A 234,172-nucleotide genomic window follows, 5' to 3' on the forward strand; every position below is an offset into this window, starting at 1 on the left:
AGCGCAGCCCTATGGCAATGGGGTCCAACCCTGCTGCAGGGCTATAGCTGGGAGCGGGAACCCTGGCAGCGGGAGGCTGGAGGACCTCAGTGCCCACCCCATGTGTCACCTCTCACCACACACATTACACCAGGCAGGAGGCAAAGCCCCGCTCTGTGCCTGCTGCCTGCAGAGGAGTGAGTGGATTAGCAGCACCATTTCGGTCTCGTCCCAGTTCCCTTTGCTCTGTGGGAAGATGCTGAGCACTGAGCTGCGCAGTGTTTTGTCTACTTCATCCCAGTGTTGGTGGCTTTTGGACAGCCTTCGTGTCATCAAACATGAGTCAGAGTTTGCCATAAATATTTATTGCCATTCTGATACTCGCAGTCTGTGTCACACATTAGCCAAATAAATTTCAGGCAGAGCCTAGCTTCTTTTTGCGTGTTAAAACACCCATTCTGTACATTAAAATATCTCACAAAGAGCTATTCATTGATGCTGAGAACACCATCTACTCTCAGATACCATTCTCTAAGCAAATTGTTTAGTAACTTTGGTGTCTAAACTGGATTGTTCCAAAAACCTTTTTGTGAATTCCTCATGGGAGTCAAAAGACAGGAAAGCCATCTACTTTGTAAGAGCTGTCCAAAAATGATGCTCAGCTATCTTTTTAACATTTAAAATGCTAACGTGGTTTTGCTTGTGTTTGTTATCTAAGGGCATACAAATGTTTATTTTAAAATGTCCAAAAGGTCAGAGTTCATCTCTAGTTAAAGACATTTTGTAGGTTATCAAGAGCAGACAACTTTCTAAATTAGTTTACACTTTCAAGGTGAAAAAATTGATCTTAGTTAATTTATCTGAAAGTATCCCAGTACGATTTTAGAGATGAGCCACTCTTTCATTCCCACAAATACCCGTGATGTGCCCAGCTGCTGCCCTGCTACAGGAGCAGGGGAAAATTTCAGGTCTGGCTTGAAAAAGACATGAAGCTCATTTTCAGGGGTGCACCCCTTATTGCGTTTGGAACGACCTCCCTGTTGCTGGTTTTGAGTTCATGTGCAATGCCAAAATCAAGCACAAGCTTTTTTTTTTTTTTTGTGTGTGTGTGTGGCACTGATAGACTTCTGTCAGTGTTTTCTTTATTGGTTGTCTCACAGTTGTCTCCAACAATACTCAGAGTTAAAACACTTTATTTTTTTTACTCTACCCAATAAGTGATCTAATTGATCTAATCTCTAGTAGTTGAGATACCTATTTCTATTACGTACCTGAACATTATCAGAGTTGCTGATCCAGTGATGCTCTCATGGGTTGCATTAGATGCCTTAATTTCTAACCGCCCAAATTCACTTTTATTCTTTTCCCATGCAGCACCAGGGACCTTTAAAAAAATCTTGTTAGTGAACAGCTGAGCTACTGGAGAGGAAAACGTAGTTGCTGAGCAAGGGGAGGAACATGATGCAATGATGACTGGCACAGAAAAGCCTCTGCTTCCTTGGGGACATGAGCTTTTCCCCCCTTGGACCTCTCCAAATGCAGGAGCTGTTGCTCAGCACCTGATTGTGGATGGACAACTAGTGCCAGAAGTGCACCCATACACAGGGATTTCATCCTTCATTCATACCGCATTGCTTTTGTATGTACCAGAGGAGAGGAAGGAGTGACAGGGGCTGCTGGCTCTGGGGTTTTCTCCTCCATCGCCCTCGCCGTGGTGGGGGGAGCCTGTGCTGTGTTGCCCCTGTGTTTTCAAGGAATTGCCTGAAATTCCTGTACGGGGGATGACTTGATCTCCATCTGGGCAGCAGTGAGCAGAGACACAGAAAACACCCATGGCTAGCAGCTCTCAGCAGGGCAGAGCCAGGTAGATGATAAAAATTACAGCTATAGAAAGAGATGCAGTGAGCGGGATGGCAAGAGAAACCGGGGAGGGTGCTGGAGGGCACACACCCTTTGCAAGCCTCTGGCCCAGTGGCTGAGTTTTGGCACAAATAAGCCTGGGATTTTATTTGCATGATGTCGTCTTACGGACAGAAGGGAGCACAGGTTTTACCCAGGTGGAAGTTGATTTTGCACTGAAATATGTCTAGGTAGGTCCTTTCTCTGGATCACAGCCCCGTGTCAGTGCACTGGCAGCAGAGCTGGCATGCCTGTGCCTACAGGCAGCCTCAGTGCCCAGCAACAGCAATGACTGATACCAAGGGAGGCCTTAAATAAAGGGCATTTAACTGAGGGACCGGGCATTTCAGTGAACCAGACATGGCCTGGGAGGCTATAGCTCCTGGCAAAGAGCACTGAAAAACTAAAAATCTCTCAGCACTGGACTAAGCAGAGACAGGGCTGGGCACTGCGCCGGCCACGGCAGGCCTCCCGCCTGCAGAGCAAGCAGGCTGCGTCTCTCGTGGCTGCAAGATGAATTATAACATGGGCTCCTGCCCATGGAAAGTAAAAGGCCAAGAAGAAAATGTGTGAGAGCGACCTCCCTGCACTTATTTCACTGGAAGGATTCATTTATTCACGGATGTTGAGTGCCCTACAATCTCTTTAAAACCACCCTTCCTTGCAGCAGCGAGCTGCTCCCAGGCCCCAGTGGCACCAGAGCAACCAAGAGGCAAAGGCAGCCCCTCGGCTGTTAGCAAAGCTCTGCAGAAAAGCAAGCTTTGAAAGCTTTGCAGCTCATGAAACCCAGATTATTTCTGATCATTCGAGGATTGTGTGGAAGGAAGGAAATACGTGGAATGAATTTGAACACCCAAGGGACTTCATGAAACAGCTCTCTGCCATACCACTAGGACCCCACACAGGTACCATTGCCTTAATCATACTGTGATGCTGTGGCCTCTCAATCTCTGAACCACTTAGGGTTTTAAAACTTCAAGCCCCAGATTGCAGACCAAGAAGTGTTAATGAACTCTTTGTTCCTGGTGAGTGGAAATAATGGCCATATATTTTTAAACACAGAAGCAGACACTGGATCATGAGTCTTGCATGTCTCCACCATGGATGCCAGCTATCCAAGCAACTACACAAAGGCACAGGGAACAGAGATTTTGGGACGTAGCTATCCCAGTGCAGTTTTTCAGTGGGCTTTAGTCTTGCTGCATGACATGGTCGCATAGCACAGGCTGCACCAGGAGGCTGCACTCAACAGCACGTGAGACAAAGCAGCCATGGCTGCTACACCCTCATCTCATAAGAGCAGGGAGGAGGAAAACAATGGACCATCTTCATCAAAGCAGCTGATATAAATTTGCCTTTATCTTGGTCACTTCGCCAACCTGCCATTATCTCTTTCATCCTGTCTAAATTGAGATCTCATACCTGGAATTCATCCATACTCTGAAAATATCCAGATACAGAGAGAAATGCACTGAATGAGTCACCAAAAATCCAAGCTGAAGAATTTAAGAATGCATTTTAATTACAATTAGCATTAATTTAATGCTACCTACAATGCCTTTCATTATACAGTCATTTATTTTTAGCACCAAATTACAACAAAATGTTCTTTTTTTTTTAAGTACTGGAGTGTTAGCATGTGCAAGATTCAAAAGGAAGACCCAGTTATCATTTCCCAAACAATTAATTTGCTGGACATCAAGAATTAAGGATGTCAGTGCTCAGAAATGAACTCAGCTCCTGATGAATATGAGGCAATGTACAGTGAAAAGGCAAAGCTGCTGAGTTTCAAAAAGCTGTTTGCAGGTCACTTTTAAAAAACAGCTCTGGTCATGCCTATTTCCAAAAATCTACTTTTGAACCTGATGGCTTAGCAAATAATCACCTCCTATCAAATATCCCTTTCAAAGCCTTAATGCTAGAATATGCAGTGCTGATATGACTGAATGTAAGCACTTAAATAAAGGTTATTATTTCCAGGTCTGTGGAAAAAAAATGCACCAATAGGGCAGTTGTGTTCAAAAGATGCTGAATAAACTTGTTAAATGCTGATTCTGGTCATCTGTTCCTCTCTGTTAGATTGCTGCAAGCCCATGCATTGTTCCCTACTCCAACTGTGCTGACAGCACCTTCCTTGACAGCCTTCAGGAGCAACTGTGACTCATTTCCAGGGATGCCAGTGCACCCCCTTCTCTGCTTATAGTACCAAGATAGCGCTTTAAGCACCCATTTTCAAAATCCATTCACACAGTCAACTTGGAGAAATCAGACTTTTGTGGTCTAGTCCCTCACTTTAATGCAGGTGAAATTTTGATCTGTTGCTTGATGCCCAGTTAGGAAATAAAAAGTCCTGATATTGTCCTTTTGTGTATTTGCTGCAGTTGGAAGCAGCTGCAGAGGGTTTTTTTGATGCTCTTGTTCTTTCAAGCTATTGCTATACACTGTACATTGCATTAAACACCCTTGAGGTCTGCACATGGTAGTGCTTTTGTCTCTTTATCTGGGAAATCACGCAGGGAACCCAACCTGTGCCAAGCACAGCTGCTGTGTGGCCTGGACACTTCTTCTGATGGCCAAATAGTCAACTTCCCTTCTTCCATCTAAACAAGATTCAAGGCAGGGTATGAAGAAAAAGATACACCCACTGGCCTGTCCATCAGGCCTGTAGTTTGGATCTTCAGAGTTCAGAGGGATTTTGGACTTCTCTGTAGTTATCTTCAAGTTGCTTTCAGTCAATTTGTACCACAACTCTTAACCTACCCTATGAATAATCTATGAGCGTATACACTGCTTTTAGTCATGGCCAGTCTGCTAAATATATGCCAAAGAACAGGCCATTCCATTGAAATGAATAGAATTGCTAGGACATAAAGAAGGTTGGAGGAGTATAAAGGTGATAGAAGTAGTCTCTCTTCAAAGTGTTCCCATTGCCTGTCGGTTGGTTTGGTTTCATTCTCTCCCTTCGCTTGCATTGTTTTAAATAGTTATGACTGAAGGACATAGCTGAACTCCTTCCCTCCCAGCACCGTGCCTGGCAGAGAGGAGAAGGAGAGAGCTCAGCTTAGCAAGCTGCCAAGTGCTCTGGCCCTCCATCAGCAAAGCACTTAAGCACATGCTTGTTTGTAAGTATTTAAGCAGCGCCATTGACAGAAAGCCCATAGTACAGAGCCCTCAGGATCCTAATCAAGGCTAAACTACACGTGTGAGATCTTAAAATGCCATTTTTTTGCTTCCCAGCAATGATGCAAGAATTGCCCAAATGAACAAACAAAACTGTCCTATTGAAAGGCTGCCCATCTGGCTCCTCTCCTAGGTGTGCTAGGGCAAACAATACGGCTTATCTAGTTTGGGTTATAATTATATAAATATAAACCCCAATATGATATGATATGATTTATAATATCATATCATATGTTTTTTATATATATATATATATATAAAGGTGGTAGACCCTGTCTTCCTTCTAGCAGACAGTAATATACATCGAAGGGATGGCATGAAAAGCAACAGCAGCTCCAAGTTTCTTGCTGCCCTGCCATGAAAAATTTCAGTCCAAACAATGAAGTTCAGCAAAGGCGTAGCAGCCAAAAACAGGACTCTGGAAATGGTCAGAGAAGCACAGTGGATGTCACTGCCACCTATGCTGCCGCTGAGAAGAAAAGCTGGAAACCACCACAGTCTGAGATGCACGTGCCTCTAAGTGTTTCATAAATGTGCACAATTCCTGGGATGCATTTCAGAGGAAAATACATAGGGGCTGTGACGGGTTACATACTCTGGTAATTATTATGTCTGTGTGTGCCATGTAAGAGGTATGATGGATAATGTGTCACAGATTCTGCAGGATAAACACTCTAAATTAGGCACATTTTCAGCTCAAAATAAGTGAAAGGTAAGCCAAACCACTCAAAATTCAAACCAAATGCAAGTCAGTGCTTTCCTATTGAGTAATCTTTAAAATAAATGTAATTTCTGTCATCAACTCTTGATGATTCATCCTTAACCTGGACTATTTCATCCTGGGTTTTACTGACATTTTCCACAATGGCCTTTGTCTGCTTGTGGCTAGGTCAACAATGCCTGTATTCCTTGAAACTATTTGATAAACTATTGACCAGACCCTATCTTCTCTGTGATTTTGAAGTCACTGGAAGTCAATTTATCTAAGCACACCGGCCTTCAGTGGTAATGGAACTAGCTCTAGTTCAGAAAAACACACCCCCTCTTTTCCAGAAGTTAATGATTTTCATCTCAGATCTATGTATGGTTTATTGAACTCTCTGCTTTGAAAGCAAGTTAAGTTCCTTACTGCTTAAGCAGAAAGTTATTATTTCATGCCTGATAAATACAAAAAATACAGTGTTCCCGTAATATTATACTTGATGGTTGGGTGCGAAGAAATGGGAAATTTCTCTTGCAAATCCATCCTGGAGTATCCATCAATCTAAACACAAACCATCAGCAATGGCCACCTAGACCTAAACCACCTAACTATGAGCCAGAGACCACGCTGCTGGTCTCATTTCCCTGTGCCCTCTCACAGCACAGGTACATCAGTGTGCCCCAACATCTGCCTACCCTGCCAGCACACCCTGGGTGGGGGACGCAAGGGGCCGGTGTCACTTGACGGAGATGTAGAGAACAGCAGGGAGATGTTAGGACAAAAGAGTGTAAATATGTGAGTGAAAGCAAGTGAGTTCTTAACACCAGGCACATGAGAGGAAGCCGTAGTAAAGAGGATGGAGAGAATGATTACACCACATTCTCACCAGAACCTGAAATAAACAGAGCATTCCCCTGACTTGGTGCCCCTGTGCCAGAGGATGTCAGGGAAACACCTATTTCACACTCTTCTTGTGGTTAGTTGGCACAGAAGGTCACAACTTGCAGCACTGTTGGTTGCTGTGTGGTCTGAAGTGGTAAAGGCTGAGGCCATGAACCTGCTGACTCAATTCTGACCATGGATCTCCTGAACAGCGTGTCAAAATTGCACTGTTTGAGTCAACAAAATTGTCGGTTGAGGGAGAATGTGAGCAAAAGCACAGAACAAGAGCTGAGGCATTTGCAGGAGCAGCAGCAGGTGGGACTTTGGCCCACATATAACTCCATGTCCACCACACACCTCCTGGCACTTGCAGGTCCCTAAGCAGTAACCCAAGGCATGCAGAAGATACCAGCCTCCTTATGAATTAGTCCCCTACCATACACAGAATATTTCATAGAGTGGGCAGTGTGCTGGGGTTTCCAGACGGCCAGAAACACCGTAAAATGCTGTTTATTTCACAATGAAATGCTGCTTATCTCAACCAGCACTGTTGCAGGTTTGATGCTGTGCTACATCCCAACCACCATCATGAAAGGCAGCTTCTAGACAGCTGCTTTGTCCATATGCACAGAGCAGGATCCACGTTTGATACCAGGAGACGTTCCTTATTTATTTTCTAGATCACTTGCAGCCTCTTTGTGCAAGCACTTACAGGGATTCCTCCTTTTCCATATGCCAAAACACTAGTTACAAATGTGGAAACTGATACAAAGCAATTTTATCCATCCCTGTGAATCAGCCAGCGTGAGCACTGGGAACCAGAGAGAAGATCCTCAAGTCCTAACCCGAGTACCATTGCTGGACCACACTGTGCCCAACAGGAATCCCAGCTCAATAAAACTGACATTAAAGTCTCCATGTTTCCTACTGGCACTAAAATAAAATACGTCTAAGAGATGCTAGACCACTTATCATATTAATACATAAGCAACGGTGCGGGATTCATTTCATGCTCCGTGAAACACAATGCCTGCAGACACAGCACTGGAACTCTGTGCAATTGCTTTTGCTTCCTTCTGGTTCCCACACTGGCTTTCTTCCCTGCCTACATCCCCACTTCGAAATGGCGGTGGCGTTACCTAACCACCATGCTATGCTCACCCATGGGCAGAGCAAAGAAATCGTTTTCAGATGGCGAGGCAGGAAGAGAGGAGGAACAAGGTGGGAAAGCAAAGTGCACAGAAAGCAGAGAGCTGGGAGTCTGGCCAGGGAAGGGGCCACTTCTTTTGCAAATACCTTTCTGAGGAAAATTGATTTTGTTTGTTGTATTTTCTACACTAGAAAGTAAATGAAAGGCAGGATTCACAATGTATTCTTTCAGTTATTCTTGCCCAACATAGGTTGAAAAAACAATGCCTTTGCAGCTGATAAAAGACGTCTATAGTCCAGGGAATCTTCAGGATGTTACTGGAATGATGTTCCAGGTTAAACCATAACCTTTGCTGTTAAATGTGGTGCTTCTGGACAACATGAGGAAAATACTACCTGTATACAGTATGACATCATTTTACCAATGTACCACAGGTTTTAGAAGGTTTTTATGCTCACATTTTCCCACTGAACTCAAAGCAGTATTCCCACAAAGCTGCATGTGAGAAAGACTTGGCCCTAGATATCAATGTGCTTAAAAATGAGTTCTTACTGATGAAGCAGAGACAAAGCTACATGTACATTTTCCTTCTACCATCCTGTTTCCAGAGATTAAACTCCACATAGTCTTTGTAGCTGAAGAAACAAGCACCTCCCTTCATGTTGGTGTCTTGAAATGAAGGATGTTCTGCTGGACTGAAGTAAGAGCAACAGCTTTTAGGCACGTCAAAGTGAGTAGCAAACCTCCAAAAACCCCTGGAGGTTATTGGAAGACTATCTGAGATAGAGCCTGTGGAGTGTGGCATGCCAGCGTGAATAAACCACTGCAAAGGAGAGGAGGGGAAAGGGAGTGAGAGAGCGAGGAACAGAGTATGAGGGTGAGGAAACTTACCATCCACGTTGGCAAAAAGACTGTCAGCAAAGAGGATGTTTACAGTTTTGAAGTTAAGATTCAAAGAGCCTGCCATGAGTCTGCACTACGGCCCCTTGAAGCTGGGTAAGGCTGAGAATACAAAACCCTGGGACCAGTTCTCAGCATAGGTGAGAACTGGAGACTTCCTACTTATGCTCACGACCATACAGCTCTTGAGTTACAAACAGGTCAATGTGCAAAATGACCTTAAGCCAAGTGCAAATGTATGCTCTAAAATCACAGCACTTACAAGAAAAGCATTGGCAAATCCTTTTTTTCTTTTTTTTTGACAATAAAAAAAAAAGGAACTGAGAAATAGAGAAATATTCATTACATCCAAATATCAAAGCACGTTCATTTCTTCATAGGGGTGCTTGTGATTGATCCATAATTAGAAGCTGAAAAGCATCTTATGCTTATGAAGAATGCATAAATCCTTTCCAAAGTCATGGCACTTAAATTGAGGATAAACATTTTTCAGAGGATTTAAAGACTGATCTAATAATCAGCTCAAGTTGAACGGTTCCTTTGAGAAAAATTCATTCTGTACCAAACACTTTGTAGTACTGATAGTGTTTTAATGATATTTTTATTTTGTACTGGAAAACTTATTCTCTAACAAAAAATAAAACCGTTCAGCTTCAGGGGATTCTGTGGAAAAATCAATGCTCTTTCAAAATGCCTCCCACCTCCTGCTGTGATCGAAACACGAGCCAGCCCGAGCTGGCCCATCTCCGTTGCCTGTGCCCGCACATTGACATACAGCCATGCAGAGGCCCAGCGATGCTCAGTCTGAAACACATTCATGCGGTTGAGAAGACAGGTAGGATCTGGGAATGATTTTCATCTTCTGCAGGAGCGGACAAGTGGGCCCACCTGTGTGCGCATGGGGGTGAAGAGCTGTCGGAGATTTCAGGTGGCAGTAGGAGAGAGCTGAGGTAATTGCGAGAGACGAGTCTTTGATGAAGTTAAGTGGGAAGAGAGACATTTTACGTTTATGTCTCCTCAGGCTTTTTCTGAATAGCCCTTTCTCTTACGAGGATGTGATGAAGTGTCCCTAGAAGGGTATTGTGGGACCGCACCCTCAGCACGTGGACCATGCTGCAATTTCAGTCAGTGACAACCTGTTGAGAGCACAGGAAGGGTGTAAACTGCCTTTATGAACTGCAGCCTCTATTTCTACAGGCACAGCTAATAGCCAAATCACTGACCCTGTGCTGAGGAAAAGAAAAAAATGAAACAGAAGGAAAATATTAGGGGATATAAACAGAGACATCTAGTTCCAAGTCAGCCCAAATCTGCAGTCCAGAAACAACAACGAAGCAGCAAACTAATGCCGAGAGGAAGAATTACCAAGAAACACATCCTTGACCAAACTTCCCAGCTTCAATTCTGCAACTACAGAGCTGGAAAGGTGAAGGGCAGTTTTGTGATGGCTTGGAGCAGGAATCATGGCCCTGTGCTCAGACCCATGATACCTGAGATGTGCAGAAGGATTTATAAAATCAGCAATGGCAAAGATATGTAGAACGAAAGCAGGCAAAAAAGATGTCTATAAGTCAGAAGTTGTAAGAAAAAAAAGTGTAAAGGACCCATCTGGGAAACAACTAAACCAATGCAGTATTTGTGCTACCAGTTTGCTCTGCAGTCAACATTTAACAAATGGGAACGTGGAGGAAATTAGTGGTGATGATTAAAACAGACCAGTAAGTAGATTCAGTGATCTGTTGGACACATACAGTATTGAACATCCGAAAGCAGGATACATGAGGAAGATAAGGGGTCAGGTAGTATTTATATGGCAGATAAGTGAAGATTCCCAACTGTGACAAGTTACTTCTGACCAAAAAAAGCAGGCAGCCTCATCTTCAGGCCGTGGACAGTACAAACTAACACTATCCAAACCCATCCTTTGAAGGAAAAACATTTAATGAGTGGGAAGTGGATGGGTCTGCAGACTCTCTAATGGTATAAACGTTACTGGAAAAGCCATTCCATAACATAACATTCATCAGAAATCCAAGCCAAGGCAGCAGATGGAGAACATGCTGGCAGCAGGCAGAAGAGAAGCAGAGCTAAGCTTTGCAAGTCTCAGGGGAGTCAGGCAGAGCTGGTCTCTGGGCGAGGCTCCTGACGTGGGTAGAGAGGTGACCACAACCTGTCAGCGATGGGGACACAGACAAGTCTTGTTTTGGTCAAAGCCACCGATGATTGACAAACTCTGCTGACCCTGAGCAGCCCATTCTCTGCCCTGGCTGGTGATAGATCAGAAGCCCCATCTACTCCTGACAATGTGAGGTAGCCCTGAAGTGGCATATGCTCTTATTTTACAGAAGCATTGTACCAGAGGTGTACCTACCTGTGTCTGGAGTTGGTTGAGACAGAGGTTAAAGCCAAAAAATCATTTTGTAAGAGACCCATTGTCGATGACAATGTTATAGCTGTGGTCACTTAACTCACAGCTCTGCCAGGTTTTATAAAGGCTATCAAGGGACTCATCTAATTTTAGGTTTTTAAATGCAGGTGTCTTGGCTAAGCCAGTTGTGTAGGTTCCTCCAAAGTGGCACAATGGGGAGAAATAAGCACCTGCAGAGGGGTAACTCCTCCTACCCTAAGACAGGTGAGCTGACTCGCCTCTAGAAGCTCTCTGTTTACAGCCTACTGGGCTTTGATGCCAGTGACGTCAGGTAAGATGGACTTCAGTCAGGTGGTCCTGCAGACCAACCTACACTTCCAGAAAGCTGCTCTATGGGTTTCATGTAACACCCAGCAAGACATGCCTGAGAGGTCAAAATTCAGTCACCTACACAGTGTGTCCGGTACACAGCCCCCTCTTCTACGACACCCCTTAAGCAGAGAGCAGAGTAGATGAGCCGCGGCCTCGGTGGTAGCCCTGTGCCGCATTGCTTGGTTACAACAGCATGTCCTGAGGCCATTGCACAGGCCCAGCTGGAGACACTTGTTAATGAGAACGCTGGTACACCAAGAATGACAAATGCAACCTTTGGAAATTCAGATTAGGCTTGGCACATGTATCTTCCAAATGACTGCTGTGACTCCCGTCAGGGTTCATGTGGATGCGGGGTATGTCTCAACTGCAGGCTTGCTGCTTCTTTCACACGTGCTGTGACCCAGCCTCCTCCCCGCCACAGCAGCACAAACCCTTCGCTCCACGTGTCTCTGTGCGTGTTGGACCCATGCTCACATGCTCAGCTGGGGCTCTGCAACACGATGTGCTCTGGCTTTGTAACGTCAACCTACCCACTTGCCTGACAACGTGAAAGCAAATGATGTGTGTGTGCCCAGGCTCACACACAGCTCTTCTGCAGATCCTAGCAACAACATTACGGCCTCCCCACCAATCTACTCTTCCCTGCACATCAGCTTGGTTGTTCAAATACACTTCACTGAGGTCTAACCCTCTATTTTCACCCAGACAACTCTAGCTCTTCCCTTATTTGCCTTTTTCCTTTTCCCCTTGCCTCACTGAGATGCATGCTAGCTCTTGCTCACCCCTGGTATTAAGTTCACGTAAGGGACTGTGGTTTATGGGGAGAGAAGGGAGAGCAAAAGGAAAAATACCTAAAAAGCTCACTTAGGCCATGCTGTGGAAAGTTTATGAGAGTTTTGGGGAAAAAGGATTCTCTACCAGTGACAGGTCTAACTCCTCCTTAAAATCCTGCCTCTCTTAAGAGAGGTTTCACTGAGTAGTCCCTCTCTTGCTGCGCAGGGAGATCATGATCCTACAAAATGCCCTTGTAAGCTGTGGAGGAGGAAAACAAAACCTCTCAAAATAGAGTGCAGAGCTTTAAGCCCAGCATCAGGCTTCATAGTCTGGACTTGTGAGTATCTGAGTCCATTATCCAATAGTTTGATCAAGGAAAAACCTGGGAAGAGAGTGGCACAGAACTTTTATCATTATTATAGGAGAAGTTATTACAGGATTTCTGGGGTGTGGAGAATGACTGCATGCAATGAGATGGGTTTAAGTCTGATTGAGAGTTGAAATATTACCATTTTCCTTAGCTGCTTCTTTTCCTTTCCCTTCTTCCTGACATGACCCATACTATATTTCCAGGGAAGTATGTGGAAAATTAAACAAATTAAGAAAAATTAAACTGACTTATTGATGGCAACTCTGAATACATCAGTAATAAAACAAGCAAGGCAAAGTATTAGAAATACAGACTAGACAAAAATATGCACATGCTGCTCTCTTAGTGTTTTGGTCATACTATTAGAATAACACTGAGTTTGGTTTTTATCACAGTTGAATTATTATTGTGTTGGGCCACCTGAATCAGAAATCCCAGGAAAGGTGGAAAGCGCCTTTGTGGAACTTCAGATACCATCTGTTCGTAGCTGGTGACAAAAAGAAGCAGGTCTGCTGTTAGAAACCTGCACCTCCGTGTCCAGCATCCTGACAGTGCCCACTGAAGCTTTCTCCCATTCTGGGCTGCTGGTGCTCCAGTTTTTCAGTTGTTGTTGTTGGTGGGTTTTTTTTAATTATGCAGAGAAAAATGCAAGATGGGCAAGTCTTCACTAGATGCTTCAGCAACTGCTCAGTCAGTAAACAATAACTTACTGAGATAGTTGTGATTCAGCAGTATTAGATGATGATCACAATATCTGCCAGGGTGGGTTGGTGTTATATACCCGTAGTCCAACCAACTGCCAGACACCTGCCAATGGGACAGTACCCTTCAAACTCGGCATAGTCACGCTACTTTCCATAGGCACCACCAAGGGTTTCAACGCAATTTAGGAACTCTGCTCTCTCAGAGTTAACTATTATTGAGGCAGAAAATCCCCAAATTAAATATGCAACTAAATATTCATATATACTGATTTTGAATGTATGAGTAACAGCAAACAAAACCCCCAAAGAGAAATCAGGATTGCAGGTTTAGCAAAAAGCATAATTTTACCTTCATATCTGCAGTTTCCACTAATCATAGGAAAAATTGCAGTATTACCCATCCCACAAGTTTCCACTAGTGGCGTAATACCACTTGCGTGTGCCAGCATGGGTGGTGAGAAGCCTGCAGAGTCTGAGTTAGGCAGCTTGCAGGCAGTAGTTACAGCCATGGGCTGGACTTGGTTTGTCCCCCCTTGCTTGCATGTTTAGGGAGAGGATGATACTTACGGCAGGCGTCTCTCAAAGTTTCATGAAAGGCTCCTGCAGAAGGTGCAGAGGTGCTGCCGGTGGTCCCCTCTCGGCAGGGCAGGGCAGGGCAGTCCCATCGTACTGAGCCAGACAGGTCAACAGTGAGGTATCCTGCAGCAAAAGATGCAAGGTACTGATATTTGCTGTGAGTGCAGCTGCATCTCATCTTCCTGGCTAGCCTGAGAACAGCAGAGGATGGGTAATCTCCAGCATTTAGCACAATGCCTTCCTTAGTGCAGCAATACAACAGCCAAAGGCAAAAAAGCTCATAATGGGCTGCTGGCCAGATAGGCCAGCACGGGCTGGAAGGGGCAGAAGTATGACACCGCCTCACCTAACACCCTTCAGAAGCAGGGCAAAACTGCTTCTGAAGAAGGCTACAAAACCCCAGACTTTTTACCAACCTGTACCACAGATCAACTCCAACAGCAACACAACACCAAGGAAATCCTTTGCCAAGTGCAGCAAACAATGTCAAACAAGGATGGCAAACATGCCCACAGACACACAGGGGCCAGGACACAGGTATCCACCGGAGCACAGCCCTGCAGGTGAGGTGTACAGAACAAATTAGGAATGCTGTTTTGACCAATAAAGTTTACAGCAAGCATTTACTGGATAGGTTTGTCAGCAGTCATAATAAATAGGGTAAATACCACACAAACCTGCAGTAATGGCTTCTCCCATAGTTTGCAATAAGTTCAGGTTTTCACTTAGAGAATACAGTAATGCTGACACAATAAAAAAGAAAGGTGAAGGACAAGGTAAATGGAGCATTCGTAAGAGTGGCAAAATCAAGAGATATCTTTCTGTATTTTAAAATTTATTTTACATTTTTATTTCTCTTCTCAAGTCTAAAGGACTCTCAGCAAAAGCCCAGGTCTGAATTATTTAGGATTTGTGGTATGAAATGTCTGTATGATCGGAGAATATTTGAACTTCAGTGGGATTTTGAGCACCAGCACTTCTGCAAAATCAGGTCAATACATGATGTCGATAACTACATCTGAATGCCTGAAATTTGAAGGTCACATTTTGAAGGAAACATTTGCAGCAGACATAAGACAGTGCCATCTCTGTGAACCTGACACAGCATGAGCCCACAACAGTGTCACCTGTCACCTTAATGGCATCTGTTAGTGCTGGAGGCTGTGGGACCGAATCCACTTTGCACAGGAAGGTCTGTGCAAAAATGGCTCTTGATGCAGTGTTAAAGTAATGTATTGCTTATCTTAAGACAAATAAATAACACAGCCTGTACGCGGCTTTCTCTTATATCTTAGAGGCATTTTAACCCTATTCAGTCAAGATATCTGAGATATGATAACGCATGCTTTAAGGAACAGATGCAGAGAAATATTTTCTGAAAGCACTCAGATGAAAGTCATCAGAGGCTGATTTTAAACGCGTGACGCTGCTTTTCAATCCGAGCTTTTACTCACACGAGTCAACGTGTACCACCCATCCTCCCAAGGCCAACAAAACACATTCCGAGTATGTTCCTGGATTAAGAGAGTGGGTATAATTAGGCAATAACATAATCTAACTTTCTTTGAGAAACAGTGGAATCCTCCCCCGTGTAACCAGCACAACCAAAAGGGCCGTCGTGTTTCGTGTGTGCGCAGGGTGTCCCCTCGTGTCCCTTCCGTGTCCCTCCCCACCCTGCACGGGAGCTGTCCTTGGTAGGCGGGGAGGTGCGGCCCTGCGGGAGCAGAACCTGCACTCAAGCTTAACCCTGCGGCACAGCTAATGCCGGTTTTAGCGCGGGTAACAGCCGTAGGAGGTGGCGATGAGAGTCCCAGCCCTCTGCGCGTCTGCGTCCACTGTTAAATGTTGAGGAAGAGGCACGGGAAGGGAACAGAGGCAGCAGAACTGAAAAGATAAAACCCCCTAAGGGACCTGAGACAGGCTTATGGCTGCAGAATCTCTCACCGGACATGCCCGTGAATTTTGACGCATGCCAACACTGGTTTATTCAAACGGGCTGAATCCACTTTCTTTGGAGTATGTGTAAAAAAATGCCTCCCTCGCCCCTGGACAACTCCACGCAGTAAGGTGCAACGTGCTGCTATAGCAGGCCCAGAGGCAGAGGGGAGCACTTTAAATGCTCTCCTACTTTCTTAATCAGAGCAGCACTTGACTTTCTCTAGAGGAAAAAGATTTTAAGTGATGTCTACAATTTGTTCAAGCACTAACATCCTGTACCCAGGCAGAGCACTTCTCAAGAATATGTTACCAAGACACAGAGAACCCAAGAGAGACAATACACGCATCTGTCGCCACCACAGGAGGTCGGAAATCAGGCAGGGCAGATGATGGCAGAGCCTGCATTTTAAAAGGAGGGATACGGATTGCTGAAGAAAGCATGAACGTTTTTCAATAAAAGGATAAAATTTTCAGAGTTTTCCTTCAAGAAGCAAAATCTCCAAAAGGATATGGATATAGTAGGCAAACAGCAACTTGTGTCACAGTTCTGGGTAAAAGAAAGGATTCAGAACCACAGGTGGTGAGGAAGAAAGGGGAAGGGAAATCAAACAAACTACCAAAGAATCAGAAGAAGAAGGGAGGAAATAGAATAACAAAAGATAACCCTTACAAAAAAAAAAAAAAAGAGTACCTGATCTGCCCGGGAATACAAAATCACAGTGCTCTCTCAGGGCCTAAGGTTTTTGAGAGGATTTGGAGGTTGCAGTGTGCACACTATCTTTACATGCTGCCTGCTAAAAATGGGAAGACCACCACAAATGCCTACTCTGTGGCTACTGTAATGCCTAAAAACCACACCAGGCTTTGGTGCCAACAGCACAGCCACACCTGGAATGGGAAAATGCAAATGGACCATCAAAGATGGGTCATTACATGCTGCTTGCCTGTCCTACCTTTGTTACACTAACTCTTTATTCTTCACAGATGAATGCATTCAGAAGAATGGAATTTAAAAGTTACACTCAAACCTTGGGATAGGTATGGCAAAAAGCATGTATCACTCCTCCAGGAATATCTAGTAATGCTAAACACTGTTTTTCATGCCTTTTCTCAGTACTCTTTTACTTGATTCTAGCAGACAGATCAGCAGCTGTAACAGTTTACTCTGTAGCATATAGATTGAAGAACTCCAGTAAGGAACTGCTGGTTATCAATACTTGCAAGGGCTGCAATTTCAATGTATGATTTTTTCATTAATTGTATGATTTTTTCATTAATATTTTGTAATGTATCGCACTAGTTCCATATTACTTTTAAATCACCACCAAAGGTGACAACTTTAATTAGATTTTCTAAATATATAGAAGACGGAGGCAGCTAGGAGCCAAGCACATTATGTCTGTTCCAGGTGATCAATCTGATTCAATCTATGCCAGCAAACGGAACAATACTTTATACATAACTCATCACTCACACAACTATTGAAGTATGGCATATGCACCGCTTTATCCTCAGTGAACTCTACTCATATGTGTAATTATTCAGGGAGTACTGACAGGGTGAAACTCCTATGGAGAATGAAATAATCTCCTGAGTGAAGCTGGTATTTTCTCTTACTGTAGAACATGACTATTTGACAGGTCACACGCTTTGGAGTTTATACAAGTGAAGGCTGGCCTGAGTCTGTGAAAGGCAGCAGAACCTTCCTGTGATCCTGTGCAAAAATCTCAAAAACTCAACACCAAAACAAAGAGTTGCCACAAACGTCAAACCAGAACTACGTACAGCTCTTTCACTTTCTCCCCTCTGGTAGCTGCAGCTGTGCGCACATTAAAAGGATCCTATTTCAGCATCACATCTGAGTCTTTCTGGAAAGCAATGAGAGTGAGAGAACAAAAAGTCAGTGGGCTTTGCAAGCAGAAGGAAAACTCACAAGGAGGTGAAACTACCAATGAAAGTGTTGGGGAACAACTGCTCCTAGGGGCACAAGTATCAGTCTGAAGAGGGTCACAGAACAGAGCTTAAGCTGTTGGACTGGCATCAAAGAACTGCTGACGCAGAAATGACGGAGCCCTGATGTGATGTCTGTACCTCCCGAATTCACAAGAAAAGATTCCAAAGTCATTATTCTCCAGGTGTAAATTTTAGTATTGTATTTCAATGTGACCCTTCAAAGACACTGAAACAAACTATATTTTGGAGGAAAACCAACACATTTCTCATAAATACTTTATTTGTCCATATAGATGATCATTAGCACTTAAGAGTCAAAAAGAGCACCATGTTAGTCTTCAGAGCCAACACAGCCCATTCTTTTTGTGTTTATGTTTATTTTACACACCCTTTCCTCAGCACCTGAAAGGGAAATATATGCATCTATTCAGAATGTCTAACAGTTGAGAACTAAACCTTATCACAAGAACAGGATAAAGTAGGTAGATGCAGAGGCAGCATCTCTGGAATCCTCTGTACAAATGAAACTGTTAGATAGGTGATGAATGTATTTTCTTTTAGAATTAACCCTTTACATACATTAAGCAGGAGATCTATTCGGACTGTTGAAATTAATCATTCAGGCAGTGTTAAGCTGTGAGTCTTAGTTTGTGTGCTGTGTTTTTTTAAAACAAACCTAGTAAACAGTTGACTTTAGCAGCCTGAAGTATTCTTAGCAGCTGCTAAGAGTACACTGATGGTAGATCATACAAGCTGTCACCTGAATACCTGAGCATACGAAGTAATGCACATGGCTTAAATGCCTATAAGCAGTTAGAAGAAACAAGCAGCAGTTATACATACTAAAAGGTTCAAGGGGACACCACAACAGGACTGCCATGGCACACATTCAGAGAGACACTGAAAGCCTGGCATTGTATTACAGAGATGGACTGAAATGTCATTCATCTCAGAACTGTAAAAACAAACCCCTTTAATCCTCTTTTCCTGAGGAGTGTTTGAATTACTGCAGGCTGAACATAATTTTCTCTTAGAGCTGTAAAATTACCGCAATTCCTATATTTTGCAACATTAGATGTTGAAAAAGGAAGCAACATTTTTTGCCTTATCTGTGGTTAAGTGGTACACTTTCAAGGGCAACTTTTATGAATCACCAGTATCTATGAACAACAAAAGTAAAAGGATTGTGATCGTCTAGAAAACATTCTTTGCAATAGTTTAAGTGCAGAAAGAAAATCATGTATTTGCCTCATTAGGATAAGCATTCCAGCTGTACATTTTTCTAAAGCAAGCATTTATTCCTTCAAATTATTTTTCACATTGGACAAAAGAATTCAGTACAGGGTTTTTTTCAGAGAAAAATATTAACAGTTGCAATGAAGTATTATCTAAACTGATATTTCATTCTTGCATCTGCTAGAATACATCCGTTTCTCTCAAAGCAATATTAATCAATTAGCAAAAGAAAATGGACACCAAAATGTTTTGGTAGCTTGAGGTACCATGTTCTCTCGCCGACCGCATACAAGTCACTCCCTGAAACACACAAACTTCTATCACAAGAAACTTCTATCTCTTCCCTTTACCCACTGCATCCTTTCTTACATTGAAGTACTGACAAAGTGCAACTTACCGCATCAAATGTTCAAACATACTCAGAATATGTTTGCAGCATGCAGCCAAGAGTCTGCAGTAGCTGCCTGCAAGCAATTTACTACGAACTCGAACATGTCCTCTGCATCTAGTACATGCTGACATCCCTAAAACAGTCACTCGGTTATTCCAGAAAATTCTGAAATACGGTCTGTATAAGCTTGGGGAGTAACATGGTTTGTCAAGGATGCTGCTGATACTGTCAGTATTCTTCAAGGCAAAGGGCTAGAAAGCTGTGTTGTGAATTGTAGCTTGTAATTGCAAATAATAGTATTTTTTTAATTTGAGAAATGTTTTAATCACAAACCCAAATTAAACAACATATTTCAGATACTTGCTGCATCTCCACTTCTTACCTAGCACTAGGCATGATGTTCAGTCTTGCCTAACCAAACTACTGCTTCCTCTTGCACGCCCATCCCAGCTGATCCAGTCTCTGTATGTCACTTACCGATACTGATTCCCTGGGAGACTGTAGGTTTGAACCTGAAAGCATCTCACAGGAGCACAAATACAGGGATGGAAAGAGTATACTGCAAAAAGGATAATGCCATACAGAAAAATGACAGGATAGGTTTGCACCCTCTAAGAGTCTAAACCCAGTAAAGTGGAGAGCATTCCTTCATTTGCAGACAGTCAGTAAGTGGTTCACCTCAGATTCCTACTAAAAGCCCATAACAATTAGTCACAAGCCATTTTCACCCTGCATGAGGCACAGATTTCTGTATCTACTAGCACCAGTGAAATTAGTTTTGACACAAATTAGGGTGACAAAGGTTGTTAGCCTTGATGTAAATTTTGGTATGACACATATTTTTCTCTTTTGTTTAAGAAAGCAGCAAGTTACAAGTAGTCATTTTAGCACTCAGTTTGCTAAAAATCTCCAGAAATATCAGAAAACATTCTGCTGTAAAAAAGATTGTCTGCTGTCATGGAACAAAGAGGAAGAAAACTATTCTCTTCTGAGGCTTATGTACGAATCACGTCAGGTTTACTAGCAAACATAACAATGTAAGAAATTAACTATAAAAACATAAAGATGCATATTTTCTTTGCCATAAATGGCTACATACTCTTCAGTGACTGTAGGTACTCTGATTATTCAACTTAGTCTCTTAAGATATACTCTCTCTTTCAGCTGAAGAGCAAATATTAGACCACTTTGTTTCCTGTAAAGCACAATATTGTAAATGGATATTTAGTAATATAGTATAGATATAGTAAAGAATATTAAATAGAAATGTTAGATAATAAATTTATTACTGCAAAATAACAAAACTAGATTTCCTTTCAAAAATTATTTTTATGACCTATCAGTACAGTAGACTTGGCAGGAGAATCCAGTTTGTATTTACATGTATCTGTTTCGAATGTACTCTCTGTACATGAGGAAGTCATCTTTTCCCAGGGGCTGCATGTTTCCTCTTCCAGCCTGAATGTGTGCATGAAAAATCTCTATTGATTTCCTATCAGCTCTTGGAGGCTGGACTTCGTAAATATTGTCTTGAGAAAAGGAAGAGATGGGTATTCTGGAAAAAAAACAAACATGCAGAATATTTGGAACTTTAGGTAAAAATTTTCCACAGAGAGATAAAAGTGTTTCCTTCCCTTGAAATATATATGAGAGTCAATGCAAGGGCAGCTGCCCACTAGATAATTCATTTACCTAGATTTTTATCACTACTGCAGACCTGACAAGACCCAGCTTTCCAAGTAGGGTAATTAGGTAAGTTGTCACTAATCACATCCCAGAATACCTTCTCACTTCCCTCTGCTCTGCCCTCATTTCTTCATCCTTCCTTAGATCTGCTATGGTCAGTCAGTATCCAAGCTAACACAGATCTGTGCCAGGCATTATAGCAGATAATAGAAAAACTTTATTGAGCTATCCACTTAGTAGCAATTATAACAAGCAAGTGATTATACTCTGAACCAACATATAGAAAGGATTTATCAGATAAGAAATTTCCATCTAATTATCAGGAAACAGACAACTTATTACCAGCAACAGCACTCTGTACATTGGGACTGCTGATACTTTATGAAAATATTTTTTAAAATAGCTTCATACAATAAATACTATCTTTGAATCATAATATTTAAACCTACTCATGAAAAATACATGAAGTTTGAAAGTTTACAAGAACCCAAGTTTGTCAGATCTTTTCTAAGCACTGTTGGCAATCAGACTCACTCATAAGGTAGAAGCTGGTCTTTTAACTGTAACTCTGCACAGCCAGCAGGTCAAGGAAAGTGATTGTTTCCCTCTGTTCAGGGTTTGAGAGACCGTATCTGGAGCACTGTGACCACTATTGGGCTCTCCAGTACAAGACAGACAATGAATTATTTGGATGAGTCCAGCAAATGTCACCAAGATGATGAGAGAGCTAGAGCACATGGCACATGAAGAGAGACTGCAAGTGCTGGGTTTGTCCAGCCTGGAGAAGAGAAGCTAAAGGGGACCTTATTGCTGTCTGCAGCTACCTAATGGGAGAGTGTCTTGTGGAGCTTGGAGTACGAGATGAAAAGGTAAATTTCAAAAAGGGAATGCAAATTGCAACATGGGATATTCTGATTAGATACAAGGCAACTTTTTTCCATTGTGATTGTTGTCAATCACTGCTGTTGCTCAGAGAGGCTGTGGAACCTTTCTCCCTAAGGATATGCAACAATCAAGTGTATGCAGCCCTGAGCAACCTCATCTAATTTGGTCCTCCTCTGAGCAGGGGACTGGATCAGATGACCTCCAGGGTCCTTTCCACTTTTTAATATTCTACAGTTCTAAGCCAAACTCTTCAGTAGCAATGTGTTCTCCACAACCAACTGCAGGGTAGCAACAAAACTATATTCAATATATAATACATGGATAAACACTAAAAGTATCTGTGTAGTAAGTAATTTTCCTTTTAAAGCACTTCAGCTATTGTGAAAGCTGTATTCATAAATACGCCATGTACATTTCCCAGCAATATTTTAGTAAATTATTTATGAAATACTCCCAGAGTTGAACAGTACAGATATTTTACCTGTGTGATAGCAGATCAGTTTGGATTCCACAACAGAACATTCAATGACTAATACACTGCCATCTGAAGGTAACCTATGCATTAAGTTTTCCTTCTGTCAATACTATTCGATTTAGAGGCAATCAAAGTTTGAAATTAACTCCAAGAAAAAAAAAAACCTGACAGAACTATCATTATCTAGAACAGTGGATGCAATGCACCTATAAATGCTAAACAGGAGAAAAATTATTTCTCAGTTATGAAAAAAAATTACATACATGTTTTAAAGAGTTCTCTAAATCATCAGTTTCATACATTTTTAGCTCATATTTCAGCTGGAGAAACTAATTTACTTTCTAGGTAACTATTAAAATACTGCTGCTTTATACTCTCTATAAACAAAGGTGCCCAGGTATTCAGTACAACACAAAGATTTCAATTCTGGAAGACTCATTTTCGTACCACTACATACACTGAACACTTCTCTCCCTCAGATCATTACTTATAGGTGGACCCAAAATTTCACGGGGCTCGGTAGCCTGTCTCATTGAGTAACCATCAGCAATGTTTGAGGACAGATTATTAAAACAGAACAGGTACTGAACAATCCCTTCTCCAGTATATCCTCCCAGATTTCAGTAACTGGGGTTTAGATTCTACCCAAAGCAAAATTTGAAACTGGACTACTGTTTCATGAAAAGTGATTTCCATAGGTCTTCATTAGTTTTTCTAATGTCTCTTAGACTTACAGAATCCTGTGGCAACAAGTTCCATTACTTAATTGTGTCTGATGTGACACTCCATTTATTACCACGGGCCTTGGTTGCTCGTAATTCTTACACTGGGAGAAATGGTGAACAGTCGTTCTCTGTTTGCCTCCTCCACATCACTATGAGACAACCAAGTGTATTTCATCTCTCCTCATACACTAGTTGTTTTCTGATCAACCTTGTCCCCTTGCCATTAATGCAGAGTTCCACGGTCTACTCCATCCTCTTTGATAATGCAGTAAGGACCAAAACTGCATTTAATACCTGAGATTTTTTTAACTAGATTTTCATTTGTCATCTACTATTTTAGCTACTGAAGACACATTTTCTAAATTCTTTACATAATAGCACACTGGAATAGTAGACAGTGTTAATGGTTGAAAAAGAGTCAGAATGCTATTCTTAAATATTGTGTTAGCATATGCACATAATTTTGGGCCCAAAACTTCTCAGGTAAGAAATAACAGCAGCAACGTACTGTCAAAGCTCACTACTTCCAAAAGCGAACATTGACGAGTCTAAATGTAATGAAGATTCAGATGTTAGCATCACTGCCATATTCCACAGAAGCCACAGTCATGACTCACTATCTGGGCGCTCTTCAAGAGACAAGAAGTTATTTTTAAGTGTATAATCTCCTCTTTTAAAGGGGAAAAAACAAGGAAGAACTGGAATACTCAGTGGCCGAACCCTTCTATAAATGAAATGCAATAATAATCTTCTAGTTGCATTATGAGCACAAACTAATGTTTGACACAGTTTCTAAACGAGGATCTTTATTAAAACTGCCAAAAAACTTGTTCCCTTATTTTGTAGCCTTTTATTAAAATATGTTGGATTTTGGATGTTTCATCACATGATGGTTCTTAAGTCTTATAAAATGACTGCAGTGTGTCAGGTAGTATAGTATGCCTAATATTCCACTACAACTGGAATATGGTATATAAAATAAAAAGGTTTCCATATTAAAGTCATATTTTTCAGTTTCATATTTAAATTTGTATTTTTCCATTTTACATAGCAATACATTCAGTTGATTATACTTTGACTGCAATGACAGCATTACTTAGACAGGTCTACTATTGAATTTGAGACAACAAAATCACTGGTCACCACAGAGTTTGCCTGCATACTTAAAACCAAGTTACATTTTACCAGGATGTAGACAGAATTTGCTAGGTTATGTCATAGAAACATTTAGCCATTCTAGAATTGGAGAAAAAAGTAAAGCTAAAGAGTTTGCAAAAAGTGAAGCTTTACTGCACAGAATATATTTTTATTTTTCCTTATTTTAGATTGCATTACAATTCCTGTTTAGACTTTTTAGTCTTAGAATTCTGTGGCACTACAGTGGAATGTAAACAAATACTAAAAATGTGAGCAAGTTACCTGCCTGTATGATTAGGATAAAATTTCCAAAATGCTTGCCAATTTTACGCTTTTAAACAACACAAAACTCTTATTTCAAAAGAGTTGAAGCTTTTCTGAAGAACCCAACCTCTGCTATTATGCTCTCACTAAATCAGTGTTTTATTTTAGTTGTTGTTGGCAAACTGTATGAATAATACTATGGAAATTCTATCATACTTAACCTTTCCTTTCTGCTTTTTTCCCAGCAGAGTGGTAGTTTCTTCTCATTATCACTTCTAGTTTATTATAAACATTAAGGTGGGTGTTTTCAGAACCGGTACCAAACATTAGTCTAACTTTATATCTAGATGCTTTAAAAGTAGATTGCTTTCCAAAGCACCCATAGCTTCTGCAGATACTTATTATCTAGTTTAAAGCATTCAAGCCAAGACTAGCAATGGTATTTGACACTAGCACACTGTACTAACTTACCAGTGTCACTATGTAACACCAAAAGACATCACTTACTCAAATGCAGCTGGCCTGTTTAGTCCACTAGCAAGTGAATAATTAAATAGAAGAACAAAACAAAGCCATAATACTAATTAGATGCTTCCTCTATTTATTGCTTTGTTTCTAAAGACATGACATTTCTGAAGCAGAGTCAAAAGTCATTTCCTTAGGCACAATGGAAGCTGGACAGCAAAGTGTATTTCATTTTGAGTATTTAGTAGCAATCTCAATTTTCCACCTACTTGCTTCAACATGATAAAAATATATTGAAAGAACCGCGTGTTCATGCATGCCAATTTTGATTAATAACCCTGTATTAAGCTGTAACTGTTTGTAGAGTGCTTGTATTATCCAGTCATTTAATTAAACTCATTTCTCTAACACTATTCATGTAAAAATCTAATCTACTTAATAAGTTTAATATCTTACAATAGAGTCATGAAGGAGAGCGCATTATTTATGACTTGGCTATCAGATCTCCCTAGAGACCTGTAGCTCTATAGTGTCCCAATCAAAATTACATAGATAGGAACATAAACACCATGTCATCAAGGACAGCACCCTTGACATGCAAAGTGCAATTGTTTTCATCCCACTTGTGAGCAGGCTTCATGGTGTTACGGTTTCACCACAAGTAGCATTGTCTCTACAGTAAAAGAAGATACAGCTAAAATCTTCAGTTACTATGAAGATGTTCCATATTTTGAAGGAAAAGTGCACGGTGATGTGCTTAGCTCTTAGAAATATAGCAGTCACGAGAAAGCCACAACATTTGTTTCAACATTGATCAGTTCTGTTCAAGTCTGTAACGTATATCTAAAACGGGAGACAAAATGTACTCTGCTGCCTTGTTTGAATCCTAAGCAAATATATCTGACGCACAAAACCCTGGCAAATCCAGAGTTTTTGTTTGTTTGGTATTGGTTTTTTGTTGTCCATCCCCTGTCCCCCACTAACGGTATCCCTTTAAATTGCTTGCTGTGGTCTTGAAAAAGCCTTCAACAGAATTTTCCTTCCTTAGACACTAACACCTCCATATAACAAAGTTGCAGTCACATTCTTTGTAAGTGGAGAGGACTGAAAAACAGGAAGCCTTCTCTGTCCAGTAATACTGCAACTTGCATCTTACAGAACCAACCAGCAGCAAAACCTGGACTGCATCCAGGTCCCACAACAATCACCTGTAATTCCAACAGCACGTACAATTTCAAAGGTTTGGGAAAGAAGAGACTTTCTCTACACAGGTATACATCTAAATGAGCATTTTACAATCCAAATTAGAAGCAGGTTCTCTACAGTGCAGACAGAAGGAATATGAGAGAAGGTCAGAACATCTGATACAGAAAGGTGATCTCTGAGGGAAGATAAATCTTTTAAGTAGGCATGATTTATGCTGACAACAAACTAATTCAAAATTTAAAGATCGAATACACAAAGGAACCTAGAGGCAGTACAGGACAAAACAAAACAAATATCAAAAGAACTCACAAAAAAAGAAGGAATATTTTGTTTCTTTTTGGAAAGGAAAAGCTTAGACTTACTTTTTCAAATAGGGTTACTTGAGGAAGACAGTTGTCTTAAATTGATGAATAGAAATTTATCACTTTACAGACAAGACAGAGGGACAGGTTGAAGATGGGTCCTGAGAATTTTCTTTAAAAAGTCTAAAAGTAGATGGGCTAAGGTGACATATAGTTTAGTACTTTCTGGTTTTTGCTAGAGACCGTTAATACTACAAAATCCCAAATTCAACAAAACCATAATACACAACATAGAAATAACTAGATTTACTGTCATTTCACAGTAATTTGTTACAGTCACATTTTTAGAGGATATGATTTCAATGCTGCTGACATTAGGATCAAAATGAGACTTCACAGGCAAAAGTGAGAAACATCAGCCCACTAACTCCAGAATAAAATAAAAAACCCCCCCAAGCTTCAAGCCACAGAACTTCTAAAGCATTTTAACAGTGATCACTGTACTAAAAGATATAACAGTTCTTTATTTAAAATTTGGAAAAGGCAAATTTAATAATAGAACAGAATGTATTTTGACACATTAAAAAAAAATAATCTAAGACCAGTTATAAAACTCAAAATGTTTTTTTTTTCTACTTGTGAGACTACTGCATTATCTTTTTAATACACGACATACAGAAATGCTAAACCACATGGACAGCAGATACAGACAAACTAAATCTTTGTGTGTGTTGCAGTAACAACAAGGTCCCTGTCAAGTCAGAATTATACTGAACTATTGTTTTATATTTCAAGGTATTTTTTCAGGTTAAAAAAAACCCCTGTGTTTTGAAAAACAATAGGTAATTTTCATCACAATTCATCTATCATTCTGAAGGTACGCATGTCACTGTTGCAGGCTTTTTTTTGTATCAATGGACGGTATGAGATTTGACATGTAGATTTTTATTCAGCATTCGGTGTAGATAGGGAGGAAATATGGAGGACCCAGAGGTCAAGTGTGAACATTCAGATATTAAAAATGTATTTTTGTTAAGTTTGAAACACACACCAATAAATGAAAATTACTATCTAAATCAGTATGAGGCAGATAAATACTAACAGCTTTATTGTTAAAATAATATTCAGCATCTCAGTTGACAACTCTACCAAAAATGCTAGGCACATTTTCACCTGAAAAGCTCAGAGCTCAATATTGACAGAACAGATGAATGGGAAAATATAATTCTTCCTACATACCCATGTATGGGCTCTGAATCACAAGGAGTTCAAACCACTTTCCCCAGATCTCTGGAAAAAGCTCATGTTCTGCTCCCTGATCTGTCATAAGGGTGTTACAGAAGATAACTGAGCCAATCTAACAAATTGCCACCAGCCACATAGTTCTGCTGCATTTGACCCTGTGGCTCTGTCTCTTCTGTGCTGGCCCTGATGGTAACTGGGACCTTCACTGGTCTAAATAATCTCATTAATCTACCAGGAAACTATTTGCCTTTTTTGCTAAATTAGTTTGCTGCAGACTGATGAGCTGATTTATGGAGCACTGTAACAAGTAGCAAAGCTTGCACAAGTAACTGAAAAAGTAGGTGATAAGGAAGGAGAGAAAGAGCAGGACCTCCCCCTTTTGGTGGCAATGAGCTGTTAGAATTGGCTCAGCTATTGTGTTAACCTCTCTCATCAAATGCAGTCATGCTATGACTTAAATCATCGTACCAAACCATTTCACCTGTCAAACTTCAGTAGAGCATTTCATAAACCATCACAACACGGACTTATTTCCTTCAGTTTCCAGCCAGCTCTCTTCTGGAGAGTCCTACAACTCTATCGTACTATTGATTTCCCCCAGACCCTTCCCAGTAGTATTCTTTTTGAGATGTGTGACTAGAAATGAACAGAGTATTCAAGCCCAAAAATGACAGAATTTTTCCTTTTATGTGGTGTTGATTCCTGATACTCTCTTGTCTTTTCTAACCAACATGAAGTATCAAGTACTTTCAGGGAAGGTGCCCATAATTACTTTAAAACCACTTCCCCCAGAATATAAAATGAAGATACTCTCAGTAACCATCAGCTTAGTCAAGCCATTTGGCAAGCACATAGACAGTGGTACAGCCATTCAGAATCCCAGTGAAGGACAATCTTTCATCTTCAGACAGAAGACAAAATCCAGGTAATTTCTAAGCCTGACCAGTAAATTTCAAGAGAATTCTCACAGGCAATAAATGCTGGAGAATCACAGCAGTGCTCTGTTTGAAATGCTGAGAATCAGAAAGAGGAAAGATTCAAATTAAGTGAGCAATACTAATCCTTAAAGCTATTTTTAGAATACCAGAACAGGGTATATATGTGAGTCAAAAGAGTAAGAGAAATTACAGTTATTGGATCAGTTAACCCAGAGTGGTTAATTATCCTCATCTCTGCTCCAAATCAAGAGCTAATAGTGAGCTACGTACTTTTATTTAGATGTATACAGAGGTTTCGATCACATATGCTTCTTAATATATAGCTGTTAAAGAATATGAGATCCAGTGCAGGACATCCTGAAGTAAAATGAATCCACCAAATAATCACCAAACAAGAAAGAATTTCATCCATCAGAGGCAGAGTTTTTAGTTAAGGAAGGAAGGAAGGTAGATTACTCCCAATTTAACACAGATATTTACATCTCCAAGGAGCTGAAGCAGTGCCTGTTTTAATTAAGAGGCAGAGCTATCTTGTTCCAAGAAAAGGAAGAAATAAGAGTTGTAGGTAAAAACACAGTATCTATTCAGACCCTTCTGGGAGATTTCAAAGGGGAGGATAAAAAGGATTTCAAAAAACCCCACTCTGCTGAAGACTAGATGCTGCTCTGACAAAGGGTTGTCTAGCAAGGAAGTGCTCTATTGAAGTGCAGAAAATATTTGTGGGTTTTTTTAAAAAAAGGAAACCCCAACCGCCACCTCATCAGAAGACAGCAACTAGATAAGGCAACTTTGTGATTTAAGCTTAGTGTAAACAGATGACAGAATATAAACAATTTCTTCACCTATAATTTCCAGGAATATTCGTAACAATTCTCATTTTGTGAATAAATGCCTTCATCAAAGATTATCTAACTTTCTGATGTGAAGCAAGATACTGGGGTGCACATTTGAAGCAGAGCATGCAAGAAAAGCATTGTAGTGTGAAACTATCAATACGCTTGAGAATCCAACATAACATGTAATTTCCAAAGTTGCTTGTTGACTAATTATGAACACCTCTTGATTGACTGTTTCCACAGCAGTGTCAAGAAACTATTTAATATTTTGCACGGACTTAGTGTAAAAAATAAATATACTTAACACTCTAAACATCCTTTATTCATTTACTTCTGCCTTTCAACAACATAAGGAACCCCCAAGAACTCCTAGGATGTGAATACACAGAAAGATGACAAGTTCAATACCAACCTTTTCTTTAGCAGAGTTATAAAGCAGTGATAATGTCATGTTTACAAATATAAAGCTATTTTTTATCTAATCCTCCAAGACATAGACCTTATACTAACAAAGTCACATGGAAGTACTGAATGAACAAAAGAATTGCTCTAAACTGAGGCAACAGCTTTCAAAAGTAACTAGGGTTGTAAGACACTATTGAAATTGCTCTATTTTTACTTTTATATTTTAAAGTGGTATTATAGATGGAAAAAACCCCAGTAGAGCATTTAATTAACAAACAGGAAAATATAGTGCTCTACTGTTCACTGAAATTCGCTTCATTGCTTTTATCTTGGTGAGAAAATAACGTATATATTGTGCATATACAAAGAAACAAACAGTAAAAAAGCCCATATACTACCTGTACATAGTTAGCTGCTAACTTGTAGACAGTTGCTACTCAATTTGAGTCATATTTGATTAATACTTGGATGACAAGCAGAATCTAGATAGTCTTGATTTAAGAAAAACAAAAAAGATTACACATTTAATATCAAGGGAACTTCTGAAAACATGGACTATATATCTCTGAAGGCAGGGTGTATTTTTCAAGTAGTTAAGGAGAAGATAGCCCTGGACCATACAGATATCACTCACTAAAGTGTTATCCTGCTTGAGCATTACCAGTGCCCCACAAAACTGAGCAGGGGAGTAGGTACCTACGGAAGAATCAAAGCTGGTGCACAAACATTGTTGCTATATTGCATAGGCCACAATGGACACAGGCACAACACTCTTCTCCAGAAGTGCTGCAGTGAATCAAAACACTCAATTCCCTGTTTTTGAGGGAATCAAATTTCTCGTACTCCTAGATGTAAGAAGTACATTTGGAAGGTGACTGAGTATATTTTTCTACAGTATTATTTATACCACACTGCAATGAGTACGAGGGAACTAGAACAGGTGCACTGTGTCAGCCAACAGTAATTATACTACAGTACTCAAAGTCTCTCTTCACATACATGATAGTAGATGGTGCTAAAAGTAGTCCAGCTCTGTTTAGCTCTAACTAAAATTCTACCCTTTTTCCCTGCATGGAATTTCTTTGAACAAAGAGAGAAGCTTCAATATCCTTTCACATTACGCACTCATTTTCAGTATTATTTCACTGCATCACTGTAGACCCTGTTCAAGTATCCATTTTTTGCTTCTAATCTATACTTACAGTTTCTAAATTTAAGCCAAAAGCTTCTCTTCAGTATTTCTACAATGCATATTCAAGTTCATAAATATCTCTGAAGTGACCTTGTAAAAATAACAAATATTTCTTTTTTTATTGGCTTTACGTATTTGATAAAAATGGCCACAGGTTTAAGGTTGTAAGGTTGTTCTGTTTTTTTTTAAGATCTAACAAGGATATTAAAAAAAAGATTTTCTTGAAAAGTGTGGAAACAACAGCAACTAACCTAAGACTAAATTGTATCTGACTGCTGATGAGAAACCAAAGTTTTAGACTGAGTACTTCATTTTACTATGAAAAGGACTGGGGTTAATTGCATTTGTATCTAGAAGGAACTACTGCAGAATCAAATTTGCCAGATTTTTTTCAATTTAAAATGCATCAAACATCAAATTAATACAAGTTAGCATAATTTTTCAACTTCTTCGAGTACTTCTTGGGCAACAAGGAAATATAACAGTCCAACAAGTGCAAGATGTGCCTCAACTACTATTACTGAAAACCCTCTCTCTTGACCTAATCTCAAGTATACTATGTTCAAACTATTTTATCTCTAAAAATTTAGTATTCTCCAAGGAAATTCCTGACTCAGAACAGCAATTCAAACTCAGTAAGAGAAAGCTTCCTTGTTTTAGAATTGAACAACATGCCTTTAAAGACTGGTTACATTTATGACTTTTCTTGAAAGAACAATCTGTCACTGTCCAAACAATATTTAAATGTTTTTTTAAAGTTGCAGAAAAATAGCTGAAGAAAATTTTTAGGCTGTATAAAGATACACTTTCAGAAAAAAAACTTACTGACTATAAGATACCCTGTTTCCTCTCAGATCTGCACAGAAGAGCATGTTTGGTAGAACTGGCAAAGAAAGATGATCTACTTGACTTCAAGAGGAGGAGTGACACAAGGCACAGATTTGTGTGCTCTATGACTTTTACACTTTCACTGTTTGGAAACACATGGAAATTACACTTGGGAAAGGAGAAAAATGAACATCTGACTACCCAAGAATTATGTGTATAGACATCTGACTACCAGAATTATGTGTATAGACACTCTTTAACGTGTTCATTTTACAGAAGCATAGCATGGGGAATAATTTACTCTATTTTAAGGGGGCAAGAAAGGAATTATCTCCTACAGTGTCAAACATGCTGGGAGATTTTGCAATTGCACAAAAGGAATTGTCTTTCTTCCTATTATTATAAAATTACTTCCTAATAACCATTTCCCTTCAAAACATTCAGGGTTGTGCCTTCATTTTTAGAAACAGTTTTACAGTTTACCAACCTAACTTGCTATTTTAATACCCATTGGATATATTTTATTATAAAACTACAGGTACATTCACCTACAAAGTGTAAGATTATTAATGATGAACCACGCACAGTGGCATCATCACTTCAAATGTATTTAATACCAAATGATTAAGCACTGATATTAGGCAGTATTGTCTCATACACAACATTAAACCTGTTTCATGTTATCCTGCTCCCTCAGCCCCACTGAGACACCCCCAGTCCCTATCCCTGCTTGGGTAAGTGCTATGCTCAAGGTTCCCTCACTTCATCAGCATAGAGGGAACAGTCTAGAATCATTGCGGGAAGCAAAGCTGAGTCTTCTGTAAATCAATGGATTGCAGTAAAGGTCTGCAGTTCTATGGAGTGGCCCTGCTGTTGGGTAAGAGATCTCGTACCCCAGAGACAAAAGTAAATAAAAACCTGCCTTGGTGAAACTTTAAGCTGCCTACAGTACGGGAAGATGTCAACTGGGAAGTTAGGAATTGATCACCTAAATTCCAAGACCTCTTCAATAACATTATATTTGGATAATATCATGACCCTTTTTTATACTAGTACTAAGAAAAGATTCAAATGATCTGGCCTATCACTAAAGGTCATTCTTGAACAGCAATAATCAATCCATGATCACGTACAATTAAATTCCTTATTTCAGTTGAAATTAAACATGTACACCTGTTGTAATTTTGTTATTTTTCATAGTAATGGAAAGTCACTCTATTCACAACAGAATACATCAAAGTTATTCCACATGGCAGATATCTCTGGAGAACAATCCTCCTACCATCCCACCACAATTGGCTTTGTTGAATATGGCTCCCATACTAACCTTCTGGGATTAAAGTATTCAAAAAATTTTTCACAGAAAGAGTGGTCAGACAGTGGAATAGGCTGCCCAGGGAGGTGGCGGAGTCACCATCCCTGGATGTGTTTAAGGGTCGTTTAGATGAGATGCTGGGGGATATGGTGTAGGGGAGAACTTTGTAGAGTAGGGCTGATGGTTGGACTCGATGATCCCAAGGGTCTTTTCCAACCTGAATGATTCTGTGATTCTAAGTGTTTCACTGGCAAAAAGCACTTGGAGCTTGATCTTCCCTTACAACTGTTTGAAACAAGATGCAAAATGCATCTATTGTAACAAATGAACTGTTTAAAAAAAGTGGCTCATCGGCTCAAAGTATCTGACAATGCACAGAACCAGTATGTAATGAAAAGCAGACAACCAAAAAACCCCAAGGAGATACTTCTGAGGAAAATGTAGCAGACTAATTGTTAAAATAGCATCTATGCAAGATTCAAGATGCTCTCTTCTTCAGTTAAAACACTTTGCATACTGATAGTACAGACCCTCTGACTTCAGTGACACAGATGGGGATCGAGTGCACAAATCAAAGCAGGAATCAATTCCCACTTAACCCTACTCTCTCCAGCACCTGGCCACTCACCAGAAAAATAAAAATATAAAAATATTCCATTTGACCTTTCAAGACTTCTCAAATGTCCACTAAAATAAGTACAGGGCACTCGTAGCCTCCTCAGAACAAATAAATTCGGATAACTGCACACTAAAGACTGGGTTGCAACTTTGAATGTTTTTTTAATGATAAACACGCAGGTCAACCAATCCCTTTCAAACTACCTCTTTCAAAAGCCATCTCAGCAAGAAGAAATTGCCTTTTAAAGTCAGCAGCTTCAGCACTTTGTGTTGTGATAACTCACGACTGCTAAGAATTTTGAATACAAAAATCTTAGCACTACAAAAACTAAAAAAACCCAACAACACTCCCCCCCCCGCAAACCAATGCAGTTACAAGGGAGAAGTATGAACCAATTCTTCATGCTATGCATTGAATCCCCTTATGTAGTAAAAGCAACAGAAGTATGACTCTCAAACAATTTAATATCAAATTTACCTGATTTTTCAGGTCTAATGAAAAAAGAAATAAAAAATAGGCTACAGCGAAAAAGAAAAAGAGTACTTACAAATTTATAACCCTATCCAAGTGGTGTTTTGAGCAAAATTGCTGGCTGTTCTTGTCTTGTTTATGCTGACTCTGTCCCAGCTGAACAAACCTGGGAAAAGCAGTAGACAGAATAAATCAAAAGAAAGTAAAAGAACTATCCCCCAAAATTCAGCAAATGAAAGAAAATTACACCAAAAGAATAAGCCTTTAAGTCATGTTATGTAAGTCACTGATCATGAACTACTAGGTCTCTGGTAAACGAGATATTTTTAAAACTTTGCAGGGGGTGCATGTGAGAACTCAGTAGCTTCTTTTAGCTTGACTAGATGTCACCTAGTATGTCATGGGATTAGACACAGGCCTCTGCTCCTACGAAACAGGCAGCCTGCTACAGTCAGCTTCCTATGTCTTTTCCAAAGCAATCAGTCAGATGAATAGCCTATGGGAAAGTCAACAGAAGAGACAGAAAGTCTCTCAAGTTTCAGATTTAAGTCAGTCCTCAGCCAAATTCAATCTAGTTTAGTCAGCTGAAATACTGTTAGCCCAGATCACTTATTTACAAGCACAACCTTTTGGGAGAATTCTCCCATCTCCAAATACTTGTTGGAAGACACAGAAGATAAAAAATACTGCTATGGCTTTTTTTCTTGGCAATGACTTGGACCAAAATTTAAAAAAATTAGTTAATCACTAATCTTATTCACTCAGTCTAAGAGGAAAAGTCAGAGGATTTCAAATATATGTATATGTAGTTATCTTGCACTCAAACTCAATTTGTTCACTCTCCAACACATCTGTGCTACTGAAAACAGAAGTAAATGTTAGTTGTGATTTAATATTTTAATTTTCTGAGGTGGAGGGTTTTTCTTAATAGTTAGCTTCCATTTAGCTTAAAAATAGTCTTATTGGTCTATTTCAGAAATATTTACAACATTTTAACAGGGGACAATTAACAGTGCAAAAGCAATTGGACATCTATACTGTAGAAATAAAAGCCTCAGAAACATGTGACATCACTTTGGATGCTGAAGGCAGAAATACTTACATTTCTAAATAATTATAAGTGGAAATAAAGATAATTAAGATCTTCTAGTGCAGAAGCTTGCTATTGAAACAAGCTTAAAAACAAATAAAGGCAAACTAAAGGTGTAAGTATTGGAATTAGCTGCTTCAAATTATTCAATATTCCAAAACAAATAAGGCCTAAATTAATACGAGCAAGTTACCAGACATCAGTAAGATACCACACACAGTTGATCTGCAGTATACATCCTCAAATTATTTGAGGAACCTCCTGTCCCTTCCAAACTCAACCAATCTGTGCCTCTGTGATTTCTATTTTGATGAGAATTAACACAAGTTATCCCAGCCATCAGTGAAAATGGGCTGAACAGATTCAAATTACTTTACATTAAGTCTTTTATTAGACTTAATATAGATCAGTTAATGTAAAGTAACTTAACCTCAGGTACTTTAAATCTGCAAGTCCCTTATGCTAATAAAGAAAAAATACCTAACATGTCCAACGATGTCAAGTAGAGTCAGGAACTTACATCTCCATTTCCCTTATTACAATAATAGAAAAGGACTTGAAGTGAGAACTGTAATCATACTGTGAAATAAATTGCTGCTATTCTCAGATGATGTACATTGTAATAAAGGATGTCAGTAAAATCTATACTTTCCACATCACATCAGACCATAAATAGCACTATGTCATGTTAGCTAAAAGAGGTAAGGAGTTTGCAATTGTTATATTTTTAAAGCCTGCATTACTTGAGGGAAATTAAATAAATGCAAGCTCTTTTTGTCTTGAAAAGGATATCAATAGGGAGCTTCAAAGCCCCCATGGAGTTTATAGTGCTACTGTAACAACAGACTGAATGTTAGTCCATCCTGAAAAATGATAAAATGGGAAGTAGCTGCAATTCTGGATGTTATCACAGCACTGTTCATCCACACAAAGTGACTCATAGTAGGCACCAGCTCGCACTGGGCCATTTGCAAAACAACAATAACTATTTGGCAATTGTTAAATTGGCATCCATTTTCTAGTGGTTAAAATAAAGTACCAAAGTTAGAGGTGTTGGTGAAGTTAAAAATTTCAGAGCTAATGGGAAACATCCTCCTCAACCCTAATTAAGTGTACTATCTTCAAATTACTCAGCATGTAGGAAATAGATAGAAACGGAAATTCCAAAGCACTAAAGAGTGCAAGAGAGGTAGCTACCCCTAAAGAAAAAATTAGCTGAAAAAGACTTTTAAATAAAAAGAAAAAAACAGCTTTGAGAGGATTAATGAACTAAGTCAGGATTAACCATCACATATTGCCAAACGAGAAGACACCATAGCAAATTAAAACTTTTCTCACAAATTGAAAAAGTTTCAAATATAGCAAGGTAATCACTGCTATTACACATTAGAAAATAAAACCAAATGCACACAAGCCCGTTTCAATGCATGCCTCACAGATATTCACTTCAATATACATACAGTGTTTTTCTGAGATGACACGTAGTTTTCTTACACCCCTTTTCTCAAACTCTGTTAATTCTACATTCTAAGCAGGTGTTTGAGACATTGTTTATTACGCAAATGTAATTGATTCGGACTCCTGGTGTCTCGCATAAGCAATTGCTCTCTTGGCAACAGTGTTATAAGCCTTTAGTAACTAAGAGGGTCTCCAATTTGGATCTAAATTTCTCCAACTGATCTCCAGTACTTAATTCCCATTATTCTGACTAGCTTTCAAGGAAAAAGACTGCAGTTCAGAAAAGAATCTCCTCCACCAGGGAACACAATAAGTAACTTTTTGGTTCAGTTCTAGTTCATCTATAACTGAAATTATTCTAGTCCAATTTTGGTTTGAGTTAAAAAAAAAAAAAATCAAAAGGTTCAAAGTAATTTCTCATTTAAGAAAAAAATATTTTAACCAGTTTCTTTTCATCTTCAGTGTTACTCTGTGACATCGAGGAGAGAATTTGAGAACAACAATGTAAGTTTATAACAATTTTAACAATGGCAACACATAGTCAGCGCTCCATATGGGGCTATGGCAATTCAGAAACAACATTCCTGATACAATGGGAGTCAGTGCCTTTTGTTGGAGAAGCGTACCATTAATTTACTGCTTTTGGGGAGCTGACAGTTCAGGGCTCCTGCAGGAGTGGTGACAACTGTCTTGTAGGGGATAAAAGTCCAGGTTAGCCTTGAATAAAAGCAGAAGTTTGTGTGTAGTTGGAGCTGGGAGGTGATACCTTGATGCTTGCCCACCAACTCTTGCCTCCAACTGCTCACAGTAAGACAGCAGCTCCCAGCTCTTGAGAGCCTACAGGTGCTGGGCAGCCACGCTGCCTGACATCGTAGCAGTTTACCTCAAAGTGCAGGAACTGAGTGGGAACTTGCTGGACCACCTAAGGAGCTGTATTTTGTCTTGCACTATGCTGTATCTTACTCATTTCCATATGTATGGTTTGAATTCACAAAACCATTTATTAAGAACAAGTGGCAGTATGATGCTGTTCAAAACGCAGTGTGGAAGAGCACATTATTACACACACAACACCTACCGCTGTGCATATATATATACACACACGTAAACCCACACACCATGTCTATTTGCATGTTGTTATTTCATGAAACTCCAATAATGGCAAGGGCCAAACTGACTTCTCTCTCACCTGAAACCTGCAGTACAAATATTTGTCACTTAGATATCGTGCTTCTACAGTGTGTTATTCTGACCGCTTTTCTCAACTTTTCTCCTCATAGTCTATACCAGACTTTAGTAACGGTCTCAAGGTCTCCCTATAAAATCCACAATTTTTTATTTCAAGCTCAAAAGGCCAAGTTGTTTCAATAAAACAACTTGTTTTCTGAATATTATTCAGAAAAATAACTTGCCTTGAACATCAAAAGTCCCACAACTATTAAATTTAAATACTCAAATTTGCGTAAAAGGTAACACATATCTCTATGAGTAAGACATTATGTTAAAAAAGACTTCTATTGTTCCATATGCATTTTTATAGAAGAGGCTATTTCATTTATGACTGATTTGAATTAGCTTAATTCAACATTTGAGAAATGCAAAAAATCACAGACTACATAGCTTAGAACCATGGAACCCCTCCTAATATGGCATTTGTTTATTAATTTCTACGACTCTAAAGTGACAAATACTTCTATTGAAGCATCTTTCATTCTATTTAAGTTCAAAATTTTGCATTCAGAGACATCTGCATAGCTTCCACTGAAGTCAGAGTTGACACAGATATCTGAAAACAGTTTAATTGTAAAAACAGAATAGTGTATATATATCCAAATATCTTTAAGATTTATAACTTAAGTTTAAGCAAAGGCAGCACTTTGACAAGCTGGATTTAACTAGCTCCAATTATCTTTTACTGATTACCACTGGAAATTTATCTCACCTAGCGTATATTGTGAGATCATCTTCTGAAGGAACATCTGAAAGATTGACTCCATACACATCTTTTGTTGACTGCACTACAGTCTGGAACATAAGAAGAAAAATTCAGACTGAGGATACTGTAACAACATCCCAAGAAACATTTGCTTCCGAGCAAGGAATTCTTTCTAAACCTGGAAAGAATTTCAAAAGTGCAGCCAAAACCAAACAAGCTTCTCATATACATAGTAATATTAGCTTGTGCATGGTTTTTTTAAATAAAAATAATTTATTAAAAATACTCTTTAAGATATTTGTTCAACAAGGAAAGGATTCTTGAAAGATAACATGAGATAAAACAACATTTTAGGAGAATAAGTTATATTTATAGTACATATAATGATGTAGGCATTAAATCCTGTTCTGTATTAAAATTTAATATAGAATAAATCATATTCATTCAGAACATGCTCCCACATTTGCTTTCACATTTCCTGCTGTCAATTCTGAAGTAATTACAAACTTCAGGTTGAACAAAACTATTTTTATTTTATATATTACACAATCATGTCAGTCAACTATAACAGGGAGCTAATGCACATGCAGTATTTCATTATGGCTAATGATTCAGTGTTAAACTGAGGGGGTTCACTGACAAGACACATGTGGCTGCAAGTCAACTATAAAAATAGTTTTCTTTTAGTTCAGAAAGATACAAAGTCAAAGACCGCCTTTGGAAAGATATGTCCTGACCAGAAGCATAAAAGCATTTTATTATTAACTTGTGAGATGTGAATAGAAAAGAACTAGCTGTTTGGGTTCCCCCACCCCATAATGATACAATTTTTCTCTACTCTACAGTTGCTGATGTAAGAAATACCAAAATTCAAATCCCTCACCAAACATCCAATCATTCTGGAATAACTGTATTTACTCAAGAATGCACCTAAAAATATAAGCTTAGAAATATAAACTCTTTTACACCTAAGAATACCCCATACTACTGTTTTTCACCCAAACTTCTAGTACTTTTGAACAATAGTATGCACAATCCATTTTGCAAATGAGAAAACAGTAGAGTGCAGACTGACACTGGTTAGAGTGCTAATAAGTTGTCAGTTTAGCTAACGGAAACATAAAATGTAGTATTTGTAAGCTTAGGCTTTGAAGTGCATTCTTCATTAAAGTTTCTTATTAAAGTTAAGTTTAACTTGAGAAAAAAAGAAAAAAGTATCTGAAACATTTCTACGGTTTACCAGTTCTAGAAAATACACACTAATTTTTATGTTTGGTTTCTGAACAGAAAGTTTCTATAAACATCATGCCCTCAAAAATAATGTATCTAAGAACAGCTTTGTACTTTTGAAAAGAATAAACAAATTTACAACAGGCAGGCAGACATTAACGATAACCCAAGTTAACTGCTAACATAGCAATTCAGCAAAATTGAATAGGTAATCCTTTTCAGCACTGCAGTTTTAATAAGCAATGACACAAAATAACACCACAAATTATGAGTAAAACTCATTAAAAGGTGCTAATAAAATGGAAAATATTTCATGTGCATTACTAAAAGAATCAGAATAGCTCACCCAATTGTAGAGCCATTAAAATTCAATACTATCTTAAATAATATTTTGTGTTTACATCCATCTTATTTAAGTATCTTAAAAATCTAAAAAAAAATCAGGTTGGATTTCTGTTGTTAAAGAAAAAATCTAGGAACAATGTGACTTGCTGGAAAACAGGCACTCTATTATTCAGAGACAATGGAAATTTTTCAAATAAAATATCTTGCATAAACAGCAATAAATGCACTTATACTGGCATAACAATTTATCCAAATTGTCCAAAATTAATACCACATGAATTCATAGTTTTACTGAAAATGCTTCATTAAGGTTAGGAAGAAGACAGTGTTGTATACAAGACTGAAAATCCATGATGTGAGAACACACAACCCTAGGCTAAAGACTGAATGGAATGAAAATTTGAATTGTAGCAGAAAAAAAGGCAGTTTTGCTCTCTGTTGCCTATACAATTTATACTGACTAAGGTCATAAATACTGAAGTTTCTTTAAAAGTGATGATGTGTACAAGCACAACACTAACCATTTAGATTAGCCATGACTTGAAAAAAAAACAAACAAAACACCCCCCCCCCCAAGTATTTTCAAAATTTGTAGTCTGCACTAGCATATCCTTTTGCTAAGTCATTTTCAGTGGTACCCAAAATGGATATCTACAAGAAAGCATTTGAAGAAATGTTACATGTATTAATAAAATAGACACTTTCATAATACTTCATTCAAATTAGTATCTCCACTAAATTAGCACCCAAGGGATTCCAACAGAACTGGAGTTATGTCAGCAAAAAAACATTAATAGCCCACAATTGACATATGACTGCGCATACATGAGTTCACTATTACCCTGTCATTATCTTCAACCTTGGTAGTAGTAATACCGTAGGACCAATGTGACAACATTATCATGCATATTTTTTGAGTTAGTTTAATTTCCTTTTTTTTTTCTTTAAATGTCAGACCATATAATTATGAAATAGCAATTTAAAAATCTTCACATAAGTCAGGTTGAAATTTAGACAGATTGAACATTATTGAACATTATGCAGATTTACATTTATATCTGCTTGACCAACCAGCATAATTAAAAAGGAATAGATTTGTAATTGAAAGAGGTGGTGCTCAGGATCTTGGACCCATACTACATGTCTTTCGGGGGGTTTGCTCCAGATCAGCTCCCACAGAATAAATGTTGATTGGGTAGGGAGATCAGGTACATTCCTGGAGAAGCATCTCCCAGCTTAGTTTCATCCAAACAGGAATCCCACTTGCACGCTCCAAGACCACCTCATGATATGAGCCAGAGCATGGTAAAGGACAATGATCAGAACTGCACTACTGCTCTGAATTAACACATTAACATTGATATATTTTTATGGTTTATGTAATGGGCTACACCTGACTGAGTACATTTCAAATGCCATAGGTTTCCAACCGTAATTTTCATTTTTTGAAAAATGTTATTTTCTGTTTTGGTTCACTATTACACGACAAGAATAATACCAAAGTTTTATAGGCAGTTGTGCTAATATCTACACAAAGAAATTACACTGAAGACCTTTTTCACTTAATTTCTCAGTGCTTTACTTGTAACTGTTCTATAACATTTACCTTTTTTTTTTAAGGTGAAGTGAATTCTAAGTCCATGTTTAGCCTTCTTGCCTACCACAATAATTTCTTACCTCTGTGATTTTTGTATTCTCTCCTGTATCAGTCACCTTTACTGGAGTTGAACGTTGAGAAACAGCACCTTCATCTTCTTTGTCTGTCCCAGAATCGTCTTCAGAACTACTTGACACTGCTTCCTCACTTGGGGGTGGAGGAGCACTAGCAGCTGTTTTGCGCTGCAGCACCGTTTCTTCTCTATTACTTTTGTTCCTATTATGAAAGACAGTGTGTATTTATTAAATCAGTGACTGTGTATTTATGAAATCAGTGAGATATTAACAAGTATTTAAAATTCCTAATTTTGGTTACAATCTTACTGCGGGAAATGAGTTCTATGCTCTGGAGCAACCTGTTGCTCATCTTTTGAATCCCCCAATTGATTTACTTTTCTTCAATCTGTTCTTAGTCCAGAGCATTTAAAGACAGCTCAAAGGATTATGTCAGCTTTTCTCCACCAATTCTCTGATTCTTTACTTAAATCCCTTCCACAGACTGAATGAATAAAAAGGAATAAAAATTCATTGAGGCATAACATCTTTGGCTTTGATCTGGGAAAAAGTTTTACCTTCTGATTAATAACGTTATCCACTCCACTAGCTTTCTCAACCTTGGGCCCAAAAAATCTTAATCATGTCACTTTTTTTCCCTCCATTTTCCATACCTCTCCCCTCAATTTAGCTCTTTAATCAGCCATATTTCTTTATGCAGCATGTATTTCTCACTCTAGAAATTCTAGTCAATATAGAGAGGTGCCTTATTTGTAAGAATTTTTCAAGATACAGCATCTATATTTTAGTAGGCTAACACGGGGTTTAACTGTACAAGCTCTGAAAGGTATACATTACTTTATCCATCAGAAATTGTACAACCCTTACGTCCTCTACATCCTTTCTATTGGCCATAGAAGGGTATGTGGCTGCACTTTCCTCTCACTGTCACAATCTTTCAAGGACTCTGGAGGAAGAGGGACTGGAAGGCAGGTAATGAGAAAGTTTATAGACAAATCAGTTCTGGAAACAGAGAAGCAACATCTCCTCCTTGCTGAGGTGACTGTCCATATATACGCTGACATTGCATGACTGTCCTGGTTTCAGCTGGGATAGAGTTAATTTTCTTCCTAGTAGCTGGTATAGTGCTGTGATTTGGATTTAGGACAAGAATAATGTTGCTAAGACACTGATGTTTCAGTTGTTGCTGAGCAGTGCTTACACTAAGTCAAGGACTTTTCAGCTTCTCATGCTGCCCTGCCAGCGAGGAGGCTGGGGGTGCACAAGAAGCTGTGAGGGGACACAGCCAGAACAGCTGACCCCAACTCATCAAAGGGATATGCTGTAGCATATGGCATTATGTTCAGCATATAAACTAGGGGGAAAGCTGGCTGGAGGCCACTGCTCAAGAACAGGCTGGGCATCGTTCAAGTTGGTGGTGGGCAACTGTTTTCCAACTGCATCACTTGTTTTTCTTGGGTTTTATTTCTCCCTCTTTTTGTTATTTTCCTTTTCATTACAAATCATTATTATTATTTTATTTCAATTTTTAAACTGTTCTTATCTCAACCCACAAGTTTTCTTATTTTCACTCTTCCAATTTTCTCCCCCATCCCACTGGGGCGGGGAGTGAGCAAGCAGCTGTGTGGTGCTTAGTTGCCAGCTGGAATTAAACCACGACAGTGACTTACTCTAAAGGAAGGCCCTAAAGAAAGACAGCAGCATGCTAAGAGGCTTTGACAAGAGCATGCAGTTTGATGCAAATGCTATTTTGAGTTGCAACTCTAGTGTTCTCATCAGCAAAGGCACAGAGGTCACGAGTCTCACTTGAGCTCTAGTGGAGCACACCATGACTGTCACAGAGAGTTCTGCCATTTGCAGTCAAACCTCATACAGCAGTTTATCCCTGTAGTGAATTAGCTAAACTTTATATGCTTTAGAAACACATATAAACATGTAGGAGAGTCCTCCCAAAGGTTCTTGATCCATGAGCATACCCTACCCCCAAGAACATTAATGTATCAGAAGAATTGTTACAGCTGGAACAAATGCCTTAGCAGAAAAAAACACCACAGGTAAGTTTAATTTCTGACTCATCAGCATCTGACATCTCCTTAGATTAAAATTTACAGGAAGTTATTATGAAGACATACTGCATTCTTTGTAGAGAAAATTAAGGTTATCTTCACTACTTTTCTAAATGAGGTGAAGGTCACAAGAAAAGCAGTCCTTTCTGAACGCTAAGAATGGAGCAAGTAGACAAACAGTGGTAAGAATGATATCCCCACTCCCAACACATACTCAGAAGGCCAAGATCTAATTGTCCTAGGGAACCAGAACACTTACAGATGAAAACAGATCACCATATACTCCAAAAATGTCACAATAGATCAAAAGATGATGACATACGTGCAAGGCAAAGATACCACCTCTACCAGTGGCTAAATATGGGTAAGGTGAAAGATCAAAGCCACCTTTTACCCCACTACACAGCCAATGCATGGGAAGCCTTATGAGCAGGGAGTCCTGGAACATGGCTTTGATCCAGCTGACTCTTTATCTCGTAACAATCCCTAAAAATCACAGTGGAGAGCTGGAAGCAAAGTGTCTGAGAAAAATGTATAATGGTCAAGTATTCAATGGAATAGCTGGAGAGAAATCAGTTAGTTCAAAATCTGACATTATGCCAAAGTGGAAGAATAAAGCTTATCCTCAGAAGTACCCACAAACTCACAATGCTTAACAGAGATAAACTGTATAACCGTGGAACAGTCTTCCTGATTATTCCCAGGGAACGTCAGTAGCATGAAATCAGGTTCTACAAGTAATAAGAATAATCTACTCTCAACATTTATTTACAGTGAGTCCTTCAGGGTCAAGGCACAACAAATGTTATTTATGAGACAGTCAAATTTTATAGCTTTTAACAGAACAGCAAGTTTTCAGAGGAACTTACAATGTTGTGACAGCACACATTTAGTCATTGCTGACAAAAGATTCCTTAATATGAGGCATCAAGGAAAGAATTAATTGGTTCAGGAAGAGTTCCCATAGTCCTTGTGTGATACAGTAGATCAAACACAACAGTGGAATAAATAAAGTAACAAACCAAGTCCAGGATACGAAAGCAGCTAAATGAAACATTCATTTGTCCCAATAACTGTTGCTGAATTGTTTTATGTAATTTGATGCATAAATATTTTTAATAACATTTTTTGTCAAAAACTATGCTGAAATTGGCATTTATTGCTGTTTCAGGACATATTTATCCAATTTTTTTTTTTTTTGGAAAAAGACAATAATAATATATGCATTCCTGTCATCTCCAAGAGAATACAGTTGCTACTAGTATGAAAGATGATCAAATTTTAACAACCTCTGTATCTTTATTCTAGATAAAATTATCTCATGGGTTTCACTTAGAGGAGCACAAGAAAACAGAAAAGATTAAACAAGTCTGAATAAGGAATTCCCAGTGTCAAAGAAAAAATCTCCAATTAGATATGATTTTCAAAGTGTAAATTCTACAGTATAACATCAATGATATTTTATTTCCCATGTAACAAAGAATATGCTACACAGACACACACAGTTTATATATTTGCATTACAATTTCACTACTATTAAACCAGAACAAAGTTTCATATTTCAGACTTACCCCAACACTGATTTTCCAGTTTCATCAGGTTTACGAACAGTAAATGGACTTGGATCAATTCCCACATTCTTAGGCATAAAATCTCTGCCAAAATAGAAAGGAAAAACTGTTTATGAGCAAAGTTCAACACATAAAATTTTTAAATTTTCTGGAAAAACCACCTCTAACATCTACATTTGAATTTAAAAAAAAAAAAATAAAAAGAAATATCAAGTTCTATTACAAGTTAAAGTCATGTAAATATAAACCCCCTAGGTATTTAAAAAGCTTTCAGTTGCATTATTTAGTCACATAAAACAGCTGGAAACATTACTACTTGCCAAGGCGGCTAGAGCAATGTGCTCCATTCCTGTGCTGAAGTCCTGTAACTCAGCTACACTGTTTTCAAAATGCTGCCAACACTCAAATTGGTCAAAAAGGCACACAAAATGTAATCTGCCTGGAAGTCTCTAGCTAAAGTGTGATTAAGATTATGCTTAGAATATCCAGCTGACTGCTGCCAACAAAAAAACCCCAAACAAACAAAAAAAAACCCCTATCTGGCCAGCTGTGAAAACCTCATGAACTGAAGAAAACAATTGTAAAATGAGAGCAGAACAATTAGAAAACAATTGCTTTGAAGGTAGTCTCTGTGATCTGAGTCCACAGAGAAAAGCTCAATTCTCAGCCTTCAAGTGCCCAAACATTTGGTATCCCATAATGGAAAATAATTGGAAATTTAAATGCTATCTTAACAGAATTTTATTAGAGTAGCATTTCGATTTCAGTGTTGTGATTTAGTTTCTAGAAAGTTTGCTAAATTTGAATCTTAAAACAACAAAAAACCAAACACCCCACAAAACGTATCCTGTTACACAGATTTAACCAAATAAATCAAATATACATTTAATTCACACCAAATCAGTTTCCTGTTAAGGATTTATAGTCACCAAACATCCCAATATACCGTGTAGAATTGGTCATTGCCAAGCAGAAGGTCTCATCAAAACTGCTCAACTCATATGGCCGAAAAAATTCATTGTGGATGTCAATTTCCTCTTCATACTTGTGGAATTTCTTCACTGTCAACTTGCGTCTGTTTTCAGCACATGTCACTGGGGGGGAGAAAAAAAAAATAATCTTTTTACTAACAACTACTGACTTTGCGAAAATCTACATAAACAGTAGCCTGCTTATCTAGCCACCCTACCAGGCATTTTTCTACAGCCATATCCCCTCTAAGACAAGAAAATATGATATGAAGAAGATGAAGCACAGCACAGCTTTAATAAATATGCATTATCAACCACCATAATTTGATTTCCCTTCATGACGACAGTTCCTAATAAAACATGCTCTACAGTATCCCAGAGAAATAAGACACACTAGCTACACCCTGTCATCTGCAACAGGAATGTAACCACTAGCACAGACTATAAACATATGATAACAAGCAAGAAAAAAAAAAATAGAAAAAAATGAAGTGAGCCCTGACACATATGAAGGTCAAGTTTTAGGCAATTAGGTATCTCATGCGTCCTGCAGTTGAAAAATCAGCTCATTGAGGAGGAGTGGGAGAAAGTATTAGCAATCATTATGAAAACATTGTTTTCAGATTTAGGATCTAAACCAGTTAAAAAGCATTTGTGATTAAAACTTCTTTTTCAAGACACTCTGTAAGGCACGGAGCAAACATAGTTCCTACCTTCATCAAAAGGAAGGGGTAAATGTTTCAGCACACCTGTGGTCCACCAGTAAGTATAGCTATACAGGAAAAAGACACACAATTGGTACAGAAGATTTGATCTTGTATCCAGTCTAAATGGTCTAAATGTTCGCACATAACAGTTACCCAACCACACAGTGCCACTTTAGTAAACATTTTTTTGTAATTCAAGCACAGAAGAAAGAAAAGAACTATCCTTGGATGGAGGATTTCAACAGGCCCCTATCTTACTACTTTGCTCTCAGGCCATGAAATTTAAACACATGAAGCTCAATAAAGGTATGGAGAGAGGAGTGGTTTTGTTCCATTAAACAAAATGCATTTCAGATGTCTACTTCTATAGCACTGAAAATTAAGGTCTTAGTACATATAGAAGGTATCTATGGATTTCTCTTGTTCTGGTCTTTTGAGGAAAAAAAACCGCATCAACCCATCAATCCCCACCCACCACTTGGTATTCATATCCTAAAATTTAGGAAAAGGGTCTGAAGAAATGGAGGCCAATGATAATAAAATTGTCAAAGCAGCTGACTTCTACACATTTTGATGTGACAGCTGCCCTAAGCCTGAGAACTGTTGGCATAGCTAACAGCAAAAACCAGGTCCTGCTGGAAGCTTATTCAGGATTTCTGAAAAACAACAGAGTCAGTCAAGCAACATTGATAAAATAAAGCATGTTTTATCTTTCATTCATGTTTACATATTCTTATTTTCTCTTCTCAAATATACTTTAATTTATTCTCTAAATTATTCTGACAGTTTCTTCTATTTCGTTACTTGGGATGAAAAGATGTTTATCTTCCTTGATTTTTATTTCAAATATGTGTGTATTCACAATACCATAAGGGCTGTAATCAGAGTATTAATGTGGTTATCTCCTACTCATGTCAATGTAGCCACCTGGAGAAGAATCAATAGGTGTACTGACTTGATAGTGGGACTTAAACAATGCAGAACAGGCAGGGCAACACACTCCAATTCCAAGAACCACGTATGTCCTAGACAGGAAAGAATGAGTTATGCCTGATGGTCCCGTCTCTTCCTGAAGTACTGTATCAGGCCATGCTAGCAAGCCCTTTTTTCCAGTGCCTTCAGAAACTATGTAGACATACCCAGTTTTGGTGCTTGCATAAATAAGTAATGTGACAACAGAAAGCCTCCTTTCCATATTCACTGTCCTTTCATGTGAATCACAAATTATATAAAAGTAATATATGAAACTCATTATGAAATCTCTTCTTTCTGATGGAAAGCCTGATGAGCCAGCAATGTGCCCAGGTGGCCAAGAAGGCCAATGGCATCCTGGCTTGTATCAGAAATAGCGTGGCCAGCAGGGACAGGGAAGTGATCTTACCCCTGTACTCAGCACTGGTGAGGCCGCACCTCGATTACTCTGCTCAGTTTTGGGCCCCTCACTACAAAAAGGACATTGAATTACTCGAGCGTGTCCAGAGAAGGGCAACGAAGGTGGTGAAGGGTCTGGAGCACATGTCGTACAAGGAGCGGCTGAGGGAACTGGGGTTGTTTAGTCTGGAGAAGAGGAGGCTGAGGGGACACCTCATTGCCCTCTACAACTACCTGAAAGGAGGTTGCAGAGAGCTGGGGATGAGTCTCTTTAACCAAGTAATAAGCAATAAGACAAGAGGTAATGGCCTCAAGTTGTGCCAGGGAAGGTTTAGACTGGATATTAGGAAGTATTTCTTCACAGAACGGGTAGTTAGGCTTTGGAATGGGCTGCCCAGGGAGGTGGTGGAGTCCCCATCCCTGGAGGTGTTCAAGAGGTGGGTTGACATAGCGCTTGGGGATATGGTGTAGTTGGGAACTGTCAGTGTTAGGTTAATGGCTGGACTAGATGATCTTCAAGGTCTTTTCCAACTTAGATGATTCTGTGAAAGGCAAATACAATATAGGAAAAGCACAGACAGTCAAAAGAAGTTTCAATGACACGCAACAACATCTTCCTTCTCTTCCTATATCCTTGATTTCATTATGAGTTTTCATTATTTCCTTTGCTGCTGTGCTCAAGGAATCCAAAAAAGGCACTGCACAGAGGCAGGAAGAAGTTATTTGAAGAACTTGTCCCAGTAGTTTGGTAGAAACAAAAAATTACGTGGAAGAGCTTTTTCCACCAACTTATTACATGGAGGTGTCATTTTGTTCTCATGAGAAAACACCTTGGTTGTATATTATAAGTGCTCAGAAGATATTCTGGCCAGAATGAAAGGTAAAACTAATTAACAAGTAAATGAAGAATACCAACAATTTTTTTTAAAATGTTCCCCCTCATCTGAGAACAGTATCTGTGACAAATAAGAGACAGTTGTTTAACAGTTACAGACAAAAGGGAGACTAAGACATTCATATATTTGTGATATATCAGCTGAATTAATTTTTGACATACAATAATGTTCAAAACAAGTAGGCAATAAAATTAATGTAGCATGTTTCATGTGTGCCCGAAATAGCACTTGCTTGTATAACTGTTATGAGCTAGCATCAAGAGAAGGCTCAGAAGACAAAACCAAAGGATTAAAATTTAGAAACAATCATATCACATGCCAGCTGCCACAATGGGTTAATGGAATAAGCATCCAACAGGGATTGAACACACTTGCAATTTTCTCCAGTCAAAAATCTAAATGCAGATCTTCAGATCTACCATTTGTGATACAGAACTTTAAGCTTCACAGAATGAACACAGATATAAACTGAAAAATTCTTAAAAGAGATGATTTAGTTACCATGTCTAGTACTGTCCTTATCATTAAAATGTAAGTTTTAAGGTTTCTATTTGGGGGTTTTTGTTTTGTTTTTTGGTGTTTTGGTTTGTGGGGTTTTTTTTGTTTGGGGTTTTTTTGTTGGGTTGTGGTTTTTTTGTTTTGTTTTTTGTTTGTTTGTTTGTTGGGGGGTTTTTTGTTTGTTTTTGTTTTTTACACACTGTATTTATAATCCTTAACAAAATCATTGCACATTGTGAAGCACTCTAAAATTACTTTAAAATTTTTACGCTTTAGCTCTATTACTTCTGTGTAATACCGTGCAACTACAATGGAATACAAATGAAGAAAAATAGTCTTCAAAACAGGCTAGACATGGCTGAAGGAAGGTAGAAAACCACGGGCTTCTTGGTATGCACAGCAGCAGACTAAGTGTGTTACACAAAAATAATAAACAAATGTTATCCTCATCACCTAATCTAATCTACAATGACCTAATAAATCCGACCATCAAAAATACACCTGTATATTGCTTAATGAGACAGTGGTAACTGTACTTCAATAAAAGAGTGAAGCATTTCACACTGGAGGATCAAATTTCATATAAAATGGAAAGTTTTTTCAGTACCACAGGAAAACAACATACTAAAGCAAATCCTTCAAAACATCAACAGCCAACAGTTTTGGTAATTTTTTGAAGCTTTTTTTTTTTTAATAAGTTTTCATAAAACCTTAAAAACCAGTAAGCAAGGTTTTGATAGGCTGAACAAATTATTTGGTTAACAACATGTATTGTTTTAAATTTATTAGAGCAATACCAAACAAAACCAGAATAGCAAAGTACCTTCGCCTTGTCTGTGAGAGACTGAGGGTGTTCTTGTGATGCAAATAAAAATCAGTGGGAAGTTCCCAGAGATGAGGTTTTCCTTCTGTAGGCTTGAATACTCCCAGAAAGAGATTGATAGAATCTTGCCTGTCTGCATCTGTTAGACAAGAGGTACACTTAACACCAGGAACATTGCAGAGCTCAAGCCCATTCAGACATTTGCTTGTTTGTTGTTAGATCCTCACAGACAGAGTGTGTATGTCCTCTGACTTCTACAGGGACCTCTGGGCTTCAACCACCATGATCAAACTTCATTTAGACCTGACCTTCTGCCACACTGAAGTGCACGTGGAGCTGGTACCAGCACTGCCTCTTTCCTTGGCTTCTCTCGCAGGAGCCGGGGCAGAAGCTCTGCTTAGAGGCTTTGCAGCTCCATCTCCCACCTCTGCATATATGTGTTTGCATGAAGCATGTGCATGTATTTATGCATGTTTCAGGGAACCTGACGTATTATGATGAATTTACTGCAGTCTAAATAACAGAAGAATGATTTAATGAAATTGTACAGTATCCATACAATACACAAATTATGAATTCTTTGCATTTTTCTAGCCAAAACATAGTAAAAATGATTAAAATTCACAAACACCCTTTAATAATTTGGACTTTTTTCCTGTTGGTTTAAATAATGAATTTCTCTTCACCAAACTAAGCAAGTGCTAAAATCCGGTAGTTACATACCACTGTAGATGAAGCATGACAAGAAACACTGCTGTTCACTTACATCTTTAAAATCTCTCTTGCTACCTAGCTGCAGATAAGGGTGAGTTACAACAGAGATGAAGAAAAGTTGGAATCAGATGAGGAGTTGGGGATGGTGAACTGTGATAAAGACAGCTTTGCAAGCAGAGTCATAGGGGCAGAGGAAGACTTACACACAAAGGATTTTCAGATACGGGGGGATATGTGGAGAATTGAGCTCTATTTGTGCCCTGAGGAATTAGCACGTGGAAAGCTCTTGTCTCCACTCTTGTTTGCACTTCGGTAATCAGACAAGGAAGGAATAGCTCAGTAGTGTTACTCCTTCAGTTCTCTCCACATTTCAAAAGGAGTATTATGAGAGTTGAGTGTCCCTTTCGCGACACGCTGCATCAAAAAAGACAAACTGAAGTCTCAGTATACCAGAGAGCAGGTGAAAAAATAGGCAGAATCCACAAAGCGGTGGTATGACAGCAAGGACAAAGTTGGTTCCTGGCCACCACCAAAGTTTCAGTTAATACCTCCTTCACCCCAGAATTCGGCCATCTCTTCCCTCTGTGCAACATATAATAATTTTTACATGGAATTAAGACACAAGCAGCTGACAAATGAAGTGCTATGTAGAAATTTGGTGACAACAGGATTATAAGAAAGTATGGTACTTTACAGAAGTGCACATATGTGGAGGTCAATATTTGGAAGTGGGATCTTCTGTATAAACAATCACATGGTGTAACCATGTGTAACAAATAGGTTAAAATTGGTGGTAATTTCTGAAAGCTACAGGCAGAAATGAGCCTTCTTTGATCATTTACCATTGTTTCCCCTGCCAGAAACAGAAGGTATACTGAAACTGGTAACTAAACAATTGTAAAACAATTAGAGTAAAACAAGATAATTCAGTTAACAAACTATGTCACTACTTATGACAAATGCTAAAATGAAATAAAACTAAATTAAATTTGTTCTGTGAAAAACAGCTTAAACTCATACCAACTGAATTAACCAATTCATTGTCTGAAATGGTCTGTACCAGCAGGTCATTAAAGCATTCTTACCTTTCTTTCATAGCAAAAAAAATAACTCGTTTAATGTTACGTTGCAAACAGACTCAAACCCTCTTTTGCATTTATTGTTTCAGTTGTGCAGCTGTGTTTTAAACTTAACAGAAATGCAGGACATCTATTAGAACGTATATATTAGAATGAATCTTACTTCTCAACTTGTAATTTAAAAGTAGGTAAAAAAATACAACATTAAAGATCCTTTGTGCATAAGTCTTCAAGCAGGCACAAACACATATGACTGGGGAAGCAGATAGTTAACTTGAAAGGTGACAATCCTCCCCCCGCCATACTTTAAGGATTGAACAATTTTATGACTTAATTTTGAACAAAAATAATGAAAGCTTTTGTCTTTCTTTGAAACACCAGCCACGAAAAACAGGATATTGAGCTTTTCAGATCAATTTTCTTATCTAGGTAGAAGAATCTCCGTTTTCAAAAATAAATAAATAAGAATGTGTCAATGCATTGTGAAGCACAGATAAAAGAACAAACAGGTTTTCTCCCTTCATTGTTAGCACCTAATGTTATAATTAGGTACAAGTAAATAGAAAGATTGCACTGATTTTTTCAAAAGATACAGCAATGTACGTGTATACTAGCACATTTTTAAGACCATTTGAGAAAACAGGAACTGAAGGGGCCATTTAATTGAATTAGCCTAAAATAATCTACCGCTCTCAATCTGAGTTTGCAACTGCACTACATGATAAATTACTAAATTGTGAGAGATTCAACACAACTGGGACTATAATGTCCCATGACTAAAAGGTTATAGTAATTAAGTTTATTTTCATACAACACTACAAGGTAGTTTACTCTGTCCAGTGCTGTTTGTGGATAAATAGATTATTCCAGATTCCAGAAGCTTATTATGCATGTTGCAACTCTAGCGCTGAAGTCTGCAACATCACATTACTTTCTAAAAGGCATAAAAGCTAGAAAAATATTATTTGGAATACTATTTCCTAATTCCTCTGACAATCACAAATGAAAGAAAAATGTTAGAATTCAACTAATCAGAACGCCTGCCAGAGAGGGTGTTGAAGGAACACCTAATTCTTAGCTGGATGTTCCGGTACAACTCATTTGCTTATAACCAGGGTACTTCAAACAGTTGACTTCCCAAACTACACTGCACCCTCTACTTTTTTCAAATGCTAGAATTAAAAACGTGCATGAAAAAAAGTCATAATTTTTGCCTAAACCTATAAAATTTTTTCAAGTTACCATAACATTAATTGTCCCATATTTTTAGGGCGAAACCTTGGTTTTCTTCTAAACTTCAGTCACTAACTTGATCCTGAGAACATTTCTTTAATTCTTCACTCTTCTATTACATAGGTGTCCTGGTTTAACCAGGATAGGGTTAAGTTTCCCCAGCAGTGGAGGGGGAGCTCTAGCCGGGTTATTCAGATACCATGGGGACATCACATCCTGGCAGGTCACATTTTCCTGGCGCGGGAGCGGGTGCACTCGTGGTTTTGTACATCGTGCTTCTCACTGCTGTATTTGGTAGCTATTTTGCTCTGTTCATTGCTATCACTATTACTGTTATTGTTATTGCTGTGGTTTGTTGTGTTGCTATTGCACTGTTGTATTAAATCTTTCCTTATTTCAGTCTTGGGGCTTTGTATTTCACTCCCTTTGTGGGGGAGGGGTAGCGGCCGCGTGGTCTCAGACCCCGGCAGGGGCTAAACCACCACAATAGGCAACATATTACAAATTTATAAATACAGGAAATCTATAGCAAAGCTAGGCCACATATCATGAACTAGAGTGAAGCTGCACTCGAAGTTATCTTTCTTACAAGTCCAATTAGCATCTCCAGGTAAGTCACTTAACCAATACATGTCTTACTTTTTCTCATCTGTACAATTTAATTAGTAGTGATTATCCTAAGAGCTTTGAGGTCAACAGATGAAACCATTTTCTTAAAAGTATAAATTATTTTTAGAATCCTGTATTTTTTACAATAGACAAAAAGACAAAAGTGTGGCTAAATTATTTATTTAGGAGGCACTGTTAGTTAGCAGGCCACTTGTAATGTTGCTCTGAATCTGATATACTGTATGAATTCAAGAAAATCACTAAAATTTTCTGAGTCCGTTTACTACTGGTACATGAAATTCATAAGCATCAAAAATACATTTCTCAGATCAGAAACACAAGGAAATGTTGGCTCATGGACTGGTTAGCCCTCATATTTTTATTTGTATTTTAAAGGCTATGATGGATAGTAACAATAAGTGCAGCATAACAAATCAGAACCTTGTTCTAAAACTTCTTCCTTTATCTCTGCTTTCTGAGAAAACTTCAAGAATAAAATGATCTCTCTCAATGCCACCTGAACAGGCAGTGTTGACAGTGAACCATTAAATTTCACTGAAATTAGTCTTTTCAAAAATTCATACTAAAAATACAGTAAATACAACACTATGCTATGTTTCAACAATGCCATCTTCAAACACAAGGAATGCATAAAGCACCAAAAATATTTGGCTCAAGTGGGATCAAATGTCAAAATCATAAATAAATTGGGGAAAGTACGCAGCATCTTTACGAAAGTTTCATTTTTCGTACTGACTTCAGTAAAGACTAACATGTGTTTGTGTACTCAGCCACAACTTTGCCCAGGTGATAAGATGGACTTTTTTTATTCTGTATTCTTTCTTCTTTTTGTAACATCTTTTTCAGAACAAATTCTTTTACTACTAAAACACATACATATCATGACTATCCTTGCAAGCAGGCCACAACCCCAAATGTGGGTCTAGAACTTTGCTGAAGCTTCCACCTAACCACTTAAGTGGCTGGCATAAAAGTGAACAGCTTCAGAGATTTGTTCCATCTTGTACTTAGCAGTACAGGTGATACTGCAAGCGTGCTTCCTTTTGCTCCTAAGAATTGATGAAGCCATACCTTATTGCCTCTGCAACCAATAAGAGACCATACCACCAAAATAAACAAGCTCTTAATTTCTCATTTAATTTGGGCAAATACGATACACAAATGACATTAATTACATTCAGAAACAGTAGTTTAAATGCTGTACTCTCACATTTTGTTACATACACAGAATCGCCACTAACAAAAGCAGTAACTTCAGCCAAAGAAACCAGAGATTACTGAAGTTTTTCTAGCCAGTGTCCAACTTAACCTTTAAAAAGTTCACATAGTTCCTAAATAATTACAGTCTACTAGAAAAAAAAAAAAAAAGCTACTTCCTTCCCTGGCTGTACAGCTTTTGGGAAAGAGAGCAATAGAGGACTGACACAATATTTAGAACACAGCAGCACTCAATGTTTCTCATCTTGACATGTCTTAGGCTGTCCTTTGATCATTCTTTTATGTCTTTCTCATATGACTTCTAAAACACTAAGCATTTGTTTTCAGTTATTTTGCATAAGGTATGGCTCAGCATTTTTCAAAGAGGTTTTCTCTTAGCAATGTTGTCCAGAACAAGGTAGAACAGTATCAGTGACTGATACGAGCTAGTAAAGGAGTAAGCTAATATTTTACAACTTACATAACTCAAAAAATAGCTTCTTTACTTGGTGGACCTTGGGTTTTTTTAATTTAATTTTGTCTTTTCTACCACAGATTCAGAGTTAGTAGCTTCTATTCATACAAAACAATTACATGCATCAGAGATTGCTTTTTGTTTGAAGTCCCCAGAAGTATCACCAGAAATACTCTCCTTGAAGCCTTCTACTTGTGTTTAGATTTAGATTTACCAGTTTCCTTTGTGGAAGTTGTTTTGTCCATCATTTTAACAGCTGTATAACAGCTACCTGTTTCTCTATTGATCTCTATTGATCTACATATGTCACTGGCAGTTTCAGTGCTACATGTGTACATTTTCTAAATACTTACATCAGTCCACTAACTTTCATCAAGTAAGGGTGCATGCTGCAACATGTATTTGCATAGGATATAAATACTTCATCAAATCAGAATACCCATTTGATACCCATCAGACTTTCCTGAATTATTTGGAAACTATAGTATAGAGGACCTCTTCATAAGATCATAGCATGGATTATTGAAACATCACAAGTAAGATGCTTTTAAAATAATGGCTTAAAAGAAAGCAGTTTAAATTTACCTGAGAAAGCATTACTATAATATCTTGAGAGTGTTTGCATAATATCTTTGGAATGCTGAGTCCATGGAGCTATCTTTCTGTAGGTTTTTACTCTGTGGACAAGCTGAGAACCTCCGTATTGCAGAGAAAGTGTGTCTCCATGATCTTCGTATAATTCTTCAAATAATCTGAAGGAAGAATAAAATTTGTCATCTATCAAACTGCTGAAAAGAGTTTTTAAAAGAGAAAAAATAATAAAGTATTGTAATAAGAAAGTCTGTCTGTTTAACAAGCAATACATTTTCTTCTCCTAAGCACTTCTGCCAGTTCACAAAAAACTATTTCATTAAAACATGCTACTAGCTTACAAACACTGAAATTTAAAGCTATGTCTCTATTTTTATTCAGATAAGTATGTGGAAATGTTATTTAGCTATAATACTTACTAAGAAGGATTAGACTATAAGATTTTCACTAATTTATAATAGATCAGAATGCATTCACACTACAGAATATGCACTTCTGTAGATTCAGGGAGAAGATTAACATGTTCTACTAGCCTGTGGGGAGAAAACAGACTAGATACTTTCACAGACTAAGGTATTTTAAATACAGTAAATGGGACAGAACGCATCCATATCTCAAAGCTGTATTTTCTGTCAAATCCACTGGGAATGAAGTCATCATAACTTCCCAAAAATCTCCCTAGTTACAATAATGATGGCTCAAAGGTACAAACCAAATAAGCATGACTTGTAAGAAGTGTGAATGGAAGTCAGATACCATTTGCTGGAGCTGGAAAGGCATGCTGTGAGAAAGAGTTGGCTGCTAAGATGAACAAGGAGATCTGGCTAAAAGCCCGTCCTCTAGCATCAAGAAGTTAACAGGAAACTACAAATTGAGAGCAGTCCAAATAGCAAAAATTAAGAAGAAGCTCACCAGCAATGACAAAAACAAGACAACAGTATCAGAGAACAAGGCTATCCTAACGAGATGATACACAATCTAAAAGGTAACTGATTGAAAAGTGCTTCTCAAAAATGGCCTTGCTTGAGCAAGACAATGACAAGGATGACATCTTCCTAAAAGAGGCTGAAAGTTTAGTTAAGATGCAAAAAACCACAACCACCAAACCTGTGAAAATGTATTTCAGATCAGTATAGCAAGACACAGTAACTCAGGCATCTGCATGTGATACACTGTAATACTGGAGAATAGAGAAGTACTTAAGGAGCAGAAAGGAAGGTAGAAAACACAAAACGAACCACCAACAAAATAAATTAAAAAATCAAACCAAAACAACAAAAGCATTCCCTTAAGTAAGTTTCTAATAAAGGGATAGTACCACGTAAGTAACCCAGCAACCATCTCACTGAAGTCCGCCTCAAAAGGTTCTGGATGAAGAACACTTATCTGAGCAGCAAATCAATTTCTGTGAAAACAAAATAGCTGCCGCCCAGCAAATCTTCTGCTCAAGGTCAAGTACAAAAGGGTCAATTAGGAGGAAACGTCTGCTTATTAACTTCTAAAAAAACCAAAAAAACCCCAATAACAAATGAAACAAACCAAAACCCACTTGCGTCTCCACACAAATTGTTGAGAGCTCATGATAACATGTATGAGAATTTCCTGTTTGTCTCTTTCAGTCAGTTTGGTTTTGGGTTTTTTTTTGTTTTTCTATACAAGGGGAAAGACAGCAGTGCTGGTCAACTAAAAACTAAAAAACTGGTTGAAGGCAAAAACTGGCAGGTAAAAGGATGTTACCTCTCAAAAATTTTCCAGTCAGTCACGGAGGATTGATGAACAGAGTTCAAATAACCTTGCAATAAAGGTTTACAGAAAGCAGACAACTTTAAATTCATTAAGAACGTTGATCCACTTGATTTGGAAAGGACTTGTAAAATTAAATTATCCCTCCACAGCCTCAAAATATTAAGCCTGCAGTCAAAGACTAGTCTTCTGTAGAGAGAAAAGTTAACTACATATGATAAAATAAGCTTCTAAGGTACACTTTGTCTAGGAAACTTCCTAGATAGGACAACAAATATGCTGAAGGAATCATTAAGAAATACAGCTTGTTGCACAGGACCATTTCTGCAAAGTCATTAAGAAGATTAATCCTGCTAGACACAAAATCGGACTGTTCAAGACGCATGGTTTCTTTATCCTTCAGGATGGCCAACCAAAATAAAATGCTGACTTCAGAAATCTAGTTCAACAGAAATTCTGGACTGTAGCCAGCCAGTGAGACGACAGGAGAAAAATCAGAATTATAAGGACAGTTGAAGAGTGTGATGAAAAAAAGTTAGTTTTTCCAGACATGTTTGCTAAATTAAGGAAGACAAACCACTTTTTGGACAGTTAGAAGACTGTAAATGAAGAGGCAGAGTACACAGGAAGCAGATACTTAATCTAAGACAATGCAGGGAACAAGAATGCAGGAGGTCAAAGTGAAGGATTGCACAGCAGAGACAGTATAGCACATGCCTGTCTTCAGAATTTGTTGCATTATGGAGCAGGATTTTTTAATTATCCTGAATACAGTAATTCAGAAACAAGTCTTAACAGATGACAAAATCAGTCTCAGACAGACATACATCTAGTGCAATGGAGAAGAAAAAAAAAAAGTCAAATTGTGGCCAGATAAAAGTAATCTTTTATGCCAGGCTAATAGCTACTTTTCAGACAGATGATAAGAAATAAGGTATTAGGAAAATCAGAAACAAAGCAACTACCATCATCTGTTAAGATTATGGTAAGAGATGGAAATTTGGGTGGTTGTGGCATAGAGAGGAAACAGGAGGGAGAGAAGACAGACGGGAAACATGGGACTATCACAGCAGAAAGCAAGAGAGGAAATTTGGGCTCCCGAAATAGGGGTGGGAAGGGGTGAGGCAGTAAAGCCTAATGAAAGATAGTAAAATGCAGCCTGAGGTGCTGAAGTAAGTGGTAGCTGTAGAGGATACCAGATAGAGTGGATGTAAAAGACCTGTCCATCTCTTGACCCCCTCTGGTTAGAACCCAAGAGTCCCTATTGCCGAGTTCCCAGGAGGCTGCACAGCAACTGATATTTGCAGCAGCAGTTGTTTGTTCCCAGAGGTAAACATGCAGCACTGAGCAGCTGGAACTGGTGGATGAGAGGCATCACTAGCACACTGAGGAATCCAGACAGCAGGTGCTCTCCCTTGCCATCAGGCAGAGGCCAGGAGTCACTGCTTGCACGGTGAGCCAACATGCTGCATGTGAGGTTGTTTCTGTGGCATATACCAGCTCCTGCCTCCAGGCAAGTGCTGGAGGCTAATGGGAGAAAGAAGAGGAGCTGAAGGTATGTCTTTGAGTAACGGGGAGGGGAGACCAAGTACTTTGCCTTTTCTGAAATACAAGTTACGTCTCCAAATTCTAAAACTATCAAACTGCTAGTCAAAACCAGCAATGAAGCCATAAGTTTCAGAGTCACGACACAGCTTTAAGGAATAAAACCACATCAACTCAAGGACTCTTACATTAATTTCTCAAGCATATTCACAAGTTCATTAGCTTACTTCCCCCTGACCCCCAAAGCATTTCAATTTAAATGCTGGGTTTTCTTAAATGTTTTGAGAATGCTTGAATAGTATCACTGATACTTGATCTGACAGAACAACTTTGCTGAAAGCTTTTCTTCAATAAATCAAAAAGCACAAGATTTTTCCGTAGAAAATAGCAAGGTAAGATGTATTTCTGTAAAAATATCAGTTTGGCATTCTCCATAAAAGCACATACTTATTTCAGTTTTCATTTTTCATCAGCATTTTGCCTCAAGCAAGTGAAGTAAGTGTAAAAGAGTGGGGTAGGTTTTTTGTTACATTTATTTAAAAGGAAAACTCTTATCTTTAAGTTTAGGCATATAAAGAGAATGAAGTCAAGCAGCTATCTTGTAAGAAGCCTCATTAACATACTTTTCCAGAGAAGCAAATTTTCAGTGTGACTGGATTTTCTGAAGATGATTTCAAGTATGGAATATTTTTTAAACTCCGATGAATAAACATTATTAAATCATTCCAATAGAAAGAACTGCACTTTTCTTCTACATAATTTTCCTAAATCTCAACAAAAAATTAAAAAATAAAACCATGACACACTTTATCAATATATCTTACCTAACAGCATCCGTATCAAATTGTAAATTTGGTTTATCAATCAGTCCCAAGGAATAGAGTTGGTATGCCAAAGCACATTTTCCCACCATAAATTGGGCTGTGTTAGTGCGATCTAAACAGTCCACACAATTGGTTCGGAGAACTCCAGTCTGGTAAAGCAATCCAAATAAGAGATTTTTCTTAATTAACAGATTACTACAGTCATGATTATTACTTTTTTCCTACTATCCAGACTTGTCAAATCTCAAATTATGTCCACAAAAATTTGAGATTTCTAAAAAATCTTAAAAAGCAATTTATAGCAAGCTACCTCAGACTGCTGTAATACCTACTTTCGAAACATTCTTTCTTCTTTCATCACACAAACTGCATCTCTCCTTCGACTCAAAAACAGCCCTAAAGATTTACCTTAACAAGAAAAGCTATGTTATTTCAGTGAAGGAGGTCTCATTTTCAAGTATGCTGTAACTACTACAAAAAATAAAGCCCACTTGCTATGGTTCTGCTGTGATGTGTTTATATTTTAAGGTTTCTGTATCTGGAGCAACACACATGATCATTTTGTTGAAGGTCAGAGTCACGCACATATTCTTTTATGCTGCTTGCACCACTGTTCTTCAACTCCATAATGCACACGAAGTTATTTTATAATATGAACAGCTGCAAGAACCGTATTTTAATGTAACAACATGAGGGATTCTTCTGTTCAAATATATACGGCTACATCCAAGCTAGTCAACCAAACTTTTATTGTCTTAATAAAGAAGCGACTTTGGGGGGAAAAAAAAAAGTTTAAAAAAGAAGGGGAGATGGGGGAGGGGCTCCCTTGCGGGTGTGGCTCACAAGATACCTATTCCGAGATGAACTGTGATTCAAATGCTTACATGTATGCCAACGGTGACCACCTCAAATAATTAAAGTTGAAAGATAGATAAAATAATCATTTGAAAGATAGATAATCATTCCCCTGATACAGGTAAACCTGTAAGACTAACATTTAAAAAAAAATCTAATTAACATTGATATGCTTTATTTAAAAACACATCAAATTCCATCTAGTCCACTGTTTATCTGCCCTCAACAAACATATCCCAGTGATCAGCTTTCTAACTTACATGAACTACAAAATTATGAATGGCAAGTCAAAAGCAACTAATGCTTCTTAAGGATATGCCCTGTGTTCAGAGTATGTAATCATAACATTCAGGTATAGATCTTGCACTATATGATTTACAGTTTAGACAGCACTTTTCTGACCTTAAAGAAAGCAGTGTTTCTAGTTCTATTTTCTTTTAGTGCTGGAAATTATAATAATGGACAGAATATTCAGCACCGGTGTAAACGCTTTTAACAACCCATTTTCATGCGTATGAATATGTCACCAGGCTTAAGTATGCTTATTCCTCACCTCTTCTGTATAACATTACATTATGCAGTTTGCTAAAAGGCTGCTGTTTTAACTTTTGCTGCACTGGTAACACTACAGACTAAATAGTAATGACAACTAGTTTAAAATATGAGCGTTTCTCAGATTAGCTCCAGCAAAAACGCAACTCCAACAGCATAAGGTTTTTGGTACCACGCAAGAACTTTAAGCCCTATTTCCCAGTTGGATTTCTGGGATGGACAGCAATAATGCTGTTTACTGTAAATATTAATTTAAGAGGACTCTGTGAATCACCAATCAGGTATTTAAGCGACATGGTTCACTGGTGCTTTGGGAGTGCTGATCTGCATCACCATAACTATGAATTAATAAAGTATATTTTAGTACCTGCAAGCGACCAGTGGAAACAACACAACCTCCCAGTTCATTCCACCTGAAAGAGAAACAAAACAGAACGACTTACAAATCATTTAAAAAAATAACAAATCATACCATGTATTGATCTGCTCAGTGAAAAAGGGTGACAATTAAAAACCTGCCACAAAGCAAAACTGATATCCCTGAATAGCAGAAAGCAGTGAAAACTCTATGCAGCAGTAAGATGTTGTATTTAAACCACGCTGCAACAACAACAAAAAAAAACCCCCACAACTAGCCTTAAAGTAGAAATACTCCAAAGCCATACAAAATATTTCCTTTGCTCCCCATAAAACAGCGTACGAGCAATACAGTGTTGCTAGATCAGATCTTGAATGCACAAAATCACAGAATCACAGAATTGTCTAGGTTGGAAAAGACCTTGAAGATCATCAAAAACTGAATGCCAATGATACAGAGGTAGAGGCATAACATACACTGTAGCACAAGCTGGCTGATTTAGATCTCCCCCTCATACTGATTCTAGGCATACATGCCGAATACATACATATGTACAGGTCTCAGAATTTTGTATAGGCCTTAACTGTACCCCAGAGCCAGAGAACACAAATCAGAAATTAATGACATTTTGAGGTAGAGGAGTAGTTATGCTCGGTGCCAGTAACCCTGGAACTACTGAATATTTTCAAGTTAGTAAGGTTACCTAGCCTGACCAGAGCACTGCTATCACAAGCTTATATACTACATTTAAGGCTCACCAGACTATCTCTACAGAACACAGCATTACATGGATGTACTGATCTTGTTCCTGCTAGTTTACAGTTGCCATGTTTGCTGCACTGCATGGCAGAGAAAAAGCTCTAAGAGACCCTATGAGAGTTTTAGCTCAGGCTGTTTCTAAATTAAGATAGGCTAAAAAGGCAAGGGTGCTCTTCATGTAAAATATGAATGCCCATTTGGGTAGTGATGAATTAGATCCCTAACATGAAAACTTGAATCAAAAGCTTACTGAACTTCTGATGTGGAAGTTACTTTACTTCTGGATTTTCATGGACTTGAGAGAATTCAGCTGACTAAATAATTTTCTAGTTTTAAAAAAAGTTTTAAATTTTGTATGTATGAATACTATAAAATCCATTGGAAAACACCAGACTCAGTAACATATAGGTGACAGTTATCTTGTTAGTATGCCTCAAAAGAAGCTACTTATTAAATTCCAAATGTTGTTTGCTTTGTTAAACTTACCCCCAAATTTAGGATTGCTTTGGTTTAGGTGAAAAAAACCCAACCCTTTATATAAACACACATGGCACAGGTTACAAATTACAAATAATGGTTTGCAGTAAGAATTCATTATCAGTAGAACAGCAGCAGCATAACTGTACTCTTTCAGTGTATTAGTATTTCTTAGCATGTGCCTTTAAGTGCAATCCTTTTAGCTATAATAACAAATTATAATTTTTCATATTAATTTAGCACTTAAAATAAGAAATAATGTAATAGACATAGACATTTCAGACAACTCTCCAAGGAATAGATGTTAGTCATTATGCATCAATTAAATGATACATACTTTTCATCTGGCCGCAAGATACTGCAGTAGGAATCAGGACGATTTACAAAAAATCCAGTCTTCTTCACTACGCTTTCTGCAATGACATTCAGTCTATCCAGGACATTGCAAAGTTTGCTGAGGAAAGAAAAGAAAAATACACAGTCAAGATACATTAATACTATAAAAATTTTCACTGCTTGGAAAGTTTTAGTAACAAAAATTATTTAAAGGAAGACTCACATCACAGCTTTATTTATCCAACACTAATTATGTCTATAGTTTTCTTAGATTTTACAGACTTAGGAAACAGACAGTGACCGTATCTGAGCAATTTTGTTTACTTTTTAATAAAACATATTACATAAACTAGAAGTGAAAGACTTCAAAAATCTAAAACTCGTTGACTTTTACATCACACTAACTTTCCTCTACCAAATTTTCTGTGATTCACAAAACAAGAATGAGGCAGAAAAGCTAAATCATTATACCTTCATTTTGTTTGCAAGGTGCTGTTTTGTTAAGCAACATTTGTTTCTGCATGTGGCCTTCATCATGTCCTGTACCTCCTGCTCAGATCAGAACATCCACCCATTCACTCTTGGGGACTTTAACTTCTGTTTACTCATAATTTTATTTTCAAAGTTTTTATTAGAGTGTTTACATTTCAAGTAACAAAACCAACTATTTATTTTTTTTAAGATTGCTTATACTGAGATGGAAGCAGTATTTTGGAACATTTCCACCAGTACTACCTTCCAGCAAAATTACTTCGAAACTACATGTTAAAGCAAACACATTCTCAGTATTCCTGAAACTGTCAATTCTTTAGGCAGACATATACATTATCTTCCATTCTTAAATATCTCTTGCTTGCATAAATAATTAATCTCGTTCAAAGCCCTCAGGTATTTTTTGTATCTGTGCTAGGGTGGTTATGTGTATAAATATACCTCAAGCTTAAAGCTAGAATGGGAACCGTTTGATCATTTGGTATCATTGGGACAGACCATTAAGCTTCATCAGCATCACTCCATATGAAACCCAAGAACTTTCATCTAGCATATCTTCTGAAAGGAAATCTACCCTTATTTTGAGATTTGCTGTTTAATCATAAGACAAACAATTGTGTATACATCTAACTGTACACAATGCCATTTTAGAATAAAAAGGAGTGTGAAACCATGTCAAACTTTAAAGTAACAGTGTCACGCCTACATGACCCACTGTATCAACCAACCTGGAATCTCAAATAGTGAATAAGGATTCTTTTCCATGGCTTTTTTCATAAAATTTTAATTGACAAACATTAATTAAATTCCTGCCATTTGAACCATATCAGGTTTTCCGTTGTTTTGCTCAGACTGATATAGCAATACACACCTGAAAGTTGATCCAACAATTTTTATCATTCTTCTAGAATTTCTGGCATTATGAGATACAGTAGACATGCAGATCAGAGAACTTTACAATCAAATTGTACGTTACAGAATATATTTGCATTTCTAAAATACATGCTTCTAATAATGTGTTTTCTAACATTGAAATTAATGACCTTATTTCCTTTTGGAAGAGGAAATGGAAAAGACTGATTGATATGAAACACCTTGTTTTCCAAAATTTGTAACTCAATAAATTCAATGACCAAAACGGAACACCTGACAGAATGCAGTATTTTGACTAATTCAAAATAAAAAGTGAATGCTGATGGCTTTTTTGTCACTTTTCTCTAAAGTTTGCCTTTGCAGAGAATTTCAAAGTTTTCAGGCCTTGCTCCACTTCGGTAAGAAACCACAGAAAATATTAAAAATCCTTCAGAAAGCTGAGGTTTATTCTGTCCATAGATCTTAATAAAATTCTCCCATCACTCCTAAGCTACATTCAACTGAAAAGTGACACACTCAGTAGCATACTGTTATGTGTATTGTGGCTATGAGCACTAGTACAAACAAGGATCTCTTCTACCTTTTTGTGTATTTGGCCATATCCCAAGGTATATATATAATTGCATGCTCTGGGGGTAAAAACTGGTTGAGATATGTCACAGCAGCAACAAGTTCTTCGCTAAGAATCCTTTCATGCTTTCTTTTTTCACGTTCCTTTAGCAAAAAGAAAAAGAAGTTAACAATTTTCTTTAATATATGTAACCTGCATACATACACATATACATTTATGTATATATATAACAGAAATTAAAAGTGGAAGTTGTAACAATAGTGGGCAGTTCTTCATAACTAGTACAATTAAATTAAGAACAGAAGAGACAGTAAAATCTAAACATTCTGGGTTTTTAAAAATTGATCTGTATTAGTAGTAAAAGTCACCTGTTTCAACTATGCATAATCATTGGCTGAAAAACTGAACCCTATAAGAGCAAAGAAGAGCACATGGAAACGAGAGTGGTAATACAGAAGAAATGGACAAAGACAAAAGAGAAAGAAAAAGACAGGCAGGAAGTATCCCATTCAATTCTGGGGTACAAGAGGAGCCAGGAAAATTCTTCTGCATTACTGGCAGAAGATAGGGAACAACAGTTCCCATCTTCTAGCTTTGCAATAATTTAAAAAATTTAGAGTTATGTTGCCGTTCTCTGAATATACCACATGTTTTCACACCCTATATATTAGTATGGCTTTCCTATCAACTTCATCCAAACTAAAGTCTATACTGAACCTGTGTTATAGAACCTGTTTTAAATATATAATAGCAGTCCTAAATAAACAAACCCAAAGGAAACCTAATACATTCATTACTAGTTAAGTTTCTAGGATAGACAGATACAGGAGGACATAGATTTATATTTCAACATTTAAGAAAACAAAAGTATTGGAGACAGAAGTGCCTAGCATTTGTGTAAAAGCAATAGTAAATTCCAAAAAAAGGTGTTCAGATTTGGGGGCTTCTCCCCCTTGCCTTTTGTGTCTGTGTTTTTTTTTTCCCAAGCGGTACATAAAGTAATAAAGAAACATGAATTTTAGCATCTTAATATTGAGCATCTACAGAGAGAGAAGGAGAGAGATGCATTTTCAGCCCTTGTATCAAAAGCCCTGTGAATAAAAGCATATAATGATTCACTGTCAAGATCATGTGAGCCCGGACTCACACTATAACAATGGCTTTTGAAAGCTATGGCTGCAAGAGATAAAATAATTTTCTTGTCAACAAATGCTATCCTAAGTTGATTCCACAGACTCTTGGGCAGTCTTAAAAGCACTCGTACAGAGGAAAGCTTCTACAAAGAGAAAATAGGTTACCTAGTTGCCATTTATTACAACTTAGGACTTTTAAAAGCTTTCCTTTTGTATTTTCCCTATTTTTTTATACTAGGAATGGATCCTACATGCACATAAAAGATCCTTTTTTCTACTGAATACAGTTCTACAACATGATAAATTACATGATTCCTTTTTAATGACTAAAAAGAAATAAGATATAATTCAAGCAAAACAAATCAATATATTAAACTCAAATATGGAAACACACACCACTACAGGAAATGTCTGGATCAGAAGAAAAAAAAACACAAAACAAAAAACCCCCCAGCACAAATACAAGATCTAATAACCAAAATTACAGGGCCACCCAGAATCCAGACTTTGTACCACAGCCTCTCACACAGCAGTGAATTGAATTACTGCAGCAATCATGAAGCTCCCCCCATTAGTCCACTGATGGCACTGCCCATTAGCTAGCATCAGATGCTTCAGTTTTCTCTGCTGCTTATTCTGCCATGACTCTACCAGATGGAGCAAACAACGGAAGACAAGTCTTTATCATAATATTTCAAATAACTCAGTCACCTGTGACACAAAGCCTACAAACCTGACTTTGCATGGAACCATACTATTTTAGTATTTTTTAGTGCTAAGTTAAACTTAGTGGTAAACTTACTTGGACTTACTCACATCTAAGGGGTAATAGCAAAAATCTGAAAACAGCAGTGGAAGGTTACTGTAAGAAGTCTATAAACATGGGAAATGTCCTTTTTTGAAGGGTGGTAGTGGAAGCAGTTAGAGTTACATACTACACCATGTAGGATGAGACTTAGGAAGAAAATATTCTTTGTAAGCTAACGTTAGTTTAGAACACAACCAAAATTACAGAGACTCTACAGAAGTGAACATAATATTAAAAATTGGAAAACATATAGAACATATTCAAAGTATTTTACCTTCACAAGATTCAAAATAATAATAGGAGAGCCAAATCTCTGAAGCATTTGATCAAAGTGAAGAGCAGCAACATGTGCAAAAGGATCGGCTTGGTCCACTGCAACAAATACATATGTTCATATTAAGCAAGCTGTAGAGTCACTTAAATCACTTTCCCTTAAAAGTACTCTTCACAAAATACATGTTTATTCCCTGACAGTAATGATACAATTCCATACTTCCCCTCTTTTCATGCAAAAGCTGTTAAAAACCCGCAAACTTCCCTTTTCCACATTGGAAGTGACTTCTTAATCAAAACTTTCATGAGATGCTTACAAAGAGCAATTATTCTCACACCATTAAAACTAGCCTAGATGTTTTCCACCATTTTCAATAGGTTCAAAATGCTATCCACAATACTAAGACAAATGTAGCTAACTTTGTATACAAAATAAGCACAAAGAAAGCGGACATCTTCAAACAGAAGTTTTTTGTATTCCATTTCTGAATGTAAAGTCTAAGATGGAGATTTCTTTCTATTCAAATTCATCAAATGCAGCATTTTATATGGTTGAATGTTCATATGCTGTGGTGTTTATTATAAAGAACACTGATTTACCTTAAACTATGGCTTCCCAAAGAACAAATGCATAGATAATTTGTTCATTTTTGCAAATTTAGCTCTCACTCCCTCAGCTGTTCCTTTAGAACACAGCACTAACCATTATCTATCACAGAGAATAATTTGTACATACATGTTATGGGTGGCTTAGGCATCATAGTTGAAATATCTTGAGACCAGTACAGAGGGACAGATCCTCGAACCTGAACGTAGGAAGAATAACTCCCCGCAGAAAATGACATAACTGAAGCATCATAAAGTATTTGTTCAGTTTCTACTTCATTAGCAACATCTCCCTAAAACAAACAGAAATACACATAGGACAAACATGACACTTCAGAGCTGCCGGCATGACAGAGAACTGATTGATTACAGAGTACAATTAAACTGTAAGACACCAAATCAGAGTAGTGAGAACACCACTGAAGGTTAAATTCCCATTTGTCCCTAAGTGTATATTATCAGATTTTTATTTTTTTCCTCTATTTGGGAAATAACTCTAAGTGTAAAACAAAGAACTGCTGGTTAAAACTTATTATTTTAAGAACAGCTTTATTGTCTCAAAAATTTAATGATAGCTGTGATAACATTATATAATAGCATAATTTACAGTCAAACCCTAACAACCCTCTAAAACATTTCAGTTCTCCAGTCAGACAAGCTCAAATTTTCGTATTGTTGGGGGGCAGGGAGGGACCCCTAAAATCACATTTAATTTACCTCACAGTTTGCTCCTCGTTTCAGAAAACGTGTTCCAGCAAATTTGCTTGATCTTCTGGCTATCAGAGTGACATATATAGGGCGACCATATATTAACAGTTCTTGAAAGAGAAGTTAAGGTTTACATGTCACATGCAATTTTTTGTTCACTTACTTCATGGAAACAAAAATAAATTCTGAAAAAAAGAGGTATGAAATTGAAACATCTGATTTATTAAAATCTCCTTAACAGTGATGAGTATCCCTTCCAAATTTCTTTTGCAGCTGGGAGAGAGCACTGACCTTTCCAACAACAGTTTTTAAGAACTTTGAAAAGGGAATCTACATGACAATCCATCAACCACTTTTCACAACATACAGAAGAGAAGTATTTCTGTTTTATGAAGTGACAATGGAGGTGAAATAAGTACAAGATTCACCTTGGGCCACAAATAGTACTTTTGCGAATATTGGGATTAAAGCCTGGGAGCTTCTCTTTTCAGATCAAGTACATTAGTCACCCTCTAATTATTTGTCTGGAAAAGTAGATCAATTTGCAACTACTTAAATAACAACAACTGAAAGCCAGAGGCAAACAGCTACAGATGCAGCGGTGGCTTTCTTTTAGGCTTTTCATTTTTTATTAAAAACAAAAAAGATAGAATCAGATGTCTAGCATGACTATCACTGCTTCCTTAGCATGAGAGGCACAAGAAAGAGGGAAGAAAACATTTGTTCATCAAATACCTAGAGCAAAGACTACCGTCACTCACTAAGCAGCTGCAGGCACAATGCTGGTGGTCAGAACCACAGCTACTACTTTGATTAAGTAAGACCACAGATGAAATAGTGGTATATAAAAACAGATCTAGCTTTCTGTATGGGGACTAAGCCAATGACCAGCAGCCTTACAATCATGAAAAATCAAAACTAAATTTTGCAAAGACACCACTAACCTTAACTTCATAACTGTATTTGCTTCCCCAGATATCGTTGACAGACTTTTAAACTAACATGATACTGTTAATGACTAAGTTTAGAGTTACTCTGTTATATACTAAATTCTTATCAACTAAGATGTTGAGATGGCACTTCTTTGGACTGTGATATCCATTTGGAATTTTTTTCCTCCTACTACAATGTACATAGACCCATTTACCCAATTTAAATAATATATAGTCAGGAAAAAAGATTCTCAGATGTTCTAGTGTTTACTTAACTCTCTTCACACAGTAGACCTCAAGTTCTATCATCTTCAACAGAAAAAAGTAAATACAAGAATTTCTGCAAATCTTAGTTACTAAAAAAACGTTTTTAAGAAGATTAGTAAGAGAACATTTCTATGTCAGCAATTCAGTTCTGTTTAGCTTTCCTCCCTTTCCTCAAATATCTGTGAAAAAATACAGCTGAGCCTTAAAATCCTCTCAAGTTCTAAACCCCATGCTTACAAACTCTGAGAATGCAGTCTATCTGTGTCAGGGCCCTGCTATAAGAACATAATCATACTTACTTAGCATAAAGGCCAGAGAAGTAACAAAAATAAAAGCCAACCAATAATTCTAAAATTGAAAAGTATTTACATGAGAAAGAAATAATTCAATGTATTTCACATGTTCAAACTTTTTAAAAAATAAAAATATTGATAAATCAACATTTGTTACTGCAGTAAAAGGATACTTGATTGCCCACAGAATCCATGAATAATATACAGCAGCCAGTCACGATGAACAGTATTTTTTACTGCATCCAGAAGCTTGCCATTCCACACATACTTTTCGTAAGGCTTACTGCAAATCCCAAATACACCTAGGAAGTTGTTACAATGAAAATGCATTAACAATTAAGAAACATGCTTACCTGCGTTGGACCGTTTTAAAATCCAGGTCACTAGAGCTTTATTTTGATTTTCCCTTGACTGAGACACAGCATACCATTTACTCACATCCTTGAAGTCTGCCAAACACAGATGACTTCAGGCATATGCTGAAGTTCAGCATTTGGAACAGGTTGCCCAGAGTTTGTGGGTGTCCCCTCCCTGGCAGTGTTCAAGGCCAGGTTGGACGGGGCTTTGAGCAACCTATCTAGTGGAAGGTGTCCCTGCCCATGGCACAGGGGTTGGAAATAGATGATCTTTAATGTCCTTTCCAACCCAAACCATTCTATGATGATTCTGTGATTTATGAGGATTTACAGTTTTTCTGTGGTTGCCAGTCACTGTAGTATTTGAGTGAATTCATACAGAAGTTTCTGGTATTTCCAGTACTGAAAAGAGATCTCTGTATGGTAGCAGCAGAGGATTTGATAATAAGGGAAATAAACTGAGTTGTGAGTTCCAGTTAAGGCAAAAATACTTTCATAGGAGGACATTATAAACTTTTCAATTCTGGATCAGCCCTGGAAGATCATGCATAGCCCTGGCCTCCCTTTCCAGAAAGCACGTCAATCCCCTTCTCACATAATTTAGTGTGGTTTCCCTAATTTGCACTAACACAAAGAAATGCAGTAGACCTGCAAATTAAAATTCAATTTCTGATATATCTGGAACCTGAGTCTTTTTCTATTTCAAAAATCAGTACCAAGATGAAAAATGGCACTAAAAGGTGGTGAAGGGAATTGAATGAGTTTAAATCTTAAAGAGAAGGAATAGGACAAAAAGTTTATTACCTACATTTTTTGTGTAGTTTTTTCAAATGAAGTTTGTCACATTGAGTTATAGCGTATCAGTTTGTATGTCAATCCTAGCAGCTAAATGTTCTGGTGGGGGAAATGGATGCATTCTCCTAACAGACTGAAGGTAAAAATGCAGCTGTTGAACAAACTGTTACTACCTAGTCACCCAACTTACCATAAATTCAGGGAAAGCTGATGCAACCATTTTGGTGAAGGAGTGTATACATTCAGCAGAACCTGACCACAAGTGTTTGGTCAGCAATTTGTCCTCTTTCTCATTTCTAGCAGCATTCCTTTTGTGAGAATTTGGAACGACATTTCTTACACATATTCTATCATATGAACAGACACATTACTAACATCTACTGGAAACGGGAGTTGTGTGTGCTATCAGCAAGCATACTGCTGATGGGGTCAAGGTGTCTTTCTCTCCCAATGTTTTCACAATGACATAGATGAGATGATGCCATTGTATGGATTCCTGAGGGCTCAAATAAGAGCCTTTACAGAAGATGAATATTGCTCCCTCCACTTTTTATGATCATTTCTGCCATTGTAGTATTTGACAACCAATTCCTAATATCGTGATATATATGACCACGTTACTAATATCTTTTCCTTGGAGGAGGTGGGGAAGGATCACTTTTCTTTAAAAGGAAATTTGCCCAGGTGGCCAAGAAGGCCAATGGTATCCTGGCTTGTATCAGAAATAGCATGGCCAGCAGGGACAGGGAAGTGATCTTACCCCTGTACTCGGCACTGGTGAGGCCGCACCTCGATTACTCTGCTCAGTTTTGGGCCCCTCACTACAAAAAGGACATTGAATTACTCGAGTGTGTCCAGAGAAGGGCAACGAAGCTGGTGAAGGGTCTGGAGCACATGTCGTACGAGGAGCGGCTGAGGGAACTGGGGTTGTTTAGTCTGGAGAAGAGGAGGCTGAGGGGAGACCTCATCGCCCTCTACAACTACCTGAAAGGAGGTTGCAGAGAGCTGGGGATGAGTCTCTTTAACCAAGTGATAAGCGATAGGACAAAAGGTAATGGCCTCAAGTTGCACCAGGGAAGGTTTAGGACTGGATATTAGGAAGTATTTCTTTACAGAACCGGTTGTTAGGCATTGGAATGGGCTGCCCAGGGCAGTGGTGGAGTCCCCATCCCTGGAGGTGTTTAAGAGTCGGGTTGACATAGCGCTTAGGGATATGGTGTAGTTGAGAACTGTCAATGTTAGGTTAAGGGTTGGATTAGGTGATCTTCAAGGTCTTTTCCAACCTAGATGATTCTGTGAAATAAATTATTTGATTACCTTTCATTTTTTCCATCAGATTTAGGGCATACTGTATACAGCATTACTTTTAGGCTTTGAAATGACAGTATGATTGACATTTTTAAGTATTTAACATAGTAAGTTCCAGTATCAAAGATGAGTAGTTACTCACTTAACGCTCATTATCATTCTTTGAGTTTTAGTCAGTGTAGGTCTAGACTAGGTGATGAAAGTGTCAAAAACGAAACGGTGGACAAACAGTGTCCAAGTTTATCTTGCATAAATTTGTCAGGGGTTGTTTCAGGTATTTCTGTATTTTAACTATGTGCTTGTCAGGCCTTCAGAGTCCCCCTTCGAGGCACAGAAAGCAGGACTAATAAGTTCCTTCTTCAGTGCCTCAGAAGATTCATTTTGAGTTAGAAGAGATGAAAGATGACTCATGCAATTCACACTATCTCAAAGAACCGAAGTTACTATAGAACAAGGGATTTTCATATCATATTTCTCTGTGTATTGTATTTTCTGTGCAACAGAAGTTACTCATCGGGTGACTACAAATAAGGGTGGTAATGAAGAGAGGTTGTTGAGCCTCTATATAATCAGCACAAGCACAGATCCAGGTGTTGCAGCTAAGCTGGCTTCCATATCAAGTTCATACTGTTAAGCAAAATAGTAGCAGACTTCCTCTATCCTATTGTTTTGCTTATCAGTGATGTATTTAAAAGGCATGGTGTTCTACTACTACCTACCTAAGAAGCCTAGTTGAATCTCCACAGCTGTTTGAGACCACTTTTACAGCAATGTATTCATTATGAATCAAAGGTAGCACTGTTATTTCTGATATTTCATGATTAAACAAGGAAAAAAGTGGCATCACATATACAATACAAAAAAGTAAAAAAATTAAAATGTAATTTTTTGACAAGCATTCAGATAATTAGTAGAAGTCACAGGGCAATAAAACATAAAAACTACCATCAACTTCAACAGAATCCAATATTAAGAATTTCAGGGTAAACCTTTTTGTGTGTGTGTGCGTGTGAAGCAAAAGGGAAACAAAATAGTTATCCAGTCTGGCTGGTCATCTTACAGTCTCACGAATATGTTGGATCCAAAGTGAAGGCTGTAGTTTTCAGCTGAAATCAATAATTTTTCTTAGAGTTCCTCATAGTGCTTACTACATCAAGTTGATACTAAGTTCATACAATTCCTGTCTTCAATATTTTCCAACATGAAACAAAAAAGACTTATTAGTACTTAATCAGTTATTGCTTCCCACTCTCTTTGTAAGTCATTCCTGTTGGGAGTATTACAAGTCAGCTGAATAATCAATTGCTGAAAAATGTCAGCATGCTCAATCATCTCCCTGAGTTGCAACGTAAATTAACAAAACAATGACTAATAGCCTCCAGAAATTGCGTTGTTTAAATTCAAATGGCTGTAATTAGCAACTTACATAATCTTTAATTAACTCACGACTTATGAAACTACTGATCAATATGAAGACCCGAATGCTTCTCAAAAAGTAAACTTAAGTCGAACATATTCTAAATGTACTCATGACCAACAACTTTAGTTTAATTAGGCGTATTTGCTTACCACTTCCACCCTGTGTTGAAAGTCCTTCATCTTCAAATATATCAAAACTCTCTTGTCGGGTCTGGGTTGTTTCAGTTTTTAATGTCTCAAGTGGCATTCTCAGGACAGTAAGATTATACTGAAGGGAGTGAGATAGATCATAGCTGTAACTGATAGACAGTTTACATGTATTAATAATTGTAGATGCACAGGACTGTTCTGAAAGCCCTCACTCTCCATCTATACTTATATTTAACACAGTACTATTTTATCCATTAAAAAAAGACTTTTAAACAAGATACACAGATTCTGACTATACAATGACAATGATACAAATGATTTCCAAAAGAAGCTGTACAAACATAGAACCTGTTTATAGTGTAATAGCTGAAACTGCATTTATATTCTTCTTATAACTGAAAACTAAACATGCCTTTTGAACAAAGCATATCAACAAACTTAATTCACTATGTCCCAAGAAGCAGCCCTGAAGATCAAAAATAGCTATTCCACCAGAAATATCCATACAGACAATCTAATTTTTCTGAGATTTAAGTACTACACTCTAACTACTACCTGAACTCAAAACAGCTAAAAATGCAGTCCACAAAAACTATACCTGTCCTCAAATTTGTGATTGCAGCACAGATGCATCTTAAGACAGTGGCTGCTGAATAAACAAAAGGGGCTTTTTTTATTAGTTCCATAACAATAACAAATTCTGCATCTCATGTCTTTTATACTGACAACACTGTACACTAATTGCTAAGTTTTATAAGCCACTAGGATTCATTTCCCCAAGGAGAAACCGAATTTACAGCACACTTGAATCAGAAATACACACAGATTTCCATTTTAGCCTAAGGCAGCATCAGTGATTACTGGCCCTCCTGTAAGTTCTAGATATTCATTAATGATTTTAAAAATTATTTAAACATTGGACATTTAGATTTATCACTAATGATAACAAAGTCTAACACATGTATTCACCACGTTTCCATAATAATGACCTGACATGCTTATCTGTTAGGAAGGAGAAAAAAAAAAGTCTGTTACATGCTCAGTTTGTATATTACAGAACCTTTAAAAGTATCCTAGTAAAAGACTCACTCAGGCTATTACTCCATTTTCCCCTTAGACCACATGTCTTCTTATAACTAAATTCTAATTCTGTTCAGGATTTATATGAAAACCATTCAGAAAAATATGCTATGATTTCAGCCAAGAACAATTTAAATTAAGCCGATAAACATATTTATCGGAGAGCAGTATAAGAATCTTCTTTCCCCTTTACACATGACCACAGAAACAGTGTACATTCATCATCTTCCAAGCAGGAGAGACAAGAAAAAAAAAAAAAAGTTGTATAATGTGTATAACGTTAGGGCTGGAAGACAAAGTACGGAGGAAAAACTCAGGTTTTATACTGTGAAAATGCCTTCCCACGCAAAACCGCAAAACAGACAAGAAACTTTGGAAGGTTTTGTCTTCACAAATACAGTTGCAACAAAAAGCCTTTATTTTCCAAGAGGGAGTATCTTCTGAACTCATAAAACTTTCGGTACTTGCAAGAGGGGTTTTTTGTTTAGTTTAAGTCTTAAAGTCTTCTAACTACTACTGCCAGGTTTATCACATTTCCCCCATTTTTCTGCTGTCCCAGAAATCTCATGTGTAACAGTAGCTGGGACACATAAACTTGTCTTAGGTATGGCATTTATGAAACAGTAAGCTTCATAATGGCAATGCCTAGAAGGCCCTATGAAAGATGTACCCTACAGAGGGTATATCTTAGATGAGGACCTATTTCTCTATCTTTGTTTCTGAATCAAGACAAAGCTTTACTTCTGGAAAATGAAATCAAGAAAGAAAAACTGACAGGACAAGCAAACCCCCTGAAATATAATACTTTTCCAAAGAGAGAATTGACTAATATGGCAAAGCTGAACGGTCAGTGGAAACAATAATTTCAGTGTCTATCATCTACCATGCCACTAGTAATTCTATAGTTTTGTAGTGGAGTCATGGAGACTACATTCCTAAACAATTTGTTGAAGGAGAAAGCAGGTTCAGAAGACACAGATGAAAATGGACAAGCAGTGTGATCATGCATCTTACTTCCCCAGAATACCACCCTAAAGATCTTGGGTATCAAAATCCAAAAGCAGAATCTTATGGCAAGTGTAAGTGTACAATTTTTTGGAAGGAATTAGTAACTAATACCTACCTAAAATAGAAGTTGCTAGAAAGGTCCACATTTTGAAAGATTCTCAGATACCTAGCAAAATAATTCAAGTTAAAGGGAAAATTATTAGTTTAACCAGACAGACCCCAATAAGTCATTCAGAGGATCTCAGAAATTGAACTACATATAACTATTGACTCCTGCCATATGTTCCCTTCCTATCTTACTGTAATTGTTTTGACAGGTAATTCCACTAGAATGTCAGCATCTGGATTAAATAAATCAAATAGCCTTTTTTAAATCCAGTGTCTACTCATGTATATACTCTGTTTCTTTAGGCAGTTGTACATGAAGTTGTAGTTCTATTTTCCACATGTGGGTCAAATTCTCTAGGACTTACACAAGCAAACTCATAACAATACAAGAATTAAAGATTTTCACAGTTATTCTCAAAAAAATGAACAATACATATTTACTTCAACCCGTCATATTCTCAGAAGAAACCGCTGTCTATGAACAATAGAATTGCTAACATCATTGCTAACCTAGGTTAGAGAATACAGTCTGCTGCATTCTAAGAGGGGAGACTGAGGTTTTCAATCAGGCATACCTTAAAGTGAAAACTTTTTTAATAGTTATCATTGGCTTGACATAATACCTGATATCACAATCCATCACTTTGACTATTCACATTTGATACTGACTGAAAAGCAGTCTGTATATACCATTTGCCTGGTATTTCATAGAAGTAAACTTACTCCACCCTGATAAAAACATCACCAGGATGTAGTTGTACATTTCATACAAGGTTCCCTGCTGGTCAAAGGTTCAAATTTCTTTCTTCAAAAAAAAGTCACAGAAAGGAAAAAGAAGCTAAACTTACCAGTGGGTCTGTTTATCACCTTTTAAAACGCCAACATTCACAAGATTCTGACAGCACAGAATCATGTAACCTGTCCAGCACTTTTTGAAGGGCACAAAAGATCTCTTCATATGAGATCAACACGATGCTAGAGCTACTAACAAAAGAACAGTACCCCAAACAATATAAACCCATATTAGCATCACTTTGCCCTTGTAAGAACAATGTTTATATTGGATACTTCCTGATGCACATTTGTTAGGATGTAGCTTTGCCATGTCAGTGACATGGAGATGTGGACAAAAAGCTCTGAAAGACTGTAACAGTCTACCTCCCAGGCTAGAGGCCACAGAACTTGTGGCCCATTCTCCATTCTTCCACACTAATTTATCGACTAAGATAAAATGGCTTGAATTACATACTAACAGAAGGAAATCCATGACCAAAATTTCTAGTTGCAGTTCACTATTGCTTAGAAAATATTCGAAAAGTACACACTGTTTATCACCATAATTACCTGGCTTCATCAGGATGACTGACTCTTACAGAGTCATTTGGAATGTAGATCATATTTGTATCTTCTATTTTATATATTGCATGACCTCCAATATCTGCCATTTTTCTTCTTTTTGTTATTAACACAATGTAGTAGCCTTCTAAAAACCTGACAAAACCTGTTAAAACAGCATTAAAACGCTATTAGTTGGATGTCTGCATTGATTTGATCAAACATATTTAGAAAAACAGTATCAGAATTGTTTCAAGACTTCATAGAATTTGTTTGTTCTTAACATTATATGTATAATGTGCATATACATACACATACAAAAAATATACATACAGATACAGTCTTACAACTCACTCCCAGTAAGAGTTAATCAACGAAGTACAGTTTTTACTTTTTTTCCCCTTCCACTGTGCACATTTTTAATATTAGATAGCAGAGTTAAGACACTGAAAATTCAGAATAAGTTGCTGTCTACTTGAGATACTTGCATTTTCTTTTTATAGGACTCTCATTGTTTAAAGCAAGGCATATCCTAATTACTTCAGATACCAAAAGGTTAATTTTATAGGGCAAGGAGGGATCCCAATCTCTAATCTTCTTTTCAGGTTTATGTATTCTCTACTGAGCAGGGGCACAGAACAGCAAAAGGAGTTGAGGGTACTATAACACCTTCGTGCTCTCTCTCTCTCCTTAACAGCAGAGAATTCAAACCCCTGCCCACAGCAGCACCTCCCCCAAATTGGCCATTCAGAGCATCAGAGTTAATCCTTTCTATTTCTTCTCTCAGATACCAACACTTGACCCTGCTGAAGTCCAGAGGGCTAAGGAGGTAGAACAGGCAGTGTCTGGCTTTATTGCCTATAAAAAGAAGGTTTCTGAAGCCTCCACTAAGCACAAATCATTCCTTAACGATACAAGGCATAGCCATGCTTCTTCACTGAGTTTCTTCTTTGGATGTCTCTATTACATGTCATTAGGAAAATGCATAACAAACCTTTAAATAAAATACAAATTTATAGATTTGAGTTAAAAATAAAAATACATAAGCACCCCTAAACCCAAATTTGTTTCTAATACAGTATAGGCAGTGATACAGCAGTACTAAGTTTTAATAACTAATAAATCACATGGATTAGTTCTTGGAGGTAGCTGCTTTGATGGGTTGCTACTAGTAAAGAGCCTGAAACTCAGACACTGCTGCACTATCAACAAATATATTAAATGGAGGGGTGGGGCAACGCCTCACAATTCACATTTTCACTTGTATTTATATTCAGTTATTTTAGCTTTGCACTATAAATTAAAGAAGAAGGACGAGCAAAGCACACACTTTCCTCCCTGTCACTGCTGGAGGCTGCAAGGTGATCGAATGAACTGCAGTCTCTTCTTCTGCCTTATTAGCCCCCCTTGGAAAACTGCTCTCACTTGCACAAGGACAGGAGACCCCGCTGACGATAAGAAATGAAGTCTTCCATTTGAAGCAGCCAGACTATTGAATTTCAGTTGTTAAATAGCAGTCAAAGTTCTTCCTGTGTCCTCCGTGTACCAAAATCACTTACGTGAACAGCCTCTATCCTCTGAATTTCACCAAATGTTATACCAGAGTCTGATAAGGAACCTAGCCTTCGCCCTTGGCCTAGTTCCCTCCATTTAAAAGTGATCTCTACTTTTAAAAACTATATGGTGAACCAGAACTTAGCCTATCAGCATCCCCGTTCTGAGGGCACTGAATGCACTGTCCCTGGTTAATAAAATAACCAGATGTCCTGGTTCAGCCAGGATAGGGTTAAGTTTCCCCAGCAGTGGGGGAGGAAGCTCTAGCCGGGTTATTCATATGCCATGCTGACATCACGTCCAGGTGCCAGAGCCAGGGAAGAATCGGTGATCTGGCGGGAAGAATCGGTGACATGGGGTTGGCACAGCTGGGTTTTCTCTCACTGCTGTATTGGTACATATCTTGCTCTGTTCATTGTTATTACTGTTGCATTGTTGTATTAAACCTTTCCTTATCTCAGTCTCGGGGCTTTGTATTTCACTCCCTTTGTGGGGGAGGGGCAGTGGCCGCATGGTCTCAGACCCCGGCAGGGATTAAACCACTACACCAGAGAACAGACAAAACTGTCCTTTCCAATTCTACAAAAAATAGCCCTGTCCTCCGAACCTGAGCCAGGAGGCAGATATAAACAACCAGTTGCATTCTCTCAAAGTACATGTTCATACCGATATGATTAGATAGGATCAAGATGGAAGATGTCTAAAGCACACACTTTAAAAGTGCAAGACAATCTGATGATCACTAAGAGAGCATGTTACTTCTAAAAAAATTATCTAGAAATATTATACTATATAACCAATACATTTGTCCAGCTTCAGAATGGAAACTCTCCTGTACATATAAACAAACATACAATTGGGATGCGAAATTTTCATTGAACACAACCACTTTCCAAGTGAATATATTATCACATATTTAAATAGTGAGCAGTGATGGCTTGTGCAAAATACGCCAAAGCTGCAAGGCTGTTAGAAGCTTCTTTAGGTTTACACATATTATTAACGTTCTTAAATGAATAAGGAACATAAACCTCATCTGAGGAATTTCTGAAAAGTGGATCCATTGGTAAGTTTCAAAATGCTTCATGGGCAAAAAGAATGTAGAAGAAAGTTTGCTTAATCTGCCACTTTAGATTGGAGTGCTATTAATAATAATTTCTTATGTTTTGGTTGTTATGCAAAATTCTTTTGAAGTAATTGCCTTCTCTACCTCCTCTGCAGCTTTGGATTTAGATGTTCAAATGTATATTGATGCAAATAAAGCACAAAGTATTCTTGGGGGCTGTCAGAGACATTACCCATCAATATATTGACCTCAGTATCTGACAATAAGAAGTAGGGACTTTCAGATGAAGTCAGAAGTTATTAAATCCTTGAAGCAGTTCTCTACAATAACGGACAGCTGATCAGCATTTAAAAATTCAGTTGATAGTAGTCAGTTATACTTGTTCAAACATGAAAAAAAAAAAAAAATTTAAATACGTCACTGCAAAAAGTTAACCAAAAAGAAAGTTAAGTCATCTTTCTGAATAGTGTGTGATGAAGAAATAAAACCTAATAAAGAATGTCAACTTTTGTTTTCTTTTAAAAACAACATTCTGTGAGCTCTGGCATTCAGGAGGCCAAGTTCCATGTGATTTGTATCCTACAATCAGTTGAGTTTGGCGAGACCTTCAACCAAACTTCTAGAGTTTGGCTATTTTCTAGATCTCCCCCTTAGTGACAAAGAGACTACTTACAGCACAACTCTCACCCCTGTACTGGCCAACTGTTTTCACAAAATCCATAGAAACTTATTTATCTTTGAGAATGAAATTTCTCAATCCTCTTCAGCTTTAAAAAAAATAAATGAAATCACAGGGAGGCAGCAAGATATACAGTGCGACACAGTACACCTCACCTCCTTAAGAAATAAAAGATTTTATAAAACCAGACAAAACACTTACCTACTACACCAAAAGCAGAGACAGCTCGAGATAACCCAGAAGAGCCCTTCTGCCCAATCTTTGTTCTGTTGCCCAGGTCTAAACGGCCAAGAAGTTCCCTCACCTCTTGTTGCGTATACACATGCTTTAAAATGAAAAAATCACTTAAGTTACTGCTCTGGTAGTTAAATGTTATTTCATGTCAGAGAATAGTAGAATTTACTTAATATGCAATAAACCAAACATCTGCTCTACATCCTCTGTCTCCTGTCTCAGTCCTACCAACAAGTACAAGTCTTTTACACACAAAACTCACCATTCACTGCAATAGTCATGGTCACATGTGAATTCAAACATTTCTAAATCTTAAGTGTTAAGATTTTAAACCACAAACTTCCTGGAAAGGAATCAAGTCTTATTCTATTGTGTACATTAAAACTCTTGTTGCTGCTGTTTATTTTGCTTCAGATATGATATATCAGGAACATTAAAAATTTGGCTAAATAGTAATTAAATATATTTTGCACTTACTATTTCACAGCTGAAACATAACTTTAACTGAGTTTCACAGCTGAACATAACAAAACCATTGGGAGCATATACATAATAAACTGAAAAACTTGGGAAAATTTCATTAAAGTGAATGTGCTGTTTGGAGATCTTGTGGCCATGCTCATAATATAACTAGTCATTATCATGCTGATACCGTGTGTGTCTGACATACGAGGAGAGGCTGAGAGAGTTGGGATTGATCAGCCTGCAAAAAAGAAAGCTCCAAGGGGATTTTATCAATGTGTATAAATATTTGGTAGAAGGAGTAAAGAAGTCTGAGGCAGACTCTTCTCAGTGGTATACAGTGAAAGGACAAGAGGCAACGGGCACAAACTGAAATACAGGAAATTCCATTTGAACATAAGAAGAAGGTTTTTTACTGTGAGGATAGTTGAACACTGGAACAGGTTACCCAGAGACGTGGCGTCTCCATCCATATCCAAAACGCAACTGGGCACAGCCCTGAGCAACCTGATCTGGTTGACATTGCTCTGAGCACGGGTGTAGGACTAGCAATCTCCAAAGATCCCCTCCAACCTCAGCTGTTAATGACTCTATGATTCTGTAACATACCTTTGCTGAAACAGATTAAATCTGTAATATTTAAATCAGCTCAATATAGACAGTATTATTTGGAATAACTGAAAAAAACTGTAAATAGAGAGGCACTCACCTTATCATCAATTATAACCAAATCCTTTGGTTCAGTGCGATCTATTTTCAAGACACGGTATTTGGTTTCTGCAGGATTACTTCCAACGAGAAAATACCGCTACATTAAAAAAAAAAAAAAAAGTCAGATTATACAAGATAAAGCAGCCAAAACCCATTGTAACATAAGACATCAACATTGCCATTTATATAGTTTCTAGACTAGATCCACGTCAATTATCAAATATGTAATATTCCATATGGACTGTTAATAAACTATTTTAGACATCAGTACCTTAGGAAGGTACATTTGTATACAATCAACCTTTACAACTTAAAAAACCTCATTCTCTCCACTATACAAGGAGGAGAAAATTTAAAAATTGAAAAAAGGTGAAAACCTGTTTAGAGAGGAAAAAATACAACTTACGCCAGGCACTGTCCAACTAGGCTCTGCTCCAGCCATTACTGTCTTGCCATTTGCTTTGTAAAATTTAGCAGAAGCTTATACACACGTTTGAAACTTTTCATGATCTAAAACTACTGTTTCTATATTGTAGCTCACTGCTACTTCCGCCAACTAGTCTTTCCAAGTCCATGCTAAACACAGAAAAACTGCAAGTACTTCAGTACTGCAAGTTTTCTTCATTTTTATTTATATTTGCTATGATAAAATTCTCACCAGTGTTCTTCCACAACATTCAAGTTTAATTTGATCAGCTATGCTGGTTAAAAATATTAGGTTTTTAAAAAAGACTAGCTTTATTTCTCATTTAAAATATGAAAGAAAAACCACAGATAAACATATAATGGTTCCATTTCTCATTTAAGGGAATCAAACTGTAAATTTTTACATTTAGAGGAATTAAGAGTAAGCACAGGTTGCAGGACTGACTTGCTATGAGCAGCTCTCATTTTACCAATACATTTAATCAGTGTGGTGCTACCACACAGCAAGGTGTAACTCATTAATAATGCTCAGCCTAGTAGGAAAGCAAATTCATGTGGATCTATGCAGCCAGCTCTTAACTTTAAAAGTCACATAGATTTAAGATGTGGGAGAGAAAATCAATAATAACATTCGCACAAAACTCAGAATTTCATAATTTGTATCAATTAGATGTTAAGAAACTTCTTTAATGTCAAAATATTTAAGGTGAAAGAAAAACTTAAAGCCCTCTTCAGCTTCCTTGAAATCACAAAAAACATCTAGATAGTCAGTAAGCTCTAAAAAAGAAAATAAAATACAGTTATAAAAGGAAACACCAACTCCTGGCTACCGAGTGGCAAGTTTTGCTGTTTACTCCTAAATGATAGCAAAGAAGGCCCTTCAAAGTCATACACCACTGCAGCACTCCCTCATGGAAGCTTTTGAGGCAGCACTCTGGCACAGGGAACTGTTTTCTACTTTTTTTTTAGCAGTGATGTGCTGCTGTGCATAGCCCAGGCTCCCCAGTCTGCCCCCCTCAGAGTACCCTCCATAGGAGATCCCCTTGCACCAAGATCTGCGTTTCCCAGCAGGGAAATCATAACGACAGGGAGTAGGTTGGAGCCCCCACTGCGTGGCACTGAATGGCACAAAGGTGGAGGATGGAGCTCTTCTGCTAGCATCACCCACCAAGGGACACCAAACCACCAAGACAGACACTTGCTTAGACCATGCCTTCATCCCACCTTTTTCTTCATGTGGTAGAAGGTGAATGGGCAGAGGGATATATCATATTAGTTTGTAATACACAGATAAGTTAGTTTGCACTTTAAGAGTGTTGCTTCTCTATTTGTAGAAAATTGTTAATTAATTAAAGCTAAACAATTTTAAGTAGTCCATAACACTACAATACAGCTCAGTGATCTCCCCCCAGGTCCAGCTCATTAAATGAATGTAATTTTTTCCCAAAGTGACACCTATGGTTACCAACAAATTATCCTTAATAAAAATAGAACAGTACAACTTTAAAGATGCTTGTCCAAACAGCAGTTGGGACCAAAGACCACATTTAGAATTGGAACATGGCACATGACACACAGGAAGAGAAAGAGGGAGAGAGGTGGATATGGATATAGAGTTGCAAAGGCTATTACTAAGGAAGTTCAGCAGGATACTTCTCCATTTCCATTTTAATAGACCCGATAAAACATGTGGAAGTGCTATGGAGGAATGCATCACACAGATCAGCTTGGCACCTGCTGTAGTGAGCTGTGTGCAGCTACAGTGCCAGCTTTAAGTGCTGCTGCTTAAGATGAGAAGTAATTGTAGCTGCAGACTATGGTAGCAACCACCATAATGAATGGTAGTTAACAAGCTCTCTTTGACATTCTTTAAGAACTAATTTACGGGGATTGTTTTAAGTTAGAAAGCTAGGCTGTGTAATGTATTAAGGAAGGTCTGTTGAGAACAGCATCAAAACCCAGCATCAATGGACTTAAAGAAGCCACCTTCTTAGAAAACCAGGGAATGGAAAATGTTTAGCAATGGGAATCTTACCCACTGCCTGTTAGAGGATATTCTTGTGGAAGTAATAAAGAAGGAAACATCTGCAAAAACTTTTTAATTTTCCTCAGAACTAGGAACCCAAAATTAGACTGCAGCTTGGGAAGTTTGCAGGACTGACTAACAATCAATAACCCCAGAATTACTTGAAAAACAGCATGATATGCCAGCTCGTATTCAACCTTCAAGATCTGAAATGAAAACAAAAATTATATGAAAACTAACAGTGCAAAAATTAAACAAAAAAAAAAAAGACATTTCAGCATTAGCTGCTTCTGCTACCTAATTTATGCATCTAATGAATAAGTAAGTCTGTCTTACTGGATGATATGGAGCACAAATAAAACCGTATCAGTGACATGTACCGCAATTAAATTTGTCATCACATGAATACTAGGAAAGAATAAAGAAAATTACTGAATCAACACAACACTAAGGATGTAACATCAAATAAATTAATTTCTGAGGTTGTAATATAATTGTAAAATTAATCAAAGCTAAAATGTGCTGTACTGTTTGCAACTATTTTGATTAGCAGAAATCATTACAGCAAAAGAAATGAGAACCCACAGGTAACCCACAGAAACCTTTCTGGGAGTTTCTATTCTTATTCTGTTTATTACTAAGTTGAACTGAATAAATTGAAGCATTTTCCAAGTGTCTCAAACAATTCCACTCCACAGCAAAGCCACTGCATTTAGATAAATGGACAACCTTGACCAATACTTTCTTAACAAACAGTACACAAGCAAAAACTGTGCAGACTTCCTCACAGTACTCTGCCAAAGTCCTTCAACCATCACCTTAGATGAAGCCTGATGTTTCCAAGTTTAGTCTGCCCTTGGCCTTTGCTAAAACTTGTTAACAAGTACACTTTACCAACCGCTCAGGGCACCACGCAGCTATGAGATCCGGACTGAAGCTTAATTTATTGCACAATTATCACTAAGCAACCACAAGATAGTAACAATCCTAGTCTCTTCCACCTGGGACTGAGTTTTAACCAAAGCAATCTAATTGAAAGGCTTTACACCCTCTTTTATCAATCTTTTGATTCATCCAAACCAATAAAAATAGCTTCTTCTAAAAGGAGTCTAAACAAAATTAAAAACTTCTTACCGCAAATTGTTGTTTATAATGGCAGGATAATAGTTCTGAAATCAAACATTCTGCCCACAGGTTTTTTTTTTTTTCTTTAAGAAGATTATTTCTTAGAACTCCTGATGTAAAACCATGATTTGCTTCTCTGTATAGACTAATTATCATTAAGAAATGTTAGCACTGTAAAGAACTTATTTCACTCATCAGTTAAAAAGCAACACACAGCTTAATCAGCAGAAAAAGTGACAATACACTAAAAGTTACTTGACAAATACAGCAGTACACTAATACAGCAAATTTTTAAACCTGCAAATAGCATAAACACTTAGGAACTTATACAAAATGCTTGCAAGAGATACCTGTGGAGCCTGTGGATATATCTAAAAACAGGAAGCCCTAAGGGTGGGTTGACCATGCCCAGCTGCCAGACCCCCACACAGCTGCTCTCTCACTCCCCCTCCTCAACAGGACAGGTGGAGAAAATAAGATGGAAAAGGTGATGGGGTCAACATAAGGACAGGGAGATTGCCTAATATTTACCATCACAGGCAAAACAGACTTGATTTGGGGAAAATTAATGCAATTTATTGACAATTAAAATAGGTTCTGATGGTGAGAAACAAAGATAAATTAAAGCACCTTTTCCCCTGCTCCCTTCTCCCCAGGCACAGCTTCACTCCCATCTCCTCTGCCTTCCCCTTGCCCTGAGCAGCGCAGGGGCGTGGGAACTGGGGGGTGGTGACCAGTTCATAACAGTTCCTCTCTGCTGCTCCTTCCACCTCATGCTTTCCCCTGCTTCAGCATGGATCCTCTCCACAGGCTGCAGCTCCCTCAGGAAATATCCCCCTGCTCCAGCATGGTCCTCCCCAGGGGCTGCAGGGAGTCTGCTCTGGAGCATGGAGCACCTCCTCCTTCAGTGACCTTGGAGCCCGCAGGGCCGTTTCTCTCTCATTTTTCCTCACTCCTCTCTGTCTCAGCTGCTGCATAGCACTTTCTACTGTTTCTCAAACCCATTATTACAGAGGCACCACCATCTCGGCCGAGGAGCTCAGCCGTGCCCTGCGGTGGGTTGGAGCTGGGTGGAACTGGCTGTGTCCAGCATGGAGCAGCCCCAGCCTCTCCTCACAGAGGCTGCCCTGCAGTCCCCCAGCACCTGGGCACCTGCACCCAACACAGGAAGGTATTTACATGCTAGTCACACTTTCTGTCAGACTAAAGAAACACACTGGGTTACCAGATGCGAAACCTTCATGTGAACACTGACTTTGGATCAGGCACACTATTATCTCTCTGCTTTAATTTATGCTTAACCTGGAAGCGCAATGGTAGCTGTCACCTGCCATCAAACCTCCACCCTCCTTCACAACAGGCATAAAGTTATGCAAGAAAAAGCCTCTTCCTCAAATTTTTGTGTTAGTTTTAATATGTACTGAACTTGACTGTAGATCAGAAATCTTCAAGGCATAAACAAGATACTAAATAGGGTTAAAAAAAACTATAGGTTCAGCCTTTTTTCTCTACTACACCAAAGAAGGGGAGAAAAATAATTACACCAAGATGTAAGGTACAGCAAAAGCTCTACTATGTTCTTTCTTTCTATAGAACCTAGAGCAATTCAGGGAGTATCTATCTTTCATAAAAAATGGCAGAATGACATGAAGAAATGAAGAGATGATAAGGGGCAAAGAGAGATACCTGAAAATAGCAAAAATTCAGTTGACATGCTGTCTGCTTTCCATAGTTTATTGAAACTCTTCAAAAGAAGCTCTTTCATGACGAGAAATTTTAATAATATGCCCTGCCAAGTACCACTCTCAGGGCACACACGAATGGCCACCCACTCTGCATCCTACAGCCACAGCATTTGGGTAATTCCCTTTTGTCCCAGGGCAACCAAAGCTTTTTTGTCCCAAACAGGACTTTGCTCTTGCTGCTCCACTGAGGGGTTCCTCAAGATTCTCCCTTCTAGTTTTCAGCTAAATCTATTAATCATCAATCTATACATTTTCCTTTACCCAAATACTTCTCCCCTCTCGAGCATCTATTCTGCTGGAATGTTTTCAGAAACATTAGTAACTGGATGCCTTTTCAGCACTCACTTCAATAGACTAAAATCTTGCTGTCACTTTGCTCCTCCCAAGACATCTCTAGCATCTACGTTACCTCACTGGATCTTCTCTGGACCCATTCCTGGTTGAATTCTTATTTCTTAAGTGAATATGGACAGAAAGTATACACAATATACCATACAAGGTCTCATTATAGAGATACATGAGTATTTCTCATTAATGACCATACCACAAAAGAACACATCTGCCTTTTTCAGAGTTGTGCTTCAGCAGCAGCTCAACCTCCCACCCCTTCTTCAGATAAAACACCCAGATCTTCCTCCTCCCCCTCTACTGCTTCTGAATTGATAAACTCTCAACAAACTTTTACTGGTGTGTAATCTATCCTAAGGTGCACAAAGTTTCATAGTATATCATTCTATTTCAAATTATTTATTTTATCTACTCCTGAGGGTCATCATCATTTCTTGCTATCTTGTGCTCTGATTATCCTAATTATTTGCAATATTTCAAAACTCTACTAAGAGCTGACCCACATTCTGGGCTAAAAACATTACTGAAAATGCTGAAGTATATCAGTCCTAAAACCATTACTTGGAAAAAAATCAACCCTGCAAGATGATTCCTTATTCACTCCACACTAACTTCTCTACTCACTTCCTTCCTTCCATTAGCAAAGCCAGAGATTTTCCTTGTGGTGCTGCACCTCCATAGGGGATTTGGTTGTAGATGAAGATGTGCAAAACAACCAGGTTGATCTGATAGCATCTTTGTAAGACTAGACTGCATTTTATGTCATTTACCTCAATTTTCAGTTGCTTTCCTACAGAAAATTATGTACAGGACTTCAGAATGGATTAAATATTTCATTTGTCATGTTCCAGTCACAACACCATCCTTGACTTGAATGACTTGAAAATATTTACAGTCATTCCACTGTTTAGTATGCCTACATCTTCAGATGTGCATGTTGAATAGAATTAATTTTATTTCTACCCCAATACTGATTGTTCCTTTTTTCATAACCTCATTCTTCTTAGTCATTTTATCTTCACCCCTTGTTCAGTACATTTGTACTCATAAAGTAAATTCTTACTTTAAACAAGGAAAAATACTCATTTATTTTTAGGGCCATAACAAACGTTTGAAAATAAAAAATAGAAATAGAAAATACCTGTTTTTCTTCATCCTTCCATTACATTTAAATACATCAATTTGTGACCATTTATCAACAAACTCCTCATCACCACTCCATCCAGAAAAGTGGATTCACAACAAAACCAAATCGGTAAGAGTATCTCTCTCCTGCTGATCTAGTGACTACATGATGACATCCAGAACAACACAGGACAAAAGAAATAAAACATATGTCACCAAAACAACTTAGGCAGACGTTTGAAGGCACATCTTTCACATGCAGCACGGTGCTACCACTTTTGAACTTTATTTTTGTTCTGCCTGAATAGCATATACCCTTCAAAACTTGTGGTGTTCTCACCACTGCTATTCCAGCAAATATCTGCCATACTCATAAATGGTCCCACATACACCAGTTGATCAGTTTCTCTATTTTATTGCCCATATATCTGGCAGTATATCAAGACATTTAAGACAAAAACTGTGCTTTCCTGAGTTTCACTAAACTCCTTCTCTTGTCCCAACTCCATCCTCTGCTCCATTACATCATTGCCATTCCTGGAATGCCATTACAGAGGAAATAGGATGGTCAGCCGAGAGGGGCTGTCTTCTGCTAATGAAACCATTTCAGAGAGACCAAATTTCACAGCCACTTCTAGCTAGAAAATTATGATAGCTAATGGTTGCCCAGTAGGCTGATCACTACTTTCAACATTTTTAAATGCATCCGATAACCATCTGTATAAATCAGTGCACTTCATACTTCACTAAGTATTCTGTAGCTTTTTCTGTGAAATCATCTTCTACATTAAAGTTCCTCCAATTTGACCACAAACTACCTTTAGCATTAAATAAGCAAACCTTGGTTTTGTTAATATAAAAACGTTCAAATTATTTTTTGAAGAAATTAAATTAAAAAAACCCCAACAAACCAAACCACATAGTTTTCCTTGGGGAAAAGGACAGAAAAATCTACAGGTAATTATGCTAGTCACATTGCTTAATAACCTTGTGCAAGTCATTTGGATACTGTGGAGATGGGAGACTGTAGAAGAACCTGATTAGAATAAAATAATAGTAATTAAGCCTTGTAATATCCTGAAAGATAGGCAAGTGATATGCCTTTGTAGAGATGGCACAAATTGACTTGTTCAATGTCACACCGCCTCTGGGGAATGATAATTTCCCATGAACTAACCTACAGCTTTCAGGTGGGCTTCATTTGGGGGATACACAAAAGTTCTATCTTCTCCTGAAGAAGAGAGGAAAATATCTTTTGTTTCTTATTAGTCATATTGCTGAAATATCTTTACTGCCCTCTGGCGTGCATTTCAGCAGTAAATATACGCATAAAATGAAAGATAATTGGCATTGATCTGAATATGACTATCTCAGTTCATTTTTCTGACTACTTCTAAACAAGCCTTCACCTTCCCAGGACAAACAGGAGATACAATTCACATCTCCATGGTATTTATTGACCCAAAGCATCAGTTTAAAAGGTAGGTCTCAGCAACTAAATATAAACGTTAATAGAAATATAGAATTTTGCTCTGTTGCTTCAACTGACACTGTGAATTCAGTTCTCCTCACCTCTAGGAGTCTTTCTTATTTGACTCCAGTAACAGTAGCAGAGCCTTTCCTGTTTGACTTACATAATGCTACTGTATTCTTTAAAAAAACCCAAACAAATCCAACAACCAAAAAAACCCTCTCTAAACCATTTCCACTTTCTCATCCACATCATCTCTTTCTGCTTTAATACAGAGGGGTTTTACAGGAATAACCAGTATCATCAGTGGAAACTCCACTGTTTCTCCCACTGCTGACAACTTAAGTCATCCCTTCCTTGCTCACTCAAGGTCTCCACAAGGAATCTTAGGATACAGTTTCATGTTACCCTATACTTGATATAACTCCAGATCCCACGTGCTTACATTGTATCTAGCAAGCGTATGGCCTTAGGGAAATCAGAAGATTAACCTGAACCAGGAGAAAGTTATTCAGCTTTATGTTTGGGTGATGCTTCCATCATATCAGTGACTAACTGTCACAACTGGTGGCTGCATGATTGTGAGATTTTATGCAAAGGAGGCTGCATGAGGGGTACCTCGGGGAGAGGAAGTGGGAACTTTTGTCAGCAGCCCAACGTGACACTGAATCAGCAAATTTCCCTCTCAAATTCTCTGTGACTTGATCAAGTCTGAAGTCCAGTTTTGGGCTCCCCAGTGCAAGATAGACATTGACATACACGAGTGAGTCCAGCACAGAGCTGCCAAGATGATCAGGAGGACAGAGCACATGATGCATTGGGAGAGACAGAGAACTGGGTTTGTTCAGCCTTCAGAAAGCTCTGGCAGAACCTTACTGCTGTCTGAAACTATCTAATGAGAAGCTGTAGATAAGACAGAGCCAAATTCTTCTGAGGGTTGAACAGTGCATGGACAAAATGCAACAAATGGAATTTTGCATGTTTCAACTTCTAACTAAATATGAGGAATTTCTTCCCTCCCCCCCCCCCCTTTTTTTTTTAAACCATGAGGGTAGTCAAGCACTAGAACATGTTGTCTGCAGAGGCTGTAAAATCTGCCTATTTGGAGGTATTCAAAACTCAGCTCTACACAGCCCTGAGCATCATGCTCTTGTTGAAGCTGCTTTGAGTAGGGGGCTGGACTTAGATATCTCCAGAAGTACCTTCCAACCTACAGGAATCTGTGACTTTTTTAAGTGCACCAACCCTTTTCAAATAATTACTCCAAAATCATTCCTATAGCATTCTTCCTTTGGAAAAAAAAAGGCTAGAATTTGCATTTTGAAACTCAAAGGACTGCAATTCATGGTAGTATAGCATACTTTTTATTTTTTGGTAAGAACATATAACCATACTCAGGGAAAATATTCCATTTACATCCCCCACAAGAAGTGACTGAAGAAACAGCTTTGAGACACCATTACTCAGCTGAGATATTTCAAATGGCACATGCTGATCCACAAACCGCTACCTTTCATAGCTGATCAAAACCATCTTGCATCCTGGAGTGATCAAGACTGCTGTATCTGCCCCTTACTGAATCCTAAGCACAGCAAAGCACAGGCAAACCCACCCATTCGGCCAAATACTCCCACCAGCCAGATGTGACTGTGGTTCCTGAACTAACAGGATCAGCTTCAGAGACTTAGAGAATTGTAGCTAGCTGACAGAACCCTAAAGCGTAATATTGTCCCTGTGCACAGCATGTTGCCTCTCAGCAACTGAGCCTTAGAGCTCAGAGAGAAATAAGCCAGATATCATGCATGCCAGTCACAAAAAGCCAAATCTCAGCTATCTGAAAAGTAGCATGAGTTGTGAGTCAAGAACAACTAAATTCAGTAATTCAGGACCTGATTCAGGAATCATACTTCCCCCTTGCCCTCCTCCCATATAGCAATAATTTAGCTGAAAATAAAATAACAATGCTTTCCAGCAATGCTGAGAAAGATGCATTAAGGCAGCCATCAAAATTCCTTTAGGCATAGGTGAAAACAAGTAACATTCTGGAAAGCAAGAGTAATCTCAATTTTTTTAGTTACTGGTTCCAATAATTCTGCACGCTTTAATCTGCCATTTTGGTTCATTTTCAAGAGGCTGCACTGACTTCAGTGTATAAGCTATCTTTCTATTATCACTAGAGGTAACACCTGAACTTAGAACTAGAGCAAAGTGTTGCATTTAAAGCCATGGTACCTAACTCTACCCAAAACTCCCTCAAGCGAAAAAAACAAATATTTTGTGAACAAAAATATTTGTACTGTGAAACTGTGAAACAAGAGAAACTACACAAAGACATCTGATTGGGAGCTAAAAGATGATAAACACAGCGGTATTATCTCAAGTTATTTACATCAAGAATCGGATTCTGACTCAACCGGTAGTACGCTCATCACGTGGCTAAAGAAGCAATTACCACTCAAACCTCCAACCCACTTTGCCCATGGCAAAAAGTACTCCGAGTAGCACACCGCTATGTTTTTTGCAACAGAATATTAAAGAATGCTAAGATTCTTCAACAGCTGACTTCCAGAGGTCAGACAGAAAACTCTGGAAGTTGCTCCACAAGCCATTCAGCCCGTGAGTACTGAAATCTCTGAGAAGTAGCAAGGCAGGGGTGGTAACCACTTCAGCCATCCTGTTTAGATCCTTAATTCAAATCTTAATTCTGGACAACTCCAGCTGTCCAGTTTGAATCCACCACAGCATGAGCCAGCACTGTTAGCCGGGCCGAGCGACAACAGCCGCACAACCAGACAAGCCGGCGGCTGCGCAAACACCGGCAGCGGCAGCAACGTGGGGCTGAAACTCTCACCCTGAGAGCCGGCATCACCCATGCTGCCCCGGCTGCCACCCCTGGGCTCGCAGCGCAGGTCCCAGCCTTGTGTACACCAACAGCACCTCGGTCACAAACCAGCTCGTCGTTTCTGTCACAAGGCCCAGACACGGTGAAAACAAGAATTCTAAAAAACTTTCTTTTTAGTTATATGTTTTGGATGTTTAACCAAAAGAAAAAAAAAAAAAAGAGAGAGAGAGGGGTAAGGAACGGTTTTTTGACAAGCTGCAGGCAGCCAAGCCAGCACGACAGGGGAGCAGGGACATCCTCCCGCTCTGCCCCACGCGCGGCGCGGCAGCCCCCAGCCCACGGGCCATCAGGCGGGCTCCTCCCCGCCCCCCGGCAGCGGCGGCAGCGGCGGCGGCGGCGGGGCAGGCGCTACTTACAGCCCTGGTCTCGTACAGCACCAGCTTCTGCACTGAGCTGATCATGGGGGCGGCGGCGGCTGCCGTCGGCATGGCGGCCGCGCAGGGCCCGGGCCTTGCTCCGGCCCCGAGGCGCGGCGGGGGCGGGAGGGGCAGGGGGGCTGCCCACCAGCCGCCCAGGGAAAGGCCCAACTCCTGCCGGAGGGGTGGGGGCACACACCGGGGCTGGGGACCGGGGACCAGCCCCCACAGCCGGGACGGGTGAAGGCCGGAAGTGCCGCCGCGCCACCGCGCAGGCGCGCCCACGGGCGGGGGAGAGACGGCGCCTGCGCCGCCGCCTGAGGGGGCGGCGGGGCCGCGTCACGCGTGGCCGCTCGGTGACGCGGCTCCCGGCGCGGCGGGGTAGGGTCCCCTGGACAGGCGGGGCGGCGGCGCCGTCAGCCGCTGCTCCCGCCGGGCCGCGCTCGGTGCGGGGTGCGGCGGACGGGTCCGCCCGCAGGGTCAGCACCAGGAACAGCTCCCAAGTCCCGCCGCGCCTCCCTGCGCGGGGCGGGGGTCGCCGCCTTCATCCTCCGCCCCAGGGGGCGGGGCGAAGGGGAGGGGGCGGTGCCCTCCCGTTGCCCGGGTTACGGCGGTACACAAGGCGGTGGCGGCGGGGCGCGCGCAGTGGCTCTTGCGCCCTCACTCTGTCCCCTCCCCCCCCACTTCGCTCAACGTAAGTGACCCCCATTTTCCCCACCCCTCGTCCCGTCCCGTCCCTGAGGGAGCCCGTCTCTGCGCCGCCGGGCAGGGCCGTGCTGGCGGGCCGGAGGGGAGGGTGTCTGGTTCATTTCTTTGATTTGGTGGGAGTGCTTTTGCAATTAGGAAATTGTCGCTCAACTGTAAAGGTTTGAGAAAGAGTGAAGCCACTGAAAACGGCAGGTAAAGTTCCCCCAGTGAGTTTCCATGAGAGAAATGGAGGGTTGGTTTGTGTGTGTGGTGGTTGTTTTTAATATTAAAATACTGTCCCTATCGTTCAGAAGGTCTTATTCTGAAAGTGTCAGAGTGTTTCAGTTTGATGTTTCAAAAGAAACTTTTTCAGATTTTCATCCTGAAGTAGAATTTTTAAATTAAAAAATGACTGGGGTGGGTGAGGGGTTGAGACTTAAGTGGCCCTCTAAAGAAAGCGAGGTTTTGTTTTGCCTTCTTCAAACGTGCTTCATCAAGCTCCTCATGTTTTTGGACTCCCTTTGTTTGAAAGGCCCACACATATTTTGCTCCAGTTTACCTTAATTAGAAACTTGTTTCTGTCTTACTTTGTTGCATAGTGCTGGACGTGCCATCTCTTGTAGTCCTGGAAGAGCTGGGATTTATGTGAGGATTACAGAACAGATCATGAACCATAATTTAATTCTTCAAAGCCTTATTCGTGTACCTAGCTGCGGACACAGCGAGTAGTTCCACTGACTGTGATGGGGCTCTTCTGTGCCTGAAGCTCACAAGTGAAGGTCTTAGTAGGGCCATGGTCTGTTTCAGGGACAGAGAGAAGTTACAGCTGTGTGGTAACTGGAACAGGAAGGAAAAGGCCATGAAATAACTACATGCTGTTTAAAAAAGAGCAACAGGCAGTTTGGGAGTCAGAAGTCATTATGAACAACCATACAGTTGATAACCACACAGCTGGGGATTGGGGGTGGTTCCGACAATCCCTTATTTTTCAGAAGCAGCTCTTCTCTTAGTAATGGGTGCATTGTGTCTGTTCTCTAAATGCTGCTTCTTCTTTTACAAAGCAGTTTGCCTTGTATCACATTATTATTCAGTTCCATTTTTAAGTATGTGTCATTTTACACATATGTAAGCTACTGTGTTTTATAACAAGCATTTTTTTTTCTCCCAGTCTTAAGATAATATATGGCTTCACAAAAGGAAAAACAAGCTCAGCCCTTTGCAGACATCTTCGATGAAGATGAAGCTGAAAAATCCTTTCTGTTGTCCAAGCCCACTTGCTTAATTATCCTTGGAAAGCCAGTAAGATGTCTGATAGAAGTTCTTTTTTCGGATATTCTGCTAACAATTTTACTTTTCCTGAGCATAAAATACTCATTGAAAGACAATGCAAAAAACATATATATATATTTTCATCTGAAATCATTGCCTTCAATAGATGCTTCAAATTAATACAAATTTTAACAAAGGGTTGAAATTACACAGGCCTGGTCAGGAGGGCAGGGAATTAAATATTCTATTTTTATGATCATATCTTTTATTTATATGACTGATGTGTAGAGCATCTGTCTTAGTTAAGATATATCTGTTAAGTTAAAAATATAGTGCCGTTAAAGCAAAATCAAATACTTATATTCTCATCACACCTGTAACATGTAAGGTATGAGCAGACTGGAGTCTTTGCTGTTAACTGGCAATGTGATTTATTTGTGGTTTTTTACTATTTTTTAATCACAAAATTTATCAAGGGCAAACAGACTGTCAGAAAAGGTCTTCTTGTATGTCCTTGAAAAAGGGGCATAATCCTAAGGGTAGAAGATGGTGAGTTTTGCAAAGTCCCATTCAGGTAGCTTAACTCTTAGAGGCCTCATTACTCTTGGATATGTTGGTTCCTCATGATTCATGTAAGTCATAAAAAACATTTTGTCAGTATCTAAACCAGATTTGTGGACTAACAAGGGCAATTTTTACATATTCATTGTTTTAGTCAAAGAATACTATCCCTGTGTATCTTACTCAGAAACAGCTGAACAGCTTTGCGTCATAATTTGCTTTGAGACTGAAGATAATAAATTTCAGTCCTACAGAGTTTCTCATAGGAATTTATGGGCAAATCATAGATGAGTTTTAGATAGAGTTACTCAGAAACAAAATCAGTATAATTACTTTGGAGATCATTAACTGCAAAGGGCAGTAACAGTGTATTAGCAATGCTAGGCAGCTTAAAATAAAGGATGGTATTAAAAAGAGTGTTCGTGTTTGCCCAGTGCATAACTCAGAGGCCCTAATCCTGATGGTAGCTTTTAATTGCTTTTAAAATATGAAAATATATTCTTTATTGTGTAATATGTTTGGGGTTTTTTTCCCTTCTGCCTGTTTTTCTTTTAAATGTGTATTTTTCATTTTAAGGGTTCTGGAAAGAAAACATTAGCTAGAAAACTAGCACAGATATGGAAATGCATTTTCATAGAAGGTAAACATACACTATATGCATTGGCTTCATAATATCTTTTGGTTTAGAATATCCTTGTTGTTCCCAGTAATTCAAAATGTGCTGGTTTTGATTGCAGTAAAGACTACTGATAAAGACCAAGCAACCATTTTGCCAGAAATGCAATTGCTGAAAAATGGCCTTTTAGTTATAGAGAGGCTTAGAAAATAACTTTTTTTTTTTTTTTTTTTGAAGGGGATATACATGAGACATAATAATCAAATCTATTCCAAATCCTGTAAGGTGATTCATGTGACCCTTCTGGTTCACATGGAGGCAACTCATTCAACTCCAGATTGCACAGAGATTTTCCAGTACAGACCATGAAAAAAACAGGAGGATCTTTCCTTTCTGTTTGTACAGTGCGTAATACAAGGGGGGGGATGTATTCCAGGAAACAGAAGTGTAGCTTTTGTATCAGTATAATAATAGAAGGAATTGGAGCTGGCTCTTTGAGATATCTAAAACAAAAATATCCAATGGCTTATTTCAAAAGGTGTAATTAATTTCTCCCACCATGCATTTACCAAAATACAAGATACCATTTCATTTTCTAAGCTATTCAGTTCGATTTCTGACAGTCCCTCTCATCAAAGATTTTTGAAGATCTGTAGAGTAAACCCTGTTATAATAACATTATCTTATTCCTTATCAACACATTGCTAGAGATTTTTTTTTTTCATTTCGAGGCATCTCAGTAAGAAAGTAGGTTCCTACAAAAAACAATTAAGTCCCTTTTTTAATTTGTCTTAATTTAAATCCTTTTAAATTTAAATATTTTGTCAGCAGTAACTAAAAAAAATTTTTTAATCTATAATTATTTTAAAGGCCTGGTAATATTTTTATATCTGTGCTATTGTAACTCACAGATCTTTATTCATTCACTTAAGTTTTATGAAAAAATAAGACTTTTCCACCAGATTTGTCCTACCAGTTTGAAGGCTAATACAATCTTTTTAAATAGAAGAAAAGAAAGCACATAATAACCTTAACTATGAAGCTATTCTTGAGTCCTTCTTTGGAGACACTGAATTATAAATCTGATTTTATGATATATATGTGTACAGTTGTTCTGATTATGAACTAACTCTTTATATATCGATTTTCATTACATTTTTTCTTTCAAATGTGCCCCTGGTATTTTTCATTGTTCTAATAAAAGCTCTCTAGTGGACAGCATAACACTTCATATTCCTGTGAATATTTAGGGTTATTTATCAAATGAAGTATCTTTATCTTATTTTGAAGATCTGGAAGTATAATATAGTAAAATTCAGTTTTAATAAAGTGCTTTTTTGACTTATGTAAATATAGAATTTTTAATTCATAGGATTGTCTAATAAATAATTAATACCTGGTCCAAACCATAGGTCAGACCAAACACAAGGGACCTTAGGAATGTACTTAAGCCAATCCACACTGTTTGATTGTATTTAAACCATTATTGACAAATGTCTATCAAATTTCTTTTTAAAAATCTCTAGGCAGTCTATCTCTGTAACACAGTCTTTGCCATTAGAAAGTTTTTCTTAATGACTGATGTAAATCACACTTACTGAATTTTTATGCCCTATTTCTAGAGGATTCAGAGAATTATTATTTTCTTCTTTTGCTCATGATATTTCTTTTCATGATATCTTCTTTTGTGTAGTGTACCCACACATGGGTACACATACACATTCCTTGAACTTTTGCTAATAGGCTTTTTTCATTTTCCACATAAAAAAAGAAACAAAGAAATTCAACATAATTCAATAGTCATAAACATAATCAATTTAAGTTTAGTCTGGAGAAGAGGAGGCTGAGGGGAGACCTCATCGCCCTCTACAACTACCTGAAAGGAGGTTGCAGAGAGCTGGGGATGAGTCTCTTTAACCAAGTAACAAGCGATAGGACAAGAGGGAATGGCCTCAAGTTGCACCAGGGAAGGTTTAGACTGGATATTAGGAAGTATTTCTTTAGAGAACCAGTTGTTAGGCATTGGAATGGGCTGCCCAGGGCAGTGGTGGAGTCCCCATCCCTGGAGGTGTTTAAGAGTCGGGTTGACATAGCGCTTAGGGATATGGTGTAGTTGAGAACGGTCAGTGTTAGGTTTGGACCAGGTGATCTTCAAGGTCTTTTCCAACCTAGATGATTCTGTGATAAATAAACATGAATAATATAGCTCAGAAAGGACCTCTGGTGGTCATTGAGCCCAACTTTCCATTCAAAGCAGGGTCAACTAGAGAAGGTTGCTCAGAGCTGTCTCCAGCTGAGTCTGGAATATCTCCAAGAATGGAGACTCCACCACCTCTCTGGGCAACACTTTCCAAAGTTTGACCGTCTTCATGATGAAAAATTGCTTCCTAATTACCCCATTGGAATTTCTCATGTCTCTACTTGTGTCTGTTGCTTACTGTCCTGTCGGCACTTCTGTGAAGACAGTGGTTCTGTCTTTGTGCCTTCCCAGCAAGTAGTTTTAGACAGCTGTAAGAGCTGTCCTGCTTTCTCCAGGCTGAACAAGGCCAGTTCCTTTGGCCTCTCCTAGTACTTTCAACACTTCTAATCATCTTGGTGCCCTCCACTGGACTCGCTCCAGTGTATCAATATCTGTCCCTCTCTGCATTAATTTTTTTTAAATAATGCAAGATAGAGAATTTTTAAATAGGAAAGGTGTTCACAGTCTTTTTAATTTGACAAAATACTTTCTATCCATTTATCCAATGCATAGATCAATAATTATAAATAAAACAGGGCCACAGTACAATTATAGTGCTGGTTTTCAGTTGTCTGGATTGTTTGTTAGTACATTCCCTGTCTCAGTTTTGGCCCATGGCAAATACTGCTCTCCCAAAGACCCATTCGTAGTATGAGGGTTAGTATGCGCAACAATCGTCATTACTAGTAGGAACAGTTTGAAAACAGCCACTATGTTTTGGGAAGAAAGATTTTAGCTGTATAGGCATGAGCCACCTGGCTTCAGGACCTTTCCCTGGCCTGTTTTATTAGTAATATAGATGTAGCCTTAAGGGTCAGTCTTGAAAACTTTCATTAAGTGTCTGCTTATTTCAATGGTATAGAAGTGTGAAAGACTTTCAGGATCATTCTGCTATGATGCCACTGGCCACAGAGACAGAGGGCAGGCCTTTGAATTTGATGGGTGTCAAATTTAGTATTTATTTGATTTTAGATAATTAGACTATATAAGGAGTAGGTTTTTAAGAGCTTTTTAAAAGCAGATGGTTTTGTGTGTCTGAACAGTTCTTTTTCTAAAACTTGCTTTTAAAATTTGGGAAGTGTCTGAGCTCAAATACTCATCTCTGGATTACACAGCAGTAATGCTAATTTGGTATAAGTCAGTAGTTAAAATAATCCTGCAAGGCTGCTGTTGTGCATTTGTCTGTAGCATCTATAGGGTTAAATTGTAGGGAAGGTCATCTGCCGAGACATTGCCAGAAGGCACCGAGTTCAGGATGAACAAAATATAATAAGGGCCCTAAATATAATGTTTGTTCATTCAAAAATAGTCTGGTTGTTTGGAGCACACATACCTACTCATATGTGTGTGTGTGTATGTATGTATCTGCGTGTACATGTCTGTATATAAAATATTTTTTATTAATTATTTTAATTTTATTCTGTCTGATGTGCTTCCTCAGCTTTGGAAGTAGTTCAAATGAATATTCGAGAAGAAACAGAATACGGGCTTAAGGTAAAGGTCTAATCTTCTAGTAAGTTTTGTCACATTCTTGACGAATACATATTCTATAAGACTACGTTTTGCATTTTACCTTAGTGTCAAGAATTGCTTTTTAAAGGTCAAAGTATTTCTGAAGAACTGGTTACAGAAATGATTCTGAAAAAGATTGAGTCACCAGAAGTTGCTCATTTTGGTAAGTATATTTCCAGTCTAAATTTAGAATGAGCTAGCTATAATTTTGACATGCTTTGCATCCATTACTGCTCAAATATGACTTATTTTGTACTAGATGCTACTGATTTTTCTTGTGCTCCTCAGGCTGTGGAATATCCATAAACCGAGAGTGTATATAGGGATCAGTTTACCCATATGGGATATCAGAAAGTGTCATACCAGTCCTATGTTGTGTTAATTTTGAGAAAATTAATTTTCCCCAAATTTTGAGTGTTGCTATGACTCTTATTTGACAATATTATCTGGTTAGAAAAGTTTTAGGATTTAAAATACAGATTTTTTTTTTCCTTGAATACTTCTATAACAACAACAACAAAAACCCATCAGCAAAAACATTTTAAACATTTAAAATAATGAAAAAGAAGGAAAACAGGTTATTGAAAATGCAAAGTATTATGGTCTTTTTTTTTTTTTTCTCACAACGTTGCTTATTCCCCTTGCATTTTTTCACTGAAAGTTAGATGAGAACAGTGTTGGTAGTGGTAATAATTCTTCTTTTTGAGGAAAAATTTTTTTAATTGAGGCTGTTAAGACTAGTGCTGCAGATCTTGCTAGAGTCTGAACCTGCTTTCCTGAAGAGAAAAACAAATATATGGCTAAGTGGAAAGAAAGTAAAAGAAAATGTAGTTTCTTCTTCTGGTGCAGACTTTTAATTGAAATGTCCATTATAGGAGAGAGACAGGTATAATGACAAGAAAATGTGAATTTTCTACTGCTCTGAAAACTAACACGCTTCTATAAGGTTTCAGTTGCAATGGTTTTTGTTCCTTCTCTAGTCCAAGACACAACAGTTTTGCAAAAGATGCAACCTTACTTAGTGAAACCAGGCTTTTAAACCAGTGGACAAAAGGTGGAGAAATAGGGAAGAGATAAAAAAGAGGAGATGATGAGGAAACAAAGATTTGAGGGAGGAAGTAGCAGCAGAAAGGCCAGTCTCTTAATCCATAGGTCAGGACTTTAAGAAAAGCCTGAAGAGACATCTGTGTTATCTGAGTTCCCCTCTTTGAGTCAGTCGGATGATGAAGGCCTAAGTTGTGTGTGTCACAGAGGACCACAGAGATCCTAGAGCCTGGAAACATGTCTATGAAGTTGATAAAAGCTTGGTTCTTGTAGCCACGCCATTTTCTGTATTACAGATGCCTCAAAGTAGCAAGGAATAGAATAACCTACAGCCTCTCTATTTTTCCAACCAACTAGAACTCATCTCCAAAACCAATTTTTCTTAAGTATTTTCTAGTTCTAATAACTTTTTGTTTAGCAATTATTATCTTAATATAATCCCTGAAAAGCTTAAGTAGGCTTTCAGCAGGAACTAATCAGTCAATTATTCATTAAAAATTTTAGAAACACTGCTGTATGAGAGGCTGAGTTTTTTACTTTTAACATTTGTTTTTAACAGTGTAAAATACAAGTTTCTAAACAGTACACACAGCAAGGAATTATTTCAATTATATTCTTCTGATTTTCATAAACACCTATTACGTTGGATACTGATGTGTCAGAGATTCAGAAGTGTTAAAGCAAATGATAGTATTTAAAAACTGTAAGTTACTAAAAACTTTTTTTGACTTCTGAAGGAGTTCAGATGTGAAGCTTCTAAGCTATTTCTTGAAATAAACAGTGTCTCTTTTTAAAATAACATAGGCACTGGAAAATAACAAGCATACTTGTATTTTAGAGTATTGTAGGTAAGAAAATACAGAATTATAACTGCTGTGTAGCTGATATACTTGCTAATTGTGTTTTGTAAATAGAACAAGAAAACAACCAGAAGTTCATATCATGTTAACCTAAATATTTGCAAAGGAAAAATCTATGTCATTATCACAGGGGAAAACTGCTTCATTAGCATGAGCTAAATCAAATCAGGAACAAAGTTGTTTATTGATTTATTAATGGCAAGTAATTAACTGACAGTCAGTGAACTGGTGATCAATGAAAAGGTTCAGTATCAGCCACACAACAGACAAGCCACAGCAGTAAGCACTTGCCAAATATTAATCAACACCTGCAAATTTCTGAACACTCTCCTGAAACTAATTCCAGAGTATACTCAAACTTGCATGGTTATGCAATGCAAACCCTCTCTCAAAGATGGGTGGAAGTGACAAGCACACATTCCCTTTTCTGAGAATGCATGTTCACCTATTTAAGCACACTTTCGTTGGAAAAGTGGGTGCTCTAGCTTTGTGTGTGCCATTTCCTACAGTCTACTCTAATCCACCCGCTGGTGAGAAAGCTCCCCATGAACTCACATACAAACACTCGAGGTGTAGGTCACTATGTGTTTAACCCTGTTCTGTCAGTCCAGTAGTTGAAATGTGGGTTACTCGCAGCATCCAACAGGGAGGCTGCTCTGTCATGCCTCGACAGAAGGCTGTAGCACTGGCATATCAAACCTGGTCAGGCTGCTGTTCTTTTACCTTGCTCTCACTCTAAGGTCTCTTTCCCCAGTCACAAATTTGAATGCTTCTTTTCAAGATGGCTCCTTCTTTCCTCAAGTTTCTTGGAAATCCCCTGGTTACTATTGGATCTGGTTGATGGTTGCCTTAGGCAAACTTATCATTGTTAGTCTCCCCACAACATTATCAGTTTGGGGGCAAACACCCTCTCAGAGAACACACAGTTTGGGATAGTCTTTTGCCGTGTTACGCTCCCATTCCTCTCACATCAGCTGTTGTTATCCAGGATGTGTTGATAAGCAGAGGCTGTGCAGACTCCCCACACCTTACTACCAGTTAGAATTCTTTGAAGGTATCAACAACTTAGAATCCAGGAATTTAATTTCCTAGAGGAATGACATTGTGCACTTCTCCTCTATAAATTCTCTATTTATTCTATATATTCCATATTATTCTATTATTCTATATATTTCTATTTCTGTTTTTCCTCTTCTATAAATTTTGCATCCATGCACAGTAGCTCCCCAAAGAAGGAGTCGTCTTCAGGACTAATACCTCTTGCAAAGACTGCTGCTACATTTTTGTGCTGCATAGACTTGCATTTAAATGTTAACACATAAAATTCTAAGCATTTGGAGCATGCACCATTTCTCTAAGGGAATATTCTCATTAGGCTAAAAAAATCCACCTGATTCTTGTTTAGTGTCTCATTCTGGCCTCATGAATATTGAGTTCCTAGCTATATAGTAGTTCTTACTGCACTGCACAGCCTTTAGTAGTTACAGTACTCTTCTAGGAACTTGAAGCCACAAGTTCATCTGTGGCACTGAGCACTCTAATACTAGGGAAAAGCTATTATTACCACAACGCTTGTCATATATAGTCGGTGTCTGTTTGCAGAGAGGACTCAGCATTGTGAATCCCAAGTGAATGGATGCTTCCCAGGATAGGTGCCTCAGTATACATAGCATATGCATTCTGCCTTCTATTGAGAGGATTTCACATCCAGGAGCACTAGGTATCCCAGAGAGTTGTTCAGGCTCCCTTTACTATCCACAGAAGCAAAGACCTTTAAAGATTGTATAAAAAGCCTCGGCTCCTCATTGAAATGCTTTGTATCATAGAGTGGCTGCTTTTTGCAACGCCTTTTCACAGAATCACAGAATCATCTAGGTTGGAAAGGACATTGAAAATCATCTAGTCCAACCGTTAACCTAGCACTGACAGTTCCCAACTACACCATGTCCCTAAGCGCTATGTCAACCTGCCACTTGAACACCTCCAGGGATGGGGACTCCACCACTGCCCTGGGCAGCCCATTCCAACACCTAACATCCCGTTCTGTGAAGAAATACTTCCTAATATCCAGTCCTAAACCTTCCCTGGTGCAACTTGAGGCCATTACGTCTTGTCCTATCGCTTGTTACTTGGTTAAAGAGACTCATCCCCAGCTCTCTGCAACCTCCTTTCAGGTAGCTGTAGAGGGCGATGAGGTCTCCCGTCAGCCTCCTCTTCTCCAGACTAAACAACCCCAGTTCCCTCAGCCGCTCCTCGTACGACATGTGCTCCAGACCCTTCACCACCTTCGTTGCCCTTCTCTGGACACGCTCGAGTAATTCAATGTCCTTTTTGTAGTGAGGGGCCCAAAACTGAACACAGTAATCGAGGTGCGGCCTCACCAGTGCCAAGTACAGGCACAAGATCACTTCCCTGTCTCTGCTGGCCACGCTATTTCTGATACAAGCCAGGATACCATTGGCCTTCTTGGCCACCTGGGCACACTGCTGGCTCATGTTCAGCCAGCTGTCAGTCAACACCCCCAGGTCCCTCTCTGACTGGCAGCTCTCCAGCCACTCCTCCCCAAGCCTGTAGTGCTGCTGGGGGTTGTTGTGGCCCAGGTGCAGCACCCGGCATTTGGCCTTATTGAAACTCATCCAGTTGGCCTTAGCCCATCGCTCCAGCCTGTCCAGATCTCTCTGCAGAGCCTCCCTACCCTCGAGCAGATCAACACTCCCACCCAACTTGGTGTCATCTGCAAACTTACTGAGGGTGCACTCAATCCCCTTGTCCAGATCATCAATAAAGATGTTAAACAGGAGTGGCCCCAAAACCGAGCCCTGGGGGACACCACTCGTGACCGGCTGCCAACTGGATTTGACTCCGTTCACCACAACTCTTTGGGCCCGGCCATCCAGCCAATTTTTTACCCAGCAACGCGTGTGCCCATCCAAGCCTCGAGCAGCCAGTTTTGCCAGGAGAATGCTGTGGGAAACGGTGTCAAAGGCCTTGCTAAAGTCAACGTAAACTACATCCACAGCCTTTCCCTCATCCAATAATCAGGTCTCCCTGTCATAGAAGGAGATCAGGTCTGTCAGGCAGGACCTGCCTTTCATAAACCCATGCTGACTGGGCCTGATCATCTGGTTGTCCCGCAGGTGTTGTGTGATGGTACTCAGGATGAGCTGCTCCATCAGCTTCCCGGGCACCGAAGTCAAGCTGACAGGCCTGTAATTTCCCGGATCATCCTTCCGACCCTTCTTATAGATGGGCGTCACATTGGCCAGTTTCCAATCTGTCGGGACCTCCCCGGTCAGCCAGGACTGCTGGTAAATGATGGAAAGCGGCTTGGCGAGCACCCCAGCCAGCTCCTTCAGCACCCTCGGGTGTATCCCGTCTGGTCCCATAGACTTGTGTATGTCTATGTGATGCAGTAGGTCACTGACTGTCTCCTCCTGGATTGCGGGGGGGTCGTTCTCCCAGTCTCTGTCCTCTGGCTGAGGAGGCTGGATTCCCTCAATACAACTAGTCTTGTTATTAAAGACTGAGGCAAAGAAGACATTAAGGACCTCAGCCTTCTCCTCATCACTAGCTACCATGTTTCCTCCTGCATCTATCAGGGGATGGAGACTCTCTCTTGTCTTTCTTTTGCTACTGACATACTTATAGAAACATTTCTTGCTATCCTTGATTGCTGAAGCCAGGGTAAATTCCAGCTGGGCTTTAGACCTCCTGATTTCCACCCTGCATAGCCTCACAGCCTCTTTGTAATCACTGTGAGTGGCTAGCCCCTTCTTCCAAAGGCTGTAAACTTTCCTTTTCTCCCTGAGTTCCAGCCAAAGCTCCCTGTTCAGCCAGGGTGGTCTTCTCTGTCATCGGCTTCTCTTACAGCACCTGGGGACCACCTGCTCCTGAGCCATTAACAGTTCCTTCTTAAAGAGTGCCCAGCCTTCCTGGACCCCTATACCCTTCAGGATCGTCTCCCAAGGGATCCTTTCAAGCAGGTGCCTAAACAAGACAAAGTCAGCCCTTTGGAAGTCCAGGATGTCAGTTCTGCTTAGCCCTCTCCTGGCCTCTCTAAGAATAGAGCACTCTATTATTTCATGATCGCTGTGCCCTAGTTGTCCTCCAACCTCCATATCATCCATCAGTCCTTCTCTGTTCACAAAGAGGAGATCCAGCAGGGCACCTTCTCTGGTTGGTTCTCTCACCAGTTGCGTCAGGAAGTTATCTCCCACACATTCCACACTTTTACTGGCAAAAATGGTCACTTGTTACTTTTTAGGCACTACAGTGTCTGAGGTAGACACATGAAGCAGGTGGAATAAGTATGATCTTTAATGTCTACAAATTTCTTCTATTAACTGAGTTAACAAACTTTGAGAATTCTATATCAAGTTGAAAACAACACACTTTTTTGTCTGTATTTCATCTGAAGTAGATGTGGGTGCACAATTTTTTAATGGTGTTATGTCATGTACATGGTTTAAAATTGTGCCACTGAATAGATGTATTGTTTAAAGGAGATGCATATAACTAGTCCTATATTTGACAAAACCTTCTAAAAGATATATTTAATAAAATGTATTCGACAGGTTATGTTCTCAGTGGATTTCCTTCTCTGTCAGAGGAATACATGACTGTTTCACAGCAAATAGAGAAAATAAAGAATCTAAAATTAAAACCAGATTTCTTGATTAACATTAAGGTAATGTCATCTTCAGTAACTTGCTAGTAATTTTCCTAATTATTAGTAGACTCAAAAGATAATATTTTCTCCTGTGCATTTGTATATGTGTTTATCAAGGAATAATAAATAGTTCTCTTTTATATTGAAATGGAATTACACTAGTTTGTTCCATTGTAAGCATTGCTCATGTAAAATAATGAACATTTCCTAAAACTTCAGTAGCAGTTACAGTCTTTGCACCTCTACCAATTAGGAGATACAGGTTTTCAAGAAAATAAGACTTTGAATAACATGATTATTACGGGATTTTGGATACATGTACATCTGCCATTCATGTATTTCAGGAAGAAACTTCACATATGGAAGTTAGAAAGCAAATTGTTTTATTTTTTACTCACTAATTGTGAAACTGCTTCTTAGTCATTATTAATTCATCTTGTTTACGAATCTCAATTTCTTCATAAGTAGTAAAGTGACATACCAGACACTTTAGAAAAGTGCCTCTGATATAATCAGAGAAACTAAGTCGTTAGTGTAGGATTAAGAGGACTTTCTCAATGTAATTTAAAAGAATGAATTTGCTGGCTACATCCATATTAGTAAATAAAACAAGGCAAGAGCGACTCTTCAGGCATCAGGCCAGATGGTTTGGCAGAACACAGCTAAGCTCTCTTGTTAGTCAGAATGGGGTGGTCGTGTCCAAATGGCCCACTGGGAAAGGCCCTAGGCCTGTGCCATTCACCAGGGAGAATACTAGCTGGCCCACACTAAACTTTGCCAGACTCTATGCAGACAAAGTAACATTATTTATAATCATGAACAAGGGTTCAGGCCCTTCCTCTTGCAATATTTTATTTATTATCAACTAGGTTATTTCCGTCTTTTACTCTGAATGTGCAGAATGAGCTGCCAAGGCAATTCTGAATAATCAGCCTCCGGTGTTGTGCTCTATTCTCATTGGGATTCTGATTCTAGTCGTCATATCTGTGTGGTTTGTCAGATGCTATGCTTCAGTGCATGGACCTAGTCTATCACTTTGCCACATTTAAGTCCTTGTTTGTTTTAATTGCATACTTTTGAGACGTAATTTCTTTGACCATGTGTAGTGAAAATTTGTGAATGCCTACTTCAAACCTTTTTTCTATGCTCACAGAAAGATCTTAAAACATCAGAGAAACATATTTTTGTGCTGCTTTCCAGGCAGTTTTGATTTTTTCAGCTACAGAAAGTCAATCTTTGTTTTAATACCAGATAGTGAGAAATCCCAGTTCTTGAGAACATATGTTGTATAGTTTCATGTGCAACAGTACAAATAGAAGGGTGATACTAACTACACTAGAAGGGAAACAGAACTCTTGACTTCGTGTAGTTATATCATCTTCTCCTCCAGGAAGAAGACTGAGACTGAATGATCATAAAAAATCCTTGCTCCAAAGTCAAATGAATAATTTTGCCTTTGATTCTATGTTTCAATAATTTGATTCTATGCCTTCAATTCCATGATTCTATAGTTACAGGGATACCTCAGGAAATGAGTGTAGTGTGCCTATTGCTAGCAATGGGACCTCACAATAAGTGGAGTGTGCCTGTTGCTAGCATGCGATCTCAAAAGCTCTGTATTTTCTGCAGACATCAATTCTCCATTTCTGTAACAATTTGACCTTCACAACTACAAGATTTTCTTATTATCTCAGGTTTTTCATATATGTTTGAAGGGTAGGTGTTAGTGATTCAGAAAAGAAGAAAGATTATTTATTTTTTGTTGTGCTCCACCCCCAATTCCATAGTAGAATTTTAAGATACTCATCTTAAGACCTGTTGGAGATCTGGGGACTCCAAGTGTGTATTCATGTAAGTACAATTTAGAACAGGTCAGATGATAGAAGCTTTATTAACTGTGGTCATAGTGAGCAAACATTCGGACAGCATCTCCCCCTCTGATTCCCTATTCTCTGCTAATTCATTGCAGAAGCCCCAAGCAGCCTTTCTTTGTTTCAGAAAAAAACAAACAAACAAACAAAACAAGGTGAGGAAAAACAATCCTTTCAATGTTAACAAAGTCAGGTATCCATCTGTAGAATGGATGGACTCCTTAAGTAGTTTGCTACCAGCCACAATTCTAAGAAGGACTCGAAGGGTACATAATGTGACAATGTAGAAAGAAGGCTCTAGGTGGAGCCTATAGAGTGGCACACCCAGTATTATCTTATCTCAGAAGTGGGGAGGTGGAAACAGTCACAGACTGTTAGCTTTTAGTTGAAAGGAATGTTTTAATTAGGGTAAATGTTTTTGTTAGGATAAACTTCTTAGGCAGACCTCTCAAATATTAACGGTTGGACTAGATGATCTTCAAGGTCCTTTCCAACCTAGATGATTCTGTGATTCTCTAATAATTTTACCGCCACAGACCACATCCAGATTTATCTGTGTTTAATGTTAAACTAAATTTGTGACTGCAGGGCTTTTTATGGAAAGACCATTGCTTACCCTTCCCAACTGCTGAACTCCTTTAGCCTCTGACACAATGGCAGTATGCTTTTGGGTAATAGTAGAGCTCTGAGAGGTCAGACACACCTAGTAAAATTGACTGAATCTTGCTCAAGTCCAAACCACTTTGGCATCAATTGCAGGAGTGATCAGAAGCCTGTCTGCAAAATACTTTTACCCGTAAACTCCACCTACACTTGTTAAACTACAAGGTATAACTGGCATGGTAAAATGTGTTCAAGTAGTGTCTATACTCCTGATATGGAATGTAAAATACTGATTGGGGAAAACTATGTAAGTGTTTAAGTCTTTCTTTAATATTTGCTGCTTTTGAAAATTTTGTGTTTACTCAGAATGTTATTGGAGAAGTTGTTTATGAATCTGAATATTTGCCAGACTCCTACCCGCCATTCTGCAGTTTCAGGAAAAATACTGTTATCATAGCAGTACAATAAACACATGATTTCCTTTTAATTATTCCTTCCTAGTGTTCAGATTATGACTTATGCCAAAGAATATCAGGACAAAGGCAACACCCTGATTCAGGGCAGGTATATCAGAGGAACCAGTGGGATCCTAACATTATTGAAAAGCATAAGAAAGAGAAAGATCAACATGAAGAAGAGAATGAAGAAGATGAAGAGCAGGAAGAAGGAGAAGAGGTAAATACTGCTAATTTCTAAACAGTGCCAAGTATTATAATGTACTCTAGACAAAGCAGAACAAATTCTGATATTCTAAAATATCACCATACTAGTTGCTGTTCTGCTTTGAAATGTGGGGTAATATTTAAATGGTAGGTTTAAATGACAGCAAAAGTTGATTATTGTATAGCTTAATGTGGATTCAGTCTGTAACTCTGAAGTCACTGAACTGTTTCTTACCATAGGTTAAAAGGATGTATCACAAGAATGGTGACTCTATATTGTCTGTTTCTTGGTCTAAGCAAATAAAAAAGTTCTTAGTTTTTGTTTATTGTAATAAATTTTACTAGTACTAGTATTTGCAGGATATGAGCTTGTTTTCTGGTTCTGACTAGTACAAAGGGATTTTCTTTTTTTTCTTTTTTTTTTTTTTTTCCCCCCAAGATGTTCTGGTTTGTAATGCTGGCCAGAGACTTATCAATGGAGGTTCTTGGCACGTTCTTCTCAATTTGCAGAAACTACACTTCATCAGGATAGGATCACAGTCAGCAATCACTAGACTAATACCATTGCAATATTCTGCAAAGCTGTTTTATTTACCTTTGCGTAAAGACAAAAATTAGTTTAGTACATTATTTCTATATCTTGAAATATTTAACTTTTTGTTCTGCAGACTGCAGAAGACCCACTTATGACATCAGAATTTTTGCATCAATTAGTGCAGAGGCCTGAAGATATTCTTGAAAATGCAGAGGAAAGAGTTGGAACCTATAAGGATATAATGCTTCATCCTTTAGAAGTAAGAAAAAACAAAATAACATGATTATGCATAACAAAATCTTTTTAAAATATCTTATACTGTTTTCTTTTTTAAGTTTGAGATTTATTGTATGGAGGTGAGCACAAGGCATGGTACAACATATCCCCAAGTTCTGAAATTCATACTGAAATCAATGATAAAAAGTTGTCATCTGTAGCTCTTGTTTCTACTCTGGAGTCAAGATAAAGTAATCCACTTTGAGTTTTAAAAGTGAAACATACCTGCCACCACAGATGCTTCCTTATCTAATCACCATTAGCAAAGTCCATTCTAGGATGCAATCCCGTAAGAAATCTGCTCTTTGCAGCCATTGTCCTCCACTCCAATAGATTCCCTTCCTCACCTGCTTCATTGCCTGCAGATTTATATACACAATAATTAGCCCATCCGTTTGCTTTATCACCTATTTAATTTCTGCAGTTGTAACATTCTTTTTTTTCTTTCCTTGTTGTGTTCAGGAAAGTTGGATTTACTACGTATCATTTTTTTTTTCCCCGAAAAAAAACAGAACAGGTCTAAAGAGATAATTAGTTCTTTTTTGTTTGTTTGTTTTTTGTTTAATCTTCTGGTACAAGCAACTGCAAAAACCGCATGTTTGCTGCGCACTTGACAATTACTCTTTATTTATGCCCTTCAATTTCCCTATGGATTAGATAAACCTATAGATAAAATTGTGTAAAACTGGCATAATGTTCTTTGCTAGAGTAACAAACTTGTTACTGCTGTGAAGGGGAAAGCAAAAAATATGGTATCTTTAATTATTATACAATCTCACATGGATTTCTCATAAGCAAACTAATGGAAAGTTGTTTAGATTAAATTACTTTATCATGTGCATCAATCTTCAACACTTCCAACACATTCCACTAGTTGGTAGGTCTTACTCAAGCTTCAAAAATGATCAATGTATTAGTGAACATACTTAGTGGTCCACTAATACATTAAAAGAACATGGGGGTCTATCATTGGCCCAGGTAGAGGTTGAGATGATGAAACTGGAAAAAAAAAAGCTTATAAGATGTGCAGTTTGCACTGAACTGGGATAGGTAGAAAGAACTTTGGAGAACAGACTTTGATTTCCTGATAAATTGTTAGGATGAAATTGAATAGAAATAGGGGTGAAATACTACCGTTAGGGCGGAAACCTAATGAACAGCTACAACATGTGAAATAATTGACTAGACCTCAGTACTGAAGACAATCTGCAATCTGTGGGGTTTTAGTTAGTCATCAACTGAGTCAATATATATGATGCTATTGTACAAAAGCAAATATCATGGATGTACTAGTAAAACCATTGTATATAAAAGAAACACAAACTATTATCTTCTCTGTTGAAGAGTATTAGAAAGAAGTGATTAGTTATTATCTATTTCCACCAAACATAGAATAAATAATTTAATTTATAGTATAGAAGACTTAGACTAGATGCAAGGAGATGAACTCTGACCATAAGCGTAGCGAAGAACTGGAACAGATTACCTACAGAGTTGTGAAGTCACCTTCGCTAGGCTTTTTCAGGGCTGGGGTTAGACCAACATCTGTCAGGAACAGAGTGAGTGTTCTCAGTCCTCAGACAGAGACATTAACAATGGACATGGGATGTTTGTTTTAGTCTAATATCTTATTTACTAATGGGAAAATTGAAAATAAGAAAACCCAAATATATTATTCAAATTTTACAGAAAACGAGAGTCAGGACCAAAATGAAACCATTGGTCTTATGGCTGGTATTTCCAAGAAATCTGTTAATTGACATTGTCACCATTTTCTAGCAGAGAATTAAGGTAGTTAGACAATTAGAAGTTGAATTCGTACACAAAATGTTACTGTATCTTGATGCTTTATAGCTCTCTTGCATTTGAGCTAGAATATCTAATCTGTTTTCTGAACCCATTGTAACTTGAATTTTGGAATTCTCTCTGTATTTATCTATCACCAAATAAAAGTTTCTCTCCAGAAGATTTTATAAGTCATCATGTTATGGAAATTACACATGCCAGCCACCATAGCAGTGTTTGACTCTAGGTTTCTACTGAATCGATAAGCTGAAAGATAGATTCCTCTATAAAAGTACTTTTTATTAATAGCGCTAACAGCTCGAGCAGGGTGCCTCCAAAGAGGGACCTCGAACAAAGAAATCCCTGGGCAATGATACCCTTACACTCTAAATTCCCCACCCCTCACATGACAGTTTGGACCAGTGGTCATATTAGGATCTGAGGTCTTCCTGTTCTTCATTGGGTCCCTTCATTGTTTCTAGGCAGGCCATTTATTTTCTTATCTCTAAGGTTGCAGCTTCCGTTAATGAATGTAGCTTCCTTGTCTTCTGGCTTGAACCAGCTCTGGGGCCTTCTTTTACTTGACTAGGTAAAAGTTCAACATACCTAGATGAAGGTTCACAGCTTGCAGCAAATTTAGCAAGTTATGCTAAACAAATTCTATATAAGTAGTATACCAAATCACACAACAGTCAGTACAATGAATTTTGGTTTTGCTGAAGTCTGCAGGAGTCCAGCCTTTGATGTGTATAGGAACAGAATGAGCTTCAATGTCGTTATCTGATTAACTATGCTCAACTGATAAGTCTATCTTTGTTCTTAAACAGGACTTGATGGCTCAACACGATTGTCAATATCTTATTGAACTGGATGGAAATCAACAACCAGATGATCTCTTTGTTGTAAGTAAGCTATGCACCAACTTAGTTAACCTCCACTAGAAAATTTCTTAATTCTGTGGATTGTTTTCTTTGTTAAGGTGTTGGCAAAATTTTAAATTGTGTATGAAACTCATTTAATTACTATTGGAAAACATGGCCTTTGAAATGCTTGCTTTTGTTGCTTTATTAAAACAATTGTAAGATTTACTGCACCGCCCCCAGGCTTACATATATGTTACACGAAAATATTTTCAGGCAGGTTACAACCTCTTTTGTATTGTATCCATCTGTTTTTAGCGCTTTATTTTGTGTATTAGTGTAAAATATCATTATTAAGATGAGAAATTAAAACATTTTTTGTGTGATATAGTTACAGAATTGGCTTATTTTGTACTGGTGTCTAAAATAATGACAGAACTTTTAATAACTTTGATATTGTTTTACAGTGTAATAGAAGACATTTCATTCTTTTAACAATTCTCCTGAGTGCTTGTTTCTAGATTTTTAGCTCATAACATAGCAAGTCATTCTCCCTATTAGAAAACTACAATGTTAAAAATTGAAGATAAATAATCTTATACTCTGCCTCATAAATAAGAGTTGCATCAAATCAGAATCTAAAGTATGGGGTTGAAAATGAAGTGAGAGATTGTCTTTGACAAGGTAGGAAGTGAACTGCTCCTGCAGTTTCCCTGTTGTTGTTTGAAACAAATTGAATCAATTATAATTCTGTAAGTATTATTTCAATTTATGCTTAACTTTACTACCAAAGTAGTCCTATGGGAAAAAAAAACCAACTAATTTTGCAGAGTTGGAACATAAAATTTCCTTATTTATGATGTTTGTAAGCATTCCAACAGAAAATGTATAGTAAAGGCAATCAAGTTGTGTAATGACTCCAACCATTTTACCTATAAGTAAGGCAAAGACCTATTATGAAACTAGTCCAAACATGACAAAATTTGCTTTTTCATTTCAAGAGCACTTTCATTCAAGCAAGATTACATTCAGGAAATCCTTCAATTAAATTTAATATCATCTGATTCTCGTTGGCAGACATCTGGTTTAAGTATCTTTTTAAATACCCACAGTTGTATTACTTCCAAATGTGCATAATCTGATCTCCCGAAGAGGCTTTCCTCCTTTTCAGATTGGAGTTCATCTGAATACTTCCACTGCTTTGTGGGAAAGAATCCTTCACAGCCTATTCCTTTAGAAGGCTTGGGATTCACAGCATAATGAGGAGATAAAAAGGCTGTGACAGTATTTTGCACTGCCTGTATTTACCAAATAGCTTGTTAAAACTCAGCTCAACAACTAGCTTGACTTCAAGCTAGAAACTGGACCTTAGTGTATATGTAGCCATTATATAAATAATAAGTTAAGATTTTAAAAATACTTTGGGGTTCCTTTTAGATCACAAAAGCAGTTTTGATTGGTACTAAGTCAATAGTTATTTTCTCTTCAGTCAGTAGTAGTTCAACTTCAATCTCTGGGTGTTCGAAATGGAGCTCCTATAACTAGACTTCAAAGTCAGCAAGAAGAAACACTGGAGGGACTGGAAAATGTAAGTGTGCTTTTGTAAAATGTGATTGACTGTAATCATTACTAAAATGTTTTTTATTTTCTGCTGTAATCTTATATTACACCTTTGTTTCACAACAACCACTTTGTTTTACCCTGCAGTAGGAGCATTTTTTGAGCCTCAATTTTCCAGAAATGTGAATATAAGATAATTCTGGCACTGTAATCCACTTAGAAGAGTATGAAAAGAAAAACGTCTGTCATTATTATAATAAATTTTTGAACAAAGTGTTTTAGCAATCGAGGAAGAATTAATTCCTTCCAAGAAAATAAAAAAACTTTGGCCAAAGGATAACAATCTCAGCAGCTGACTTTTAGCTCAGTCTTTACTCTTCCTGAATGAAAAACAGCATGCTAATACTAATTTAGCAACATCCTGCATAGCTGAAATTACATACATTGTTTCCTGTAATTAATTGGAACATGACAAATTAGTGCTGAATGTTTCTGAATCATGACAATTATAATTTGTGTCCCTTCCAAATAAAACTGAAAAACATGTCTTTGCATAAATGTCTTCACCTATATTCACTTGCAGTCATCTTCTCTATTTCTGAAACACAACTTTGAATATATGAACGGTACTGTAACTGGGAGACCCCGCTACACATTTTCAGAGAAACACCGCTCCCTTCACTTTTCTGTTTTCTCAGTCCCTGACAAATTCACAAGTGAAGGACTTTCTGTGTCAGAGGTCATCTGTATTTATTATTTAGTTAGCCTGTGTGTTTGTGTCAGTCTGTGTGTAAGCTTCTAGCATCCCACAGTATCTGAGGCAAGGAGTTCTGCAGCTTAACTGGACATTATATACAGAATTGCTTCCTGTTGTGTTGGACCTGCCACCTTTTAGCTGAGAGTCCTCTAGTTGTTGATATGCAAAAGTCAGTAAATAGTTTTGTTCTCTGTATCTGCCCTTTAATAACTCATGATTTCAGACTTCTGTCCTGTTCTTATGAGCTGTCTTTTTCCTGGACTGGAGTTCCAGTCTAATTAATCTTATATCTTCTTACATGAAAATCTTTTAATGTGATTGATCGGCCATATTACCTTTTTCTGAACCTTTTCCAATTCTACTGTGTACTTTTTGAGATTAGGGTAGCAGAATGCACATAGCAGTAAAGATGAGTGCATGATTTATACAATAATAAACCTTTATCTTCTATTATGTCTTTGCTAAACATTCCTAACATTCAGGTTGGTTTTCTGACTGCTCTTGGGCATTGACCAAATGTTTACATGGAAGTATGTATTATAATTCCAAGATCTATTCCTGAGTAGTGACAGTCAATGACAACTCATCATTTTCTGTGTAAAACTGCTATTTTAATGCCTGGCTTCCTAGATTCTGAAGGTCTTTCTGCAGTTCTTCACAGCCAGCAGTTGTCTGTACTATTCTGAATAATTTAGTCACCATAAATTTTGGGATTCACTCACTATTCACCTTCTATAAAAGGTCTGTTAAACTTACTGCTATCACATGACATTTCTGCATGCCTAAATGAGATAATTTGGCCTTGCTATTCCCCCACAAAGACCATGATCCTTTCTTCATCCCCTGTAGAAGAAATCTTCACCATTTTCTGTCATCTTCAATAAATGGCTGATTTGTACCTCTTCATTGTTTTAAACTTCTGAAAATAATAAATGAAGCCTACAGGAACTATTTTAAGTATTATTTTTATTAAATAAAGTTGAAAAACTAAATAATTTCTCCTTAAAATTGTCCTACAATTCAGAAATATGTAATTTTTTAAAAATATTCTAAAAAGCGTGATGTGGTTTTCTTTTAAGGTTTGCTTATTTTCCAACAAAATGTTTAAAAAAAATGCTAAGAACAAGGCATATGTAGCTTCAGACAAAAGTTACATATGCAGTTATTGCTGTTTTAATAAACAGGATGAACTTTTCCGGGTTCTGTCATCTTACAAACTAATAGCACACAGATATCGATGGCGTAGAAGCAGGTGGGGGCAAGCATGTCCTGTGGCTCTAAAGGAAGGTGACATTGTAATGGGAAACCCAGACTTGGCTGTCAGGTTAGTGAAATTTGATACTTTTTATTTGTATCTCTATTTTATAAGATAACTGTCTATATCTATTAGGTTCTCTTCTGTTTTAAGTTTTCTAGGGAAAATGTACATACTGTCATCCCCAGAGGCATTGAAAACATTTATGTTAAATCCACGGCCTTACCTGTTACCACCAATGCCACTTCCTCCTTGTAAAGTGCTAGTATTTGGTCCTCCATTCTCTGGAAGAACAACTATTTGTAACCTAATTGCACACAAATATAAAGGAAAGGTAGGTTTATAAATGTCTTATGTAATAAGGGTATCAGCTGAGGCTTGAGAATCAGTTAAGCATCTTATTAGTCCTGTTATTAACATGCACAATTGCAAACATACGGATTACAGAGGAAACAGTAATTTAGTGAAATTCATTTATATAAAAGTAGCTAACTTTAAAAAATATTTTTATTTACCCTCTCTGCAAGACATATATTTGTGTCAGTTATTTGTCTTAGCATAAGAATATCAAGAATATCATAAGAATAATCATGAATATCTAAGATAATTAAATGTAAATGCAAATTAGAAATTATTTTTTCCACAAAAAACCCCTGCACTTGAATTATATGTACATTTTTCTGAAATTTGTAGAGCTTTTCCAAATTCATTTAATTGCATAGTTCAATCAGGTGCTATATTTCTATTCTGTGATTTTTTTTTTTTTTCAAATCATTTCACTAGGTTCTTGATATGGCCAAACTCATTCAAGCACATATGGAAGAATCAAGAGAAGCAAACACTGAGCAAGTGCGAAGGGATGCAGTAGAAAAAGCTATAACAGCAGTGAAAAATAGGTTGGAATTAGAAAACCAGTCAAGAGAATCAGGTGGATAAGGTGTTCCATGGTCTTTGAAGCTATCTTATTTGCTTTAGGTTATTTAACTGAAGCAATCACTGTCATTTCGACTTTTAAAATATTACAGAAGTTGTTACAGTTGTTGGGCATTAAATATGAACTAAAAGAACATGCAGTGAAGGGAATAGCTGAGGAGAATTCAATATTTTTGATATTCTATACAAATCCTCTGATATTGAGGGCCATGAGTATGGAAGAAGGAGTTTTCTGAGCTCTTTTTGAAAGAAGAAATTGGTTCTGACTGATACTGGTTGGAAACTTTCCATTTGAATGACTTTCTGACAAGTTAGATATCTGCAAAACTGAAATTTTCAAGAAAGCAGCTTGTCAGCTGGGCTGATGTGAACCCACAGTCTACAGATTTTCCACTCTGGAGCAGCCTTGCAAGTATTGATGTCTCAGATGGCATATTCACAAGACTCTCCAGCTCTATCACATTCAGACTTCTTAAGCTGCCGAGGTTTTTGCAGCTTCATGAATTCAGAAAATAATTTGAAAATAACATGGTCTTTTAATATTTTTTTGAACAAAATTTGGATTTTCTTTTTGCAGGAAAGTTAGTGGTTTTTTTCAAAACTAAAATTTTGAAATTAAAGTTTTTCATTGAATTGGATTTGCCTTTTCCAGTTAGCCCTAGTTATGGTTCAAATGGACAATCAATCAGGCCATTTTGCCTTATTCAACTAAGCAAGGAATCACCGTATTTGATCTACTCATGGGTAGATACATATCTAACAAGAAGTCAGTATATTTCTCTGGTGTTGTAAAACACAGAAGCTGACAGTGATACAAACCCCATTGGTGTTGCAGTAAAAATAATGGTGAACTACGACACTAAAATTAAAACCATTAAACAGTGTTATGTTCCAAGTTCCTGGCTATGTAACTACTTTTGAGGACAGGTATTTGAAATCATACTAAAATTAATGAGAACTTAATTAATAACCTTGGAGAGCTCAAGCAATTTTATTGCAAAACAGAACTACAAACAGATGAAGGATGAAAATGGACATAGAAAGTAAGAAAGCTTTGGAAGGGGAAAGTAAATATTTTTGGAAGCTTGAATCTAGATCTAGAGGTAACTATTTCAGAAACTGTTTCCTATTCCTAAGGAAATTATTTAGTTAATTACCTAGTAAATTCTGCCTTTTGAGAGAATTACAGAGAATCAATAAAAATTATGCAAAAGACGTCTATCAGTTTAAATAGTTAAATGGCCCCCTGACTGTCCTGAGTGCTCCCAAGTCCAGTTAAGGGATAGACAGTGAGTCTGTGAAACTCCACTGAAGTCTGCAGAGTTTCTGTCTACTGTCAGAGTAGGTCAGGAGACTGAAGCAGTTGGTGCTAAGGACTCCATATCCATGTCATGCACAGAGGACTTCGAGATTAGCTGTACTGTGATCTCATGGGCTGAACATTTAACGGTTTCAGCATAGTACATGTGTATCTGGAAGGAATCAATTAGTTTGCATGTTCCAAGCCTGCTTTGTTGTGTGTACCAAAGCATGGGAAGGATCAGGAGATTCACTTAACACATACTCTTCTGATTCAGACTAAAAAGGTAACATATACACACTCAGAGGGTCCCAGTCTGTTAATGTGCTCAGATGACATCCAGCTCAAACAGAACCAAATTTTTTGTTAGGGGGGAAAACAGGGGAGGGTATTACATCTGTTAAACTGAAGAAGTGTTCAGCACTTTGGTATTTTTAAAGTCTTTTCTGCCTTTTGTCATATTTCTCATCTCTTTTAAGGGGAGGAACAAGCATATGAAAATGGGTAGTGCTAGAGAGCCATTTGTGTCTCACAGGCTGATGGGTATGAGTCTTGCCTTCACTAGGGCTGGAAAAGTGCTTGTGATTCCTAGGAGGTGTGCTGGGGGATTCCACAGATTGGGAAGCTGCAGATGAAGAGAAGGCTGACATGTAGCTGGTTTCATCAGATGGATTTTGTGGTGAAGTATTTGTATACGAGGATTTTCTACTGATACAGTTTTCTGTGAATTTAATACAATTTCATAACTGTAGGAGACTTGCAAGAACATAGTAATGTCAAAGAAGCAGATGATTCTGAAGAACCCACTGAAACCGGAGAGGGAATAAACTTTGAAGAGGGGACTACTATAAAATCTGCCATCATCCAAAAAAGTAAAAAGTAAATCTTAGCTATTTTAAGCATGTCATTCCATGCCTTCAGTGCATCTTGCAAATTAACAAGTGAAAGATAATATTATTTTGTTCCTCATTTACCCTTGTACGACTTCTTTAAACTTTTTCCTTGTTGCTGATACTGCTGTTTTGAGAAACCTAAAATGAAATGGTTAATTTTGACATTGAAAGATATTAACCCATTAATACCATGTTAGTGTACAGGGGAAAAATTCCCACTGACCTTTGTAGGAGCTAAGCATGTATTTTGATTAAAACTTTGGTATTTTTTTTACATACATATCTTTTTTATAGCATAAGACTGCTTCAGAATTTTTTAATAGATAAGGAGAATAGGTATTAATTCACACACAAACAAAAAAGTGAAGAGAGGAGTTTTTGCTACTTGAATATGAGAAACTTAAAAGTATGCTAAGTTTTAATTAACCTGTTGAAATATACTTAAACAAATGAAATACATTTGTAAGCCTGACATGGATTACAAACAGTATTTTTTTCATACAGAATGGACTGGTATTTCATATAAGGAAGATAGATTACTAGATAGATCCAATTAATAGACATTAATGAAATATATTTACAAGGATCTAAAATGGGAATTAAATAAATGTGAAGTAGTTTTTACAGATTTATTTGTCTTTTTAAGGAAAAACATTTTTTCCTTCAATTATATTCTTCCTTTAGTTTATGACATTCTATGCCAGCAAAAGATATTGAGGAAAACACTAAAGAGAGAGCTATTTCTTGAACTGGAGAAGTAGGCTATAATATCTTTAGCTGTAAAGTCTGTTTGGTTTTGGGTTTAGGTTGTGTTGAGGTTTTTTGCAGAGTGGAAACACTTAGTAAGATATTGTCCCTTTCCCAGGGAGCTTGTAATTTGGCAAAAATAACCCGATAATGTGTATAGCTGTGCATGTAAAAAGTATCAACGCAATCAGTGAAAAATCTTGGCACAATTACAGAAAGTAAATATGGCATTTTTTCAAAATTATACTCTTCACATAGTAGATATTGCACTTGCTTAAAACAGTTCTTCACCAAATTTTATCAAATTAGTATGAAAACTATGAACTAACTCTGAGCATTCCTTACAAAATTTTTAAAAGGTTACTGTCCACTGTTCAGCAATTAATAACAAAATATGGATCCAATATGAACATTTTGCGCATCTTAGAGAATACAGGCTTCTTGATTGTTGACAATATACTGTCTTGATTGACTGATGATTTGTATTGATTCTTAAATTAGCCTGGTCAACCTTTCGATTTAGGAATCGAAGATAAATCAAATCAAAGGAAATTCTCAGGTGCTGCGGGTGCCTGACTGTTCTAATATACAAATGTCATTCCATTCATACTGAACCATTATTTCACTTAGTGGTAGAAAATACTGTACAGGTAAAAAGGGGTTTTTTTTTGTAATGAGAGAGCAAACCAAGATCTTAAAACCTATCTTTATGAAATACCCTCTAGAACTGCATTTAGAAGAACTGCTGTTTGATTCTGTCTCAGTATGATTGTGTAATATTGCTTAAAATGACTGCTGCACTGTAATTATGAAGTGGCTGGATTTAACTGCCTAGCAGTTATTCCTGACCAGAGGAAATAAGTATTTCAGAATTTTGTGAAGCACTTTAAAAAATCTATGTTGTTAGGAATGTCAGAGATAACTGCTGACCACCCAGAAGTTCAAGTGATAGTAGAAGAAGCCCTTAAAAGTGCATCAGTCTCCGAAGTTACACTGTCGCCTGAAATATATGCTGAAGTACTGGAGAGAGCTATTGCAGAGGTAAAACACCAAGTACTATATAGCAAAGCACTTTTTTCTAAGAGCAACCTGTAGCAGTTTATACATTATCAATATATGTTCTTAATTTTTCCATTTGCAAGATGAGTTTAGTTTATATCAGTCTGAAAGCTTACATAGGATTGAGGAGAGACTGAGCAAGATCATGAAAGACAAATCTATTGAGGGCTACACTATGTATACAAAATATTTCTGTCTTGCAGAGTACCTGGACTACAATTTGTTAAAGACTGGGAGAATTATCTGAAGGAAATATCACTGCATGCTTGCCCTATTCTTATACTCTTAGTCACTATTAAAGAGTTCAACACCAGATACAAGTGTTTGAAAAGAATTGTATATGCAGCTTTATCCAAGAATCTTGAACTGTTTTAAATTTGTTTACTGGTTTGTAACTATTGAAACTGGAATCTAAATTCTTTATAGACAACCTTATAAATCACTGGCACATTAATTTCTTTTTGTTTAAAATGGTTTTATTTCATTTGGACATATACATTTACTTTTTATTGGCCTGAAATGACAATACAGAAAAATCATAACATTTAGAAAAAAATTTGGTATGATGCAGTCTTTTTGAACAGCTAGCAGACTATCTTAGTCTTTTTATGTTACTGAATCTGTCATTTTATAACAGCTTATGAAGAAGAACAAAGACAGGTTTCCTGGTGCTCCAGAAAAAGGAGGGTGGGTAGTGGATAACTACCCTCTGTCAGTAAACCATTGGTCAGCTTTATCAGAAAAAGGACTTTTACCCGACACTGTTGTCTGTCTGAAGGATACAGAAAAAGATGGTTAGTAAATGCACACTAGTGAAACTTAATATTTTATTTTTTCTGTGTTGATATCTTATATAAAGCACATTTATAAGAAAAACTAGTAGTTATTTCCCATTTATAAAGTTTCAGGGTCTAGAGAAGGAAGAATCCAGTGAATCAACAAGGGTACCCTAAAATTCTTATAATTTGGATTAAGGGAATTACACAGAATATAAAACAGAAATGCTTTACAAAAGCAGTAAAGAAAATTCCTCCCATCTATAATTCTATTTACAATCAACAGTAAATACCACTGGACTCTGTTGTATTCTGTGTCTGGCTGGCCACCAGCTTGTGATGTGGCGCTCAGTCAAATTTCCCTGCCTGCACATTGGTTTCCCCACTTGCAAAATCGGGTTATAGATATGAACATTCTCTGCTTGAGAGAAAAGGCAGGGAGAAATACTTGTATGCAGGTGTATCCTGTTCCCCATCCTGGGGTCAAAAAAAGTTGAGCAATTTCTTATCCAGATTGATACAATAGCTTAGTACCCATGAATTCAGAGGAAGGGATTTTTACTTTATTGTTTCAAGCAGGAGGGAGGGTTGGTACCAGGCATGAAAAACTGAGCAGGATCATACACTGTTAAAAGTTTTGCCTGCCAAATCATGTCTTAATGGATTATGCCTGCTTGATTCATACCACACCGCAAGTTTCACTGCCCTGTGGCAATGTTTGATCATTACCTATTCAATCCAGTCCATTATCAAAAGGCCTTTTAGTAGTAGAAACTTCCCTTCAAGAAAGGAATGATAGGTCTATTCATACTTAGTTCAAGAAAGCGCAGTAACTGCCCAATATTAGAGTCAGTCCAGAAAGCTTTCCAAACCCTTGTCCCTGAATATAAAAATCAACCTAAGCAAATCCTGAGCTACACAGTTGATTCAGAACAGATTTCTTATTTAAAAAAAATAAAAAAGCTTTTCAGAAGCATGTCATCTGATCAGCTAATCATCCTCACAACTCAGCTATAGTACCTAAACTACCTGGTCATGTAGCTTTGTGAAATTTTGTAACACCTTAAACATCTTAACTAAAAGTCTTCTAGTGTGGCTGGAGCTCGTATACAGACTAAATACAGACTGAACATTTCTATGAGAAAGTTCTAGATCCAGTGTTTGTCAGAAAATTGTATTTGCTGTTCCTATCATTCAGGAAGACCTCATCTCAGATACTTCCAGAAAGATCCTTAAGGACAAATTGCATTTCCATGCCTCATCTTTACTTCCCAAATGTATTGAAATGTTCATGAAGCTAGTTTCTGGGACACAGTGCATTGTCCTTTCTTACAACCACAAAAAGCACCTTACTCATGTAATTGGCATGCAGTAATGTAAAGTTAATACAGTGTACTAAATGACAAACGTCAGGAGTCAAGCTCTAGCCTTTTCTGCAGGGAGAGGACTGAGGTGGGAGAGATGCTTTTAGAATTATGTTAACTTTCTCTTAACTTCTCAGAATTTAACAAGTTACTGAATTAATTGGATAAAAGAATAGGTTGTGTCATCATCCCTGAAAGGCTTTTTTCAGGATCAGACACTTTGGAAATAGATAATTCTTCATGGGAACCATGTTGAAAACTGGTCAGTAATAACTGCCCCATTTTTTTCTTTCAGGAAGGGAAGAACTTGGGAGTCCATAGCAGAGGCTTTCAAATTAAGACCTCTCTAGGGTTTTCAAATTATGTGCTTCCTTCCTGCAATGTACACCTTTCTGCCATTCCCACTAGTTCTCAAAACCCAGCTCTCAATTATTTTTTCTAATCTGAACAACCTATTTTATACTCTTGGTAGCCATCTCTTCCACGCAAACACCTTCTGTTTCTCAAGTCTGATAGATGGCAGATTCTTTAGAGCATCAGTGTAAGTCTTTCCTAGAAGTTAGAGAGGTCCTTCATGAAACTTAAATTTTGTGCTCACAACCCTAATAGTACCTCTGTTTGAACTACCAGTGTTATAGTCTTTATATCACATAGCAAAAAAGACTGTTTTCTTAATTACAACCCATTTGACCCTATGTATAAGTAGATTTCAGGCTTGGAAGGAAATCCACCATTCCCATTTGTAATGTATTTGAGATGATAATGAGCCTATACCCTATCGCTGGAGATGTATCAGGCTTTCATATGAATCAATGACAACATATTTTTCTTCAAAGTTTCATTCACTAGTGGGAGGAAATGAATTAACATACATTAAATAATAAAGCATATATTTTTACTGTCTTGGCTTGAAACAAGTCATGTGCTAATTGAATACAAGTCATACTATTTGTAGCCTATCATAACAAATTGAATTGAAATTTAATACTGGCACAGAGATTTTCTTAACAGATTTCCAGTTGCATTAAAACAGGATATTGCAAGAACATTGTTCTTTCAACCAGAATCAGCTGAGCAACCTACAAACCTGCTCCATTCGCAAGCTTCTTTCTGGTTAATACCAGTAGCAGATATTCTCAGGCCACCCACTTAGGACTTTGCTAATTTATTATCCATTATTCTAAAGGCTTGTAGGTCACTTGCTCAATTTGATCAAGTAATGCTGAAATCCTTCATCAGGTGAAACAATCCTGAATCCTTTGAGTGAGAAACACATGTGCTGGTACCCAAGGAAGAAAGAATGGTTTGTTATAGTACAGTAATTGTGATTTTCTGGATGTTCTGCATATAATAATTCTGTAATTAAAGCTGCTTTGCTTCAGTTCAATGTCATTTGGACTCTGAATAGTTAAGTAAATTAATGCTCTTTCATAATAGAGTGAAAAAACACAAAGATGGGAAAGTGCATGCCTGGGCCACCAGGCAAAGCCACTGCAAACTCTCACAACTTTTTTGCAGAATACCAAGACAGAATTATCTAAAGATGAGTTTACAAACCACGTCTTAAAAAAATTCCCTTCACTCACCATCCCTTTTTTTAAAATACATTTAATTGAAAGTATTGGTTTAAAATATAAACCGTTCACACAAAATTATAATCTGCTTCAAATCAACACCAATGTTCCTAACAGTTAAGTAATATGTTTGTCACAGTTCAAATTTAGATAAAAATACATTTTATGTTAGTTGATGATAGTGATCACATGAGATACGGAAGGAGCAAGTATGAGTAAAGAGAGGTAAAAGAGACAAGATCATAATGTCTGCTCTACGGTTTGGCTAAAAGAGTAGCTTTTTACTTATGGATATGATTCCTTGAATTTAGCTAATCTTTTTTTCATTTTGTTCTTTTTATTTATTTTTTTTTCATTTGGGCAGTTGCATTAACTTTTTATTTGATTCCCACTAATTTCTGTCGCTTAAATAATAATGTAGTTGAGTTTACAGTTTCACAGTGTTTTGAGTTATTATTTTGTAAGCTATTCCCTGAACTAGTATAAACTGGCATACCCCCACTGATGGAAATGGATTTCAGCCACACAGCCATGTATCATAAATCTATTTGCTAAAGTCAGTCAGGCAGTAGTGTTCCTAGTAGGAACAGCATATTCTTCATTTGTGTCAACCAGCTGTAGTAGTGTAGGTATTATTTGTATTTTTATTTTAATGTTTTTCATTTGTTTCATCATAGTTTTCTTCGTACACATACACACAAAATAAATGCCAGAGTAATGCATGATATACGAAAATATAAGATAAGTCCTTTCAGTGCTGTCTCCCCTTATAGCCTTCATCATAACCTTCCCATATCCCAGACTCAGTTTATTAGGTGCTTGAAATTGGAAACAAAGCTCTAAAACCTGAGAAAACAACAGTATAACAACATTTCAATGGTATATATACCTTTTCTTGGCTTTAAAAAGAAGTAAGAAAGTTGTCTACCATTTATTAAATAATTTTCCTAACTCAAATAGCTTTAGATTTATACAGATGCATAAAACTCATTAGTGTTTTGTAATTGTACTGCAGGAGCCTGTATACTACACAGAACATACTTAGCAAATCAGGATGAAATTAATTCTAAGATTTTGAAAAGACTAACAGATGAAGCATTAGAAAAGAAAGAAGAAGAAGTAAGGTAAAATATTGCAAATATCTGAATGTATAAAGTGAGCACAAGAAAATTCTAGCCTTACTTTGTGTTAAAGGTATCAGTGCATTTATCAACACAAATGTACTAAACATTAAGACTAGTTGTGATGTATAGGAAATAATCCAATATGTGTTAACTGTGAGGAATATCTCATTTAGATCAGTAAATATGGTGGCAGAAGATTCTCTTGCTAAATGCATTTTTATTAGCCTTTCTTTAGTCCAGTCTTTTGATGCAATGAGACAATAGCATTTTAGATGATAAAATATATTTGATTTTTATTTTGTACAACCCAGATTCTATTTCAATTCCCAACAGTATATTTTCACATCTTTACTTTATATTTAATATATCTGGAACTTGCTTCAGTAGTATTTATCTAAGTCTTAAGATGAATAATCTTTTACTTATAGAAGAGAAATGCAAGAAATACTGACGTCAGAGGAAGATGAATCTCTACAGGCTGCTGAGGAGAAAGGTGTATATCATTTGACTTCTATTTTATCTAAATATGTGTTTCAAATAAGTTAGCAATTTGGTTTTTATTCAGATTTTACAGTTTTGATTTCCTTTTTACATTCAGCGTCTAGAAAAATTACTTTATATTACTATCTTTGCTTCCTTCACTGATTCAGGCACTCATTTCTATGTGTCGTTCTTAATGGACTTTACAGAATAGAGGTGTGTATTAAATCAGCCAGCACAGTTACAGTTTTCAATAAATCTGAAGGACAGGACTCTCTATCTCCTTTAGTAACTTTTCTAAGTGCATTATTAACTGTATTGAAACTTTCTACTCATCAAAAAATCTGTATCCCCTCACAAGTTAGAAAACATTGTTAGAACTTAGCCAATAGCTAATAAGAAAATTGCAAAACTGGTTTTCTGTTCTCCCTCCTAGAAGCTCAGCCTGAAGCAATTAAAGGGGAATGGAAATTCTTTCAGCAGTGGCTCTCTTAATATGCATTAAGAATTGCTGAATCTGGTAGCAACATACATTATGAATTGCTGAATCTGGTAGCAACATACATTATGAATTGCTGAATCCAGTAGCCCAGTAGGGGTGAGGCTGCTGCAGTTCCATGTCCCCAGGACCATGCAGTAATGAGTCTGAGCACATATTCCCATTTCCCCTTTCATCCTCTTCTTACTCTATTATCCATGCTTGTTCCTCCCCAATCCACTTTGATCTCTCCTTCTCCTTGCCTTTGGTCCTTTTCAGAAATGCCTCATAATATAAATCCCTCACAATCCCAAACTGCTTTTCCTGGCATCCCCTAATAAATCTTATACCCTGTAGGCAGTAATCCCCCTCAGCCAGGGAGAGCCTCTCTGGTTGACTCATCTCAATAGATCTCACACCCAGACAATGCCTTCATTATCCCTCTTTTAATGACCCTGAGGGGAGTCAAGTCAAGGTTATGTTTGTTCTCATTAGGTTATTGGGGTTCCCCCATCTGTCATTGTTCCTCCCCTCCTTTGTGCTTATGGAGATTAGCCTTAATAACATAACCTGACAACATAAAATATAACAGGATTATGTGTATGACATGAGGTTTCCCCTCTAATAACAATATTAATAAAATATTATGGGTAAAGACTTTCTTACTTTGCTTCTTCCTGTATTGACAGAACTGCGTATTATTTTTGTTTAGCCACTCTTTATTTCCTGTAAAGATCCTACTTTTATATCAGAATTGTCCTATACTTTGTTTCCAGCAATGAAAATATAATTGCCCTGGGCAGGAGTGAATAATCTGTGAGAAGTGAGATTTTGGGGGCAGGCCAACTGTCACAAATAGGCTGGATTTTTGCACCTCAGACAATACTGTCAGTTAGGTCGAGGTTTAGAATTAATTCCAGTTAGTTTCAATGTTTTCGAACCTCAACAGTCAAAAACGTTGCAGGGTTATACTTTCCTTTTTGCCTTCTTTCATCACTGCCTACTTTCTTAGAAGAATGTTGCTGTCTGATTTGTATCTGCTGTCAAGATGAAGTACCATGCATGAACATCTGTCTCTACATTAAGAACTAGGTTGGACACTTTAGAGTATTTTCTTCCTCTGCTATGGGATCTGAAGGTTTCTCCATTGTAGCCTAAATTATCACCTAAGGCCTGAAGCTGAAATTAAAAAGCGTATGAATTCCCACTTTTTTTTTTTTTTCTCTCTCAGCATAGGGGGCCTAGACTGCCATTACTGTCTTCCTTTCAAGCAAAACATACTGGTTTCTGTAGAAAAATATTGTGGCCAAGCTTAAGTTCCGTATTGTCAATATGTCTCACATACACTTTCTGTCATTATCCAGCCTGGCATTTATTTTACCTATATATAACAAGGCCTAAGTTGTAAATGTAGTATAAGATTGACTGAATATTATAACATGCTTTTAATTTTTAATTAGGAAACACTTCACCTACTCTCTGAAAAAAATACTCTAGCTCTGTAGGGTTCTTTAAATTACATATAAACTTTTTAAAAATTCAACATTATAACTTTTTATAGTTTCTAGTAAAACACATCTCCACAGTGAATAAGTTCTAAAGTATTAAATATAAAGTGTTCTACACAGATACTCTGTTATCTCTGTCTCAAACAACTAAGTTCATCTTAGGTTTGAATATCTAACTCATTTTGATCTGAGTACATCAAAACAACAATTATTAATGATAGAAGTAATAATGTCATATACACACTTGTGCTCTTAACACGTGATAAGTCCTTGTTCAGAGAAAATCATGTTTTCCTACGCCTACATTTGATTTCAATAATCAAATACTGACTCACCAAAACACTTCAGTCATGCTGCTCTTAGCCTGACATCTGTTTTATTTCACATGTAGTGCATTCAGCACATTGACTGCAGCCTTTCTCCCATGTGACATGTCTTTACAAAAATATAAATGAGTGATATGTTCACAGTTTTGAGGGTTTTATATATAGCAGTTATAGTATAAAAATGAAAACTCAGAAAAATACTCCAGAGCCCAAATCATGCTCTTTTGATGTCTCATATGGGAATGGTTCAAAGCTGCACCAGGGGAGGTTTAGACTGGACATTAGGAAGCATTTTTTTACCAGCAGGGTGGTCAAACACTGGAACAGGTTTCGTGGAGAGGTGGTCGATGCCCCAAGCCTGTCAGTGTTTAAGAGGCATTTGGACAATGCCCTTAATAACATGCTTTAACTTGGCCAGCCCTGAAGTGGTCAGGCCGTTGGACTAGGTGATCATTGTAGCTCCCTTCCAACTGAAATAGTCTAGTTCCTTTCCTTTCTCTTCTCTTCTCTTCTCTTCTCTTCTCTTCTCTTCTCTTCTCTTCTCTTCTCTTCTCTTCTCTTCTCTTCTCTTCTCTTCTCTTCTCTTCTCTTCTCTTCTCTTCTCTTCTCTTCTCTTCTCTTCTCTTCTCTTCTCTTCTCTTCTAATAAATGTGCATTTCAGTAAGTGCAATTTTTGTAACCTCAGTGGGACACTGAAGTAACTGGGATTGCTTCAGGACTGAACATATTCAAATTTATAATATTGATTATAATATATTTAAAAGGAAAAAATGGTTCCAGTAATGAGCAAGGTACTTACAGTGTCTTAATGAGAGTGAAAGTAAATGCAGAAGTAGACTTTGGGTAAATGTAACAAACGTATTTAAGTGAGTTAGGAAGCTAAGTTCAATGCTGAAAATGTCTGTTGAAGGTACACAAAACAATTTATGTGGTAACTCTTGCTTGTAGTGTCTAGCTGAAAATTATAGCTCCACATCTTTCTTCATGTCCTTTGACTCAATTGTTCTGAGCTTAAATTATTTTTGGGAATTTCTTACTGTATTTAGGCATTTTTGCAGAAGCTTTGCATGAGTATGGATCTATTTATACTAGGAGACAGCTATATGACTTCATGAGAATATATTTCAGGCATTGTGGAAGAGTTCTACAGCTTCAGGTAGATCTGTGGGTTCAAGCAATCTTCGTGAAGTAAAACTTGGCATATTTCTTTCCTGCCACATTTCAGCAATAAAATATCCCATACAATTGTTCTTATCCGCTGAACCAAACAGTTGTCATGGTTTAAGACTTTATTTTCTGTACTTTATTTTTCAGCCCTGCTTTTCTGTCAGAGATTACCCCCTTCCTGTAGCAAACTCAATAGGAGCACATGTATGCCTATGCTTCAGTTGCTCAGAGTGTCGTGTTAGTTCAACCCCATCTTCACTGATGTCTCTTCTGCTACTCTTGCTATTTGGGCAGAAGCTCTTGCAAGAAATAAATGAATAGCTGGAGCTGATAATTTCAGCCATTGTCTCCCGTGCTTGTTCTTCACAGCTGGTAATATCAATATTTGTTATAAACTCTTTAATATTGATCACAACCCCTCCCTTTCTCATATTACAGATGGTGGAGGGTTGAATCAATAACCATCTCTTTAGCTTTTATTTATGTTCTTGCTTTTTTTTTTAATCATTGTGTTAAATTCAGTAAGATATTTTAAACAAAAACAAAAAGTAAATATAATAATAATTAAACCTGTACATGTTAGGACATTTCCTCTTTAGTCTTTGAAGAGAAATGCTTTTTGGAATCAATTGTAATTATAGCATTTGCCAGGCAGTTGATGTGTGCTCAGTCCTACAGCTTCTGAATATATTTCCTTCATTTTTCTTGGCTGACTTGCATCCTGATTTGCTTTTTTTTTCCTACCTCTAACTGGAGGCTTTTCTGTGAGAGAGTTTGAACAAGGAGAGTTTCTTAATCTGCAGACAAGGGATAGAAAATTACTTATAACACAAACTTCAAAGCAAACTGTAGTGATATTAACTTCACAGTTTGTTCAGTCTTTGAGCAAAGTTGCATGGTCTTCAAAGCCACTTTCTGCCTTCCTTCATAAGCCAAATACGATTATTACATTCTAATACCTGTAATCACAGCATTTTAGGCAGAGAAATTTCAAAATTTGAAACAGAAAGGTTATGAACAACTTTCTCAATTAGATCCCAAATACCTTCAGTTCTTAAATTCTTTTAGACTCTCACTTAGAGAAATAAATGCTGAGGGATATTGGTTTAGTACAGCTATGCATTCCTTTGCAGAAAAAAGTACAAAAGCCTATGATTAGAGCTATCAGCCTCTGAAAGCTCTTGTCACTATCTGAACACCTGTAAGAAAAAGGGCATCCTCTTAATATACTTTGTTTAATGTCTGTCCGTCTCTCTTCCTTGACCCTATCCAGCACCAGTCTTGTAAATGAAATCTCTGGAGTGTTTAGACACACTGTAAAAATTTGGATATGCTTAGTTCCTGTGCCACAGCTATTTCCATTGAATTCTGTAGGACTGTACATGATTAAGTTATGTATGCCTGTGAGAACTTGCATGTTGACAGCCTTAACAAAGTGTCTTCCATTTTGCACATATTTTTCTGCATGTCATCTTCCTCTTTGTGTATATGATGGACTCTTGATTTATTTATTACAGAGCATCAAAACTCATTTTGCTTGACTGGATTCCTGTATAAGGAAGTAAAGAACTAGAATAAGTGAATAATTTTCTCAATTTGGCAAATGTTAAAAGATTGTGGGTTTTTGTCTGCTAAGCTTATAAGATGATGCTTGTTTACAAGAGAAAATTTTCTGATTCCTCATAAATAAGAAATCCAATGTTTCCAACCTGTTTTTCATGATGTTTGTTGTTTCTTTGCCAAAAAAATTGTACATGAAAACAAATGCCGTAATTTCAGATTTTAAAATACATTCTTGTTTAATATGATTTGAGTTTTGTGTAGTCATAACTTGAGATGTACTAGTGGTGTTTTATTACTCTAAAAATGGCCTAAGGACATAAGCAAAACAAGGCTTGTAGGAAAATAATATTTTTTGATTGACCAACGGATACAAGTTGGGAAAATTACACCAGCCTTCAGGTGCACAAGCCCTTCAGGTCAGAAGCACTTCTGTCCAATCGGAGCTCTTCTGTAGAACACCAAGTGTGCTCTTTTGCAAGGTCTTGTTTTTGAGCATCGTTTGAGCACAGAACACACAGATTATAATGAATGAAAAATATTCTTATGTAAAAGCAGTCAATTGAATAAAGTGCTTCTCCACTTTATTCACAGTTGTGTGTCATCTGATAGATGGTCTGCCTTTCCCCACAGGTCAGGTAGCTGATATTAATAAAAATGTTTTGGTCAGTGTGCAACCCCTGAGCATTAGAGTAACTAACTTCTTTTCTGCAGGTGATCAAATATAAGTTTTGCATTCTGATCCAAAAATATATTTATTTCTATAGTGCCTCCATCACCCCTCAATGAGTTTGTTAAAAGTTACTAATGATTTTATTTGTGTCAACAGAATTTGAGAATGATGATGAGCATTTTCCACCTGAAACTGAACAAATGCCCCAGAAACAGTCCAGTGACTCTGCAGGTGATAAAGAAGAATCTAAACCTAAAGGTTGGCCTTGTAGCACATATGATCTTTCTTACTTGCTAGTATCAAGAATTGCATGCCTGCCTTTTCTGCAAGCTTTTACTATATTTGAAAATTGGCTGTAAATACAATTCCTTAACTTTTTTCTCTTAAAAAAGTTTGTAATGGAATAGTCAGGCTCAAGTTATTTAAACACTTATAAATGCAATTAAAGGCATGTTGTTATTTCCTGTTAAAAATAATGCACCAGGTATTTGCACTTTGAAAAACAACAAAATCCCACTATTGCCTCTACTTTCTAAATACCAAATTAATAAATGTGTACAGGGATCTATGGAAATAACAAATAGAGTGAGCATTGATGAAATTCCAGATTGACATAACCTCTGCTATTCAGAAATCCATCAGCACTCTCTACAGGATGAAGTGATAAGGGAGGGAAATCAGAGGAAAAAAAGCTTTAGAATGTCACTCTCATGGATTGTGACCCCAAAAAAAAGAAAAAGTAGAAAGAAGAAAATACCAGGAAAAAAAAACAGGAAATAATCAAATCGCAATATTCAGAAACACCTACATGTGATTTTAACAAAACCCGGTTCTACAGACCATTTTAAAATTAGTATTACATCCCCATTAATCACAAATTACTAGTCCATTACTTGTGCCAAGGGATCTTGGGAAAAATGGGAATGGATTAATTTTAACTTTGAATGAGAATGATCGAAATGCGTTCTGTATTTCCCTTAATCATCCATTGTCCTGCTAACAGCTTGCTAGATTTTACACAGAGTCATGTTCTCTTCTTTTGGTATAAGGTAAAATTCTGCAGCACATGGAACTTCATAGAGTCAGAAGCTAATGAAAAGATATGTGAAATCCTATAGTGACCTTCTCTCAAAACCACTTTGAAGGCGACTTATCTTTAATGGAGGCAGTCTGCTTTAGTTTTTAAAATACACATTTTAGCTTTTATCTACTAGAATTTTTAGAATATGTTGAAGTCCAGAAGAGAAATAAATCGGCGTAAAACATTTTATTTTAAATAGCAAGTTGTTAAATATACACATTTTTATGCATTAGAATCAACTTAATCTGTAAACCTAAATGCTTTTTTTCCCAAACACCATAAATCAGTACACACAATATAAGTTTGTCTACTAGTACATTTCACTGTAATATGCTGAAAATTATTTGACAGCATATATTTATAAGTAATGAAAGGTCTGTATAAACAAACTACATGGTCTGTTTCAAAAAGACAAATGCAAATATGTTCAAAATGAAATACATATCAGTTCCAAGGAATGGAAGTGTCACAGTTATCCTACATTTTGCCTTTCTGTTTAATTAGATAGTTAAACTAATGAAGAAGACACGCTGGCTTCTGGTGTATGTCTCACCTTTGACAGGGTTTGAGAGGGGAGGAAAGAAGGATTTCTTCATCTTTTTGTTGCTGAATATGGACTGAAGGCAGAACAAGTCATATCTAATACTAGCAGAACACTGGAAAAAAAGATATTAAAGCCTTTCCTTCCCCAGCAACTCACTTGGAGAATGTGGAGGCAGAAATCCTTTGAGGATTGTTTGTCTCTATGGTAACTATGCTCAGTAAAGGCAAAGAAAACACAAAACAGAATAATATTAGATATTGCCATATAGGCATTCCCCATGAAAGCTCCAGATTTAGGGCTGGGGAGGATTGTTTCCAATCACCTCTGTGATAAGGAAAAGAAATTAAGAACAGGACTGTTAGACTGCCACCTCATCTGAAGGAAGCGTGTTTGCATTTTCAGATCCATTTATTTTTAAACCATTACTGTCAAGTATTTTTCTTGACTATGTTTCTTATTTCTTTAAAAATAACTTCTCAGTGTAAATCAAGCAGAATAACTTATAACTAATGGCAAAGGTACAGCTGCCTTCCTTACTTAAAAATATTTTCAGTATTTTCAGTCCCTGAGACCCAGTTTGAAACAAACCAAATGCCAGGGAGGCACATTTTTGTCATAATAAGGTTCAAATACCTGAAAACCAAATAATGTTTGGGTTGTCCAATTTTGGGGTTGTCCCTTTTCCTTAGGAGCGTAATCCTTTTTCCTTTTGTTACTTCTCCCCTCTTTCCAGAGGTGAGTTTTTCCAGTTTGCTTAGGCCTGTGTAATCCATTTAAAAGCTCCATAAGTATGCAATAATTCTGCTGGATAAATTTCCTTAAGCAAAAAAACTCTCAGATAGAGGTAATCTGATGGAAATATGCACCTAGAATAGAGAATCAAAGCTGGAACACATGCTGGTCCATCATTTGCTAAATACGGCCCACGAGGAGAGGTATAACATGAATTGTATTCCTGAGATTAAGGTTCATACGGGAAGCACTCTATTGAGTGGATTTGTTACCATGTTCAATATTCTGTCTCAGATGGTGTCAAAACTTCATTTAAATCCATTATTCTGCCTGTGTATTTCCAAAGTTTCATGACCTACTCAGAACTGAGAGGTTTTTAAAGGGCAGGACTACAAAAACCAATCTGTTGAAGGCTAGATCCAGACAGGATGCATTACCATCTTCCATACTTTACTGCTCTGAATTGGGCTGTGGTTCACAAGGCAGCACATGTGATTTCTACAGTGTGAATATGCCAGGGATAACACGTGCAAAAAGCAGTTAGCGAAACCTAGCTTTGTATCCTTTGCTTATTTTCTTAAAATCTGTGTTCCTAATGGAATCATCATTACATAATGCATTAGAGCTGCCCAAATTTAAGCAGGTTTTAGCTGGATACATCTGTCCCATTTGGAATACATCACTGCAAAATGCAACATAATCAATTGTACCATTTATGCAACATCTTTTAATGTATATAAAAAGGAAGGTATTTTCATGTTTCTGTTTAGAATAATGACAAGAGACAGAAGTGTCATTTCAGGGTGTAACGTAATGACATATATAAAATGAATGTGTAGTTTAGTATAATACAAATGTTTATAAACATATTCAAGAAAAAAATAATTTCTAATTCAAGATCAGACTATTTGAAATCTGCAAGGTGTTTCTGCTTAATGGTATGCCCTTTTGCACTTTTGGTGTATGTTTAGACTACTAATCATTCAAATAGAGGGAAGGGTAGCCACTGAGGTGTCAGTCTAACAGTTGTGTTGTTCAAAGCTGTAAAAAAAAGAGGGGAAATGAATTAAGTATTCTTTGTTATAAAAGATCACAAAATACTTGCCAAACTGTTTATTTGTTAACCTATTATTTAAAAGTGGCTCAATTAAAATAAAGTTTTTCCATTCCTCTTGGGGACAGCATGTCAGGACATTGTGAGGGCCATCTGCTCCCAAAGGAACAGGGAGCTGGCAGCACAGTGTGATAACATGGCCATCAGGACAGGACCTGGCAGCCAGAGTCGGTCCCACCCAGCCAGGAGCAGGGCAGCTCCAGCTCTGGGCACTGGGCACCTCCCTGGGGACAGGGACAAGCTGAGGCCAGGCTGGGATGTTGGCCCAGCTCAGCAGAGCCCACAGCTGGGAAGGGCTGTGGGGAGCTGGAGACTGGCCCTGCTGTGGCATTGCTGGGACAGGGGCTGACAGCCCTGCGGGGCTGACATGGGATCCTGGGCCATGGGCGGCGGGGGGAGCCCCAGGGGCCTGGGCAGGGACAGGCCAGGCCCAGGGGTGCCCTCAGGTCCCTGAGCCAGTGTACAAACTGTCATAGAGGGCCTGGTTTATTTCAAATCTCAGTTTGTCATATATAGTAGAAGTAAATGGGGGTATGGAGAGAATAAAGTTTCAGCCTCATAAGTGGAAGAATAAAATTCTTAAAAGCACCTAAGTATCTAGAAATTTACTATCTTTCTAGAGGATTGCACATTAAGACCCAGACCCATAAGGAGATGTAGACATTGCAGTACCCAGAACTGCCATACTAACTTTTAAGTGCTTGACTTAATATATGGAATTAAGGGTCGTAGAAATAGGCACAGCAAGTAACAACCTAGCAAGGGGCCAACCTTAGTGACCATGAAGGAATGTCAAAAGGAGGCATGTATTTGAAACCCTGCATCTTTTTAAATTTGGTTGATGTCAAAAGAACAGGAGTCCCTAACTCTAGCTCTCTGTCAATTAACTCACTGGAGGATTGCTTTCTTCTAGAAGACAGTAGTGGCACTGACCTTTGATATAATAGCTTCATAGATAGCTTAGCCATCCAAGTCAGAAAAATTTGTTATATGTGTTCCTTGTCCTCCTGGCGCTCACATATCCCAGCTGCTATTGACACTTCCAGGTGATGCTTTAGTTGGTAACACATTAGACAAAAGTTAGGCAGCATATCTACTCTGACCGTTATGTTTAGTCCTGTTTCCTGCTGATCTTACTGGTACCTAATCACTGAAATCCAGCTACGTTGTACTTAGTAATAGCATTTTTTGATCTGGCTCTATTTTGGAAAATTATATGTGGCATTTGTGGATTTCTTTAACAGTCCACAAGAGAATATAGAGAGACATTCAGTTGTGGGAGGAAATACTAGTTTTCTTAAAGAAGAAAATTCTAACAGTGCAATCTAACTCTTCATGAGCCAGAAAAGTTGTTTGGATTTTTCAGGTTCGCGCAAACTCAAAATGAATGTTACAATGCTACAGTTTCACATAGTGAGCACTGGCCTGCTTAATGCCAGGGACTAACCGTAAAACACTGGTTTTTTAATGGTTTGGGGTTTTGTATTTTTAAGAAAATGATCAAAGCTTTCAACACATAAGGCATTACATAAGGCTTTCATTTTTAGTAATACCTCTCCTTTTTATGTGTAGGAAGTTATATAAGGAAAAATATAGTAATGGTCCTTCTGGTAAAAATCGGGAAAAGTTCATTGGAATAGACTGAACCTGTTGTTGCTTGTGTCAAAATCTGTTCCTGCTCTTTCAAACTCAAAACAAGACAGAAACAACAAGAGGAGGGGAAGATTATAGCAAAGTAGAAAATCACTCCATCCTGCTGTTCAGGCTCTTTCTTGCAGCTTCATTTCTGGCAAGAGACAAACACAGCATACACTGTAAGTCACAGCAAGCTTACTGCTATATCAGGCCATTTAAGTCATTGCTCTCAACTGCTTTTCTGTCTGTTATCTGAAGGCACTGATATCAGACTTATTAAACAGAACACAAAAGAAAAATGGTAAGAAAAAGAAGAAAATCAGAGTTGAAAATTATATGAGTGCAGGGAATGGGAATAGCAGCAACAACACCACATTGCTACTGCCAGAGACAGTTGTTGATTTAGTAAGGACAAGGTGGTGATGGTGTCATCTAGGCGCCCCTGTATTTTCTTCTAGCTGAGATAGAACTTTTTCTCAGGACTTTCAAGGACTAACAATGTCTAAATGGATACTAATTGCAGCCCTAGGAAACAACGAGTATCTTTCCCCTTTTCTGTTAATGTGTCAGTATCAAGTTTTAAATTCAATATCTGCCGTCAATATCAAGTTTTTAATTCCCTCTGTTTTTTTCAGCAAAATGGATGGCGGTGGAAGAAACTATCCCTTTTTTACTTTGCTCACCAAGTATGACAACACATTTGTCATGTTTACAATGAGTAGTATCTGTGAATTTTTTATTTATATTAATGCATTCTTTCATTCTCTAACTTTTGTTTACTTTTCATGAGACAGTGTTAGGAGACAGGCTTGGACTTCTCTGATCTTAACAACTGACACTACAAATTTCTGCACGATGTATGTTAAGAGATCAGTCTTACTCATTAAACAAGTTATTGTATGCAGATATGGCTTCATTAAAGCCAAAACTTTTTGTGAGTTTCTCAGTTCAAGTATCCACAGAGGAAAGCCATGATATATTTTTTTTATTATTTTCATTTATTTATTTTGTATTACTATTATTATCATCATTTATATACTCCTTGTCCTGGAGTGTGGTGACTGGCAGGTGGTATTTGTAGTCTTTATCCTTGTATAATTGTGGATGACTTTTTCCAGAGAAATGGGTTACACTTTTGCATCTCATTGTTGGTACTTTTTAGAATTACTCCACACATACATCTGTATTGCTTCATAGCACCAGTATTTGGGTTCTGTAGGTCATAGGTATAACATGCCTTTGTGTGCAAAAATAAGCGTATTCTTAAGATCCCTGTAAGTGTGTACCTGAGAAAGTGCAGAGGGAACAGCACACAAAGTCATGCTCCAAGAACATGGTGAACTGAGGCTGCTGCTACGTGCAGGGGCTTTGCCAGTAGTGCAAGAGAAGCTGTTCCTGAGAATCCTGTGAATAACACAATGACTCTCAAGTATGATGCGATGGCTCTATTTTTTGGGAGGACCTTCATCAGTAGGATAAATAGGAGCAATATCCATTTCTTCCAGGACAATGCGTTACCATAGTAATTTTAGCATGCTTATCTGTTTCACTGGGAAGAGCAAAAATGTCTCAATAGATAACTTATTCTAAACGGGAATTCTTAGTATTTGAAAACAGCTTTTAAGATTGGAAAGTACAAATAGATGTTTCAAGTATTGTTTTGTTTGGAGTTTTTAAAGTTATTATCAATGAGGAGAAAAATAACTTTTCTTTGAAATCAGCACCAATTCTTTTATGATATTCAGTATATTTTTAATGCATATATAGGTCATAATTTCTGCCATTATCTGCTGTAAACTTTAATTTTTAATTACACATGTATGACCAAATTGCCTCTGAGTATGTAACAGATAACCTCTTCATTAATTTCTGTACATTTATAACAATGCACAATTTGAAAGATGCATTCATAACTCTTAAAAGGCCTGGTTTAGTGGTTAAATCACACAAATGAGGCTTGAAAGTCAGAAGAAATTAATTCCCTTTTTCAATTCTGTTGCAGACTTGGTTGTAAAATTGAAGTATTCCAGTTCTCTAAACAAATAGATCTAAATTTCAAGCTGTTTAACACTCACAGTTCATGTAACTGGCAAAAGCGTGTTCAGCATCTCTGCAAACATTAGGTATCCAGGAATCAAGACATTCTCATTACAGACCACTTTTAAAAGGTGGATCATAATCTCTGTGTACCTGTCCTAGAATCTTAGAATCTTGCAATAGTTTGGGTTGGAAGGGACCTTTAAAGGTCATCTAGTACAACTGCCCTGCCATGAACAGGGACATCTTCAACTAGATCAGGTTGCTCAGAGCCTTGTCCAACCTGGCCTTGAATGTTTCCAGGGATGGAGCATCTACCACCTCTCTGGGCAACCTGTTCCAGTGTTTCACCACCCTCATTATAAAAAATTTCTTCCTTATATCTAGTCTAAATCTACCCTCTTTTAGTTTAAAAGCATTACCCCTTGTCCTGTCACAACAGACCCTGCTAAAAAGTTTGTCCCCCTCTTTCCTGTAGGCCTCCTTTAAGTACTGAAAGACTGCAGTAAGGTCTCCCCAGAGCCTTCTCCAGGCTGAACAACCCCAAGTCTCTCAGCCTGTCCTCATACGAGAGGTGCTTCATCCCTCTGATCATTTTTGTTGCCCTTCTCTGGACCTGATCCAACAGGTCCATGTCTTTCCTCTGCTGAGGGCTCCAGTGCTGAATGCAGTACTCCCTGTGGGGTCTCACGAGAGCAGAGTGGAGGGGCAGAATCACCTCCCTCGACCTGCTGGCCACACTTCTTTTGATGCAGCCCAGGATACAGTTGGCTTTCTGGGCTGCAAGTGCACATTGCTGGCTCATGTCCAGCTTTTCATCCACCAGTACCCTCAGGTCCTTCTCCACAGGGCTGCTCTCAATCCCTTTATCCCCTACCCTGTGTTGATACTGGGGGTTTCCCCAACCCAGATGCAGGACCTTGCACTTGGCCTTGCTGAACCTCATGAGTTTCACACAGGCCCACTTCTCGAGCTTGTCCAGATCCCTCTGGATGGCATCCCATACCTCAGATGTGTCAACGGCAGCACTCAGCTTGGAGTCATCGGCAAGCTTGCTGAAGGTACATTCATCCCGCTGTCTATGTCATTGATGAAGATATTAAACAGTACTGGTCCCAGTATGGACCTCTGAGGGACACCATTTCTCACCAATCTCCATCTGGACTTTGAGCTGTTGACCACTACCCGCTGGATGTGACCATCCAACCAATTCCTCATCCACCAAAAAGTCCACCCATCAAATCCATATCTCTCCAATTTAGAGAGAAGGATGTTGTGAGGGACTGTGTCAAAGGCCTTACAGAAGTCCAGATAGACGACATCTGTAGCTCTTCCCTTGTTCATGTGATGTAGTCACTCCATCATAGAAAGCCACTAGGTTGGTCAGGCAGGACTTGGCTGTTGGCCGTCTTGAATCACCTCCCTGTCTTCCATGTGCCTTAGCACAGCTTCTAGGAGGATTTGTTGCATGATCTTCCCAGGCACAGAGGTGAGGCTGACAGGTCAGTAGTTCCCAGGGTCCTCCTTTCTACCCTTTTTAAAAATGGGTGCAATGTTTCCTTCTTTCCAGTCACCAGGGACTTCACCTGACTGCCATGACTTTTCAAATATCATGGAGAGTGGCTTGGCAACTACATCAGCCAATTCCCTCAGGACTCTGGGATGCATCTCATCAGGTCCCACAGAGTTATGTATATTCAGGTTCCTCAGGTGGCCACAAACCTGATCTTCTCTTATAATGGGAGGGACTTTGCTCCCCAGTCCCTACTTTGTGGTCCATCCACTCAAGAGGTGTGGGAAAGGAGGTTGTCAGTGAAGACTGAGGCAAAAAAGTTGTTGAGTGCCTCAGCCTTCTCATCGATAGGTTCCCCTTGATTGGGTGGCCTGTAGTATACACCAACCACAAGGTTCTCTTTGTTGCCTTGGTCTCTGATTCCTACCCATAAGCTTTCAACCTGCTCATGGCTATTCTTCAGAGACAGATGCTTGCACTCTATCCATTTCTTGAGGTAGAGGGCAACACATCTGCCCCTCCTCCCTCGTCTGTCCCTCTGAACAGCTTGTAGCCATCAATAGCTGTACTCCAGTCATGGGATTCATCCCGCCAAATTTCAGTAATGGCAACTAGGTCATAGCTTTCTAGCAGCATGGTGTCTTCCAAGACCTCCTGTTTGTTGCCCATGCTGTGTGCATTGGTGTAGAGGCACTTCAGCTGGGCTGTCGGCTGTGTCTCCTTCTTAAAGGAACACACCTTAATTCCATTGAGGTATTTCACTGGTGTTTTCCTGTTGGCTCATATTACCTCAGGAGCCCCTAACTCATCTCCATAAGACTTCAAATGTGCTCCAGTGTAGCCAGGATGTCTGAGAGCTACAGGCTGAAAGCCCTTACTAGCATCCCGACCCTCTAACCTTGGTGTGTCATCCCGCAGCTTGTCACCGGCAAGCCTGATATTATCCCCCTCCCCCTTCAAGTCTAGTTTAAAGCTTTGTCAATGAGCCCTACCAGCTTGTGAGCAAAGATCCTCTTCCCCCTTTGAGAAAGGTAAATCCCATCTGACACCAGCACGCCTGGTGCCATGTAGGCCATCCCATTATCAAAAAATCCAAAACTGTGGCGGTGACACGACCCACGGAGCCATGTATTAATAGACTGGGTGTGTCTGTTTCTTCCAATGTCACTGCCTTCAACTGGAAGGAGAGAGGAGAAAATAACCTGTACTCCAGCTTACCTTACCAGCCACTCCAAGTTCCTGAAGTCTCTGTTGATCGCACTTGGACTACGTGTTGCAGCTTCATTGTCACCCACATGTAAGAGCAATAATGGGTAATGGTCTGAGGGCCATACCAGGCTAGGAAGTTTCCTAGTGATCTCCTTAACCCAGGCCCCAGGGAGGCAGTAGACTTCCCTAAGAGGAGAGTCTGTCCAGCATATTGGACCCTCTGTTCCCCTCAGAAGGGAGTTGCCTACAACTATAACCTGTCTTTTCTTCCTTGTGGAGGTGGTTGTGATGGCGGGGGGGGGGGGGCGGGTTAGGCTTTTCTGACCCTGGCAACACCTGTGGTGCAGATGGACCATAATCCACATCATCCATTGACTGTCATTCCACATCCAGAGCCTCATACCTGTTGTACAGAGGCACCTGGGAAGGTGAGGTGGGCAAGGAGAGGGTTCGCCTGCCACCCCAAGTGTGGACTTTCCTCCATTTACTCCTTTCCTTTATGCTACTGCCTTCAGCCTGACAGGGGGAGGATACAGGATCCCCTTGGATCTTGGTTTTTTTCTGGTAGCGGTTCCTGTTTCTGTCTTGAGCGTAGAGCATGGTTCCACCAGTCTGCCTCTTTCTCAGACTCCCTGATGCTTAACATTTCTACTTCCTCTCACAGCTCTGTCACCAGGCACCTGGTCACACCTCACACAGATGTTCTCACTACTGCCATCCAATACCAATGAAAGGCTCTGGCATGCCCTGCAGCCTGAGACCTGGATGGCTGCATGTTTTCATGGGCGCTCTGTCATAGAATCATAGAATCATAGAACGGTTTGGATTGGAAAGGACCTTAAAGATCATCTAGTTCCAACCCCCCTGCCAGGGGCAGGGACACCTTCCACTAGATCAGGTTGCTCAAAACCCCACCCAGCCTGGTCTTGAACGCTTCCAGGGAGGGGGCATCCACAACTTCTCTGGGCAACCTGTTCCAGTGTCTCACCACCCTCACAGTGAAGAAGTGTCTGGGTTGCCACATCCCTTCTGCAGGGATACAGCTTTCTGCCAGGTGGATACCATAGCTCCTTCTGAGAGGGTGATGACCAGCAACTGAACTCACCTCCTGAGCTGGTAAGGTGACTATGCCCTTCCTGCATGCTCTTTCGCGTGAACTGTGGTGCAAACTGCCGCACTACACTCTGTTTGCAGTGTTCCTGGTTGCTAGCACTCCCTAGGCTGCTTTTTGTAGGTGTGTCTTGCCTCATTTCTTAGTTAATGGTTAGAGGCATCAGTTGTAATTCGTTTTAAAACTCTTGCATTGCATGGTTTAGTGTTTTAGCTCACTGCTTTGCCTTTGTCAATTTAGAATTTCAGTCTTTGATACCACCCCTCATATCCTTGATTTTTACACTGAGGTGGACTTCTCTGTTTAGTCCCTTCTTTTTCTTTTCTCCCCTAAATCTTCTATTTTCTCTGCAGTTTTGCCATGTTGATCTTTATATATCTGTGTGCCTTTGAGTAAATGAAGGTTTAATTCATTAACATCTCTATATTGAGATCTTATGCCAAAGAGGAAAAACACCTAGTAGCATGCATTACATTTCTATTCATGTAAAGAGAACATACTCCACTTGAAAAAGAACAGATACATAACATGCAATCTGAACACTCCATAACAGCTTCAGTAGCTGAATCTGAACTAGGTCAGAACATGAAGTTGCTTCTTTGCCGAGTATGCTAGTTTTTCTGTTCTTTATTTCTTCCTATACTGGCATGTTCCATATGAGGTATAAATAGATAGATAGCCTGTCAAAAACTGTTCCTCATTAAATCGTAATTTTTAAATTAATGTATATTCTTTATATTTTTTTTTGCAGAAGGAGTCATTATATTTATTTGTGTGCTGATTTAAATAACCATATGCAACTTCAGTTAAATAAGTTGACCTTATTTATTTTCCTATAGAAGCACCAACATATACTGTATCAGCATAGTGAATATGGCATTTTCAAAGTGTCTTTGTAAACTAGTAATGTAACAATTCATAATTGCAAGGGGGGAAGAAAGCAGCATTAAAAAAAATATGCCACCATGTTTGAGGAAAATAGAAATAATCCTAAAACATAATGATAATTTTAAAATGCAAACATTTCAGAGGAGCATTGCCTTCTATATACTATTTGATTTTCAGAAATCATACTACCTGACTTTGCAGAGGATGATTTTCCAGATATACCAGAAATGGAAATAATTAAAAAGAAGATTGACCTTTTCATGCATGACTGGCAAACAGTGGAGTCAGAAATCAAGCAGTCATCTCTAGTTCAGGTTGTTGTTTTAGAGGTTGCTGAGCAAACTCCAGAAAGTCTGCTTAATCAAACTGTGCTGGTTATGGAAAGTAAGTAATACTGTTTATGTGATTTACACTTAACCTACCAAGAGGGACTTTGGAGAGCTTGTGTGATTAATATATTATGGGGGTAGGTTATACTCAGTTCTGTATTATTCACATGAAGTGGGAACAGGACATGCTGTGTTCTGTGGGTGAGCTGAAAAGCACACGAGCAGCCTTTAAGACATAGGAGGACTGGGGAATATATATATTTAAAAATATATATATATGGCTATACAAATATGTACATAATAGCTCCCTAAACATTCTGGCAGTGTATTTCCCCATTTGCTTGCTCTGTCTGTTCATATCAGGATACTGATTTGAGAAATGGACAGATAACAAAGGTTCACTAATGTACAACATTCATTGAGGTCAATGAGAACTTCAGGGTGTGTAATAAGCCAATCTACCCACCTGCATAGATTGTGTTTCAAGACTGGATTTCTACAGTATCGATATTTTTTTTGCAAATTACCTTTCTTCACTTGTGTGCTCAAATCTCTTAACAATTTTTGAGTACCGGATAAATACTATTAATATTACATTTTTCCTATCATTACTACAATGCAAGTGTTTTATTAACCAAAACATCTAGTGTGCTAACTTTATAATCAGATAAAATTTGACTGATGATTTTCCCCAATGAACAATAGGAAAAAACCTGTTGCGAACAGTAATGGCACTATCTGTGTGTGTTTGTATAATACTCTTATAGTACAAGTTCCCATTGAAAATACCAATTTACTTCAACCAAAAAACAACCAGTAGAATTTCCATTTTTGGAAGATGCAATATATAACTTCCTACATCCAGGGAGAACATCTTGTTCTAAGAGTAGGAAAAATAAAATATATAGTTGGCATGATTTGCTTTCTCATATGTGCTTACTTTTATGGACAAAGGGAATATATTCTGGCATAGACAAATGAAAAATATTGAAGCAGAAAAAAACCCCTAACCTTTTCAGAACCTTTTAAATATCATGGTTGGGAATTATCTGCTGAAGACTTAGATGAGGAAGCAGAAGATCTGGCTGCTGAAGGAGAAGAGGAAGAAAAAGAAGTTGAAGAAGAAAATGAAAATGAAGAAGTAAGCATGCTGGCTTTGACTATTTATGCTTTTGTTTTAACTCATTTATTTTCAGTTTGAACACAGCCCCAGAGAAGTCAGATTTTGCACCTGATTTTCTATGATCCGGTTTCAACCTTCTTACAGAATAAATATCAGCATATGCTTCAAGAATACTTTCATTATATTCCTATGTTCTGGCTAATAGAGAGTATGTATATCCCTAGTTTTGCCAGATGGCAAAGAGGGGTTTTATTAAAGAAACAAATGTGAAGTTTGGTTTCTGTCAGCTAACAATTCTATGAGCCAAACGTCAAAAGATGGAGACTCCTAATGTGCAATCCTCTGCTTCATCTCAGTTATTGATAATTTTCAAATACCCACTTTAATGAAATTAAAAGTGGAGCTTTGCCTTTCTTTTATTTTCATCCTATATTGAAGATTCCCATCCCCAAATTTAACAGTACAGGATATCCTTCTACTGTACTGGAGCAGTACTGAATCAATTTTTTAGAAATTCATTTTATTGGATAAGTAATCTGACTTCATAATACCAGCTCTCATTGCCTTTTCTGAAGAGTTCTACTTCTGCACATTTAAAAGCAACAGAAAGTGAGTTTCAAGAACACAGCAGGAAAAGATTTTATCACAGATACTTCTAGCCTAATTTTGGTCTTCAACAGCTAACTATGATATTATCATCTCAAATTTAAAATGGTCATTCTTTTCTCAATAATTCTCTCACTAGACTGGACAGTTTGTTTTCTGACTCTGAATCTGAAAAGTGTGTATTTTTGTAGACATCTTCAGATTACAAACTAGAATACCATTCTCATTCAACGCTCAGTTGATGTATTTGGCATTACTTAATCTGATCTACTTGATCTACTTAATCTAAGCGGACTACTGAATTCAAATAGTTTTTGAAAATTTTCATATTTTCAGGATGAAGAAAAAACTAAGGAAAATAAAAGGCACATGGGAGACACAAAACACTTTTGTCCAGTCAGTCTGAAAGAGAACTTTGTCCTTTACCCAGGAGTCTATGAACATGCAGCTAAGTATCAAGAAAAGTTTTATTACTTTTCAACTTCTGAGTACAGAGATAAATTTTTGAAGAACCCTGAGGAATATGTGGCTCACAATGAACCAATACAGGTGAGAATCTTCAAAATTGTTTAAAGCAGATAATAACAGATTAAAATCACTATTTTCCATTCCCATTTATAATCTTTTATTATTGTCGATTTTTTCTAGGCAACAATAAATATATCAGGCAAGTCCTTGGAATAAAAAACCACATTTCTTCCCTAGTGACTTTTTAGTCATACATTGAATTAATTATGCAAATAAAGCAGAAAAGAGAGGAAGATTATAAAGGCTTACAATAATAATAATATGTGATTAACAAATCACACATATTGGTGTTTTTTTACTATCTTTAAGGTGGAAGAAGGGTAAAAGAAGGGAAGATTTACCAGAATTGTGTAATGAAGTTTCATTTTTACCTGCTGACATCAAATGTCATAGTGTACTTGTTCACTATTTCCAGAGAGCAGGTAGTCTGTCCGGAACAGCAATAGAAAGCTTGGAAAAATTAAAATGCAAAATTATGTGACTGTTTCTGATGCAATTTTTCTAATGACATTTTGGAAGTGAAAAACAGTAGGGGGTGCACTGTAGACTCCAAATTGTTACAAAATATTCCAATTTTGTCTTATAGGCTCCTCCTTTACGGGTATGCTTACTTGGGACTCATGGAGCAGGTAAAACTACTTGTGCACGACAGATAGCAGACAAATTAGGCATTTTCCATATTCAGTTTGAAGAATATCTACAGGAATTGATCTTACCCAAAACTAAAGTGAAAGTTGGGCCCCATTTTGATGAAGAACCTGAAGATTACGGTAAAATACCAATTCTATCACAGGAACTGGAAGACATCTCTCAGACCATGACTAAAACTGAGGCTGAAAAAAGCAAACAGGTAATAATCTGATCTTTTTTATGTCCATACACAAAATAACTATTTTCAGACAAGAATAGGAATTTCCTATGAAATTTAGCTTGATAAAAATTACTTACATAAATTATTTACTTGGTGAAATTTGGAACTAATAGTTCTTGACAATGTTTTCTTATGAATGCCACAAACATTCTTCAAAACATTTCCAAGAATTATGTATAGTGTTTTTTCTGAATAGTAGAGATAGACACTAAATGGGGCAAAGAAAGACAAACTGAGAAAAAAAAAATGAAGGTCAAAATAATAATGGGAAGGTATGGTTTCCTTCAAGTACTTAGAATATGCAGGTTCAGTCTGGTGCATTTCTCCAATTGCACAGGAATTTAGAAATGTTCACCAGCAGTGCTCTCTGCACTCTCTTGGGGCAAAAGAACAGAATGCCTCTACCAGCCCTTCAGTCTGAGCATCCCTTGTCAAAAATCTGAAATATTTCAGTGTTCATAACAGGGTAAGATAACATTTTTTTAATACAGTAGGTTTTGTAATCTGGATTGTAGTGTTGTCTTTGCCTATTGGCAACAGAGTTTCAAACCAGAAAAAAACTCTTAGTTAGCATAAAATATGCCTTGTAGTTAAAAAACTGTTTCAAATAGCCAGATATTCATGATACTGGTAAAATAATTCCTGAATTATAGTTTTCAGAAAATTAGTTCTTTTCCTTAATCAGACTGAACACTGGTTCAAAATTGTTATAAATATACATTCTAAAACCCATCTCTTAAAGGGTGTAATTTCTCTGAACAATAAACATTTACATAAATGTTTATCAGGAGAGAGTGATTTCTTTTATTAGCCAGTGATATATTGAGAAAAACAAACAAGGTTTCAATGCAAATGAATTCTTCTTTAGACAGCAATGGATATGATAAAAGCCTTTATTGTATGGAGTCTCAACACAGGTATACAGCATATAAATCTTTCAAAAAATGCATAGTACAAAAAAATTGAAAATCTACCTCCTAGACAATATAAATAGGGTTTATCCAACTCTCAAAGCTTCAGGAATAAATAAGTTTCTGCATCACATTCTAAGAGACATTTTTTTTGTGCTCCTGATACCTGCTATGTTCCTTCAAGTTACTAGTCATCAAAGAGCTTCAAAGACTTCCTACTACAGGATCTAAGGAAACATGCAGGAGAGGAAGCAGGCTACAGAGGAGGCATACAGAAACAACATCCAGGCACAGTATTAGGAAGATGAACACTCAATGGAAACTATTGAGGGATCTGAAGGGTAGCAAGAAGAATTTCTACAGAACAACAGTAGCAAAAGAAAGACCTAGAAAATATGAGTCTGCCACTGAATGGGGCAGGTGACCTTTTGATGAAAGACACTGAAAAGGTGGAGATGCTCAATGCCTTCTTTACTGTGGTCTTTACAGTCACACTCTAGTCTGTGACCTTCTAGGTCTCTGTGCCTAATAGAAAAGCATGAGTAAAAAGTGGTACTACTCACAGCAGAATAGGATCAAATTTGGGATCATTTATGTAATCTGGACATATACAAGTCAATGGGCTGCATTCACAGGTGCCGAGGAAGCTGCCAAAGGTGCATTCAAGGCCACTCTCTATTGTCTTGAAAAGCGGAGGAAGTCCCTGATAACTGGAAGGTAGTGTTCCAGATGAAATAATACAAGAGCAGCTAATGCTAAAGTTCTTGTAGGCAATTAGGAGAAACTGGGATCATTTCCATTTCTATTCCTCTGAACTGAGCTTATGTATAATTAAATACTTAACAATCGTGCTTGGTTTTAGGTTTTATTAAAACTCATACAGCAGCAATTGCCCCAACTCTAGGAAAGTACCCAACCCCAAGCACATGGAAAATATCCCAAAATGTGGCATGTACTACAGCGAAATGGGGCAAGTGAGTTTACTTTGGTTTTGCTGGTTTAAATCAAATGAAGACAGTACCTACCTACCTTAGTCAAAAATACTAAATGTGTCAGGTAGATATTTCCTTCTTTCTGTTGTTTTTTTTGTTTGTTTGTTTTGTTTTACATGTGGATTTTCTTTATATAAAGGAAGTGGAGTTAACTGATGAGGAAGAAGCAATCAAAGCAAATCTAATGGATGATAAGGCACTGCCTCCAGAAGTCCTTGATAGCATTGTTCTTGACTGGTGGAGGAAAGAGCCATTCCGGTAACTGTAATTAGACTCTCTGTTTCTTTAATTAATCTTAGAAAGTATATCATCCATTGTGTCCACAATTACAAATAAGTACTGCAGATATTATTTCAATGCTCTTGCACTTCTTATGAATCATGACCTACCTCTCAGTCTCAGGTTTGTTGCTCTATTTTGATTGATACTTTGACAGTAACATAATGTCTCATGTGCTCTACACAGGACTAGACAAAAGCACTTAGTGCACTTGAATTGGATTAAATCTCCCGAATAGCCAGGTAGTTTTCATGGGCTTACAGGATAGATACGTAAATAAACATTTTATTTTTTCATGTAATTAATTAATAAACATGGAGAGGTGGAATCCAGCTGTAACTATTGGTTTGCATATATTGTAAATATTGTGTGGAAGGCAAAGACAAAGTATCAATGTTCTCCAAAATAACACAGAAGCAGGTTATCATTTGCATTCATCACAACCTGCACTCCAGTGATGTATCCACGATGGACTTCCTTTCATATCAGAAAGTACATCCACACTGTGATAAATGTGGATACATTGTGATAAAAGTGGATTATTGTTACATAAATAACTAAGATCACTGACTCCTAGAAAGCGGACTGGCTTTTTAGGATGTAATTTCAGCAGAGAAAATCCTTTTTTCCATGTCCTATCTATCCCATTCATTTCTGTCCAGATCATACCTGCTGACAGCTTGACCATTAGGTTTCAATTCCTAACAGTATGAGAAATGCCTTTAAAAGAATAAACAAGATCCTCAAATAAACTTGTTCTGTCAGTCCACAGATAGGGGACAAGGTTCTCTTAATGGTGTAAAAATAGGGAGATCAGTATTAGGAAAAAAGACCAAAAATTACCCAGCATTACACATAGTGTTGTAATGTTATATAAATTCGGTTTAATCAGGGACTGTATAGCAGAAGAGAACCTTCACCATGATATATATCAATATCAATATCCTCCCTCCAACTTTTTCCCACAACACCCAGGACCAACTATTCTTCCATCTGCTCCCACTCCTTGTAGCTTCTTTGGTTTTCTGCAGTTTTAGAATGTACTGTATTAAGGTCTAAAGTAACAAAGAGAAATATTCTTATTAACACAACATTCAGCTTTACAGAACTACTCATCTAATTTGGGATCGTAAGAGCTCCAACAGGCCACAAAGCTTTCCAGACATATCTGACCTGCTTTTAATATCTGCAGGAAGGGAGATGTAGGTCATGCTGAGTGGCAAAATTCTCATCCTATACTAGAGAAGAAATTGTCAGGCATTTCTGAAGAATTTTCAGGCAAAAAGATTTCTGTGGCAGATGTTACCAAAATAACATTGGAGGCACCTTCTATTTTTCTGAGACCAGTAGCTAAGAAGTACTGGTTTTAGAGTCACACAAGCAATACTGAGGACACAATTTATTTTGCTTTTTTAAAAGTTATTTTTAAGTAATTAATCTCTGCGCATTAAACCCTCAGAAGAAATATATTTGTTAGTATACCAATTAAAACACATAGTGAAGTGTCAGTTTTACATTGTCAAAAGATAATACCTGAAAATAGTTTTTTAAGTTTACTCTTAACATATGCATTTAATAAGGGATTTTAATTTTTTTTTTCAAATTAATTGCATTTTCACTGTGTTACACTTCATACTACATTGTGTAATGATATATATCTTATTTTTCCAATCAGGTCCACGGGATTTATACTGGATGGTTTCCCTCGTACTTTAGATGAAGCCCAGTATTTGTCAGAACGAGGACTCTGTCCTGATGTTGTGATTTATATTCAAGTAGAAGAAAGTGACATTCTTGACCGTCTTTTTCCTCCACGTCTGAAAAAATGGAAAGAAAGACAACATAAAAAAATGGAAGATAAAAAGAAACTGAAATACCTGAAAGCAAAAATAAGGGTAAGTTTTCAGTCCTGTCTACTTTTTTTTTGTAATTTCAGCAGCACAGGAGGTCTGAACACAGATTCTAAAACTCCCAAAGCAGTCAGATATGGGAGCTGGGAGACACAGCCCCGCACATTCACAGCATTCCTGGATTTACCATAGGAAACAAAAAGAATTTAGGGCTCCTTTCCTCCTCTGTGCAATTAATTCATGCAGGAGTTTAGATATCTTGCAGCCCAAGTGTCTGACAGAATGCCATACATCTGGAAAGTCCTGGACAGAAGGCAATTAGATGGAGAGAGTGAATATGGTCATAAAAAATCAAATACACAGCTCAAGCATGGTTTTGCTGTTGCATCTCAGATTCCCTGAGCACATGCTCTTGGGCTGATCTGTATCTCCCATTGGCTTACTTCATAGGTACTGTATGGTGTATATGTCTGTGTTTCCAACTATGATACTCTGCACAGAAATGTAACAGTACTAAGCCACATTCTCAGTGCTGCTGCAGCTGCACAGTCTCCCAGTTGAACAAAGCTGTGCCTACTGCTGAACAGGTTACAAGTTACTTGAAGTAACCCGAAACCTCTATGCAGACTTTTACAATCAGCACATGCAATATATTCAAGGTTCCTAACTTTCTATAAAAGTGAGGTAAAGTACTTCGCATGTACTGTCAGAAAAGGCCTGAGCATAAGTTACTACAGAGCAGCTGACACACACGAAGTCAGGCTAATGGAAGTCGGGACAAGGCTCATAGAATACCAGTAAGTTTTCTGAACTGCTTGTGCCAAAGGTTGGATCTGACAATGCATATAATCTAGGAGAGTTAAAATATTTTTTCAGATTAGTCTTTCTGGATGCAAGTTGGAAATCTTGCTGGAAAACGTGCATTCTAGTGACCAGTCTGCACTGCTGTACTAAGCTTATCCTGTAAGTAGTTACCCTGTTAATTCAAGTGACAAACGACTGTACTACAGATCCTAGGGTCCAAACTTCTAACAGTGTAGGCATCAATATGGCTCCTGATGACAAAGCAAAATAACAGGTTCCTATTTAAACACATACACAAAACACTGATACAAATTGACAAAGGCATTAAGAAGTAAGGAAAGATCAGAATCAGGATCTCCTGAGTAAGAGCAATTTGATATTTTTGCTCATGTGTATTGCAATATAGGTTTTAGTTACATATTGAGTACTTTTCCATAGCATCCAGTTGGTGAGCAAGTTGGTGAGAATACAGCATTGCTGGGTGTACTGTTATCCCTTCTTTTGTTACTATAGCTGGAGGACATACAGTGAATCTGTGAAAAGCAGACAGACCAGTTGAATGCTACCCTAGAGTTTCCTTCTCCACTGAAAGAAGCTGGCAAAAGGAGACTAAGAGCAATGGGTACACCTGCAGTGCAATGTCATTCAGGAACACCGGAGTTTAGTCACAAGAGTAGAGAAAATTAGTCTCTGCAGAGTTTCTTGCTGCTCTGCTTAGAATGCTCTGGTATCCAGGCCACTTTGCTTGGAGTGAACATGGGTTTCTAAAATTGCACTATTGCCTGTGTGTTGATATACTGTTTGTCTGATCTCAGTTCAGGTGACAGCACTACAATGTGCATGAACAGCAATGACAGGTTGAATCCCCATCAAGCCCACTGGCCTTAAGTAGAATGCTTCTGCATATTACTTCTGAGTTAGGATTTAGCCATCGGGTATTTGACATGTATACTGAGTATGTATGGAGGACTATTTCAAATGCTTATAATTTGGTCAGATTTGGGCAGTTCTAAACAGCCAGAAGGAACAGCACACATTTAATAATACACTCAAGTCACCCCTTTGCCAAATGGCAGAAAGCACCTCTAAGTTTAGAAACTCTACTTTACCGATAAAAATATTATATTTTCAGTGTGATGAGAATCACAGTCCTTTTTTCCCTCCTAATCTCAATCTCAAAAGTTGCCAAATTGGCTTTACTGAAATTTACTTACTTACATGTTCACCTAGTAGAGAGGTGTATCCGGTCTGCAAAATTTCAAGCTGCACAGATAGTATTTTTTAACATTAGAAGCAACTGGAAACTGGAAGAGTTTTAAGGTGGAAAGAACATTATTTCTAGGTCACATTACCAATTCTCAGAGGAGAACTTTTATTAGCAAATATAATTGTCTTCTTACACCTTTTTTTCGCTAACAGGATGAGAAAATTGCTAGAAGAAGAGAAGAACTTTTAGCAGAACAAAACCAAAAGAAACAGGAGGTAGGAAAACAAGCTAATAAAGATTTTAAACAGAAGTGTTTGCACTCATATCTTAGAAATTTCTAGAGCTTTTAGTCACAGAGTTTTCAAGGCAATGTAGAATAGTAAAAATGTGATAGACTGTCAAAAACCTCCACTTTCAAAAATAATTTGACAAGATGTTTAAATTGTTTTAGAAACTATTGGCTCATGAATACAAAACAATTTTAAAAGAATTCTCAGTATGTGCTCTAATTCAGCAAAATAATTATGAATGTGTTTAATGTATCTAATTTGTAAGCATAAGAGTGGCCCCATTAATTGCAATTAGGCATGTGTTTTAAGTACCCTGTCAAATCCATGGTTAATCCAGAATAGGATTGTACCATGATTTCTGCCCAAACTCAATTACAAAGTATATTTATAAAAGCATTAAGGTACTACTGGACTGCTCATGAAACTGTCAATTACACTTTCAGCTGACATGCTGAAAAAGTCCTGCCAAACTACAATACCATGTACAAAAAAAATACTCCTCTTATCAGAACTGCAGTGTAGCACTTCATTTTTTTCAGCACTCTTGGAACTGGTACAATACATCACTTACACACTATGCAATACCTCTGTATTTTCTTCGGAAATATGATTCTAGAATTTACTAGATTTTTGCTTACGATAAAGGATGCCCAAAAATGAGGTTTTGTTGAATTTTTCTAATTAGAAAAGAGACAAAAATACCATATGTTCCTTCAAAACAACTGTATCATAGACATGAAACAAAAAAATATTTTACCTTTGTAGGCTTTAGCAAGTAAGGAGCATTATGAAGCCGCTGAGGAGGATGAGAATGAAAATGAAGATGTTGAAGCTATACTTGAAGAAGAATTTTTAGAAGATGAAGAAGAAGAGGCTGAAGAAGAACAAGAGATTGATGCAGTTGACCGCATACAAAATGAAATTGCAGAAAAGTTTGATTCAGAAATAGGCAGTTTACAAGGTGTACAGGTTCCTACTCCACTGCTTATTAACTTATATGATTGCATGATGCAAGAAGATTTTTCCATTTTATTTGTCAAATTTAAAAGTTAAAGTGCTTAAACATTGTGCTGTTGTACTCATGATCTAAATATGTGAGCAAGATGAAGGCTGTAATGAAAAAGTATATACTTTAAAAGCATATAATTTATAAGACTAATATTGTGGGGTAAAAAAACAAAGGAAACTTTTGGGTACACTTACCCAGTCTTGGGGTCCTTATTTCCTTTTGATAGGTCAGTTGATGCAGGTAACCAAACTAGAGAGTCATAAACATAGGAACAGTATTTCAAAATATTTTTTAAAGCAAAACTCTTATTAGACAACTCCAATTTTTTTATACAGTTCTTAGTTACGTAATCTTCTTGAAATCAGTGCAATTACCTATGGTGAGGGAACCACATCTAACTTTAGATATCTGCAATGTTAATGCCCACATCTAAGGCAGTAAGTAGACTGGTGCCATTTGTTTACTATATACTAAGTATTTTACTTCAGGAGAAAACTAATAGTGATTTAGAAGAAACACTATCCACTAACCAGAGAGAAAGTTTACAGAAGTATATAGCCAAGACATAGATGTAAGATTTGCAAAATGAATCCATCCTTTTCCAACACCATAAGTGTGACTGATTCAAGGTTCACTTTATTTTAATAGTTAATGGATTAAATGTCAGGTGAATCAAGAATAGACTCCTAACATTCTTTGCACTACAAGAAAGCACAAGCTGTGTGGGAAAGATTCATGTTTTGTGCTCAGAGATTCACCTTTTGTTTAATTTTGGAAGAAGGTGAATTAAAAGTGCATTCAACTTACAAAAGTGACTGTAAAATGTCATAATTTTATTGAACTACTCAATGCATATAATCGTGTATCCCAATGATAATCACAAAAATAATTTTAGGGGTTCTGAATGAAGCCTGTGGCTAATTTCACTCTTCTGAGTATAAACTGAGTTTGCAAAATAGAATTGGAAAGAATTTAGGATAAGGCCCATGAGAGACAGTAAACAAGAAATCCTGCTAACAGCCTTAGCTCTTTACGTGAAAGCTAGTGGAATACTATAGTTCTTGGAGTATTTTGTCATTTGGGACCATATTGTCTGCTGCATTAGTAAACTGATGAAAAATTTCATCAGAAAAAGAACAGGCAATATTTTTAGAGAGTAATTAAATACACTGTCCTAAATTGTTTGGAGTAGGGAAAGAATGATATTTGATTATTTTTTTAATAAAAGATACTTCTCAAGCTTTACCTTTATCATAGTTCTCAAAGTTAACTGTCAGATTCTCTGGGGGGGGGGGGTTTAATGGTGTGATACTTAATATAGGCTGGGTAATTTAAACTTCAGTGGGCAGGAAGACCAATTCTCATCTCAAATCAAATTTTTCTGATTTACGGTGACTGAGAACATGCTCAAGAAATCCTTGATAATTTCCAGAAAATCTTGCTGTCAGTTATTATTAAAAATCTGATCATGTTTATAATTCCAATATTTCATTCTGTTTTCATTAACCAGGAAGAACTTGAAAAGATGTTAATACCGCAAATCGAGATCAATGGAGGACGGAAGCCTCACATTGTACGCTACCAAATATATAGCAAGCTGAATTCTCTAATGGAAAATCGTGGAAGCATTTTTGAGAAATGTTACCCAATAAGTTTGCCACTTGCACATAAGATGCTAGTTTTCTCATACAAATTTCAAAGTTCTTTTGGCCAGTGGGATCCAATCAAGGTAATGTTATTAAATAGCTGAAGAATATTTTCAGGAATTAATACTTTTTAAAAATATATTTCACATTAAAAAATATTATCAAACAGTAGCAACTAATACCAGAAATGTTTAATGAAAACTACATTGCTGAATCAAAACTGCACCACTGAATATACACAAAATACAGCAAGCATAGATAAAAAAGGTGTTAGTCTTTTCAGCATTGCAGCTGAATTAAAGCTGAGAGGCATTTAGTAAAATCTGTTACGTTAGCATTGGTGACACAATTAAAGGTGGCACTGAGTCAGAAAGAAATGCCTAATTCTTAATGATACACAAAACACAGGACAACAGCGAAGGTCTGAAAGCCTTCCAGAAGTAGTGAAAACAAACTGAAAGGATGTGGGGTTTGAATTTGTAAGAAGACACAGAAGAGGCCACCAACCCTAGCAGTGTCAAAAAAAGTAAACCAAATGTTGAATTTATGTAATTCATCGGCAGTAATTCTTTGTTGTCAAAATTTACAAATTTTGAAGAGCAACAAATTTAATTCCAAAATATTTTACTAGAGATCTGGAAAGTCAAGGTCAGAGAGTACTCATGTCTATCCCCAAAAGTAAGCTGATACAGTTTTATAGGTAGCAAGTGAAATGTTAGTGGGTAAACTTTTGGTTTCAGGGCTAGAAATAAAAGCAGCTTGGACTGTGAGTAAATCAGAAATAAAAAGGAGTGTTGATTAAAAAAAATAGTGAACGAAATACAGAAAACAGGAAGTTCCTGAAGGAAACATACTTCGGCCTTCATTTTACTATGCTCATTAATCAAGTAACTTTTATTTCCTTTTGTATGGTCATCATGTTGGGTCTTCACCTGTTCCACCTGTTTATCTTTCTTTAACCCTGGTGATCAGAATTGTATACAGATCTGCTCTTATTACAGCTTTATATAATCAAAATACATAAAATGTTTTAGGATCAGAATTGCCTTTTCCATGGCTACATCAAACTGACATCTAATAATCTAAGGACATATTAATCGAAGTAGGTATTTCTTCTCTTCTGTCATTTCCAATTACTGAACCCTAGCTTGTATGTTTAATTCTTATTAGTTCCTACACACTAGACCTTGGTCTTTGTTCTATTAGATTTCACTACATTTTTGTCATTCCATTTATCCAATTCATTCATTTATGCTGTATAGTGTTTTTTTACCAACCAAAAAGTACAATTCAGTTAGAAGAAATAAGCTGTAGAAAGTTATTAGATAAAATCAGAGTGGTGTGCTGACAGTGGAAATGTACATGCTGACAATAATGAAAGGGAAATAGGATCATTTTAAGGGTATTTTAGGATATAATAGAAATGATGAAATTGATTACAGACCAGAGTTTTTTTGTAGAAAGGCAGATAGAGTATATGCCAATTACTTTTAGATGGGGGGGGGGGGAAATAGTTATGCAACTGATTAGATAAGCAGAGAATAAAAATGATGGGCTGAGGGAGGACTGGGAGCAGATATACAGTAGAACAAACTCCTGACATCTTATAAATTGAGGGCAAGCACCCTGAAATTACTTGATGCATGAATAGGAACCTAAGAATCATAGAAGGGTCTGGCAAGGTAATGCCACGCAGTAGAACAGTCCCATCTCTTACTGTAGCAACCAGATAAACTTATCTATATATTTAGTGACTCCTTCAAAGAGTACTAATAGATTTGTGAGGTAAAATTTCCCTCTACAAGAAGCTGAGCTGGCTCTTCCTCATTATTTCATATGTGTGCCTGTAACTACTGGGTTTTTTCCTTAATATATTTCAAATTCATCAATACAGGGTCACATTTGCTGGACTATGTTTGCCAGGATCCATCCTGGAGGCCTCTTCAAAAAATGGTCACTTTCTCCACCTTCCTTTTTTGTGGAAGGAAGGCCACTGTAAGCAATAAGTTACACCTTAGTCAGTAACAATTTCACTTCTGAGTCTCTTTAGAACTGTAAGGTGAATGCCATCTGGTCTGGGCAATTTTTTCTACAGATGTCAACAATTTCTTCTAAAACATCTTTTATTGACACTTTAAGGCAGTTCCTCCAAGAAGGGCTGCAACAGGAACATGACTAAGTTCTTCCATAGTGAACAGTAGTGCAAAGAATTAATCTAGCATTTCTGCAATTATCATTTCTGCCATTAGTGCTCCTTTTACACCTCAGTGATCCATCAACACTACAGACTTTCTAGTGGGCTGTCTGATGTGTTTGAAGAGGTTTCATCAGCAGTGTATGTATTTTACCAAAAGCTTTTTTGCCTTGCTGTAGTTTTACACCTCACCATAATCTAAGTATTGATATTCTTTTCTGTTTTCTTCATTTGTACATGACTTCCGCTGAATACAATATTCTTGGTGTATCTTCTACTGTCAGGCAGATAAATGGTTTAAATTCACAGAGGAATAAAATTATTTTCTTTATTCTTTGAAAATTAAAAAAAGTATTATGTTTTATCTCTTTGACTACACTCTCTTGATGGACAGAAAGTGTTATGGTACCACCTACTGGAAATAGTGAATATTCTTTCTGTCTTCAATGTTTACTTCATCTCTTTGTACAAGAATTGCATATTTATGGAAGTTCCTCAGACTCAGACAAAATATTATGTCCATCTGTATGAATTTCAGAATGCTTTGATGGTTTGTTTCGTACAGTTGGTACTCCTCTACCTGCCGATAAATTTGCTTCTGTACGACAGGGAGAGAAGCCTTTGTCAAACCTAATCAACTGCTTCCCATTTTGTATATGCTACAGCTAAGTGAAGGAGATGTAATCAAGCCACAACAAAGCCCTGAAAACACAGTCTTTCCTGTAATCCATCGACAATACATTTATTTCTTTTCAAGTAAAGAAAATAAAGAAACATTTATGAAAAACCCCATCAAATATATTCGTCAGCCAAAACCTAAACCAGCTGTGCCCGTTAAGATTGCAATCGTGGGACCTCCAAAATCTGGAAAGACTACAGGTAGGAGCCAGTATTATCTATAAAGCAACACCTTACCTAATGACTGAAGCTATATCTGTCGTTATTGCTACTAAAAAATCATAAACATTAATATTGTTGGTCTTCCTCCTTTTCTTGCTGAGCACAGAATCTTTTAGTTACATTCTGTATTGTCTCATTTGACAGAGAGATACTTATGCATTGTCCATCTGAATTTTATCCCAGCTTCTTAAGAAGTTAGTGACCTGGACTGGCACTTAGAAGACTTATACTATTTGTACCCCTTGTATTATTTCTGATTATTTTCTAATTGTTTCTTATTTCTTTCAGTCAAGATGATCTAAGATAAAATGAAGAAATATTCCTACGATCAAGGACCAGAACTCAAAACTCCGTATTCCCCAGTCTGTTTCCAAACTTCTAGACTAAAAAACCCAAGATTTCTGTCTTTGTCCCCTCTCCTTCCTCCACCATGACTCTTTCAATCCACAGGTCTTTGCCTTTAACTGGAGGAGGAGAAAATTCAGCTTACACCATAGCTTAATGATTAGAATAGGGAGTTAGAAAAAGAAGAGACAAGTTCAAATTATCTCACATTAAGGAGGAAATTTTAATCATATTTCCCATTTCCTGGATAAATGATCTAACTGCAAGGCTGTTCTGTAATAGGGGCTGCAGTGGCAAGCGTATTTTCTAATATATTTTGTTATAATATTAACTATTGTTGCTGAAGTTTGTGCTGAATTGAACGCTGTTAGTGCATTGGGCATGCTCTGCACATATGCAAAGGTTTGGGCCTTTTAGGGGCCTAAGCAGGGTTAGGTACCCACTTACCAACATTATGCATTGGAAATGACCCAGGGAATGAGCTGAGAAGTTAGCTTCTAAGGCTAAGGACATACTTTAACAGACTGCTAGGTTGTGATGTTGCTTACCTAAAAGTTGTGTGTTGAAATCAAAATTTTTTGCAGTTGCCAAGAAATTTGCAAGCATGTATGGGTTACTGCGCCTCAGTATGGGAGATGCCATACGGCTAGTGTTAAACAATCAGCCAGAGACTGAGTTGGCATTAATGTTAAAGCGGTATCTTCACAAAGGACTGACTGTACCTGATGAACTGGCCATCCATGCTCTAGATGTGGCTCTGATGAATCACGTGTGTAATACCACCGGGTAAGCGTCTTGTTTGGGTTTCAGGGTTTTTTTCAAGACATTCCAGTCCCTTCATAGGCATTGATTCCCATGTTATCACTGTAAAACAATTTCACTAAACACATCAATGTTTTATGCATTAAAAAAATAACCCATACAAAATGAGGTTCTTCACATTATTCTGGGAAACCAGACTGAAGCATAATTTTCTGCAATTTTCAAGTAAGTATATTCCAGTAAATCCAAGTAATATGCTTTATGAAAGTTAAGTTATTAAGGAGGAACTGAAACCAGTGAGTCTTTCCATCTCATTCATATGTGATCCTGATTTCCTAGGCTCTTTCTCCAACACTGAAACACCTTCTAAACTTGGCAGACTTAAAAAGCTCCATGATCATGATTTCATGACATTCAACTTCTCTCCCCAAAAAGAATAACTGTTAGAGGGAAAGGCACTTCTGGAATAATCTCTGAAAATTATTTGGTCTTGAGATCAGAATTCTTTCAACTTTTCTTCCATGTTAAATACTGTAATATTGTTTCAGTATATTTTGCCCCAGTATTGCCTAATATGTGAAAAACACTTCTTCTTCAATATGTTTTTTAAAACTCTATATATGATATAAAAAACTCTTAAAATACTGTAAATCATTTTACTTTCCACTCTGAAAACTACTCCTCCCAATCCATATGGAGATTTTGCATAGTTATTGATGGGTCCGAATTTTGAAATCCACCATTTCTATAAGTCAGATCCATCCACTTACATTCCTATACCTTTTGCCCTTTGTGTATTTGCTTTACTCTTTACTATTTCTGATTCTATCTACTTGATTTTTTTTTTTTAATTTGACTGTAAATTCTTAGGTGTGAAGACTGTGTCTATCAATTTAGGGCAGCAATAACTTCATGGCATGGGTGTTGACTTTTGTCTCTTGAGAATGTACTAGGAATATACATAGCCTTAATGGTTAATTAGAAACTGACTTGGGAAAACTCTCTTTCTGTTTCTGTTTGTATGCAGAGTTGTAATTGATGGATATCCTGTAACTAGAAAACAAGTAAACCTCTTGGAATCAGCTAGGATAATTCCAGTGAAAATATTTGAACTAGAAATGGATGCAAAAGAAGTGTTCAGAAGAGCGCTGTTGGAGAAGGAAAGCATGAACAGGTAGTGATACACCCTGATAGCAGTATTTTTATTCACACGATATTGTCATTTCTGTATTTATGTGCCTCAGTGCTGTACCCGGAGAGGCTGTTCCTAAGCTGGTGCATAACCTAGCTGTCTTCGAACTCTATTTGAAAAGACATGGGCACCAGTCCTTCTACATTCTAATGCTTTGGTTTCCATAGACCAGAAATGAAGACATAAGGGATTTGTGGCGTGCTCTGGCCAGACCCCCCAGCTGCATGGCTGAGGTCACAGATGGGCAATGCTGTGCACCCCACTGCTCAGTTAAACTGTTTTTAATGAAACCGTCCATCAGAAATGTTTTATTCATCAATTCAATTATTATGATCATAAGGGATATTGATAATTCATCTAATAATGTCTTTTTAAAGTCTTAATTGGAGTTCTTTTAAAAAGATGGAAATAACGTATATTTTAATAACATATACAATTCCTGAGTTACTCATCTAAACCTTTCAGTTCAGCTCACTCCCTTCTTTGTTCTTCTAAGGAGATAAATATTCTGCTTAAAGAACTGTTGGTTGTTTTTGAGGAAGAGCAGTAAGTAGTTTATAAATGGACAGAGAATTAAAAAGAACAGAACATTCACCTTAAAATTAAATTGTATAAAAACCTGGTTCTCATTAAAGGAAGTGTTTCTAAGAAGTTCCAGGTAGCTTACAGCATTACTGCATGTCTCTTTCATTTTGTCTCTTTCTTTTTATCAAGTAATCAGTACAATGTGTAATTGTTTACTGAAAGCCTAAAGACAATTTGCATTGCAAAAAATTAAATTAATGGTCTTTTTGAAAGTATTTACTTTAAACTTTTCATTTTAAATACCAAACTAATTACATTTCATAGGCTTAAATACAAATCAAATGTGAAATATCAGATATTTCTGAAAGGTACAACTTACAGAGAAATTAATCCTATTAAAACAGAAGTTTATCTTTTTTTTGGCACCATTTAAATTAAGAACCAGAAAAGGAAATGCTTCTACGTTCTAGTCAAAATATCTCTTCTGGTCTTGCACAATACTTTTAAGAGGTCAGATGGATTATTTTCATTTATGCATATGTAAATATGACAGACAGTTTTCAAAATATATCCAGAGATAATGGTTACTTCTTCATTTCAAACAACAGAATAATTCCAAATGAAGCCTGTTTTTCAATAAACAATTGACTTCCATTTTAAAAGTCTCACAGCATTTTGTCTAGGGTACCATTTAATGGTGTATTGGTAGAGTGTGTCAGTTAATATGTGCTGATACCTTCCAAATCCTTTACAAAATTATTGATTTGTATTTGGGACATAAATAGCAAAAGTTTTATTCTTTGTTTCTGAACATAACTGTCTGATCAAAGTATGCTGCTTTTCCTATGCAACTGGTAATATTCTTAATATGAAAGTTGTATTTCTCAGGTACATTCTACAGTGTCAAATGACCAGAATTTTGTAAAAAAGGACTTAAAGTGAACTCTAGAATTTACACCTGAAATTCAGTGAAATTATCTAATCTTCAGACTTTGATCAGTGTTTTTTTTCATTGTCTTCAGACCTCCCTACCTTGAACATGACAGCTCACAGATTCTAGCTATTAAAAATTCCTGCTATAAACAGCACATTGATGCAATTAGGACTTACTATAAGAAGGAGCATCAGAACTGGTGTGTGATTGATGCCCTTCAGAGCAAGTGGTGGATCTGGAACAAAGTACTGCAGGAAGTTCAAGTGGTTGTTAAAGAAATCCAGATATACCTGGAAAGAATAAGAGAAGGTAAAAGAAAAACAAAGTTTGCCAGAATAATATTTGTTCCTTTAAGAAGCTGCAACGTAATGAGTGCATTTCACCTTCAACTTGCTTCGGATGAAGCTAATTCTTGGGCACGTACATACCCTCAAATTCTTTAATCTTGAAGAGAGCAAAGACACTGACTACAGTACAGTCTGAGACCATCCCCCGAAGAACAGAGTAACAGAATACAGCTGGAAGAGCTCTCATGGTCCATGGCAGATTCCTCAACATTGGGTGGTAAATCTCAAAGGGTACCCCAAAGTATACAGGGGGAACTATGACTTGCAGCTTCACTTAAGTGTCAGTGGAGGAAGAGGGAAGGAGGGAGAAAATGTTAATTATAACTTCAGAATTTAGGTTAAATATGCCATCTGAGTTAATTTCTGTGCTGTGGGAGGAAAACCACAGTCTGCAATGACACTTGAATTTTTGTGTGTCAGCATTGGTCAAATATGCCTTTTAAACATGTCTGTACAGTTTAACTAGAATTCCTCTGAAGGGCAAAGAGACTTTATCTTACGTCCACCTTTTGGTTTTAACTTTTACAGCTCTGTGGCTGCACCCTTCTTAAAAGTTGCAGTCATAAGCCAAAAAAACGTAAAATACATTTAACTTTTTCACATCAAGCTTGAAAAGCACAATTTTTAAATAGTTTGGGTTTTATATGACATTTTATTCAAAATTTTGAATATATTTCATCCAGATAGACTGTAGCATTTGCAAGACGTGGATGAATAAAGGGTACACCTTGTACCTTGCAAGACGTGGATGAATAAATTGTACTCTTTTTTGCCAATGTAAAGAAATAGATAATAGCTGAAATGTTCCTTAGTAACACAAAGGAGTAAAACAATAAATCATAAATAAAACTGTCCCAAGGAAAAGAGACTAATAAGCATGCAGAGTATCCCACATCATTAATTATTATAACTCTGATGTGCTAGAAAAATGTTATTAAAATTAATTTGTAGAGTGGGTTGCAACTTCATTTTAATATCAATCTATAAAATTTGCTATTTTAATTCTCATTATTTCATATAATTTTCACATGATGAATTATAATATCTTGTAAACTATAACATTTCTGTATAGAAGTATTTGATGTTTCCATGTCTTTCGTTAATAAAACTTTATCATTAATTGTTTTATTAACAGGAAAAGCAGCCAGCATTGCTGATTTATGTATCACTCCCACAGAGCTGCAGTATCGGCTGGGGGAGTTTGGACAGTACTGTCCCGTCAGCCTTGCAGAAAAGGGTGAATTGGTTGACTGCTCTGTAACATTGTCACTGCAGTTTGCTGCAGAATTTCGAGGACACTATTACAAAATGGCTTCACAGGAAGAACTGGACGTAAGTGTCAAAAAGCAGGTCGAGAGGGGATTAACGGGAACAGGCAACATTGTTGCTTAGGATCTTTGATTCCATACAGAAACAAGCAGTATGCACTCTGAACTAAGACTAGTGTCGGTAGTATTCAAGCTTTTGTTCTATATACTTCTGCTATCAAACATCTAGGCAGACAAAATGCAGCAGGGGGTCCATTCAAACCAAAGTTCCTATTACAAATTCTCATAGATTAAATATTCATTTTAAAACAATGATTTCCTCCTTTTGTCCATCTGTTTTGGGGAGACTGGGGGTAGAGAATGTCTAATGATAGCAATGGATAGTGATGGATGGTGGGTGGATAGTGATGACTTCAACTGAGAGTGGGTTGGAAAATAAATTACTTACCTGAGAGCAGCAGCAGTGCCAGCACACTAAGAGAGGTGTTGTAGAAGAAACAAGTATCTAAATTGTGTGAGCCAGTCCTCTGGAATTTGACTAACAGTCTTACAGTACTTCTTTCATTATAAAAACATTTAATTTCTTTTTCTACAGAAATTCTTGAGCAGACCAGAGGTTTATGTGCCACCACTGGCACCTCACCCTCTCCCACCCCCAGATATGCTACCAAAGAAACTGACTGCAGCAGGAGTGAAGGCCTTATTCCCTATAAGCGCTGAAATGCAGGGGCACTGTCCAGTCACTTACCTAGATGGAAAACAGAGGTACATCACTGCAGTTTTCACAGTCTGAATTACAGGCTATGTGTCCTATATTAACACATTAATGAGGAAATACTTTCAAAGTACTTTTTAATAGTGTTCAGGGTTTGGACAGGAAAAGCAATTACAGTTCTCTACATTGTGCCTGCGGCTTTGGAAATCAGTGTAAAATTACCTTTTGAAACTCATGTGGCTACAGGTTCTCCAAGGATCTGTGTTGGCTTACTGTCTTTTGTGGTGAAGACTGCTTGGATATAGTTTTGACTTTTCTCTATCATAAGCCTTCAAAAGTTCAAACAAATCTCACAAAACCTTAGTAGATACAAAACTAGCTATTATGATTTTTATGAGATCCATAAAGCTCCACCATAAAATCCCACTGATTTCCTCAGTGTGCAGAAATTTCTCATCAAGGTAGAACCACAATAGCCAATCTTATGCTGTCCCTTCTTAATTTCCTGAACAACTACGATTGGCATTTTAACTAAAGGAGCTCTACAGAAGCACTATAAAAGCCCCTTAATAAGGAGATCTTGAGGCAGAGACTCTCTTAGATTTTGAGCCTTTTAACTGTCAGTCACGTGGTGGAAACGTGGATGATCCAATTGCTACTTTTTTGTAGTTCCTATACTTGCTAAATTACCAGAAGGCTCCCAGTAGCTCATGAATTTACACTGCACAAATGATGTTTTATATTTCCTGGGAATTAATAGTTTTCCTTGCTCTGCCTTCTCAGATATGAAGCTTTGGTGCCTGGCAACATCGAGTATGCAGCAAAATATCAAGATAAGGTATATATTTTTGAAAGTGAAGAAAAACTTCTGAAGTTTATGAGGTGAATATACTAACTGCATTTTAATCTTTAATCATGTCACTGCTTATACATCTTAAAAGCGCTTACTTTTTATCTGGTTAGGTTACCAGAGAAGTACTGGAATCTGAAGCTTCCACGTAAACTCCCTCCAATAAAGGAGCCAATACCACTCACTGCACTTCCTTTGGCTGGATACCTTGAACAGGCCAGTTTTTGCTTTTCTATTTCAAAACATGATTTTGCAATATATAGTATATCCCACCCGGTTTATTTAATTTTTAATGCAATATGAGTCTAATGTTTATTAATGGGATTATATTAAATTGAAAATTGTGTACTTACAATTGAGAGGAATGTTTTTTAAGCTTTAAAATAATATATTTTTGTAGCTTTAATGGAAAAAATGCAAATAAGGCCATCAGAGGGGAATAATAAACTGCAATATTATACGATGGATTTTATGACTCTTGTTTATCGTACCTTGTAAGATTACATTTTGCTTTGATTAACATCAGGATAGACACAAGCCTACCTGGAACCATTTAAGGATAGCTGGTTACATTTTGAGACATGAATATGAAGTAAAAAATGATTCATGGTCACTTCCCTCCCTATTTTATACTATTTGTTATTTTCTCCAATTCACCAACTTAGATGTCATTCTATATTGTTAGATTTGCATGACAACCAGATCAGGCTTTGAACATATTTTTGTTCTAGATTTCTGTAACGGTCTTCTAAAACTGTTTTCTTTCTTTAGGGAGCAGCAGCTTCTCTAATAAAAGCTCTGAATGAAGTAGGCTGCTTAAAGCCAAAGTTTCCATTCCTAAGTGTAAAAAAAACTGCTCTGCTGTTTGTCGCCTGCCATTTAAAAGGTAACATGTAAAGTAATATGCTATAAAAATAATGAATTATATAAATGCAGTAAATCATCTCATACAACACTGATAACCAATCTGTGTAGTTTTCTTACATCCAACTTAGGAAAATACTATTATATACTAATTTAAGTACACACTGTCAAGTTTTTTGGAAATGTATAAGGACCAGGGAGGAAAATAAGGTTAATGGGATAGATAGATAGGTAAATGATCTCTCACAAATCATGAAACTTTAATGACATTTTATCAGCAACAACCTGATGGCCTTGAAAACATTTCTAACATGCACTGTTGGAGTTTTTAAACAGAAAGTAAAATGTTATAATCTATGTGGTACTACATTTTTAACTAGTCCTAGACAACCTGAATTGTCTTAAAAATTGACTAAAATTACTGTAATAAAAGGCTGCTGAAATACTATCTGAGGAATGGTTTAGGTACCGGAATGCTTGCCTTTTTTTCAACAGTATCAGGTTGTCAAATAAAACTTATTAACAAACCTTGCCTTGCAGATAACCTGAAGACAACTTTCTGATCTTACACATCTCCAACACATTAGCTAAATATGTAAATGAGAGGCCTGATTGTATTGAAAAACAGCCTAAGTGCACATGGGACATCTGTTACTTTCAAAAAAAGCCCTTCTTTTGCATGGGCTCAGTACCGATACACTGTTACACACTACAAAAGAACAGATATCCATGCAGATTTAATTAGATTTTTAAGTTTTTAGCACAGAGAAATGAGACGTTATTTATCATTCTGTTTATTTCTGAAATTATCTGGGAAGATCTGACTATTAATGTGATTCAGAGTATCAGTATGTTGATTATTTTTAACTGTTTTTATTTAATCAACAGTCCAATCAACCACCTTACTTTTCCATAACAAAGATAAACAGTCCAAAATTAAAATTAGGTCGTTTGTACTCAGCCCACAAAATAATGATAGAGCAAAACATCTCATGGTGCTACCAGAGGTTAGAAATACTGCTTCACCAAGGAAGGTTGCTCAAGCTTTGTCTCCTGTGTTCATATTTGCTAATTTTTAGAACTTCTGTTTGGTTTTTTTGCAGTCCAAGATAGCAGTTGCAGCTAATAATCTATAACAGTTTCCAATCAGCCTAAATACTGCCAACTTTCAGGATTTCAATAGTCTAGTTTATAGCTCTACTGTAGCTTTGATCTGGTTTCCAGTACTGCTGGAGGTTTCTGGAGCAAGACTGTCACTTTTTCAGCCCACCAGTTTTGCCTTTTATAAGCCAATCCGTTCAGTGGGTGAACTTTATCTTGCCTTTTGTTATTTAAAATTTTTACTTATTCTTTTAGATAATGACAGTCTTTATTATTTGTCTGAAGTTCATCACATCCTGTCTTTCCTCATGCAGTTTCCGGAGCCCTCCAGAATTTTCTTGGACTGTCACAGATTTTTGCTAGCATAGCTTTGTTAAGGAAGACCACTGAACAGTGTAGGCACATGATAAGCCCCTGTATAAATGTACAGTTCTTAAGCCAGCAAAACTGCTTTTATACTGTAGTTTGTTTCGTCCACAAAAGGCTGTTTTCATTCTTTTGTTAGCACAGCTTTGCTAACATAACAATGTCCACACTAGGAATGCTTTGCTCATATATTGCATCATTAAATCATTATTAGCACTAGATGATGAACTGGAAAGGTTATGCAAGTGCACAAATCTCTTCTCCTCATGCAGTGACGAACACTTTGACCATAGGAATCCTGGCAAATGAGTAATCTTCTTCTAACACTGGGTAGAACTGCATCCAGCTTTCAGATACAGCATTCCAGTACACTGAAAAATCTCCTTTGCAAATACAGCATTTATTACTGTGTGTCTCTTCAGAGTAGTCACGCAATCCTTGATCAAAAACTTGATCAAAGTACTTCATGCTGTGGTCCCTTGGAAATTTTTTACATCCTATTTCTATCTGAAGTAAGACTTTCTCAGCTTCAACTTACATCACTCTATAATCTCCCATTTAAATAGGGGACGAGAAACAGTGGTTCAGTCGCTCCTGCGGCTTTTCTAACAACAATACTGGATTGCTTTCAGTATCCGAGAAGCGAAGATCCAGGTGATCAATCATAAATGCAGAGAGACTTACTCCTGGAAAAAAGAGTAGGAAACTATACATCACTAGAGTGATTTAGTGCCCTTGAAACTTGACTGCTGCAAGAGCTCTACATATGGCTATGCTTGAAAAATCACTCAGAAGCTGTTGAATGCAGTTGTCTGCAATTTAAAGCTGGTGGGCTGAAGTGTCTCATAGCATAGTTCTTCATGCAGTCCAGTTTTTTTAATGAGATAGGGCAGAGAGGTAAGAAAGAAAAGAAACATATCCTCTTTGCAAAGCTCTTGGCCTTGATATTTTCTTCCTCCTCTGACCTATCAGTCAGCTCTTGATTTTTTATGGGCAAAGCATTTAGGCCATAGAACAACTGTGCCAAGTACATAGCAGCCCAGTGCCAGCCACGCCGCACCTGGGCTATCCCCACACAGTGCCATTTCAGGGTATGTGCCACGCTAGCCAAATTTGTCATTGCCTGGAGTATCACCAGACCCTCTCAGCCCGAGGAATGGGAAGTCAATGGCAGCTGAGCGCATGTTTGTTGTTTCTTTGTTTACAAAAGCTTTGAGCAACCTGATCTAGTGGCAGGTGTCCCTGCCCATGTCAGGGGGTTTGGAACTAGATGATCTTTAAGGTGCATTCCATACCGAACAGTTCTGTGATTCTGTGTTCCTTCTGAGTATCAGTACCCTTGTGGGGTTAGGAACTTTGAAATACCAGACTTGATTTGTTGGTTTGGCATCAATGGGCGCAGCCCATGGCAGTTTTATCAGTACCAAGGATAAAACCAGCAGGTGTAGGCTTGATCCCTTTTTAAATTTGTGTCACGTAATTCCACCAAGTTAACAGGGAACACTAACATCCCGCTTAACTTCTTGCAGCGCACAACCCCAGGAGCTCGGCGCCGGCGCGGCAGATGTACCGGAGGAGGCTGGCGCGGCTGGTGGAGCACTGCCAGCTCGTCCCCTACCTGGGGGCGGCCATGGCCGGACCCTACAAGGAGCCGCGGCGCCGGCCCCCGGGCTTTGACGGCAGGCTGCAGGCTTTTCTCTCCCTCAAAGACGCCCGCCCCAGCTTTGTGTAGCGTGGGCTGCGTGTTTGCCCCCCAGCCCCCGTATTTCCTTTGATTAACCCAAGGACCGTCGCCATCAGCCGCCTGCGCTGCTGCAAGGCGGCTGGTGAGCAACGTCACCCTTTCTAGGACCAGTTTCTTTACTACGAAATCTTACAATTAAAACCTCTGAAGTCACGCCTCGTTTAACACTGATTACGGCAACTCACGCGTGGGGCAGCGCCCGGCAGGCGGCGGGGCGCGCGCGGGAGGGGGCGGGGCCAGCCGCCGCGCCGTGCGCTGCGCCCTACGTCAAGACGCAAGGGGCGACGCCGCCGCCCGGGCCGGAAGTGCGGCAGGGGTTCCGCGGAGAGGGGCAGGCGGCGGAGCGGTGAGTGCCGGGCGCTGCCGGGAGACAGACACCCCCACACCCCTGACCGCCGCCAGGGCCCTGGGGAGGGCGGCGGCGGCGTCCGGGCCGGGGGAACAACCCGCTCCCTCCCGGCACCGCCGAGTTGGGCCGCGGGCGCCGCTCCCTCCCCCGGCACCGCCTCGTCCCGCTGAGGGGGCGAGCGGCCTTCCCCGGGGGGGCGCGGCCAGAACCTGCGGGAGCGAGTTACGGAGCTCGGGGCAGGTGAGGGGGCGCCGGAGGTTGCGGTGCCGGCGTCTCCGATCCCCGCCGCGGGTTTTCTGACTTCTCCCCAAACCCGCCCGGCTCCGTGGGCCGCCTCCTGCCCCCCGCCGGCCGCGAGCCGAGCGGGGCCTGCTGTCGCTGTTTGTGTCGAGAACCAGTCCTCTGGCAGCCGCGACAGCCGCCGAGGACCCGCGAGTGGCTCATGAGCCCTTTACAGCTCATCAGCAGACGGACCGGCGTGTGCCCGGGCGCGCTGCGGGCCCCGTGGGTGCCTTCCCTGCACGTACGGGCTTGCTGTGGGGTTTTTAGGGGTTTTCTGGGTAAGCGTGCAGGTTTGGAGTTTGCAGTCAAAATATTAATGATGTCACCTCGTGACTGAATATCAAAGTCCTTCATGTGATCAAAACAGCTAGTATACCTTGTCTGAGGCTCGTGTGGGTGGTAGGGAACGCCAGCAGGCAGAGCGGGCAGCAGCTCTCCAGGAGTTCTAACACACTGTTGGGTCAGACCTGCAGCCGTGCTTTACGGTGCTCCAGCAACATCAGGCTTGCATCCTCCAGAAATTAAAGCTCCCAACACAACGTGGCTCCAGCATGAACTGTTTGGTAGCTGAATGGGGCTAAAAAAAAATCACATGTTGGCCACCTCAGTAGCATTTAGGTATCGTCTGTATGTAGTGTATGTTGTTTCTTACAGCATTACTTTAGGTGACTGGAACTGTTGCATTCACTAAATATAAGTATGTATTTGTTTTTAACGTGATAGTTTTATAATTTAGGATGGCAGGTAGCTAATTTGTTTCACCTTTGCCTCAGCTGATCCTCTTGAAACGGACATTTTTGGCACATCTCTTCCATAGTAGTATTTGATGGATTATTGTGAAATTGCTGGATTTTCTTTTGCTTGTTTAAATTTTGCATATGTACAATTGAAGAAGCTTAGCAAGCCAGGTTGATGGTTAATAGCATAGTCAACCCTATTTTAGACAGCACTCTTAAAAAAGCTGCTGTTTTTCTGCTTTTATTGCCCACCTCCATAGGCTGAAGCTTAACAGGTAAGTGTTCTGAAAGAGAAATTTTCAGAAGGATTGAAGTGGATAAAAGAAGGCATGGAGTCCTGCCACACTGATGCCAGTGAAGTTTTATCATTGATTACAGGATTTCATAGCCTTGTCCCTGAATAATCTGAAATGTGGCATCTGCAGTGATGAAGCTGCAGTTAACCTTTTTTTTTTTTTTTTTCCATTGTTTGTTTTCACTTCGGAGCTGTGAACAAAGAGTTCTTTTTGTCCCATTGTTTTAGTTGTGAAAGGAGTTTTCAGAAGGGGTAGCCCTTTTTTTAGATGCTAGACAGTTCACAGCACATCAGAGATAAACAAGTGAAATAATAGGCAGTAATTCTGATCTAAGAAGAAACTATCTGTAGCCATTTCTCAGGATTTAAAAACACTTTTTGAAGAAAATCTGTGTCAGCATTAGTGTTGCTTTCTTTAAAGAAAGGTCAGAGACTTCAGAATTGCTTCAGAAACTGTTGAACTCTGGCTGGTAAAGTACATGATATTTGGTGTCTTATAATGCAGACTTATTTATTAAATTTTAATTTATTAAAGCTATTCTGTTCTTGTAGGCACCTCCTTTCATATTTGCAATAAAAATGGCAGAAATTACTCCTGATGCTTCTGAGAAACTGGTCATCATCCACTCCAAAGCTCACAAAGATACCATTCTAGCTAATTTTGAAGAACAAAGGAAAAAAGATTTTCTTTGTGACATTACTCTAATAGTGGAGAATGTGCAGTTCAGAGCCCATAAAGCATTGCTTGCTGCCAGCAGTGAATACTTCTCAATGATGTTTGTAAATGAGGGTGAAATAGGGCAGTCCATTTACATGTTGGAGGGAATGGTTGCAGACACCTTTGGAGCACTGCTAGAATTTATCTACACCGGTTGCCTCCGTGCCACTGAAAAAAACACAGAACAAGTTCTGGCTACTGCACAGCTGCTGAAAGTGAGTGACTTGGTGTGGGCCTGTACAGACTATCAGGCCAGCCGCAGCCCGGGTAACGTGCTACCAGCTCCAGCAAACAGCGGAGCCTCTGTAGCCATTACTGCAAGCGACAAGAAAAACGAAGATCCACCAAAGCGAAAACGAGGGCGACCAAGGAAAGCCAGGAATGTTCAAGAAGAAAAGTTGGGAGCAAATTCTGCCGAAGATGGACAGCTGAGGGAGAACAACTCTGTGCAAAATAAGCAGAATTTTATTAAAAAAGAGACTGCAGCAGAAGAAACAGTTGCCAGCGAACAGGCGCCAGCGAGGAAAGATGCAGAAGAAAATGAACCTGCTTGTGGCTCAGAAACTACTGTCAATCTGACAGCTGAGAAAGATGAGAATTATGATCCCAAATCTGAAGGAATGCAGAGCACTCAGAGCCGTTACAGCAAACGCAGAATAAGGAGATCAATCAAACTAAAAGATTATAAACTTCTCAGTGATGAGGATGAAAAGGGACTGGCAAAGACGACTGATGGAAAAAGAAAACGTGCAGGTTCTGAAGCTCGCTGTAAAGACTGTGGCAAAGTTTTTAAATATAATCACTTCTTAGCTATTCATCAGCGAAGTCATACAGGTAGGCATTAAGAGACTGCTGCTTCTGGGTTAGGGTTTAGTGACTTGTTGCTAAATGCGAGCTAATTGTTAAAATGTGGGCTGTTGTCTCCAGCAAGAACTGTCCAAAACAGCTTGCTGATCCAAATTACAGTGTGTCTCCCGTGCTCGCTGTTCTATTCTTGTCACCTGATCTGCCAGCCTTTATGTCTTACCTTGATTGCAGTTTAGTTAATAATTTCCCCTTAAATGTTGAATTATATGGCAATACTTAGAGAATTATTTTATTGCTATGTGCAGCTTGTATCTTAATTCTCCTTATCACTACTTAGAAGTAATTCTTTAGTAGCTACTACATTGCAATGCATCTCACTATCAGCTTAGAATATCTCGTGAGAAATAATGCATTATACTTTAAAGCGTCATCTTTTGCTTTTAGGGGAGCGCCCTTTTAAGTGCAGTGAGTGTGGCAAAGGCTTTTCCCAGAAGCACTCCCTTCAAGTCCATGAGCGGATGCACACCGGAGAGCGGCCGTACACGTGCACTGTCTGCAGTAAGGCTCTGACAACAAAGCATTCTCTTCTAGAGCACATGAGCCTACATACAGGTAAATATTTCAAGGCAAATGTAACCTCTCTCCCCTAAGAATTTGCCTTTCTGAAAAAAGGTATTTCTGCTCTCTCTCGTATGTGCTAGTTTACTTATTTATTTCCTTACACTTGCTTTGGATGTGGCTTACATTTTAATAACTGATTTCCTTCACAGGGCAGAAGGCTTTTACATGTGATCAGTGTGGGAAATACTTCAGCCAAAAGAGACAGCTCAAGAGCCACTACCGAGTACACACAGGTATAACAAGTTTGGGTTGAAGAGCTGGCTTACAGTCCATGCTGATTTGTCCTCCTAAAGATTGACTAAGGATGAAAATTCTTCTTCAGTGATGTACTTAGTCTCTGCTACCCTGATGTGTGGTATCTTGATATAACATTGAATAGGATGAAAAAGACAAAATGGTGTATAATAAATGGAATGTTTAGAAAAATAGTTCATCGAGAAGGACTCTTATGATGATTAAAAATCAGTTATGCTGTATTTGACATACAACTTGATTATTTCAGCCCTGCTGTCTGTGTTACACAGGAGCTAGGAATTGTATAAACAATTGTGTCCACTGCCTGTTATGCAAATTGCCACTACTTTGGACTAGTAATGGCAAACAAGCTTTAAGAAGCATCCTCCTTGCTTCTGGAGCAGGACGGAGATTAAGCTACACGCACAGGAAGTGGTGGAAAAAATCAGAATTTACAAAGCTTCAAGAGAAGGCGTGTTTGGGCGGGAGCAGGTGTCAGTCCCCTCTTTTCCCATGATAATATTAAAGAGAGGAATAAGAGTGTGACAGTTAAGATAGGGAGGAGGCAGCAAATCACCTTTTGTTTTATCTCTATATTCTATCACAGTGGTTATTTTACAGGAAAGTGCTTTAACAAAGATCACTGAAGAGATACACTGACACTTTTTTTATTATTGCGACAAGGCCATTCACTGCCGGAATGTAACCAGTGTCGTCGCAAATTCATGGATGCAGCTCAGTTAAAGAAACATCTAAGAACACATACAGGTAATATTGTCCATCATGTTTTGTGGTTTTTTTTTTTTCTTGAAGTAACACAGTGTTGGGCAAATGTCACTTGTGTCTCTCAACTTCTGCTCTACTTGTACATAGTGATGCCTGTATTGCTAATGAGGAGATTGACATCAAGAATGCAGGAGCACAGAAAAGCTTGTACTACAACAGTGCAGAAGCAGGGCCTATTATAGGAAGAGGGGTTTTTTCCTATTCTTATAAAGCCTGCTGCGGAAGATGCCAGTCAGCTCTCCTGTGATAGAATCCTGGACTGGGAATTCAGTTTATCAGAAAAGCCGCAGCCGGCACGTATGGGCTTGAAGTAAGCCAACTAGTAACAGAAAGTGTATGTCCTAAATGAGTTGGGAACCCTTGTCTGTGAGAGATGGGTGCTTATGAAAAAATGTTGCTGACCAGAACAATAATTATTTCCGTTTACCTTTTTATTGTGCTGTAATAAACCAGATGTTGGCAGGAGATGGGCTGAGAGGGATGATTCAATGCAAGTGCGTCAGAAGGTGTTTTAAGAGATTTAGAGGGTGAGGTAATACTTGAATGGCTGGATAACAGAGATAAAAATGTTGATCTACCCTCCCGTGATAACAGAGCATAAGCTTCTTAAAATAGTTTTCTTTGAATGGTAAGTTCATAAGATGACACGTGAATAATTTTTTTCTTTTAAAAGGGCTATAAACAGTGGCGATTGTTTCTTCCCCAAATCAAATGGTTCTTAAGCATGTTGCCTGCAGTTGTAATAAAGTATGCATGAGATTGAGTTATGCATCTTGTTCATTTCCTTCTCTTTCTCAGTGAAAATAACAGCTTTAAATTCCCTGGGATATGATGAGGTCAGAACTTGTGTTTTTGGGAGCTTTGGGTGTATCCAGAACAGTGTTAACTTGTGATACTTAATAAATACTGCACTTTCTGTTGAGGAGAACATAGAGTTTGTTGACACACACAACAGTTGTGTCTGAAACTGCTACAGCTCTGTAGATGTAGTGGGAAGTGAGAGGGGGAAGCATACTAGCAAGGTGAGTTGCAAAACCAGAAGAACTAAGATGAGTTCTAGCAGGAACTGGCTTGCAATGTATTTTGCTTCCAGAAAAGACAGGCCAGATACCAGTATTAATGATGCAGAAATAACAATTGATCTGTCCCATCTCAAAAGCAAGAAGTAAAATTCTAAAGAGTTTGGGGGGACAAGTGTTAACATTGCTATGACTGTTCTGCTTTGGCAGCAGTTTCGTAATGCCGTGTCATAAGAATACAGCCTACTTAGGAAGTTGCTCCTGTTTACAGTAGGAGGCTGGGACTAGGTGACTAGAGGTCCCTTCTGACAAATGTTTCTTCTTCTCTCATCCTTTACCCCTGCCCTCCAAAGCCATATAAAAGCTGATAAGCATTGCAGTTCTGTGCTAAATATGAAGCTTCCTTGGAAACTGGCTGCTCACCATGAATCCCTGGTGGTGATTTGGATTCTCATGTCTAGTGTCTTAAAGAAGCACAGTGCAACAAGAATATGTTATGGTGTGAATTAGGATTTGCTTCGGTTGGGTAGTATCTGTTTCTTGTGAACCTTTTTGTTATTTGATTTGGGTTCTCTGCTTTACTCAGACACAAGAATTCCAAATGCAGTAAAAAACAAAAAAACCCCATAGTTTGTTCAACCCACCATAATTTAATTTTTCTCCAACTGGTGTTCCCAGGGTATTGTAGGCCTAGGATGATGGAGCCTTTACAGGAAGCCAGACAACTTGTTAAGATAATGGATTCACTTTCAGATTTGGAAATACAAGCTTCCTCATCTGCATGGTGCTGCACATGAGCCCAGCATTAGTGCCTACTAGTCCAGGGTCAGCCTTTTTCAGACTTCTCTGTTCCGTGTGGAACACCTGCATCTGTATTATGGGTATGTTTTCTGTTGCTCTGAGGGCTTGGATCACCGAAGTCTTTATCTTCAAAGGGGAGAAATGACAGAGATGTACATTTAAAATACTATACCCTTGTTTAACTAATGAGTTCATTCAGTTTCAGATATCCGTCCTGACCCATAGCAGAAGCGTGGGGATTTGACAATACACACTTGATACTGTGTATGGTAAAATATAAAATGTTTTTTAATACATTGATGGGAAGTGATATATAAAAAGGGATGTCAAATTTCTTTTTGATAGGTGAGAAGCCCTTCACTTGCGAAATTTGTGGCAAATCATTTACAGCTAAAAGTTCTCTTCAGACTCACATTAGAATTCACAGGTAGAGTATGTCTTAATTTTCATGACATTCTTCAAAAATGTAACTTCTAGTCTGATACCTGTGTGTAGTGCTTGTTCAATTATAGAGTGGTCAGGGCTTGTTCGCATTTTGGATGGATGGTTAAAAGACTTAACATTTTTGCTTAATCTATTTAAAGAAATAGCTGGTAGTGGAAAGTTCTGCACTTTTAAATACTAGAGTGCCAAGACATCATAAGATTCTTCTTTGGTGTATTGTGTCTGTTTAATGACAATGTACTTACTGCTATATTATTTAAGTGAAAATTTTACTGTGAACTTTTGTTTGAACAGTAGCCATAGTGTACAAGGTTCTTGAAGCATTGTCCTGTTTCCCTGTAGTCTATCAAGTCTGTCTAACAGCATTAGTTGTCTTTTACCTATGTCAGTGTGATATACTGCATAAATGGATGTCAGATTTTGAATCATTGGAGAACTGTTGTGGGCCTTATGTGAAAAAAAGAAAAAAAGTTTCTAGTAAAATTTCTCATCCCTTTGAGTCGGGCAGCAAGTTAGGATTTGGATGCTGCTTTTTTTTTTTTTTTGAAGCCCACAATGTTAATAAACATTCTTAAAACAGTCAGTGCTTATTGTGCAAAGTAAGTTGTTGCATTCTTGTCAAGGTCTAGCAGCATGGAGTTTGTACCTCTGGCGTTATGACAGGAGGGCAGTTACGTTATCTCTGCAGCTCTTGAGTACATACTAATGAAAGTGTACAGTTTGTGAAGTCAAACAGAAATAATTAAGAAGTCAAATGAACTTTTTTGAAGTCACTATTCTTAAGTACTTATGATCTAGCAAAACAAAATAATTGTGTAAGTTTTTTTTTTTATTCTACAATAAGTAAGTTGCAGAAAGCAGCACTGTCAAAGTGAATATTTTAATGAGATCAAACACGTTCTTTTGCAGAGGAGAAAAGCCATATTCTTGTGGTATATGTGGAAAGTCCTTCTCTGATTCCAGTGCTAAGAGAAGACACTGTATCTTACACACAGGCAAAAAGCCTTTCTCCTGCTCAGAATGTAGTTTGCAGTTTGCTCGTCTGGACAACCTGAAGTCTCATTTGAAAATTCACACCAAGGAAAAGCAGTTTCAGGAAGCCAGTGCTGCCGCAAGCACCAACACTAATTCTGAAGAAGTGAGAAACATTCTTCAGCTGCAGCAGTATCAACTTGCCACCTCTGGAGGGCAGGAAATTCAGCTACTGGTTACAGATGCAGTACATAATATAAACTTCATGCCTAGTCATAATCAAGGCATTAGTATTGTTACTGCAGAAAATGCCCCAAATATGACGACAGAGCAGGCTGCTAACCTCACGCTGCTTGCTCAGCCACCACAGCAGTTGCAAAACTTGTTGCTTTCGGCTCAGCAGGAGCAAGCAGAACAAATCCAAAGTATCAATATGATTGCAAACCAAATAGAGACTGCCCAGCCTGAACAGATGCATGTCATCACTCTTTCCAAAGAAGCACTGGAACATCTCCATGCTCATCAAGGATGAAATGAAGAAATCCACTTAGCAGGATCTTTGCATCCAGCTCAGCGCAGGCAGCTGACTCAGGAATCAAGTCAACAGTCTCACTCTAGCCAAGATACGGTTCCTTCCCATCAAATCGGTGAAGAACAGAATCAAAGCGTACGTGTTTCTGAATCCCATCGGCAGTCTCTGTCAGTAAATGAGTCATCTCGTGAGCATCCTATTCAAGGACAGGCTTTCTGAAATGCTTATTTGTCATCAGAGGGCTAGGCTGTAGCATGCATCTTATTCAAGCAGTGATTATACGTATTGCAATTTCTCTTCTGCAGCATAATCTTTCTGAAGATATGTTTCTTGGTGATTTTGGTGGGTGATTTTCAGTTTTCTTAACCTTATTTATTTTAGACTTTTTTTATTTTTCCAGATTGGTATTTCTCTACCACTTAGTCCATATCTCATAAGTGATTAATGTGGGGGGTTTTGTGCCATACACATACATGCCTACTGAGGAGATGTTTGGCCCCTTATTTGCATTTCTGTGAGAGCCCAGAGAAGTGTACCTTGCTGGTAGAAGAACAGTGCTTAAGATGTCTGCTGATCAGAAAGTACAACTTCTCTGATGAAGTCAACGTTACCTGAACTGCTGTTAAGATAACCAGTACTTTTTGCAAAGCTAACACCATATGTCTTATGTTTAATGAGCTTTCGCTCTGCAGGTTAATGTACAGCTTTCTATGTGATCATTTCCTGAAGTGCATTTTGATTTATTGATTACCAAATTGGTTTGGTTTGGGTTGAAGTTGTTGCAGACTTTGGCCCTGGATCACCCCTTCTGTTCACTGTATGCTGTACAAGTTTTGTTCCTCAGAAACGTGTAAGCCATTGCACTTGAATAACAGCAATGAGATACGGTGGTTACACTGGACAACTGAAAAGCCCAAATTCTGCTCTGCTGGTTCTACCACTCGTGCTCTGTGTGACTGTGGGCAAGGTAGTTGACCTCTGTGCCTTATTTCATCATCTAGTCAGTGGGGATAGCGTTCACACAGTCTGCCAAGCACTTTGAAGTGCTCTTGATGTTGAAGGCACTGTCTTTTGAAGTGCAAAATTCTCTTCCTGACAGGATTCAGTCTAAGCTTAGGAGCCAGTGTATATTTAAAATGTTATTTTTTGTACTTTTGAGAGCAGAATGTAATGTTACTTTTAATATAAGTTAAAGCTGGTAATTGTTTTTGTGGGGAGTTAAACAATGAAGAGAATCCGTTCAGAGCATAATGAGCTATATAAATGGGGCATATCGTGTTAAAGTTGTACAGCTATTTTCGCTGACTAGATTAGATGTGTACAGATTGTTTTCAATGACTGAATGACTGCTAACAAAAAAGATTTGACATCTTAATAAAATGCCATGCCAGAATACATGCTTTGCATTTTCAAGTTTGGCTACTGGTAACATCTCACATAGTGTACTTGTGTGTTAAAATCCAAATGAAATGCTACTGGTGCTCAAAGCAATGTGCTCCATTGTCACTTCAGTTTTAAAATGTTAAACTTGTGATTGATATTTTATGTTTTACCAAATGAAAAATATAAAAATTCAGGTGAATCTAAAAGCAGAACAAAAAGTCTTTGTACATGCTTGGCTTATATGACTGCCTAGAGAGAGTCACTGCATAAAAGCCCAGTGGTGTGTAGAATGGTAGAATAATTTAAGGTGGAAGGGACTTCCAGAGGCCATCCAGTCCACCACCTTCCTCAAAGCAGGTGCATCTAGATCGTGTCGCTGTTGTCTTGGTTGAGTTTTGAACGCTTCCAGGGAAGGAGATCCACAGCCTGTCTAGGCCACCGGTTCCAGTGCTTGACCATATTCGCAGTGAAAGTTTCCTGTATTTAATTGGAATTTCCCATGTTCCAGTTTATGTCCACTGCCTCTCATCCTACCACTGCGCCTCCAAGAGCGTCGTCTCCGCACCTTCCCGTTAGGTAGTTGAAGGCAGCAGTAAGGTCCTCCCAAAGCCACCTGCTCTTCAGGCCTGGACAACCCCAGCTCTCAGCCTTTTCTGTCGTGGGCTCCAGCTCTTCTATCACCTGCTGCCCTCATTCTGGTGTGTCAGTGTCTGTCTTGTCTGGGGAGCCCAAATTCTGGACCATGTTTCCTCATTCAAGTCCAGACTGCTCGGCTGGCTCCTGACCACCTGCTGCTGTAGTTTGGGTAAGTATCTCCATTTTTACAAAGTACTAGATCAGATTTTATATAAATGGATCATGAAAAGTGTAGACAGTGGGAATAAATCCATGCAAAAAACCCCAAAACCCAAACCATCCCACACCAGAACTCTAGGCTTTTCACCTTTTTTCTTCCTCTCAGAATGGAGATATAAAATATGTATACTTTCTGCCACCAGAGAGAACCAGCATATTCTGCAGTTGTACTTCAGAAGCTTAAAGTCTTGATGCTGTAAGAACAGATGAAAAAGTACAGTAAAGCTTGTTACCTCTACGAAAATCTTACCGATCAATGGTATAAATTTAAGCTTACAATAAATATTGTGGCAGATTTATCCTAACAACTTTTGATTTTATCTAAAATACTGTAATGTGCAGCCATAATGCTGTCTGGTCATAAGTTTACAGGAGCTTGCACTGAGTTCCTTCTCTGCCATGTATTTATGAACCCTGAAATGCTTCAAAGCTGGTTACGAGGTAAATCTTAAGACTACCAGTAAAGTAACTTAAATACTTTCCTCTTTCTGAACTTTGATCATCCTGAAGTTACCCTTTCAGGATTAAGTACAATGCTACAATTATGCATGAGCCGCTATCACATAGTGATTGCTCAATGCTTTCCCTACAACTAAAAAAAAATGAAGTTTCAGGTTTGGAATTTTCTTAGGCTTTTCTACAAACTACCAGTGAAGAAACAAGCTTCTGTGACTGGCACAGGAGCGACTAATCTTGCACCCTGCATTGCTTAAGCTGTCAGCACGCATTGTAGCTTGCACTCGAGAAGCTCGCATGGTTTATCATACCACAGATGTTGCTTTTTTGACACCATTTGCTTCCTTCCTAGTGAATGCGTTTCTATTAAAGATGAAAATAAATCCTCCTTCTGTGTGTGCATTTTTATGGCTGCAACTGAAGCCTAGGATTACTTTGAATTTGAAAGGAAATCCCTTCAGCTTTGCTTTTTAGTCCAGCTGCCACTAAGAACTATTTAGCAAAAAAAATGCATCCCTTAAAAACTGCATTTCAAAGCAGCTCTCTAAATATCTTTACTCCTTAGCCAGTAAACACCTTAACTTCTCGTTTTCTCATATATACTAATCTTAGCAAATCCATCTCACTGCTCACTATGTTAAAATGGGATTAGGGTTTTAGACATAAATGCTGGACAATAAGACAACTACAGAAAGATCCATTTTTCTGAGCAATTAACACCATTGTGTGTTTCTTCTCTATTTGCAGGTTACCCCGTGTAGTTAAACTCTAAAAGGATTTTACTATTCTTTTTTCAAATGCAAGTTTATGAAATTTTGGCTCTTTCTGAAGATTTTTGGCTGCTTCTCCCCATGAATTTGAAACAAATCCCTGAGAGGTAGAGGAAACACACTGTTAAGTGTGTATTCAACTATTGCGTGTACACTTGCTCTGCTTGCCAGTGATATTCATGGTTTAGCTGTAAGTAGTGTTTCTTGACCTTGGCGCTCTGAAGTTCAGAGAGTTTGCTGTTCTGTGCATGGAAGCTGAGACCCTGGCAGTGTGGATTAGGCAGGTGGGCCTTCCAGCCCAGCATCTCATTTTTGATAAATGAATATCAGAATATTTATTTCATATGAGCTGTAAAAGCAAATTATCCTGCCAATATCAAAAGCTTCATCCCAGCATGTGTAACTTTGCAAGGGTTAATACTTGTTTTATGCTCTCTTTCTGCTCAGAGGGACTAAAAAAGCACTACTAGGGGTTATACAGCTATTACCTCTTAGCATCTAAGTGGAAGAGACGACTACCTCACCACGAACTCTTTCAAATCGAATGCTTATTCACAGGTTAAGTTGGGGTTGTTGAGCCTCTCATCGATCTTGCCAGTTGTTCAGGAAAGAGTTTCACTTGCATCTCTTCATTTGTTGGTTTACTATCTTAGCTAGTTAGTCATTATGATCAAGTTCATGGCTGATGCTTTCTAAGACCTATCTTAGTGTGCTGGAATTTTTTTTTTTTTTCAGTCTTCTCCCACTTCACCTTAAATGAAAGCTAGCATGGGATTTGTTCCTAATCACTGTCCTGATGCCCACGTGAGTGTAGCAGCCTGCAACATTTTCTGTCTCCCTGCATCTTCCATCTCTGCAGCAGACTGTCTCACTGACCGTGCAAGTAGCCACATCCAGGAGAAGCTGAGTCGAACTTGGGAGTGGCTGGGAGGAGACGAGTTTGCAAAGCAGGTGTGCTCTGGACTCTGGGCAGCAGTCAAGGTGCTTCCTGGATACGCTTATCTTCCCGTGGTCAGGAGTCCGTCTGTGCAGGCTTTTTTCCAACCCTACTGCTATTGCAGCTTCTCCAGGAGTGGAGAAGGAACAGATAATGCCACACTCCATAGCTAAAACTTCAGGACTTCTTTCATCTATTCCTTAGAGGCATTAAAGAGTCTGCTTCTTGCAGCCAGGCAGTCCTGTGAGCTACGACAGTCCTATATGTTCCATCCCTTTTCAGATCTTCCATAAAACATGGGGAACAATGAATGGTTTTCTACAACGGATGGACTGCTGTTCATCTCTGTCCCAAGCAATTCTTCTGAACGGAAAAAAGCCATCCAGGCATATTCTAGGTGAAATGGCATCTCACTGTAGTATGCTTGCTGCTTATTTCTGGCTAATATTTTAATCCTACCTAATTCAATGTATCTTCGGAACAGCAGGACACAGAGCTTTGCTTTAGTTAGCAGCTTCTCTGCTAACTGTCCTGCAAGTTTTTTGAACAACCCCAATTGTAGCCCATTGTCTGTGCATTCCTGAAGGGGACCGATTCTCAGACGTGTTCACGGGTCTTCCTTTCAAACCACTGGATCCTCCTTGCCCTCGAAGGACCATGCCTTGTGGCTATTACAGCAGTCACCTGGAGAACTTCAGGTTGTTGTGGACAGCCCCATTAGTGGATCACTATCTTCAAAATCAGGTTATCCCTTTGGCTTTGCTTTAAATTTCTTGATAAAGTGATGTCAGTTTCTACCTTCCACCTGGAACACTAAGTTTATGGAGTTTTCCTTCCTTCTGGAGCTGAATCTGTCCTTCGTTCCCCAGCAGCAGGAAGACATTTTTCAAAGTCTCCTATGTTGTTTGCTTCGACTGCTGGGCAATCTAACAGCTGCATTGGATCTGTCAGAAAGGACTTGTGGCAGCCCAGGGACCTGGAGTGAAACAGCAGTGGTGGCCCTCCACCTAGTCATCACAGCACGCTGTTGTGGTTCAGCAGCTTCAGCAGATAAGCTGTGCAATGTTTCCTCTCCAGGTATTTGCTGTGAAGTTATTTGGCATTTGCGTCTTCGACCAGCACAGCATTATTTATTATGCAGCTTTCAGCAGGGCAATGCTGTTTCCTTTGACTCACCCTTCACCAAAATGTCACTGGGTGACCCCTATCAGCTCTCCTGCCAGAGTACCTTCACAGGGGGGCTCTCTCTCAAATGTTGGGTTTACTTAATTAATCCAATCTGCCTTTCTGTTCTCTTTCTCAGTCTCTTTCCAATGCTATCTTGGACTGAAAGGAACTGAAATAGCTGCAGCAGGTGGAGAGGTTTGGAGAGAGGAAACCTTCTGACAGTCCCACAGAAGCAAAACTCTCTTGCCAGGGCACATGTGCACATTTAAAAGGTTTAACATTTCCAAGAGCATTAGCTGCCCAGCCTTTGAAAGGGTTTCAGTATCATTGCTTAGATGTGCTATACAACTTCTTGTATTTCCCATAGTTTTCTTCATGGTAATCGTCGCTCTCCCCAAACCAGATGCAGCACAGCACATCTGCCGCAGCTGACATCTGCCTCATGAGCTGGGAGATGGGGAGGGGAAGCAGAAGGAGGTCAGCACAGTTGAAGAGGAGGTGGTCAGAGACCTGCTACACCGTTTGGATGCACACAAGTCTGTGGGACCGGATGGGTTACACCCAAAGGTGCTGAAAGAGTTGGCAGATGTGTTCGCCAAGCCACTTTCCATGATCTACCTGAAGTCATGGCTAACTGGGGAGGTCCCATTGGACTGGAGGGTGGCAAATGTGACACCCATCTACAAGAAAGGCAGGAAGGAGGATCCAGGTAACTATAGATCTGTCAGTCTGACCTCGGTGCCAGGGAGGGTCATGGAGCAGGTCATCTTGAGTGCCATTAAAAGTCATATAATGGACAACTGGGGGATCAGGCCCAGTCAGCATGGGTTTATGAAAGGCAGGTCCTGCCTGACAGACCTGATCTCCTTCTACAACAGGGAGACCTGATTATTGGATGAGGGAAAGGCTGTGGATGTAGTTTACGTTGACTTTAGCAAGGCCTTTGACACCGTTTCCCACAGCATTCTCCTGGCAAAACTGGCTGCTCAAGGCTTGGATGATCGCACGCTTTGCTGGGTAAAAAACTGGCTGGATGGCCAGGCCCAAAGAGTTGTGGTGAACGGAGTTAAATCCAGTTGGCAGCCGGTCATGAGTGGTGTCCCCCAGGGCTCGGTTTTGGGGCCACTCCTGTTTAACATCTTTATTGATGATCTAGATGAGGGGATCGAGTGCACCCTCAGTAAGTTTGCAGATGACACCAAGTTGGGTGGGAGTGTTGATCTGCTCGAGGGTAGGGAGGCTCTGCAGAGAGATCTGGACAGGCTGGAGCGATGGGCTAAGGCCAACTGGATGAGTTTCAATAAGGCCAAATGCCGGGTGCTGCACCTGGGCCACAACAACCCCCAGCAGCGCTACAGGCTTGGGGAGGAGTGGCTGGAGAGCTGCCAGTCAGAGAGGGACCTGGGGGTGTTGATTGACAGCTGGCTGAACATGAGCCAGCAGTGTGCCCAGGTGGCCAAGAAGGCTAATGGCATCCTGGATGGCCAGCAGGGTGTGTGGCCAGCAGGGACAGGGAAGTGATCTTGCCCCTGTACTTGGCACTGGTGAGGCCGCACCTCAATGACTGTGTTCAGTTTTGGGCCCCTCACCACAAAAAGGACATTGAATTACTTGAGCGTGTCCAGAGAAGGGCAACGAAGCTGGTGAAGGGTCTGGAGCACATGTCGTACGAGGAGCGGCTGAGGGAACTGGGGTTGTTTAGTCTGGAGAAGAGGAGGCTGAGGGGAGACCTCATCACCCTCTACAACTACCTGAAAGGAGGTTGCAGAGAGCTGGGGATGAGTCTCTTTAACAAAGTAACAAGTGTTAGGACAAGAGGGAATGGCCTCAAGTTGCACCAGGGAAGGTTTAGACTGGATATTAGGAAGTATTTCTTTACAGAACGGGTAGTCAGGCGTTGGAATGGGCTGCCCAGGGAGGTGGTGGAGTCCCCATCCCTGGAGGTGTTTAAGAGTAAAGTTGACTTAGCGCTTAGAGATATGGTGTGGTTGGGAACTGTAAGTGTTAGGTCAATGGTTGGACTGGATAATCTTCTAGGTCTTTTCCAACCTAGACAATTCTGTGATTCTGTGACAGAGCACAGCGGTACCAGCAAACTGCCGTCTGACTCTTAACACCAGCAAAACATTTATGTTTATCTAAGAAATATGAGTAAGATTGCAGAACAACCTCGTATTATCATAAACAGGTAGCAAAAAGAGGCTGAAATGAATAATAATCATCCAGTTTAAGATTTTGATATATATACTTTTCATAATTGGCAACCTGTTGAATAGATTTTAATGTACCTGAATTACAAAGTCATGTGAAAAGAAGGGGAGAAATAAAAGCCAGAATGGATAAAGACAGCAAGTGATCGGTATCTCTTGGCTTGCTCTTTTTTTTTAAAAAAAAGGCCATCACAAATTTGCAGAAAACAGTCCTGTACAGCTAGTGGTATTACTGACTTGGCTGATAACATTAAGCTTGTTTGGCTAATTGTTGCTTTTCTTCTGGACTTTGACTATTAGTTGACTATTAGCAGCATGTTTATAGTTAATTTGCTTTCTTGCCCACAAAGACAGTGAGAAATTCCATGCCTAGAAATTATCAGTTAAAAAAAAAAAAAAAAGCTAATTTTTTTTTTTTTTTTAAAAAGAAAAAGGTATAACAGGACCCATATGTACATGCAGAATTAAATTTCAGGAAGAGAATTTGTGTGTAAATTTAAGCACACTTAGGAAATGCACATATCAATCTCTTTTTTTGAAAATAATATGCAGTGGATTGCTCTGGCTTTAATACTTATGTTTTGTAGTACAAAAAGGAGGAAAGAGACATTTCAAAAGGCCAGATAAACTTTAGCTGTATTAATCTGTATCAAGCTAAAAATATGGATGTAGAGAAAAATAGGTAGCGAATATTTTCTGAAGCGTTGCTGATTTTATATTTGACTCTGGGTATGCTGCTTCTCTTCTTGACTTTACATAAGGCTGCTACAGACTTTTTTGGCTATAGCGGAAGCCATATGGTCTGGCTACTAAAATTAGGTTCGGCTTGTCACAGCCTGCAGAGGCTCCAGTGGTTGTAGTGCTGGCCCTCAGGAGGAGGAAGGAGGGGGTTTTCCTTTGCATCCCTCAGCCACAGCCTACAAAGTGTGGCTGCAGTTGCACATGCCCCTTGCTGTGGTTGCCTACTGTCACGCTTCGGCTTGTCTGCTGCCACCCAGTACCTGTGTGTAAATTAAATCTGCCTTCTCTACCACAGGATTTTAGTATGTCCCGTGGTCCAAACTGTTTCATCTCCCTCAGTTTTCTGCATTTTTTGCAGCAGGACAACGTCATAACATGGAACATCTTATGCTCGGGTCCTTCAGGCAAGGGAGCAGCTGTGGTAGCTGAACCCTCAGAATCTGATCTTCTTCACGGTCTTCGATACTCTGAGGATGGAGCTCTTCAAATCCAACATTGCTGCAAATCCCAACAAAATAGTTACAAATGTTGCCCTAATGAATGACTGTAAGAAAATATCACTGAGCCACCCACATGGACCAGAGAGGCTTCAGGGCTACATGGGAAGCCCTTCTGCAACCTGTGATTTCTTTCTCAATCTGATTTTTTTTACAGGCAGGGGTAGTTCAGAAACATCTACCTAAGAGCCTATAGGCCTTTTGGTTCTGACTCTGTGCTTATGTACAAATTTATCCCTTTATAAAGCCATTGGGATATACAATTGAAAAAAAAAAAAAAAACGCACATTGTTATTAAGATGAGAAATTAATACAATTTTTATTGTATTTAACATAGGTTTGTTCTGCAGAACATATTCTTTTACGGGAAAATCACAACCGTCTCATCTGCAATAGGACTTTGACATGCTAAAGATGTATTTTCCGTGGGGATGTGATGATTGTTGCATTGCTCCATGATGTCATGAAAAGTTCCCCAAATTTTTGACATGACACACCATTCAGTTTTGTCACTTCTAACACCAGTGTCTCCTAAAATTCACCTTGCTCAGAGATGAAAAGTGACGTGGCCCAGCCCTGCTGACAGAAACCTGCGCCGAACCTACAGCTGTCCCACAAAACCTCTCCTGCACGTGCTGTGCTAGCCGAAAGGGTCCAAAGCTGCCGTGCTGGCACAAAGCTTTGGGGTGGGAGCCACGGCCCCTCTGGAACCACCCCGTCCACGCGCTGTGCCACTCTGCCCGCGCTGCCGGCCGGAATGATGTCGCAGCAGCGCCCAGCAAATACAGCTGTGGGTAGGAGTTTCCGCATCAAAAGGAGATGCACACTTTACTCAGGGTGTAATTAAGCTGTAAATCTCACTGCCGCGGGATAATGTGGGTGCTGGATTTTTACCTCTGTCAGAAAAGCAAAGAAATTCACATGAAAAAGAGCCACCAAGCGGAATTAAACACAAAGATACCAGGAAATCCTTGAGCAGAGGCTCACCAGAGGCTGGGAGAGTAACGGGGAAGCACTGCTGTCATGTTTGCTTATTCTTACCATTTTTTGCTGGGCATCTGCTGTATTAGCCACCGTTAGCAACAGGATCTTCATCCTTTCTTTTAAATGATCCTGTACTGATGTCATCTATCATGAGTTCTGTAAAGAGCTGGCTCCAGTCCTCTGCTCTGCCACACACTTTCTGTGTAACCTTGTTTTCCTTTCTTTGGGGGAAAAGAGAAATGGGAGTGTTTCCCACCCTCTGACAGGGCTGAAACCAGCTTACGTTAGGCCTGGGAAAGGCTCAGAGATGCAGGGAGGGGGTGTGCGTGCGTGCGTGTGTGTTGGTGCCTGGCGTTGCCATGGAGCCGGGCTCTGTTGACAGACTGGGACTGGTGGTGTCCAAGGCACCATGGGCCCGAGGCGGGTGATAGTGACAGTGGTGGGGTTGCTCCGGGACCCAGCTTTCCACGTGGCCAAGTGCGCAGCAGAGGTAATCTCTGGGCTTCAACCCCGGTGCTGGATTGGGAGCGGTGCGGGCTGGAAGTAAATAAGCCTGGTAACGGCTCTTGGGATGAAAATATTCCAAATTTCAGGTTTCTGCTCTTCTTCGGCACTGGCAGGCACAGGCACTGACGATTTATGGGCTCCTGGCTCAGCACTGCTCAGGGCAGGGGGTCTCCATTGCAGTATCTTCACCTCCTTGTTCCTACACCTCCAAGAAATTGTACAGCTGCACAATGCTGTATAAGATGTCATGCCCATCGCAGCTCTGCCCGACTTGCTCGGCAGCTTATGACAAGTCCCTTAATACAGCTCTGTCAGTGCAGAGGAGAGAGCAAAAAGCTGCAAACCTCACGGGGTTTCACAGACTTTTCACGAGAAGCTCGGCTGTGCAGCAGATACATGCACGCAGCCCACTGTGGGGTGCACAAGGCTGACCTTTATGCCCTCCCCGGCTGGAAGAGTTTATCTGCCAGGCTTGTTCCCCAGCATTATTTACAGCTGATGAAGCTCTGCCATCTATCAGCAGACCTAAGGACAAGCCAAGCCAATAGCTGCAGGGGGTGTTTGCCTCTTGGCTTGTTTTCTTTTTTTTTTTTCCAGCCACCATGTGAATGATAGCAACATGGACTGTGAGCTGAACAGAAAGTTCTATTAATAAAAAGAAAGAATATTCTTTTTAAGGCCAGTGGGGCTGGCTTTAAGCCTCAGCTTGTGGCACCTGTGTGCCACAGCCCATGTGGAGATGAGGCTAAATCCACAGACAGAAATGTCCCATATCTCAATAGCCGTGTGCTCCTGATGCACTGCTACAAGCAACGGGGACTGGAAATGTTCACCTTGCAGCCTTCACCAAGCTGCTCGCTTGCCCTGAGGCCCTGGACCCAATCTGCTGGGACAGTAGAGGACTGTGGCTCCCTATGCATGCAAAAATGCAGTTGATGATGCTCAGCAATATCTTTGAATATCTCACTACTAACGTCCATCTCCCAAGGCAGGGATGGGCGGAGGGAGTACCAGTATAATTGAATAATGTTTGTGAAGCAGACCTTCACAGAAAAACAAGACACCCACTACCTCCACAAACAGGGATTTAGAGCAATTTGCATGTACTTCTGCAAGTGTCGGGAGTTACACCAGAGGCATGAGGGGTGCAGAGCAATAACTGGATTAGAATGTGACTTAGGTTGTAGTTCATGAGGGAAATACATGGTGTGATAGGATAGGGTGTGGGACGGTATTAAATTCCTTGTAAGCAGTTTTTTTTTCTTACCTTGAAAATATAGGCTCTGAAGCTGAAGTTTCCAAGCAAGTTTGCAGATCCTGTAATACAGCCTTTAGTAGAATTTGCATGGCTTGAATATTTACAGGAGAAAAAGAAGGTAACTCTTGCGTCCTCAGGTTGTTTTGGACACAAGTCCTCTCCCCAGGGCTGAAGCCTCTCCCAGCTCAGTGCCATCCGCAGATTTCGGAATGTCCACCCCAATTTATTTAACGTTCTCAGAGACCTGCGAGGCAGGATGGGGCTCTCCAGGTGCTTTTACTCTTCAGTCTGATCTGCCCCCAAAGTGACACCCAGGTGACTCTTGTCACAATAATGTCCTGTAGCAGCAGGATCCAGACCTTTAGGGCACGTAACTGTGTGCAGTGTGAGCACACCTCACCAAAAGCTGCTGTTCAATCTCTTCCAGTTGGTGGGATTTGTGGTTTTAAAAGTAGGAAAGTCATAAAAATATCACCTGTGGTGGATTATTGCTGATTGCTTCTTCATTAAATGTGTAAATAATCTTGGAGGCTTTGTTTTCCCTCTGAAATGCAGGAACTGAGAGGTGAGGTATGGGCATACGCCTCCTCGGTGATGTGCTTCATTGATGGCCAGTTGCTGGGGGACGAGAAGGAGCTGCTCAAGTGGTCCTACCATGAGTGGGACTATCGCAACTTCAAGCCCGAGGCACTTTACCGAGCGATTGCTGAGGATTTCTACACCAAGTATCTGAAAAACAGCCAGGCAAGCAGCACTGTTTTACACAAAGAGTACAAGGTCTGTAAGCAGCTGGAGAGGTTGTCCAATGAAAGGGCAGGTACCACGAGGAGGAAGGAGGGTGAGCACAGCAGTGGCAGTTTCTTGGTTTCTGCCCTGCGATGGCAGGGCCGGAGCTGGGGCTGGAGCGGCTGGTGGGGAGCATCCTCTGCCAAGGATGAGGACAGCAGAGCCTCTGCACCTTCGGCAGCCAGGAAGGGACAAACGCTAGCCCAGATGCCTGGCATGTATTAACTGCTTCAGAGCTGAACAGACAAAAGCGCATTGCTGACTGTGCTGCAACTGTGCTGCTCCAAAATCGTAAACCACCCAGCCCTTGGGTACCAAAATTCTTTTGGGTATGAAAAGCCCAACTGCCAAACCTCTCCTTTTCCATGAAATGGCGTGGTGTTGTGAGGTGCGATGTTGCCGGCACTGACACGGTATTGAGAGCAGAGCAAAATGTCATATCAAAACAAATACCAGTCTGGCTGGGAAGAGTGAGACATGTCCATTTTGGCGGAGTGGCCGGTATTTCTGCAGATTCATTTATTCCTGCCTGTATTGTACAGGCTGCAATAGACATGTAAATAAATGCAAGATGAAGAAGCGGGCCCTGCCCAGTAGTTCACTTTAACACACTGTTAGGATTATTTCTGACCACAATGAAGTGAAACATCCTTTACTTTTTTGTTTATTTAAACAAAATAGTAGGAATGCTGTTGTACATTGGCAATCCTGTGGACATTTTCTGAGACCATTTGCACTGGGCAGCTAGACCCTGGCCTGTGTTAGGAAACGAGTGCTGCACAGACAGCTGGCCTTTCCCTCACTGCATTGTTTTTCTGCTTTGAACAGCACGTGTTTGTGTACCTGGAGATAGCCATCGAGGAACAGCCTGTCGGGAGGCTGCTGTTTGAGGTACGTTACAGAGGAGAAAAGCAAAAGTGAGGAACAAGCACGCCCAGTGCGGTGGTTTCACCTGCCGAAGGAGGGGAAACAGAAATCTGGCCAGCGGACATCAGCTAGGAAATTCACACATTGTCAGCTATGAATTTCACACGTGTTTTTCTCTTCTCACTTTTGCAGCTCTTTTCAGATGCGTGTCCCAGGACCTGTGAGAATTTCCGTGCCCTGTGTGTCGGAGGAGCAAAGTCTCTCTGCGATGGCCGAGAGCTCACCTACAAAAACTCCCTTTTCCATCGGCTAGTGAAAAATGGGTGGATCCAAGGAGGAGGTGTGTTTCCAGGTGTCCTGAGTAAATCCGAGTTACAGCAGAAGTGAGGGTGGGATGATCTGCATGAATAACAGCCTTCAGCCACAGAGATGTATCTGCACTGCATGACAAAGCTAACCTCTGCGGGACAAGCTTGTAATTAATATATATATATATAAAAACCAGAAAACATTTTCTCTTTTAACCATCTCACTTTGTAAACATATGAAAAGTTTGGATAATTTGTTCTTTTGATTATCCAACACCTTTTCAGAAGAATTTAGGAAACTAATTGAAAACATTAACTCTCTTCCATGAAGTTCTTTGGTAATTAGGAAACTAATCGGAAATATGAAAACACTAAGAACATGCATAGGTAAATATATTACTTGTTTAATGGAGAGATAATTTAGAGGCATTTAGCCAAGTGTCAGAGCCCTTCCAAAGGTGCTGGTGAGTTGTCTGAATGCCAGCGCTATGCCTGGAGTTTGGCACTGACAAGAAAGGCACCACGAACGATGGGTCACGCAGCTTCCCCAACATCCCCAGGGAAGTCAAGATAGGTGTATCAGAAGGCATTTCCTTCATTACTCCCTTTTGGTCTATCATCCATCTTACCTATCTGTATTTCTTACCTGCATTTGCCTCGCCTACTTCAAATGTGAGTGCTTAAATCCATTTTAAGTTTATAATTTGAAGATATACCTCCTAATTTCCATAAATAACTATGCAGTCCATAAAGGCAATCTGAAACTACAAGCTTGCTACTGCAGAGGACTGACCATAACCTGTCTGTTGTAAGACAATGTCTAAATAAAGTGACAAAACCAGACTTCTTAAAAAAAAAACCTTAAAAATAGATGTATCAGACTTCTTTAGTGTCTCACCCATCAAAAATCTGGTTCAATAGGAATTTCTCTCTTATCTAATCTCTTTTCTTAGACAAGTTAGTGGTCTTACCATAATACCACAGCTGCATTTTCATCCTTTCTTATTCTAACCCTACTCCCCTGGCAGACATCCTTCTCCAGGGTGCCCCTTCCTTGGCTGGGTGCTGCCACCGCAGGAGCTCTCCCAGGAGGGGAGATGCTGTGTCCTCACTTGAGCTACCAACTTCAGAGGGGCAGCAATTAAACTAGTTCTCCATAGAGAGACCGTCTCTTGAGATGGAAGTAGAGCTCTTCCCAAAGCTCTGTTAAAATTTCAGTAGTAAAACAGAGTTATGGATGCAGTTGTTCCCCCAGGCTGATGTGCAACCCACATCCCTGACCTCGGCTGAGCTGCTCACTGACAACCTCCAATAACACCTGTGATAAACCTGGTCTCTGATGGTTACTTTTGTCTTCCTTGCAGACATCATAACTGGAAAGGGAGACACAGGAGAGTCAATTTACGGTCCCACCTTTGAAGGTATGTTTCTGCACATACTATCTTACTGCGCAAATGGCAAATTTCCACAAAAATCAAGTTGTTGACCTGATCTTATTCACACAATAACCTGGGAATTTCCTTTCATCTCCATAAAGCAAAAGGGTTTGCTTTTCAGTCAGAATTATTATCTGCTTCTATTAGCATGAGCAGACTGTTTTAGTGAGGACACTGTTTGATCTGTAACCTTCGTCCCCTCCTCTCATGTCCCCTGCCCAAGGCTCAGCTCCACCAGCCCCTTCTCTCTGTCTAAATGAGGGCCGATGGTCACCCACTGCCTACTTCAAACTGCAAATACTCACCTTTGTGGACAGGACCTTAGAAATGCAGAAGCGGATTAGCTACAGATCTCCAGTCACAGATACCACTTGTCTAAATGCATTTAAAGCAATGGAAGTAAGCCAGCTTTAACTCTAGATTTCCTGGGTCTCAGGCAGGTTTTCAGGCTTGGGCACACCACAGGCATCACTGCCAGTTGCTATGTGACTCTGCAGATCTAAGGGGAGTTACTGCTGAATTCACATAAAACCATGAAAGTCAAGAAATGACAAACACAAGCTAAGTTTAACAAAAAATGTTCCCCCATACTGGTATAAAGTAATAAAATGTAAAGGAAAAAGAACATTATAACTTGCAATATTTAAGAAAAACAACCCATATAATTGTCATGGACATTTGGGATGTCCTGTTTAGATTAAATGCTACCCATAAAGATGTTTTATGACAGTTAAAGCACTTTTGAAACTGATTTATGTTCACTTCTATAAAAGCATTCCCACTGCCAATGGCACAAACGAGGTGACATTTGAGCAGGCTGGGCAGCAGCCAACAGTGAGATCAGAAACACCAAGTGTAGCTGAAAACTTTCTTTCCCAAGATGCTGAAGAACCCACTTGCGAGGAGAAGCCACTCTCATCTCAAGGTCCCGGGATGGATGGAGCAAAACCCATCCAGAAGCAGGTCGCCAGCCTGCTCTGCCTGGCTGGGTCACAGCGCTGACGGGCAGGAAAGCTGCTGGGAGTGAAAGCCCGGTGTGAGGGATTTAAGGCAGTAAATGCTATGGGCTGCCTGGAGTGGGCAGGAAGGGGCAAAAGTCACTTCTTTGACGCTGGAGTTCCTGAAATAGCAGCAAGCCTGGACTCTTGGGACATGCACATCTCAGAAAAAACATAAGCTGGTATTGGGAAAAAAAAGACTGGCTGTTAAATTGTTTGCAAGGCAGATGTCACTGAGGATTTAAAAGTTTGTGAAACCTCTTTTCCAGCCACACTACCCTATGGATTTGTGCTAGTGCACATCTCGCACCCTTTGAACTTTCTCTTTGGATAGAAATGGTCTGCGGAGGAAAATGAGTTTGAGTGTGCGTAGGCCCCTGTGCATACAGGAGAGCTAGGCCCCACGCACACTGCCCGGGCTGCGGCACAAAGCCCCAGCCCAGTGTGTGGCATTTTGCTCCTGGCTTCATCCTCCTTCTCCAAGCAAAGCTTGTGCTTTCCCTGAGCTACCCAAGAAAGAAGCTGCCATGTCACGTGCGAAGGTGACAATGCATCAAAAATCGCTTAAGTAATTATAAGGTGGATTTAATTTGGAATCTGTCAACCTTGAAAGTATCCCTGGGAGAATTTTATTACCCATATTGCACATACTCCACGCGTTGATATATTAAAGGAGAGGATTGGTAATTCTTCCCCTCCCCCTTTTAAATTAAAAGTTGCTTTTCATCTTTGAGAAAGTTGTTCCCTTGGGTATGCCTTTATATTTTAAGGCTTAGATTGCTTTCCCAGTACTTCCCGCAAAACTATTTTACACTGAGAGCAGAGGACAAATATCTTTGATATCTGAAAACAGTGAGAGATGCCTCTGTCAGACAGTAATGTTCTGGGAGACTCCACACTTGGCACACGTCCGGGCACTGCAACGCTTACTGAAATTAATGGGACGCAACTGCATTTTACTGTAATGAGTTGAAAGGACTGAGGTAATTACAGAGAATCACTCAGACTGAAGCACCGTGTCATAAGACAAAGCATCCTACTCCAAAATTAGTCTGCTGAAGTAATTTTGAAAACCGCAAAGCAGCGGTCAGGGAACGACTGTTCAGTTAAAATTTAATTACCATTTTTATGAATCAGTTTCTGAGAAGGGCACTCAAACAGGGTAAAAAGAATTTAAAAAAAAAAACACCAACAGAGAACAATAAAATCTAAGTATTTCTACAGTTTCCTTCAAGCTTGTTGAGAGCTCAATGGGGCTCTTGACTGCTCAGTGTGATCAGGTGAGAGACAGGTGACAGGGAGGTCAGGATCAGTGAACACCTCATAGCTGGGCTCCTCTCTACAGAGAAGGAATCAAGTCCTTGCCATCATCCCCCAAGCCCAAGCACGCCTAATGCATGTCCTTCCGCAGTCATCCCTCATGAGAGCTGCTTCTTCTCTCCCTCACCAGTCCTTCCTCAGCCAGCATGAAGGATCTTCTTCACCTCCTTGCGGCTCTTGCTCCCATCGCCTGCCTCCTTTCCTCTCCCTGGAACTAAGCTTCCACTCTGGGAGCACCGTGGCCTCCTTAACTAAATATCTGCTCTCAATTTATTCAGGTCTGTCATTTTATTTGGTTAAAGAAGTCTTCTGCTTGCCCTCCCGTGCAAGTTGCCAAGCGCTGGGAGCAGCCGGGCATCCCACCCCAGCCAGGCACGTCCTGCCCTCACAGCCCTGTCTGTGCTCACGGAGGATCTCGTCCTCTTCACCACAGGCAGCAGGATGAGGGGAGGCAGAGTGGAGGCTGCGCTTGGAGCATCTGCTCTGCCTCCTGCCTTCCTCATCCGTACAGTGGGAATAAACCCACGGAGCTGTAGGGAAATGCCGTGCTAAGTGCCCGAGCTCTTCCAGCAAGAGGCATTACAGACCGACAACAGGGAGCCGGAGGCATTGTTGCTGTGGCTCTGACATTCAGAAATACCTGGAGTGCTTTTTCATGGATATTTTTAATTAGCTTCTTTACTGGCTTAAGCACTAGGCAGTAGCAGGAAGCTCTTTCTAGGAAGGACATTGATTCAAACCAGACTTGGCTCGCATGAGACTTGATGAGACCTTTGGGGGAAAAGGAGAAGGGAAAGGGAGAGCGGGGAAGAAGGAAAGGGGAGCTTGCAGGAGTTGGCAAAAGGGAGCTGTACAGTGAATAGCAGCCAAGGGAGCAATACGACTGCCGCCTTTCATCCCCCAACTCTTTCCCTAGATGAAAGCTTCTCCGTCCGTCACAAGGGAAGAGGGGTCCTTGGGATGGCCAACAAGGGCCGCCACAGCAACGGCTCACAGTTCTACATCACCCTCCAGCCAGCTCCCTACCTGGACAAAAAATACGTGGCTTTTGGGTAGGTAGGCCCAAGCTTGCCACCACTGCGCTGCGCGGGAGGTTGCCCTGGCCCCGCAGGCCATTGCTGTCTGGGAGGAAGCGTCCATGAAATCCCTACGGCAGCTGCAACGCGGATGCCTCTGGCCAGGGGGAGGATGGATAAGTCAGATTTGAAGTACCTAATGATACCCATCCCTCCCTTTCTCCACCCTGGCCTGGCATGCTCAAGCTGGAAAACCCTATGGCAAAGCTGCCAGGACCTCTCCAGGATGGTGGCTACAAATCCACGCCTGCGAAGCTCGGTGTCAGCTGAAGGAGGGCCCTGACAGACAGGGCAGTGTTGAGCAAAGCCTCTGGGCTCTGCTCTGCCCTCACGAGCTGAAAAATTATTTTAGCAAGCATATGCTGGGAGTTTGTTCTTAGTAGGTTAATGTATAGGGCTGGCTCTGTTAAGATTTTTAGATTTTCAGGAATGTAATGAGGAAGATTATTGCTCTTAGCAGTTTGCTTGATGTAAGAGAGCAAAACATGTATGTATTACCACAGAGAGAGAAATTCACAGTGCAGTCTCCGTGTAACCACATCATGGAAAAAGACACCATTTTTAAAGGAAATTAAAAGCATAACTGTCTCACTTACAGAGAACAAACCGAAAGCGATTGCTGGTTGGATATATTTATTACCAGCGGCATTCACCTCAAGTTTCTGCCTTGCCACTGGCTCTGTGTAATCTGAAAGGTGCAGGATCCATGATCTTAGAGCTAGGCCCTCTTAAATCTGAGTGGGAGTTTAACCCTGAGGGAGCAAAAATTAGCCACAGCATACGACAAGGACAGACGGACACTTTACAGCCCTGTGCTGGCTCAGTCCTTCTGACGTCCCCGCTTGGTACCACTGTGCAGGATGGGATGGGTGGGGTGGGATGGGATACGCTCCAAAGCTTCCCGGAGCACTGCTGCCATCCACCACTGTGCTGACACCTGCAAGAGGCATTGCTTGTGCTCCCACACCGTGGGAGCCGGACAGGCTGAAAATCGTAAAGATTGCAAAATCTTGGACTGTGTTCAGGATTCAGATTGCCACTGTGAAGGAAAGAAATGAAAGATATTTCTCAGGGAGTCACTTCTAATACTGTCACTTCTGACAGTCATTTGTAGCTGGGGCACAGGGTACAATGCTTATTTCTCTAAATAAATGTAGTTGCATAAAGCCATAGTATTTTCACCTCTCCTAAAATGCCAACTAGAGGCTACTTAATCAAGAACTGATGGCGTTTGCAAATCCATTGCAAAGAACAACTTTTTAAAGAGCAGAGCAGGTGCAGCCTGTCAGTAGGAAACCAGTGCCTGGGTTTGTTACGGCCCTGCACAAGCCGGAGGCTGACGAGTTGTCTCTGGACAGAGACGGATCATATGTGCACTTTCTCCCTTCCGTAGGCAACTCATCGAGGGCACGGAGGTCCTCCAGAGACTGGAAGCTGTACCTACATATAGCGAAAGGCCTACGGTAGCCTGCAAGATTATTAACTGTGGGACTTTCGAGCCGTGATTGCCAGCTGGTTTTCCTGCCTGCTGTAAGGTAGAGCACCGTTTTCCACTCAGCTTTTTACAGACCTTGATGACTTTCACTTAAGGCAAATATAAAAGCACTTCTTGCACATGTGAATGGCTTGGAAACATTATTTTGGCTTAAAAAAAGGTTCATTAGCTGTTAAAAAGCACCTTTACAGGAGTATAGAAAAAGACTTGTGAATGTATCTCAGTGCCAGTCTACAGTTTATAGGAAATGGTGTTAATATAGTGACAAACAGATACGATAAAATGCATATATGGCTAAAGCACAGGTGGACAGATGGATACGCACCTGTAGGGATAAAGCTAACTGTTCCTGGCTAAATTCTGCCTCTACCACAACCCCCACAGCACAATTGCCCTGCCAGGTTTGCCCCACATAGCTCAGATACCAGACATAGTCTGCATATGGTAACTCAGACATGTCAGAGGAAAGGAGGAAAAAATATGTTTGCAGGACTGCGGTCTCTCTGAATGCCAGATCCTGCGCCGACTACTATAAACTAAAAGTAACGCACTTGAAATCAGGTTGGGCTGCATCAGGCTAAAACTAGGATGTGCTAGAGCAGCCATAAGCTTTTAGTAATTTTTTTTGGCAGATGGTCTCAAATAACAAAAATGTGACTGTTGCCACGAAAACGGAGAAAAATATTGCTTATAAAATTACTGGAAAACAGGAAACTTTAAGGTTACATGTGGATGCAAATATGTAATACACAATGTCAGTGATTACACTAAGTCAGTGATTTCTTATCCAAGATCTCACTGATGTACAGTGCAGAGCTTGGGCATGGATGGCTTCAGCAGAGGATGGCAGGTAAGCGTTAAAAGAAGAGAAGATGTGTGGAAGATCAAAATGCAGCCTGGAAAGAGAGGCCATAACCAAGTGCATTGGAAGTTCAAAGGAAAGATTATTCATTCATTGGGCTTGGATGCAGATACAAGGCTAAACCAGCCCTGCTGTGTCAGGGCTACGTGGACACCGTCAGCTGCAGCTCTCTTGTCTTTATTTCCAGCGCTGCAAAGAGCCCTGTGCTGAGCGACCTTTGCTCCTTGGCTCACCGATTGAGCCACTAAACCCCACAAAACAACACCACTGTAAGATGGGAAAGGCTGAATTAGAGAAGTATTAGGAGAGACCTAATTTTGTCCAAGCTTAAGCTCTTGGATTTCATGAAAAGTAACAATCTTAAGTTTATTTGCTAAATGGGAATGAATTTAACAAATCAGCAAATGTTTAACTGAATGCCTAAAGAGGGCGTAGACCTATAGCAATCTGCACAGGTTCTGAGGGAGTATAGAGATTGTTTTAATTTTAGCGAGGAGATTTAGGTTTTTCTTATGGTACAAAACAAAAAGATTCTCTAACCTAAAATACGTTTATATGTCTGTAGCTAGCTAAGAAGCCTTTAACAGATTTTATCCTATGTTCTAAAGCATTCTACAATCTATACATCTACTATATAGGAACTAAGTCTTCTGTAGGAACATTTAAAATCAAACAAACTGCCTAGAGAGTAATAATTTTCACTTCATAGTTCTGGGTCAAAGATGAAAATACATTATTGTATTTTCTTTATAAAATAACACATTGACTAACAAATTGCTTTTCATAAGTAGTAGAGACTACCGCTACGAAAGGATATGGCTTCCAAACTCAGTTTTGGGATGGAGGTTAGTGACTCTTATTTCTTGCAAGGATTTTAAATTATATTCAGAAGTTTAAAGATAAAAGTTAGAAAAGTAATTTTAATTGTGCAGGTTATAAGGGACAATGCTAAAAGACCAGTTAATTTATTTTTTATTTGCTGTTGGCTTGGTTGCCCACAGCAGGTCTGCTCTCTAGCATGGCTGCACCCCAGTGTCCCCAGCGTCCCCACAAGGGACCGAGCCAGAGCACAGCACAACTCACGCTCTGGCAATGGACAGTGTTCAGGATCCTTCAGGACAAACAAACGCCTGATCATGTCAAGTATCAGAAAGATGATCCTGTGCCAAAAGTCACGTGATGGCTGGATGTACAACATACAGGGTGTCGTACGCTCGGGATCTAGGAGAGCTGCGCAGGGTGACTGGGCAAGGGACAACTGGTTGAACTTACAGCACATGGAAAACATTATAATGAGAAGAGGAGAGTACAACCAGGAAATATTTTGAATTTCAGGCATAATGATCCTTCAGGCAAGCCACAATTACTGTATTTGCATTGGTCACGACAGGACACTGCCAGAAAAAATGTGGTAAAATCTTTCATCCAGTATTAAGGAGGTCACCTAAAAAAAAGAGTGTGTCTTTCAACCCTGGTTCACCAGGGCCTGTAAGTTGCATATGCTTAAGGAGCCCAAGGCAATGAACAATGAAACAGCAAAGGAAGAATCATCTTAACCTCAATCCAAAATGATGTTTTGTGCCATATTTTCTACTGTAACCTACATCTCTGATCAAGTCTCTAGGAATGCATTGCCTCCTCTGAGAGAGCCAGACCAGAGAAGTGGCATGCGCAAGCATCCAGAGGACGCACAAGTCTAGAGGCAAGCCACGGGGTCTCCGAAAAGCCGGGAAATTCAGGGGCAGTCTGCAGACAGGAGGTGAAGACTTCCATTGCCAAATGTTGGTTTTGGAAAAGTTCCCTTCCCAGCAACCATAGAAAGAAACTCCCTTCTATAAAGGGCAGATGGCAGAAACCTGCATCCTGAGAAAACTATTATCTTACCAGATTACACAGTGGTTTATTTATGTAATGTGTCACTGCTGGAAGAAAAATTGGTATCTTTCAAGTTTTGCTTTATTAGAGTTTTATACTGAGCTGCTTACTCCAGCAAAACACTCTCTTAGAAATTGCTCTAAATGAAAAGTGATGAAAGAAGTCCTCAGACTATATACAAAGTTATTTTCTTTGTATAGGCATATGTGTTAAAACCACAAGGACAGTGTGCTAATAAATCATGGACAGTAGGCTTCAATCGTTACCCCTTACTAATTCAAGCACTGATCAGACAAAAGCTGGAGGATGAAGTCATTAACTACAATATAGTTTACCTAATCTGAGGTCAGAAGGTTTCTGAATCTGATCCAGGAGGGCTGCCAAGGCCAATAGAAATTGTTAGTGTGGCTCCTCAGCTATGTAGGTACTCTGCACTGATCTGAGGAAGCCCTGGGATCTCTGAAGTATATGTTCATTTTAATTGTATCAGGTGCACCTTAGACAACATAGTTCATCTTCTACAGACCAGCCTCTCTCTCCTTTTTAGACTGTCATGGCTACAGCTCTCTGCTATTGCCCTTCATATACTTATTGCTTGGGATACACTTAATTAAGCCACTGTTAGCCCCCAGATGTACGAAAGAGTTCCTGCCACCAATTCCAGGGAGAAAAAAGGTACTCCAAAGGACTGGTTTTGAAAGGCCTTTACTGAAAATATCAACTATGCAGTGTATCGAATGGATCAGAACGATGTGATACAGCTATGGCATGAAGGAAATGAGTAAGTGGAATGATTTTACAAACTTAATAGAAAGAATCATGATACTGTAATTCTGATAAGGTTGAGGATGTTAAGAAGCAGTAACAAGTGGCCAGCTCAACAGAGCTCAGTCATGCCCATGCCTCAGACGCTCTGAGGGAAGAAGCACTGGTCCGGGTCATCAGGGCGCAGTGAGAGTCGAAGGCCAGGTCAGTGGGACCCAAGGCCAGGCACAGGCAGGGCTGCAACAACCGTGGGGTTGCCGCTTAGGTGGGGGCCAGATGCAAGAGCCTCAGTCTAAAAGCACCTACTGAGAAAAAGTTGGGGAGCCCCTGCTGAGGTTCCTCCGCTTGAAAAGCTCCCAGGCTGGCCAAGGCATCTTTTATCAGCCACACAGCTAAACTCCTAGGAGCAGGGGGTACGCTCCTGCCCTGACACAGGCCAGAGCCCACTGCTGTATTAAACCATCACTGACAGAAAAATGCATGTTACAAATGTGGTGTATGGATGTACTGTTGCAGGAAGACTCTGTCTAAACATTACCCTTATTTTTCTCTGGTTACCTAAACCAGCCTGACCTCGTTCTGTGGTTGGTCCCAGCTGAGCAGGTGAAATGTTTATTCCTTTTGCCTCATCTTGCTTCTACCTGTTGCCTTCCATTCTTCTTCTCAAGGCATCTCTCTTTGGCTTGCCTTAGGCTAAAAGCATTGGCCTGTACCACTGTCTCTAAAAGAGCTAAGGAAAATCTTTTAGCATTATAACATCCTCACTACCACTCTGCATATATATTTATATATAAAAACATACCTAAATATAAATATAAAATATATATATATTTAATCTGTTCCTTACGTTAAAAGCAGCCTTTCCACCCCACCAGGTTGGGCTGAGCAAGTGCCTGTACCACAGCACACGTGAGGGGGCACCCGACACAGCTCCACCTCGCTTGCCTCAGGGAGGTGCCGATGTCCTCACCCAGAATTTCTGCTGGGGACAGACACACGGGCACCTTAAATGCATGCTCAGACGTCACATGGCACGGCATGCGCAGCCCCGTATGCACCTTGGGGCTGTGTCCAGCCCCGATCAGACACTCCTCTAGAGCGGGATTTATTACCATACCTGTCTCACAGCGCAAGGATTGACTAAGGTTACAAAGCTCTGAGCACAGGAATTGATGCACGATTTCTGAACAATTACAAAGGCAGAATCCAATACTACACCCTTATGTAACGGTACGAAATAGCCCAAAACCTCTTTGGATGTTGTATTTTCCTTGTTAAAACACGCACCATGTATTTACGCTTCACACGCATTTCTCTTTCCATACAGGTGAAGTGACAATTTGTAAATGAGAACAAATGTTTACAAATGGAACTAAATATATGTTCACTTCAGTTTATCTACTAAATTTTTTTATTTTTCATTTATTGCTACCATCCGAAACTGCAGTACACTCCTCTGGAACTTCTTCAAAAGCCCCATTATCACATCTTGCCAAACACCAATTGATAGAATGCAATCTGCTGCGCATTCTGGGCATTTACTACATTTAAAATGTGCTTCCCTAAAATGGACGTCTGCAGACCCTTAGGTTTCACCCATTTTTGCCAAACACTTTACATAAATTTCCAGTAATGCAGTGCTTGGAATTCCTTATAGATTCAAAACAGAGGTAAATGCCTTACTAACCACTAAGTATATAACAGCGCAATTTAAAATGAATACAGTGATGAATGTGATATTTTAAAGCCAACAACAACAACCCAGACTGCCATGATCCTGCTGACTCTATGCTACAACAAAGTCCCGAGATGCTGACTTTAAGAAAAAACAGACAAACCACATTTATCATTCACTTGGATTCCCACCAGCCCCCAGGATTACATGATAGACATGTTTTCACTCACTTGTGGAGACGTGCTGTAGCTGTAGTTCTTGCCCTGCTTCTAATCTTTGTTCTGTTTTATTATGTACTTCATTTTCTCCCAGTTTCTCCATATATATGCACACTGATTAGAGTCTTTTATCAATCACATTTAACATGTCCTATTTGTTTTCCTTCTCAAAAGGAGTGATTTTTAGTACGTAGTCCTCATGAAATGCAGATTGCAGCAACCGTAACACTTTCATGTGTCCAGCACATCAACTGAACTGCCACTGCATCCCTCATAAAACACTACGATAACTGCTGAAGATGTATTTAATATCATAACCCACAAGAACTGCAAAAAGGAAAACCTGAGTTCAAATAATGCCACATGTCTAGTGAAATCACAAGAGATCCTGTGAATCAAGCCCTGATCCCAGTAGGAGATCCTTGTTCCAGAAGGATATAAAAATCTCTGCAGGCATGACCAGGAGGGATGAGTGAAAGCCATAGGAAGCTCTCATATTCAGTGCTCACTGCAGTTTTGGTTACATTGCAGTATCTATTTATGCCACTCCTCAATTTATTTTACATGCGGCTCATTCAAAGTTAGAATAGAATCATAGTATTTTAATAATGAATGTGAAAATTATTTCTTCTCATTAAAAAGCCAGCAACTTCAATCATACTGAAGGAATAACTGAACTATTTTACACTAACACTCCAGTAAAAAGTACATGCAGAATGCAAGATAACTAAAGCGAGTGTGAGACTTCAGTCACTTTATCACTTTTCAGAACTAAATTCAGATGTCACTGACATTTACGTCCAACAAAACATGTTTGGTCATTTCACTGCAGCTGCTACGAGGTTCCTGTTCATGTTGCAAAATTGATTCTCTGCTGTTTTCTTTGCAGCCCTTTTTTTATATTTTCACTCTAAAACTCCTTTCCAGGAAGGCAAAGCCTTAGCCATCCTGCCCACTAGCAGAACCACCACAATATATGACAGTACGGAAGCTTGTCAGAAAGCTCTATACCCAAATTATGTATTACCAACAGTCCTACTGACCTTTCTGGAGCTCACACAGTAATCATGATAGGTAGCTTGCCTTAAAGTTTCTGAATTTGTAGTGGTCTCTTGGCTCTTGGCAATAAAAAACCTCCAGGAAAGAAAGTAAAATGGAAGATTAAGCTAGGGATTTATTTGGCAGTTTCCTCTTTACTGCCCAAGTCCAGCTCACACTTAGGAGAAACAGGGGAGAATTTTCCTGATTATAACTCTTCTCTTTCATCTGTCCTTTCATTCTCATGGTGCCTTTTCAAATCAGGACCATACTAAAATTTAGATCTCTATTTATAGCTCTAGCTTAGCTCTCTTTGATTACAAGCAGGCATGAATGTTTGTCTTGGTTTCCCAACATTTGCTTGTGTTGGCATTGCACAAAATGTTGAGGCAGATTTACACAAACAAATTTTTATTTGCAGAGTCCAGTGCCGATGATATACATTGACTCTTTCTCTCTCTGTCCAACAAAGGACAGAGAAAGAAAGAGGGAATACGATAGGCAGAGGGGGAACTCTCCCCAATGGTCAGGAGGGAATTACAGAATCATTTAGGTTGGAAACGACCTTTAGGATTATTGAGTCTAAATGCAAACCTAACACTGCCAAATCCACCAAAGGAAGCGATGGGGTGACCAAACATCCTTCTCCAGGCTCTCTCTACAGTGCAGCTGGAGGTGACGACAGTGAAGATAAGCATTATAATTTTTACCGTGCTTCCCTTCCTGTAATACAGACATTTCATCATGACTGACCCGAACTCCCAGGGCGTTGTTCCCACCTGCAATGGTGCTACCACTGACAAGCACAGCTGGAAAATTTGCAAGTGGTGTAGGCAGACTGCTGAGCTTCATGTGCGATTATTACTGAGCAGTATTTATTTAAACTACTATTATGTACTATTTGCTAAGTTTTTTCAGGGTAGAAGAGCGGGGAAGACGAGAACCTCACACCAGTGGCAATCACTCCGCAAGAGAAATCCACCGCGAAAAACTGCCGGAGTTGGCAGAGGCACAACTGCTGATGCCTGCGGGACCGTGAGAAGAGGGTAACGAGGCGGGAGCGCTTCTGCCTCGGCAAGCTCAGGGACAGCCGCAGCAGCTCACACGACAGGCTGCCGACCTGCGAGCCAGGGCCGGGCTACTGAGCGGCAGGCACCTGGCCGCCGGCATCCGCCAAGTCAGGGGAGGCTGAGTTTGGGCAACAGGGCCGGTCACAAACCCCTCTGCCATAAGCAATCTCGGCCTCGTCCCGCACGGCCGTTGGAGCGGCCGTAGGGCGCGGGCCGCCACGGCCGGCGACCGTCCCGCAGGGGAGGGAGAGGCGCCGCGCCACGGCCGGCCCCTCCGCGGATGGCTACTGTCCGCCGGCGCAAAGGGCTCGCTCTCCGCCACTCGGTGCGACCACTGGCCCGCTTGCCCACCCAGGCTCCCTGGCGAGCAGCAGAGACCAACGGCCACCACCGCCCTTCCCCTTCCCTTCCCCTCCCCTCACGCACGGCGCCTCCAGGGGGGAGGGGACACCCGCCACGCCCCGACCCCTCGCCTCGCCCCAGCCAATGAGAGGCCGCCGCTCTGCCGCACGCAGCGGGGGGCGGGGCCTCCGTGGGGTGGGGAAGCGGCCGGGCAAGCGCGTGACGCGCGGGAAGCGCTTCCCGCGGGCGGCTGGGTCACGTGGGGCGGCAACGCCGCGCCACCGCGGGGACCGTCCCATTGCCCGTGGAACGGCGGGGGGGGGCTGGGCGAGACCACGCCACCAGCCCGGTCGCTTCGCCCGGCCCGTGCGGGGGAGGGGGCGGGGCCAGCTCGAGGCGGCGGCACTCACGTGAGGCCGGGGGGCGGGGCTGCGGCGCTCAGAGAGTGCGCGGAGGCAGCGGGAGCGGAGCCGGGTACAGCGAAGCGGCGACGAGCGGGAGCTGCCACCCCTCGCTTCTCCGCCGCCGCCACACCGCCGCTGCCATGGGCCGGACGCTCGCGCTCCCCCTCGCCGCCCTCTGCCTGGCCTGTCTCTGCGGGCTGGCCGCGGGGGACGCGCGGGGCCGCGGGGCGCGCGAGGCCGACAACGGCACCGCGACCGTTGGTGAGTGACTCGCGACCACTCTTCGCCCCCCCCCCCCACCCGGCAGTTGCTGACGGGGCAGCCCCTCCCCCCTCCGCGCTCGCGCCCCGCCCGTTACCCGACGTTTGGGCGGGGGAGCGGGGTGGGCTCGGCCGGGCCTCCGCGCCCGCCGCTTTGCCGCGCGTGGCGGGGGAAGGCGCGCCGGTACTGGCCGCCAGGCGGGGGGAGCCGTCCGGCGCTCCCGGGCAGCTTGGCCGCCACTGTTCCCGCGCGGCGGCAGCGCTGCTGCCCTCAGCGCCTTGGCCGCAGCCCGCTGAGCTTTTTGCCCGCTTCTTTCTGGCTCCTCTCTTCTCGCTTTTGTTTTTCCCCTCGCTGCAGAGGATTTGGGTGCGTGCGTGTGAAAGCCGTTAGCACGGTTTGACGCCGCCGCCAGTATCCCCCTTCGCAGGCAGCAGATGGCCAGCAGCCGGCAGCTTTGTGTCCCGTAAAACGTACGCGGCACGTTTGCTTCTTGCAAACTTAGTATAGGTCAAATTGCGGGAGTTAATTATGTAAGCAGGGTTGTTCTGTCATTGCTACCGGTTGTTCGTCACCCCGATGTTAGCCTCCTTCTTTGTCCGTTGGGTTTGTCTGATCTTTCTGGCTCTGTGAACTGTTTGCTAAAGTGTTTACGTGGCCAAGAACCACAAAATGCGCCGCATGCCCTAGAAAGCTACGGAAAGAAGTTTTTCTGGAAGTGCTTTAACGTTCTCTGACCGCATTGCATAACGGCACAGCGAAGTGTGAAGCTGTCCAGTATCCTCTGCTTCAGTCCTCCTCGATTTCCTCTTCAGCCCCACCACCGAGGGCGTGATGTAGGCCGATACCGGGCTCCCTATCCGAACCGTGAACTGCTTGAGGGCTGCTGAGAGTCAGAGGTTAACAACCGCTCCGCTGCAGCGGGAGAGGGCAGTGTTGGTCCAGCAGGACAGACTTCTGTTAGCGTTTCCAGGTTTCCTCCTCGAGTGTAAGGGGGATATCCGAGTTTACCCCGTGTAAGAGCCAGTACAACAGACAGATTTATCTTGGGAGCAAACGTGAATTTGCCTGCGCTTAAGAGCGGGGTTTGTGGTACCAGAACCATTTTTTCAGTGAAGAGCAGGCATATGCTGACCAGGGAAAGCTGGGGAGTTTGCTGTTATCCTACATAAAGACCCTAAGAGAGCATTGGGAGAACATCTAACACCCTGCTGCTGATTCTGAAGTTCACAGCTCATTCTTGAAACTTTTTGCTGTGAGAAGAACGTTGCCTGATCCTTTATTCCTGCAAATCTGTTCCTCCCCCAGTGTGGGAAAGCTGTTTTGAATGTAAACTAAAAGTCCTAGTGCACCTGGTATTAGCTGGCTGCACCGACTGTCTTCCTCTCTCCACAGATGTGCTGTGCTAAATTTTCGATGTACCTGTGAGAAATTTACAAAAATGACCGTTGTTCATTTGTCAGAAGCGGGTGTTGTACATGCCGTGATCATTCTTCAGATGTATACCCAGAATAATAAAATACTTTTTTTTTTTTTGGAAATCTGTTATCCAGAAACTGTCATACAGCTCCTGAAGTGGTGTAAGTGCCTTATTCCTGAAGGGAACAAGGCAAGTTTGTTGCATACCTCACAGATGCAAACCAACAAAGGTCTTTTTATATCTTCTTACATTCCTTGAAAGTAAAGAAGTGAAACACCAAGATTTCTAGCCTGATCGTACCATAACCAAGAGAAAGGTCAGGTGGATTTGGTTTTAATTCAAATTACAAGAATACCGAAGTTAGTTAATGTATTTGTAGTTGTTATCTTGAGATGTAACTTATTGCCAAAGATCTGTGAATAGCAGCAAGCAGAGCTGAGAAAAGTGAAAGGTCACCCAAAGGTGCCTGGAGTAGGTGGATATGATGTGAAATGTGCTGGAGAGTATGTGACGTAAGGAGCTGTGAGTTGTATGTGGGTTTTCTGAGTGTGATGGTTGTATGAGTAAGTCTTAATTAAAAACTAATGCAGTAAAATTGTAGATTGGGAGAAGATCTTATTTGATCCAGATAGTGGATATGTTGTCATTGTGGTTTTAAGGCAACAGTGTTTGAGATTGAGATAAAAAAGCAACTGGACTCGTTAGGTTGCTGGCTTCTGCTGTGATCAAAATATTAATAGATTGACTTCCTTTCTGTTCTCCTTTATATGCATTTGTATATGAAGTCTTCTAGGTTCTCACCTCTATTTCCCATACTTTGGTTGCTTTGTACTGTAGGCTTGCTTATAGCTGGCTGTATTACCTAAAGGAAGAATGTAGTCAAAAGAAACAAGGCTCTTGGCATCTGACGTTTCATTGAACTTCTGCAAAATTGATTTGGTGGACTTTGGTAACTTCACTAGAGTAGTATATCCTTTATTGCCTAAGTTTTCTGTAGTTAAGAGGTCACTTGAGGCAAAATCTTGGTGTGCGTGTGAGGTCTGGTTTAGGAGTATCGGTAGTGTCTGGAGAGGAATGCATTTGATAAGACACAAATACATTTCCAGGTTGTGGCTTTCAGTCGTAGTTAGTTCAGTGAGAAGGATTGTGCCTTAACCTGGGAGATGTACATATGGGAAGGTACGGATCTAAGAGTTTCTTCTGCGGGTGAAGTTGCTCTTTTGACAGTGGTAATTCTGTCCTAATCAATGCATTTCTTCTTTTTTTTTTTTTTTTAGGCTTCTGTGAAAACTTTTCTAACTGCAGTTCGTGTGTTGGTAATGACACAGATGTAGCAGGCTGCAAGTGGATCAGATGTGAAAGTAAGGAAGGATACACAGTGCAGATCCATAATATGCCATGCAGAACCTTAAACCCAACTAGACCTATTTCATCTATAATGTTGATTACACAAATACACTATTTATTTGATAACATACTGGGGCATTAACTCATAAATTGTATCTGTTGTTCAATGTTTCAAGTTCTTACGTAGGCCGCTGAATGTGTTCAAAATAATCCCAGATTTTTAAGGCTTCTGATTTAAATCTGTACTGTTGATAAGCTAATGTTTTCCAGATGGTTCAGAATGTTTTTAGAACAAACTAGTCGCTTGTGTTTGCTGTTAAGGAGTCATGAGCAGATTCTGACGTGCAGGCACATCCCTGTGCTTCAGTCCCTTTTGCAGGTTTTGTCGTAGACCTGGTGGTCACAACCACTACTCCTGAACGGAAGTGCAATAAGGGAGAGGAGTCCATTAAATAACATTAGTTAAGAGTAGTGTTGCTAAAACTAAGACTTGCAACCCACTGATGGGAGCATGACAGAGCCATTAGCTGGTCTCATTCAGAGCCTTGTTTTTCCCATTGTGGGAGAGTTGGATATAACTACATTTAGGTGACCTCTGGTACTCAGTCCTGGAGGAGATGCAGTTGCTGTTGACAAAGTCATATAAAGGCTACATAAGTAGTCTTCAGGTGGATTATTTGTACTTCTCATGTGAAGTGAAACCAGAATAAAAGGAGAGAATGGTTTGACTGTAATAGTGATTTTTATAGCACTTGATTGTAGATGACAAAGAAAGGTTATATATGAAGGCTAAGATGCTTCGGAACTAATGAAAAGAATTTCGGATGTAACTTGTCTAGTACAAGAGTGCCCTTCAAGAAGCTCTTTTTCTGAATTCAGCATGTGTTGTCTGGCACATACTGCAAACCCAAGAGGTCTGTATAACTTCTTTGAGGGAGAGGTAGAAATCTGAGTCAAGGGAGAAGGATGTGCAGGCAGAGAGAAGGAAACTGATGTCTTCCACAATTTCAAGGTCAAGGATCTGTTTAAAAAGCTGGAACTAAGTTTTGCTTGCGTGTAGAATTTAAGACAGTACAATTTTTTTATGATGCTACCATAAGAGACACAAAATGTTTAACTTGAAAAATGCCACAAATAGTAGAAACACTATCCAATTTTACAGGCTATGAAGAAAAAACATCAAGCTGTGCTGTTACTGCAAAATGGTGCATAACCATGTACAAATATTGCCTAAGTATTGATTTGAGTGGTAGAGTAACTGTAGTGAAAAGAAAGTACCAAAACTTTTCTAATTATTAATATAATACTGAAGTCCTGCATATTGAAATGGTCTTACTGTTATCCTGGCTAAAGATGGTGTTTAGTTTTTAGGAACAATGTCTCAAACGCTGTAAAGTTCTGCTGCTGTAAATAGTCATGTCTCTTTTCTGACAGAACACATGTGTGTAAATGAAACAGAAGTAGATTCGCCAAAGTATAACAACTGTACAGTTGAAGAACAGTGTTCCTGTAAGTATTTAGATATTCAGTTTTCACATTGTTTAATGTGAAGCAGTTGTGTTTACAACTTCATCTGTTGACCTTTGTTAATATGCCTCCTACAATTTACATAAGCATGTGCAAGTATGTAAATAAGTCCTTTGCTGCCAGCTTAAACCTATGATATGTGATATTAAAATACACAATTTTGTTATGCATTCAGTTAACTGCTTACTGTTGCTGTTTCAAGAATCCTGACGTATTTCACTAGACTCGTCTCTGGTTACTGCCTTGGTTTCTTAGATTAAAATGGGTGACATTTCCTATTAGATGTAGCATATCCAAGTTTCACCTGCTGAGTCCGTTGCTTCATCAGAGATACAGTAAATAGGAAAAACTTATGAACCTTCCAGTTTTAATTGTTACATAGCACAGCTCTTCATGCAGTTCTGAAGTGCAGGGGCTGAGTTACAGAACTGTGTAATGCTGGGAATGTGCTCAGTTGTGTATCTACTTCAGTCTTTTAATTTGTGTTTGTGCAAAGCAGGTCTGCAGGATATGAATAACTTAGCTTAAATCTTGAATTTCACCCTTGTGAAAGCCCCTCAGTTTTAGTTTTTCTAAAAGCAGACAAGAAATGCACTTCAAATTGGGACTTTCTGATTTTAAGATCTAGAACAGCAAGTGAAAATTCTTAATACTCTTGTCTAGATGAGTTTCAACAGTACTGCTAAAGAGACTGGATCACACCAACAGAGATGAAGCTTCCATGCTGCTATGGGCTATCTTGTGGTGGTGGCAACCAGTCAGAAATTATTCTGCTTGACTTAGATTTCTGTGTTGTTTCTAAAATAGTAACAATTGCCTCTTAATCAGGAGTGTTGTTCCATATCTAAGAATAGAATTTCTACAATCTGTTCCTGTTAAACTTGTAGTGATGTTATCTGGTTGTTGTGGTTTAGTTTCTGCATATTCAAGGAAACTTAATTGTCACCTTCCGTAGAGGATCCCTGTTGGTGTGAGAGGATCCTGTATACCTTATCGGCTCTTACACTGTCATGGCTCAGCACTACATTTGAGAATTGATGTGGAAAAACATTAAGGTGGACCTAAACTGACTTGATGCAAGTGGGACCTGAGAGAATGTAGATTCTGATATATCCAGCCTATCTCTGTAGAAACAGTCAGCTCTGGTTTCCCACCATGGTGAATTGTTTCAAGATGTAAATAACCACATTTAAATCACCTTGAGTATTAAAGGCTTCAGGACATACTGGTATTTCAGCAAGAAGCTTGCTGATGTATCAGTGCATCGTTAAGCAACAGTTTAGGTAAGCTGTCTGTGTGTGATTAACTCAATACAGTAAGTTGCAGAAGCCTTCACAGTTGTTATGTTTGGGTTTTTTTACAGCATATGCTGAAGCTGAGAGCACCTAGAACCAGCAACAGCTGTCAGAACAGAAAGCTTTAGCTAAACTTTCAGATTCTTGAGGATGCCTTGGTTTTCCCCCCATGCTGCTTCAGCTGTGCAACCACTCTGATTTCTAGTTGAACCTGATAGGTCAGGTTCAATTTTAGTTGCAGTGAGGTTGGGAAGCAGTACCAAATACCTCATTTCCTATTGTGTAAGGCATGCACAGTCTACGCTTGTACAATAGGACTCTTCTCCCTTCTGTTTGCTTTGAGGAATCTTGAGTTGCCAGTTGAACACTGGCTTGATTGGGCCACTTGTGACAAGGTTTTTCATATATTCACTCGTGCAACTTTTGCTTTTAGTGTGGTGGATTGGACATTGAACTGCTTTGTAATTTCAAACCAGAACTACAGTAGAACTCAGAGCAATATGAATTTCCTAAAAGTCAGCCTGCTGCTGTTGCATTTTTTGGTGTTTTTTTTAACTTAAATACTGTCATTAATCTCTTTAATGTAACACTTTATTCTTTTGTAGCTCCTACAGGTATTCCTCTTTCCAGTGCTACTACGCTGTCTTCCAATACTACTACACCACCTTCCAATGCTACCACAGCGTCTTCCAATACTACCACAGCCGGTTCTGCTACCACAGCTCATACTACCATAGGTAATATAGTACCACTGAACATAGAATGGCAGTGAACTAGGAAATGGTGAATAAAATAAAGGACGAGGGCTTTTTCTCCAGATCACTGTAGTAGCGTGATTACTAAACCACTGATGTAGGGAATACAGAAATGGTCCCAAGGTTTGGAAGAAGTGGATTTTATAAAACACTTTATCAGAGAAAATGCTTCTTTCCAGTATAATTAAGAATAGGCTCAGTGGTAAGTGAATTATTAGTCATTTCCACTAAACATGAGTTCATATGAGTGATTTTTTTTTTTTTTTGTTCCCCAGTTCTGTTCTTACATGTGCTGCCATCTTAACAGTGAAGTTCTTAAAAAAAAAAAAACAAAAACAAAAAAAAACCAAAAAAAAAACCAAAAACAATCCACCAAACCAAAAAAAAACCCCGACCAAAAAAAAATCAAAACTCCTCCTCATCTTTAAAAGCATCTGTTGCTTAAGGGAGCTGGGAGGTAATGAGTTGGTACTTGATTAGGCTCAGAACAGCCTAATGTACAGTATGGTGACATTTGCTTTGAGTAAACCTATGAATGGTGGCACTTGTCCCAGCACATAGTGGAATACTGGTTAGTTTTTAGTAATACTAATCTGGGGCAGGGGAGGGTGGGTGCTCAGAGACCCAGTGTTCTGGCTTGGTAATGGAAGAGCTTTTAGGAGTCAGTCTAGCTACAGGTGAGTGTTTGCTTATTCCAGTGATGTCATTCACAGTGTGTTTGGGACGGGGAGAAAGAGGAAGTTTTGCTATCCTGTAAGTGCTTATCTCCTGTCTGGAGATACTACATTAAGTACTTTTTTAGTACAGTAAATACTAACTGATTCTAAGGGCTGTTTCATGAAAGTCCTTTGCCTTGATGCAGATTCTCAGTTGTCTTGAAGCAGCTAACTTGATTCTTGTTCAGATACCAGCATTTATATTAGTACTTGAAAGAAAAGTGGTTTTGTCTGAACGAAGAATCACTGATCTGTGGAGAACCTTGAAATATTTGGATAATAATGGTATGCAAGTTTGAAAAAAATCCTTATGCAGAAACTTGGCTTAATGCCATGCAGCTGAGCATCTGTATTGTGTGGGGTACAGTCTGAGGTCAAAGCTTATCATTGTTCAAGCAAAACAAGACAAATCATTTACATACAAACTTCAGTGCTTGCAAACTTTTCTCTTGAAGTTTATGGTATGTACATGCTGTCTTCTCTCAAACAGCAAACGTCACCAATGTAACTACACATGCTCCTCTACCTTCAACTACCATTACTTCTGCTACCACAACACCCATTATTCCAGGTAACTGCTACTACTAGCATAATTAAAGCATAAAATACTTAGAAATTAGTGTTGCTTTAAAAGCGTTATCTTGAAAGACTTACCAAGTGACAATGTTAAAGTAGTGGTGTATCTGCTATTGTCACTTCTAACTTCTGGGATGTCTAATTTTGTTAAGGTAATATATGTATGTGGCAAGGTAATATCCTGAGAAACAAAGCTAATTGGTGAGATGTTAAAAGTCAGGAAGGATGTTGGTCAAACAGAATCAGCTGACTACTTTCAGTAGTGTGGCTGGAAGTCACTTGTTAACTCCCTTATCAGTGGAAGGTGGCATTTTGTTTTTCACTTGCAGCATAATAATGGGATACCTGTTAAAATAGTTTGAGCTATAGTGGTGGCAATAAGCTGAAGTATTTTATTTCAGCATCAGTCCTGAATATGCTATTTCATGAAAAGCTCTCATGAAGTAAAGCTCTTTAAAACTAGCCATCAGTAGATGGCTGTTACTTCCAGATTCATATGTTGTAGCTTCAGCTGATTTCTTCAAGCATAACTCTGGGAGGGAAGTACAGTAGATGGAAGATAATAATTTAATTTGAATTTAAGCCAAAAAAACCGGAGCAAGCGGCAGAGATTGGAAAATGTGTTTTGAATGTGAGCATGTATCAATAATATACTTCTGTGTAAAGGAGGAAAGCTTTGGCTTTTTGAAGTACAAATAAAGTCCAGCTGGGACTTGCTCAGTATTGAGGTCCAGAGTAGTTTGACTATAAATAGCTCTAGCCTTCTGCAAACAGTATTTAATCACAACTTCAGTATCACTAATCTAAATGCAGCTGCTGACATGTCTTTACTTTTGATTATGTTTTGTTTTCTTATTGGTGTTTTGGATGTTTTGAGTACTCTTAATACAAGGAAGCCAATACTAAAATCTGTGAAACTATTGTGCACTCACAAACTCTAATGTTTAACAGGTACAAGTGCTACTGCGACTCCTGCACCTTCTTCACGCAAATCTACATTTGATGCTGCGAGTTTCATAGGTGGAATTGTCCTTGTTCTGGGTCTGCAGGCTGTTGTTTTCTTTCTGTACAAATTCTGCAAGTCGAAAGACCGAAACTATCACACACTTTAGGACCTGCCACTTTATAATGGACTAGTAGCCCAACACCTGTAGTTCACTGAACCAAAATATTTTCTGTTGCTCATGGAAGACAGCAGTTCATAATATCCTTTAAATCTCTAAAAGAAGACTTTAAAAGAATATTTTTGCAACATTATACTTGGCAAGAGGTGATACGAATCTCTTCAACAGGATTACTTGCAATATGCTGCATGGGTTCTAATGGCTGTCTTTATTTTCCTTTAGTGGCTGCTGCTGTGGGACTTTTTTTTGATATGCCAAATGTAGACGTTCAGAGATTCTTATTCAGTGGCAACACTGTCTTGAGTAGACAATCTCATGATGACTTATTGTGAAGGCTAATTTAATCAACACTTGATACAGTATCCCTTCAGTTTTATCAAGATGTGAATTATTGGTGACTGACTTCAGGGAGTGAAATACCATTTATACTAGCTTGTGGCTCTTACAGCGTGCTGCTAGAAAGATGAACAAAATTGTAGAAGTAGATAATGTCTTAACAGAATAACATAACCCATAAATTTTTTTACACAAGAATAAAGGTTGCCTGATAAAATACTGCATTCCAAACAGAAATCCTGTGCCCTTTCGAATTAATGTTGAGGGTGGAGAAGGGATGTAGGGATAGTCCTTCTAAAGGGGAAATGAAGATTAGTGCCTTAAAAGACTAAAAATCAGTAGGCTGCAAAAGCGTCCCACCTATATCCAAGATAAAACTAATACTAGCTTTATATAGGAGAATGGAATACATGTGACTCAAACATTCCAGTTTAAAGACTTTTTACATTAAATAACTGTCCCATATTGACTTTGAGGGTGAGGGAGCAGGGTACAGTAATGTTCAACTACAAACAGAAGCTTTAAGTTGTTTACCTTTTGTTCTGGCCTACAAAGACCAATCAAAACTAGTGATAAAATCCAGTTCACTCCCTGTATAAAAAGGCAACAACTTAGGTTTATACTTGAAATCCTGAGGTTTTTATTATTCAAATGGATCTTAAACTCATTGCCCTTAATTTCAGCGGTTTGGGTTTTTTCTTTTTTACCCTCCAGTATGTCTGCTTGCTTAAGGAGCAATTAAGGGTAGTTCAGAGGATCTGCTGATTTGATCTTGGTCAGGATTGCTGTAGTCCTGAGGCTGCCAGGGGGTACACCTTTTTTCTTTCCCTTCCCTGCTTCCTGGCATCAGATTTGTGTCACCCTGCAGTGAACTGATTAAGGAAATCTACTTGGCCAAATAGTATTTTTCTTTTCCTTGGCTGAATCAGCCATGTGATCTGAGTATCAAAGGTACGTCATGTCCTGTGTAGACTGACTTGAGCACCTGTGAAAAGAGACCCACAGGAAAAATAGAAGTAAAGGTAAAATCAAGTGGTGGAGGATGTAGCACATAATACATAGCTTTTGATGATATCCCTTGATCATCAATTTCTGTAGTACTGTCTTTACTAGCTCTGACTTGACGGGAATTTGGCACCCAATACAAAATTATCACATCAATGCAGATAGTAGTCATGGCAACAGAACTTAAATTAAGTGTACTTCAGTTGGAAACTTCAAGTGCACAGTGTTGCTTTCTTGTGTTGTTCTAGTCTGAATGGCATTGTTTCTATTGTGCTGCATAGAAGACTCAAATTGCTACAAAATACAGAAGTTACTCACCAGTACTGTATCTTTAGTTCATTAGCTATTGATTTTCTAAATATAAAGACAATCAGCTCAGGTTTATTAAAACAGCAGAGTGAGCAGCCAGTTTTCAGCAACAGTATGTATGTGGGTTAGGTGGTATATCCTTGGCCTTATTATGAAATCACTTAATCTGTCCTTTCCCTATCTCAGAACTATTCTATTACATTTGTTTAAAAAGATATCCATGAGCTTGTATTTTGTGCTTTGAAGTGAGCAAAATAGTCTTCTGCAGTGACAGTTCTCCTTCAGCTCAGCAAAGCAAACTGTATGCCTAGTATATAATTTTTTTTGGCCTCAAAGGGCTATCTTTTGTGAAACTTGCAGAAAAGTGCCACAGAACACTTCATAGCATGAAAGACATTGCCACAAAAAAGTTGTTGCTCTGTAAAATGTTGCTAAAATGCTTATTTATGAGCTATGCTGATCCTGATTTAGGTTGCTGATAAAGTATGCTGGTAAAGCAAACTAAAAATTTTTAAAAGTGCCTTAAAGTTGCTTAATCTTTTGCCTCAAATTTTGTTTAAAAGGGTAGAAGGGATACCTTGCCTTAGTTACTAAATTTTTCTTGGTGCCAGCAATTGCTACTTTCCAAGACTTTAGGAAACCCAGGATCTCTGACATGTAGAGATGCCAGTCTGAAAAACTCGAGCTTGTACTATATCAATTTAGTCATGTTCTGGAAGGCCTGCACTATGCACCGCTTGTTCATTAGCCTTGCCAGCAAGGTGTAATCCAAAGTATACAGCATCGTGGCTCGGATTGTTTCCCTTTCAGTTGTTTGGGGGGAGGGGAGGCTGGGTTGTACATCTTCACCGTGTGCTTGGCTGCTGCACTATAGAAAGTAAGTACTCCCTTGTGAAATGGCAGTATCAGCTGATGTGTGCTGTGTACTAGCAAAAAACCTGAAGTAACAACTTGCAGTTTTTCTTGGCCTTGTGTTTTGAAGTGGAAGGTAGCTCATAGATCTGTAGTTGTATTTGCCCCTAAATCAATTTTAGGCACTGAACTGTAGTGACTCTTCAAGTTATCTGGCTTTTTCTTGAAGCCAACTTGTGCAAATATCAAGCTGTTACCTTATGAATGTTCTCTGCAAGTGTTGCTGTAAAAGTTTGTATTTTGTCTTCAGTGGAAGAAAACTGAAACAGTTGTAATCACAAAACCAAATTGATAAATAAAATCTGTTGAATGGAATTTTATTTGTAAACTTTCTTTTAATGTGAGCAATCCCAGAGGGGGCTGTCTGACTTTCTGGAGACAAGAGCTGTTTTCCGTAGGAATTGAGAAACTCCATAGGGAAAGAGGGAGGATGAAAAGTTTGAAGAGTTAAGTTAGTTCTCCTAAATACAGCATTAACTTAGCATTTGGTATGTGCAACAACACTGATTCAGATTTAGAATAATCTCTTAAATTCTAATTTAGGTCATTTTCCATGTTAGTTTAACCCTGTCCTCCCCTTAAAGCCAAAGAACAGCAAGGCATTTAAGTGTTCCACTTGCAACAACCTGTAAGGCTTAATGCTTCTCTTTCCAAAAGCAAAGCTCATAATACTGGATGTCAGCCTGTAATTTGGAAGAGGGACTGCAGTCTGTGCTTCCAGGGAGGCTGTTAATAACCCCTACATTGTAGCATCTCTTCACATAAAGATCTTTGACCTTTGTGAAAAAGATACTGCTCTGAGCCTTATTTCTTTTCTGATTGCATGAGAAAGAAGAGGATATTTGCTGGGGAATAACTGTCAGCATGCTTGAACAAGAGAACAGAGGGTGTGCAATTCTGTAGTTGCAGACTGACTAAAATGAAAACCAGCTCTGAGCAAAGTAACCTCAGTAGTTTCACATCATGACCTTGATGCTTTTGTGGGTAGTGAATGAAGTGTGAATGTGTCACTAGGTAGTACTGACATAACTCAGTCTCCTCTCATGTTATGGGAAATAGCAAAAACTTTAGTAGCCTTTCTGGAAGGACTGTGTGGAAATGGAGGAAACCTAGAGCTTCCTGATGTGCTTAAAATTGCTTGTCTTCCAGAAAATCATCCATTTAATGCATGCAGTTATAATTTTTTCGTACAATGCAGCACTGAAAGCCTATGTACATGCAATTGCTTATCCCTACAGTACCAGTCTTGTGTTACTGCTGGTCTTTGATTGTAGTCTTCTGTAGGTATAGCATTCATTCAAAAATCATATTTGAATTTTGCGGTATTAAGTAATACTTGAAGTATTTTATCAAGAAGCATAATTAGCCAGAGACAGCCCTTTTTTACTGCTGCAATGGCACATAAGTGCTTCATACTGATGGTACTATACTACTTCCACTTCCAAATTGGCATCTGGTTTCTGGAACATGCTGGAATCACATTTGATGGCTTCTCTAGTGACAGCTGACCTTGGATAGTTATCAGTCACCTTGTCATTCATTTAAGGCATACCTTAGAAAGAACTCATGTTTGATAACTGATTCCATAGCATTCTGAGCATACTGTGACTTGTTTTGATGTAGCAGCAAGCTTGAATGAAATAAAGCTTGTTTTAGTACTGGTGAAGGATGTCAGCCTTATTCTAGGAATCCTCTGTCTGTAAATACTGCAGTGTTTCTAACAGAAGTTAGAGTTCCTTTACTCAGCAAGGCTGTGCTGTTAAGGGTTGCCTGAATTTAATTCTAGGTCTTAGTTATTTATAAAAAGAGTGCTGAGGTATTTGATTATTCATGTTCGCAAGTATCCAGGGATGTGGATGATGCTACAAGGCACATAGGTTAGAATACTAACTCATTGAAAGTTGCAATACAATTTGACACATCTCTGACAATTTTGCGTCCTTTATTGGCTAGATTCTAAAAGCAATCTTTTTTCCATGCAACAGAAATGCAGATGAATTTATGCTTTTTTTTTTTTTTCTGTTAATGTAGCATTGTGCAAGGAGCTGCCCTTCATCTTTCTAAGGGGAGCGCAGAGAAGTTGCTAGGGAAGGTGGAAATGTTGACACTTTTGATGAGTCATCTTTAAGCAGTTATGACAGGTTCAGTGTACAGGCAGCAACCTCTGGGGGTGAGAGCACTTCATTGGGCAGGAGGGGATGGTCAGGGGTTGCAATAGGAAAGCAGTTAAAACAACAAAAAAACCCCCAGATCCAATGCTTTTGCTCTAAGCAGTTAGCTATGCATTGCACCACTATGTTCCAAGGTTACCCCAATAAAAGGAAGCCTTCTGGTTTTGACTGATATCCTTGCCTTTCCGTACTGTTCTGCATTGTCTGAAGGGAGGACAGTGCTGCTCTTGCTCAGAAGAAGGTTCTGCATCACCCAGTACCTAAAATGGATGAGCAGGTTAACTGACCGAAGCTGGTGTTGCATGCTGCAGCCAAGTATGTTGAAGTACATATCACAGCACTGGAGTATCACTGCCTGTCTTTGATTTGTATATAAATTGTTCTTCTCATACTTCAAAGTTGCCAGTTCAGTGGTGTTTTCTAAAATGCTCTGGACTGATTAAAAAATACATTTAGGTTTACTTCTGGACCAGCCTTTGTTTCTGTAGCTGCTTGAAGACAGTAGGAAGAGACTTTTCATTTAGGTGTGGTTAATAGCCTATCTGCCATTCTCTCCTTCCATCTGCTAGGCACCTGAAAGCATAAGTAACATATAAAAAGAGTCACCAACCATGGTATGGTACTAAAAAAAAAAATCTTCCCTGGACCATTGTTAACAAAATACCTCCCTCCAATCCCCTTAATCAATTTTTGGAACATTTGGAACTTTTTTTTTTTCCTGTTTGCTAGCCATACATACTGGTCACTTTGCTCTTAAATCTTCAAAGGGATTTGACTTTCTGCCCAGATGAAACCTGCCTGTGTATATATACACATCACAGCTTGCAAACTAGCAAAGTTACTCATTTTGCAACCCTGTCAGCTTATTTCTAATGCCACCATTACTTACTGTCTTTGGTCGTTGAGTGTTTCCTCCTGTTCCATTTCTGCTTCTTGGGTCAAAATTCAAAGGATGCTGCTGGTAATCCCTGTGCTCAGTGGATGCTGAAAGCTTGTTACCCTGGACCTGAGCTGCAGAACCTGGAGTGTTATCAACAACACAGTTAAAGCAGAACTCAAGTAAATGCAAAACCTGTTGTTTCTGACCTCTAAGCAGAATGTAAGGGTGAAAAAAAAAAAAAAAAAAAAACAAACGAAAAAGCAACCAACCACCCAAAACAAGTTGTGAACACTCAGCATAGTACTGATAGAATAATAGATTGCTTAGTCTGGAAAAAGTGGTTCATGGATGATCTTATCTTGAAAGTAGAACAAAAACTATTTGCAGATAGTTGCAACTTTTTGCAAAAACTATTTGCAACTATCTGCAATTTTTGCAGCTTGCCCCACGCCCTTTTCATTCATCGTAATGACTGTATCAGCATTCATTTGTCCAGCAGGAGACATCTCAGTGAAGCAGAAAATTCTTGCTGCCCCAAGTCTACTTCATTGTATGTGACTATTTTCCCCACAACTCTGTCTTTCCCGGTCCTGTTGAAAGCCAAGATTAAAAGGTGTGGGTGGGTGTTAATGATCCCAGTGACACTGAATTCTCTATTGAATTCCAGTCTTCATCTTTGTAGATTTCTGAAAAGTAGAGATGCAGCCCCTTAATGCCAACCCTTCAGCCACTAAAAAAAAAATCCCCACTGAATCAAATGCTATGCTTGCTATCAGCCATAATGTGATTTAGCCCTGATTTGTATCTATGGACAATGTGGTGTTGCTCTACCGGTTCTTAACCCTATGTTAACTTTTCCCACTACCTTTAGGTAAAAAGGTATTTTTGCTATGTAGCTGTAATCCTGCACTTGTTAATTGAGACAGTGTTCCTCCTCCTTCTCAGATATGATCCAAGATGTTTCAGACCACGTTGGTTAGCTGTTTCTGGCATTATTTCAGGGTGCATGTCCAAGGGACCCTGGCTGTCCGCTGAAGCAGCAGGAGAGCAGCTGGCAGCTGCCCAGAGTGCACAACTACCCAGTCTGGTCAGACTGCATTCCACGTCCATGCATCCTGGAGCAGGAGCTTGAGAGGACTGACTACACAAGGCTCACATGAACCCAGAAGGAAGAGCAGCAACTGTTTTACATTACTGAGACAGGCCATGGCTCAGTGCATTTGAGAGGGAAGTAAAGGAAGATGTGAAGATGAAGGAGAAGGAGTGGGGAAAAAGCTAGAGGACATGGCTCAAACTACTAATCTATTGAGTATTCTTACAAACCGGCTGAAGTCTTAATCTATGTGGGCAGTTACTGGAGTTGACATGACCTGTTTGAAAAACACCTTCACCTTTACAGTCAAAACGGGGCTATTGCAAGCAACAGTTGCCACCCCTATACAAATAGGTCTGGCCAAACACTATAGGTCTGAAGTCAGGTTAGTGACAGAGTGCAACTGAGATTAATAGAAAAGACAAATCTTTACATGATGCAAGTCTGGATTGCCTTATGAAAAGTACTAGTATTAATGCGTCAAAAATGATAGCTATTTAATTTTGACTTATTACCTGGAAAATAACCTCTTATACTGCTTGTACTATGGGACCACAGCTCTGCATTCTTCCTTCTACCTTTTTGAAAGGAAAAAAAAATACCACCAAACCTCACAACATCCATCTACTATTACAGACATAGGAATAAAAGAATCACAAGTAAAAAGGTAGCTACAATACACTGTAGGGTTTTAACACATTTCAGACTAGGTGTCTATAGTTTGATGGAACTCCCATGTTGAGTGTAGAGAAATCCAGGCTCCTCAGCCAATTTTTCCAGCTCTGCATCATGTTTAACAATGGTAACTCACTACAGGAAAAAAAATACTATTCATCTCCTTTCTGTCACAGCTGCTTTCCTTGTGCTCAGTAGCATCAATGTGACTTACAAGTTTTGCACCAACTTTTCCCACCGAACTTGATTGGTACTTGAGAAACCAAATATATTTGTGCATTAATTAAAAGCTACCTCCCTGTTCTTTATTTCCCCGTGTTTGGTTCATGTCTTGTCTTCAGCAGTGTGCTAATGATCATTTCTCAGTTTCCTTTGGCAGGAATAACTAACATTTTGCTGCCGAAGGAAACTATAATTAAGTACTTTATATTCTTCATGGCATAGAAATGCACCTTGAAAGATCATTGGAGTTTTTTTCCTGTTTACTAAATTTACTAGGAACTTAGGTATGACCCATCAATTTTTCTGCATATGTTTGTCAGGCTGACAGTAGGATTTTGATACCACAGAGAAAAGCAGCAACTTCAGGCAGGTAGGACTAGAAGTCTCTAATTGGGCTTTTAAGCTACGTGAATCATGTAAGCATTCTGTTAGAAAAGTTACCTAACAAACAGCTGAGAAGAAATATTTTTGTTAAAGGTTTAAGTTCTGGGTTAATTCAGTTAAGGGCTAGAAAGCTCTCACTGTTGTTCTGAGATCCTCTAAAGATACCTGCAATCATAGGCATGTATCCAATCAAATTACAAGGGTACAGTCTTGTTTGGCTGCCCTACATGATTTGCCAGTAAGCTGTTCCAAGGCCAGAGCCATAATGAAGCCTGATTTCCTACCACTTGGGATCCATTGTTTCCTAATTGCCTCCTCCCCTAGATGCAGTTCCCCTCATATTTCCCATGATAGCCCTACAAAGCAAAAGACAACGCAAGTTATGGTTTAAAGTTATTAACTTGGGAGTCAGTGTTTCTTGTGCTCCTTCAGCAGCTGGGGTGTAAGAAGGCATATGACTTTTGGGTTGTCTGACTTTTCCTCAAGATTGTTTTAGGTCTTTCTCCTTTACCTAAATGCTTTCGTTACAGAGAATGTCTTCTCTTTCATATTTGTCTTAAGTTGCCTATTGCTTCAGAAGTTAAGGAGGGATTGAGAGACATGGCCACATAGCTCATAAGACACTTGCCCAAGAAAGTGGGTTACAACACACAACCTGTCTTTACCTGCAGTTGCATTCCTCTGGGAAACTGCAGCTTCCAGGTCATAAACTTGAGACTGCAGTTCATCAGCCTGCTGGAAGGCCTCCCATTTTAAACTGCAGTCTTGGCTTAACTGGCTTCTGATCTAAAAGGTGGTAAAAGGATTAATGACAGCAACAAAAATTCATCATCTGACAGCTCTGCCTCAAAGCAGGGGCCTAGATTTAAAAAAAAAGATGTTGTTGCCCTGTGCACTCTTGTGAATGAGAGGCCGTCACTTCTTGCTGGTTGAAATAATCCATAATTACAGTTTTGCCAAACATATCCATAATCCCTCTGAAGGCAAAATACAGCACAAATAGTGCAAAATGACATCCTCATTATTGTTTAATGGGAATCTACATTTCAGGCATTGTTCGAGGAAGATAAAAACAATGCAGAGGCCTTTTCTCACTGTTCTCTGCATGTAACCCTAATTAGACAAGACCCTACCTCCATTTTCAGGGCAGAGGTAAAAACCAGCAGCTGTTCCCTCATCTCTCCCACAGATTCTGTAATTTGCTAACTAAGTTTAAATATAGAGTTTGTGTTAATGACCACGTAGGTGCTATCTGCAGCTGGGACTGTTGTGTGGCAATAAAAGCCTGCACACTGCAGTTGCTATTTTCCCTTCTGCTCTCCTCAAGGGCTGATCCATCTGTTGACATCTCTGATCTCTTGAAGGATTATTTTGTAAACACAGCAAAACAACTCATAGCCCCATTAAGACAGTCACCAATGAAATCAGTGGTCTCTCCTGCACCAACTTCTTTGGCTGTGTAAAAGTCTCTCAAGATTTTAGTTAGAAAACATGCCAGCAGCCTGAGAAATTAATCCCAGCAGAATGGCATTTGTCATCCTGACTCTGGAAAACAAACAAGCCGTGCTTTCACCTTGATGCTTTAAAAGATTGAAGACAGAACATACTTTGCTTGGTTTACAGGAGAGGCATTCAGATACATTTACAAAGCTTTTTTCTCTCTAGACCAAGAAAGCAAGGGCAAGGAGACTTCAGTGGCAGCAAATTTGTCAGTTACTAGATGGATTCATCTAGTTAAAGTCTAATGAAGTGGTTGCCAAACAGTATTTTGTTCTGCAGGCTACACTACAAAAGAAGCACTGCACATCTCACAGCCAAGAGCTCACTCTACCAGCTGTGCTAAACACAGAGATTGTATTTACTTGGCCAAATCAGTTTTTAAATTGAAGTAGTTAAAGCTCTACCATCACTTTTAGAGGGAGATAATCGTAGAAGTGGGTCTGGTTACTCAGTTACACTAAATCAATTATTAGCAATGCAGTAACAGATTTAAACTCAGTGCATCAGTTTAATAAAAACTAATGCCATTTTTGTGACCAGACTGGATTAAAGCAGTTCCCTTCCTAATACGTTTATTTGGTAGCCCAGAATTTGGGAAATGGTGGTGTAATGGATGTGAAACAGAGGTAAGGGCAGAGGGTGTTTGTGAAATGTGCAGTAGATAAAGCAAAAGGACAGCAGTTTGTCAGCTCTACAGCAATGGTGTCAAAGCCCTGTTGGGGAACAGTCACAGGGAGGGCCAGGAAAGCAACAGGCACTACAGACCCATGAATGTGGCCCCAGCAGGGAGGCAGAACCTGAGTGAAGCTCCAAAGCTCCCTGTTAAGTCTGGTGACAAGGACAGGGGTTACAGCAGAGGCCTGGGGCACACTGCTGCGGGACATCCCAACAGGGGATGTGCAGCTGGCCGAAGCCTCCGGAGCCACTGAGCCCAGCCTCTTGCTGCTCTAGCTGCTGCACCCCTCCAACCCCCCCAGGGGTGCAAGTGTGTTCTGTCTAGCACCACACACCCGTTCACTGCACCAGCACCTTAAACTCTTAGGCAGTTTAAGATAAGGAGAATAATACTCTCTAGAGCAAAGATACTGAATGAGGCTCAACAAGAAGGCCCTGAGATGCCACCAATAGGTGGAACGTGACCCTAAGCCCCCAGCAGGCAGAGCCCAGCACAGTCCCAAGGCTCATGCTGCAAGACCCTCATCCACAGCACTTGGAGGGCTGGCTACAGTGAAGCTCTGAAGTTCAGACACTCAAAGGGATACACTCAGGTGTGGTCAGACAGAGTTAAAACTTGAGACATCTCTCCAGAAATGCTACTGGTTTTATTTTTCAAATCTGCATTATGAATTTATCTGCTGCATTTCTTTTTTGATCCCTTTTTGTTGAAGATGGCATGTTTTAGAAGGTTTTTCAGCTTCACTGGTTAGGCATTTCACTCTCTGCTCTTTTTCTGCCATCTTTTCAAGCATCTTCTCAATGTTTTCAGCTTTCATCACACTGAGTACTTGTCTTTTCTTGGCTTCTTGTGTCTTCCTCTGTACTACTTCCAACAGCATTTGTTTCTAAAACATGCAATCATTAAAGTTTCAAACTTAGATTACTTTGCCCCAGTTCCCATACACACCTTTTTAGATTTCCTTTTAAACCCTGATGACCAGTCCTCAGATGTCATGCCCAGCTGAGCTGAATGAGGAGAGACCCAATCCCACATGGCTTGGTACTGAAGATAATGAAATGTTGGTAAGCAAATCTGAATTATCCTGTGGTGTTATGAAAGGACCACAGTCAGAAACCTAAACCCAAAATAAAATCTGGGTTGTGGGAACAGGGAACGCAAGGGAAGGGTAAGGGGGAGTGGGAACAGAATGCTGTATTTACATCATTGCTTGATAGAGAGAGAAGCCTCAAAACAACATTCATGTGTAGAACTCATTCAATTGCAAATAAACAAGAAAGCAGTTGCTTCCAATTTCCTCAGTCTGCTGTAATTTGCTTTCTGCAAGCAGCCTCTGGTCTGCATGTGGAACTTGTTTTTAAACAACATATAAACAAGGAAAGAGGGGGGAAATGAGCACAGCCTTTTCAAACATTGCTGTTTATACACAGTTTGTAGAGACAGCCAGTAAGTATGGCTACGTTTTAAAATCTGTACTACAATTGAATACAATGGTATTACAAGCCCCCTGTATCAGGTCAAACCCTCCTGTACAGCCAAGGGTTGTGGAATGGAGTCTGCTATCTGTAAACACCATCATCACAATCTGTACCAAGGAAAGAAATTAGGAAGAAGAGAAAGAACCAGAAGCTGATGTCAACAGCAAAACAACAACAAAACGACAACAACAAAAGCAGTTGTTAGAAAGATGGTAGATGCAGTGGGTCTTTTGGAAGTAAACTGACAGCTTGTCAGTGAAGAAAACCAACTTATCAGCCAAAGGCAACTCTACTCTGGTGAAAAATCTGAACACAAAGAGCTAAAAGCAGTCACAGTCCAAACATTTTTCATTGGGGAGCTCTCTAAGCCTTACTGAGGTTGGAGTTTCATTGACTGATAAAGCTCAGAATGGAGCAATCAGGTCATCAGATGTGACTTTTTAATATCACATTTACCTTCGTTACCCTTGTACTGGAATGAGCAAGTTGGTTTGGCTAAACCATGTTTCCCAGAAAGGCATCTGGTCTTGACTTGAAGATACCCAGTTAGACATATTGTCATTTCCACAGTTAATCTCATTTTGAAAATGTTTTTTCTAATTTCCCATTTCAGTTTGTCTGGCCTCAACTTCTAGGCACCACCTCTTGTTGCACCTTTCCCTAAGAACCCTTTAATATCTCCTATTCTCTCCCAATAAAAATATCTGTAATCAAGTCACTCTTCTTTCAGATAGGATAAGCAGATGGAGCCTTTTAAGAGTCCTCTGCTGGAAAGCATTTCCTGCAGCCCTCAAATCATTTTTGTGACTCTTCTCTGCACTCTCAATTTTTCTTCATCTTGTTTTACTACATTCTGGAACCAGCAGCAGTATTTCAGAGCTACAAACTCGTTTTTAATATATCTGTGCTATTCTCCTCTTTATACACGAAAAGATTGCAGCATCCATCCTTTCCAGTACCACACTACACGGCCAGTCATCTGTCTGTTACGATCCCTGTCCTGTCCAGGGATGCAGTCACCCTGGTCCATATAAGTCCTGCTTTCGTCTTGTTCTTCAGCTACTCAGGCACTGAAATACTTCTTAGAGGGATAACCTAGTTACTGAGCTATCTGTATGATTCTGTACTCCTGCTCTGGCCACATCATTATTCACTAAATGTGCCTTATCAAATTCACTAACATTCATCCTCAAATATGTCATAATCTATAATTTTATATTTATTTCCAAGCCACTGACAAAAATGTTGAATACTGATAGTTCTGCTACCAACCCCTGTAGAAATCCATCAGAAACAATCTTCATTTAATGAAAATAACACATTTTTATATGTCAAAAAATCTAGCTCTCAATCCATTTAGCATTTTATTGATATTGTGTAATACTAAAATTTAAAATACAAAAGTTATGTGCTGCTAACCCAAGCATTACAAGGCCCTTCCAAATATGTATTAAATCTCTAGCATTATGTTTATCTAACTTGTAATCTTATCAGCAGAATGAAATGAGGTTGGTTTGACAAGACTTATTTTCCATACCGTAATGCTGCTTGGCATTAAGTATATTGCAAGTGAAGGGTTTTCACTTTGACTTTGAGGAATGGGTCGTTTCAGCATGTGTAGCCATGTGTAGAAGTGAAAGGCAGCTTGCTGTGGCGGTGATATATCCATGAATGTGTTCAGATGGAAAAAAAAAACATGTAATGAAATGACAACATCCCTGAATGTTTCCTTGAAATTTAATGTTTCAGTGGAAGACTAATAACCTCAATATCTGTAATTTAATTTTTTTTTTATCGGTGGAATAAAATATTAATAGAATCTTTTCCTCTACTAAAACATACATCCACCACTGTTGATGGCATACATAAATGTAGTGTCTGTAGCTGTCATTTTGGTACCATGACTCAAACTTTATACAAGATGCTACATTTTTTTCCCTAGTTCTCTCTACCTGCAATGGTGAAAACACTCAGACTAACCATTGTTTTAATGCCATTAAATACACATCCAGCTTCAGTAACTGTATTATGCAGTTAGTTTTAAATCCATTTCTCTTGTAGAATAACAATAGGCAAAATCCTCATTAAAGGAAGTGAGATGAAGGAGAGAATTCAGCTTGTTGAGCTGATGAATCAGGACCTGTTGAATTCAGATACCTGCTTATGTAGCTGTTTCTTTAGCTTGTCATTGTCTGCTTGAGATTTTGCAAGAGCTTTCCTTACAGACAGGAGCTGCCCCTGAAATGAAGTCACCTCTTGCTCTGCCATCATTTTAGCATTCAGACACTCTTTTTTGTTTTGAAGAGCTTCCTGTGAACAGAAAGTACATAACAGAAACAACGATGAGAGTAGCAATTTTCTCTCTTTTATATAGCAGTGGGTTTCTTCAAAGGTAAATCTCTCAGAGATCTTTAGTAAAGTGAGATTTAATCGTATCTATTTTCTAATAAAGACAAACTTTTTTTAAGGCAAAGTGGGGAACAGGATGGACCAGTGGAGCTCTCTAAAGGGGAAGACATAGGATAATCTTTTGTATGGGTACAACTGCACATCTTTAATTATATTCACATGCCAACAATTCAGGTTCTTGTGTGCAACCAAGCTCAGAGCAATGCAAAATTTGGTCTTTTTTATGCATTAGAAAGACCTGTCCATCTACTAATCTATTTATTCCTTCATTATCACTAAAGTAAAAATGTGCGCATTGAAGCTTGTTTTCCTTCTGGGCAGGGTATTTTTGTTTGTTTTAAACACAAATGTAAACGTGTATGTATATACATGTTGCTACGTCAGGCACATATTTAGCAGCCCTCTCTCCATTTAAACTGGAAAAAGCAAGGTCCAGGATCCTCTGCACTTGGAGCAGAGGACAGTGAAATACAAGTTCTTAGATCTTCAGGGTCATTCCAAAGTCAGACACATGAAAGCTTTGTCTTAGCAATATAAGCTAGTTTCTAACTTAAAAAAGCCAAATTTTCCCATTTATTTTTCTCAGTTTCAGACTTTTCTTTTAAATCCCATGAAGCTAGCTTTTATTTCTTATTTAAATCCACAAATTTGCAATAATTCAATTCATCTTTGACTGATCTGTTTAATAAAATATTCTAATGATTTAGCATCTCCCTGATATAACTGAACTAAGTGTATGCACATCCAGTGTTATTTGGGTTTAAAATTAACAAGCACACAAAAATAATTTTGTTTTCAGTCTTTTTAAGTTAACAAATATGATCCATTCTGCTTTTCCTTTGCTTGACATGTGCAGCTAATTAACCTATGCAACAATCAATAACCTGTTTGTTCCATTCTAATCAGCCTCATTTAAAGCAGTGAGGCACTTTTCTTTCCATCCATCTTCACTTTAGTTTAATTTAGTCATTTTTGTGCTTCATCTTGTATTTCTGTAATTAAATTTATAAACCTCATGCTGTGTTCTGCTTTGTTTAAGCAGATGCCAATTTAAAAAAAAAACAAACCAACAAACCAAACAAAAAAAACC

General features: G+C 39.2%; 5 protein-coding genes and 1 long non-coding RNA gene across 9 annotated transcripts; 4 read left to right on the plus strand and 2 right to left on the minus strand.

Annotated features, from left to right (window-relative positions):
* Positions 1-9,262: 9,262 nt before the first annotated feature.
* Positions 9,263-14,726, minus strand: LOC141921181 (uncharacterized). Its single transcript, XR_012622570.1, has 4 exons — positions 14,538-14,726; positions 14,277-14,417; positions 13,852-13,983; positions 9,263-12,771 (listed from the first exon to the last, which is right to left on the minus strand). It is a non-coding gene; the product is annotated as an uncharacterized LOC141921181 (long non-coding RNA).
* A 3,287-nt stretch (positions 14,727-18,013) lies between these two features.
* Positions 18,014-95,362, minus strand: FIG4 (FIG4 phosphoinositide 5-phosphatase). Its single transcript, XM_074819357.1, has 23 exons — positions 95,119-95,362; positions 83,593-83,691; positions 82,389-82,512; positions 78,898-79,054; positions 77,561-77,611; positions 75,358-75,506; positions 71,503-71,631; positions 69,847-69,947; positions 69,260-69,422; positions 68,525-68,622; positions 66,319-66,452; positions 64,375-64,491; positions 62,811-62,856; positions 61,037-61,185; positions 56,919-57,085; positions 51,006-51,144; positions 47,424-47,482; positions 46,686-46,833; positions 45,740-45,823; positions 42,109-42,304; positions 38,863-38,945; positions 34,449-34,538; positions 18,014-20,933 (listed from the first exon to the last, which is right to left on the minus strand). The coding sequence occupies exons 1-23, from the start codon at positions 95,188-95,190 to the stop codon at positions 20,756-20,758; spliced, it is 2,733 nt and encodes a 910-aa protein (XP_074675458.1). The 5' UTR covers positions 95,191-95,362; the 3' UTR covers positions 18,014-20,755.
* A 341-nt stretch (positions 95,363-95,703) lies between these two features.
* On the plus strand, positions 95,704-173,137 carry AK9 (adenylate kinase 9). The gene is made up of 37 exons (XM_074820550.1): positions 95,704-95,812; positions 96,974-97,104; positions 98,212-98,275; positions 101,932-101,984; positions 102,069-102,165; positions 108,481-108,593; positions 111,551-111,724; positions 112,380-112,505; positions 115,135-115,213; positions 116,661-116,755; positions 118,669-118,808; positions 118,893-119,073; positions 119,523-119,667; positions 121,725-121,844; positions 123,520-123,653; positions 124,309-124,465; positions 128,401-128,509; positions 128,938-129,002; positions 134,858-134,959; positions 147,914-148,035; positions 148,960-149,172; positions 149,738-150,001; positions 152,065-152,183; positions 153,880-154,099; positions 156,278-156,340; positions 157,121-157,324; positions 158,875-159,093; positions 161,870-162,083; positions 163,034-163,235; positions 164,239-164,385; positions 165,951-166,171; positions 167,345-167,541; positions 168,073-168,242; positions 168,976-169,074; positions 169,156-169,262; positions 169,818-169,928; positions 172,903-173,137. The coding sequence occupies exons 2-37, from the start codon at positions 96,988-96,990 to the stop codon at positions 173,103-173,105; spliced, it is 5,166 nt and encodes a 1,721-aa protein (XP_074676651.1). The 5' UTR covers positions 95,704-95,812; positions 96,974-96,987; the 3' UTR covers positions 173,106-173,137.
* Positions 173,138-173,721: 584 nt separating this feature from the next.
* On the plus strand, positions 173,722-184,796 carry ZBTB24 (zinc finger and BTB domain containing 24). 3 transcript variants are annotated; one of them, XM_074819359.1, is made up of 7 exons: positions 173,723-173,989; positions 175,333-176,332; positions 176,750-176,917; positions 177,076-177,159; positions 177,845-177,928; positions 180,112-180,193; positions 181,120-184,796. In XM_074819359.1, exons 1-7 carry the CDS (start codon positions 173,909-173,911, stop codon positions 181,712-181,714), a joined length of 2,094 nt encoding a protein of 697 aa, XP_074675460.1. In that variant the 5' UTR covers positions 173,723-173,908; the 3' UTR covers positions 181,715-184,796. The 3 variants fall into 3 exon arrangements, 2 of the variants coding, with proteins under 2 accessions (XP_074675460.1, XP_074675462.1); XR_012622571.1 differs by lacking the exon at positions 181,120-184,796 and having other exon boundaries at positions 173,722-173,989; positions 177,768-177,928; positions 180,112-180,173; XM_074819361.1 differs by lacking the exons at positions 180,112-180,193; positions 181,120-184,796 and having other exon boundaries at positions 177,782-177,924.
* A 7,327-nt stretch (positions 184,797-192,123) lies between these two features.
* PPIL6 (peptidylprolyl isomerase like 6) lies at positions 192,124-201,892 on the plus strand. Of its 2 annotated transcripts, XM_074820752.1 has the most exons (8): positions 192,124-192,204; positions 193,502-193,597; positions 194,035-194,223; positions 195,094-195,156; positions 195,325-195,472; positions 196,805-196,861; positions 200,111-200,246; positions 201,664-201,892. In XM_074820752.1, the coding sequence occupies exons 1-8, from the start codon at positions 192,124-192,126 to the stop codon at positions 201,773-201,775; spliced, it is 882 nt and encodes a 293-aa protein (XP_074676853.1). In that variant the 3' UTR covers positions 201,776-201,892. The 2 variants fall into 2 exon arrangements, with proteins under 2 accessions (XP_074676853.1, XP_074676852.1); XM_074820751.1 differs by lacking the exon at positions 193,502-193,597.
* Positions 201,893-210,030: 8,138 nt separating this feature from the next.
* On the plus strand, positions 210,031-221,909 carry CD164 (CD164 molecule). Its single transcript, XM_074819362.1, has 6 exons — positions 210,031-210,275; positions 212,970-213,053; positions 214,474-214,548; positions 216,467-216,598; positions 217,823-217,903; positions 218,860-221,909. The coding sequence occupies exons 1-6, from the start codon at positions 210,155-210,157 to the stop codon at positions 219,018-219,020; spliced, it is 654 nt and encodes a 217-aa protein (XP_074675463.1). The 5' UTR covers positions 210,031-210,154; the 3' UTR covers positions 219,021-221,909.
* The last annotated feature ends 12,263 nt before the right edge of the window (positions 221,910-234,172 follow it).

This window comes from Strix aluco, chromosome 3, assembly GCF_031877795.1.
Source record: "Strix aluco isolate bStrAlu1 chromosome 3, bStrAlu1.hap1, whole genome shotgun sequence".
Taxonomy (NCBI): Eukaryota; Metazoa; Chordata; class Aves; order Strigiformes; family Strigidae; genus Strix; species Strix aluco.

What these genes read in the sequence shown, in the direction of transcription:
- FIG4 (XM_074819357.1), bottom strand. Translation starts at nt 95,190, where the DNA reads ATGCCGACGGCAGCCGCCGCCGCCCCCATGATCAGCTCAGTGCAGAAG. An exon ending in TTTGATACGGATGCTGTTAG is followed by an intron (nt 57,086 to 61,036) that starts GTAAGATATATT and finishes TTCTTCCTTCAG; the next exon opens with ATTATTTGAAGAATTATACG. An exon ending in ACCCCTTCCTTTTGATGAAG is followed by an intron (nt 46,834 to 47,423) that starts GTAGGAACTATG and finishes TCTCCCCCCCAG; the next exon opens with TGACATGTGCTGAAAACAGA.
- AK9 (XM_074820550.1), top strand. Translation starts at nt 96,988, where the DNA reads ATGGCTTCACAAAAGGAAAAACAAGCTCAGCCCTTTGCAGACATCTTC. An exon ending in ATTTCTTGATTAACATTAAG is followed by an intron (nt 108,594 to 111,550) that starts GTAATGTCATCT and finishes ATTCCTTCCTAG; the next exon opens with TGTTCAGATTATGACTTATG. An exon ending in AAACCAGTCAAGAGAATCAG is followed by an intron (nt 119,668 to 121,724) that starts GTGGATAAGGTG and finishes TCATAACTGTAG; the next exon opens with GAGACTTGCAAGAACATAGT.
- ZBTB24 (XM_074819359.1), top strand. Translation starts at nt 173,909, where the DNA reads ATGAGCCCTTTACAGCTCATCAGCAGACGGACCGGCGTGTGCCCGGGC. An exon ending in GCACATGAGCCTACATACAG is followed by an intron (nt 176,918 to 177,075) that starts GTAAATATTTCA and finishes TTTCCTTCACAG; the next exon opens with GGCAGAAGGCTTTTACATGT. An exon ending in ACTCACATTAGAATTCACAG is followed by an intron (nt 180,194 to 181,119) that starts GTAGAGTATGTC and finishes GTTCTTTTGCAG; the next exon opens with AGGAGAAAAGCCATATTCTT.
- PPIL6 (XM_074820752.1), top strand. Translation starts at nt 192,124, where the DNA reads ATGGGCCCGAGGCGGGTGATAGTGACAGTGGTGGGGTTGCTCCGGGAC. An exon ending in TGGCCAAGTGCGCAGCAGAG is followed by an intron (nt 192,205 to 193,501) that starts GTAATCTCTGGG and finishes TTGAAAATATAG; the next exon opens with GCTCTGAAGCTGAAGTTTCC. An exon ending in TTACGGTCCCACCTTTGAAG is followed by an intron (nt 196,862 to 200,110) that starts GTATGTTTCTGC and finishes CTCTTTCCCTAG; the next exon opens with ATGAAAGCTTCTCCGTCCGT.
- CD164 (XM_074819362.1), top strand. Translation starts at nt 210,155, where the DNA reads ATGGGCCGGACGCTCGCGCTCCCCCTCGCCGCCCTCTGCCTGGCCTGT. An exon ending in CAACGGCACCGCGACCGTTG is followed by an intron (nt 210,276 to 212,969) that starts GTGAGTGACTCG and finishes TTTTTTTTTTAG; the next exon opens with GCTTCTGTGAAAACTTTTCT. An exon ending in AGTTGAAGAACAGTGTTCCT is followed by an intron (nt 214,549 to 216,466) that starts GTAAGTATTTAG and finishes ATTCTTTTGTAG; the next exon opens with CTCCTACAGGTATTCCTCTT.